A 235,613-nucleotide genomic window follows, 5' to 3' on the forward strand; every position below is an offset into this window, starting at 1 on the left:
AAAAAACATCCAAGTTAGAATAAGCACATACAAAGTCTTATTTTAATTATATTAAAGAGACTTGTTTTATTCATTTTCTATTTGAATTGGAATTTATTATTTGACGAAATATATTTTAATTTTACAAAGAAATCAGCAGCATTTGAGTAATAATAAAAGGGCACTTGTTCATTTCTTATTCATCTCAATTTATCTCATTGTGAGATCAGTATAGTGAATCGTATCGCATCGTGAGCTGTGTGAATAATCACTTATAATTATAAATTATATAATCATTTTAAAATAATAATTTCCTTTATGTTTTCAAACAAACTACATGAGCAGGGTTGCTGATAATTATTTAAAGCATTAAAGCATTGTCTGTTATTCAAAATTTCAAAAATTTTCTATATTTTAAATTTACACTTAAAAGGAAAATTGCCAATATCTGGCACTGTGAAGCAGACCAAGAGCGTGTTGAAGTTATGCCTCCTGTTGAACAGCCTCTTTGGAAAAGAGAAGTTGTATTTTTAGAGCGTGAGCCATTTGCACAATGATGAGTGTCTTCAAGTGTGAGACAGCACAGAAAATGGTTGTTTTTCTATTCCTTATCACATCAAGTGTTCTTGTATCTGGTGAGTAAAAATAATGCTTATTTCAGCAGTGCAGTACTATTTATATTTCATATCTGTGATCCTTGTGTTCTTTTTCTTGTTGTCTGCATGTCTTGTGCTGTATTTCTGCACCAAGACCACTGAAGAAACAATGATTCCATACACAATGATTTCTTACATGACTTAGTTTTATATGTAGCCTCTTATGTATCATGAAGCGTTTTTTTTCTGGAAGTCAGGACATATTGTGTAAAAAGTTTTTGCAAAATGAGGGTGAAACAATTTTGAACTATGCTGAAACCTCTCTTTACTTGTGATGTAGACTGCGTTATATCTTCAATGGTGTTCGGACAGGTTGGGGAAACCATTACCCTACCATGTAAATATGATATTGACAGACACGGTATATTAAACATTTGTTGGGGGAGAGATCAGTCATGGTTCACCTGTGAGAATACACTCATCTCCACTGACGGTTTGCAAGTTGACTACAGAGAGACGCCTAGGTTTAGCCTGGCTGGTAGGCTTGAACGAGGGGATGTTTCGCTCACTATCAAGGGCGCTAAGGAGAAGGATGCTGGGCTGTATGTGTGCCGAATCGAGGTCCCTGGACTTTTCAATGATGCTAGTAACACTGTTTATCTCTTCATCAGCAATAGTGAGTAAACAACTAATTTAATCTTTTTGTGAATTTTCTTGTGCTCAGATGTGGTGATGTATTTTTGTTGTGCTTGCATATAAGGACCGGATCCGAAAAGATTCACACAATCGGCCCTTACAACAGCGAAGCAGGAAAAGCAAGGTTTGCAAATCTGTCCTACGTGTAAATCAGATTTAAATACACTATGTTAAAAAACAGAACTGAACGTATGTACAAAACTTTTTGTGTTACTTTGAACTCAACCTAGTGTTGTCCCTTTTATATATTTAACACAAAATCAACACAATATCACTCATCATAAAAAAACAATACTTCCATAATACAAAAATGTGTTATCATTTACCGCATCCATAAGGACAGGATAGCAAAGAGCATCCAAACAAACTAAACTAAATGCATCAGGTTAGTACAATGTTGTATGAAACCCCAATTTTTTTTAAAACAAATATCATATTTGTTTATTATAATAAACACTTTTATGTTGGGTAACCACTTTATCAAAATGTCAAATCCGGGTCCTCAGGCATAACCAGTTGAGAACCACAGCCCTACAACACACTAATGAAATCTTCCTTTCTTGACATTCATTAATTTAAATTATTTATTAAATAAATAATCAATTAGTGAACAATGGGAGACACTTAATTTATTCATCATTAATAAATTATTCACTTAACAATTTCAATGTAGTGCAACTGCACTACAAGTATAGGTCACGAATCATTGAAGACATTTAACAGTCACTTCTATGGCTAGTGTTAACTTTTAAAGTAGGAACATAAAGCGCATTGATGATAAAACAGGGTCACATGAATTATAATAACTTCAGCTTTACTGTTTTGTTTACTATTATGTTTTACACAGTCTACTCTGTATTCGACCCAATCAGACTTACTACTGAAGAATATATTAGATCAGAAACAAGAAATGCAGCAGGTAAAAATATAACCATGACAACACCCTTATTACATGGAAAGCACTGCTGAAATATCATCCAGTAGTTTTAAATATACTAAATGCAAATGTATTGATTTATTTCAGATGTTACTGACATCCACGTAGGAAAATCCATTGCCGGGGTCCAAACCGAGGTAGTGCACTGATACATTGTATTAGCAAAAGCAGCAGTTGTGCATTTGCTTGGATTATGTATATGTAGGGTATCTCAAAGAAGTGAGTACACCCCTCACATTTATTTAAATATTTTATTATATCTTTTCACAACACTGAAGAAATGATACTTTTCTACAATGTAAAGTAGTGAGTGTACACTGTAAATGTAGATAACAGTGTAAATTTGACTCAACACACAGCCATTAATGTCTAAACCACTGGCAACAAAAGTGAGAAAGTGAAAATGTCCAAATTGGGCCTAAAGTGTCAATATTTTCCAGCACTGCCTTAACCCTCTTGGGCATTGAGTTCACCAGATGTTTACAGGTTTCCAATGGAGTACTCTTCCACTCCTCCATGTCGACATCACAGAGCTGGTGGATGTTAGAGACCTTGTGCTCCTCCACCTTCCGCTTAAGGATGCCCCATGGATGCTCAATAGGGTTTAGGTCTGGAGACATACTTGGCCAGTCCATAACCTTTACCATCAGCTTCTTTTTGGGTAGTTATAATGTTGGAATACTGCCCTGCGTCCCAGACTCCAAAAGGAGGGGATTGTGCTCTGCATAAGTATGTCACAGTACATGTTGGCATTCATGGTTCCCTCAATGAACTGTAGCTCCTGAGTGCGGGCAGCACTCATGCAGACCCAGACCATGACAATCCCACCACCCTGCTTGACTGTTAGCAAGTCACACTTGTCTGTGTACTCCTCACCTGGTTGCCGCCACACACGCCACACACACTTGACACCCTCTGAACCAAATACGTTTATCTTGGTCTCATCAGACCACAGGACATGGTTCCAGTAATCCATGTCATTAGTCTGCTTGTCTTCAGCAAACTGTTTGCGGGCTTTCTTCTGCATCTTCTTTAGAAGAGGCTTCCTTCCTTCCTTCCTTCTTATTTTTTTCAGATCCTCAGAGAGTTCACTTACACCTTTTCTCCGATGACTAAAGCTTTTAATAACGCAGTGAATAGTACATGGCCATTGGTTTGTACAAAGTAAAACTTTGAACCAATGGCAGCGAATCTGCACGGACCTATGGCTATGGAGCCCGCCAAACTGGGCGAGGCTTATGGCTATAAAAGCAGACACATCGCAGCAGTGTCCTCAGATGTCTTCTCCTTCAGCGACTCTATCTTCGCTACTTCAGACTGATTTCTCCGTCGAAAAGCCTCTGCAGGGGATTGGACCCCTGCTCAGCTGCCTCGCTGTCTCTCAAGCACTGGTAAGCAGCTCCGGTCTTTTCCCCTTCCGCCATCCATTGAGTCCTAAAAGAGCTAATTTTCGAGCAAGTTGTTGCAAATGCCGCGTCGTCCCTGTCACTCTTGTGGGTCTTCCTACATGCCACTGATGGTCACGGCGAGTGCGTCTCATGCTTGGGGTTATCCCACGCTGAAGAGGCACACAAAGATATGAAATGCTCTCATTGTGAGAGCATGAGTATCTCCTCTCTGCGCTCACGGATAGCTTTCTTCTTAGAGAGCGTATCTTCCCCATGTGCCCTCCCATTTTCTTCCTCCCAAGATGTCAGGAAAGAGCAGCAGGGTAGAGGATCTAAGTGCTTGGGGAAGAGCGGGCTCACACCACACGAGGGAATGGAATGGGAGAGGTTTAAAAATCCACTCCTGTGTCACCGTCTAGTCTAGGCTAAACTCATCCCGGGAATGGATGAGTCTGGAACCGACCCTGCATCTTTCAGAGAGCTGCGGTGCGCAACCGATCTCGCACTACGCTTCACCAAAGCCAAGGCCCATGAGAAAGGCTGATCCATGGCCAGTCTCATCGTGCTCGAGGTGGTCATTCTGTACTTTTTCCCAGTGGTGTGTAATAGCGCTACCTGCTGTACAACAGTACTAACACTGATTGCCCTAAAAACTCGTCTTTGGCAGGGAAGCATTTTTTTTAAATGACGAGATAACTCGTCAATGGAGGTGAAAGAGTTAGCGGGCTCACACTAGGTCGCCGGACTGACAGTTCCTTCCAACCGCACTGGCACCAAACACACTGTCTTTGGGAAGAATAACTGTCTGGGCCTCTTCTTAGATTAGCCCCATACGCGCCCACAGGGTTCCCCTGCTCCATACTTTACCCCCGAGCCTTGGCTCCATGGTAAACTGGTGTTTATCATTCCTCTTGTAGCACGGCAGGATTATATTGGTTGCCCATAGCATCCTACTACACAGTACGAGTGAAGTATCTATAGGGAACTGTAATACAGTTCAAAGTAGGAAAGAAGGAGGGAGGATCCGGTTGAACGTTAATCAGCTTTTTAATCAAAATAAACAAACAGCCACAGCCGGCAGCCACCTCACGCAGTACATCCGAAACCCAGAGGGCACCCTCACGCAGAAACTCTGAATATGGGATACAGAAGAAGAAAGATTAGTTCTAGGAAATGCCAATGGACATATTCTTTCGCTGTTTTTCAATCCTTTTCAGGTATTTTCATGATAATAAAGTAAATTTATAGTGATGATGTTTGACGAGTGTTGCTTTTTCAAATGCACGTTATAAATGACTCGACCTCGTAGTAATTTTAGATCGAGCAGTACTTTCTACTGCTTACGAAAGAGCTGTTTATAAGAATCGATTTCAGAATCGATTTTAGACATGTATAATTAGCATTAATCGCGATATACATCGCCCACCTAGTTCAAAGGTTTAGACATTAATGGCTGTGTGTTGAGTTATTTTGAGGGGACAGCAAATTCACACTGCTATACAAGCGGTTCACTCACTACTTTACATTGTAGCAAAGTTTAATTTCTTCAGTGTTGTAATAATCAGATATTTAAAAAATGTGAGGGGTGTACTCACTTCTGTAAGATACTGTATACATTGTATACATGTTTGTGAAATGTGTGTGTTTATGTACATGTATGTGTTTTTATATTGGCTTTATCTATTTTGTGCATGATTAAAATTTAGATAATACACACAGACATTCTCTGTGCTTTTTGTTTTTCTAGGAAACAATAGAAACATTTGTCATAAATGCAGTGAGAGTGGGAGCAATTGTCTTCATCCCTGGTTTAATCATCATATTTCTGTTTAGTAAGTATATTAGCAATGCTTTCATGCTCAAGCTCTAAACAAAATGCTTATAAAGAAGCACAATAAGTAGTTCTGGTGAAATTCACTAGGAACCTCTCCAAGTTACATTTAACATATCACAGGTTCTTTAATCATACTTAAAAATTATATATTTTGAAAAAATTAAGCCTATTTTGGTGTGACAATTTGATGCTCTTTCTCTCTAATGCACATTTTGGTTTTTATACACTGCGGGGACTTTCCATAAACGTTCTGGCTTTTACACATGCATTTTTACATTATCAAGTAAGCATAATTTAGTATGTTTTGTAATCTATTTGAATCCACAATGAAGGTGGACTTCTAAAATCATTTTGGTCCCCACATTGTATAGAAACCTGTACACACACTTGGAATATCTTAATTTAAATAAAAAGAAAGATAGTAGTGCAAGAATATGCATAAAAAATAGAAATATCTAGCTACATAACTATAATTAATATTGTTTTTTAATTGTTTTTCACATTAAGGCAATAATAATGACAAATATCATACCATATACTGTATCATAAATCATATCGATCACCGATCCTCGATCACTGAAAGCTGTATCGGCCGATACCGATCATCGATAACAGGAGCTATTTGAAAATTTCTCAGAACCATTTTTTATTAAACTATATTTAACAACAATTTACATCAAGTATTCAAATTAAGAGAAGAGAAAGTCTAATGAATTAACAAATTACTATTAGAAAGCAAAATATTTACATAAAACATAGCAGCCTGTTACAAGAGTCTTTGTCTTGCACAATATATTGGCCGTGATCAAAGCAAATTTATTTCATTATTTTATCTGATAATCTGATATTTCTTTATGCTTCTTACTGTCCTTGCAGTAGGGCTGACGCTTTTAAAAATGTCTCTGTTAGACAACTGAGTAGAGGTTGCGCTTGACTTTTATTTTAGAGTTTTCATTTATGCATTCAATGTTTCTGTTGTCGGACATAAAAATTACAATTACAATCTAATTATAAGCAAATGTTTATGCTCATATATCCAATCAGTAACAATAACAGGTGCCTGTAAAAGGTGTTTTTTACTCACAAGAAAGCTATTCATATACTGCATGTGCTGCTTCTGCCACTCACTGAACAGAGAAAACACAGAGACATTTTTCCACTTACTGAAAGCTACTATTTATCCAAAAAGAGGCTATTTTATGAGGTAAAAACTCTGTAAACACGGCACCACATGTGCGTTTAGAAAAACTGAGCAGGCATTTGAGAGTAAGCTAATGAAAGGAAACACACATCCCTTCGCGATAGTCTACATCCTTCCTTCACGTTCAGTCCATTCACGATCACGTTCTGTTGACACGAAATGATAAATAGGCTAATTACAAATCGCCTTTAATGTAGTCCATCAAAATGACGGATTGCCTTCAGGTTTGTCCATCACTGGTTAAGAAAATGACAGAGAAGTTTCGTTGATGCGATCTCTGCCGCTGAGTGGTGCTCGAGCTGCTAAACTATACCGCTCTCTCAAAGCACTAGCTAACTTTGAAAACTACTCACACACCTTTCCCAGATAACACAATCCATCTGGCTTACCTTTATTTGACGTCTGCATTTACATCTACAATACATAGTTTGCTAATCTGCAATACGTCTCGGAGACGTCTGAACCTGTGTTATACGTCTGTTAAAGATCTGTTGCGTAAAAGCATCTGCTAAACATCTTAGAAAGAGCAGATTTACATCCATTCTAAATCATGAACATCTTACAGACGTCGTCTAGATGTCTAATTAACATCTGACAGCAGACATCTCCGAGACGTATTGCAGATGAGCAAACTATGTATTGTAGATGTCTGTAAGATGTAAAAGCATATAATATATCATACATCAAATCATATCGTATCCTATATAATATCACACCATATACAGAATCATACTATATCATGTACTGTACCGTACAGTATCATATCATTATATATTTTTCTTTAGACTTTGAAGTGAATTGTGACCTGGACATATTCCTGGTTTTGGATTAATTCAAATTCTTTCTCAGCATCAGTATGTTTAGTACCCTTCAAGGAAAAAAAAGAGCATCAAATTGTTCCATATGGTTTGATGGAAAGTTCTGCAGATCCACAGGCTGCAGGCAATGTTAAATTTGGCTCTTAGATTTTGTCTTTGTGGCTAAGTGGAAGTGAAAGAGATGACTCATGGACCGTTCTGCTTACGGTGCATTAACACATTCATCTAACGCTCTGCCCTTAGGACTGCGGCTCTCTATACAACAAAGCAGAAGCAGGGGAATAAACCCCTAAAACCAGCAGTTACAAAGCATGAATGTGGAGTGATGTAGTCAGTGATGACACATTGTGGCTGTGTGAAGCACTTGTATGATGTATGAAAATTGTATGGCTTGTTTTCAAACTGACTGTTATATTTTTAATAGTAACTGATCCGCATATTACAACATAATCAGACTTTTTAGATGAATCTGAGATTACTTATTTACAGCGACATTATTGTAAAATGTAGATAGTGGAACACAATGCTTGTAAGTGTTCCAGGGTGAGGTCATTTTAGTGGAAATGTTTTTTAAATACAGACCTCTTAACCCTGTCACGCAACCGTTTCTCAGAAATCAATTACTGTATGTTTCTTTGTCCAAACTCCACATGGCCTTAATAAAGTTTTGAATGTTTTAAGAACATGATTGGCTGGTTTAATCACAAAGCAACATGGTACAATAGTGGCCTCTAGAGTCTGATGCAGCTGTTTTTAAAAAGTTTAATAAAAACGAGAACACCAATGATTTAGGCCTACGATTAAATAACAACATGAAATAGTTGGCTTATAGTTTTAATAATACGGCTATTAACAGTAAAGCGTCTCTCAGTTTGAACAAATCTGTTTAGGTTACTCGAAGTTGACCATGTACCAAGTAGAAGTGAAACTTAAAAAAAAAAGAAGCCAGAGAGCAGATGGTAAAAAAGTGTGGTGGTCATGTGCATGTCAACTTCCTTGAAATGTGAGAGAAACACGGTCGTCTTCACCATTGCTTGCAGAGAGACTGAAAGCATTTCATCATGACTGATCTTCACAGATGGATCTTTGCATCCTGGTTAATATTTTACTTGTCAAGTAAGTCTCAAATCATCATATTGTAGTTACAGAGCTTTTGTACCAAACAGGAAAAAACTGAATGACATATATAATGTCAAATTCATTTTTAAATGTTTTTGTTTGTTTGTCTGTATTATATTTTTCATAATATTTTGTTTTTTTATTGTTTTGTGAAATACAACAACCTGTCATCTCATTTGAAGTGAACAAGTATATACATTTAAACTACAATATTATGAATATTTACTTTCTCTACCGGTTTCTCTCTTTTTCAGTGTGTAAATGTGACGTCCTAGTACAGTATTTTGAAGGTGAAAGGGCAACTTTGCCATGCAAGTATGACAGTCGATATCATGGAAAATGTCACATATGCTGGATGAAAGGAGATATTCCCAAAATGGGATGTGGTGATGAAATTATAGCAAGTGATGGTTATAAAGTAGTAAGGAGAACGTCACACAGATACCAGCTGACAGGAGACATCCCGCATGGAGATGTTTCTCTGACGATCAGTAACATCCAGAAAAAAGACTCTGGCAAATATGGATGTCGCATACATGTTCCTGGATGGTTTAATGATGAGACGTATAACGTCAACTTGATTGTTAAAGACGGTAAGTATCTACAGCAAAAAACTGTCAATTTTCTTGAGATATTTGTCTGAATTGTATGCGTTTTTCATCATTCATTCATCACAGATGACCTTACGTGTCATACTTATATTTTAGCAATATCAATAAATGTTTTAATTAATATATAAGTATTATTTAATTACAATTAGAAATACTGATAATAATACTTTTAATATTAATAGTTCTTTACATTCATACAATTGATTTTTCATTATTATATCACTCTTAGTAATAGTTATTTTTAATTAACATTACAATAATATATCTGTTATTTTTAATATAATTCTTATACATTTTACAGTGAAACAATAACACATTTTAAATTTAAATACACTTTCTTCCAAGCACCTACTCCAACAACACAGGAAACAGTGTCCGTGCCCAGCATCACCTCTGAGCGTCAAACAACAGTATTCACCTCAGACATGACAGAGGGTATTATAAGTATAGATATGTATAAATTGTAATGTTTTCACATTGTCTTCGTGGATCTGTTATGGCTGAATGATGAAATTCACATAAATTTCCATTGATCATCCTACAGGCTACCTTTTTAAGGTGAAAAGTATTGAAAAGTCATTACCTAACATCATTCAGTCATTACAGATAAGATCAGTACTATCTACAGATCGGAAATTTTCTGATACAGCCATTGCTCCTTTAAATCTGTTAACTTAAAAAGCAACATTTTATATCCTGTTTCAAAGCAACTGTTTCGACCACACCAGAACCTGTGGCTGTAACCACTATACCAGGCTCTGTAACCACTTTCCCAGGCGCTATAACCACTATACCAGGCGCTATAACCACTATCCCAGGCGCTATAACCACTATCCCAGGCTCTATAACCACTATCCCAGGCTCTATAACCACTGAATCAAAGAGCACTCACACAGCGACAGGTATCATCATTTTAATCCGGCAGTGAATCTATAATGACTGAAGAACAACACTTACTCATTTTCTAAATTTTTCATAATAGACAACTACATTTCAGAGACCCATTTGACATCTAGTCATTAAAGATCTCTGCTTTTATAGACACTTTTATTGGTAGCCAGTCAATGTACAACATTGTGATTTTTTATTTTTTTTTCGATTAGACATTCACACAACAAAAGAGAGTTCTACAATCTTTGGTTCTTCAGAAAGCAGCACTACTGCGCTGTGGCCCTCTAATACAACACACGGTACAATAAAGCATATTTCATTTTTAGCAGTTTTTTTAATATAGCTTAAATCATTTTTTATTTAGTTTGATTGAAATGTACATATGGGAATACATACATGTTGATTGATCACCATGTTTGTGTTTTGGTTATAAAATAGACAACGTTGTTGACTATCATGAACAATCCTTGGTGGTAAACAAAAAGAGCGTGAGTATTTTATCAATACAGAAATCTGATAAGTTATGATGCATTGGAATTTTTCATATGCTGATACTGATTTGTTTTTAAAGGTGAACACATCTGCGATTATTGTGCCTGTTCTACTGTTATTGTTGGGTGTAATAGTAATTGCTGTCATTCTGACATGTAAGTGCAGTTTATTTTGTAAATTTAAATTATTGTCTTGTCATTTTGAAAAAAAAATGTTTTACCATCTACGTTCACTTTTCAGGGAAGCAAAAGAGGAAGAGCAGAGCAGTGGCAGAAATGTAAGTGAATCTTGAGTCATTTGGTTAATTTCGATTTCAGGATCAAAAACATCATGCTTAAATCAACTGTATTTTGACTTAATGTTTTGGGGCATTGTGGGACATTAAGAGATGACTCTCATGATTTGGTGTTATGTTTATCCCTCAGTGCTCAGAACTCAGAGAACGCTGTCATCTACAATAACTCGGGCAGCACTGTTGGCCTGTACAGCAGAGAGATGGCCGTGAACAATATCTATCAGATAGAGCCTGAAACTGAATATGAACAGTGGCATTAATATCTTACATTGACTTCTGATGGTTTTATATTGGTCGGTGGACTGGACACCTAATTTTATTGTTTTTCAGTTTGTGACCGATGTATTGTGAAATCACAGACTAAACTAGACTAACCTTTAGTCTCCTGAAAAATAAATATTGTATGCCAACCCCTCTTTCGTAGAGTGCCTAACATATTGTAACGCTATTTTTTTATTGAAATGTATCTTTATTTTTGTTCACTTAAATTTTTTGAATAATTTACTGAACTTGAGTTTGTAGAATAAAACCTTAGTCATAGCACATTTTACATAAACAGCTTATAAGAGTTTATGTTAAACTAGATCAACGAAGGTCATTGTTAAAACTTAGTGTAAGTTTATAAAAATGTGTAAGTCAATAAAAAAATGAAATCACGAAGCTTCTTCTGTTTTCCTGATACCTCTGTGCTATCTTCCAGTTATAAGGATCTGTTATGTATTTCCTATGCATCACTGCTTCTGGTTCAATGCTCGCAAAAGACCTCTCACCACAAAAAAACAAAATGATACTCATTGAAATTGATACAGCTTAAGGATGAATGAATATTGCATTCTCAGAATGTAAAAACGATACCAGAGTACATCACTCGTGTTCCGCATTTACTTGACTAACCCCTGATAGACTGAGAAACTACATATTTCCGTCACTTAAATTACTTTCCTATATGTAAACAGTTGAAATGTACATGTAAACATGAAAATGATATTTAAATTAAAGTTAGAAAGTTTAAATTGAATCGACTTGATGAATAAACCGGTTGAAGACATTTTCAATACTTATTTAAAGGGATAATTTGAACAACAAAAAATTCTGTCATCATTTACTCATCCTAATGTAATTCAAAACTGATTGACTTTCTTCTGCAGAACACTAATTATGCTTTCACACCGCAAGCGACAAAGCGAGGCGATGTCATTTATTTCAATGGAGAGCCTGCGACTGGAGTGACAGTAACCGTTGGCAACAGGAAGTGGGGATGTCTAGCGACGTGGCAAAGTTGAGATTTGATGAGCGACCTTCGGGATGACTACCAGTGGGGGTAATGCAACGAAGGTGACGCATCCGTCTCTCATCAGTTACTGCAGGGATTGTTTATAAATGTTACTAGAGCAACCAAAACTAGGAATGCCTTCTATCGATCTCGTAGCAAGAGACTAGCGACACACGGTGACACAGTCGCTGGCGTTCTGAACGCACTGAAGAATGTTAGCAACCAGAGGTGGGTTGAGTAGCCAAATATTTTGCTCAAGTAAAAGTCCAAGTACAAAAATAATTACTCAAGTACAAGTAAAAGTCATAGCACAGCTGACCCACTATAAAGAAAAGAGAGGATCCTTGCAAAATGGAATTCAGATAACTCAATCATCTACAATAACTCTGGCAGCAGTGTTGGCCTTCACAGCAGAGAGATGGACGTGAACAATATCTATCAGATAGAGCCTGAAACTGAATATGAACAGTGGCATTAATATCTTACATTGACTTCTGATGGTTTTATGTTGATCAGTGGGAACTTTATTGTTTTTCAGTTTGTAACAGTTATAGTGAGATATCACGGACTAAACTAGACTAACCTAGAGTCTTTAAACAGATTAATTTGTATGCCATATGCTCCAGAGTAGAGTGGCTGACATATTGCAACACTTTTTCATTATTAAAAAGTATCTGCATGTTTGTTCACTTGAAATGGTTTTGAATGGTTTAGTGTACTTGGGTTTGTAGTACTAAAGCTTTAGTCATCAAATAACCAGGTTATAAAAGTTTGTTAAACCAAGCAATGCTGATTCTAGTGAATTTTAAAATCAAAGAGGTCATGCAACATAGAAGGGACATCAAAATGAATCAATGTTGAAACATAAGTTTAGAGGTCTGATGGAATGTGCTTGTTTATTGTTTTATACTGTTATACTATTGTGTCTACTTATGACATTTGCGTGTTTTTTACATCCATAAACATCAAAATCAATAAGTAATAGGCTATTTTCTACACTGGTTTTGAGGCCAGCTCTGCAAACGTTTGGTTTTAATGGGAGTGTCGCATTGAAGACACTTTGAAGTAAACCCCCACTGCTTTGATTGGATAGAAGTTTGCGTAGTTGGAGCCTTCTGTGAATTTGGTCCCCAGGTAATACTCATCTTGTGCAAATAGTGCTCAGGGCACATCAAGAGATCTCTAACAAAGCATAGTGACGCATAGTACAAAAATGTTTTACCCACATTCCATTCCATTCCATTTTCTACAGCTTATCCGAACTACCTCGGGTCACGGGGAGCCTGCGCATATCTCAGGAGTCATTGGGCATCAAGGCAGGATACACCCTGGATGGAGTGCCAACCCATCGCAGGGCAGTTTTACCCACATAAGATTGATAATTTTAAACTCTCCACAAATCCAGTGTCAATCTCTACCTTGTTCACGAAGGAATCTTTGGAGAAATGAAACGAACAAACACTTCATGTTTTTCCCACATGAGCTGGAACGTCTTTAAAAATAAACTTTAACCCTCATTCCTAATATCGGAATCTGAAGGAAGGTTATGCAGCGACTGTATTCTTCCACAACCGGGGATGCCACAATATTTAGCAAACTTTTACGGCATTAAAGGATTCATAATACAAGTGTAGCTTAAATGTTATGTTTATATTCCATATGAAGGAGTGGAAAACGATCGCATTACGCTGTCAGTGTACTATCTGCAACCCACTGTCATCATAACCTTCTGAAAAAAAAAAAAAACTACATAGACATCATGTTTTATGCGTATGTTAGAGACAGAGTATGTGAGCGGAGCAGGAGGGAATAAGAGAGTGGAGCGATTCATGTTTTACTCCAACCACTGTGTATTTTTTAAGCCGGCGTTAGAAAAAGCATCACTGGTAAAAATCTTTTAGACAAAAAAATTGGCACTGACATTTTTTAAGAAATGTCAGGGCAAGTTATTTTTAGTTAAAGCGGCCCTGCAACGATGTGTCATGCATTCTGAGTTCTTTACATTCTTAACCATGCTCTCTTCTCATGCTTAACATGGTCTGCTTGCTAAAAATGAGTCGGGCGTATTACATAGTATTTCAGTGCTGGACACACTCCACCGGTGATCGTAGAGGTTTTGGAAAGTTTTTTTTCAAACATATAAAACTGTTTCGTAACAACTTTTCTTAGAACCTTATTGGACAAATCTCCCGGAAAAGCACACGACAGCAAGGAGAGGAGGAGAAGGAGCATGTGCAGATGTTACTTTCACTTATAAGGTGGAGAGAAAGAGCGCATACGTTCGTGAAGTTCAGGTGTTTGTTTGTTCACTGTATTTGGATGATTAATGTTATATAATCGGTGGATATAACGCTGGATTTGGAGATCGTTTGAAACTGATACATGGAGCCGTCACAGCGCTAAAAGATGCCTGACATGAACGGCATGCGGTGACTGAAACTGATGTCTGTGTTTTGTTGGCAATTGGTGAGCACGTGCTTTGGTTCAGCCTACCCCTCCCCCCCCCCCCCCGCATGCGCCGTATGTTTTCGGAAACAATCGTAAAGCTGTATCTATCTTTTTATTAATGTGATCAAACTAAATAGATACGAAGTATTCAATACTACTCTATAGGTACTCAAGATTAATATGAGATTGACAGAAACCTGTGTGTTAAGGCTGCTTTAAAACAGCTTGAACATTCATTTTAGTCTAGGTCTAGCATTAAGCCTCGTCTATGAAACCAGTCATAAGTATACAGTGAGATAATACTGCAATCAGCCAGCTGTGACTGCATGTACACTTTGTTTACCAACAATAGCAAACAAACGTGCCACCCCAAACTTTCGTGTGTGCTGTGATTGTGCCCACGGAGTCATTCATGCAGACTGTTGACAAGGACATGGATAAAATATCCAGAAAAAACACAAAGGCCCTATTCTTTACCACATGGCTCCACCTACAGACAAAGGCTGACAGAGGGGTCGCTGGCCCTGTCCTTCTTGGTGATGTCACAGGCGTAGAGCTAGAGAACACAGTAACTCATTCACATGGCCTTCTCTGCATGCCCCTGGTGCTGCCCAGCACAGGCCAGTGTTGCCGAAACACAACACCGGCTGGTTGGAATGGCTAGTCCTCCAAGGTTGTCCTTACTGCACTGGATACTCCTCCTCACAGTCTCAGGCAAGAAACTTATTACAACAATATTAAATATTACTATTCCATAAGATATTAAACCAACCAAAGCATCTTTGCAATGTCAATTTTGTCACACAGTTGATAGCTCCACCGTGACGGCATTCCAAGTTACGGAGGGGAGCACTGTTCTTTTATCCTGTCATTACTCAGTGAAGCATCACGGTTTGAGCCACGTATGCTGGGGACGAGACTGTGGAACCTTCTGGTGCAACAACATCATTGTACAAACAGATGAGAACGGAGTTATTTCTAAGGTCTCAGACAGGTACCGGCTTATTGGAGATGTCCTGTCTGGACAAATGGACCTGGGCATCCAAAAGATACAGACGACAGACAGCGGACCGTACTGCTGCAGAGTGGACATAGAAGGTTATTTCAATGACAAGAAGGTCTCCTACACTTTGACGGTCATGAAAGGCAAGTGGGTTTGGGTTTACCTTTGATCAATACATGTTGATGGAGTTCTTTGTTGATAGTAGATCTGAGCTTTTAAAAGTAATTTTTATCCAACAAAGATCTATATCTGACCATCTAAAATGTAAGACCTAATTTTAAATCTTGTATTTTTATTCTTAAGCCACCACAACTGTTCCTCCAACAACTACAACAGAACCAAAGGGGACACAGACGTGTGAGTAACTTCTGAGACTTCGGAGTCGGTTTTAACACCTAATGCCTTCCACTTGATTTTTCCAAATTGCATAGCAGATGTCTAGCGTGTGTTTTTTCCAGAAACCATTGTTATTTACAAGTCAGTTAAACCACGTGTGCTGTATCACCAGTGAGCACCAGATTATTGCAGTTTCTTTTAAAGACTATAGAGACCGCACAGCATTACATTTCAAATGTCACAGACCCTTGAGGTTGAGTTATTGTCTCTCTCTCGTGCAATAACAATCATGAGCAACAAGTTATTTCCTGTTTCATTCTGAATTTCACAGTGTCACCACTGTCAGATCACACTATAGCAGCAGACTCATCGCTTTCTGAAATTTCCTTGCAGAATGTCACCCATGTGCATTCTGGGGTAATGGTGAGTTACTCTCGTTCAAATATAATTTATATGTCATACTGTAAAAGAAAATCAAAAGTGATATTGCTAGTTTGTGTTGATTAGCTTTCCTTGAGTGTAATCCCTTGCACCTGTTCCCTCTTGTCTTCTCTCCTATAAAACATCCTCATGTTTCATTGTCCTGTGCGCGTTCAATGTTTGATGTAAGACTTACCTCGTCTGTAAGCTGTGGTAAATTGTACCTGTAGTTTGTACCTTACCTTGTTGGTGTTGGAGAAACTGTCTTTGTATCCTGTGGAATTACTTGTTACCTCATTCCTGTCCTGTTCTCCCCTGTCTAGTAAGTGTAAGTTTAGTGTTCATATTCAGTGTTTGTTTTGTTAGTTTAGTCAGTCTGTGTCCTAGTTTACATTATTATTTATCCTGTATTGTTTTCCCCATCGTGGGTTTTGTTTTGCCTTTTTGTTCTGTCTTGTTATCTATATATTAAATCTGTTAACCCCGTTCCATCTCGTCCTGCCTGCAATTGGGTTCATCCTTGACATTCATAACAGAATGAACGCGCCAAAGAGAACCCAGCAGTCAGCAACGACCGAGTCGAGCGTGGCGTTCCGAAGCCATCATGCCCACGTTTTGCTTTGTCTTAAACAGGAGGGGACGCCCCTTAAAGAGTTCGCCATGGACTTCCTGGCGACAGCCCGCTCCTCGGGGTTCAATCAGACCAAGCTCAAGGTTATTTTTAACAGCTGCCTTGACGAACCCTTAGGACTCGCTGAGATGCGGCGGTTGAAACCGCTGGGATTCATGGACCAGCTCAAACTTTTATTGGATTGTGAGTGGTCCAAGTTATCCTCCCCAGCGGATGTCTCCACGGGCCTGGCCTCTATCCCAGAGGATGGGCTTCACAGCTCGGGATTCTGGGCCTCTCCACACGCTCCGTTCCGTCTCCTACAGCGAACCTGCTCGGCAGACGAGGAAGGAGGGAGTCGTGGGACTCTCCGTCCGATTCCTCCGGGTCAGAACTGGGCAGTCTTCCCATTTCTTCTCCGCAGCCGACCCCACGTTCGGTGGGTCAGTCAAAGAAGAAGAAGCCGAAGAGGGGGCTGGTCCTGTGGTCCCGAGTCCTGTGGTCCCAATGTCGAAGCCCGGTCCAGCAACCGGCACCAAGCCCGGTCCAGCAACCGGCACCAAGCCCGGTCCAGCAACCGGCACCAAGCCCGGTCCAGCAACCGGCACCAAGCCCGGTCCAGCAACCGGCACCAAGCCCGGTCCAGCAACCGGCACCAAGCCCGGTCCAGCAACCGGCACCAAGCCCGGTCCAGCAACCGGCACCAAGCCCGGTCCAGCAACCGGCACCAAGCCCGGTCCACCAACCGGCACCAAGCCCGGTCCAGCAGAGCGCTGCCCACCCGCTGTTCCAGCCGGAATCCAGTCCGGCGCCAAGCCCTGTCCAGCCGGCCTTCCGACCGGCGCCAAGCCCTGTCCAGCCGGCCTTCCGACCGGCGCCAAGCCCTGTCCAGCCGGCCTTCCGACCGGCGCCAAGCCCTGTCCAGCCGGCCTTCCGACCGGCGCCAAGCCCTGTCCAGCCGGCCTTCCGACCGGCGCCAAGCCCTGTCCAGCCGGCCTTCCGACCGGCGCCAAGCCCTGTCCAGCTAGCCTCTCCAGCCGGGGTCCAGACCTACAGTCCTGCAGGGGACTAAGACAGCTCTGGCGCGTCCCCAAGGGCTGGACCATCCCCACCCAGCCCTTCCCCTTCTGGACTTCCCCTTTTTGTTCTGTCTTGTTATCTATATATTAAATCTGTTAACCCCGTACCATCTCGTCCTGCCTGTCTCTGCCTGCAATTGGGTTCATCCTTGAGATTCATAACATTCCATTCCATTTTCTACCGCTTATCCAAACTACCTCGGGTCACGGGGAGCCTGTGCCTATCTCAGGAATCATCGGGCATCAAGGCATGATACACCCTGGATGGAGTGGATTCATAACATCTTGTACTTATTGTTTTCATTCAGCGGATAAGCATTTCGTTTTTGAGTTATTGTATCTTTGAGACATTGTCAGCATGTTTTTTCTATTGTTTTTCCTCTTACCACATTTCGAAACTTTAAAGCATAAAGAGCAAAGTGGAAGTTGATATATTTAAACCTATGACCAAAATGTCAGTCTTTTATATTGAATGAGGAACCAAGACTTACCCAACCATTGTTTACAAGTTTACTAATGACAGATTAACATTGTTGTGGCCGTTTTCTTCAAAGTATGTCTAAAAAAAGAAAATCTTTCTAACTTTGTGGTTTAAAGATGGAGGAGCCTGTCTCCAGGATTACACTCCAGATCAACATTCCTGTGCTGTCTCTGTCCCTCAGTCTGCTGCTTCTCCTTATAGTGGCACTGGCGTTTTTGACATTCAAACGTAGGCCCAGCACTCCGCTCAGTTTAATATTATTTTGAGATGAAAGTTTGCTTCTGTTGGTGGGAAATTATTAGTCATATTTCATATTAAAGAAATAGCATTCCTATTCTGTCTTAGGTGGATTTTATGGGAAAGCATTAGACAGTATGGATGGATGGTGTGTATAATTAAAATTGTTATATTGAAAATACATTATACTGTACAGCTTTTGTGACCCCATGTAATCATAATGATTTCTTTTTAAACCTCAGCTTTTCAAAGGAGCCTCGACACATTATTTATGAAATAAGGACAAGGCGACCTGTGGAGGAGAACATCTACACTCTGGAATAGAAGCTAAAACCGGCTTCTTCCGTTTACCGTAAACATTTATTGAGGCCGACATTCGTGAGGCTGACAGTTTTGCTCTGATTCAAAGACAGATAAAACTCATCTTTTCAACATTATTTACACACCTTCATTGTCACTCCGAATGTGATTAGGCCTATCAAGTTCTAATGGAAAAAGTAATCTATAGACCATGTCGGAAGACGTAAACAACACTGGTCCAACGCTGGTCCAGAGGAACTTACCCGTTTCAGTCTTCAGCACCACACAGATTTTTGAACCAAACACAACCAACAGAACATTAAGAACCAAATCAAAATGTTAAACAAATATCTTTCAGATGTGTACATTACATCATATTAAATAAAAATCAAACTGAGAGAGGAAGTGCTTCTGACCAGTGTTTACATCTTGTGACCTCCTTTTTGGTTTTTGTAAGGAGGAACTTAAATTTGAATTATTACTTAACATCAGTTTTAAGTTTTAAGAGGCATGATGGTGGGTAGGTTATGACAGACAATAATTTCTGGACATTACTGTTTTATTTATTTGATGTCTTTGACGATTATTTTTCTTGCATAACAAAATTTAATACACAAAAATTATGTTTACTATCGATTAAGTGTATTTATCTGTTTGTGTGTATGTACAGTAGAGAGCAATATTCTGTCAAAATAATAAATATTTATTGCTCTTTCAGCCTCAAACATCTGGACTTATATCTATGCAACACACAGATACAGTGTAATGTGTTATATAACCAATATTTTCTTGAAAACCTCACAAGTGAGTAATTAGTAATTATTAACCATTTGATTTCTACATTTTTGCTGTCACACCATAGGACACATTAATGGCTTATTTATCAACTATCCAACCCAAATATCAGTAAAGCATGCAGCTCTAAACACGAAATTTAGGCAGGCCCAACGCTACCCACTACATAAAAACAATGGCTTGTGTAGGAGTGAACGCCTAAATCCGTTTAGGAAAAGCGAATTATGTGCAAGCTTTTTGATGCAGTTTTTATTTAGTGAAATATATACTCATAAGTGTATATAGTTTAGACTACTCGTGTATGTGTGCATTGCTTGAGGCGTCAACTTCGTCATCAACAGACTGCGCGAGCACGAGATTTGTCTTACCTGCTTTTACTTTGACTGTCGATATCCTATAGATTATATAATGCAGTGTTTGAAGGGTAGTGGTAACCAAAATGAACTTTATTGAGTGCAATCTTTCAATCCCCGGCCTAGAGAACACAGAAGATGGCGCCAGCAGCCACTTACTTTATACGTTATACCACTTAAACTTTAGGCGAAGTATAATGATGATGGGAAACCATTATGATGAAGACTTTTGTTGTTAAACGGGCTGGGTGTGCCAATGTGATGCATTGCTGCCTCCTGCTGGAGATTAAACAATTTAATAATCACCCAGGAATGACGAGAATACAAAGCTAACGCACTAACATGTATGCATTCCTTCCGAAGAACACTTGCAAGGTTGTGGGTTCGATACCAGTGTTATTGCAGATACCTAAGAATAAATGTATAGGATAAAGCAATGTAAGTCACTTTGGATAAAAGCATCTGCCAAATGCATAAATGTAAATGTTTAAATACAAATTTTTGGAGAATGTTTTTAACTGGCCCCCATTCACTTGCATTGGTTTTGTGTCCACTCTCCATACAATAGAAGTGAGTGGGGGATAGTGCTGTTCTACTAACGACATTCTTCAATACTTTCTTTTGTGTTCTGCGGAAAAAGACACATAGGTTTGAAATGACGAGTGGGTGAGTAACTGATGATTCATTTTTGGATGAACTATCACAGATGGAAAGAAACATTATGAACAAGGCATTTCAAAAAATTCAATTATACTAATATTAAATATATACCAATCTAGAACCAAACTACAATACTTTTCAAAAGTTTCATTACTGTTATCTAAAACAATTTAATACAGCTTGACTGTACTTCTTCACATCATACCAATGATGTTGTTGTTTTTCAGCCTTTTTTACAAGGAATATAAGCTTCAGGGTATTGGTGTAGCATAAACAGAAGTTGTTTTAACTCTTTGCCATCCTATAAACCAAACTACATTTACATTTATGCATTTTGCAGACACTTTTATCCAAAGCGACTTATAAACAAATGTATTGGATAAAATAATATAAGTATGTGCAATGCCCTGGGATCGCATCCACGACCTTAACTTTGTAAACACCATGCTCTTACCACTGAGCTACAGGAAGGCTATAGTAAATGAAAGCAAGAATCTTTGAGAAACGAAATATCCACAAAACCTTGTTTTTAAATGAAAATATTAAAGGAACAGGACAACAAAATGGAAGTGGTCGGATTTTGTTTCATCACACTAGGATTTCTTGTAAACTTTCCTCTCTGTCTTTCTATCATTTTGGCGCCATACTGCCAATCCAGTTTGTTCGGGTTCGCATTTCCACTGCCTGAAAAATAATTTCAAATAAACTTTATTTTTACATAAACTGAGTCTGAATTGTTTATCACACATACAATAAAAAAAATCTCTAAATGACAGAAATAGCCTGTCTCCAACCTTCAAGCTACCATCTTTACACAACTTATTTGAACAAATACTCGCTGTACAATACAGTATAACAATGTGCCTTCAGAATACAGTGGTTGCGTTCATTTTGTTTCGGTCTAAATGTCCCAAATACAGTGCATTGATAAATGTTTACACATTTAAATTTTAGAGGAATGCATTGTACAGATTAAAAAATAAAGAGACTGCAGAGAGAGAGAGAGAGAAAAAAAAACAGAACAACAGCTACAGTACACAATTCATTTCCTTGAGGAATCTTTTGATTAAGAGGAAGAAAAAAAACAGGCATCTTAAGGCTTATGTTTGAATCAGATGGACCTTCGTCAGGAAGTATAAAGGTCTGCAGAGTAAAATACTGCTATGTCATACTGCCCTTTTTATATTTTGACTGAACAAAACACTGATATTTATAACCATCATCCGCAACAGTCTATTCTTACTATCAAAACGATTCGAGAGGAAAGACGCAGAAAGAAAGAAGCAGGAACGTGGAGACCCGTTCGCCTCCTGCTCCAGTGTGTCAGTTTGAGGATGAGTTTAAGAGTTTGTCCGATACACATAAAACTCCATGCTGGTTTCTGCAGTATATTTGCATCCTTCAGAATGTCTCAGCAACTGATTCTGGAATGTACAATGTTGATGGGTCAGCGTCCATGACTGCCTGCATATGATAGTAGTCGGCATTTAATGGGCTCCTACGCCTGCGGGCCCCGCGAAGGGTCGGCTGGGTTCCTGAGAGGCCTGCCAGTATAAAGTAGCAGGTGGTGCGGAGAGGACTGAATGCTGGCGGTGGAGGTGAGGGGGAAATCAAATCTTTAGTTCTCCTCAATGAGGGTGATATCCAGTTCAGTACAATCCCTTTCAAAGACGCTTGTTTGTCCCCCGTCACGTTCCTCAGGATCCTCCTCCTCTCTCTCCTCCTCCTCCTCATCGCTTTCGCTCAACGGCCCGATACTTGTCCTTCCCCGACCTTCAGCTGGTGAACACGAGCCTCTGAAATCTCCAAAGAAAGGCTCAAGTCCCATACAGACATCTCCCCCGCAGGCCAGTCTGCCACGCTCCATGTAACTGAGGGGGTCTGTGCTTCGAGTCTGAAAAGAAAGTGAGTGACAGTGTTTTCATGATGTGATAAAAACGAATTATTTTGGGAGTAAACAAAAAAGATGTTTTACCTGTGTCATTTTGGCAAAGTCAAGCACAGGCCGCGCGCATGGTCTGTCCGGGTCCCTGCGCCGCTTCAGGCCAGGTTTGAGCAAGAGCAGGTCGCAGGGCTGAGAATGACACCGTGGAAGTTGAGGAGGAAGAGCGCGGCGCACCGAAGATGGAGTACTGCAGGCAGATGAAGGCGAGGCGGGCACCGCCAGAGGGCGGGATGAGATTTGCGGCGGCACCGGAGGTGGCGGCAGGAACTGCGAGGCGGCCTCACGGATGAGCACTGGAGAGAGGGAGAAGCGCCGCTGCGGGGGCGGTGGCGGATGGAGTGGCGAAGGAGAGGAGGAGCATGAGGATGGGGAAGGGAAGAAGCAGCAACAGGCTCCGCCTCCGGCGCTGTCACTCGGGTCCCAAGGGAAATTCCACGGCAATGGAGAATCTGGGGAGAGGGCCAGGCTGAAAAAGGTGGGACTGGAAGAAGAGTGCAGCGAGGAATTGAGAGAGGAGCTGGGGGCACGTAACGGACATGGCCCCCCCGCGCCCCCTCCACTGTGACATCGGCGATTCACTGGTGTCCAGACCTTGGAGGCGCTCGGCCGCCAGGTGTACCGGCAGCGTGAAAGGTCCTCTGGTACCGACAGCGAACGACAGTGCCGTTTGGGGGGTGGCGGGGGGGGAGGGGGTGGCCCGGGAAAAGACAGGTCCGTTACAGAAGTGCTAGGGGCGAGCGGACGGTTCAAGGCATCCCCCTCCGGCAGGTGGCTTTCTGGAGGTCCCAGGGGCACGGGGCCGGGGGGGAAGCTGGAGCTGAGCACCCCCTGCAGGCTGGGCTTCGAAGGAGGGCAGAGCTGCCAGTAACTGCTTTCTGAAAGAACACAAACATTAACAGACAGGTTACACAAGACATATGCAAGAATGGGGAAAAACAGGGAAATAAGAGGTTTGGAATGGTCTAGCTAGAGTCCACACTTACTGCAATCTAATGTAAACTGCGATGGCGTGGTCTGAAATGCACAGTTAATTCTTAAAGTGTTACAAAATCTAAATAGTTCACCAATGGGGAGTGGCCAAAAATTCTCCACAGTGTGTGAAACACACACAAAATAACTACAGGAAGCGTATGGTTGCAACTTCCACAATATAGAGACAAATTCAGTTGAACATTAAACAGAAGAAAAAGTTAAATATGAGTTGTGGCAACAAGGGTGAATAAATAATGACAGAATTTTCCCTCTAAGTTTACCTACAATCAAAGTAAACCTAGCATCAAAAGGGTCAAAGAAGACAATTTACACATTTGGCAGACGCTTTTATCCAAAACGACTTACATTGCATTATCCTATACATTTGTTCTGTAGGGATGCACCGAAAGAAAAATTCGTGGCCGAAACCGAAAACCGAAAAAGAGGAAACCAAAGCCGAAAACCGAAACACCGAAAGAAATTTGGCCAATTATTAGTACTAGGGATGCACTGAATATTCGGCCACCGAAAATTTTCAGCCGAAATTGGCCCAAAAGTGCATTTTCGGTGAAAGACTTTTATCACCGAAACAATACGGCCGAAATGTTGTGATGACACAAACAGATACCGCTCCTTTGATGCATCTGTAGCGGACGTTATTCCTTTAATCGCAGCACTAAAGCGTCTCCTAAACTGCATGCACCCTCAGGGCTCTAGAGTGCGACCAATATTCCTTTACGTGTGTGAACCAGAGGTCGCGTAATTCCAAAAATTCTTTGTCATTGACAGATTTTTTTTTACCAGTGACGCCGTAATTCTGGCAGATTACAATGAGGGCAATTTGCAAACACCCGTTTCCCTTCAGCGTGATATGCTCGCGAAGCGATCTGCGTGTCGTTGTCATTTGTACTGACTAGACATGTGATGCGATTTGGGAAAACTGGTCGGGTGTCGCGCTGGGACGCGGGAAAGACAGTTCACCTATCAAAGTAAACCACATAACATGAAGAATGAAGAAGTATTAATGCACATTTCCTGCCAGTCCTGTGTAAACTATGGCATGCAAAGTTTTTTATACAATGTTTTCGTGAGATGACAGAGCTCCTCGTCTACAGCACCAGGAGTTATGCCCGCTCTACTGCTCACGCGAGCCGGACCGCGATCGCAAAATATTCAAGAGATGATCAAAAGTCCAGACACTATGCGCATGATAAACAACGTAAAACTTGCTTCACTATTTATTAGTTGTTGTCTGTAATGTTTCCTCGTGTTGTGATAATGGCAAAGAGCTCTCGTTCTTTAAATGTGCGCTGCACCATTTTCCTTACTTTCGTTTTATTCCAACGGTTTTGTACAGTATTTTTATAGACTTCAACACTAGGAAATGTTTTTTTTACAAAAAATTTATTACAGTAAGTCTCTTACCACTGTAAAGTGTTTTTTACTTGTGATACTGGACTGTTGGGCTTTTATTTTCATAACTTCACTTTAAACACGTTTTTCTCCAAATTCCGTTCCTGAACATCATAGCGCTTCAGGCGACAGAATAAGTTGGTAATTCTATTCTTACGCTACTTATTATCAACTTTAGACATCTGCAATTCTTGGTGCATTTGTTGTTGTTAAAGTTCTACAGTTAACATATGGGCTATGGGAGTCTTTGTTTTGATACACTGTTGAAGGCCTACAGAGAAAATATTGTTGTATCTTTAAGCAGTTGCACTTGTTCTGAATGCACTTTCTTGTAGTAGTCCTAAAGAGAAAAATGTAAAATGCACTTGACCTAAATGCACTTTGTTTTCATGAGAGAACATTTAATTGTACAACTTTTCAGCAGGCCAGTACCCTGTACATTATTATTTAATATACACATGAGTGGGGTCAAGTTAAACATCTTAGTTGAATTTTATTTTATACTGTGCATTGTTGCAATGTGCTAAATAAATATTTGCTAAATTTGTAATTGATTTATTTTTTGAAACTTTAATATTTATGCAATTGCAATGCCTTGATTTTAGTAAAGTTAGTACACAGTAATAGCCATAAATGCAAGGGTACTAATAATTGGCCAAATTTCTTTCGATGTTTCGGTTTTCGGCTTTCGGCCTTGGTTTCCTCGTTTTCGGTTTTCGGTTTCAGCCAAGAATTTTCCTTTCGGTGCAGCCCTAATTAGTACCCTTGCATTTATGGCTATGACTGTCTACTAACTTTACTAAAATCAAGGCATTGCAACAAATGCATCAAGAATTGCAGATGTGCAAAGTTGATAATAAGTAGCGTAAGAATAGAATAACCAACTTATTCTGTCGTCTGAAGCGCTATGATGTTCATGAACGGAATTTGGAGAAAAACGCGTTTAAAGTGAAGTTATGAAAATAAAAGCCCAACAGTCCAGTATCACAAGTAAAAAACACTTTACAGTGGTAAGAGACTTAATCTAATAAAAAATTTGTAAAAAAAAACATTTCCTAGTGTTGAAGTCTATAAAAATACTGTACAAAACCGTTGGAATAAAACGAAAGTAAGGAAAATGGCGACATCCGACGGGATTTCCCAAATCGCATCACATGTCTAGTCAGTACGAATGACAACGACATGTAGGTAGCTTCACGAGCATATCCCGCTCAAGGGAAACGGGTGTTTACAAATTGCCCTCATGGTAATCTGCCAGAATGACGGGCGGCCATCAGATTTTTCAGTCACTGGTAAAAAAAAATCTGTCAATGACAAATAATTTTTGGGATTACGCGACCTCTGGTTCACACACGTAAAGGAATATTGGTCGCACTCTAGAGCCCTGAGGGTGCATGCAATTTAGGAGACGCTTTAGTGCTGCGATTAAAGGAATAACGTCCGCTACAGATGCATCAAAGGAGCGGTATCTGTTTGTGTCATCACAACATTTCGGCCATATTGTTTCGGTGATAAAAGTATTTCGGCCGAAAACCGAAAATGCACTTTTGGGCCATTTTCGGCCGAAAATTTTCGGTGGCTGAATATTCGGTGCATCCCTAGTTCTAAGTATGTGCAATCCCCTGGGATCAAACCCACAACCATGCGTTGTTAACTCAATGCTCTTACCACTGAGCTACAGGAAAGCTAGAAAGACCGAAGTGTTAAAGCTCATTATTTGGAAAAGCATATTATTCAAGGTGTCTAAATTGTCATATTTGCTAACTATGCATTCTAGCTACTCTTCACCAACATAATTCATACGGGTGTTGTCAGAACATCAACAAAGTGTCGTTGTATACAGTACATGTCATGTGTTGTTTAAATGCTCACCAGGCATCAATCCATCTGTGTGCCGGTTGGTTTCTGGGCTCTGATGCTGAAGTAGAGACTACAAAACAAAATCAGTCAGATTCATCAAGAAAATCGTCAATTGAATCCAATCAAACTGTGCTGAGACAAAACTCCAAAAAAGCTTTACCAGTTTGTTGTCCAGTGGTTGTTGATGTTGGGACAACGTTGTTGTTTAACATTTAACGAAACCATGGCATGGCAAATTGTAGGAGGAAGGAAAGATGGGGAAAGTGGCTGATGTGCACTAGATAAAAATGAAGCACTGTCGTGTCCACAAAGCATCCAGCGCACGCTGACAATGTCTCACTCCGGAACCATGATGAAGTCCTCACCTGGGGGCACATCCCAAATTAAACATGATGAAAATAATATTAGCAAAATAACATTTCTAAGATATTATTTTTTATATTTGTTTACTTCTTTACAAGTTTTTTCTTTAGTTGGTGTTCTTTGGTTTTCCATTTCTCCTACATTCTGAAAATTTATTTTGGGTGTGCCTATACTAAATGGTCACACAACGTATGTGATATGAGCAAGAGCGGTTTGACGTTTTTGATTCTGACAATTACAGTATGTTTTCATAGTAAATCTTTTCATCTCAAACTATAAAGAAAATTTTCATTAATCATGGTATTTCCTACACTCCAACACTGGTAGCGAAAATAAAGACATAATAAACAAATGATTGTTTTTAATAATAGGAGGGTCTCCAGTAAATCCATCTGTCAAGACCTAATTGATTACAGACAGAAATATAAAGAATCTTATATTAAGCAGGTCAACTGAATTCAAGTACGTCTGATATGCTTTGTGAAGGAATAAAGAAAACATAAAAGCATTTACATCCAACAGTTATATGTGGTCATAGGCACTCTCACTGTTCTGTATGTTAAAGTCCCCGTGAACCGGAAGTTGCGATTGCTTTTACCTCCATTAAAAAAGAACGACCCACATTGATAAACAATTTACATTAAAGCAATATTTCTTGAAAAAGTAGGCATCATAATTTTCAATTTCACTGGGATTTGAAGTGTAGAAATTCTGATTATTACAAAAGAAATATGTGACATTTTCAGTCAAAACTTATTGAACCGTTTATATTTTCCTAAAGCATTGTTGATAGTCCAGGGAAATAAAAATAAAACAAAAAAAACATGATTTTGAGAGAAAACACTAGTTTTCTGTTAAATAAACCACCAAATATTAATATGAGCTATCAGTGTGGTGAACACTTTGTTAAAATCTTTATTTTTTTCATGGTATGGTTGTCATACTACCAACTATACACCTTTTGCAGCACTTTTATTTATAATTTTGCTAGGATTAATAAAGTCGTTATGGGTCCTTCCTTCCTTAAAATAAATAACTATAATTTCATTTTAGCATTTAAAACTATAAGGCATCTATATGAACAGGGATGTACAGTGCAACATATAAATCGCACGTACAACAAAAAATCTTTGCCCAGAATGAATTTCACAGTAATATTGGCAGTGGCGTAGCAGACGGGTCAATAAATATTATTTATTATTTTAAGCAATGGTACATTTTAAGGGTTGGGTAGCGAGACCTTTCCTTGCTCTCCGCATCTTCTGTGCTGTGAGACCGGTCTAGAGAAGCAGCGCATTCCCAAACGCACCTGCAGATGACTTGCAAATTAATGTGTGAACACAGTTTCCAAACATTTTAACTGAATGTTTGGGCATATAAATATGAATTAACACTTTGTCTGTAAATGCACATAGTTCATACTAAGACTGAACTTTGCGCTGCATGATACAAAATAATTATAAAGTTATAAAACCAAAATCACTGTATATAGCAACCATGGATGAATGAATTTCATCTATGGTTGACTTTCGGAACTGGCATTATCTGCACTGGAAGCAAGTGTCAGGAGGACAGAGAAAGAGTGTGCAGGAAAAAAGTTGCAAGGGACTTTTTGACTGTTTAAAATGGTAAGATCTTTCATTGCATTCCTCATTTACATGTGGTAAATAAAGCAGCTATAATGGTAGTTCATTGGTAATGAACGTGCTTGTCTTCCCGTTTGTGATTATTGAACAGCATGAAAAAATAATATTTTGAACAAATTGAATTGCCAGCAAAGTTTTATTGGTTGGAATGGCCCCACCTTTTAACCAAAGCTTTCGCGCATAGCCGTCTTAATCTCTCTTCCACGTTGATAAAGCAATCGTAGGTGAAATGCGCTGCACAAACTTGAACATTCGGATTGCACTTTTCTGGAACAGTGTTGTAAATAAATTGTAACCATTCGTTTTTAGTTGTCTTATCTTTTGTCAGGGCAAACAAAGAGGCTGTCTTTTCGCAACGAAACAAACAGCGTCTCTGCGACATAGCTGCGGCAGTGACGATACAAAGAGATTTAGAAGTACGCCCACCTCACTTGCGTTTAGATTTGGGCGGTCTTAAGTCAAATCTTGTTACATAAATTCGTCATATGACCCCTTTAATACAAATTGCTGACATCAGGCTTTGACAATTTAAAGTGACTTAATCACATGTTTTTAAAGTACCACCAAAACAACACTGAAAACATTAAACCACAATATATAATAGGGCTGAAAAGATTCCTCGAGTAACACAAATGCAAAAAAATAACAGGGCAATTTTTTTGCCCTAAAGATTCGTTTAATCCATTTGACTACAGTACACACGGAGCACTGCGTTTCCCCACGGACCATCATTACTGGAACACGATCCGATAAGCTCTGGACATGTTATGTAAACACAGAAGACGCTGCAGAATAAATTACAGAAAAAATAAACAGAGGGCAGAGGTTTTCATTTCTGCTCTGACAACCGCAAGACTGCAACAAAAACTGGGTTTCATTCACTAAACATGCCTACGCACAAATTTGTATGTGAAACCTGCGTACGAACGTTTACAAGATCAAATCAGGATTCACAAAACTTTCACACTAAAATGTGTGCTAAATATAAGACAGGAAAAGTTGAAAGCACACGTACAAAAAATCACCAGTTTCTCTTTCGCTTTCTTGGACAAAATATATGTTTCACCTTAGGATAATAGTTATATACTTTAAATAATAAATAAATAAATAAATACATATGTATTTAATAACGCATAGTATATATTTAATTTTATAATGATCTCATCATATCCAGTGAAGTAGTAAAGTAAAGAGTAAAGCGTAAGTTATAGTTGTGTAACCTACGGGTTAGCTAACGCAGATCCGCGTACCCTATGCCGTAGCCTGACGCACACCTCTCCAAAAATGTAACAACGCGTCAACTCAACGCGGACCGCAAGCGCTGGGATTCGTCTGTTTGAACCCCTCCCTCAGGTCAAAAAAAATTATGCATTTGTCAATGTGCTTGTTTCTGTATGACGTTAATCAATGGCGCACCGCTATTTTACTTAGTTTCAGTTAATTCTGGTCCATCCGTCGGTGTTCGCGCGCCATCCGCTTGACACTATTTTCGTCATCAGAAGGGCCCGCGGTCATCCGCACACCCCGTCCACATGCAGACCATTTTTTGAGACTGTGCAGACGTGATGCGTACTAAAGCGCATGGGCGAAAAACTGCACTAGTCCACTAGGGGTCAATACACACAAAGAAAATTTGCAGTGTGCCACTCAATTATGCTCAAACCAAGAGCAGTAAGCTAAGAAGAATTTCCTTCTCCATACTGTTTGGTAGTTGTTCTTTGTTGTCTTGCTGTTTGCTCGAATTGTTTGCAATGGCGAATGACTTCCTCTATCATTTATGTGCAGTGGGTCTGTGACTGACGCGACTCAGCGCCGTCCTCTGATCTTCTGCTAGAGCACACATACTTATTTGTACTGAGCATGTGTCGAACTCAGACGTTCGCGCTTAATCCAAGAAGAGTATGCTCAAGAAACTGTGCGGATGCATTTGTGCTCGAGACGGACACGGAAACTATACCCGCTCCTTAAGCATCTGCCAAAATAAAAGTCTGGTTAGCTACAGTATATTTTTGTGGACAAGTATATGGCTATTTAATAGTAAAAAATAAAAACAGAAATCCAACTAATTTAGGTAAACTAAATGCATCATACATAAACTGAGGTTAGTTGTTTACCTTAAAAATATTATTTTTATTTATGTTTCTTCGTTATATATTTGTATAACAAATACATTGCATTTTAAGTGTAATGGAATGTACTAAATGGGTTTAGTTTTCACAGATATTAATGTTTGCAATTTCAGCAATAAAAAGTGTATTTTTTCTAAAAAGTAAACAAATAAGTTGTTCATTTTAAGAGTCTTATTTTCTCTTGTATATTTAGTATTGCTCTTTAATAAAGAAAAAGTGGTTATTATCCGAATAGTTGATCAATCAGTGGAATACTCGATCACTAAAATAATCGATAGCTACAGCCCTAATATACATATTTTTTCTGATGTCTGGACTCTATCCTCAGAGGTTTAGTAAAATATAATTAAATATACTGCTAGTAAATACATTCTCTGAGAATTTCTATTTCGAATTTTGACTGGAAATGTCACATATATAACGCTGGAATTGCCCATCTTTCTCTTTTTAAGAAATTACATTGCGCATTTGCCGTGCTTTCTACCTAAAAACCTTCTTTTACCGGAACCCATAAAAATGACTTCGTATTTTGGGTTGCTGTTGTCACAGTTAAACTGTTTATTTTTGCCATTCAACTTATTTTCAACGCAGATTGTGTATTTATTCCTGTAAATGAGGTTTGGGAGGACTTTTCAATCCCCACTGAAGAACTGTAACCCCACAGGGCACAGGTCCAGTATGTTCATGCTCTCCCATTACCGCACGCATGAATAGGGACTGCACAGTGACAGGTGTCTGTGAAAGCTGCACAGTCAAGAAACCGGCTGTTCCGCGCGCCCTGACTGTGGGAACTCCTACAAACACACTTACAAACACATTCTGGCCAGCCTGTGTTCGTCTACACACTACACATCACAAACACATTCTCCTCAGCCTGTGTTTACAGTCATATTTTCACTGGAGTGAAGAAACGTCGCTAGTAATGACGTATCGCGGATGGTCACGGGTAAAATTCGGGTTCGGTTCCGCCGTTGCCTTGGTAACGCGCTGAGCGGTAGAGGCTGATGGAGACGACGGAGGGGGAGGGGTCTTATAAGCCTGCCTGTCATCTCCATTATAAGCACATTAAGCGTGACATGTAGCACAACACATCCCTCATCTTTAATTCAGATTGTTTGCAGGGAAGGTAATAATACATTTCGCCATCGCATCGACGCAAAAATAAAATAAAAAGCGTATCGCCTTGAAGGTCGGTGTAGGCCACCGGGTTACATTAGCGAAGCGTGTGTACGGTTTACATGGGACATTAGCCAAGTTCAGCCATTCAGAGTATGCACGCACGCACACACACATTAAGCGTATATTGATTTTTCTGTACGCCGAAGGCAAGCAAATGAAATGAGACTATAAATAAGTATTGGTCAACGGTGGCGAGCGAAAAGCTGTTTGATATCTTTCCCATTTACAGCTCATTCTGCGTACCGGTTGTATGCTATTCCTGTTTTTACACAGCCTAAATTAAGAAATGGCTCGCCAAAACACATTCCTCTTAATATCTTCAATTTCATAAAACGAGAATCATTTTCCACGATGATTGTAAATAACAGGCTGCGTGACAAGCCGATCGGGAACAGAACAGCCGACCGGGGCTAACGTTACAGCTAACGTTAACGCTGAGCAGTAAACAGGCCCTTTAAAGAAATAAGGTTTATAATGGCCGTTCATTCATTACATCCAAAATATTACATTCGCCCGTGTGAAAAAACAAATGACCACATATATGCCATGTGCTGCTGATGTTTACACGCGTTTAGGAAATGCATATTCTACCATGAACGGATTTCTATACAAGATGTTAAGCCACGCACAATGATACGGACCGCTACGAAATTGTAGATTAAATGACGAATACCACATTTAAACGAAGATGTGAAGATGATTTTCGACGATATTTGCTTACCTTTACTCAAATGAGAGCAGCCGACGAAACCCCAGGCCTGAATGTTGCTCGAAACCGAGAGATTCGGTACAACAAGCTAAAGCAGGTCGGCTTGCTGTCTAATAAACGGCAGTCGCTTTGGCCTCGCGATATATATGAATTCAATGCCGGACAGTTCTGCTTAACAAAAACATCACGTTAAAATAACATGTCGGCTTATAAGCGAACGATTTAAAGGATCGTGTAAAAATTGAGGATCGGTCTGCAACTGCACGCTTGGTCGATACAGACTGTCTTCTCAACGTCGCCCACTAGGGAAAATAAGTGCGCCCCTTCTATGGAGGAAATTGTAAATAACATTTAAGGCGTAAGCGGGCTGTGTCGGGTTTATTTTAATGGTTATTTTAAAGCAAATGTGTAAAGACTGAGATTTATTGGACGGGAGCCATTATTTTTTATGATAATATTCATGTCTCCTGGAGGTGTCAAACAAGAGCCTCTCTGTAGACTGAGCCGATCCTGAGATAGTATCACACTTGGAATCATGGGAATTGTAGTGCACCCTAAAAAGTGACTTCGAGGGTTTTGTAAGATTCTTTTTCGTTATCGCTTGCAGTTCTTTACGTTTTATTCTACCAAGGATAGATAGAATGGCAACTTTTAGTTAACCAAATAAAGTATAACGCGTTAAACCCATGGCCTTTAAGTGAGCGACATGGACTTGCAATTTAGAATATCACAATGCAGATTCACATAAGCCAGTCCACATCTTTATTAACTTTGCTTTCAATTCACATTAGAGGTCAACACACACACACAAATAAAAAAAGTCTAAACTTTGTCTGTTTTTAGAAAAACAGTGATGTGAAGAAAACAGGAGAAAGAAAAGTGTCGAGAACCTGCAACAAGTCATGACGAGAACATGTGTTTTTAAAAAAAGAGAAAAGGGAGTGAAGAAATAGCTAGAAACTAAGGTGCAAACAAAGTGATAACTAGCACGTGAAAGTGCACAATAATAACATTTATATGGAGAGGAAACATTGATGGCACGCTATATAATTCAACAACATACTAAACTGACGCTAGTGATCCAAGTGTAGAACATACAACACTGCTGAAAAAAGTTGCACATGATTTGTGGAGACCAAACGCTTAATTTGACAAGTAACTATGTACATCTCCAGAAAGGCTCTTCATGCAGCAAAGGTGCCTGGTTCCAGTTGTTGTCGGTCTCGAGGAGGAATCGCAACCATCCTAGAACGTTCTCCTGCGCCGATAGGTGACTACTAAAGGTATAGCCCAAACCAAGCTGAGAGGTCTGGCTCTGATGACATGGGACATCAAGCTTGAGAGAAAAAAAAATTAACATTTAATTAGCGCCAAAACCATTTTTCCTGAAATTAGATTTGAGTTTACGGACTTGAGACGCATTGGATGATAGCCAAAGACCATCGGTCGATAACTCCATAGGTTGAGAGATTAGGGACGTGCTTGAATCTTGTGCAATTTCCCACCGCGTTTCCTCATTTTCTCCACCTTCGCTCAACTCCGTATTCATCTTCTCAAGCAAGCTCTGCCTAAAACAGGTATTAATACCATCATGAAGCTAAACCGTCTTTACCAAATCTACCTTTGACTACTTACAATTGATCAACAGGGTCTTGGCCCTCCGTGTCTTTTTGGGAGGCAGATGGTGGGTCCCATGCATGAAGTGCTCTACGCCAGAGCCGGACTTGCATATCCCAAGATCTACGGCTATATTTGCGGTATTTGTTGGGAGTGGAAGGGTGAATCCCAGGGACCCGTAGACGCCTGAAGAGTGAGGCAGGAAATTTTACAAAGCCACACAATTTTTTTGCATTGCAATTCAATACAAGAAAAACATTAACGGTCTAACACCGTAATAAAAGATTAAATGGCTTGAAACAATTCTCACTTTGGAACCTGCTGCTCATAGTTCTGGTAGCCACAGGTGTTCTTTCCATACTGAATCTGTTTTTGTCTGCGTTTCAAAACAGCCTCATTAGTCTCAAATTGTGACAGGTCAGCATTTTGAGGGCACCACTGCAGCCCTGGTGACCTACAAAAGAAGTTTATTGGATTACTTATTCAGCTGAGACAAGATCAATGAATAAATACAAAGAAACAATGTAAAGCCCTCATCATGGACCAAATGTTAGGGTTCTTGGGTCTTTATTTACCTGGAATTTTTTTATGCTACATTTTTGCATGCAAGTATCCCGTTTTACGTACTTTAGCTTACTGTAACAGATCTCGGCAATAACACTTAAAAATAATAATTCAAGACCTCTTAATCCCATCAAGGTCCTCTGTTCCAACAGCAACACTAGCTGTAGATATCTTCAAGATACACCTTTCAAGGATTGAGGACCTGAATAGACAAAACACCAGTCACATTGAACTCACGAGTTACATTGCTTTTGAATACAGGGTTGTGATGTGAATATAATAAGACCTGCGAGGCTTCAGAACAGAAGTCTTTTCTTCATTAGGCCTATGTGAAGTTGACTGTGGCGTTTTAGAGAAACTTGAAGAGGGTATCCTGCAGTCCACACAAATAAATCAACAACAATTATTACTCTCTTACAAAGTGTTTTGTGATCCAAATGGCCAAAATGATGACTTTACCTTACGAGACTATCATACACTGAACTGCAGCCTGGCAGAAGCCACGGTTCTGGGCTACATGCATTCGAATGTGTTCTAGTCTTTAAGTCTCGGGGTATGTCTGTTGACCACAGGTGAAGAGGCAAACCTCTACAACAACAATAACAAAACAGGTTACATATAAAACATAACTTAAAACTAAAGCAACTAGAAATATTCAATACAATAATCTTCCAGTATGACATACAGACCGAGACTCTAAGGGGCTTTGAAGTAGGCTTTCGATCCGTGTTGTCATGCTGATTTTGGCTACTGCCACACGACGTTCTATGATGGACAAATCTTTTATCAGCGTCAGGTGTAAGGGGGCGGGACTATCCAATTGAGACAGGTAAGGCGACCAATCATCAAAAACTAATTTATTTTTATTGCACGTGGTATTATTGTTATTTTGTTGTTTTTATTAAGTCAAATAAATCCTATATTGCACAACAGCTCAATAGGTGGCAGCATACACATCATATTTGCAAACCTCATTGAAACCGTAGATAGAAACTAGGCATTTTTAAACTATAAATAATATTCTAAGTTTTATTTAGACTATATGAACTGAGCTGATATATTTTACTTGCTAGCAAAAACGTTTCAATTAAAAAGTTTTCAAATCAGCGACAGCATTTTAAAAATATTATCCACGACACTTTTTTACGACAGTCGGAAACACGTTACGGCATCACGGTAGCAAAATGGCGTCGGGCAGTGGGGTAAGTTATTTGCCAACAAGGTTTGTTTTTTGTTTATAACAGGGATTTGAACTACTTCGGTTACCTTAAACAACATTTAATAATAAGATATATACTTAATTCAATATTTTAATACCTTGTGATCATTTTGTAGTAGATGAATTAGAACAGCTAGTTTAGCTCCTGAAGATATCTTGTCTTAATCGTTTCCGATGACAAAAGCACCGGTATTTTAAAATAAAAAAACTGTAATTTAGTATCGTTTTCAGACGGGTCTGCTTAACTATAGACATGATTGTATTTGTTTTATTTATGTTCGGTCCTGTGCATGTTATGTTGTTTCTGCAGCTTTAATTATTGGTGTCTCGTTGTGTTATACTTACATCAATGTTAATGATCATGTGAATCCTGTATATGGTTTTTATATTATGTTTTTTTTTATAGTCTAAGAATGATTTTCGACGCAAATGGAATAAAGATGAATTTGAACAGCTGGCTCAGAAACGCCTCACGGAAGAGAGGGATAAGAAAGATGGTAAGCAAATGCAATGTTGGGACCCTTTTGTCACTTGTATTTGTGAATTGCTTCAAGAGTGTATAGAAAATATCACAGAACCTCAGCGACTGATACATTGAAACACTTGAATTGCTAAAAATTAAATCAAAATATTTTTTTACAGGGACCATGTTATGTATGTCTTTCATTTATTTCTCTGTTCTTTTCTCCAGGCAAGCCAGCTCCCCCTGTCAAACGGGAGCTTCTCCGCCACAGAGATTACAAAGTGGATCTGGAGTCAAAACTGGGAAAAACAATTGTTATCACAAAGACCACGCCACAGGCGGAGATGGGAGGGTGGGTATCATTCTTCAATTAACTGAACTATAAATGCAAGTTTTTATTAATAATGCATCACTGCTGTGTTGTTATGTATGTGGATATTATCTAGAATGTTGCATTTCTGCATTAGTATTTTTCAGCATATTCTGCCATTGTGTTGTTTATATATTGTCAGAATTACTCATTTGGCTTTTATTTATATTTTAGGTATTACTGCAATGTCTGTGATTGTGTAGTAAAAGATTCCATAAACTTCTTGGATCATATCAATGGCAAAAAGCGTAAGTATTGAAGTACATTTTGGAAGTCTCTACTTTACCCAAACACTATTGTTTAACATAACATCACATCTATTTTATACATTTGAGACATTTTCTGACTTGTGACCGCACAAGTACACAAAGCTTATGGAAAAATGAAAGACTTGTCTTTCTGAAATGTGTGATTTAAAAGCGAATTGTTCTTTTAAATCAGTGTACAGCTTCTTATTGTTACAACAGCCCCTGCACCTTCAAATATTTTAGCCATGGTGTTAGTTATGCTATTACTGTTGGTGCATGTGTTATAAACGCTTGACACATTTAATGTCTTGAGTATGGTTTTACTGCAGGGGTGCTGGAGTGACTTTCAGTAAAAATATTTTGCCGCAAGTCTGATTATTGGGTATTTCTAAAAATACTGGAGGGTTAGGTATTTAGAGTATAGAGTATTTATATTTTTCTTTAACGTGGTTTAGAGCTATTATAAATAATTTCCCCTTATTCCTATTTTTCAGATCAGAGAAACTTGGGAATGTCCATGCGTGTAGAGCGCTCCTCATTAGACCAAGTTAAAAAACGTTTTGAAGTGAACAAGAAGAAGATGGAGGAGAAGCAGAAGGAGTATGATTTCGAAGAACGAATGAAGGAGTTGAGAGAGGAGGTCAGTTTTAGTTTGCAATGATAGACACCTGTGTCTTGAAATGAAATCTATTTAATTCTACTTTATAATTATAAACTATTTTGTGTGCGATGTCCTTCTAGTTTAGAATGGTATCTTGTCTAAACAAAACTAAAATCCAAATTGATATGAAAAAGCCTGTCCCTCTGATGGTTTTCATTTTGTTGTTAAGGAGGAGAAAGCAAAAGCCTACAGAAAAGAGAAGCAAAAGGAAAAGAAAAGGAAGGCAGAAGAAGAGCTGGGCTTTGAAGATGATGATGAAATGGCTGCCGTGATGGGTTTCTCTGGGTTTGGTGCCTCCAAGAAAGGCCATTGATTTCTTTCTTTTGTAGCTGTTTGCTCACTAAGGCCTTCATAATTCAACATCCTTGACACTGACTCCATGTCAGAGAACTTTCATTATTCCATTACCGGACCACACAGTGTCTGATTCAGCACATGGTGAAGCCTCCGGGTTAACTCTCTTATGGCAGTTGATCTTGAAATTTCAGCTCAGTAGCAGCACTCAGTCAGTCCAAATTCACCTCTTTGACAAGATTGTTGTTGTTGTAAATAAGGTTGCGTTATTTATGCTTTTCAGAGTTCCATGTGAAGTAGTAACCCTCCATTAGCAGAATAATGCAAGAGGAAAGGTTAAAGCAAAATGAGCTTTTTGGAAGACAAGACCTCATACCTCTATTTCCCAATGTCTTTTATTATCTGGAGGAGGCTGTAGAATGGAGGGGCATAACTGTTTTTGTATCTTGATTTGTTTCTTTTAATAATGGGACTGATACATTTTGGGGTTATTTTACATTAAAACATTCTGTAACAACTTTAAAAAATCTTTCTCATTGTATTATTCTCAATACAACACAGACAGTGGGGTTGAAAATACTAAGATTACAACAAATAAACATTCAGTGTACAGTTTTATCCTTGAATTGTCTACAATGCTTGGGGAGTATTAGAATATTCAGCTAAATTCATTTTAATTTATTATAAGGTCACAACAAGCTGACACAAAACATGTTAAAGTGGAATCCATTTTTTTTAATATAATATTCGTAGAATGAACATTTCAACAAAAATCGAAATTCAATGCAATAGGACAAAAAAATCATTTATTTACCTGCAATAAATCTTTGCAGGTAAAGCTGTAAGAAAGGTTTAACCTAAAGCTAGGAAATCAATGAAGTCAAAATTAGGAAATTAGCAATATACTATACACCAAATCTTGTTAAGTTAATTTTGTAAATATAATGTCATTAAAAATCAAACATTTGTATTGGTTGAAAATGTATCACTATTTAAAATCTTGAATCATGAATAACCGTTGCTGGTATTTATTTTGTTCCTTAGATCACCACGTGATGGTGCTATTAAGTCTCAAAGTTAAGACAGCTGTTTACAAATTCAAGTAGATGTGTTTAAAGAGCCATCACAGAAATACATAACTAGTTTACAGATGTTTAAACTTCTTTTTCAAAGTATTAAATTGAATCTTTCAGTGCTGGCTATTGACTGCTTACCAACGTAAGCTTTATTATAAAAACATCTTTACCTGCCAGTGCCAAACAAAATGGAACAAGGTAATAGTAGTTTTAACTACTGGGAAGGCGCAAAACGTTTACCCCATCCATCAAATCTACGAAACAAACAGTCGTGATGTTGAGGTTTGATCTGTTAACACTTATGGAATGACATTCATTTGAATCAAGGTAGCTGATTTTGCCTCGATACATATTTTAATACACCCACTCCACCACCTTTCGCTTCGTAAGCAGCCAGGAAATGGAAATAAATACGTGATGGCCCACACAAAGAACCACAAGACCCTTCTGCAGCGATGCAGGGGTACAGTGTGTGTCTTTATGACAGCAACTATGCAATATGATAAGAACTTCAGATATGTGAATCAATGACACTTTACAGCAAAATCAAAGTGGATTTTCAGTGATAGTGGCAGATATTTCCACGAGTTTAGCCCCACACCCAAGAAAAAGAGCCATTTGAATGCCTAAAAGGCAAAGTTTCCAGATGTGGGTGTTAAATGTCAGAGAATGAGACTATTGGGTCACACAAACTGACTTTTTGATTGAGTTTTGATGTGAAAATGGAATAAAGATAACCCTTGGATTTTTAGTAAACGTGTGGTGCATGCAGATAAACATAGGCCTCTGTGCTATAAAACGTTACTTTTCCAAAAGCTTTTTTTTATTAGTGAACAGGTACATTTGAATGATTTTACCTTATTCTTATAATATTATATATTCTCTCAAATAATTTTATAATATGTAAAGTCGCAAATTATTATTCTGTCCTGTTCTACATGTGAAGAGTTCATTAGCAAAAAACGGTTTATTTTTGTTCAAAGTTAATTTATTAAAAATTTTTTGTTTATTCCAAGTAACATCAATCAAACTGCAGTTTAGTAATGAATAAATACAGCTAACAAATAAATAATAAAAAATAAAAACATGATTTCTAAAAGTTTTTTGAAAATGAAGTTTAAGAAGTGCCACCATTACAGCTAGGCAGATAACATCTCATGGCTGTGATATTTAGGACTGTATATTCATATTAAACGTATTTTTAGATGCATGGCCATCATCAACCTACAGGGAGTGTGGATGAGTTATCAAATAAAAACTTTTTTTTCATACAGGGGCTGTACTTCCCCTGTTTGTCACCCTAAACATTAACAGGAAGTCTATAGAGAAGTAGATGTCATTCTATCTTTTCATACTGAATGCAAATCGGGGGTGTTGGTTTCTTATATGAAAAACGTTTTGAGACATTTCGAGTAACTAATTTTCCTTTTTTAAATTTGAAACTGTGTTAAAGTGCTTTCGAATAATCTATTTCTGTTAACTTCTCTTTTTGATTCATTTTCAATTTGTTTGTCTCTGTAGCTTGATTTTTATTCATCACGAATACACTAACTAGTTTATTTTAAGTGCGTTTCTTATTTGCAACATTTTAAACGCAACATCAGATTTTGAAAACAGGACGAGATTTCTCAGGGGACCCGATGTCTAGCACAGCGTGACCTTGTTGTGAGAGGCGACAGTTCTTTTAATGCTTAACGATAGCCTATCTGGAACTTTATACTCGTCCTTAAAACAAGTCCATTTGGAAACATGAGTTGTGACAGTATTCCATCCAAATCAGAAGTCATGGGCTGGGATTCTCATCGACTAGCAGACTTTCTGAAAAAAGTAAGTTGTTTTCACTGTGCATCAGATTGTTTATGATTTATTGAAAATGTTCTGTTGCTTTTTAGTCTCATGTAAAACAATTTTCAGTAAATAACAGCGTTTAATGACAGGCCTTTATATAAGCCGCCCTTCATGGACAAAAACAAAACTGAAAGATCTTGTTATTATACCTACTTGAATGTCATGACTAACGAACATTATTTCTTATGTTACTTAATTATGTGTATGTTTTGTCTTCATTAATTTCATCAGAGAAATTTAACTGGATGTGATAAGGTCATAACACAATATAACATAAATGGACAGAGATTTCTGGTATGTATCCATACACAATACTTGTCAATAAAACTTCACAGTTCAAAATCTGAGATTTATCACAAAACCGTAATTTGTTTAACGAGTTTATCAACACATTTCTTGGAAGTATGTTTCTTAGCCCCATCAGTTATGTCATGGGTTGAGGGACAAAATCTCCCTCTAGCAAAACAAGTCTGATTCATTGTGGCATTGATGTTTCCCATTATTAAAGAATTTAGGAAGTGCTGTTATTAGAAACTAAAACTACCAAGAAATGTTTGGTCTTCTTTTAACTTTAATAAAGCAAACAAAGAATACAAATTAAACTCTCTCTCTCACACACACACACATTTATTTAGATTAAATGATCACTTATTTATTGTCTGGGTTAATTTTACTTAGTTTAAATGAAAGATTTCCTCTCATTTATATCTAGACTATGTCCGAAAATGACCTTCAAAGGTTTCCTAAGCTTCATGCACCGTAAGTACTACTTGGTTTGTTTTGTGTATTTGCGTCCTGATCGGTAGAGTTATATTAAATATACTTTGAAAACATGGACAAAAGTAAACAGTGTTAAATTCATATTCTGCTTAAAATGTAGAATAATTCATTATATGCACAGTATTTAAATATAAACATTTGCTGCCTTTTTTAAACAATTTTTCTACTATTTTAAAGTGTAGAGGGCAGGTTGAAATGTGTAGAAACACCACAGATGACACAGTAACATTAGGAGGAAATACTGCACAGGAAAGATAAACCCAGAGAAGCAGATGTGACAGGAACCATTGCCTTGATAATGCATATGCTGTTTTGTAGGGCATGTAGGGTGTGAAATGGCTGAAAGTCCCACACACCTAAATGATTACTGAAAATTGCATTGGTCTACCCCCTTTAAAATATTTGGGATCGTAGGAGTTTATTGTAAATTAAGTCAGTGTTGCTAGTTTATTTTAGTAATGTTAGACACAAAGGAAAGGGACATGAAATGATGGTTGGGTTACCACATCCTGCCTCAGCTGAACTCTCAGGTCTTTCATAAAGCATCAATTACAAACTGCTGCAAAAGTGTTCATGTAAATCAACATAATTGTGTTTTCTCTTATAACACCTACACCAATTAATAACATGCTGCATTTTAAATAAGTGTTCAATAATACTTACAGGATAATCACCAAGATTTGTCAAGAAATCAACAAAGAGAAGAAGAGATTCTTTTCACCAATTTCAACAATAAAGTAAGTACACATATTGAATATTACAGAGTTGGCCAAAGGTAGTTCGCAACTTTAACTGCTTCTTATCTTGACAAACATGAGTGCAGTTATAGGCAAAACACTAAGGTCACAGTCTGTGTTCCAATTTACTCCAAAAGTGTTTGAAAGGGTTCAGATCCTTGATTACCTTTATGGCCTCAATTTGTTCAAAACGGAACTGAAAAAGGGCCTTCCCCAAATGTTGCAAGAAAAGTTGCAGCCACACATTTCTATTGCGTGTTTATATAACTTGAATCAATGCAGTAAAAAAAAGACAAAGCCATTAAAAAGGGCGGTTCGTATACTTTGGGCCATATTTACCTTCAATGCATAACTAATTATACACCAGTTCTCTCTGGTCCTCGAATCTGATTGGCTGATAGCCGTGAGCTATTTCCCCCAAGGATTATCACGGGAACGGACCGTTGAACCGCTTCACTGACTGTTTGTATCACTCCGCCACTATAATAACGCGTATACTGTCCTCGGAACTGCGCTACTCTAAGCTAGATTGCTAGCATACAAACACACGAAGCAGTTTATCCTTTACAGAATATTTATTTCTGTAAAGCTTTCTCTTTTTTTTGTAAAACTGGCATACAATAAACAAGATATGAAATGACTAAGAGCACATTAATACGATACGACTTTCTTTCAATATCAGTATATAGATCACAGTTTAACTTCCAAGAATCAATATAATGTTAACACATAATATGAACGCTTACAGATAGTAAATAAATTTACGTGCATATCTTTCAGCAAGCAAAGATTTTTCGCGTAGGCTAGGCTAACCGAAACTAGGCTACTGCCGTACGATTAAGATCTAAATCTCAACACTGCGCAAACTTCAATACTGGAAAATGGCCACTAGGTGGAGCACATACACCTTGATCGTAGAAAGTAGTTCCCCATTTCCTTTAAAACCTGAGGGGGTTAAAGACACTCCGACGTTGTTTCTGGTTTATCTACACACTTGTGCAGTCGAATTGATTTACAAATGCAATATCGCTCATGTAGTCTTGTATGCAGTGTTCTTAAATCTGCATGGCGTTGATTGTCTCTGGCACTCGGTCGCCTCTGGCCAAACCACAGCCATGAAGATATAGAACACTACGTACACTCCTACTCGAGCGATATTGCATTATTATTAAAGTGCATTTTATCTTGATTTTGAAGTAGGCAACAACCAGTTCTCAGCTACCCACAACAACCAGGTACAGATTATTTGAAGTATTTAAATTATCTAATATTCGAGTTTATCAAGTAATTGATAATGTTGTATTTTTTCCCCCTTTAGTTGGCAATCCAAACCACGAGAATCCAGCATGGGATTCTGAAGAGTTTGTAAGTCATCTCTAATATCAGTTTTATATTATTACACGGTGCTCTGTAATGCATGATTCTGATTGGCTAGTTGCGAAATTCCACGTTTAATTATGCTGCGTTTGCGTGCTCTCGGAAATTCGATAATTCCCACTTCAACCCGGAAATAACGGAAGGAACGGTGATGTTTTTATATAAGCAGATACGTCTAGTTTTTTAATGCTACTAAATAAGATGTAACAGGAATGTTTTAATGTAACTAAATACAGACGTTACGTCTGGGTTGAATTGGAATTTATCGAATTTCCAAGAGGAAGTGAGGTCAGAATTATTTCCCGCCTCTCAAAACTAATAACATCAACCACTACGAATCAAATTTTGTTTCGTTTGGACTATCTTTCCTTAAAACCCCCAAAACGTTTTTCCTCGTGGAAGCTCACAAATAATACAATATTTTAAATCAAAATGATCTTAAATTGTAATAAGCATGATAATGCACACCCAGCTGGTTGTTATTGCAAAATATACCTATTTAGTGTGAGACAAGTCCCTCCGCTTCACATCTGGCTTTATTCTGCTATAACAACATTATCCATTACGTAATTATTAACTGTTTTCAAGTGTTCAATGTCAAATCTGATTGGCTGTGTTGTCTGTTGTGAAGGAGAGTGAGGACGATTACGAGGATCCCAATTCAAATAGTGATGGTGAAGCCAGTGGCGGAGATTATGAGGCGCCTGAAGAGGCATCAGACGGTGAATATGAGCCCCCACCGAGTGAACCCCTGGAAAACAGCCCCCATATTCTTCCTGCTAAACCCATAGGAAACAGTGATTATATTGGTAAGAAGATCAATTTGGTATTCTATCCTTTACTGTGCTGCCATAACAAAATACAGTCCAGGTTTTATGATATTTCTTGACCTAATTTTAATACTCGTTCTAAAGTAGATGTGATGTATTGCGTTCTTGTTTTACCAGATAACAATCGTAATCGTGGGGCTGGCAGGACGCATCCACCTGTGCCTCCAGAGCGCCCTGGACCTGGCCCCTCTCATCCTCTTGTGGATCGGCCAATTGCAAGTTCTCTATATTTTCCAACAATATGTGTCGCTCTTTATCATTAATTGTAATTTTTTGAGTTTCCTATTACATCAGCTGCAATTATGTATTTGGTAGGTCAGACTACCTGCAAAAGAAGAACGGCCACTAAAAAGGCCCCCTGGTACGTTAGTGTTTGTGTTGACAGTGAAAGACAAACGGTGTGTTTGTGTTGTGTTGTTCACTTCATTTTTATTTTTTGCTTTATTTAATCTTCTCTTTTGTGTCTTGCTCTTTTAGCACCCACAGTGGACCGCAGTACTAAACCAGGAGCTAAGGAAAGAGCTCACCCTCCTCCTGTTGTAGGTGGGTTTTTCCGTTTCGTCGTTTATGTCCTAATCATGTTTTATTTTGATCTATTTGTTGTACCATTTCAAGTTCATGATTCATTTAATACTCAACTTCTGTTTTAAAACGGTTTATGTATTTATAGGTGGCAGTAGTTCTCTGGACAGGGTAAGGTTATTTTCTCCTACCTCAATAAAGTGTTGCTGCAATGTGATCAAATTTATTGCTACTATTTGTTTTTCTAAAAGCACAACATATTTAAAAAAAGCACTTTGGTTGGTTATTTTTGTTAACGTCTGTGCCAAAAGTCCTTCAAGGCACCTGTATGATTGACACACAATTTTCTAAAACAGAGTCTTTTCATGGTAGGGTTGCGTTGTGTTTAATAATACAATGTAATGTCGGTTTTTATTGAACTGTAGAAAATGTCATAAGTTGATTTTGTTTTTTTAATATTTTTTTCGTACAGGCAGCCCAACCAATAAGAAGGTAAGAATAATTAAGGATAAGTATCTCTTCGTGGCCCTTTTTATTCACAAATCAAATATTCTTTATTAAAGATATATCTGTAAATCAGAAAAATCAGAAATATGTTCTATAGACTGATTTAAGACAAACACCTGAGAATGTTCTAATTCTGTTTTAGCGTCGCTGTTCCTCACAGACCTGCAATGGAGATGCCAGGAGACCAGATGAGAATTCCCAAACCTTCACTCCCTGCATCCGGAGTGCGAAGGAGTGCTTCATCCGTCACACCGGGATACTCTCAAGACAGGTCTGAGTCGTTTGAATTTGAATAATCTGACAAATGCCACAGCGCATTGATTGAGCATGCAGTAATGCAGAATTATATATTGTTTTTTTCCTGACAGACAACTTGACTACAGAACTGAGGTAATCACACTAAGTTAATGGAAATGTATATCATTATGTAGCCAAATTATTTAACATTATTCAGTGGTTGAAAATATTGACAATGACATGAGTTTATTTACATTTTTTCTCTCTTCAACAGTTTCATGATGACAGTAAGTATTTTTTAAACATATTTTGTTGATAAAATTATCTAACATATATATCCACAAAAATATCATGTTTTTATACCCTGTGATTTATTTATACAGCTGCCAGGCAGACCTCCAATACATTTCCAATGCACTCCAGGAATCCATCACCAAGGCCGCCAGGAACACAAAGACAGTCTTTTCAAATAGACGGGTATGTATTTAGATATCATATAAAACTGTCTGTTAGATTCTTAGCTAAACATAAATTAGGTGAAGTTACACTGTTCAAATATTCACATTTCACCTTTCTATCGCTTCAAATATTTTATTTCAAATAGGTATTTATTTATATATATGTATATGTGGTCACACTTTATTTTAAGGTCCAATTCGCGGTATTAATAAACCATAACTATGACTTTTGCCTCAGTTAACTACTTATTTGTTGCTTTTTAATAGTTAGTAAGGTAGTTGTTAGGTTTAGGTATTAGGTAGGATTAGGGAAGTAGAATATGGTCATGTTGAATATGTGCTTTAGAAGTACTAATGAAGAGCCAATATGCTAAAAATAGACATCTAAAATGCAACTAGTTAATAGTGAGAATTGGTCCCTTTACTAAAGTGTTACCATATATATATATATATATATATGTATATATATATATATATATGTATATATGTGAACGATTTTAGTTAATGTGCAACTAGTTTTATGTTTATATATTGCTCTGATTTTTAAACAGTGTAAGTCCCAACCGATCGCTACCAGCAAAACTACAAGAGGGTGAGAATCAATTGCCTGTGCTACATGTACAAGTTTGAACATTTTCCTGCATATATTTATCAAAAAATAATTAAACAAATTTCGTTTTGTTGAATGAAAGCAATGAGCGCTCACCGGAACAGTGCAAGAGTAGCAGAACCACCGCCACAGCCTGACAAGGGGGTCAAACAGGTGTGTAAAAATACTTGCACTGAATTTAAATGCACCAACACACGTCAACCTGCAGATGACGCCGTTGTATCGAATTTCCTTTAAGATGCTACTAAAAATTGCCCTAAGCTAGTGACTTGTGTTAAAGAGCTTTGTGAGTTCTTTATTAGGTCTCATATTTAGACAAATGAAACAAAAAATAATAATTGTCAAGCTTAATGTGATTTTTTTCCGACACATTTAAATTAAAACACAAATTGCATTTCACATTGTAAATTTCTCTATGTAGGATATGGATCCGTCTTGGTATGTGGGACAGATCACTCGCGTTGATGCAGAAAGATGTCTGAGAAGAGTGAACACGGTGAGATTATTGTGACATCAAATAAACCACATCCGCTCTGCGTATGGCAAATAAAGTCTGCATTCATAATTTAAAATGCACATTTGAAACAAACAATAATTTTTTTCATTATAATGTTGTTTTGTTGTCTATCATCAAATACATAGCAAATTTCCGATATCCTATTGATATTTGCCTTCTGTTAGGATGGGACGTTCCTGGTGCGAGACAGCTCGAATCGTTCCCCTAACCAGCCCTACACGCTCGTGGTACTTTACCAGGATAAAGTTTACAACATTCAGATCCGCAGAAAGCCGGAAGGCTTTATACTTGGCACTGGTCTAAAATCCACAGAGGTACACACGCACCTGTGTTTTTATATTGGATCAAAAATAATTTGATATATTGATACAGTCAGTGTTGGGTAAGTTACTCTCAAAAAGTAATTAATTACTAGTTACTCATTACATATTCAATAGTGTAATTAGATTACTGTCCAAATTACTCTGTCCAAAAAGTATTTAGTTACTCATTACTAGTTACTTTCTATATCCTACATCAACCTTAGTTCAGTGATTCAAGGATAGACATGAAACGGCTTATTTAATTAATTCAAATAAATAATATTATTAACTGACCAAAGTATTACAAATGTGAGAATTATACATTAAAGCACAGATTTTAAAGTAAGACTTTGAATTTTGAAGTCAATTACGCTATTGCACACGCATATATTTCACAAAGTATTTAATTTAATTACATCAAAAGTAACTGTAATTAAATTACAGAAAAAATTTGAGTAATCCCTTACTTTACTTTTCAAGGGAAATGTAATTAAATTACAGTAACTTATTACTTAGTAACTAGTTACCCCCAACACTGGATACAATATACATTATTATTTTAACGTGTCTACACAAAAAGTCGAAATTTTTTCATTCTTTTCATTTGCAGGTTTTTGAGAGGGTCAGCGACATTATCAATCAACATAGACAGATGCCACTCCTTCTTATTGATGCTAAAAACAGAGAATCAGCTCAACAGAAGCAATGTGCTCTGATGTATCCAGCTGGACGTTAAATATTTACCCAGGGATAAGTTTCTCATCCCAAAACAGGACTGCAGAAATTATATCTACGTAAATAGCCCTAGATCTTTTTATGGATCTTTTTTCAATGGATGAAAATGATGGGTATATTAGTAACTACTTTTGTTCGTGTTCCTTCAATGTTAATATTATAAACAAACGTAAGTAAATCGAGCTCTGGTCTGATTTAGGTTTTATTTTATTTTTGGTAAGCTTTTCTATTAAAAGTTGTTTTGCGATAATATCATGAATGTGCACTGCAAATCTTCCATGTATTTACAAGCCAATAAAGAATGGATATTGTGTTTATAATTCACGAACAAGCTAGCCCACTATTTAGTATTCCTGTGTCTGTTTGATTAATATTAATCTTTAAATAAATATGAGGATTACATGTTATTGCACAACTGTCAGCACTGGCAACCTGTGTTTTCTCGTTCTGTTCAGACTTCTCACTCTCTCAAGGGAAAACGCAGGTCAAAGTTTCCCCTTGATGCATTCACGACAATCAAACTGTCATCGTCCATGCTTACAACATAATGGTGTACAAAGGAGATTCAGTTACATGACTGGAATGATTTGGCACAGGACGTCAAAGCTATAATCATAATCCCGATTACATGATGGCCTGTTCTTGGAAAACGTAACATAAAACATAACAAAACACACAAAAAACATTAAAAGCACGTTTGCAGATTGCACAGATACCCTGAGGACATCAGATTCGGTTATGATCGATACTGCAAGTGCTCGCACACAGTTTTCTTCTCGGCAGTTTCCAATCTCTATTTTCTCAGGTGACATGTATTTTTAAGGACATTTTATACAATTCTGTGTTTTTATTTTTTTACTTTTTATTTTAACTTTCTCTCTTTTATGTTAATGTACCAATTATAAGTCAATGGTAAATAATAAAAATAACATTGATGTAGGCACCACTTTCAAACATTACACGCCATACTTTAGAAACAATGAACCCAAATTGCAAAGTTATATCGTCTATGGTCTAATGGGGCTTAAACAGCCCACGGCCTCGAGACAGCAGGTGAGTCTCTGGCGCGTGTTGAGATGGGTGGTGCTCGCGCGCGCTGTATAATGCAAATTGCGATTCAGACACGAACGGCTCGAAATTAATTCATATTAATCATATGTATACTGTATCACAGGGGTGCGTGAGACACGTTTTCAGTGATTTTAAAATGCGCAAATTATGAAAACGTACAACAAATGAATTAAAAGTGTCTTTCATATTACGCACATGCAATAGGTTACGTGTTTTCTAATACCACATCAACCACGTTGATAACACTTGTTGGCTTTCCTGCCTTTTCATTAAAGAACATGAAAATTAATGACTTTACTACTAGTAAACATAGTTTTTTTTTTCGCACAGTAAACACAAATTTACATGGACCATATCGTAACGATGATGTGGTAAAACATAGTAAAACTAAAAAAAACTAAAAATTGATTTATAGCATTCACTTTTACAAATACAACTATGATGTATTTCTTAAGGGGAGTGTGCTTTTGAAATGCTTAAGTTAAAAAAATGCTCAAGCTAAAACTTTTAGGTGCAAAGTAGGATATTGTGGTTTGGGGTAAATTAGGTAAAAGCATGACCAATCGTTTCAAATTGATTATATTTATAATGTAAATACATTAAGCGGTTATGGTTTTTATTTCAGGTTAAATGGAATATAATATGTACATTCTTCTTAGGAATTTATTCAAATTAATCCATCTTCACTCATGAAACTTAACCTATCCCACTGATATTTTTATCCCCACCCCCCCTCCCCCAGAGGGGCCATTCTACCCCCACACAAATGAGGGCTAAGGTGTGACTGTAGCAGCCAATCAGGGCAGAGAGGATGTTCCAAAACTTGTATAAATTCTTCAGGTGAAACAGGTGTCAGGTTGTGATGCACCTGACCCATCTACCTGTGTCAGACATAGACACAGAACGACACAAGGTGTTTTCTCCATCCTGCTGAGAGAAGAAAAACGGACAACATGACGTCATTTGTACCCCAAGCCCTTTCCCCCCAGTTCCACAACATGGGGCAGGAATCTCTGGACTACAGCCTGTACAGCGACAGCTTCTACAGTGCTCAACCGTTGCCGAGTCCACAGCAAACCCTGCCGTCGGCTCATGACTTTGGAGACTATGTCAGCCCGGCCTCGAACCCTTACCTGTGGTTCAATGCACCTGGGCTCAGTTCAGCTCCCGGTCTTAGCGGAGGGCCTCAACATTACAATATGACAAAGCCTTATTTACCCACAGGAAAACTTGGAGGGACTGAAAGCAGCTTTGGATGGTTTTCAATGCCTTCCCAAGAAGATCTGATGAAACTGGTCAGGCCTCCCTATTCGTATTCAGCACTTATTGCGATGGCAATACACGGAGCCCCCAACCGTCGTCTCACTCTCAGTCAGATCTACCAATACGTGGCCGAAAACTTTCCCTTTTACAACAAGAGCAAAGCCAGCTGGCAGAACTCAATCCGACATAACCTATCGCTCAACGACTGCTTCATGAAAGTGCCCAGAGATGACAGCGATCCAGGTAAGAACACATTTAAAGTTCTTTTTGTGGGGTTTAAGATCATATTGACCCATACTTTCTCATTTCTAAATTAAAATGCTAATTCAAAAAAAAAATTGAACTTTAGATTTAGCAGAAATAACAAACGACTTAAAAAATGGCTTTTGCTTTATTTCTGCAGGCAAAGGTAACTATTGGACCCTCGACCCAAACTGCGAAAAAATGTTTGATAATGGCAACTTCCGTCGCAAGAGGAAGAGAAAGTCTGACCCTCTGGCCGAAGACGAAGGAAAGAGTTATTCCGGAACAGACTCTGATCTCAACAGTCCCAAAGATGACACATCAGAAAGAGGAAACTCTCCCGTCACCACAAGCTCAACTCCCTGTCTCAATGGCTTCATAACTCAGATGGGGGATGTGGTTTCAGGCTCCGGTAGAGACACTCTCCTCCCGCTTTTGGATGGAAGCCACAGAGCTTCTCCAACCGGGGTCCACGGGTCATACTCTCCAAACGCTACCGTGCCACAATGGGACACCCACATCCCTCCCCCTCTTCAATCCAACATATCCTCCTCACCCAATCAGTACTCAAATAGCTATAGTGACTCCATTCTCAACCAGTTCACCAGTCAGGCCTATCCCATGATGGGCTCGTCTGACTTGCTGTATGCGAGAGAGGGAACAGAGGTGTAGTGCCTAAATGCTCTGGTGGACAAAATGCTGTCGGGCATCAACTGTTGGTGCAGTCACTTGGGAGAGCAGCTGGCCTACATTGTGAGTCAAATTCCCGCAGAAGTGTGGTGCAGATCTGAGTGGATGTGGAGGTGGTTATCCTCTCTGTTGTGGCTCTTAGGCTCACTTGTTGACTCTTGGCTTTCTCTGTGCAGCTGAAAAACAATGATCCCAGAAAATCTCCCAATCTCATTTGTTGTGTATTTTTTGGAAAACATTTCCAAACTGAAAGTTAAATGAATCTGAACGTTAAAAGAAATGCACTGACTTTTGTCATAAGTATGAATTTGTATTCATTTTGTCCGTTGTTTAATATTTTGTATTTGTATATATTTTGTGACTTAAATTTATAATGTATTTGCGAAAATAAAACTGCATCTTTAAAAAATGTCGTCTCTTTATTGCGTTTATCATATTAAATTTAGTAAATTCTGTATATGTGACCCTGGATCAAGAAAACAGTCTTAAGTAGCACTGGAACATTTTTAGAAAAAGACAAAAATACATCGTATGGGTCAAAATTATCAATTTTTCTTTTATGCTAAAAATCAGTAGTATATGAAGTAAATATCATGTTCCATGAAGATATTTTGTATATTTCCTACCTCAAATATACGAAAACTTTATTTTTGTGAGTGGATGGCCTGCTACAGTGCCCCTGATTAAAAAACTTCAAAGGCAATGTTCTCAATATTTTGCTTTTTTGCACTCTCAGATTCCTGAGTTTTAAACGGTTGTATTTCGGCCAAATATTGTCTTATTCTAACAACTCATACATCAATATAAATCTTATTCATTCATCTACCAGATTATGTAAAAATCTCAATTTCGAAAAATTCACCCATAAAACTGGTTTTGTTGTCCAGGGTCACATATTGGGAAATGAATTTGACCGTAATTTACCAATAAAAAATAATCCAGGGTTATTTTTAACCAATGGTAAAGCCAGTACACTGTAAACCAAACTTTTAGAATTAAAATTAACCCATGCTGGCTTGCATAAACCCATTGTTGGGTCAAATATTAACATTTTCTGGATTGATTTAAAAGGACGGTTCACCAAAAAATGAAAATTCTGTTATTGTTTACTCACCATTGAGTTGTTCCAAATCTATACAATTTTTCCTACTATTGAAGCCAGGGTTCAAAGATCTGTTTGGTTATAAGCATTCTTCTAAATATATTTTCTGTCTTCATCGGAATACATTAATGCATTTATTCTGTCATCTCTCACATTTTAAGGGATAACAGAATTTTTCTTTTAGGGTGAACTGTTCCTTTAACCCGCTGGTTGGGTTTGTCTCAAGCATTTACAGTGTAGAGTTCAAAATCAAATTATAACCCACATTTGAAACATAGATGTTGACTCTAAGGTAAATCAAAACCATCAAACGGTGAAAATAAACACAAGTTTTAAAGTTCTGGTTTTTACGATGACAACAGAGATGCAAATGTAGCACAACACTTTCACCCATATCTCAGCCCGGTTTATCATTTAGTGGTTATCAAGATGTGAATGTCAACGTGTGCAGCTCCGTTAAGTCGAAACTGCCTGCTATCTGTCAAAACAGTCAGTGATCCATCCCACACAAGAAGTGAGGTGGGGAGGGAGAACTCCAAGAGGAACCGTTAAACAACACACCTTAAACCTAGCAGAGACTAAGCTGGGAAAGAACAAGATGTAATTGTCAAAGTTAAGACTGATCCTCAGAAAAGGGGAGAAAGGGGAGCAAAGGGAACAACAAACACAATCAGCTCATGCGTGAAATGACAAGAATTCTTATAAACTAAGAGAGAGCGTGAAATGACTGTCACCTGAGTTGTCAAAATTACCTGCTGTGTTTTTATAGCCACTGACCCACAGTAAAGGAAATGTGATGCAGGAATACAGCCAAAGAAACCGTTAAACAACAAACACTGTTTTGACAGCACAAGGTGCAAAAAAAAACAAGACGATATATGAAACAAAACTTGTTCCTCAGGGTGTCAAAGTCGTTCTCTTTGGATGCAAACAGCTCATCAGACGAAAGAAAATATTCCATGTAAGATTACGAAGGATCTGAACCAGAGGTAGCGATCTACAATCCAGAGCATGAATTTATTTAAAAGCTTCTTTTGCAGGGGTTCTCAACCTTTTTGACTCCAAGGCCCCTGATAGTATTCAACAATATTCAAAGGCCCCCTCCCACTCACAAAACCTCAAAATTTCTACCCAATAAAATATTTTAGAGCTTAATATTAACTAAAAACAATATTGTTTTCTTTGTTTTGTTTTCTAAATAATTGAAAAATTGGTCATCTCGAGGCCCCCTTGGAAGTCAGCTGGGGCCCCGCCCCCCTGTTGAGAACAACTACTTTAAAGTGACCCAAAAATGGAAATGTTTTTATTATTTAATCACCTGCCTGTCGTTTTAAATCTGTACGACTTTCTTTCTTCTGCAGAACACAAAAAATATATTTGGAAGAATTTTGGTAACTGCACAATGGCGGTACCCATTCACTTCTATTGAATGGATACAAAACCAATGTCAATATCAAGTCAATGGGTACCGCCATGGTTTGGCTACCAACATTCTTTAAAACATCATCTGTTGTGCTCTGCTCAAGAAAGGAAGTTATACGGGTTTAAAATGATGAGAGAACAAGTAAATGATGACCGATTTTTTTTTGAATTATCCCTTTAATTCATGAGGATTCATAGGATGGGGAATTGTGGCTAGTTCTATTTTATTAATTGTGCAATCTAACTCCTTTACTCCCTGAGGCAGTGAATCTACTGACTGACATTCACATGAACATCTACTAAACACAAGTAAAGGTGATATGGAGAACGTACTGCTAAGTACTTTCGAAAGTGCATGTCGAGACTTGGGATAAAAGATGCAAATTTTAATAGCAAATTAGCATAAGAGGCAAATCCCATATTTTTTATATTCCATATTTTAATGTTAAATATAACTATAAATATGTAAAATTATGATTTAACATTATATCTACCTAGCCTGATAATATAGTTTCATACACATTTAGTGTGCATGTACTTTTGGACGTTAACATTTTCTAAAAATGAAATTGATGAAGATAATTACTTAATGGTTATTGTAACCGTTTAATCACAATATATAAAAAAAAAATTATCAAATAATGCTATCAGTCAAATTCACTTGTAAGTGTTTATTTTATGTTTTCCCCTTTTGTGGCCAACAAACTACACTTTTTTCTTTTGATGAACACAACGAAAGACATTTGGAAGAATGCTTGTAACCAAACAGTTCTTGGCCACCATACCATAGTAGGAAAAATGACAATGGTAATCAAAGGTGCTCCAGAACTATATGCTTCCCTTCATTCTTTAAAATATGTGTCCCTGGACGACAAAACTATCTTGAGGGTACATTTTTCGAAATTTAGATATTTCATCTGAAAGCTGAAGAAATAAGCTTTTTATTGATATACTGTATGGTTTGTAAGGAAAGGACACTATTTGGCGGAACAACAACTGTATACAAAGCTTGAATCTGAGGGTGCAGAATAAAATTAATATTGAGAAAATCGACTTTGAAGATGTTTATTTACATTTACATTTATGCATTTGGCAGACACTTTTATCCAAAGTGACTTACATTTCATTATCCTATACATTTTTACATAGGTATATGAAATCCCCTGGAATCGAACCCACAACCTTGCTTTGTTAACCCAGTTCTCTTACCACGGAGCTACAGGAAAGCTGTATCTGAGACACTGTAGCAGGCCACTCATTCACAAAAAGAAAGTTGTTATACTGTACATTTACGGTAGGAAATTTATAAAATATCTTCATGGAACACGATCTCTACTGAATACCCTAATAATTTTTGGCAAAAAGAAAAATCTGTCATTTTTACCCCTACAATGTATTTTTGGCGATTACTAAAAATGTTCCTGTGCTACTTAAGACCACGGTCACATATGTTCTTTTGTTTTCAACAGATAGGACATTTGTAAAGCAATATAACCAAATATTGTGGTCAATGGTGGTCAAGAATTGTTTGGTTTCAAGATTTCTTCCAAATATCTTAGGCACAACATGTTAAACAATTAAAGTGTTTCTTCTACCTACCTACTATTCTATACATCAAATTCTACTCTATACATACAATTCTATAATTTTCTTTTCTAAATATGAAAATATTCCTGATTTGATTTTAAATGATATATACATTTGTATGTGCTGTAACCCTATAATGAACTCTAATAACGCCGCCTATTTGTGTGTACTTGCATGAATGACCTTTTTTACAACGATGTTAAAGTCTAAATGGTCAAGATTTATGGCCGCTTAGCAGCAAGAGTACAACAGAAGGACACAGTCAGCCCAGTCAGTGCTGATATGTAGAGATGCAACATCCCTCTGTCTGTAACAGAGGCCCCTCCCTCCAGCGTTCTGTCCCTGCTTCAGGTGTTTGTGGTCAAAACACACAATTCAGGGTCTCCGCACAACAAATTGGCACTACATTTAGATGTGTCACTTTAATCTAATCGATAGAATCTAACAACACAGAGAGTGTGCCGTGTGTTTATAGCCAGGTGCCTGCTCAGCTGCTGCTGTCTTCTACTGCTCTGATCTAGATCAGATATGCCTGTGGTTTGTTGATACTGTAAGAATGCTCGAGTCTTTTTACAGTAGGCCATACAGTGAACCACTGAATGTAGAATTCTCACATCATTTTTCTCACTCTCATAATGTGATGTCATATTCAGACTTCTAAATGGTTGCAATTAACATGCATCATACCTCCGTGTTGGTGAAATTGTGGTAATAATGAAAGGTGTGCTATCAAGAGGTCCTTCTCATTCAAATCAATTTAATGTAACAAAGATCTCGGTCTTGGCGTCTGTGCATGACAACAGAGGCCCCATGATCACCAGGTCATCACAGATTCTCTGATAAACCTGGCATGTGCCACATATACACACAAACACAGGTCTGCACCTTCAAAACGTCGCCCCACCTTCATACACAAGTTCCTTCATCTCCATTCACACACACAATAGCTTCAATGCTGTCTGGCCTCGTCGAGCTGGCTGCTCCATTGAGATGTGCGAATTCCAATGAGCTGTCTCTTGTCCAACGACAGTGTAAGTGTGCCTGCTGTTTACCGACACATGCCACATCAATAGGCCAGTGTTGTTTGTAAATAAAAGGCCTGATGGGGAGATAGATCGAGCCAACCTGATTAAAGATGCCCCATGGCCCCGTCAAATACAGGTGTATTCCATTTGAACAGATGTTAATGAGAAGATGATGTTCATGGTCAGGTTTAAAACATAAGGAACATACCAATAGATTAAAATTATGGGACAAACTGAGAAAGAAGGTGAGTAGCTAGTATAGTTTTTAATCTGATTAGGCAACACACTTTTAGTCAGTTTTTCTATACAAAATCTGAAAATCATTTTACAACAGTGGTTGTATTAACGGCTAGCTAAGTATTATCCCTTACATGTACACGTTTTGCTTTTAGCAGGTACTCAAAGGCAAACAGACAGCAGCGGAGGTGAGACATATATCACACAGAGAGCCGCTGGGACACACCACAACGGTGCTTTCAAACTGTACATATTCTGAGAACTTAATTTGAAGTGTGTAAATATGGATTTCTTTTACATGCTTTCCCAACTGATATTTTTTGGCTGTTGGTCATTCCCTATTTTGAGCACATTGGTTTGAAGAAAAACCCCAACAATTCTGGGTAAATGTCATGTTTATTGATGAACAGATTTCAAGGTTCAGTTATAACTCGTGTCTGCACAAAACTGGTACATTGTTTTCAAGTGACACAGCAATCCGATGCATGCATCGCCTTAGGACACAGTGTGTGTTTTTCATTCATCACAGCCCTACAGTGCTCGCAGACATAAAGCTTGTCTAACTTGGGTTGTATTCAGTATTTTTATTTTAAGTAAATGCAGTGACAGACTTTTGAAGGGAAAATGTTGCAATAAAATTCCATTTGCTTTTACTGCCTGTCTGGCTTTAATACCAAAAATACATAACATGGGGATTGAGACATTCTTCAAAAGGGCATTAAAAGTGTAAAACTTCTAGGCTATTTAGCACAGCTGTCCTGATGAAATAAAACAAATGGCTGTTTTTATAATTTATTCATTATATAAATATATATTTAAAACAGATTTAATCTGTATACATAATTTTTGCCTGAATAAATAATCACAATATAAACTAAATAATTATCAAATCATTCAATCATGCAGATTTTGATTTGAGCATGAACAAATATCCCTTTCCCTACACCAAATTAATAACATTTTATTTTATGATTATAATTCAATCTCAATAGATCACAAAATAACTGTGAGTCCTTTAACTTAAACAATGTTATTTGATCACAATAAATGCAGCCTTGATTGTATATTAAGACTACCAAAGCAATACAATCTGACAAAAAGATTTCCTGGCATAGTACATTTCTAATTACGGCACACAATCCATCCATAAATCTGACATATACAGGATAAAACCACATACTCGTTCAGAAAACACATTACTGTGTAAGGCATTGAACTAAACATTAGTCCTCAATGAACAGGCTTCTGCCCCAGCATGCCTCATTTTCGTTGGCTGCTTGTTGGACCCCTATGTCCCAGTTCTCTACCCCTATTGAGCTGCACCAGTCCCACGGGTTTTCCCAAGGACGCTTGTAAAAAAAACAAAAAAAACTCTCACACCTTCAGACCCATTTTGTGACAGTCGGCGTGAGTCTCAGTCTGCCGTGGATTTCACCGTCTGGCCAAAGGATTACATTTACTTTGTGTCAACAGAATTTGTTCAGTGCCAATAAATGATAACACCATTCTCGAAAACACCTTCATCTAAATAAACAGCAAATAGAGATTTCATGCAAACTAACATGGTGGGTCATAAGGTCATAAGGTATCACACCATCAAATCCTTTTGTTTTCCTTCAGGGTTATAATCCAGATAAACTAACTGTATGAAATGTGACTGTGAAGTTGAATTTGATTTTATTATACAACGCAGCCATTGCATTTAACATATGTTCGTATATGTTTTAAAATCTCTTTCCATTCTTAAGAAACACAAATGAGACACTAAACAATCTGAATGCTCAGAAAGATTTCTTACTGGGGTCTTTGCAAGTCTGTGCAAGCGTGTATGCGAACGTTGGTCTCTGTTTGACCCTGAAATGCAGCGTCTCATTTCCATATTTTATATCATGTTGAAAAGGGTTTTGTTTGAAAGTCATAAAATCCACAGAAGAAGAGCATTTGGATTTACAACAAATCATTTGAACAGGATCCCAGACGGATATTTGTGTTCGTTTTTCCCAATAATGAACGGTGGTCTTCTGTTGCAGCCTGTGGCGTATACGGTGTGTGATAAATCAGAGAAGTACAAGAGTCACAAGCATCACTTTCTCCAAACGTCTAGTTCACATGCACCACCAACAACATGGCTGCGAGCCATTTATTTAACATCCAAAACCATAAAACTATTTATGGTTTTCATGCAGTTTTCAAACAACTTTCAAGCTCTTTTAACATTTTATGCAAGGGACTTTGCATGTCTGCTAGGAACATTTCCATAAATTCCTCTTAGGCTACTAACAAGAAGGATTGACTTCATTCTTCAGTGTTTGCGTCTGTAATTTACATTTAAATCTTATGTAAAACTTTTAATGTCATTTTTTACTTTTTGGAGAACATCTTTTGGTTGCTCAACGGGATGAGCTTCGATCCAAATGCTTGTCAAAGAGTTTATCAGTTCAATAGATGCTTATCACCAGCAGTTTATCGTTTATTATTGGAGGGTTTTTTCATGTTAGACCCGTTAGATTTCTGCACCGATCTTCCAGTGGGCGTGGCCAATGCACTCAAGTGTAAACTAGATGACAAAGCTGACAGGAGTTTATGAACTGCAAAGCTGTCAAAGGTGGAGAACATGCCCCCACAAGCCCCCAGTGAAAGGAGAAGGGATCGCCCCAAGGCCGACCCGACACCCCAATAACCTGATACATGCACATATTAATTAAAGGCTTTAGAACACAAGCAAAAATATCACTGTTATCCAAACAGAGTTTAGGCAGCAGCTTTTTATAGATCCTAAAAATAAATTGTGATCTAGAGAAATTTTGTCCTTTAAACAATGAGCTCAAAGCCATTCATACATTATTCACTGCCCTATAATCTTTCAATTACATGTCCATGCCTCTTTTCCTTTTATTTAAATATATGGCCTACCTCTACTATGAGCAGTTCAGCTCGACAGACGAGCCTTTAACAGTTTTATACTCAAATAATGTTGATAATATTATTTTACAGTATTAATGTTTATTTATAATATTAAAATAGCACAAAAGAGATTTATTGTTATTTTTAACAACATTTTTGCCCACACACACCAAAGAACACATGCCCACGTTTGTTTGTCAACTATCCAAGTGCGTTAACATGTGAATTTTAAGAGAATACATTAAAGAAAATAATAAACGAAATTAAGAAGTAATTTATATATTTTTGTAAATATGTATTACAACATTTAATAATAAACATCGTAATACAGTTATTTTTTACATAAAAAAATTAAAATGTGCCATTTACCAATAAAAAATAAAAATATTTTCATCATTCATTTACCCTCCTCTTGTTCAAATTTTTTTTATGTCAAACACAAACAAACATATTTTGAGAAATGTCTCTGTGGTTTTTTGTCAATAGGAATGGAAGTCAGGGGGTCCAATATTGTTTGGTTACCAACACTCTGCAAAATATATTTTTTTGTGTCTGCATGAGAAAGAAAGTCATAAAGGTTTGAAAAGAGATGAAGGTGAATAATTGATTAAATAATTTTCATTTTTGGCTGAACTATCCCTTGAGGTTTTATGTAAATGTTAAATTCTGTCTTCACCTTACATTCGGTTTTTCTTTCTTTGAGGTGCTAACAGGGGAGATAACTCCAGCATGTCACTCCACAGAGTCAGTGGGTAGAGGCAGTCTGATGGTTTGCCTGCCTCACGCCCCAGGCTCAGAATTATTGCTCAACAGAATACTATGAAATCAGTAGATCTCCAGCTACACCTGCTTTATCACCAGCACCTGTCTGAAATAGAAACTATCCCAAACATTTGAAAGAAAAGGATGGGCCACACGAGAACGAGAGCGTGCGTAGCCCTGGCATATGGTAGCAGCAAATGCTACAGTTATATAGCCGGCGGTGAGGTCCAAAGCATGGTGCTGATTTAGACATGAACCGGTTGTAGCTGGCAGGGTGGATCAGGTGAAGTGGGTTAGAGGTGAGCAGAGCCCAGAAGGTGTTGAGGTGGCGCGTGCTTATGTTACAGAGGGTAAGTCAGGCAGCAGGTGATTTGTTGACACCCTAAACATGGGCAAGGTTAGTGCCAAGCCAAAAAAAGACATTTCAAGTTAGGATACTGAGAAAAGTAGATGAGCCAAGACCTGAATCCATCAAAGGATCGGCATATCCAACTCTAACAGCCAACTTGGTACGTTAAACATGTCAACAGAGAAATAATAGAACGGAAAAAAGACAATGTGTGAAGATATAGGGGCAGACAGAGGTGAATATAAAATGATGGAAAAAGTGCGGAAGAAAATCAACACAGTGCTTTCCTTTAACAAGCCAAACTTTTCTTTGGTTCTGTGCAATGTATTAGATGCGATGCCTAAACAATTTGTATATTATTATTATTATGTAAAATAAGAATATCATAGAGCCTTAATTGAAGACTTGGGCCTGTAAGACTTAAAAGTGGTAGAAATAGAAATATATTTTTGTTATTAATAATAATGATAATAACAACGACAACAATAATACAATATTATTGTCACGGAATGATGCCACAGACTGATTTTAAATTCCCAAAAGACACCTTTAAGAGATATTAGGAAGTCCCACAGGTAACAAGAACACATATCACTTTCATTAACGGACAAAGAACAAAAAACCACTGAGTGTATATGTAGTCCTTGTGATGAGCATGATTGATGGCAGGTGTAGTGATTACAAAGGAGGGACTGGTGAGGGAGCATGTATTATTTTTTTCAGTCTGACAGGCCCAAGTCTTCCATCAAGGCTCTATATGATACTGTTAATATATTCTGATTCATGCATATTAACTCTTTCATGCCTAAAAGTCACTACAGTTTAAACAAAACAAAAAAGAATACTGTCTACTCAAGTGCACATTTGAAAATCAAAAAACTGATGTATAAATGTATGCATAAAATACCTTTTTAACAAACCACACAAACTGAGGCATCATTCGTGGGTGTAGCACAAAAAGTTCAGCTCCATACCCATGCTTACTAAATAAGATTAGACATTTGTGCAGAGCAATAACAACAGCGATGCTAACTTTACCAAGCACCTCTAACTGGTACAATGCAGGCAAAATAATATCACACCTCTAAAATAAACCCGTTTTTCTCTGTCCTTTCCTTGTGGTTTATTTATATAGTGCCTGCATTAAACACTGGCCACACATTTGAAGTGTGTACACTTAAACATGGCTGAACTCTAAAGCTTGTTTGGTGTCACCAACCCCCTGGACACAAGTGACTCATGCCAGATCCTTGATGGATACCTGCTGTTGGGAGTAAACAGGTGAGCACATAGTTAGGAATGTGGCCCATAGGAAGGACGTCTATATGTCCCTGTTATTAACCTTCTTTACGCCCCACGAGTATATACTGTTTCTGTGCCGTTTAGCTATTCATTCGAACGAATATACAGTTCCATTAGCTAATGTCTGAATTTTGTTTTATGATAAAGTGCTCATTATTAATAAAAATTTGTTGAAAAAAAAAAACTGACAATTTAGTTAAATTTCTGTATTGCTGAGCATTGTTGTCTGTTTCCCAGTGCTTTGGTTCCATTAATTCCTCCAATCTCAAGTCCTGGTCAAATAATAGATTTATGTTCCAGTCCTTAAGAACAAGCAAGACAATGTAATCCAGTTTAATGATAGAGTGTAAACCTAAATAGGCTATTGTCCATTCGCGCTGTAGCCACCTTCACGGAGACAGCGGCTGTAGTCCAGGTACACTCTTCTGTGAGGCTCAGACACACTGAACTAAAAAAACTCTCTCCTGTGCTTTTATACATGATTTGTGAGTAATATGTGCCAAAATACAACAAACATCATCAGAGTATGATCATTTCACCATTAAATATTTAAGATGTCAACACAGACAAGCAAGCACCAGAAATCTGGGCCCGGTGAAAGGAAAGACACTTACTGTGGGGTCTGTTTCAACACCTAACATACACTGTGTTGCTTCACTAAACAAGACGCTCAATGTCACTATGGTCTTATTCTGTAACAGGTATGTTTGAAGTAATTGTAAATGTTAAAAGATTAAAAGATTAAACAGAATTGTTAATGTATTATATCTTTATTAAATATTCACTGTTTGGCAGGCACTTACAAGTTGGAAGAATATTGGCCTTTGTGTTACATGAAAAGCAGAACTGCTGATGTAATGGATACTAAAAAATGGTTCATAGAGTAAAGCAACGTTGAATGGCCCAGCATATAGAAAGATAATATCGCCACCTTGTGGACATTGGTGGTTAAGACAAAATCTAATTTTCAGTTTACTGCAGATAAGATTGAATGCGAAAGAGCACGTACGTCTTATTTATATTCTTCTTAACAAATAACTGGTACTTAATTATGAGATATCTGTCAGTTAATTATTCGAAACAGTTCCTATTTTAATATTTTTAACAGTATTTGAAAATTGCATTATAATTACGACCGGTTAAATGACACTTCATAATATTTATCATATTTAACTTAGTTGTCAGATTGCAGTAAAGTGTAAACTTGTATGACTTTCTATGTAACATACAAGACATTTTGAGAATAGTCCCAGTAATTTTGTGTCCATACAATGGAAAATAATGGGGGCGAGTGTTTTGTTGGGATTTACAGAAGAAGAGTCAAACAGGTTTGTAATGACATGATGGAAATGTTTTATTTTGTATTAAAACAATAACAAAAGAACTGTGACAGTCATCTCATCATCATTTGGAAAGGAATAAACCACAAACAATGAAGCGTATTCAAAAAAGAAAATATTTTCACATCCCTTAGAGCCTTCTGTTAGGTCAATTCCATCAAAACTCTGTCATTCAAACAAGCACTTTTAAAAAAAAAAAACAGATGGACTGTTGATCCAGATGAAACGGAGATCTAGAATGCCACATATTGAAAAATACAATAGACTGAACAATGGTTACATCTACTGTCCTCCATTTATTGAACATTACAGACCATAAACCATATCTGTGCATTTGTTCAGTTTCCTTAAATTGAAAACATCTTAAAGGAGAACAATCCAGAGTTTAAATCACTGATATGATTTACATAAACATGATGCACCCACACTGATGCGATCCATTCAATCATTCTTTTAATACTCAAAATAAAAAAGCTTTTTAAGAGTCCTTAAATCGGTTTGGGTAGAGATGAGACATCTTCCACACATTCATCATAAGCTTGTTTATAATCATCATGGGGTTTGATCATGATGACACATGTGGGTCGCTTGGAGCCAGCAGAGGAACCCAAATCCTATACAAAGATTAGAAAACACACAAACAATTAAGCATAAATAAAACATTATTTAAGATCTCAAACCGTATAAATAAACAAATTAAGCGAACTTACAACTTTAGATGGAACATAAGCATAGGGCAGATTTTTGTCTTCACACAAGATTGGTAAATGGCAATATACATCAATGGGGAGTGTGTCTCCAGCAAACACCACAATCCTACACAATGACAAAAAAACAATGTTAAACTTTATTAATGAGAGATTCAATTGAGTCTGGACTGATGACGTAGTGACCACTAGAACACATGAAGATTAAACCCGTCTCACCCCGTCTCTCCTTTGTTGATAAACTTCTGCACCTCTTTCACTCCTCTTCGGATATTTTTGACTTTGGAAGCTGTGGGAGGGTTGAGAAAAATATTAAAAACACCTGAGCTACATGTAATGTAAATGCACAATGTAAAGACATGATCGCCACCACGTGCAAGACTATTGAAACAAAAATGCTTACAACCATTTGTAATAGGTTAACGTTAAATATCCAGATCAAACCTGATGCTTCACGGTAAATTATGTTTAAAACAGATGTTTACCTTTCTTGACGCATTTGTAGAGCTTCTTGCTCAGTTTTCGGGACGCAAGAGGGGTTGCGATAGGGTTTATATTTGCTATTAATTCTTCATATGATTTCTCTGTTCCTGCGGTTTCCTCTTCAACGCAGTTTTTCTCTTTCTTTACCTTGGTCATATTTAAAACTTGAATTATACAAACGTGGTAAAATACCTACAAGATTTTTTTGCGTAGCTCCACAATACGCACGTGTGGCGATCCTCAACACACTTCCGCCCTTTTTTTACGCACTTCCGTATTTTGGTAGCACATGGCGCGTTACTTTAGGAAACACTGACCCCTATTGCACAGATTGAGTAAATATTAAAATTTTATTCAGTCCTCACATGCAAAACTTTTCGTTTACAACATTCACAAGCACACATTTGTAAAAAAGTTAGTTTTAGACGACTCACGTGTTCTCATTTCAAATACAAAAATAATACAATACAACAATAATCTATCAGGGCAACCTATTTCAAACTAAATAAATATATATAAATATTTGTGATGTTCATTTTTCTCTACCGAAAATTGCGTTTTCAACTTTTGATACATATATATCATATGTGCATCTCTTCGTTTATTTTTGGGGTAATGCTAAGACATTTACTTGACACATAGTAGACCAGCCAATATTATCTTTCCATTGCTTTTTTCCTTAAACAACAAATTTGCTCATCACTTACAGAAGCCACCATGACAAGGGTGTAAAGTGCATTTTCACGTCCTTTCAACATTCAAATTTGTGTTAAACAACACAACACTGATGTCTTTTTACATCTTTTTACACATTTATGAATCCCTCCAAACACTAAATGCACATTGTAGACATCTGTAAATAGGGATTTTACAAAATAAAAAAAATGGCCTAATCTATTGGAGCGGAATTAGAAAAGAAAAAACAAACAAAGTTCATAAATACACATAAATAACCATTAAATCAGAACGTAAATCAAATGTGTAGTTGTCTAGAGATGTTGGAACACTGAAAAACATACATACTAACACTATAAAAGAGTTGTTAAACATGAGACGACTAAACCAAGGCCCTGTCACTGCTCTTGCGTCTTTACAGCAATACCCACAAGGGCATGGCGAATGGTACGTCCATGCAGAATGTAGCCGTCTTGTTTAACCAAGGCTACAGTGCCTGGCTCCGCACCTTCGGCAGGACTGTGACAGACTATCTCATGCTGATACGGGTCGTACTGGCCTCCAATGGGGCTCATCTTCTCCAGTCCATGCTTGGTGAACACTTCCTGCAGCCGTCCCTGTATGTGTGCCAGATATTGTGACAGCTGCTGAGCTCCATCCCTCTCTTCTACTACTGAAGACTTCTCCAACAAGTCTGCCACCTCCACAATGTCACGACAGAAACTCTGAATCCCTGCAGGAGAAAAACAGCATATTTGGGTTATACCTAATAAAAATAAATAAAAGACAAGTTAATTTGAAGCCACAAATGGTAAGAAATCGAAATAAGTTACCAAATAATTTAGCGTCCTCAACAAATTTCTGTGTTCTTCTTCTAACGTTGTCCGAGTCCGCAATGGCTCGTTTGTATCTCTCCTGTAAAAAGCAAGAGATTTGATTAACAATCACCAAAAGCACAATAGTTCAAGTTACGTTTTAAATAAACATAATACATGTATTTTATTATTATCCCTACTCTTACTAGTGATGTTTGTACAAAAATGCACTATAATATATAATTTCAGATAAATAAATAAATATTTTTGTGGTAACAAACAGAACTTGCAGAATTTCTGAATTCAGAAAGACCGTATATATTTGGGCTATAAAGAAACTTACAGTGAGGTCATCAACCTGCTGCTCCAGTTTTCTAGCTCTCGTCTCCAACGTCCTAGAATGTGTCACAAGATGACTGTGATCATCATCGCCATCGTGCCCATGACAATCATCTCCAGCACTACGCTGCTCCGCTGCAGTGCTGAAGAAGCCTAGGAAAGACCTGTATCAAAAACAAGAGGGAAGTAGTAAGGTAATAGTTCACCCCATACAAAAATTCTCACATCATTAACTAACCCTCTTCTCATTTCAAACCTGTATGGCTTTCTTTCTACCGCAGAATACAAAAGAAGATATTCAGAAGAAAGTTGTGTACTGGAACCCATTCAATAGAAGTGAATGGGTGCCGACGCTGTTTGATCTTTTGTGTCCTGTAGAATAAAGTAAGTCGTACAGGTTTGAAATGACAAAAAGGCTGAGTAAATGATTAGAGTTTTCATTAACCTATAACGCGAGTTTTCAAATGCAGTTGAGAAATAAATTGTACAGCGTGTCCTATTATGTGAAAGCAAAATTGTAGAAAACAAACTGTTAATAATATTTTATGTTATTTTTTTATATTTATAATATAAAATACCATCAAAGAGATTTATCTTCATTGTTAGTTTTTTTTTGCTAGGTCACACCACAGGACACAAGCGGTTTATTTGTCAACTAACCATATTATAAGGACTGTATACACAACCCCTTCCCACCATGACAAGATTTTGTCATTCAGATCTGTTCTGAACGTAAAATTGTGATGAACTGTAATCTATTTATTCGTGTTCATCAACACGCTTTTCCTCTTTTTGTCGTGTCACTCAGCACAACTTTTTCACAAATTCCCATGAGACTGTGTTGCAACACAACCTGAAACTGCCTGGCGGAGCTAGTGAAAGTACACATCTGAGACGGCTCACACATTTCTTAAAGGGATAGTTCAACAAAAATATTTAATTCTGTCATCATTTACTCACCTTCGAGTTGCTCCAAATCTGCATAAATGTCTTTGTTCTGATGAACACTGAGAACGATATTTGGAAGAATGGTTTATGTGGTTCTCAACTCCAGTCCTCAGGCCCCCCTGACAGAATATTTTAGATGTCTCCCTATTGAACACCTGAACAAGTTAATGAGATAATGAAGTGATGATTGATCAATAATGATGAACAGGTGATGTTAACAAACACAATCACTAGAATAAAAACCATAATAGTGTTGAGCTTTCATTAAGTGTGGCTCTTACCCTTGATTTATTATGTTACATTTTTTGCTAGCTGAAATAGTTTGTTTCTGAAGCATATTTATAAGAGCCTGACAAAGGACAAAATTATTTCGTCCTGGTGTTGATAATAGCTGTGCAAATGTTGAGCTTTTTGATGTTGAAATGTTGATTTTTGGTGTGTCACAATATTTGTCAGACTTAAATCCCCCTCATTTGTATCTGTCTTATAACAATTTAAGAAGGTTTCATTCCAACAAATTTGTCTTTTGTATGGCTGTTCAGAAACACACTATAACATCTGATATAAAAAATAAATCAAGGGTAAGAGCCCCACTAAAGGAAACATTATGGTTTTTGAACTTATGATGTTTTCTTCAGCGATTAACATCACCTGTTCATCATTATTGATCAATCATCACTTCATTATCTCATTAACTTGTTCATGCGTTCAATAGGGAGACATCTAAAATATTCTGTCAGGTGGGGCCTGAGGACTGGATTTGAGAACCACACCAAAGAGAGCTTGACTACTACTCTGTTGAACATAAAAAACATTTGTAAGTAGGACAGCAAACTGTTCAGGGTCACATTTAACTACCATTGAATATTTTTTTTCTTATACGTGGCAATGATCTTTCTGGTTACAAGCATTCTTCCAAATATCTTCCTCCGTGTTCATCAGAATGAAGAAATGTATACAGATTTGGAACAACTCAAAGTTGATTACAATATGACAGATTTTTTATTTTTGGGTGAACTATCCCTTTCTACATATTTTGTACTTTCTACAAAATATCTGAAAGTCAACTGGTTAGCTAAAACGAAGCAACAATTTTTCCGGCCATTTAACTTCGGCATGTGGCAGAAATAAAGGAGTCTTCTCCATAGGAATGCCATAAAAAGCCCTTCATCAGGCTAAATGTTAACATTTGACCTTACCCTCAGTTTAACGTAAACAGTTGTAAAAGTAAATCACCTGGAGGACCGACGATAACACAACCTTAAGTTATGTAAACATCAACAATCGATAAAATAAAACAAGCACACGAAGAGACTGTGATATTTGTCCCACTTTCCACAATACATTACATTTCTATATACACACATAACCTTTTAAAATCGCGTTTCACACTGGTATAATAATAAAACCTTATTTAAAGAAGAAACAGATAAGTTAGTGATATTAAACGCGCCAGATGTTTTGTGATGAAGTTGTTTAGCTGAACTCCTTCAAAAGTATATTTCACACTTTTAAGATAAACACACATATAATGCGACTTATTCGACGTTTCTTACCAAATATAAAATATTTTGGTTTGTATATATCGTCGTCACACCGAGGTTTGTGTATTGACTATACCGTTAACTCGTTAGCCAGTTAGCACTTCGAAACCTCCGCACAAACACTTCTTACGATAAACTGGACTATTTCTGAGCAAAAGTCACATTTTGTAGTGTTGTTTACTAGTTTACCGAGTGATACGTCATAACGTGTTTTCACCTGGTTGCGGCACTAGATGACAACCTGCAGAAATCGTTGGTATATCTTCTCGAGACGGACAGATAGCGCACGGCCATTTCCTCAAAACTCTGTGTGTGTGTGTGTGTGCGTGTGCGTGTACGTGTGTGTTTGACTGTGTGTGGGTGGTCGAGAGCGCGTGACTAGCTGAACGCGTCACTTGGCTGTGTCTTATTTCGATAGGCTGCGTCCTCCAGAGGTCTCATTCGAAGGCTGCTACGTCATCGAGGAGTTAGCCTTCAAATGCGACCTTCTTTGAAACGAATTCGGAGGACACATGAGCTGTAATCTTAGTTGCTGGAGATTGATAACCCACAATTCTTTGCGTCGGCCTACGTCTGTTATTTGAATGAACGGCAACAGCTGCACATTCAATCTTATACGTGGTGTTTAAATGTGAACGGTTTACGATTTGTGTCACGTTCTTTAATGTGAACAGGCATGTGCAGTAAATAGGTTTAGAAGTGTTAAGTGATTTTTTAACTTTAACATTTTTAAGTAAGGCAAAACTGTATCTTTTGCTATTGTTTGCAGTAGAAAGTAACCAACTTTTAAACTCTTAAATCATGTAGAAATCATTTAAATTAATTTGACAGGTGTGCAGTGCAACGTGTTGTCATAGCAACGTGGTACTTCCTGTTTCCTTTTCTGTATATCCTTCGAAGGACTTCTTGTTTAATTCTAAGTTGAGAATCCTGCATATACCGCATCCTATAGAGTGTTCCTCAAATGGGGGTACGCGTACCCCCAGGGGTACTGCAGGGGGTACATGAGAGAAACTGACATTTGGGAATAAATAAGGAAAATCAATAAATTATGATGATAGTTTTTTATATGAAATTACGACTACACAAAGATGGGCAAAAATGAATTAATAGATTTAGATATAATAACGCTTTGACTCTTATTTCACTGTATGTTAAAGTAAAATGTTGTTGTCTGGTCAAGGGGTACTTGGCTTGAAAAATCATAAAAAGGGTGCTTAAGCCAAAAAAGTTTGAGAACCACTGCTTTAGAGGATGGTACCTCCGGAGGACACAAGGACGCAGCCTTGTGAAACGAGACACAGTTTACAGGCTGAATACGAAATATCATTCTGCCATACTATATAGTAGGCGAAAAGGAGTAGGCAAACGAATAGCATGTCCGATACCTCGGTCTTCATAAACAGCAAACGAGAATTTCCCGGCTGATGCACTATTTCTCGCGAGATTTGGACGTGCGTATACTGCTGTTGCGTCCGAATCGTCTTAATACGCCTACTTACCTACTATACAGTATGAGAAAACACAGTATGTCCTAATCCTCAGTATTCATAAAAAAGTAGGTGAGAAATTCCCGTATGTCTTACCTGTTACACTCACATTCTGAAGCTCCCAGCGACAGATACGTTAGACACTTATATATCCCATGAGCCCACGGGACAGGATAAGTTCACAAGAGCAAAGCGAAGAACTGCGAGGCAGGTGTTTTCCAAAGTGTGTATAACTAGCCAACAACGCGTTTCTTTGAGTGGCAGTCGCATTTGTTGTAGTGCTGTAGCGTAAAGTTAACCTGTGAGATGCTACATAGTAAAGTATATTTGTGATTTTGCTGCGAAAATGCAGTGTTCTAATATGTCTAAGGGGCGTTCCACGCACACACGTCTTCGAAGTAGACTTAAAGGGATAGATCAGCCAAAAACTCAAATTGGCCGTTTATTTACTCACCCTCAGGCCATCCGAGATGTAGGTGACATTTTTTCTTGAGTAGAACCATAAAGAAGATTGTTTTGTAAATCCGCAGCCCTCTCTACTTCATATAATGGGAGTATATGGGGTCCGCCGATACAAGAGTTCCTAAAGAACAAAATTCCAAAAAGCGGCTCCTAGTGTTTTTCGTAAAGTGACTCACTCGATATTTTCATAAATTTGAACGTAATTTTTTCATATTATTAGTCTTCTGTAAATCTTTAAGGTTTCATGGCTGTTTCTCAGCAAATTTGAGGTTTAGCCTCCTTCACAGATGTTCTATAGGACTAGGGTCTAGAGACTATAGGACATTTAATGTGCTTCTCCTTAAGCCACTCTTTGGTTGTCTTGGCAATATGTTTTGGGTTTTTGTCATGTCAAAGGAACATCCAGAAACCATCTTCAGTGATCTAATTAAGGGGAGGGTTCTCGTCCAAGATTTTACGGTAAACTGCCCTGTCCCTCAGCCCCTCAATGGGGTGAAGTCTTCCTGTATCCGTAGCAGAGAAAAGCTCAAAGCATAATGTTTCCAACACTGTGCTTCTCTGTAGGGATGGCGTTCTTGGGCTCATTGTCAACATTTCTCTCAGTTTTGGTCTCACAGCAGTGCCAGCACTTTCGCCAAAGCCTTTTCTGAATCATGTTGATGTTCAAAACATCAGGCGGGCCTTCTTGGGCAGGAGGACCTTGCGGGTGTTTCAGGATTTCAATCTATTGTGGCATAGCGTGCTACCAATGGTTTGCTTGCTAACTGTGGTCCCAACTGTCTTGAAATCATTAACATGCTTCTTCTGTGTATAGTTCTGGGCTGATCTTTAACCTTTCTCATGATCATCAACTCCATTGGGGAAATCTTGCAGGTAGCTCCAGAACAAGGGCATTTGATAGTTACTTTGTATTCCACATAATCGCACCAACAGTTGTCTTCTCACCAAGCTTCTGTCTGTAGCCTAGTCAAGGTTTGTGCAGGTCCACAATCTTGTCCCTGACATCATTTAAACCTAATTGGTCTGGACCATGGTGGTGAAGAGATTGAAACGGAAGATACAGATTCTGTTGGGAGGTATTTTTTATATACATAACAACCGGACTTAGGAGTAGTGACAGGACTATCTGTGGTCCATTTCATTCACTGAAATGCAAATAAATGTATAACCTTTATATAAAAAAATTCCCCCTGATTTTTTATATATTCTGTCTCTATCAGTTAAAATAAACCTACCATAAAAATTATAGACCCTTCATTTCTTTGTAAGCAGGCAAACTTACAAAATCAGCAGGAGATCAAAAAATTATTTTTCTCACTGTATCTGTTTCTAGTCTTACTAACGCATCCAGTGACCAGGACGAAATCCATGTTGGTATGATGATATTAGTCTTTGCTCTCCAATACATAGTATAACCGATTTGCAATCATTCTTTCCATTAATTTACAGAGATTTGATGTAAGAGCAATCCTGTAGTTCCCTACTATTGAAGGATCTTTCCCAGGTTTAGCTATAGGAATTATTACAGCCTGTTTCCACTCACTAGGCAGTTTGCCTTCCACCCACAATTTGTTGAACAATTCCAGTATATGCCTGTAAAAGTCATATTCGTCTTCGTTTTCTGCAGTACCAAAATGACGGTATCTTTTATTGAACTCAATAATTAGTTTAACCAAATATGAGATTACCTTTTATCCAAACACTGTACTATCAAATTCTTTAGAAAACATATTTTTTTAGCATTTTATATATAGCATTTTAATATAAATAATATAAACAAATCCGAGAATCTTCTAAATTTTGTAATCTCTAATCTCACTTTTTAGTTGCTTTTGGCTTTCCATACAGTTCACGAATTTAAATAGTCTGATAGCGGGGCTGGAAATGGGAGTTGTAGGGGGCGGGGTCTATGTAAAGGGAGGGTGGAGTTCCACCTCAAAATGTGGAGGATTTTTCTATTTTATCCATAAAATAGCCTCCAAATGCTATGTACATTTCATGCATAAATATAGAGGCATTTTCATTATCTATGGTTTAAAGGTATAAAAATGTCCCAGTAGACATAATTCAAACAAACCCATTTATTATGAACAGTTACAGTGACATTACAAAGACGAGAAGAAAAACAATTTTTCCATTTAACTGGAATTATATACAAAGTATAAATAAATACATTTGGTAAATGAAGTGCCCTAGTGTAAAAATTCTTCAGATCAGTTTCACGTGTAACACAAAGGGGACATTACCACTTTATCTCAGTACTGCAGTACGAAATCAGCAGGAGCGCTTGTGTGACATTATATATTTGGAAATAAAAAGATTTAGTGTAGTTCACAGAATATTTAAAGACAGACATGCATTGTAGTTCGATACTGATCTTTACAAAACACTTCCCTTATCCTTATTACCCACACGATATAAACATTCATCATATGACTTTAACAAACTTTTTAAATCAAGTCTGTTCTCTGCAAATGCAAATGTGTCTGAAAAGTTGTGTGCCGAATCACAGTCTTTCCTTTGACTTGCTCTTTGTTTTTGCTTTAAGCCTTTGGATGCCATGCAATATATTCTCACACTCTCCTGATGGCTGTGCTGTGCTTAAATCCCCTTTTTTGACTCCCATTCCTAAATAAGTAGAGAAAAATAACATGGATGTTATTATTTACATTTATACATGTCAGGCCTCCCCATGTGTTGACAATTTTTCATTATATAGTTTATTATAAACTCTCAGTCATATACCTTGGCTTTCTGCATGACATTTCCTTTAGTGGATGCATAGATGGACAGGGGACGTTTCTTCATTTCAGATGCACAGTTGACAGGTCCAGGACCATCGTTGTGAATAGGTTCCTTCTTTTTAACCTAAAAGTATAAAGATATTCAAACATATCCACTGAAAAATCTGAATGTGCATGAATAAAGTAAAGCATGAAGTACTGTATATGAGTGCCCTCGTACCTTAATGGGTGGTTTGCTGTCCACAGGTGCCCCCAGCATCCCTCCAGTCAGAGACTTCTTTAATTTTTCCTTAACCTCTGTCAGTCGTAACTCAAGGTCCACACGCTCAGCTTCCTTCTCACGACAATTTGCTTCCAGTTCGGCCAGGCGCTGCTCCATAGCCTTTTGCTGTTTTTCTGTCACAATAACAAAGAGGGTGGAGTTTACGTTTGGGATCACCATTAAACCCCAAAACCAGCTCCGGCTTGAACATTTTGAAAGGTTGCCAGGTTTTTTAGCTTTATGGCTATATGGTTGCTGGAGTGTTATATAGTCCACTTAAAGTCCACCTGTAATATTTTGCTTCCTACATAAACCCAATGTAAGTGTATGGTCTCTTCATAAGTCTGATTAAGAAGGGATGAATCAAGGTACCATTTAAGTGCACAAACAATGATACAAAAGTAACATTCCAGAGATTAAAATTAAGGGGATATGAATGAGCACTGTAACATGACAAAGAATTAATTAATAATATTGCCAGCAGATGGCGCCAACCACTGCAAGACTTGAAGCGAGTAAAAATATTAGCCTTCAAAACTAAAGTGACCCAAAAATGAAATTCTGTCACCATTTACTCACCCTTTTGTCATTTCAAACCTGTACGACTTTCTTTCTTGCACAGATCAAAAAAGAAGATATTTTTTGTCAACTGGACCCCTTTCACTTGCATTGGTTTTGTTCCTACACAATAGAAGTGAATGGGGTCCAGTGCTGTTCGGTTACCAACTTTCTTCAAAATATCTTCTTTTGTGTTCTGCGGAAGAAAGAAACTAATTTCTGTATCACTTTAAACAAATGTAAAATTTGCATCATTTAAATTCAGTGTAACTTAGAAATCACCTGTTGCATTTTTTATCTTTTCTTTTAGCTGCCTCTTCTCTGTACGGAGCGACAGTAGGTTTTTCCTGATCGCTTCTTTTTCTTTCTCCAGGTGCTCCTTCTCGCTGACATATCGCCGAGCATCTTCTTCTGCCCTTGTCTTTCCATATTTACCGTAATGATTCACAGCTACAACACAAAAAAACAAAAACTGCTAATTTTTATGAATAAGAATTAAGGTAATTATCACATTATTACAGCTTTTACCAAATTATTTTGATGATGTAAAGAAAACGGTTAACAGTTACATTCCAGTGAGAACATACAGGAACCGTGTCGCTTCACTGTGATCTGCGTCTCAGCCTTTGCTGTATCCACACTGGACATAGAGGAATATCGCTTCAGTTTAGACTGCGTCTCATCCATCTGTTTTGAAAAGGTGAGAAATTATGTTCTGTGAAGACAGCAAATAAACTTGAAACACTTGTAAACATTATGGTTTCCAGTTCGGGGATATTTACTCCTTCACAGAACATCAATTTCACAATGCACTTTAGGATTTACAGAAAGGTTCCCGTTTCTGGAAACAAGAAAATGCTTGCAAAGGCGAAAGTTTTGTAGCTGACTAGACATAACAAAGACTTTTACCACACATTTGCTGAGGATTAACTAATGGTCAACAAGCACAGAAATGCTACTATACAAATATTTCAAAAACAGCAATGACATAGTTGTAATAAAGTTCAATTCTGTCATCATTTACAAGCTCTCTTGTCATTTCAAACCTGTGTGACTTTCTTCTGAAGAACACAAAAGAATATATTTTGAAAAATGTTGGTCTTCATGGACTTGCATTGGTTTTGTGTCCTTGCAATAGAAGTCAATGGGGACCTACGGTTTTTAGTTACTAACATATTTCAAAACATCAGGTTGAGCAAATGATGACAGAATTTTCATTTGGAAGGTTAACTACCCGTTTAATGCTTCGTTTTAAGCAAATTAAAATAATTAGCAAAAAAATGAAAAAATAAAAACGAACAAAATATTTTCAAATTATAAAACATAATTTTAGTTTAATTTTTTTAATTAACCTTACCATCACACTTTCGTATGGCACTTCATCATAAGTCCGTGGGTCTGTGGATGTGCCGCTGGAGGAGGTCGCCCAGCTATGACAACAATTACACAGAATCAAAATAAAAAACACATGTGAGTCTGTGAATCTGTATACGCACAATACATACAAGTCAACTCGGTTGTACTCACAGAAAAGAGTGGCGTGCTGCATTCTGGATACTACTGATAGTGTCCACATCTACGTAGTCATAATGCAGCGCCTCTGGAGTGATCGTGCTCCCTGCTTCAGCCAACAGAACTCCCAGCCAGCGGCCCATCTCTACAGAACAGCTCGCCTGAACATAAATGAACAATATTTGAAAAAAAACAATTTGAATGTCATTTTATAAAAATCTCAAAGGTGAAAGGAAATCTGACCTCCAAAGCTGCTACTTCAGTGCTCCCCCGCATGATGCGGAAGGCAAAAGGGTGTTTAGGTCCAAGACCGGGTAAGACCTCCACACCCTGAAGGGCTACAGAGTTAACATGGCTGTGAATGTCCCCTCTGTCTTTATGGAGATAAAGGGTTCCATTCCTTACACAACACCACCTTTCTTTCCAACACTGGTTCACCAGAACATTCAAGTAACCTAGCAAGAGTAAATTGCAGGAAACTCATCAGAGGAAACATTTATTAAACTATAGTCGGCAAAGCAAGTGCTAGCCGTTTATGAGGCCTCACCACAACGGGGATTGTCATCTAAATGGGACAGCGTATTTGATTCTCCTGGTTGAGGAGGCTTTTTCTTGGAGAAACTGATGATTCGGTTGATTTTCCTGCCGGCAGCTCGACTCATAGATCCGGTCAGTTCAGAGAACGTCCCTTTTTTGCCTTTTCCTAGAAGATTCAGCACATGAAGCAACATAAGAGGATGCACACAGCACAGGAAGACATGAAACACATGTTTGGATTCAATTACGAAGATGTGTTTAACTTCCCTTGTTAGGAATGCTGAGTTCAATTTTTTTATAAATCTCTCTTAAGTTTACAGTCGTATCTGGCAGGACCGCACTTTGGATTTTTTTTCATATCTGTCGGGATCTAAACATTTGGTGTAGAAATTTCTTTAAACAATTCTTAAAAATACACTGTAAAAAGTGTTAACTTGCAATTTACCATAAACACTGGAGGGATGTTCATGTTTTTTAACTAAGCCAATGTTTACAGGCCTAGTCTCGTGGAATCACATCTTAATATTTTTTATCAATAGAGCCAAAAAAATCTATGTAAAAATACCTTATGGATATTTACTTTATTCCAATTCCAAGCAACATTGACAACAATTATAAGTTAATTTGTCATTTCCCCTGTTTTTGTAAATAAAAATATTGGTGCTGTCAAATCGATAAGTGTTTATTTGATATACAGTATGCGGGTGTGACGTGTACATTTTTTAATGCAGGCACATACATGTGTGTTTATTACAAATATTCACGCAAACGCACGCGCCTGGCCCGAAGTTAGCTTGAGATTCAAAAAATCGAACATTTAAATAATCTAAAAAATCTAAAAATTGAAAACCGGTTCCACAGACAACATCACATAAGAGTTAAAGAACTATTTCTAACTGAACTGACTTCAAAAGTTTGTTGGTGTATCCTAATAACCTCGAAGTAATAAAGTGATATTAAATAATAGTTTGACTTTTTGAGTGTTACCACCCTGTTGAAAAAAACAGCAAATGCTGGTTAAGTAGGTTTTGAAGCATGGTAGCTGGTTTCTGCCTTTTCAAGCTTGTCATATGCTGGTTAAAGATGGTCATGTGCTCATCCTCAGCTGGTCATGTGCTGGTTTAAGCTGGTCCTTTGCTGTTTGGAACAGCTCATGACCAGCTTAAACCAGCACATGACCATCTTAAACCAGCACGAACCAGCTATCCTGCTTCAAAACCTACCTAACCAGCATGTGCTGTTTGTTTTCAACAGGGTATTTCAGTATATAGAACATGAAAAAATAGGAGGGAAAGGTGGTAACGGTAGAGGGAACAAAGTTTAACCTCAGGGCACATCAAAGACTGAGGAAGTACTGCATAGAACAGCAACATCCTTCCTGAATTCCTACTTCCATTGTTTGAGAGTGACATCACACGACTGACACGAGGAAATGTGCTACACCTGGAAAACCGACACTGACCCTCAGAGCATTGGACAAAAAACCCACTATCCAAAGTCCTCATTTGTGTCCATACCATTCTCACAGCTCTCTCGGGTACTGTCTCCATTAGCCACGCTGTCAGAATCAGAAGTGTGTTTATCTGGTGACATCATCTGCAGTAAACAGGAATTAAATTGATAACGTGTTGAAAATGGAAATCAATACGTTACAGTCATACAGTGATACAGGCCATTTCATGCTACGTACCTTGTCCAGCTCTAGTTTTCGTAGAATCATAGGAGAGGATGAACTCTCTTTTGCATTAATGTTATTTGCCAGATTACCAACTTCCCGAATGACCTGATGATTTAAAAGATAAGAAAAAATTCAACCAAAACAGAAAAATCTAACCATTTGCTTTAATCCTATGATCTGATCTTTATAAAGTCTTAAAAAGCAAGATTATTGAAGCAAATTGGGTTAGCACCTTAAGCCAGTTCTCGGCCTGTTCTTTGCTGTGTACAGCCAACACCACAGCCTCTCCTCCTGGCATGGAGAAACGGAGCTCGTGCTTTTTGCGGCGTCCATCTTTGGGCACATAAATGACATTGCAGAGATTCAAGGGTAGGTCAACATATGGAGTACGATCTTTGGGATTCTTGAAACACTGTGGAAAATATATGTTTAGGTGAAAATACATTTATTTTCATTATTTTCTTCTATAATTTATTATTTGTCACATAATTTGTCTGAAATGCAATTTAAAATGATTTCTTCTTGGATTATTGTCACAGTGACGTACCTGAAGTCTATTCTCCCGGATGATTGTTAGCTTCTTTGCCCACTGACCAAAGCGCTTTTTGCGCAGGAGAAAAGCACATTTGCGGTAGTCTTTCATTTGGCCTGGTGAAGTTTCCTCTGAGGGCCACTGGTGTGTCCGCTCTCTGCTTTTGGCTTCCTCATCCTCTTCATCATATGACTCATATGAACTACTTAGTGCATCTGAATCATTATCTGTGAAAGTGAACTACTATTAAAATATTGTAAATTTTGAGCTTCAACAAATAAGTGAGACTTCAAGGGTAGCTTACAGGAGTTTTTGATTGCCCCATTCATGCGTGTTGTTGGGTAATTGTTGTCGGCGTCTTCGTAGTAAGCATCATCAATTGAGTTTGGAGGGCTGGGGTTGCCTGGTGAACAGGTTTATTATGTCAGGATTTATAATGGGACATTGTTGAGATATATCCGGCCTTTATGTGTGTGTACTCACTGCGTGTGGTTATGTACTGAGGTGCTGTGCCAGGTCCTAGTGGCACGGCCTCCTCGTAGTAATCATCAGGTGGAGGTGTGGTGGGGAGGGGAGGAGGCGTGTCTGTCGGGCTCTGAAAAAATAAAAAAAAGTTTCAGTTTGAAATTCTCTATCTTTATCTCTATCTTTATCAAATCCATGAGCATAGACTGCATAAAGTCATATAAAATGTCAATTTAAAGAGGTTGACATGTTCATTTTGAAGGTCCAGTGTGTAATGCTTTGGAGGATCTTTTGAGGGAAATGCAATGTGATATACATAACTCTGTCTTCAGAGGTGTATAAAGACCTTACATAATGAAGCGTTATGTTTTCATTACTTTGAATGAGCTATTTCTATCTACATACACAGCGGGTCCCGTTACATGGAATTCGTCAGAATAGTATGAGCGGACTGTACGCACACCGCCGGAATTTTGTTACCCCGCGTACAAAGTACGCGCAGGCCGTACATGTGCATTCAATTTCTTGCAGTAAGTAGTTTAACAACCAGGTGGCAACAGTGTCCTAGGAGCATTGATTCAAGGTAGTAGAAGAAAACCTGACACCTGTAGGCCCGGAGTGGTACTGCAATATGTCACAACGCACATGCGTAAATACTAGGCAGTATAGTTTCTAAAGCTGTACATTCGGCTCTACGAGTCCGCTCGCATGAACGTAAAAAAAGAAGCATGTCACAGGCTTTAGTTCTGTGGCAGCCACCGTAGTGCTTCGAAAAGGTAGGGGTGGAAGGGAGTGAGCAGTTGGTTGCAATTCACAACCTCGCCACTAGATCCCACTAAATTTAATACACTGGGCCTTAAAGTTTTCTTTTGCAAATTTAGGTTGTTACCGATTTTATAGGCAGGTGTTTGGATGCCTCCTCCTGTTCCAACCCTTTGATCTCCTCAGAAGAGTCCCTGAGATCCTGCAGGTCACAATCTGAGAACAGACATCAAAACCACACTCTTATACTGTACATGCATAAAATCCTGGGGATTATGATCATGTTGACCATAATAATTGTTTATGTCTTTCCTGTAGCTCAGTGGTTAGAGCATGTGATTAGCAACACAACGGTAATGGGTTTGATCCCAGGAATTGCATATATTCAAATACAAAATGTATAGTATCATGCAATGTATGTCGCTTTGGATAGAAGCATCTGCCAAATGCATAAACGCATGACTTTAGTATTGATTATGATCATGTTGATATTCTGTCACTATATGCTTTTATTTTAGCACGGACAGTATTTTAAAAATATTTAGTAGTTATTTTCAAGTAACAACAGTGATGGTCTTCAATAACCTCCCTAAATAATCTTTAAATGATTCTTTATCTTCTCTAAAATCTAAATGTTTTTAATAATCATATGTAGTACAGACACAGACTCACCAAATTCCTCAAACAACGACTCTACAAAGCTGGTACCATTTCCATAGAGAGATGTGTTCATGTATATAAAGTCAGATCCATTCACTGCAAATCAAACGAAATCAATAAATGCATACCTAAAAATAGGCTTATGAATTTTGTAAACACTTATCATTTTGCTTCCTGACAAGCGGTCAAAAAAGATCTCCTTATTAAGAAAATTATTTACTCTATTTTAATTTAATATACATCTGTTGTGTTGGATATGGTTCTCTCATCCACAGTGTTATATTTATTCATGTCTGAATTGTTTCAGCAAGGCTGTAGACAAGAAGTTTCTCCGGCTGTTATAAATCTGGAGGTCACACTTACCAGACGGCTGCAGCTGTTTGACCAGGTTCCTGACCACGCTCATCTTCTCCGCCGTGGATGAACTCACGCTCTCATTCTCCAGCAGTTTCAGCAGCAGGCTCAACTCCTTCACCAGATGCTCCATACCTGCAGGGACTCAAGGGAAGGGCGGGTTCAATGGCCAGAAAGGGTGAGCCATTACACAAGAAAAGCACAAGAAAAAGTCTGATGAAACGCTTCTTGATTTGTATAATCACAGTCTATATACAGTAGGTTTGTAAAGTCAGAGACCAGTTTGAAAATAAATGATGAACACATTTAATCCTGAACGTATAGTGGTGCACCCCACTGTATGTATACATCACATGATATCAATATGAAGCAATTTTTATTGTTTTGTTTTTTATCTTGTTACTAGGAGTGATTATGCGTTTGCATTCTGTCCTTCTGGCTTTTATAATCTGTGAAGAGACTTCAGCTGTTGAAGTTGGTCATCTCAAATTTTTGGCTGTTTGTTGGGGAATCCTGACCAAAATGCCAAACATGAGATCCTGAAAGTTTAACGCAATAAACAGGCAATGATATGGGTATGACCTAAATAGATTTCTTATGGAAGTCTACTGAACAATAGCCGCACTGTTATGTATGGCTTAACAAACACAGGAAACTAGAAACCCCCGAAGAGAAAAGGATTTTTTTAGAAAGTCCTGGAATAAGAACTCACTTCTTATAGAACAAACTAGTCAACAATACTCAACATTTGTAACAGCCATCTGAAGGTTGACACTTGTGTTGTGATATACACATTCCTTTAAGGTCTATTCGCATGACTCATTTTGGGAATCCATTTCTAATTTTGACAATGCACTATTTAATGTGTAGCAAAGTGTGGTTAAAGTGATACTTCACCCAAAAATTCTGTCATCATTTACTCACCTTAGAGTTTTTTTTCCCAAATTTGAATAAACACAGAGGAAGATATTTGGAAGAATGCTTATAACCAGACATATTTTGCCCCCCATTGTCTTCCATAGCAGGAGAAAATTATTTTATAATTTTTTGTTCTGTTGAAAACAAAAGAAGACATTTAGAAGAATATACAGTAGGGCAGCAAACAGTTCTGGGGCACTTTTGACTACCGATATATTTTTCATAATATGGTAGTCAATGGGGGGCAAAATCTGTCTGGTTATAAGCATTCTTCCAAATATCTTTCTAGATCTAATTTATACAGATTTGGAACAACTCAACGGTGAGTAAATGATGACAGATTTTTTTCAATTTTGGGTGAAGTATCACTTTTATATAAAACTAATTTACATTTACTAATGATTCAAACAGGCCCTGTGCTCATATAAAAAATCACTCTTTATTTCCAACACACCTCTTTTTTTGATTTTTAATTGAAGAATAATAATCCACTGCTGGATGAAAGATTTTTTTATGAGCAGAACCACTCAAACAAGTTGGATCTGTGTGGTCGTTTTCAAAACCCCCTTGTTATTTCACATAGGAGCACATGTAAGCACTCTTCACCGACACCATCAAAGAAAGAAATCTCAAGGCTACCTGACACTCATTTAGCTTTGCTGATCTAAGAATTATTATTCTTGGCCTAAAGTAATTACTACAATATGTGACCTTTCTTTTGCTCTTGCCCTGACTGTGTTTTTTCTATATCTCCCGGCCAGATCAAAAAACCTGTTGCTTAGCTCATGATGTTTCGGTCCTAGACCCTCACCGCTCCCAAAACAAACACACATTTTAAAACATGTATTGCGGAACGCTACACAAACAAGGAAGTCCTTATTAAAGGATCAGTTTCAAGCATGTCTATTTTAGGGATGATCCTGTTTAATATTTTTATTGAAATTCAAAAGTGTGACCTTACAAATACTGTATACAAAAATGTGAAATAATAATGTGAATACATTTTGTTCATGTTAAGCATAACTCCGACTTAAAAAATAAACCATAGGAATTTAATCGTGGTTTAAAGTAATAACAGTGAGGGATGCAGCCAAAAAAGACTGAAAGTACCGGAATTCATGTCAGCATTTTTTCTTAGAGGGCTGTAAATATGCACCTTTCACTTAGTGATTTGAATGTAAGCGAAATAATGTAATGAAGCACAAATGTTAAAATTACAATAAACATTTAAACAGTGGTGGAAATGGCTGAGGTACACTGGGGAGACTCTAGGGATATATTTAATATTTTTGTTAAAAAATAGCCCTTTATATAGCTGAAATAAAACCCAATATGAGTCCTTTGGGCAGTTCTATGCAAATGTCAACCTTAAGATAATAAAAATCTAGTATTTAATAAAAGTTTTGTGCATACCGATAGGTCAGATGTCAATATTTGGTGGTTTAAATATGCATGTGAAGACTCTTTTTAAAGGAGTAATGTGGAGATTTCCGCAGCACGTGGTAAAATAGAAAACTGTTGCTTGAGACTGATATTTTTTGGATGTCTGGACTCTTTCTTAAGCGGTTTAGTAAAATAAAACAGATGGTTCAATATACTAGTAATAAAAACATTTTCTGAGAACTTCAAATTTTGATAGAAAATGTCACATCCGTAATGTTGGAATTGCCAATTATCCTTTTAACAAGAAATGAATGGGGGCTTTTGGCACAAACACATGTTTTTCTGTGTCTTTGGTGTGTTATAAGTTGCCCATGCATGTATTAGACACATAAAATGCAAAAATTCAAGTGTCGGAACAAAAAATGCATTCTATCTAAAACCACATGCTCATCCAGACCTGCCTGAAACCACACCCAAATCTACGTCAGATCGTGATATGAGTTGACTAAGGCCACCCAAATGTATAAGCAAGTAAGATTGTATCTGTCAGTTGTACCTGTCAAAACAACTGCTTTGGAACCTGATGTTCCAAATATGGTAAGAGGTGTTACATTTCCATCACACTCTTGCAGTATTCGACCAATCACTATGCACTGGTTAACTGGCCAATCATAGCACACCTCACTTTTCAGAGCGATGAGATTTGTTAAAAATCCACACGTTTCAGAGAGGCGGGGCAAAGATGGGATACAAACATGCATGGTATGTGGAAAATACAGCAATTTTTAACCTTGCATTAAATCTAAAACACACGATAATATTCATTTTAGCCGTGTCATGTGACTCCTTTAATCATTCAATCAAATTTGCATTCTGCTGTGACATTTATCAGAAAGGACAGGTCAGATGATATCTCACTCAACGCAAAATATAAGGACACAACCCTTTCTGGCTTTATGTCAACAGATGATAAACCATAACATTCACAAGAAGCCACATAAATTTCATTAGTGTGCAGATGTCAAAATGCCTGTCCAGCTCTGTCAGCACAGTGAGAACTCAACGTTTCCAAAGACAAATATTAAAAAGATATTAAATATATCTATATAATATTCATGCATTCGGCTTGGAGTGCATCCATGCTAGATATTAGAAACCTTACGACAATTATACCTAGAGATAAATTACTCATCAATACAATTTAAAAGAGCATCACATATACACACAGTTATTGATAAAAAATGATAACTCCTCCCAAGTGTTTTACTCTCACCCTCAGAGCAGGAAATATAAATGTGTATGTGTATGTAAGAGGAAACAAGAGAAATAGACGGGCGGAAGAAGAGCAGAAGCCGGAAAGTAGGATGACTGTTATTGTATCGAGAGCGGTGCAATCTCAACTCCAGACCCGCAGCTCTCCAGAGGGTCATTGTCTGTGTGTGCACTCACTGACACAGCCGAGGGAGTGACCCGCCCTGTTTCTGAGCAACTCAAGTTCCCATACAACACCCTAAATTCACCGTCTTCAGTCCCTTCTTTGAAATCTGAGTCATGTTGTGGAACTACTGTAAGTAGAGCTAAGTTACAAGGATTTTAAAGGCTGTCCTGTTTTTGCCTTGTAAAATAAGTGGAAATGTGAAGTCATTGAAGTTAAAGCTCTCATCAACACTTCTATTAGAAGTAAATGGATTATATGCATGGAAAATACCTTGAATAGTAAAACATTTTCAGGTCGATGCGTCGCCGGCGCGGATATAAAAATGGGAGCATCGCACCACATGAGCATTGAGACCACTTTGCTTCCTATTTGAGAGTGCTTGTCGTGCGTCTACATTTAAAATAATGAATATCGGAGTACAAAACACTCGAAATGTGAATGCAGCTATAAGGATATTGAAAAAGAGAGTTATTACAATGTTAAAAAAATATCTGGCAACTGGAGCGGCAAAGATATTCTGTAAAATAATAGTTTTTCCTATAAAATGACATGATTTTCTATGTTTTATTGTGCATTTGCAGTCCTTTTCTGTTATTTTTGACCGTGTTTCAAACATATGTGAAAAATCTGTTAACAAAACTGTAAAATTGTGTCAATTACAGTTTTTGGACATTATACGATAAAAATCTGTGAAAAAACTGTTCTATTCATTTATTCTTTTTTACATTGATAGTTTAGATTAGGACAGAGCCATTTGAAATACAGGGTTAAGCAAAAATAAAGTTTTTCTTTGTATTGCTTGGACCAAGTTGAAAGAAACGACTTTCCAGTTGAACTTTCACGAAGTGGCTCGCATTTTTCCTAGACAATATGCCATTGTGAGGTCCAAAATTACACAGTGACTTCACCTTTGAGGAAAAGAGGACAATGCAGCTCGTAGCATTCAGAATTGCAGTGCAAACATTCATTCACCTCAACACAATCACATATACACTGGCAAAACAAATTCTAGGAAAAGCAGCTGTGCTGTTCCGAGGCAAGGGCATTGTGGGTAAGGGGATATGTCCTGCAGCTGTAGTTTCCTGTCTGGGCTGACGACACCAGTTTCTATCATCCCTAACCTTCTGCTTCCTATTCCTCTACTCCACCCCCCCCCCAAAATGACATGCCATCAGTTCTTTACTAACTAGCATGATCTCTTTCAGCCCTGATCCCTCCTTTTTGGACCATGTCCACCTGAACACTGTAATAAATCATAGCACACTACATATCTACAACATGCTCCATCTGTGTCTGTTTAGTGGTTTCACCCACGAACCACGTTGGGGTTTTTCCTAAAAGCTGAATGCTTGCCGTACGAATGTTGAGGTATGAGGGTTCGGATCTCGCCCATCCTACATGCATCATTTCCAGAATACCATACAGTCCCTAAAAAAAGCTTATCAGCTGTCTGATTCAGGGTGGGTGGAGGTCATAACCATATCGGGGACACACTGATATAGGGGAGATATGAATATATTTTATGCTGAATACTTAAGTGGTTGACAGCTTTCTGGGTGGTGTCAATTAAACAGGCTACATATATGAAAGGGAAGGGCTGAAGGCTTTGAGGATGACAACATGAGTATTGATGGTTCAGTGAGCATGGGAAAATCCTCCTGCAATGGAAGAAACAAGCTGCATTACATTGTGGATGACTAATTGATTCTTTTATGGACTGCAAGTCAACACTTACTGATAATGCTTTCCATAAACAAGTTCATATTCAGTTTTATGCAATGAAACCGGATTATATGTGCATTTATTTATGAAAAGTAAAAGTAGGAAATGTGATAACCTTGATTTTATCAGAGTTTTCATGTGTCTTGCCATGCTGATAGTCTTTCACATTGCTGTTGGTTGACTTTATGCCACTCTTGAGGTTTGTTGAAATTAATAAGACACTGTTCATCAGTTTCATCAGGCAGTTTCATCATACACACACACCTGGCCTGAAATTAACTTTCCGTCTGGGGTTGGTGATCACCCTGGCTGTATAACAACTTATTGTATGTTTAATTTATATTAATATTTTATTGTATATTAGTTGTATTCAGATTAAAACTCCTCAACTTTTATTAATTCTATGGGGAGGTCTATCAGCAGTAATGTTTGGGCCACATAACGTCTGTTTATGTTGTTGCCGCTGAAACCATTGTATGTTTGTTCTCAGCACATTAGAAATACATTGTGAAACACATGGTCATATATGTTATTGTCACGATCATCTGTTCACCCGTCATCACTGGAGCACTTAATTTCCCAAGATCGTCACCTGGACCATATCTGTCATCAGCACACCTGACTGTCATCCCCTCATCTTCACATGTGTATATAGTCTGCCTTTTCTGTCATTGTCGGTTATTTTCTATTTGGACGAATGTTGCCGTGTTCCGGTCTTCTTCCGGTGTGTTTATTTATTCCTGACTCCTCATTTGGTTTAAAGTGCATGTTCTGTTACAGTTACGCAGCCAGCTAATGCAATTTTCAAATTTCGACCATTTAAGATTTAATCGCGCTTTCCACATTAAAACACCAAATGTTTTGCAGGTTCTGCAAGCAGCTTGTAAACTTATGAGAAGCGAAACTTTCCACAACTGCAATCTTTAGACTAGACATGCAGTCATGAGAGCTCCATTTATTATACCAACAAGAACCCTGACTGAAAAACCGGAACCAGTCACCCGCTTCGACTGTAATCTAGATTTTACATTAGTAAACTTTAGTGAATGGCTGTACAGTAGCTTACCAAATAAAAAAACATCTTGGTCTGGATTTTCATTTCTGATTAAAGAACTACACGGTCATTATTTGTCACACTTGTTTTCAAATTACACTCAATTGCTACAAGATAAAAAACTAAATTTAGAGTAAAGTAGCTGATTTGAAAAGAAAAGAAAGCATCTTTTACATGTCAAGCAATTACAAAGTGTGAATAGTCCAAGTAATTGTACTAAATAAGCCAATTCAGGCATGTAACATCTAAAAACATCATAAATATCACCAGCCATCAATTTTACATCAGAGGCTCAATTTTCAGTTTAAATACGAGTATGCTGCATTAGATTCGATTAGATTAGATTCAACTTTATTGTCATTACACATATATAAGTACAGTGTAACGAAATGTAGTAAAAGTACTCTCCCCGTCGGGGATTTGAACCCCGGTCTCCGCGTGACAGCCGGGGATACTGACCACTATACTAACGAGGACTGGTTCACATGCAGAAGAGTCACATGAAATGCAACAACTATAAATCCATCCAAACTCTAATAAATCCAGATTTCTTTAAAGTATCTCACCTTCATCACACTTTACAGACTCGGAATAGTTAAAATTGTGATTCTTTAAATATATACACCGGTTTTACTCATATTTTCATGACAAATGGGATCTGAGAAGATTTATTAAAAAAAGATTTTCCAGCCTTGCACCAGACAAGCCTTTCAGCATCTGACCTCTTTTTATTTGGGGTTTAATACACTACTCATACTCATCAGCCTCTTTGCCTTTGATTTGAAACTCTATGAGGACATGCAAGTGGACGAGTCTACAGGGTCACACACAAAGACTTTCCCGGCCACTCTGTATCGTGATAACCCTGTGTGATTTCTCTACCGACAAGAGGACGGCTGCTGTTCTCTTATGGAATGCTGGAGTGAGAGACAGTGTTAGGCCTGTGTGCACCCATCAAGCTCACAAACTGCAGAAGAGAGAAGCCTTTGTCCGTTTGGCCATAGGTATTTATAGATGGAAGCCATGTGCAGAAGGAACTAGAGGATAGAGAAATCACCGCGATTCTCTTAGCAGACACCCACACTCACATACACACCCTTCAAAGTGGAGGGGTGTGATTACATCCTTGAAATTTTGCCATAACAACAGTATGATGTGGTTGAAAAGTGTTATATATAATCAGGATGCATTTGTATTTCACATGCCTTTGTTGAATGAAGACACATCAAAGCTGCACATTTAAACATTATCGCAACTGTTACTAACTCTGACAGTAACTATAAATCATTTAAGGTTTTAAACAATTACAAGTAAAATGGGATTGAATGAGAATGGTTTTAACTATCTTCAGAACAGTAAAATGTTCATTGTTAGTAACTGATATTCCTTATGACAGCGCATAGTGGTAAACTGTTTACGTGCAATCTGGCTTAGAAAGGTACTACATGCTTGACCAGTTTTCCTTACAAGAAAACACACACACACATTTATTGGCATTTCAAATCAGCCCAGGACTAAAAACAGCACCAAGATGGGCTGTTTTTTCCTGGCATCCATGCAAACAAACTCAGAATTGAACACATTCTCAAGCGGATTTCCTGCATTAGAGGCGAGGAAGCCTTCTTTCAAATCATGAATGGCCATCATGCTGAACTGGCCTTCAACCAGATCGGAACCACAGGATGAAGGAACTGATAGTTGGCTCAATGGAAAGTTAGGGACATTAGAAGACAGGATGAGGGATATTTTTACATGTAGAGTGCAGCGTGGAAAAGTGTAACAGTTACACACAAATTTGTCAAAATGTCTTCTAGACAAATGGTTTAAAAAGCATGTTTTTCCCACTGACTGATCATAATAAGGTAATGTCGATAGTGATGTTAGATGAGCAGGTGAGGCATACAATAGCAGTGGAAGGTAATTTCTTGGAGGATTTGTGATTTGTTTGTTTCTACAGCACAACTCTATTTAGATCTTTAACAAACTGTTATTTGGAGATGTTTTTAATATATTTTATATTTGGGGAACACATTGACAAATAATGACGTGTTCTTTTTCATACATTGAGTTCATGCATAACTAGCGGTATTATAACTGATGTCATCTTGATAATAATAAAATACAATACATTTTCATTTCATCAGGTACATTAAAAAGTACGATAGACTTACCTTTGTAAACGTATTGCTGTTACAATAACTGTAATGCTATTTTTGTATGAATAAAATGTCAAACTTACAAGTCGAATCTGTGATCTCCATTATGAAAAGAGTATTTGTCTTGTTTACTCCGCAACAGTTGAGTAGAATGACAATGTAATGCACACCAGCAGCATCCTGAGCAGCGCGCGTGTGGCCAACACTACACTTTTGACAGGGGCGCGTGCAGACCACTCGAATCACGAAACAGCGGGGTCCTAGTGCTCGTCAGGTAACAACTACATCGCGAGATGTCAATCTATTTACCAGCAAATTTTAAGCAACTACCATTTAAAACTAACCTTTTAACTTATTAAATGCATGTTTATTATCTTGCATGTGTACAATCTCCACTGAAGTAGAGAACACTATTAGAAGATGCTATTGAAAAGTTACAAACAACATATCTACATTTATGATTAATACTGTTTTGTAAAAAATTACAATTCACCACATATACATATAAATTATAATTATGTAGAATCGATTTATTAAAAAATATTTAAAGATACATATATAGACACAGCTATAAAATAAGTTGCGAGACTTTTGCTCGTTTCCGATTAGTCGAGGCATATGCCTACACGTTAAACTAGTAATATAAAATGCAAATAACGCAATTAAATAAATCTATGTTAACGCATATTAATGAACAAAATTTTAATTAATTTAAACTAGATTTAATGTCAAAACAAAGGATACAAACCAAGGAGAAAAACAAGAAAACATTTAAATTCCAGACATTTCAGATTTTTCTGCATTATTCTTTACGCAGTTCTTAAAATGTATAGGTGCTTTGCCTTGTCACTCAATGTCAAACAAAGCTTCTATTGGCTAGATGGGCTAAATAGGCGGGTCAAATGAACTACGTCTCCCAAACTGCTCAACATTTCATTGCATAGGGCTTTCTAAGAAACGTATGGTTTCCTGTGGCATTGCTGATCTTGAACATCTAAGTTTTACATTCCCAGAAGTGCTAACCCCATTTTAATCTCCATCGATTTCATGTCTTAACAAAAAACATCTTATTCGTACGCGTCCTAGACTACACATCAAGGTAGTTAGTCTGAAAGAAGTCGTCAAAAATGTCCGAACCCACTGTCGCCGACACTCGCCGGTTAAACTCCAAACCGCAGGACCTTACGGACGCTTACGGGCCTCCTAGCAACTTTCTGGAAATCGACGTGTACGACCCGCAGACTATAGGAGTTGGACGCAATCGGTTCACCACTTACGAAGTTCGGATGAGGGTAGGCGGATGAATGGGTGTATCTGTGCGGGTGGTGAGACGCTGCGGCTCGGTTCGGCCTAGTTAGCTTGCGCGCTAACATGCTAATTATTGCTTCAGTCAACGTAAGAGTCCGGGAAAATCGACACTCCCAACTCCCAAATAAATGTGGATTAATTTGATACTTTTTCCCGATTTAATTGGTTTTCAGTTTCATCAAACTGTTGATTTAAACCGCATGTAACGTTAGACTAACGCAGACTGAGCTAACGTAATGTGTTGCTGTTTTTCTGTCAACCATCAACAACAGCCGCCGAAATGCAGCAAAGTAATTATTATTGACTGGCATTGTACAGTCGTTTTGTGCAGAGCTTCACTGTTGCAAATGCATCATTGCGAAATTGTGCTTAGAGAAATGCATGCTGGCATCTGCAATCGTATGTTTCATATAATGAATATTACTTACTCTGCTTTCCTTGTTGAATTGTAGACGAATCTTCCCATTTTCAAGCTGAAGGATTCATGTGTACGGCGAAGATACAGCGATTTCGAATGGCTGAAAAATGAGCTGGAAAGGGACAGCAAGGTATGACATCTTAAAAACATTGCACACTTAACATTTGTGCAAAACTGTTATATTTAAATAGATTCAATTATTTGGATTATGCAAGTTTTGTCCCATTCATTTCCCCTCTCCTTATTTATATTGTAGATTGTTGTGCCTCCATTGCCTGGAAAGGCTTTAAAGAGACAGCTCCCCTTTCGTGGTGATGAAGGCATTTTTGAAGATTCCTTCATAGAGGAGAGACGATCTGGACTTGAACAGTTTATCAACAGGTTAGTTATTGAAATGCCAAAGGCTCTCCTCTGCTAAATGATTGATTAAACCTCAAGACGAACATTAACACGCACAACCACGTTGCAATACAAACCAAAACTCAGTAGGTATCTGTGCACTGATGCAAGTTAATCAATTGGCCTGAAATATTCAAATTGGAACATACAGGTACATTTTGTATACATTGTTGTTTGTTGTACAACTTAGTGTTATTTAATTTTTCCTGTTCAGAATTGCAGGCCATCCTTTGGCCCAGAACGAACGCTGTCTTCACATGTTCCTGCAGGATGAAAGTATTGACCGGAACTACATTCCTGGAAAAGTACGGCAGTAGGGTTTACCAAACTGGGACAAGGGAGGGTCTTCTTTCTCCAGTTTTGAGCTTTTATTCATCTGCAAAACGTTTATTTTTACACCAAGCAGATCTAGCTATATGATGATCCATGCAGGGCTTAATTTCTTTTGACAGGTCATGTTTAGTACATGTCTGATCGTTTCTCTTTACACACGCATTGTATTTATTTTACATCAAGCAATGTACTTGATGGTGTGTATGTACATAAAAAAATTATACGTTAAGCTGTAGCACTGAAAAAGCGAACAAGGTTGGCTCATATATTTGTCCTCTGTGTCAACTGTTAGGGAATAAGTGCTTCTTTTGAATCCAAGAGCGAAGGTGCATTGTTTTATATCAAACTTTGCTTACAGAGAAAACACTAAGGGGCCTGAAATCTGAAGAAAAAAAATTAAGATATAAATCTGTATTTGAAAGATATATTTTATTTGTAGTCATGTGACCATTAGCAGAATTGTAATGTGCTAGAAAGTATTCAAATTGACCAATGAAACTTAGTGATAGTTCACCAATAAATAATCACTTCGTCATCATTTACTCACCCTCTTGACCTGTATGACTTTATTTCTACCGCATAGAAGATATATTGAAGAATGTTGTTAACTGGCCTTCATTCACTTGCATTGGTTTTGTGTCCTTACAATAGAAGTGAATGGGAGCCAGTGCTGTTCGGTTAACAACATTTTTTTAAATATCTTATTTTGTGTTCTGTTGAAGAAAGAAAGTCAAACAGGTTTGAAATGACAAGAGGGTGAGTAAATAATGACAGAATTTTCATTTTTGGGTGAACTATCACTTTAAGTATGTTGCTTGTTACTCCCTTAACCAACCAATGCATAATCTAAACATGATATGAAAAGCACCATCCCATAAAATGTGAATGTTGACAACATTTCTGTCTGATAAATCTAATGTTCTGAAGGATTGGATTATTAAGAGTTTAGAGCCTTTAAATTCCAATTTTAGAAGATTTGGTTCTGAGAATCTCTAGTGCTATTGTTCAAGAAAGTATTGTTATTAGAGGACACAATTGATCAAACAATGATTCACTAAAAATAGACTATAGCAGGCCTGTTTGATGTATGGAACAGCCCAACAATAGCTGTAGTAGCTACCGTTGTTGCATTAATTTATGTTGCAACAAATATTCCAAGTATTATGATATGTCCTTTTGTCAGTTAAAATAGTTTCTCAAGTCTTTTATAAAATCTACCTATTTTGGTATGAAGTGCTTAAGACTTGATTTTATTTGACGTTTTGTAGAGGTCAAACTCCAGGATGTGTTCTGAACAGGAGTTTATCATGTTCAAAAAATCAACCAAAAGCCCCCTAAGAGGACAAAATATGTGCCAACTGTGTAAAAGTTGTCCTGCCAAAGTTCCGTCAATTATTTCTCAGAATGACTGTATATTTATGTTATCTCCTAGGTTCATCAATTTAGTGCCTGTGACGTTTGTCTGTAAATGTAGAAAACAAAATGTTAAGAGCGCTGGCTGGAGATTTTATATCAGGAAAATGTCCCTTATATTGTTTATTCTCTCTTCCATTTTAGGTGTGAATGAAGTAAGTTTAGTTTTTTACTCTCAGTATCATGATGTTGTAAACCGACGTGGCGAAAACCATGTTTGCATGATTGCTCATCACTCCAATCAAATTGTACTGTGGGCAGTCACAAGGTCATACTTACAAAATCCATTTTAACATCGTCTTTCATTCTATTTCTTTGCTAATATTCTTTTGCATTTGCTTGTTACTTCCTTACCAGTCAAAATCTACTTATATTTTGTCTGCATGTCTTGATTGCATGATTTGTGTTGTAAAGTCTGGTTTAACAAGTCAGTGGGTTTCATAAAAATTGTATCACATTTTGACGTTTTTTTGTGTAAATCAAGTTATTCCTTGTTATCTATTGTGGGGGTCAAAAATAAAAGAGACTACATAACCGATCAACCAAATCAACACTGTTCAAATTATGGCATTAATAATTGAAACATTCCTGAGTGTATTTGTAATGTTCTGTCAAGATCTCTTGACAGTTTTGTTTAATGTCTCTTGGTTTGTTATCCAAAGGTTTCGTAAAGGTTCCCTGTCCTGGATCCATCAGCTCTACCAGCTTTTTTCCTGCACATCAATCAGAGCCTTTACAGCTGCTGTCTATATTATCTGTATATATATATATTTCTAATCTCAGACATAGCTTGACTATAACACCTATTTACCCAGAAGACATCTGTATGCTGTATTTATACCTCACAGCCTCCGTTTTTGTGACAAACATGCTTTATTGGTTGACCAAAGCAAATCTAAAACATTCCTTTTAGTTATTTCGCTGCTTTCAACAATGAACCACACTTTTTATGTAACTATTAGACAGCTGGTAAGGTTTTCCACAACTTATTCTTTTTTTCACGATACGAAAAAGCCTGATACTAAAAACATTGAAAGCATTTTATGAATTAAAACTGAACCCCATTTGACCAACCCCATCTTATTGATCATTCTAACTCTTAAAATGTAGCGCTTCAGAGTGAGCTGAAACTGGGAACCTCTGCAATGTCTTCCTTTTTCACATTCCATGTCTCATATTTATTCTAAATGACTAAATATGTGTTAGAAGAACACTTTTGAATCACTGTATTTCTTTTTGCATAGTGTCTGTGTAATGAGAATGTACATATTCAATCACTGTGAAAAAGATTTTTGTTAGGTCAAACTACTGTTGTCATACAAGTCATCTCCCTTCAAATTTGTTCATGTTCTTTTCTTTCTTTTTATCAGTTATTTTCAGGACCTTGAAAAAGATAATGGCACTCGTTGATTTTTAAATGGCTAGCCATCCTTTCTAACCATTAATAAACCATCTCTCTCTCCTTTACAGTGTACTCTTGTTTCAATACTATAAACTAGGCCAGGGGTTTTCAAACTGGTGTCTGAGGGAGCCTCCAGAGGTTCTAAGGGGACCACAGAAAATTTCTTTAAAAAAATAAATAAACTGACACTATTGAACATTATTCCTGATTAATTTTTAAACCTTCATATTTATTTGTGTTTTTCTCCTTTCTTGCTACATGCATATTTGCTGAATTGTTGATATTGGTTTTTCATCTCTCTAGTATTCCCTATATACCCTTTATGTCCCTTTATGTTTCATGTCAGTATACTGTCTTGAAACAATAATTATTTTGAAAGTTTGTATTAAAAATATTTCTCTTCAGGTTTATAACACTATCCCACCCATCTAACATTACTTTAAGTGTAGATAGTAAAAACAATCCGCCAAATAAAAACGAAAATTTTCTGTAAACTGGAAAAACAATTTACCCTAAAATATATATAGTTTTTATTATAGGATACTTATAAGTTTTCCCCATTTTTCTTGCAAATGTGTTGTCTTGTTCCGTAATTTTATAGTTTTTGACCGTATTTAAAAAATTAACTGTAAAAAATAGAAATGTAGTTAAATTAAACAGACATTTTCTGGCAGATGGGGGCGCCCGGAATAAACTGTAAAATAACGTTTTACATTCAACAAAATTACATTTTCTCTTCTTTTTCTTCTAAATTTGTTGTCTTTTTCTATAATTTTACAGTTTTGACTGTATTTAAATAAAAACATTAAAAAAATCGTTTTTACTTGTTGCGTGGAAATCTGTAAAGAAAAATGACAAAAAAACGAATTAAACCTCAAATTGGCTTACATTAGACAATAATTTGAGTCTCTTTATAACACCACACATTTTAACAAGTTTTTTATTCATAAATATACAGCAGTGGGTAAAAGTAAGAGACCGCTTTAAAAGCCATTTTCATTTTTTTCTGAATTTACTATTTTTGTTTCATTCTGTGAACTACTGGTTTCTCCCAAATTTCAAATAAAAATATAGTTTTTTTTTTGCATTTATTTGCAGAAAACAAAAACTGAAGATACAGGTGAAAATCAGAAAAGATACTCTATGTTTTTCAATTACCCCAATTACATAGAAAACAAGGTCAATTTAACTTTAAAGCGAAGCAACAGCAACATGAGTACATGTATTTTGGAAAAGTTAAAAAATGATATTGTTTATGTGATAACGTGCATTTCATTTATCTCTTGTCATGCTATCAGGACTTCACATTCCCATTGGATGAAATTGTCACTCCTAAAAAACTTATTTACCCAATATACAGTTTTTCAAAAAGAAAGGTAGCTTGCCATATTCCTGTATTCCAAAACTTATTTTTGTTGCTACATGACCTGCTTTTATCTAGCGAGCTTAGTAAAATAATTACTGAATTATGATTTACATCCAACAATAATAACATCTCTGCTGTCTCCGGGACGGGTTATCATGTCTCGTAGACACAGATTCAGCGGCTGCTGCACACCCACGTCCCCCACCCCCCGTCCCCGTCTCAGCCGAACAAGGTGAGCCTGAGCGCGAAACTTCGCGAAGATTGAAGCCTCTAAACACGTCTTATCTACTGTGTTCGCCACATGATGATAACTTCGCAAAACAAAAAGTAATCTACACGCTTCAAAAATTACAAAATTAGTTTGCCGTGTCGTGTGTTCTGTGAAGTGACAGTGCGGCTGCTAAGATCGATACTGTCAAACTTGACGTTCTTAATATGAATAAAATGCCCCAGAAAAATATAATATAAAATTGAATAAAACGTGTCTCTAATTACGTTGTGTTTGCCTAATTCATTATATCTTGTGAACGCAGTCCAAATCACACTGAGATTCTTTTAACCTATATAAAAAGATGTTCTTCATTTTTACCACGAGATGGCAGCGCTGAGTAATTCACAGTTCAGTGCCCACAAAGATGTTAAAACTTGAAGTCAATTGCACATAGTCCCCAAAAGACATCCTGTCATACAATATAAACTATTGACTTTGCGATCGCTCCGTCGCTTTTGTACTTGTGTAAATCAACATGGATTAACAGTGGGGTATTGAAAAGGTTGTCAAACAGGTCGTTTAAACACTACCTGGATTTAGCCTGTCATGTAACCTAGCTGGTTGAATGTGGATAACCGTACACCTTTAGGTCTTACAACTGCACGAAGAGGCGTGTAAAGAGGATTAGTATGTTCTTAATTTAGATCCTGGATACTCTTGGATATTGTAATTGCTCAGAGGAGTCAACTAGACAAATGAGCACACAGATTGTTGTAAATAACTGCCAATAAATTTCAATAAATATATTTTTGCTTCTGTTTTTAAATAATTTCACAAACCCCATATTGAATCAGATGTTGTAAGAACAGGGCTTTTCTTCTCCCCTTCTCGTCAACATTGCAGAGAAGCATAGTGGGTAAATATTCATTAAGTTCATTAACACTTTTCATTTTAATAGATTCCCCATATGACAATGTAAAGAATGAAGAGAGTTTGTGCATAACGCATGATTGGGACATCAGTCCATGAAGATGAACCTCAATAGGATATTTTGATGTCTACACAAACTGACACAACATGCACCAATGTCACAGACTACAAGGCTTTCTTTGATGCACAAGACTTTACCCATCGCTATAAAAACATGCTTACAGGATCAGTCATATGGACAGAATGGAGATTACAAATGTTTTGTTATATATGGAACTGCAGTGGAGGAGATCACAGAATTCAGGACAGACCTGGTTTGTGACCTGATTTTCACCCTTAACTATTGTTTTATGATGAGAGACATGATGTTTAGTCAGCTTGATGGAATGGAAAAACATTAAACAAGAACTGAGGATGTACACCAGACTTTGTGTCTGGACGAGAACCAACAAAGCTAAGTCGGTTTAGACATTTAAACCTCACAACTTTTCAGAAATTATTTTCTATTACATGAAAGATTCCTAAATCTTTACTCTTTTGAATGATCACATTCTATTACTATTTCTTTTTTCCCTCTCTTAAAAATTGAAAAATGTCGAATTCCTATAGGTATTAATTTCTTGGAAGAATATCAGATTTTTCCCATGGAATAAAATAAGACCGAACTTTATCAAGGTCATTGGAAGTATATTTATTGTTTTGAACACTTTAGGTGCACCTCACATCAGAATGGGCAATTTGATACAACATACCACAGTAAAATGAATTTATTTAACAGCAAAATTGAATGCAGATACATACAAAACCTGCTGAACAAGCAAACTTAAACGTCTGTTAAATGCATGTTCTGTTTGTCCAACAGTTATTAGGTTCAATGTTCTAGATATCCGTAAAAAGTCGTGGTTGATATCTTCCTCGTTTGGTTTTTATTCATTCAAGCTGACGCTCACTCCTTACATTTTGAATGAACATCGCCGCTCAGGTACATCTGTAAGATGTCTGCTTAAGATCTGGAAAACATCGGCTGTGTTAAAACATCTGCTAAACATCTGAGAAAGAGCTATTGTACATCCATTCTAAATCATACATCTCTTACAGACATTTTCTAGAGGTCTATATGACATCTGACAGCATACGTCTCAGAGATGTAGGGCAGATGAGCAAACAGCATCTGCCAGATGATTTGCAGATGAAAATGCATAGAATCACATAGATGTTTGCCAGAAGTACGTGTGCTATCAGGGGCTGGATGTTGTCACTGTTGCAACCATTACGTCAGCCCAGAGATCTCACTGATGCCTGTTCAGACTGGCCAAATATTACACACTAGCCGAAAACGTCACATTTGTACCCGACTGCATCCATTATTGCTTAACCCTAAGATAAATGTACTAAATATTTTAGGTCCCTGAAAAAAACACACAGACTACGGAAAGGAATTGTGTAATGGTTTTAATAGTAAATGGTATCTGTAATGGAAACCTTTCTCTGCCTCATTCATTATAGTTGTCTGGCTCAGTTTGCAGCATCTCTGGTGATTTACAGACACATACAAAACCTGCGGAGCCCAGTGTGTTCCAACAGTGCAAAAATGTTGAAACCCATCCCTAAGCCCCTTTTCTTTTCGTATGGATTGCTGCCCAAAACTAATTTACCCACATTAATACAAGACAGAGTGCCCTCTGTTTCTCTCAGAAAGATTATGTAAGAAAGCAAATTGAATATTTAATGGGTCTCTCTTTCCCTGAACAAATGTACCAGAGAGATCTGATGAAGTTTATTATATTAGAGTTATATTATTATATTAAAATTATTATTAATTATATTGAGAATATTCATGGTCTTTTCTCATACATCTTTGCTTAATTTGGTAAAACCAACTTTTTTATTTCTTGCAATTTCATTTAAACTTCATGACTTAAAGAGACAGTTCACCCAAAAGTAAAAAAATCTGTCATTATTTACTCATCCCATGTCATTACAACCCTTTATGAATTTCTTTCTCCTGCAGAAAACAAAAGAAGATATTTTGAAGAATGTTGGTAACCAAACAACATTGGACCAGATTGACTGCGATAGTATTAAGACAAAACCACTGAAAAAAATTCTCAGAATCTTTTGTGTTAAAAAGAGTCATATCTAATTTTTCAATTGCATGAGGGTGAATAAATGATGATTTCATTTCCTTTGTTCATTATATTTTTACGGTTTTTTTAATCGTTTTATAAAAATATAATGATTTTTATCTCTGTGAGCTACCTGGCACAAAAATATCACTGTGAATTATACATTGCCATTGTAAGGATAAATTGTAAACACCGCATCACTTTCATTGAACACACGGGTGAATTAGATTATTCACTTTCTAACCAATATTGATATAGTCAAATTTGGACCCAGACATCTCTCAAATGTTATGCTCTTGATTTGTTTAGCTTTAATGTTTCTAATAGTCTCCATCCATGTGTAGATTAATCATCTATACTATTGAAAATCTATGACCGTTAATCATTCACCAAAGAATAAACACGAGGAGCCCCTAGATGACTGGTGACACCTCCAACTACGTCACTAGCTACTCTCAAAGCGTACCAAGCAAAAGCGTTGCCCACATTCGGCGGCAGACCACGTTAATACAACACTTTGAGGTTATCGACGCCTCCCCGGTAACACACCAGCAACACATCTTCAACCAAAAAGGTAACTTTTCATCGTTTTTAGTCAAACACAGACTGTAATTTTGATTATAACGGGTTTACTCATTGTTTCTCCGAGACGTGGGTTTCTTGTTGTAGAATACGGTAAAATATCTGATGCAATCGAACTCGTGCATGTACTCATCCATCGCCTCAAATGTACTCACGGTCCTGAAATGCACGTCATGTAACGTGGTATTACAATGCTGGCATGCATCTCATAGACTTAATTGACAAAACAGCAATTAATACAAATGTAAGTTAGTTAAATTACTCCGGTTAAGTGCACGGATGTTCTCCACAGAAAAACTAACCATACGTGCAACGTTATCAATACAAGCTATGTTATGAACGTGCACACATCTAATCTGGGTCAATGAATTGTTTTCGTAAATAAATAAATTGTACACGCCAATAATTAATAGAACCACTATTGTGAATATTCCTATGTAACGTTAACGTTGTTTACTAACCAACATTAAAATATTGTAGTTTGTAAACGACATTTAATTGCATAACGTTACTCTGTCCTCATATGTTGTCGTTGATAAACCAGATCATGTGCATTCGTACTCTTTGTTGTTATTCTTTACTATTCTAGTAAAGCCAACCTTGTGTGTGCCATAGCAGGCTTAAGAGAGTGATCGGAAGTTACACTAAACCAAGAAAACCTAAACGTCTGTTAAATGCATGTTCTGTCTGTCCAACAGTTATTGTGTCGTATGTTCTAGATATCCCCAAAAAGTCGCGTTTGATTTCTTCGTCGTTATGTTTTCATTCATTCTTTCACGATGAATTCCCGCTCACGTTGGGTACCACCGCTCGCTCCGGAAGTTGATGATCATTGCGTCAGCCCAGAGTTCTCGCTGATGTCAGTTCTGACTGGCCAAATATTACACACACTGGCAGAAAACGTCACATTTGTACCCGAGTGCATCCTTTAATGCTTAACCCTTCAACATGTGAACTAAATATTTGTGTTCCCTGAAAAATAAACGCAGACTATGTGAAGGAATTGTGTAATGGTTTTAATAGTAAATGGTATCTGTAATGGAAACCCCTTTGCTTCATTCATTACAGTTGTCGGGTTCAGTTTGCGGCATCTTTGGTGGTTAACATGGGTTTTGGAGCCCTGTTCCTGGAGCCAGTGTAATGGCCTCATGCCAGCTAGTTGAGAGGTTGCCCGGATCATTCACAGCAGTATGTGCCGCCCTGATGTCGGGCTGAATAAACAGTTGAATGAACAGTCGAGTTCTCATGAAGCTCGCATGCTGGCTTGGGCTGTAATGTAGTACTGGTTGAGAATGTCACCTGTGGATACCTAAACAATTTCATGAAGTCTTTTTCTCAACAGTAGGTCTGATCTTCAGTATTGGAAGATATGCATGGGATTTTATGTTTATACAAACTGCATGTAGACTATTAAATGTCCATGTACACACAGATATCATGTCATACTTTTGTTTTCATACTTTTGATAGGTTCCCTTGAGCTAATTCAATTACAGGGTTTATTAAATATAAAAAGAATGATACAGGGGGAATACTGACCCTAATTTACTAACTGTGCCTACACACCACCACCGACTCGTTCGCTGGGTGTCGCAAGTCTCTTGCTAAGAGGTCGTTGGAAAGCGTTCCTACATTTGGCTGCTCTAGTAACAGTTTTGAACTAAACATGCTGTAACTGACGTGAGACGGATGACGTGCGCTCTGCTGCTTTATTCCTATTGTTACTCGCTCCCGAAAGTCGCTCATCGTTTTCATAAAGTTGAACAACTCTCAACTTGGTGGCGTCGCTAGACATCCCCCTTCCTGTCGCCAAGAGTCACTTTGTCGCTAGGTGTCGCTGGCGGTGTGAACACACAGTAACTGTGCGTACACATCACCACCGACTCGTTCGCTGGGTGTCGCTAGTCTCTTGCTATGAGGTCGTTAGAAGGTGTTCCTACATTTGGTTGCTCTTGTAACAGTTATAAACAAACCATGCTGTAACTGACGGGAGATGGATAACGTGTGCTCCGCTGCTTTATTCCTATTGGTACTCGTTCCCGAAAGTCGCTCATCATTTGTTGAACAACTATCAACTTAGTGGTGTCACTAGACACGCCCACTAACCGTCGCCAATGGTCACTGTCACACGTTTGCCGGAAGTCGCCAGCTCTCCATTGAACTGAATGACATCAAGTCACTTTGTCGCTAGGTGTCGCTGGTGGTGTGAACACTAGGGATGAAACGATTCATTGTGAGCAGGTTGAAAATCGATTGTAATGTGTTTTATTATACAAAGAAACGTGAAACATTTAAGAAATAACGCAAGGGAAGTTGTTCATTTCTAATTTTTGTTACAACTCATTTTGTAAAAATAAATTGTGAGTAAATCGTGAATAAATCGCATCATGAGATCAGAATCATGCATCGCATCGTAAACTGAGTGAATCGTTACATCCCTAGTAAAACACAGTTACTGTGCGTACACACCACCACCAACTCTGTTGCTATTCTTTTGCTACGAGGTCGTAACAAGGCGTTCCTACCAGAGGTTGTAAACAACTTTTTCATCTTGACGGATTGGCTCGTAAAAAATCTGTCATAATCTTTTTTTTCCGTCACTATGGAGCAAGGTATCATTGACAATATGTGCTAATTAGCATGTTTGTGACGTCATCGGGACGTACGTGTTTTGCGTACGTTTGCCAGCTCTCCACATTGAAATTAATGACATCAGGTTGCTTTGTTGCTAGGTGTCACTGGCGGTGTGAACGCACAGTAACTGCGTACACACTGCCAGCGACTCTGTTAGTGGCGGTGTGAATGCACAGTAAGAAGTAGAGCCTGGGAATAATTTGATAGTTTTGTGTCAGGGGTTTCTTTTATAAGGAGTAATCGTAATGTGACTGAATAAGCCTTTGTTTCTCCACAGCTTCAGGAATGAAGTGTTTTATGTGTTTTTTATGGGGGTATTTTCACGTTGGCATTTTGCTTTTCCTTATAAAAAGCACAGCATGACGTTCATTCCTGTCAAATACTTTAATCAATCTGTGGTTATAAATTCTCCGCCTGAGTCAAGCCTGATGCTTTGGTTTTTGTGGAGTCTTTGTGGGTTTTATAAATGTTTGGTGTCTTTCCTACATATTCACCAAATTCAGAGGTTATTTTTGCATTATAAATAAACCAATTGGAATTGGAATAAAAACGGGTTCATTTATAATCCTGAACTAGAAACTCTTTGTACTGTTATACAGTTTATAACTGTTTGTTTATAAAAAAGTAATGTGGTGTTTGTTGTGAAAGTGATATACCGATTGCATTGCAATAGTACAATGAGCTGTTGTGAGGAAACGGGAATGAAAACAAAACAAGACCTAATGTAAACCGTTAGTAGTCCTCTCTTTCTCCTGTTAAGAAGGTTAACCGGCTGGTGAGTCTTTATGTAATCCTCTTGAAATCCATCAAGGTATTTATTTTGAGAAAAGCACAGTGAGTCACTTTTCAACGCTACCGTCTCATACACGAGTTACTTGAATCCTTGATAGATTCGATGAGCACTGTCTCACCTTTACTCTCTCTCACTCCTGACTTCATCGTAAATGTTCATTTCTGTGTAAGCCTTATGATCTTGTCTCTTAAATCTCATATTTCTACTTCAAACTCAAGAAGTTAGCAAGGCGTTACCAAGTTGAAATCTGTGTTCCGACGTGACCGTGCATTAAACCCAACCCTGTTCTTGTATGAACACCACACATTTCTTATCTAACACACCCATTTTCTATGTTAATATATCATCGGTAAGTACTTCTCAGTTAAATGATCATGTCTGTATGTTCTGTTTTACATAGCCATGTGGAACCACACCTGAAAGGTTACCGGGCAAATTCTGCAAGTCTCAGTTTGTATTTACTCGCCGTTGCCCTACTTTTGCATTTTACAGAGTAGCTAGATTTTGTGCACTTTTACCATCAATACTATTTGATAGAAAAGAACAGATCATGGTGTGAAACGCAGCTTGCGTGTAAGGTTACACTCCAGGCTACACTGAAAGTCAACAACGTAAAGCTACATCACTCCCACTGTGATAAGGTTTGTGATCGTATTTGTTAGCTTTTTGAGTTTCATGTCACTTAAGCACATAATAATTTTTCTGGTAAATTCAAGTGAAATGCATGTACTCTCCGTCTAGCTGGTGTTCTCAGGATAAGGTATAACAGACGTCACGACATTCATGAATTTCTCATGGCCAGATCAAAACCCTTTTAGATCTACAGATTTAATTTCGCCTACGTGTTTCCCAGGCATACTCGTGGAGACCACAAGAAAGAGATTAGTCCAGCTGACCTCACTTCGGCCTATCATAGATGTATATACTGTAAAATTAAAACTTAAACTCCTTAGACAAGAGGCATGCTGGGCGAGGAGGGTCGGGAGGGAACATTCTCATACACGTGCACTGTATAACATTTAACCACCACAATTACTCAGATTCCAATTTAGTACAAAGAGAGACATACTGTAATACCTCCTTTGTCAACAGCTGGGTTGTGCTTTCTTGACAATGCTGTTTATATTGCATTCACAATGTATATGTGTTTTCAATAGAATAGACAGAGTTATAAAAGAAAGGATCCTTTGTATGTGTTGTGTAAGGCCACGACTGTGACTAAAAGTTTTGAGGTCCTGCCCGGACTAAACCCGATATAAGAATCTCACCAGTCGCCGTGCCAAGTGAAATAAACCACCTTACAGATAAAAAGAGTCTATTTCAGCCCCTCTATTGTACAGTGAATTGCAGGGATGTTTGTGTTTCACCCCCTCCTCTGTCCTCTTTGTCAAGCCTTGCTTTGATCCGTGAACATGGTACTTCCACAACTTTTATGAAGCCATTTTGAGCAGATGACAGCGATTTGAATTGGTCTCGGATTTATTTTTGAGTAAATCGGGTTTTTTGTTTTCCGTATGTGTTGCGACAGAGGAAAAGCATGAAAATTCACTCAAATCATTTTATTGAATCAATTGTTCCGGCTTGTGTGTTTCATGGAATGAGAGATGACTCGTTTTGAAGAATGCTGTTTTGTATGCAGTGAAGGTGAACATTTCGTTTTGTGTTTCATTGTCATGCACGTTCAGAACATTACAATCTGATCAACTAATCAAATTTATTTTTGTAAACTTGCACGTAATTAATCCCATCGACAATATTTTGTTTATCCATTTGTGTGTAACATGAATATAATTTGTCAGTTACCTGCCTATTCATGTGATGAACTGCATCTGCATATTTGAAGAGTTTGGTTACAAAATGAGAATTGTTTTTAAAACAAAAGTCATGTTTTTTTTGTGCATTCCAATTAATATCAATCAAAATGCAGTTGTTTTGATTTAAGCCATAATAACTTTTTTTTTAATAATGGTAAAAACAGAGTTATCTTATTGTGGAACCAAACTCGCCATTTTTTTAATGATATGTGTTTTATACTTGTGCTAAAAGTGTTTGGCCTCTGTAGAACAAGTTCTATGTGCAAACAAATTAACATTCAACCCTGACACTAATAATAATTACGGCTTGCCTTTGTTCTATAGCAATCATTGAGAGTATTAACAAATTTAGGTGGCTAAAGCAGACACTAGATCAAACGCTTATAAGCGAACTTGACCAATAGGGAACTGAAACGATTATGTGGACACTTCAAATAAAATTAAAAATTTTTTTTATCTTCGGACAAGTCATGTTTGTTCTCGGACAAGTGAATGAAAAATTAACTTGTCCAAAGGACAACCACATAACAATGCTTAATGTCAAACCCTGTCAACTTATTTGAAAAAATATACCGTGAATGAATCGTATTGTGAAATCAGAATCGTGCATCATTTCATGAGCTGAGAGAATCATTACATCTCTAGTGCTCCGTAGAGCAGCTGTAGATTGTCATATTGTTTTTAAACTCTTTCTAACTGTTTGAACTGCCTTTGCGTCAGAGTTTGTTTGGTTCTGATAGCTAGAGGTTCAGTTGTGTCGCTATTCATGTCTAAACAGACATTATTTGGGAACACGCATCACATGAAGGTCACCAATAAGAACGATGACCTAGTTCAAGAACTACATACCCACCTCTGAATGTCAACATCAGCATATTCATGTTTACTACTCCGTTGTATTATGACATAACCTGTATGTTATCTTTTATGTTAAGCATTTAACTAGTGGTGTCTTCAAGAAATCAATGAAATCTGTCTATGAAAATGAAAAAGTAGAACCCTTGTTTTCATACTGTGGGAATGTTTTTGAAGTTGAGAAGACGAAGTAGAACAGATACTTGATGTTTTGGTTATATTTATCAGTCAGCGCTTGTGAAATGCTGCAATGTTGAAACCGTCTCCGTTAATGCAGCATCTAGTCATAGTAGACTGGACGCTTCACAGACATTGGACTCAGAATCGCCTACTTGTGTCTTTATGCTGCCTGTAAAGGCATGTTTGTTGCCTGACTTTGCTGGATCAGTGTGTAACCACTTATGAACAGTTTATTCCATCTATGAACCCCATCATAACTGTTTAATAGGAGGGAAGGAACCCAGCGATTTGGGACATAATGCTCTAGGTACCATTTCAATTTTCTCTGAGGTTGGAATTAGAGAATCAATCACGAAATTAAATTTTGCTGAAGTTGGGAATAAGGTGGTATTTAAAAAAATGGGTGACTCCATGTCCTGACTTAACCAGTTAGAGCAAACCTAGCTCTGTGTTCTTTCTTGTGCAACTGACACACACCCAAATTAGACTAATTCTTCCTTCCTTCTCTGTGGTTTAGGTATTTAAGCAACCGAGCACTCCTAAGAACTAACCTCAACCAAGAACATCAGAACTTTTGTGACATTCTACGTCTGACCATGGTGGACAAATTGGCCTCATTTGGACACGCTCTGCTGCGCCGTCGTGTGCTGGATTGCTCTGGGGAAGAAACGCGCTTTGCTCGCTGTCTGTCCACTCTTGATCTCGTGGCATTGGGTGTTGGATCCACGCTGGGAGCTGGAGTCTATGTGCTGGCTGGGGAAGTTGCAAGAGAGAAGGCAGGTCCCGCCATCGTCTTGTGCTTCCTTGTGGCTGCGCTGTCTTCAATGCTGGCTGGACTGTGTTATGCAGAGTTCGGGGCACGAGTACCTAAGACGGGGTCGGCGTACATGTACAGTTACGTAACGGTGGGAGAAATCTGGGCTTTCATCACTGGTTGGAACCTTATTTTGTCTTATGTAATAGGTAAGTGTTTAGTACTATTACTAAGAAGTAAAATGATGCGTTTAATGAGATTAATAGAAATAGTTGTTAAATGAAATCATCTTGTTTTCAGGTACAGCTAGCGTGGCACGAGCCTGGAGCTCCACGTTTGATAATTTGGTTGAGCAGAAAATCTCCAGCTTTTTCAAGGCATCCATGGCCATGAAGGTTCCTGGGAATGTTCTTGCAGAATATCCAGACCTGTTTGCTCTCGTCCTCATTCTGTTACTAACTGGTAAGTCATTAGTAATGGAAACAGTCAAATTAAAACTGCAATTTGTAACTTTTTAATCTCTGTTTGGAATTTACAGTTCTAAATATGTTCCCAAAAGAACAAGTTATGATTTCTTTTAAAATTATTTTTAACCAAAAAAATTTACAGATTGACACTGTAAACAAATGAATGTAAATAAATGTACACTTACAAATTTTGTCTTGCTATACTGGATTCCGGCCCTAAATAAATAGTTTAATGTGTGCAGTTATTCTCTAGTCATTTGAGAAATGAAATGCAAATTGTCAAAGTGTAAATAATGGGGATGCCCTATAAATTATTGGCTATATCGGTATAGAGTATCCAATAAATCGTCATTTTTATGTTATCGGCAGATAACAAAAGCAGGCCAATATATTAAAAGAAAACATTTCTGGGTTGCTCTGGAAAATTTGTTAAATTGTTTATTAAATTAAAATGATACCAGAATAGTTTAAAAGTTAAAGAATGTTTAACTATAGTGTAAAGTGGGCTTGGTACATGATTTTCAGTAAAAAAAGAGAACAAATAGTTACCTTGTTTTCTGCAGTGAATGTTTTCAAATAAAAGCAGTTGTCTTAGAAAATTTTATGTTAATATTTCTGTTTTCTGCCAATATGTAGGTTATATCAGCTCACAGTGTTAAATAATTATTGGTTATTGTTATCGGCCAAAATTTTCATAGAGGCGCATCCCTAGTAAACAAAAAACTAGACTTTACAGATTTTTTTAATGTGTAATTCGCTTGTCAGGTCTGCTTGCTTTTGGTGTGAGTGAGTCGGCTCTGGTGAACAAGATCTTCACCGGGATCAACCTGGTCGTTCTGGGTTTTGTCATTATCGCTGGCTTTGTCAAGGGAAACACAGCAAACTGGAACCTCACATATCAGGACTTCATTAATGATACTAACATCACAGAACCACAGTAAGTTTTCATGTCATAAAAACATGTTTCAGCCCCAAGATGATCTTTTAGACATAACTTAATTTATGTGAATTGCACACAAGGTATCCCTCAATGGTCCTTTAGGTATAGTTCACCCAAAAACTAATATTCTATCATCATTTACTCACCCTATTACAATCATGACCTGTATGACTTTCTTCTTCAGAACATAAAAGCTGATATTTTAAAGTTACCAACTTTTTTCAAAATACCTTCTTTTGTGTTTTGCAGAAGAAAGTCATACAGGTTTGAAATGACAAAAGGGGGATGACAGAATTTTCACTTTGATAACAGAGTCATAACAAAAAGGGAACATACATGGTCTCTCATACTGTTTCTTTACTGTGTTCTCACAGAAGGGTGGAAAACATGTTTGGAAGTGGAGGTTTCGCTCCATTTGGCTTCAGGGGCGTCCTGTCTGGTGCTGCCACCTGTTTCTACGCCTTCGTGGGCTTCGATTGCATTGCTACAACGAGTATGTCTCCTAAATGAGACACTTTAAGAGCATTTTCACTGTTAGATGATCATCAGAGTAAATATACGCTGCTTATTTTCATCTTATTTGTTCTTATAGGTGAGGAAGCCAAAAACCCAATGCGGTCCATCCCAGTGGGCATTGTGGCCTCTCTGCTCATTTGCTTTTTTGCTTATTTTGGAGTATCAGCCGCTCTTACATTAATGATGCCCTACTACAAGCTCAACACCCAGAGTCCCCTGCCAGAGGCGTTCAGTTACGTGGGCTGGGCGCCGGCACGATATATTGTTGCTGTTGGTTCACTCTGTGCGCTTTCAACAAGGTAGAGATTTTAGAATACTTGCAAGAAATTCTGGTTTCCCTTCATGTTTCCTTACATCATTTATCTCATTTATCTCCATCTTCCTTGTTGTTTAGTTTGTTGGGCTCAATGTTCCCCATGCCTCGTGTGATCTACGCTATGGCAGAGGATGGGCTGCTCTTCCGTTCCCTCTCCAGGATGAACAAGAAGACCAAAACTCCATTGATGGCGACTGTTGTGTCTGGAATAGTAGCAGGTGAGAGATTTTCAACTGTTGAGTTTACTTGAAAGCTTCAAAGTTGATTATGTTATGACTGACCAAGGTTATTTTGTTGTTCTTTAGCTATTATGGCCTTTCTCTTTGATTTGGCTGCTTTGGTTGACCTCATGTCCATCGGGACATTGCTGGCATATTCTCTGGTGGCTGTGTGTGTTCTCATCCTCAGGTAGGATGATTCTACTCTTTGGTAGGATTGATTCACTTGAGACGTCCGATTAGACCTTTCACTTCCATGTTGGTCTATTGTAGTTTGCATTGCATTGGTTTGACTCGACCAATTTTATTTTTAGATATCAGCCGGGCATTTTGAACTCTTCCAGTCAGACTGAGAAACTGGTAGAACTGGTTGGTGGGGAGAGGGTGGCTGTTTGTGGAGACAGCGGGGATGAATATGGCATTGAGCTGGATGACAATCCCCACAAAGAGAAGTTCTACCTGAAACTCCTGCTGGTTCCATCCCAGGACTCACCGACCGAAATCTCTGGGTCGATTGTCTATGCCACAACTGCAGTTATATGTAAGCTTTTTGAACTTTTTTTGTAAAAGTAGTAGCCTTTGAGCCTACAACTTGTGTTTTGAGCTCTTACTAAATTCAATTTGTATAAAAATATTATGTCCTTTAATGTCTGTTTTATTGTTGTTTATCCTTATGGTGAGTCATACAGTGACGCACTGTAGTTGGCAATACATGTCATCAACCAAATACGTGAAATGTGATTGCATCGGGAGCCGATCCCGGTTCACTTAAAACTAATTCAATTTTCTTCTTTCCTCCATAGCCCTGCTGATCACACTGTTGTGCGTGGTGTTGGCTGTGCAACTGGAGGCCATCATGAGCGGCGAGATCGTGTGGGTGATGGTGTGTGTCATTCTGGCTGTACTGTGCTTCCCGTGCGTCATCGTGATCTGGAGACAGCCCGAGAGCAAAGAAGCTCTCACCTTCAAGGTACCAGATGTTCAGATTATTATTGATTCTGGCTTTATATTATGTTGTAAATCTTTGGGCTCTGCTGCGGGCTGATAAGCACTAAAGTGATATAAGAATAAATGTGCTCAGAACCATCAGGTAGCGTTAGTCAGTTTTCTCCAAAACATCAGGAAACTTGTATATGCACAAATAATTTTAAGTTATTTTACTGTCTGTTTTTTCTTTTTACATAACTAACTTCTCATTACATAATGATTCATTATTTTTAAACAATTTATGTGAATTTGCTTATCTTAATTGAGATTTTTGCAGCCCATTGTATAAATGCATGGATCAGGTTTAATCCGCTTGAATTCAATTTAAAGGTCCAGTTTATGAATTTTAGCAGCATCTAGCGGTGAGGTCGCAAATTGCAACCAACGGCTCACTTCACCCCTCCCTTTAGAAGCACACTTTGGCAGCCGACACAGGACTAAGATTTTGTCGCGTTTTCACTTCTTTGCTGGAGGAGATAATGTATTTACAAAACGCACTCTTTAGAGCAGTTTGTCCGTTTAGGGCTACCGTAGAAACATGGCGAATTCCATGTAAGGGGACCTGCGGTGTATGTATATAGAAATAGCTCATTCTAAGGTAACAAAAACATAACGCTTCATTATGTAAGGTCTTTATTCACCTCTGAAGACACAGTTATGTGTATTATATTGCATTTCAGTCAATAGATCCTCCAAAAATAACACACTGGACCTTTAACAAAATGAAAAATCCCTGCTCAAAAGTTGATAAATGATTCAGTTACATAAACATCTCCTCTGTAAATAACACTTGATGATTCTCACTAACACGTACTTGTCAGAAGTTGGCACGCTGTGGGGCACAAATGCTTTCACAGACTTTGAAAGTAAAACAAAAAAGAAAAATACTGACTCGTCTGCCATTAACTGAATCCTTCTGTGTGCAGGTGCCACTGTTGCCTTGGCTCCCTCTCTTCAGTATCTTTGTCAACATCTATCTGATGATGCAGCTGGACTTGGCCACCTGGTGCCGGTTCGCCGTGTGGATGGGCGTCGGTGAGTTCATCTGTTCCATTCGCTTCTCTCTGAGATAGCATCCTGTTTGTTTCCTACATTCCAAGGCTCTTTTCTTGTGTCCTTTCCCAGGTTTCGCCATCTACTTCGGCTATGGCATCCGGAACAGCATAGAGGCCGTGAACAGCCACTCACGAAAATACGAGCCGGCCCTTAAGAACAAGAGCCCTATTTATTTAGGTGGAGACAAGAGCGAGGTGGAAGGGATTTCTCCCTGATAGCCGCAGATGGAGGTTTTCCACTCAACGTGTTTCATATGAAAAGTCCTTATTTATTAATGTAGAGACTTCCCCAAACATTTTAATTCCAAATGGAATTTTTATTCTCTCAAACGTCAACCCTCAGAAAGTGTTGCAGAGTGTTCTGTAGCTTCCGTTACGAGGTCGGTGCGTGTTTTCGTGGCTGCTGCTGTAATCTTTAGTACTGTAATGGCCATTTTTATCTTATTGACAATGAGCTGACTGTATACAGGGTATTTGCAGGCCTGCGAAAATGTGATTTTTTTTTTGGGTTTTCATGATCCAGTTTGTGTGCTAAGGCCTTTCTAGGCTGCTGCAGTCCAAAATGGTTCCTGTCGATCACGTGGTCTCCCATTATGGGACTACAGCGACCCCTAGTGTTCGGTTTGCAGAATGCAAAGGCTCAATCACACCACCATAAGACAGTATTTGTTTAATGGTTACTGTCAGACAAAGGAATTACAGACTAACTGACAATGTTCTGAAGAGGGTTTTTTTAATCTATTATGGCTTAGAGCAAAAACTAAAGAATCCAAAAATGCTGGTTTTATCCCATATGTGAGTCCTTGAAACTACATGGATAGTATAACTTTCCGTTTTTATCCAGTCTATTATTGACACACTGCTGTCTGCTGTATATGGAGATTCTGGTATTGGGCATTTTGGTTAAATTTTTTTATAATATTTAAAGTGTGTTTGTGAGGTTTGAATGACAATGTGCCAGAGAATGTGTCGTTTTGCAAAATACTAAATTATTTTTTTGGGAAAATCCGCATTGAGTTTTTATATGGACATGTATAGTTTACTTATTCATACAGCCTCCTTAAACATGGTGGAAAAGCTTTGGGGTATCCTGCTATTAAAATAGCAGATTTATAGGTCAAACCTAAATCTTCCCGAAGACTGAATATCTAAAGAAACTGGCTTGAATGGCCTTTCTTTCATACCTGAAGGTGTAGATACTTGTTTCATAGATTATTATTTTTCCATTTAAACTTTTTCTTGGCTGTAGAGCTCATGTTACTTCTATCTATTTGTTCTTTATTGTATAGTCATTTTATATTATAGTGGACTACTGGTTTACTGTAGCTCTGTTGAAGTTTTGAGTATCTCGTCTTGTGATCCCGTCATAATGGTTTCTATGCTTTGTGTTAACTCGTCTGGATGCTGTTATTCAGCTCCTTATCAACCGTTGTGACCGTGCAAATGACAATTTTGATTATTGTAACATATCTGTGTTGAGAGAACCGGAGAGCAGTAGAGCCTGTTTGCAGATTTGTTTTCAGATGCAAACTAAATTGCTATGTAATAGATTGCAAAGTTGTTAAAAACCACTTTTGTTTTTAATATGTTAACATATTGTTTAATAAGAAGCATGTTTTGGTATAGCTTTAATATTTTGTTTTAACAATCAAATGAAATGGTTTTGTTTACATGTACCAGACATGTCTGATTTAGCATAAAGTGTTTAAAGACATTGAATTCGACAAGGTTATGATTGGTTTTTAAGTTTTATATCTTCTGTAGAACAGTGCCTGTAGATTAAAATGTGCCTCAAAGATGGATGGTAGATATCAACACATACCAAACCACATGCCTTTGAGATACACGTTGTAGTGTTGCATATTTGGTTGTTTTTCAGTGTATAAAAACCTATTTTGTCTTTTGTAAACTGTAAATATTCATGCCATGTACAAAGAAAATAAGCTGTATTATAAAAATTCTGTTGTTCGTTTGTTTTGTAAAGTGATTCTCAAAATAATTGAAAAAGAAATCGTAATTAGACAAAATCTTTTGTCTCACACCTTTTATTGATAGTTTATCTCATCCCATTCACAAGATTAATAAATATACACAGTTAATAGTCATTTCAGTCATCTAAATGACATTAGTCTGTAAATCAAACAAAGTACATTTCAGCAGCTACTAACCTCAATGACAGGCAACAGTTATTAAAGAGTGCACCAATCAAAAAGGAAAAGATCTATCAGTGCTTTCAAAATAACGTGTGTTGAGTAAGTTCCTGGATGTTGTCAATCTGTTCAAAGAAAAAAATGTAATATACACATGAGGGAAAACATGATCAAATGTCTTGGAGCTGAGAGCATTACACTTTTATTAGCTGAATGTGTAGTCAAAATTAATTTATAAACATGTATGTGAAGAATGTGTAGACCTTGTGCGTGCATTTGAAAAACATAATTTGATGTGAGAATCATTTTCATTTGATTTGATCTTGAACTTTATTTAGTGAATAATTTGAAACTCCAAAAGGGGAAACAAAAAGTTGTCGTCCATCAGATCTGCTAAAATTGGTACAACCTCTACATTCATCTACACGCATAATTTGTGTTCATGTCTCTTTGTCACGCAACGATGCTTCTTCATAAGGACAATAATTTATCTTCCCATTGTTTTCAAATCCAAGATCCCACCAAATAAATAATCAATATATGCCAGTATGTAGTGGTCAAACGATTATGGACCATTGAGAAAAGGAATGACTTTCGATTGGGCATGCTCTTAAATCATCCGTCATTAATGGCTGAACTTTTGGTGTAAACTTTGGGTCTGTCTTTGCTGCTGTCTGTGTGTTGGAGAGTTTGGAAGGTTTGAGACCTCGAGTTTGGGAGATGCATTTTTCTCACAAGTCAGTTCTCTAGATTCCACCTTACCAAAGCAATCAATGATTTCTTGTTTGTCGCTTATCCTTAGGTCTTCACTTGAACTTGACGTTTAGAGAATAGGAACTTTATTCGAAGTAACTATGAGAGCAGGAAACGTTGATACGAGAGAGTATTTGTAGAGTTGCGGTAGTGGGAAATGTCAAGCTAAGGGAAAACAACGGCACTGGTTTCGCGGTGAAGGGGCTTGATAGGCCGGCAAGAGTCACTTCGGATCAACAGAGGCAGCGGCGGTCGCTCTTGGTCACTTCTTCGGACGAATGCACCACATTGGGCACGAAACCGCTCTTGACACCCTCCCATCCCTCCTGGATGGTGATGTCACCAGATTTGACCAGCTCAAAGATGTCGCACGTCAGCTCAGTGAAGGCCCTCTCTACGTTGATGGCGTCACGGGCCGAGGTCTCCACGTAGCGCATGCCGTAAGCACCTGCCAATTTTTCAGCCTCCTGCTGGCTCACCTGCCGCTGCTGTTCCAGGTCGCACTTGTGGCCGACCAATATGAAGACGATGCTGTGCGGCTGCACGTGACTGCGCGCCTCCTCCAGCCACTCATGCACATTTTGGAAAGAGCGCCGGTTGGTGATGTCAAAAAGCAAAAGACCACCCACTGAATTACGATAGTAAGCCCTTGTGATAGATCTGGATCACAGTCAGAAGAGAAGATGAGACCATGTTAGACATGTTTCACAATAGAAATTCAGAGAATAAAGATATAAATATTACATCAAAATGGCTGAGTTTTACACTGAAATGTGCTTTTAATCTATGTACGGTTTTGGGTTTTCATAAGGACAACATTAACTTTTGTCCAAACCTTAAATGATAAAACCATTACAGCTACAACTAAAATGTGATGAAATATCACCAGCTGTACCTAAATCTCTCCTGGCCCGCTGTGTCCCAGATCTGAAGCTTGATGCGTTTGCCTGGTTCGATCTCTACCAGGCGAGAGAAGAAGTCTACTCCAACAGTAGGATCAGACACCTGTGCAAAACGTCCTTCTGTGAAACGTCTGATCAGACACGATTTCCCCACCGTCGAATCACCAATGACAATCAGCCGAAACTGATACAGCCATATAGCTTCCATATCTTATTTAATCTATAAAGAAATAACAATAAAGATGGTTTGAGAATCAAATTTTTGTAAATTCCAATTGAACAATAACTGGTAAAGGATGTTTTGCAAGCTTGAGAACACACTTCCTATGGTGGTGTGGTACAGTGGTAGTACATTAAGGAAACTGTATTTAGCCTAATGATACATATTATTAATTATAACTAAATAAACCTGAATAGACGTGGTTACATCGATAAAAGGTATGTTAAGGATTAGACCAGGGTGGTTCTTTAAATGCATGACAATAAGTCAAATAGGTGTTAGTATATCAAATACAATACTAGGAATTTAATTCTTGACTATTCATTTGCACCGTAATAGTAGGCTACTGTAAAGCATCAAGTATATTTCTGCACCGGAATGATACTCAATTTTTTGTATTTTTGGCATTTCTAAATTTCAAAATGACCAAAACGTTACAACATATAGGCCTATATGAATTCAGTGGTTGGATCAGACCCGAATCCCACATCAAAAACAAGTATCTATTTAAATAGCCATATTATCTGATCAATAATTCACTAGGAGTGCTCAACACAGCCTAATCGAAGGTCAAGTTAAAATAATTGAATGAGAAACATCGCGTATATTGTTGAATAAGTCTATCAAGCAAAAGCATTTTGCATCTTGAAGAAACGACTTGCAGGCCTAGCAATCGCGAAATCGCTCTATGAATATACTGTATTATATTATTGTATTCATATTACCTCGGTAATGCTTCTCAGTGCCTCAGAATGGCAAACCCCATATTCTTCGCTGTTTTTCAGTCCGAAAATATGCAATACAGGGACGTTCCCACGCAATGCATCCAAGCACACCCGAAGGTTTAAAGGATAAATGTGCAACTAGTCCCCGCTTCGAACGTGCACTAAACGACCAAACGAATAAGCATAATCGTCTGCGCTCTTTACCTTAATGTATTGCTTTGAGAAATTGTTTGTAAATTCATGTCGTCAATCTCATGATTAGGGATGAGGAGATGTTTGTGAAAATGTGCTGATGAAATGGCAGTATCATCAGCATCATATAGCCTGACTCATCCCTCATCAGTACCATTACCGTAATGACGGCAGGGGCCGCGCACGCGGCACTTCATTCTATAACGCTTTGCGTCGCACATTTCTGATCTCTCACTCGCCGTATTTCAGACTTCCGGGAGGCGTTACACTGGCACTTTCACAGCCTGGCCATGCCATTGATGCTTGTTAGAGGTGGTTCTCATATAACGTGAAACCAGAAGTTTAAGGTACTGTCCAGTCAGCTAATTCAAGTAAAAGTTTGCTTCTTTTCAGTATAGAGGCTTGGATTTAAATATGTACAAAATACAAGCGTGTGGTAGTAGGCTAACACTTTCGTGGTATTATAACTCAGTCTGCATTATTTTTCAAGAAAATGAGGGCGAGTAAAACATGTGGAAATTTAGTTTTGGCTCTTAAATATCCCTTTGAGTGAGCTGTTATTGTCCACCAAATATGGAAACATCCATGAGGTCAGAGGCCTATTAAAGTGGCGTAAATGCAGTTTCTGCATATCTCCTGTTTATCTTGAGTATTTACAGAAAACTACAAGTCTTTAGTTTGATCACATTTATAAAAGACAGATACAGCTGTGCGATTATTTCCGCAAACATACGACAAGTGCAGGGGGGAGGGTGAAACTAAAGCACTTGCGTACCCATTGCCAACAAAACACATAGACGACTAAGTTTCACCCTGTGCTGTTCATGTCCTGCATCTTTTAGCGCTGCATGGGACCGGCCCATCTATTAGTTTCAAACGATCTCCAAATCCAGAGTTATATCCACCGTTTATATAACATCCATCACTGAATTGCTAACAAACACACTTCAACTTGTCTCACTTTCGCAAGAGTAACCAGCAGCAGGCCCACAGCGCAGCCAATTTTGATGCAGCGCAGCCAATTTTGATGGTAAGCGGGTCTTCCTATCGCTCGTCCATTGACTCGTGAATGGGCTATTTCTTTTACCTTGCTGTGGGAGTGCTTGAGAATTGCCCAGTAAGGGACTAAGAAAAGTTGTTATGTAACTTTCCGAAAGCAATACGAACACTGGTGTAGTGTCTCGAGCACAGAAACACTATGTTATACGTCCAACTAGTTTTTTGACAAGTTGACCATGTCAAGCATGAGAAGACAGCACGTTTAACATAGTCAAGAAATCAGAATGCATGAAACACCTTCGCACATCCACTTTAATGACTTTTGTTTGTGTTTATTAAAGTAGTAGACGTTTATAGCTTTTGAGCTGGACTTGTTTTCCTATTAAATGACTTAAAACTTAAACAACACTTTAACAAATATGCACCATTATATTATATTTGAATGATTTTAAGCACACCTCAATAATTGGTAATAACGGCTTTATTATATTAATCTGTTTTCTGCCTATTATTTTCCCAATAGACTGGATATATAACCATATCTTAAATAATCCTGTTTTTTCCACACACCACGAACTTTCACACGGGTCTTCATACAGTGTGTACCGTGAGTAAATGGGTGTGGCGTTAAGTACCCATCATCTAAGTGCTCAGCGTCTGGGAAGCCCAATCCATCCGTGGCTTTTACTAGATCGGTTTCTTTGCGAGAAAACCATAAACTCAAACAAGCTTTTCTTACGATATTCATTTTTCGTTTGTGTGTTTGATTTGCATCCTTTCTATATTATTTTTGGAATTGAATGGGAAGATAAAGCGCAAACATCACTTGTTTTGACGAAATCCTCCCGTATACAAACTTTTATGAGAGTCTGCGTGCGTCTCATAAACTATATTCATAAAACAAAAAAAAATATGTGTGATGGAAACTAAGATCTGCTGCAAACTGTTTAAAAACTAGGTCACTTCGTTTACGGTCCGTGTGATCATTTATTTTGTCATGGAGAAAGAACATTTGTTCAAAGTCCTCGTGATCGGAGACCTCGGAGTGGGTAAAACGTCAATAATCAAACGGTACGTTCATCAGATATTTTCGCAACATTATCGCGCAACTATTGGGGTGGATTTTGCTCTTAAAGTCCTACACTGGGATAACCAGACTGTCGTCCGGCTACAGTTATGGGACATAGCAGGTAAGTTCTCTATTTACGTCAAATTGTCTGTTTTAAATTGCATTTCTTTTCCTATATAATGTTATTTTATTAGCCTTTTAAAACGCTGAATTACCATTTAAAAGTTTTTTGAACTTCCGAGAATGTGAAGGAATGTGTGTCTATTAATCTCAACAGTTCACATACTCGTGTTAAAGTCACATGATAGTTCGAGGTAGGACCAAAGATCCAAATATACCCCCACCCCTTCTCCCTGGAGTACACACTACAGAAAACTAAAATCTACTTAACTGTCACTGCACTTTTATTGAATGCAATATACTCAAAAAAGATGATGTTTTATATGTCTGCGTTTTGTTTATGATGTCATTTTACATTCCACATGTAATAGGACAGGAGCGCTATGGGAACATGACACGAGTTTACTATCGGGAGGCCGTGGGAGCGCTCATAGTATTTGATGTGACCAGAGCCTCCACGTTTGAAGCGGTGATGAAATGGAAAGAGGACCTCGATGTGAAGGTCACTCTCAGCAATGGCAAGCCCGTCCCAGCTGTTCTTTTAGCCAACAAGTCTGATCAATCTTCCGAGGGTCTGCGGACCCAGATTCCCAAACTTGATAATTTCTGCAAAGAGAATGGATTCGTGGGCTGGTTTGAGACCTCTGCTAAGGTATGAACCTGTGAGTGCTAGGGAACGCGCCGTCTCATGCAAGCCACATACCCCCAAAAGTTGTTTAATGCTTGAACCGTATAAGAGATTATGTTTTGTACTGGAAAGCTCCATGAGAAATACTTTAAAAGTATGATAAAAGAATGCATAGTTTGTTTGTAACATCCCAAGTCTTCTCAAATGATGCATGACTTTGTGCTTATGGTTACTTTAACACTTAGCATTTATTTAACACGAGGTTAGACTATTTTACATCAACAAATACAGCAAGAATGCGTTGTGATCATTAGATAGATGGCCTATGTTTACCATCTAACCCTGATTTAATGAGTTACACAGTGGTCTGTGAAAAGGGAATAGTGTACATAAGGCAGATGGTGCTGTAAAGTGATTCCTGGAAATAATGGCATAACACCCTCCTGTCTGAGACGCTTAACTTTGGATTGCCTTTAATCACTTTATGGCTGTTTTCTTTTCAACATCACCGAGACATTTAGCAAAAGCTAACGCACACATTACATTTCAGCACACCACTAGAGAATTTACCTCTTATATAGATATTTTATGCTTTTTTTAATTGTATTTAACATTGTTGACTTGGATGGATTAACAGTTAAATAAAAAGTCTTTGGGTAGTTATCCTATGGTGTCACATAAAATATTTGGAAAAAAATTGCAAAATAAATAAAGCGAAATCTCTCTCGTGCTATTTTATATTATAAATACGAATACTTAGGGCTGTCGCGATAAATCACATCCAGAGTAAAGTTAATATATGTCTCTGTACTGTGCATATAACATTTATAGTAAATATATATATATATTTATATAAATATATAATATTTAGATGTGTTTATTTATATTTCCAAAATAATTGAATTTATATATAAACATATTAATGTTTCTTAAATATATGCTTGTGTTTATAAATGCAAAATTAAAACGCGCAGTATTCAGACATATATTATATAACACATTTTTATTCTGGATGCTATTAATTGAGATTAATTGTTTGACTGGCCTATTAATATTTTTTTCTACATTTTTTCTGCCACACCGTAGTACACATTTATGGTTTATTCGTCAACTACCCATATACAACTCAAAAAAAGTATGTACTGTTTATTTGCCTATATACACAGTATAGCACTTCAACTATACTGTATGTGAACAGAACAACATATGTATATTTTTACAGTAATAATGCATGCTTAGTGGGAATAGAATAGACATCATATTCTGTATATAAGTGCAAGACTATTTCACATGATTGTATGTGTAATTACCATATTCTGTTTGTTTTTTGTTTCATGCCCACTGAAGGAGAACACAAACATCGATGCAGCAGCTAAATGTCTGGTGGGGCAAATTTTAGCCCATGATGAGAACATCACCAGTGACACAGACTCAGATGTGGTGGCCCTCCCTGGGTACAACAACAACACTAAAGAACGGATCCAAGCTGGGTGTGCGATGTGTTCTAAATGTTAAATACATGGAGCATATGAACGACGTGGAGAAAGAAATGTGTAGCAGATGGTTATGTATTCAAAGACTCAAAAATAGTACAGTACGATTTGTCTCTGAGGGAGACAACATTTTTAATTCATGACGCACAGTGATAGATTGTGCAGCATAAATTCTCTTTATTTGATTGTTGCACTTTCACGCATCAGTGTGTGTTTACAGATGTACACATTCAATATATAAGCCAACTGACAAAGATGTGAGGTGCATTTCTTACTGTGTTGTGTAAACAGACGGAAAGCAGATGGTTGGTACAGTTTTGCTGCTTTTTTATTAAAACTAGCCTACGATTCAGTTACATAAGCTTCAAAATGTGTCATCTAAATACACTAAATCCTTTTAGTGTGATTCACAATTTAAGCAATGCCACCCTACAACCTCTTGCGTTCAAAATAAATGCAATCCCCCATTTTTTTCTCCCCTCAAGCTCTTTAATGTGTTTTTGTGTGTCTGCGCAATATCTGGGTTGTGCATTAAATACAAGCAAGATACACCATTAAAGGCTACGAAATGGCCGTCTGATGCATTCTTGTATATGTACAGAGGGATTTAAAGCAGTGCGGAAATTCCACCTTAAGTTGCCCACCCCAGCTATTCAGACATAGGCCAATCGCCCCCCTCTCCAGTCACCTGATTCTGATACTGCCATTTTGCGCGGAGCGTCCGACTGTTAACTATAGAAAATTGGAATTGTTGCTTCATCAAAGATGTCAACGACGAGATGCTGAATTTTCACATCTAGGACCGACGCCGCGACCACGATAATCGCACGACATCGATTGCTCTCTGTAGCTTATGCAGTTATATTTCGCGAAAGGAGGCTGAAGGAATTTGACAATGATGCTTGCTATCAAATTCCGTTATGCGCCGTCTACACGCATTCAATGAACCCGGGCGATATTTTCCGCTGCTAGACCGACAATTTACCATCGACGACACTTCGTTTTAAAGAGAAAATCGACCGGTTCTGTTCCTTTTTCGTTCATAGTGATCATAGTTAGCTTCATTCTTGCAGCAATTACATGGTTAACCGGCAACACCGGAGGGTAGCGAGTAACACAGTGTCCTTTTTGCGCGTATTAAAAGGGGCAGGCCGTTTAAACACAACGCTTATCCGGACGATAAATAGCTTTTTGTAATTGTCATCATCCTATCAGTGCGCACTTATCCGCGAGCGATCGCTGTTATCTGAATGTCAGAGCATCCTCGCCCGTGTCCGGATCGCATCAGGGTAGCGCTCTCTGCAAGACCGACGAATCCCACGGAGCGGGCACCCCCACACCCCTGCAGTGAATAGATCGCTTTGAAAGAGGATTTATTGAAAATCGTAATATGTCGGGACAGTCCATCACGGACCGGATCGCCGCAGCTCAGCACAGCATGACCGGATCTGCCATCAGCAAAGCCGTGTGCAAGGCCACGACGCACGAAGTCAGCGCGCCCAAGAAGAAGCACCTTGATTGTAGGTTAAAGCTCTAACGCGCCGCGAAATGTCACCCGTTTCATTGCATCATGCTTTGAGAACGGTTGTTTCTTGGTATTCCTGTGGTGTTTTATGCGTTGGTATTTACAACCGCATTCGGGGCCATTTAATGATTATGGCAGATGATTTCTGAACAGCCGTTATAGAGTTCATTTCATCAATTAACTGAAGGTCACCGTAGTCCGTTTACGGTCCCGCACGGACGTTAATGACGCGCGCGTGAATGCAAATTACAATGCGTGATTGACACGCCGAACAATTTGCATATTTACATACGGCAGCGACCTCCGTCTTCATCGTTACACTTGACCGCTGTGTTTTCACCGCATGCGCACGACAACAGAGATGAAACGCCAAGTGGTTTGTTTAAAATAATTGGGCACAATTCTCTATTTTGACATGATGGGAACAGCGTTGATGTGAATCCTCTGCTGGGGTATAAACATTGTATTGCTGATTTTTTTAAACGAAACATACAATGTCAAGGGCATAGCGTGATGAACGTTACCTTGTATTATATCAAAGGCAAGTACAATACTGCCGATTCAATCCTTTATACAATCTTTTTCATCGTTCTCTGAGTCATTGAAGGGGACAACAGCATCAATGCAGTGGAGATGTTTGTATCTGAGGTGTTTTACATCGCACCCCCTTAACCTGCTTTTCAGTCCTATCAGTCATTTATTTGTCAAACGTAGCTGAAGGCAAGCATCATGTTGTAGCTATGATTTTATATAATCTGTTGCATACAGATGACTCTTCACATATGAGTCACGGACGAAAGATGCGTTTTATTAGTAGTCATTCAGTTGTGATGTCTTTCTACTTCCATCACCATCTTGGCAAGGAGATCGGTCCACATTTCTATTGTTTTGAGGTTTGGATGTGAGTTTGATGTGAAGGGCGTCCCTACAGCCAATGTCTAAATACATTGTGTTTTTTAAAACGCAAGAGAGGGTGATGCTTCAGTTGCATCCCAAAATTGGTTATTCTTTAATTCACGAATAATAACCGAGCACAGTTGATTAATTGAATCGGTTATCAATTAATCCGTCTGTTAATGAGTCCAGAGCAGATGTACTGTGGAGGACAGAAAGAAAGCAGCCTGCAGATCTAATAAACCGCCTGTCTCATTCAAAGTAATAAAAGGTAGCAGGTGTTCTGTCAATATGTGTGATAGAATTCAATGATACACTTTCTATTATATGTTAATTAGAGATAGATCAAGTGGAACTTTTGAGTTACCGCTATTCAAGCGATGTCATGTAGGATGGCAGACCATCCTCGCCATATAAAATATGGAAAATTATCATTTTTTAATAATACAAAGGAGCGTTATCATTGGAACACACCTTATAGTTTGATTGAATACCATTATGCAATATTTGCAATTGTATAAAGTAGCTGTAATTTTGGCCATTCAGTGTATATATTTGTTTAGATCCTATTTAGGTTTTTTCTGTCACACAATATAATCACCTTGAATCATGCAAGTTGTTTGTTTCTGCTCTGTTTCCCACCATTTCCAGATTTAATGCACTGCACCAATGAGCTGAACGTGAATATACCTCACTTGGCCGATACGTTGTTTGAGAGAACAGCAAATCAGAGCTGGGTGGTGGTCTTTAAGGCTCTCGTTACTACACACCACCTTATGATGTACGGCAATGAGGTACGGTCTGTTGCCCGACATCACAGTTTGCCTTGTTGTTGTTGGTGTTTCTCGGTGGGATGTAGCGTGTCACAAAATCAATATAAAAGTACTTGCTAGAGCCATTCTGTGAGATGTCTGACACGTACGATCATAATCACGTTTTTTGGGTAGTCGTGAACCATAGTATTGCATGTTTGGAAAAATACGTTTCACTCGATATACATTCCACAAGCCTGCATCAATATCTGTCCTTTACGTTTCCTATCAAACAGAGGTTCATCCAGTACCTTGCATCAAGAAGCACACTCTTTAACTTGAATAATTTCGTAGATAAAGGAGCGTTACAAGGTAAGTAAACCTTCAATGTTATGTTTATTAATAGATCAATTCTAACCACGGCAGATTTATGTGTTGTGGGTGTGTCTGATGGTAATCCTAATACAGTAGTAGGAGGGTACAGGCTTCTGTGACTCTTATTCTTACTGACCGTCTGTTCCAGGTTACGACATGTCCATCTACATTAGACGTTACAGCAGGTATCTGAACGAGAGGGCTCTGTCCTACAGACTCGTCGCGCTTGATTTCACCAAGATGAAGAGAGGGTGAGGCATCCGCTCTGGGGAAATATTCCACAATGACTCAAACAAGACAAATAGCTCTTACTGCTGACAGACAGCAGTGCTTAAAAGCAGATTCTGAAAGCGCAAAGCCGTGATCACACCTTTCTGTCTCAGCTAACCTCTTGCCATCCATATGTTCTGTTTAGGAGCGATGGAGTGATGCGAACTATGAGTATAGACAAGCTGATGAAGACTCTCCCTATCATTCAGAATCAGCTTGACGCCCTTTTGGACTTTGAGGTACCTAAGAGCTTAAAAATAAATGGTTGACACTAAATTGTATACTTAGCTGGAGATTAGCGTACAGGCATTTTTAAAGGTTGACCTAGTAGGTTCATGTTTTAAATACATGTGTTGCTCTGTGTGTTTTGTAGGCCAGTTCTAATGAACTGACCAATGGGGTGATCAATTGTGCCTTCACGCTGCTCTTCAAAGACTCCATCCGCATCTTTGCTGCTTACAATGAAGGTGTCATTAATCTGCTAGGTAATACATATATTTCATAGCAAAATTGCCTGTTTTTTCTAATCTTGTAATTTGCTATAAAGGGTTGCATACAGTATGTTATATAAAAAAAATTACTTGAATGCTTGGTTTGTGTGAACGTTGTGTAAATACAGCCGTGGAAATAATGAAGAGACCATTCCGAATGTTCATTTCATCAGCATTACTAGATGTATTCCAGTCTAGCGTCTGTTTGAATTTAAACAAAACAAAACCAAACCTCGGGAGTGACATAAGGTCATCCAACAGCAACATGTGAAGGACTGATAGCATGACAAGACACATGAAAACTGTGGGTTATCACATAAAAAAATATTTTTGTACTTTTTCTAAATACATTCACAAATATTATTGTTGTAGTGCTTCAACGTGAATATAAACTTGTTTTCTTTGCAGTATTTGAGGTCTGAAAAAATGCAGAGCATCTTTTCTGTTATTTTGAACTGTTTCTTCAGATTTCATTTCCTGCATTAAAGGCAAAAAGAAACAATATTTTTGTTTGAAATTAGGAGAAATATTGTTAGCAATGCATGACATGAAACAAAATCATAATGTTACCTAAACGCACACCTAAAAAAAGGAATATTCTGAAAAACGGAAAATAATTTCGAAATGGTCTCTTAATTTTGTCTGCGGCTGTTTACAGTAAGGTCAAAAGTGCCTTTTTTATCTTTAACAAATTTTGAATTATATAACAATTGTATTATCAGAAAGCAACTTAAGTGAAAGTTAACACAAGTTACTTAGTATTGGATAGGCATCCATCTGAGTTATCATAGAATTTGTGTAAAACCCGATTTTTTTACGAACATGATGCAAAAAATCTTAAACATTATTTGAACATCAACTAAAATAAGAGCAGAATCTTAAACATTTCTAATTCTATTTGCTATTATTGTAAGTTTTTTTCCTTCTAAATTGATCAAAATCCTGAAACATCTATCCATTACCAAATTTGATTTTCAATCTCAGATTTTCAATCTGTGGACCCCACTGCGTGTTTGTACTGTACTGTATGTGCAAGTGTCTGGATTACAAATGTTGTTTGCTGGAAATGAATTAAAATGATATTTGTTTGCTTCAAAGAAAAACTTAAATTGCATTTGCTACATTGACCTTTTTCTTCACTTCAAAGAGAAATATTTTAATATGAAGAAGAATCAATGCAAAGAGGCGCTGGAAATATACAAGAGGTTTCTTATCAGGATGACCAAGCTCTCTGAGTTTCTCAAGGTGGCGGAGGTAAAGCGTCTCTAGATCTAATCTATGCATGGGATGGTTGGGTTCATCTTATTCAGGTCCTTTCTGCTGAGTGTCCCTTTTTGCCTTCCGGTCCAAAAACATGTATCAAAGGTCTCCCCCTCATGCTGCCTGTTCTGGTGCCTGCACTGCATGCCTTAGCAGAAAGTCTTTCTATCTATCTGTCCCTCTCAACAACAACAACAGGAACAGAGCTGTGATACTCACATATAAAATCTGTTTGTCTTTTGACGTTAATGTGCAAACGAGTTGAATCTTTGTTTTGCAGTTTGGATACAGGGCACAGTTGTCAATTTGGCCCCCTCTGAAGGCCCCCAGAAGCTATTAGAGGAAAAATCGTTCAAAGACTCTTGTTGATTCCTTTTCACTTTCTCGATTTAATAAGATATTGGTGAATAATTAACAGGCATTTCCATGTAAAGGTACAATATATTTGACAACTGTGCCGGTGTGATGGTTGGAATTTAGCTGTTTACTTTTGTCTGTCAAGCACATTATTTTGATGTGTATGGAGGCATATGTTGGGGAAAAATGCTAAGCACATCCTTCTTGAGTTTCTCTTTCTTTTCTCTTTCGTTTATTCGCTTTTTTGGCTGAATAATATGACTCTTCTGGAAACGGGTGAAGTGCTATCCAAAAACTGACTAAAGTTGACTTTAAGAGCACATTTCTTTATTTGTATAACAATGTTTGTATGCCATTTGTTTTTCTTGTCTTTTTTTCCAAAGTCAACATTAGTTGTGTGTTTCTTTTGGATGTTTCTCACCTAGTCATGTAAATATTTCCATCACTGTCCTCATGACCTTCAAGTGACATTTCAATGTCTCACCGCTCACCACGCCACCTACATAATGTTACTGTCTGTCTGTGAACATCCATATTTTCCTATGGGTTATCTCATACACTGCATGGAGTAATTGCTCTTTTTCTTAATTCTTCTTTCTCCCTTCTCCACGTACCTTGGTTCTCTTTTTGCCGTTTGGTTTCACATTTTGTTTTCCGTTCTCCCTTCCCTTCCTTTTCTTTTGTGTCACAGCAAGTTGGAATTGATCAGGTTGACATCCCAGATCTTTCACAGGTTAGTGGTGCATTTCATCTCAGTTACTCACTTGTGGCTTCATCCTGATCTCTCATTCACGCCTCACCCCATTAGACCATCATCCCCCGCCCTTATTCTTTTGACCCCCCCTTCCTCCCCCCCATCTATCCGACTTTTAGGATAGGGGCCTCAAGAAACTTACTCCATACCCGCGCACTCCCACGGAATCAGATGTGCTGTTTTGCATTTTCTGTTGTCATCAGAGGTAAATGGGTACCAAAGCTAGTCTATGTGACTTTTTAGAGACGCTATCTCTGATGTGTTAGTTTAGCATTTGATGAGTTACCAAAAGTCAATTACGGCTATTGCAGTACTGCTTAGTGCTTGCCCCTCAAGCCACTATTTCTTACTGGCATACCCATGAGAAATTCGATTGCTTGTAATTCTTATACTGATTGATATATGGCTAAGTGGTGCTCGTGCCAATGAACCTTGGCCAAACCGACCGGTCGTGATGCTGTGGGCGTGGCCTCACTAAACAAAGTCATCTCTTAACCTGTAAGCAGCACTCATCTTTGCCATATATCTCTGTATTGGTAGGGTATTCTGCTTGGATAGCTTCTTGGGAAGAACAGTGAATGTGCACAACTCAAAGAATGCCTCAAAACTGGAGTAGGGGACTGAATTCTGCCTGGCACCTCCTGAAGTTTTCCTGTCAGTGTTAAAGACAAATATAGGTCTCCAGCTTTTGCTGGTTATGCATGTCTTGGCAATTGGGTGCTGGGCATTAATGTCCCCCTTCAGTTTGCCACCATTTGGCATATTTGACATTTTCATTTACATCGGACAGGGACTCCTGAAGGTGTTGGGCTGGCACACTACCGAGTGGTACTTCAACCATGTCAACAATACATTTTATTGGAAGGAGTGCCTTGTTTTCTAAAGCTGCAGCAGTATTCAGAAGGCCTGCATTATATTCTAGTACTATATCATTAGCAATGACATCGATTAGATTTATTATAAGTCGCCTTCGGCTATTCAAGTTGCCTTTCTTCATCATGGCCTTTTGTATACTTCTACTCCTGTAGTACCCTTGTCTAAACTTCTCTTCCTTGTTTATCTCTCCTTTTAATAGTGTGTTGTTTCGTTGCATATGTTTCAGATTTCTCAGTAAAAAATCTCCCTGTATTGCGTCTGTAGCTGAGAAATCTGTACTTTTGTTATTCATGAAATTTTCTCTTTTAAATTGGCATGCACACCAGGCACAGCTAGTGGCTGAAAGGCAAATATTGTATAGGAACAGACATTTGCATTCCCAACTCATCATTTTGATTCGCTTGACGTTGCTGTTTTTAGACAAAATGCAATACAGGCATATAATACCAGAAACGTGGTCTCATTCAATGTTTGCCTTTCTTTAGTTAACCTGCTTTGGCTTCCAAATGTTTCAAATTCTATCGAAATGTTGATGCAGACATTCTCATAGACGCTCACCGAGTCTGCTCGAAAACAATTTAATTTCAAGAAATCCACGTGGAATCCAAAGATTAGCAGGTTCTGCTGTGGCATTTGATATCTTTAACAGTATGTGCATTTATATTCTGTGCATGAATAGAAAAGTCTGCTTTCTGTTTTCCATGGTTTTAATCCTTTAGTGACCCCACAGGCCTCCAAACGGTCTGTTTGAAAACATGCATGGGACACAGAAATTTTCTGCATGTGTAGCTTTAAACTCAAATCCTCTCCACTTGAATTATTTCTGTTGTGTTTCCCCCTTGTTTTCAGAGACTCATAACCACTAATAGGTTCCTAGTTACGCAGACTTTGTGTGTGTGAAGTTATGAGTGTGTGAGTGAAAGATTATAAGACAGATATAGTTTGTATACAGTTGGAAATCCTGTTGCATGGTAAAATACACAGTTTATGCATCTATTGCTAACTGTCCAGGTTAGAAGTACTGTATGTTCATATGTATGAGTGTGTGCGATTCTTTTGATTATTTTTTGCTGCTACTGCTACCATTTTGTTACCTAAAATGTGTGTTTCATCCCATCTTGACCTCACACCACCAGGCTCCCAGCAGTCTTTTAGAAGCTCTGGAGCAACATTTGTCCTCTTTGGATGGCAAGAAAATGAAAGAGGCCTCAACCATCAGCAGGTACTTATCAATAAAACAGTCTTTTTTAGAGAAACACTTCTAGGGTTCTTTAGGAATACTTCGTTTTATTGAAATTGATAGACAAGGCTTGCTGTTTAATGTGCATTTATAATCACGGATGTCATAGTGATTCTGTTCTTGCTATAAAAAGATCCTTATAGAAGCATACTGAGACAATTCCTCACCATGTACATGCGGAAACTTGCTTACAAATTGATTTATTAGTCGGTTTTGTGTCTATTTGAACTGATATTGCATTAAATAATTCTATTTACATTTATAGGGAGGGTGAGGGTGACAGACTACAGCCGGCAAAGGTAACAAATCTAATTGATTTGCAAGTGTCAGTGTAAACCTTAGAACGGCATGAAACATCTTTTCACCATCCTGCCCTCACAAACAGTTCGTTTTTCTGAACAGTTACACATTCTGTTAGACGTTCAATGTCAAGTTAATGAGGTTAATTCTTTTCCGCAGGCTGTTCAGCTCAAAGACATTGGCATGCAGACCCCAACAGTGTCCCCCAGTGGGCAGTCTGTGGGCAGTGCCAACAGTAGCTGCACCAGCAGTGGTGCCACCGAGCTCCTCTCCAGTCCACCTAATCAACACATCACAAACGGGTACATGTCCTGTTTTTCTGCAGTGTTGCTTGTGTAGAAAATAAATATCAACTCAAAATCTGAGTTTAAATGGGGACAGATAATGTGTTTGTCTCCTACATTTGCCTTTCATTTAGATTTGTTTTGCATGCACCTTTATACGAAGCCACGTTCAAATAAAAAACAAGCAATTTATCAATAAGGAGTTGACATTAGCTCATATTAACCCCAAAAAGCAGAAAAAACATCTGTAAGGTTAAACTTAATTCTTGCTTACCATCCCTGACAGTGTGCACAACTTCACCAATGATCATTTTGATGTCCAACACAATTCCAGCGCCCCCGTTCAGACAACCACCCTGCCGGCCAGTAACAACAGCTGGGGAGGTAATAAAACCAAATGCCACTGACATCAGCACATCGGTGTCTCCATTGAGTGTCTATTCCTGTATTATATTGCTTGTAATTTGCTGTGTACAGATGTGTTTGAATGTTTATAATGCTCTTTCTTCATTTCTTCTTCATTTTATGGCTATCACTTGGGACTCATCCGGGTGAGTCTTTTATAAGCTTTTATGATGAGTATAATGGCTTTTAAAGGTGAAGTGTGTCATTTCCGGGCTTTTACCGTCACCAAATGGAATTGCAAAAATAGATTTGAAGAGGTTTACTCAACACTGCCTGCATCTGCTGTTGCCCCAATCTGACCCCATTGGTTGAGAAAAAGTGTTGCTAATGAGCTAATGATTTTTGATAAACCACTAAGTCACGTTTTGCGTAAATTCACATACAAACGACATACTTGTATGTAGTATTCTGAAATTAAGACTGGGATAGGACAATCTATTTTGAAAATTAACCTCTATATGAGAATATAAGAATATCTACTTTTAAAAATAAGAAAATATCATTAACATGTTACTTCTGTTTGATCTACCAGGTTGGTTCTCTCGTAGGAGCACTTTTGAAGCCCACGCTCTCCTCACAGGTCCAGAGTCACGGCACACAGCTCTACAATGGAGGGAAATTACTTACTAATGACCTGGACTCATCCTTGGCCAATCTAGTTGGCAGTGAGTTTTTATTTTGTTTATTTTCTTTCTATGGCATTAAAACTAATTTGATTCAATCCATGTGCTACCTTGTTAGATAATGCATATGTTTGTTTGCTTTAGATTTACATTTTGGAGGGCCCCCAGCAAAAAAGTAAGTATTCTGAAAGAGGTTCTCTGGCAGTGTTTAAAAAACGTTTGTTTGTTGTAGCTATAAATTGAATGTTATAGGGATTCACCCAAAAATGAAAATTATGTCATAATTTACGCTTGTCGTTTCAAAGCTGTATGACTTTCTTCTGCAGAACAGAAAATAAGATATTTTCAAGAATGAATGTTATTGAAATATTGAAATTATAGTGAAATTAAAATCAGTTCATAGACTAGGTAACAAATTCATAATAATTTATAAGAACTCTGAACCATATCATGCATATTATGCATTCTATTCTATTTATTACTATCCTTTTTATTTCCCTATTTTAAATATTTTTACTATGTGGTTATTTGTTGTCTGTTTATTTCACAATGTCTTTTTTGTACAAATTGTTGTTAACAATGCACTATAGAGATAAATGTGTTACAGAGAGCACATTTCTAACAGTTTGACTTAAAAAAAAGTATTGTTTCCAGGCCAGAAGTGCAGTGGACTCATTTGGAGAAGAAGTCATCTGGAGGTTCTCACTGGCAGTCCAAAGCTGTGAATGGCACAGGACATTGGAGCCACACACACCTGGCTCCTGCACCCATACCGATGCAACAGATGGTATGTGAACCGGACCCATTGTGCTCCTCAGTCTGATTCAATATGTTTGCATACGATACAAATGGATTCAAAACCCCAAAACCTGTTGGATTTGTACCGCTGTCAGTAATGTCTGTTTTTCTCTCCTCAGAATGGAATGATTTATACTGGCTATGTAAGTTCTGCTTGTACATAAACACGGTCGAATCATGTAATTTAAAAAGAAAATATTGCTGCTATTTGCATTCATTCATGTCAATGTCTCTCAGGCACCAGCTCCAGTTGCATTTCCGATGACAACCCCTCAAGTGCCTATGTATGGGATGGTAGGTGTCATGTCAATATTTCTGCATTAAAGCCATATTAAAATATGCCAGGTGTGATCCACCTTAACCCTCTAGTGTCAGAGATTGAATTTTGATTTAGGTCTGTGTAAATGAAATGCGACATCGGTGCAGTGCCTTCATCTTTCTTATCAAGAATGTGTATTTCATATTCATAACTTCATATTTTTCATTCAACATTGATGATTCTACATGGATAATTTCATATTTTAAATATACATTTTATAGGTTCACTTCATAATTTTGGTTTACATGTGTTTATGCCAACAATAAATGTATATTATACTGTATATATGGTGTGTTTCAATGCCACCTTTGCAGTATAAATGATCAATTAATGTCATTTAAAAATGACTCCAGTTGATACCAGAATCCTAAGGAAATGCATATGGTGCTCATTCTGTGCTTTCTGAATCTGTAGATTCCTCCTCAAATGGGCCAGATGGGGTCAGTACCCTTGATGGGTCCTCAGCCTGTGATATATAACCAGCCCATCCTCCGCGCCACCAACCCTTTCACCCCCATCCCTGGAGCTCAGGTACTCCAAACACTTCTTCCTGTCCTTAACTTATCACAAGATTTATGGCTGTCCTTCCACACGTAACTCTTCCCATGTGTTAACATTAAAAATTACGGCATGTCACTTTAAGCTATCTTCTTTCTTTCCAGATGCACTTCATGTAGCGCTGAGGAGCATGAGAAACTGACGCATACGCCCAAGGAAAAACATCAACCAATCCGAAACCAAAAAACGGCAAGGCAGACGAGGAATGGTTTTAATGCTTCAAAGAGACTGAAGATTTGTTCATGTGGCATTTCCCCCCTACCCCCGCGTGTTTGTAACATACCCCTCCGTCCAGAATTACACGTCCTATGTCATTTTACATATTCCCTTTCATTTTTAAGTGTCAAATTGTAGTGTTTTTAGGCAGCCCTCTTTGATGATGTCACTGGCTGATGCAAACGGAATGATAGTGTACAGTGAATTGCAGTGGAATGAAACGTTGTCATGATGTCAAGCCCCTCCCCTCCCTACCCGTTTGGAAAAGTGATTGTTGTAATTGTGCACACTTGAATCAATGTTTATAATGTCTGAACCAAGCCACGGTTTTGTATGCACATTGCCTGAATAGTGTTTCGAATCGACCACTGTCAATGTTGACTGTGCCCCAGCGGCCGACGTCCCGAAATCTTGAGTTTTGGAGAAATGTGTATAGGTTACTTTTCGTACATGTGTCTCGTCCCCCAACATTTTGGATTTCACCTTAAAAGTTAAATTTGTTTCTACATGACTTGTAATGCCTCATTCAGGTATGGTAAGGTATAGCTGTTTGGATTAAAGTAAAATACAGCAGTATGGTTCTGTATGGAAATTATCTTTATTTGTGTTCATTTTTAACACAATTTTTATGAATTATTAAATGATAGTAATTGCCAGAAATAAAAAGTTAACATTAGGCTATAAATGAACTCGACATGGCATGTAAGTCGCCATGTTGTGGAAGGGGTAAGTGAGCCGTTGGTTGCAATTCGCAGAGTCTCCACTAGATTTTACAGACTGGTCCTTTAAGAAATTACACCTTCGCATATAAAAAGTGTATATTAGTACATCAGAGGTACATGTTGGTACTTAATATATACATATCTTTACCTAAAAAGACATATACATATAAGAAACGTTGGTTCTTTTAAAGGGTAACATCCCAGTGATACCTTTGGTACATTTTCTTACATTGAATGCATGATAACATTTAATATCTCAAGCATGGTATGTAGTCCCATGTAGCAACCGCCTTTAAGTTGTGTGAGGTACCACTGAGTTTTATGGCCTACAACGATTTTTTTTATTTTAGGCAGTTAAACCAAAAACCTATGAAAACCAGAAGTGCAAAAGAAAGTTCTGTGTTTTATCCTACAAAACAACATCATAACTGCTACACTCTATGGTAAATATATGCGCTGTCAAAGTGTGTCTACGTCGGACGCGACGCGGCGCCATACGACAAGTGCCTTGTTCTTTACACATTTGTCGTGGCATCCTGTGTGGACAAAATGTCAAATTATAATGGGTTCCCTTCCAATGGGTTCTTTTGTCAAGTCGCGTCACGTGTAGACTGGGTGTTAAAGGGCACTGTACAAACCTGTTTGTAAATTATTTTTGCAGTTTGGTTTAATAATGCTTGTGGAACAAAAAAGGACAAACTTGACCTTTAACTAAGCTTTTTCAAAACCTTAACACTTCTAAAACAATGTTTAAAAACAATAATTACCTTCTCTCACTATCTAGAAGATTAAAGTCTTCTAATTCGTTTTAAACTCGGAGCTTCACTGAAGAGCACAAGCTCCACTAGGAAGAAAGTCCTCAACATATGTAGCCACTGCTTTAGAAAGATAGGTCATGCTTCCAAAACGACCACTAGGGGCGCTGTCATAGAGTAACCTGCAGATACCAGTGGAATGATCTCTCTCCAGCAGAACCTCTTCAGCTCCTGCTGCTTTCTGAAGAAAGAGAGAAAACAGTTGTTTAAGGAATATTTATCCAGCACGCTAAATCTAAATGATGTCAGCGCCTAAAAAAGCACTAAAGTAAAACCCTATACTGTCATGTAATACATACAGTATCTCACAGAAGTGAGTACACCACTCACATATTTGTAAACATTTTATTATATCTTTTCATGCAACAACAAGCATTTAAACATCTGCAACATGACAGGAAAAATATCTTATTCTGAAAAGATTAAAATTTCCCCAGAAATTATAATCAAATTTTGTTTTAAAATCAACTGCTCGCAAATATCTTAGATCTTCATATTCCTAAAATATGCTTCATACGTGGAATATTGGCAAACAGAAAAGACACACAAGCATTGAATGTGAAGCTGACCTGATCAATGTAGAACATGTCACTGGCCATTTGTACAATCCTCTCCACCTGAATGACACCACCCACACTTTGAATGTCCATCTCAGCCAGCATGGTCAGTACAAGTATGGCCTCCACCAACAACTGGCGGTATTCCGGCTGGGGAACGCGGTTCAGCACCGTTTCCACATGCACGGCAAACTTTATTTCACCTGGAGTCATCTGCCATTGGTGAGATACGTTAATTCTACTGAAAAAACACTCAATCCATTAACAGGGGTTTACCTCTCTTGTGGTTGAGGAGGGAAGTACACAGCCTTCAATAGACAGCCCATGACACTGATGATGAAAAGAAACACATCATATTAGAAGTGACTATCTGTGACATCCAGTTTTGGAATTCTTTATAATAAGTCCTACCCACCTTCTGCAGAACCTTCCAGACATTCTGATAAAATCCGACAGGGACTTTGTTGAGAGCTCCATCTAGACGTCTGCGACGAAGCCACTGCCCGTGTCTGCTGTCACGCACTACAGTAGCTCCTAATGAGCCCTGAAATGACTCAATGCAGGGAAGTCTGTACCTCTGGAATACAACCAGATGAGTATGAACCCCCAAATGACTTTCAACCACTCATATTAATAAACTTACTAAAAAAGGATAAAGCCTGCTTCTGGTCCACTTACCCCTGATTCAATATTTTCAATATCCAAGGAATGGACTGATACAGGCTAAAGCACATAGGAAAGCGTTATTGCACTTTAAGCAGAAACATAACAATTTTAAACTGAAGAAAGATTTCTCACCAGTGTGATATCACCCCCCTGTTTACTCGTGACTCTCTGTTCAGCTTTGGTGGAGAAAGATTTGCTCTTGTCATAGACGCTGATAGCAGAGCTGATCACATTGCCTGTTGAGCGCACTGAGACAGAAACACAATTCGTGATCACAAAAAAACAAGAAAACATTGAAAAGTCTGTTATGAGTTATGAGTCTGCGGTTAAATTTTACCACTTTTTTGAACGCCAAACTCTTTGCCACTCAGAATGTGAAGTAGAAAGTTCTTCAGCTCAGATGGGCTCATGTTTATCAAACTCTCTGTAGCCTCCTCGCCTACATAAAAAAATGATATGATCCTGAATTGCTTGTAATCGCATCCAAAATGAAAGTTTGAGTTTACTTAATATATGTCTGTGTAGTGTGCATATCATTTTTTTTAAATAAAAACATACACATTCATGCACTTATTTAAGAACAATATAAAACTTAATAAACGTTTTAATTCAAGTTGTATTATTGGTTAATATGAATTAACACTTCAAAATATTGTGTATGTGTATTATGCATTTTGGATGCAATAAATGGTTTGATTAAAGTATAGTCATTATATGTAAAACAGATCAATTCATCTTTAAAAGATCTTATTTTACACATTTGGTACACAAAAAAGTGATGATGAAATATAATTTTGGGTTAACTGTTCTTTTAAATGGATAGAAATTCTTTCATCATTTACTCACCCTATGACATTGCAAACCTGTATGACTTTTTTTCTTCTGCTGAACACAAAAGAATATATTTTGAAGAATGGACCCCGTTGACTATCATTGTATGGACACAAGACATTTCTCAAAATATCTTTTGTGTTACACAGAAGAGTCACCTACAAGTTTGGAATGACTTGAGGGTGAATAAATAATGACAGAATTTGTATTATTGGTTGAACTATCCCTTTAAGGAGTTCAGTGGAACCGAGGAACGAAGATACCTGTGCAGTTAAGGGACTGGGCGAGCTCTGTGACCATGACCTGAAGAATGAGGCCAATCCTGAGGCGGAACATCTCGCTGAAGAGTTTGGGCTGGGTACGAATGCTCATGGCTAGAAACACCATTATCTCCTGTCGAGCACAAGCGTTAATGGAAACTGCAGAAGTAACATTTACTGGATTGAGACGTGTTCAAAAAAAGAAAGCTGTCAGTGCATCTCTAACCTGAGTGAGAATAGCAATGGTGAGGTTGTTCTCACTGGCTTCATCGATAAGCCATGCCAGTTTATCTGGAGGCATGGGGCTGTATGGAGACAGGGACTGTAGCATGAACAGGTGAACATGAGCACATGTGTGTGTATGTAAACTTACGCTGATATAGTTTTCTCTCTTGGCTCAGGAGGAAGTCCAACTGTTAGATGTTTCTGATGAATGAGCAAATCTGAACAAGCCTGTTAAGATAAAAACACTGCCTGCTTTATATATTCACATATAAAAAGAAGGTATATTTTCGGTGTACGTGATGTCCCTTAATAGAAAAAGTGTAAAAAACCTGTTTGACTTTCTTTCTTTTGCAGAACACAAAAGAAGATATTTTGATATAACGTTATATATACTGATATAACAACATTCGCCCCCGTTGACTTGCATCATATGCACAAAAAACCTCTGAGACATTTCTCCAAATATCTTCATTTGTGTTCCAAAGTCATATACAGATGTAAAATAACAGGAATATTTACTTTTGGGTGAACAGTCTGTTTGAAATCATTTTCTATCAAAACTTCATTTCATGCTTTAAAAATGCATAGACACTGAATTCCTCTTGTGTTCCCTTTTACAACAGAATGGATTTGGGTGAATTTCCACACTCTCTGAGGTACACCTTTGACCGAAATTTTGTTTCATAAATATATGACGTAACTCACAGCATCCAACTCTTCTACTTTCTTGCGTAGCATCCCGCAGATCATTCGTATAAGACCCCAGTGTTTCAGGGTTCCTGCCTTTTCATACACTTCGCTCAGGAGGCATCGTACAGTCGAACCTTTACCATGTAGCTTGGTGTCCCAGTCCATTCCCCTTATAATTAATAAAAATATATTTAAAGATGTCACCTCCTAAATTTGGAGTGTTGGCCATTCCACACACACAGTACATTAAATTGAATAAAATGTGGGTCTCACTTGTCTTTAAACAATATATAAAGAATGTCAGCTTGATCCTGCAAATTTTGGCTTTGTTTCAGCATTTGCACAAGGGCTGGATAGTCAATCCCTCCATTCATGTCTCTGGGCAGATTTGTAGGATGAGTGACCTGTGTCTCAGGAACCTTATCAGTGAAAACATCAGTCATTACTGTTCATTGTGAAAGGCAGCTTCTTGTTATCAAACACTATAAGCACAGTTACCTGGCCTTTGTTTTCCAGTAAGTAAAGGTTTGGCGATGGAGACCTGAAGAGTTTTGTAGGAAGATACATGTGCACATCTGTGGAGACATCAAAACCAAATCATGAAGCATTTGTAAGCGCTTACAAAACAATACTAGGCTCAGAATTTGGCTACATTTTAAACTCACTGTGTATGTTGAGATCTCTGGCTTTGTGGACCAGTGACACCATCTCACAAGTCTTTCTGGCTGCGGTCCTGAAGCGGTTCAGACCTCCTTTAGTGTCACTAATGGAGCTGTGCTGAGGAACAGCTAGAAGCTGGTCCAGATACACAGCCAGATCATCCACCTCTGCACAGACACACACAGACACTTGAGTCAAATAAAAGCCCGGAAGGGTTGAGCACGTCTTATGTCACTCTCAAAAAGTAATTAAGTGTTTCACCACTAGCTTGCGGCACACGTGTTAATACAAAGTGTCAGAGCTGCTCTGTCACAAAATTACTCTCAAGCCTCTATACACGCATGCAGGGAGATATAGTGCCTGACAACCACATGAACCACATTTGTATTTAAATGTTATGCAAAAACAGGAATAATGAAACCACAAGCCCTTTAAGATGCTCGGACAACTCACTTGGACATTCAAACAAAAACGTTTGTCAGTAATTCCCAATTTAAAATGAAAAAATTAAATTACAGTTTTGTTGTCAGTGTTCGTTGTAAAAACATCTACATTTTGTAGTGACTGGTTGGTTCAAAATTTTCCATCAGTTTGGTTAGTTTTGTAAATTTAAGGAACAATCTGTTGCCATAAGTGATAATTTAAAAATGTTGAGTTTTGGGCGTAAATAGTTTTATAGTGTTTCAAGTATATTTGTTCAGACAATGTGAAGTATGGGACACAACAACACAACAAAATGTAAGCAAATACAAACTTCTATTGATAACTGCAGAGATGACGTTTGTGTCCAAAACCCTGAAGCCAGTTTTCACTTTAGGACTTCCGGTTCCATCGCTCCAAAATGTATGGGTTTTTTTATGGGTTTTTGGGTAAATGATTTAAAAAAACTCTTAATATCTTCACGTTTCATTCTATGACATAGAACACGCCAGTAATAACCCATTTGTGATTTTTAAAGCCTTATCATGTTTAAAAAACGGCGGTTGCTAACAAGTTAGTAAAATCGACAACATCCTTTGGCGGGGACATCAAACATCATCACAAATAAAAATTCTCTAAACACGTAGATGGAGATTCATTCATGGAGCAATTGCTTGTAAGGGAACATGTTTTGATAAAGTTTGAAAATGTTGTCGAACTCTTGGTGGTGGTGACGTTGCTATCGACTTGGCGTATTAACTTTAGTCTATTATATGTTAGCTTTTTACTTCTGGGGATTGTATTTAAGCTTCAAAAATAGCAAATATTATTGGTATAAGGATTATCTTGATAGACAAAACGTGTAGGTATCATAAACCATCGTTATTTACAGATGTTCTTTTAAGTCTATGGGAAAAGTTCAAACCAGTTTGCTGCTAAATTCCGGCCGGGTTGACCTACAAATGAAATATGTCATCTCTGCGGTACTCTATTGATTACTCTAGATTAATGACTTAAAGGGACAGTACACCCAAAAATGAAAATGATGTCATCATTTTGTGAAGTCTTACCGAAAAGGGAAATCAAATCTTGTCTTTCTTTAATTCTATATGCATTAGTAATGCATTTCACAAAACATGCTGGTTGCTTCTGGGTGGCATATTTTACTCACCACAGTCCATAAAAGTAAGATGTGCACAACAGGAGGTGTCAAGAAAAGCAGACAGTTTCCCCGTCTTAACCCTTTAAATATAAAACTCATTTATTTTGGGTGCGTTCAGGTATGGGACACATACAGAACCTGTAAATCACTAATATGTTACCTGGCTCCAGCAAAGTAACCCTCCTTGAGTTTTTTTAGGGTGGCCAGAACAGCAGGCTCGATATCTTTGTGATCATTGGCTGCAAAACAACAAATGTAAATTAATCTCCAAGTCGGGAGAAAATCTTCTGTCTGCAAATCTACATCGTGTTGCCTCACTTAGCATGTCGTGTGAAATGGGAAAGGTCACCGTGGGTTGGCCTGTCATCCTCCAGCGTGAACAGAGGTAGGAGAAGTCGATACGGAGCATCTCCACAATCATGTGATTGTCCAGAGCCAGATAAAATTCATGATGATCTACAAACTGAATGTTCAAGTGTATAATACATATTCAAACTCCTGCCGATTCAATTAACACGTTTTTACTGACAAACCTGAGGTGTGAAGGTGAAGATGGTGTTGCGAATAATATAGAATTTGGATGTTCCCAGCACCCCTATCCGGCGGTAGGGCCTCCCCGTCAGACCCAGTCTTTGGTTACGCCCTGAAAAGAGACTACAGAGTAAAACCTCTCAGCCTCTGTCTGGCACATTTTGTGCCAGTTTTGTCACTGTGAACGTTGAACTCACCCAGTCTGGCATAGATGTGACTGAGAACTCTAGAGGGCTGAACTCTGATTGGATGAACGTCTTCCAGGGTTTCTGAATCAATGTCATGGCTCTGCAAAAGCTGTTTAATCTCCTCATTTTCTGCCAGAATAGACACTGAAAACAGCAAGAATGACCATCGTGAATGTAATGACATAAAACCGAATGTAAAGTAATGAATTATGTGATATGCTGATTAATCAAATGAATTGGAATTGATCACATGTTTTAACAATTACTGGGAACAAATATGGAAATTGTCACACAAAGTCAATATATTACATGCTGTATTTAAATTTTACTTGACATGGGTCTACCAAGTAATGGCTAACAGCCAACAAATACAATTTGCAACGTAGTTGTTAATCTGCTTTAAGGCATTTTTAATATTGTTTTATTGAAATAATATGTGCAGATTCAACACATTAAACTGACAGCCCTCGACGTATTTCTTTTGTAATATTGTATGACACGCATCTAACTTGTTCGACTGTCAAACAGTGAGGACTTTGACACACTTTGAACGACAACATCAGGCTTGGGAACAGTAGAGAGGCGCCTGTTGAGAGGATCAACTTCTCCAGGTGCTAGAAGACCCTATAAAACCAAGAACCATCAACATCTACATACAGGATGCCGAGTAAATTACCCTTTCAGCATAGAGTAATAATTGTTTTAAATAAAGTTAGACAAAATTGATCTTTAAAATGTTCCTGGGGGTCCCCAAATAGCTAAGCAGTTATTTAGCACTTGTTACAGAGGTTCTGAGTATGACATATTTTTTTATTTATAATAATGACATTTAAAGTCACCATGAAACGAAAACTATCTTAATTTTATTTTGTATGGAATAAACAATATATAAAGATTTATCCAGGTCATACTTTTTAATTCATGTGCCCTCATAATCTTTAATACAAATCAAAAACATTCCCCTAACAACATCTTCTCTGTATGACATATGTCTCAGTGCGAGTATATTGGATTGGATTGACAGCATTGACAACAAATCAGGCCCGTCCTACTTTTTCACATTCCAGAAGCTGTTCAACTCAGATATACTGTCACAATTTGGGAGAAAACACCATTGAAATTTCACTGTCATGCTGACTTTAAGTACATATTATATATATTTAAGTAAATACATTTAATACTGTATACAAATTCATATCTATATGTGCAGTATGGGGGCCTCCAGGATCAGGTTGAGAAATACAGGATTACCACAGAGCAGAAAAAGGAATTTATTGTACCTCTGCCAGCAGGTTGCCCAATATGTACAGAGACTGGCCCCATTTAAGAGGACACTTGCCTATTGCCACTCTCTCAACCGTGTGTGGGTTAACATACTCTTCATCAACCTAGGGCAAAAGTCCATTTTTCAATTGGAAAACCAAACTCACTGACCCACGACTTTTAAGTTATTTTTAAGTTATAGAACAAAATCCAGTGCTTTAAATAGTTAAATAGGCATACGGTACCTTATCTGGAGGAACGCTATAAAGCTCAGGGACCAGACGTACTCCATTCTTCCCTTCGATGAGAATGCCATCTAAAGCATTCCTGTATTCTTCAACCTAAATGAGAAAGCACAACTTTTTACTTTCTTTTCTGAAATGTGCTCTGTAGTTGGATATTATAATAGTGTATTATAGTGATTTTTCTGTACCTGTTCAGGGCTGTTGATAAAGATGCCATCAAGTATGAGGTACGTCCAGAATAGTGGCCATTCACACTCTATGTTCTCAAAGAGCTTTAGCTCGGATGATTCGTAGTGTAATCGATTGGGGTCCTTGGAAAATAATAATTGTGACTCCACACACAGAAACCTTTTGATATTTTGTCACAAAATTCTTTGTCGGTTTTTTACCTCTCGAGGAGTTTTGTGTCCATCCCTAAGGAAGCGACAGCATCCATATCTGCCCTATGAGACAGTAAATGGGTAATGTGTGTCAAATAACAAATGTTTTATATTAATAATGTATTTTAACTGACATGCTTCTTTAACCTATCTTTAATTCATATTAAACCTTTACATAAAAGATGTATTAGTTTTTTCTTACTTCATACAATTGGAAAACTCTAGTATTAACCTGAAGTTTTGAAATGATATCCTCCTTGCTGATATTAACAATGTCAATGTCCTCAACGGCAAAAGCCGGGTAAGAAATGATGGACAGGACCCCAGCGTCCACCTCTTTAGACGTGGATGCCCTTGGAAGCATAGAGCTCAGAATAGACTGTTGCAAATGACCCAAAAAGAGAAAAACACGTACAATTTTGGAGCCATGAAAAACTCATAACACGATCTATGGACGCTCTCTTCCCATCTGTGACATTATAAAAGAGGATATTACTTGGCAATGCTGAATGTCATCGGCTAAAGCGTGCACAACAGACTCTGGTCCCCCTTTGCTACCGAACAGATTCAGTCCATCCAAAGCTTCCAAAGCTGCCTGAATAGATTTACTAGGAGTCAAGGCATCATAATTTGACACCTTGGGACATTTAACACAAATTTCACAGATATTTTGAATATTTCACTAAATGCCTGAATATTTTACCTTTGCCATGCCGATTGAGCTGATGTTGATCTCAGGGATGCCCTGATTCGTTTTATCCCCTCGTTCCCACATTCCAAAATCCTGTGAATCATCACCAGAAAAAAACATGGGAAATTGTGACCCTGTCCACAGCCTAAAGTCTCACGAACTAATTCTGAGATAACAAGCATTAAAGTTTGATCACAACCAATAATGTCATTATGATAATTTTATTGACATGGTTTTACTCAGTCAATCTTAAAGATATCAAGATTATATTTCCACAGAATGTTCTTAACATTAGAAAGTAAAAATATTTTTTTTCATGTTTTCAAATTCAGTCACAATTCCTACTGTGACAGAACAATAATAAACGGAGCTTACCGCCACTTTGTAGGCAGATTCGATATAAAAAATCAGATTCTGAACAATGTCAACCTCATCACGCGTATATACAATGTGAAGACCTGAAAAAACAAAAACTTGAAAATCAATCCAGCCGTTCCACAAAAGACATGGTTCACCGTAATGTATATTATGAATAACGAAAAAAAAAACATAAAAAATTACACTACATTTACTACAGTGAAATATGAAATGAATTGTGAGGCTTTGTGATACTTGGCATGAAGGCAGTCTGAAGCACTTTTGCTGTACTTGAATTTTTCCACCTTGTCAAGCTAAGATGTAAGATTTAAACAATTGTGTTTTTATGTGAATAAATGAGGTTTTAATGTATTACAAATATTTCACAATAAAAATGTATGGTTTGTGCATGTTTATGTACAAACCTGTCTCGTCATACATTGCAGTAAACCTCGCATGAGTTTCACCACACTCTAAGAGGAGAAGTGAAAAAACAGAGAGAATGCAGAGAGAGAGCAGTCGGTCTGGACTGTGACCTTCTCCTCCCCATCTGCTATTGAAAGAAACCATGAAAGAAACATGAGCCAAATGATTTGCCCTCTGGCATTTTACATGGTGTCGGAAACACAAAAACTAATGAGCAGAAAAAAATAGATGTCTGGAACACGCTCAGGCCTGAAAAAATGCCTGAAAAGTACGTCTATATAACCAAACCAAAGCCCTTTGCAAGTAACAGAAGTGTACATTTTTCCCAAAATTTGATTTTGAGGAACAATTTCCACACACTCTCTGACTGTTGGAAATAAACAGCACATCTATCTTCTGTAAACTGTGTGCCATGAATTTTATTTCAATTGCCCAAGATAAATAAGGCAGAATAACACAAGCACTGTTTTTTTAACGCTACACAGACATAAGAACAACACATTTAAAATACAATTTAAATGAATATCTTTGAGACTAAATAAAAGTGAAACTATAAATAAAGTGAAACAGGAAGTGATTCAGGACCAGTGTTGTTTACATCTATACAATATTCATCCTTCAATTACAGTCAGCATCACAGATTCATTAAATAACCAATGCTTAAATGTTCTAGACAACCTGTTAAACTCAGACTAAAATGATTTAGGACTCTTCAGAAAGAGATATGCAGAACAGCATGTTCCTCACACAGCCAAGAATAGATTTAGTGACATTTAATGAACTTTCCTCACATTAAAACCTTATCATTATAGTTCCTCTAGTGTTTAGCATCTTCTCATTACTTCACTGTGACTGGAGGGCCAAATGTATACATATACTCATTTATTATGAACCTGGAAACTAGTCTGTATCACAAGGTACTCGAAGGTACTTGTTTCTCAAATCCCTGATTATACCAACCTGCTCCAGTTCATAAGCTTTGGCTTTATCTTCATCTCTGTCCGCGTTCTTCCTATAGGCCAGACTTAAAGCCCACACAGACAGGATGCAGTACACATTGTCTCTGACCCAGCCATGAGGTAACTTCTCATCACCTGGAAGTAACCCTGTCACCGGATCCTGCAAATGTTATATTAGAAACCATATGTCATCTTTTTAAAGGTACAGTAGGCTACTTATATAAACTATATTTATATAAACGCTAAAGGAATATTACAGTATATGACATTGTATGGTTTCACATCAGCATAATCTGCTTTAAACATGCATGAACATTTGATTATATAAAATATTTAAAATATACAGAAAATATTTATGTACAACTGCACGATAAACCAAAGAAATCCCTTTAAAAGCTCATATCCTGAAACCACAGCCCAGCTTGTGTAAGCACAGCCAACACTGAGCGTGTTTGTAAACAAAGACTTAAACACATCTCGTGCTGCATTCTTATCAGGGATTGTGAGAGATCTTTCCTTACCTGATGGCAGAGGATTGTCTGTTGTAACATTCTGTCATAGTTATCAAGCTTTACTCCGGAATTGCTGCGACTTCGCATTATGATTGTGCTCTGACTGCAGTTCAGTCTCACAGTCTTACCAACAGTCTTCTTGTCTTAGGTGCTAGTGGGCAAATATCATTTACTGCAAATGTCAAACTCTTAGGGACAGATCGTTCAGTGGTGTCTGTTACATATCAAATGGTCATTCTAGATGTAAGGTGCACCCTAGCTTAGACAAGAGCTATATCTTTCTGAATCTCAACATGGAGATGCTTGAATTTTGATCAGTTGAATAGAAAAGAGCCAACACAATTGCAGGTGCAATGTTTATCCATATTATAATTAAAAAGAATCCAAATTGTAATATGTTATTTTATAATTAATTACAAATCTTTACACCAAATCTTTTGATAAAGAACATGTTTAATGATTCTGTTTGCTCTACCTTTTTTGAAAAAAGGGAATTTTGCTACTTGTCCAAACAAGTGAAGTCAACACAGTTTTGTCACCACATGTTTTTTTCATATTAAGTTATCTAACTTTAACCATTCAAGTTGGGACGACATAAGTGATTTGTGTTGGAGAAGATAAATGAAGATTTTATGATGCAATAACTAAAAATATTTGAGTTGAGAACTTTAAATCAAAATATGAAACTGTAACATATGAAAATATGTTTATATGTTTATATGGTGTTTTATGCTTATTTAAGCATAAATCGGGCAACTTGAACATATAGATCATGCTGATTAAACAAAAATGTAATATGTTTAACGATTTTTTATGTTAATCCAAAAATGTTTCAGTGCTGCTAACAAGAAAAAAGCTAATATTATTTATGGAATTATTCAAAATATAAATAATTAAAGTTTTGTATTGTCTTTGTAGATTTTAAGGATGTTTTTGTCAATAATAAAAACAACAATGTCTAATAAAATCTGTTCTAAAATATCTCTTATATACCTTTTCTGCCACTGAATATGAAAACGTTTAAAGAATAATAATGTTAAATATCAAAATGTGTTGATATCAATACTTCGAAATTGTTAACACGTCAAAATTATTTTACAAGTACAAAATTATTTTCAAGGAAATGAATATGTGCTCAGTCAACATACATTGACAGAATGGTAAAGAGACCTTAAAAAGATCAATAAAGCATTTTTAGTGTTTTATTTGACAAATTTAAACTTTGCTCTCCTTTGTCACACAGGACCCATGTAATCTGGCTACATGTGGAGGTCATTGACAGTACAATGAGATCATTCTGTTACAGTACATTCTTGTGCAAATAACCCCTCTCAACATTTAGATACCAAGGGACTCCAGTGGCCTTTGTCATTAGTTTCTGAGAAGAACACACTGTGTGCAACTCTGCATGATTACAACTGGCTCAATGCAGATTTAATAATGACATCTCTGAGGCCTTCTGTACAGCCTCATAGCCTAACAAATACAGTACTTTATATCAAATATCAAATATATTATTTAAAGCATATTGCTGGTGTCCTTCTGCAACCTTGAATCATATTTTGCGATTTCTGTCTTTAAAATCACTATTATTAGTCACCCTTTAAGTTTGTCACTGGGTTTTGCAATTATCTAATCAGTAAAAAGTATTTAAAAGTGATTGTCGACTTTGACAACACAGTATTCAATCATTAAAAAAACACACTGTTTTATCCCTTTCCAGAAAACAGTGAATTTCGAACTCCGAAGTTTCAGAAGGACAGCGACGATATGTGAGTGACACACAAATAAGAAATGCTTTTTTAAGGAGACATCATACTAAATAATCATTTCGACAGTTTAGACAGATTAAAAAACACTTATTGTTCACGACCACAGATGATCTTATTTTATATGTTGAAAATAAACATATCCAGTGTAACAGATGTACCTTTTCAAGTCAGACACCACAACATCTTCCATACATTGTGTATGGGCCTACACACAGTTTCAAAGTTAAAGTGCTTAAAGCATGCACGCACATATTAACACACAAATTACTAATATCATATAATGGCTCAAATACTTTTTTTTCTGTGCATAATGCCAGGCTTCGTTTCACTAAGAATATACAGGCCCATTGCCATTGAAACAGCAATGACCATTCCTGTGGATAGAAAACAATTAAGTTTCAATTATCTATTATGATTTCAATAAATAGATGGCAATAAATAGATTGTGATTAACATACCTGCAGAATCCTGTGGAACACTCTATATTGTCCTGACAATAAGCTCCGTATGGTTTGAATCCCATTATTCGCCACAGAGGGGACATTCGTGCAATGCGATGCAGTATACGAGATTTTGGAAGATCGGTTTGTATCTCACTGGTCACCACCGGGACACTAGATACCTATACACAGTTTCAGTTAATATTTACATCTAACATGCTGGTTAATAATACGTTATATATTCTATACTTTAATACACAATTCCAGATTTTCATTAAAAGACATTACACTTCTTGATGTGAAAAAATATGTTGTCAAATAAGTTTTAAACCTACCTTAAATATCACCACGAACAAAAGCAACATGCAAAATCCAAATTTTGCCATATCACAGCAATGCAGATGCATTATGGTAGTTTTTTTCCTAAAAGGAAGGTTTGCCTGTGTGTCCGCAGAAATTGCACTTTCCACTGTATTTATAACCCTTCAACAGTGATTTTACCTCCCGCCCTCCCTCTCACTTTCATTTACTGTCTCTCCTGCTCTGCATAGGACACATGGCCTGATACAATCACATGTTTAGTAAATGTTTACATAAGCTTACACAGGCATTAACGTTCAGTCATCTTCTGGACTAGGTCAATGGCAGTTAAACATTAGTCTCTCAGAAGTCCAATCCTACATGCTCTATTTAAAGACCAATCTACCATGTTACCAAGTATAACAGATATATTTAGCCATGTATATGAAGTATGTAATTCATCAAAACTGCATAAACTTTGTACTACATCAAAACTATGATATTTCACAATAAAACATGAACAACTATTTATATATATTTTTAATGTCATTAATATGCACATGTTATCTCACAATACACAGAACAAATACTGAATAACAAATAATTCAGTATGCAACGTTTAGTGTTCTCAAGAAAAAATCATCAAATTATTTATGTAAGGAGTTGGGTTTAAGTTTTAAAAAAAAACACATGATACACAGAAATGTCTTTGAATGAACAGGTCATTAAGTTAATTTTGATACTGTTCTACAGTATATGCATCCTCTTTCCCAGGCCCATAAAAAATCTGAAGCTATGGGCAGGACAAACATTAGTGGTTTGAAACAAAACTGAGCAGGCTCTAAAAAAGGCAAATGTACAACAAAATGTACACTTTTTACATTGCGCAGAAGAATATGCTTTACTTAATCGATTTGTGTATGCAAAAATGTAAAAAGATTTTTTTTGGTGAAAGACTTTAATGTGGCTTTTATGTCTTCGCATAGTTAACCATGCAAGTTTGTGACAATGTATATTTTCTACTATTTTGTTTTAGACAATTACTTTATAAAGTTATGCCTGTAGTTTTGGTTATCTCAAAATTTGTGCCATTACTTTTTTTGCCATAATGTAACTTCTGTTCTTTTTGTGTCTCATTGTATATTCATATAATGTATATTTAGAATCTAGACAAAACTAAATATAAATCTAGATAGCCTACGCAAACATTCATATTATAAAGTTTATGGACACGACCACCGATTCAGACGATGAAAGTTCAGGAGGGTGATCAAAGCAGTTGAACAGAATGATCATGTCCTTACGATTTATGTACTTAAACGGTACAAAATGAAAATCCATGTACGTTTTTTTTTCTAAATTGGGAACAATTTTGATCTTTGAAGACAACACAAAGTCCATAGCACGTTTTGATAGCTTATCTCCTCGCTTGTCCGATGTGTTTAATTTCAATATGACGAAAGTGTACTACTACACAGTCACCAATAGATGGCAATATTACGCTGGTTAACGTGCCTATTTATTTATAGTGTTTATCAAGCTTTGCTATTATAATTATTTTTCTAGAATTTGTCAACAGCCTTAATGTTAATAACATTTCTTTATATTGTCTCTTGTGTCCACTTTCTTTTTTAAATCAATAAAATCAGCATTTGCACGTTATTTCCAGTTAGACGGTGTTAATCGAGAGCTAGCGCATCATCTATCTTATCGTCCCTCGGTTACACATGTCTGTCGGGGATTGTACGTCATACGCATCTCAGTGACATACGATAGCAAACAAGGTAAATATTCAACTAGTTACTCTTCGCATTTACACTTAACTTGTGTTTTGTTGACTTTATGAAAACATACTTTAGCAATCTAGCTTGACGCCACGAAATATGAAGAATATAAAGAATATGACCGTTAGTTAGCAAGACGCCTTCCTTAGCAATCCTGCTAGTTTGCCTATTGGTGTGTTTTTTCCAAAGTAATCTTCGCAGTTTTCCTCTGTTGACAGCTTTAATCGGGTTTGCGTACATGTTGTTTGAAAAATTGTAAAAAGACTTCGTGCTTGTTTTACATTTTATTTGGGCTCCCATTTGGCTAAGCTAAAATGACCTATATCTGAAGTTTGCTGATGTCATTTGCTATGGTTTAGTAACAGGAGGTAAACCCATGATAATATCCTGGACACACAGATAACACCCAATAATTATATAACGTGACAGTGCATTACAATGTAATATACACAATATATTTGTTTTGTTAATAATACTTTATAATTATCCTTTTCCAGTATTCACATTTCTTATATTCATATTCTCACTGCTTACCATTCAGAGTTATGAAATGTATATAAATAAATGGTGACGATGTGAGTCATAGCTTGCAGCCATGCAAGTTACTGTTCAATCTAGATTGAATGGTAAACATTAATAGTAGGTTGGGTCCTGTCAAGCTTGAGCTTTAATGGTGTTTCTTACGCTCAGGTCAAAGGACATTTCTATGTCTGGGACAGTGTGGAGGAAAGATGGAAAACACAGGCTATTGTGGCGAGAGCTTCAACAGCCTGCAGAGTGGGACCAGCGATGAGGATATGGTGGAGATCGCAGGAGCAACTCTGGACTTCTCCAGCACAGATGACGTGCCACCTCTGGACCGGGACTGTTCCTCGGGTAAGTCTCGCATTTCTCCACGTGATGAGCGACACCAGCTGTGTGTATTTCCGTGGCATTAGAGCAAGAGGGCTGAAAGTGGCTCCGATGTGAACAAAGAAGAAAAAAAGAACATGTGCAGTGTGAATACAAGTCATATTATTTCTCTAATGTTATTATCCTCATTAATTTTTTGTTCTTTTCTTCATTTCTATTGTCATCCGCAAGATTCCCAGGGTTTTTTCTCTTGCTCTCATCACTTGATATCGGTTTAGGGGCAAATGCGTAATGTATAGGTCTCCACCGTTTGTGCGTGTGTGAGAAAATAGTGGTGAGAAAACGCTGAGGTCACCACTTTGGTATTTTCCGCCCCCTCCACACAGAAAAGCCTGACAAATCCTTTTATCAGTCGGATCAAAGTCTCCCCTCGAGTTATTTCTGCTGTATGTAGTTTCATATGGTGTCAGAATTACATCGGTTTCCCTTGAACTTCCTCCGTGTTTGATATCAGTTGCTTTCTAGGGTGCTTTTGTTTAGTCTGCTTCTTAGACCACTGTGGTATGTGGTTAGGGAGGTTCATAATACTAATATAGTTTCTGTGCACCATTGATATTTTAAGTCATTCCGAGCTTAAGCTTAAGTTCTTGAAATTGGACAATTATTAACTGTTATTGCTGTGCTTTTCTGTCATGTAGGTAAATTTCCTGGTACTGCTAAAATCATTCTGATAAAAGTCATGCGAAGGGCTGTAAGCAACCGGATTGTTCACAACCATAAACGTAAACTAACAATGTGATAAATAACGCATTCCTCCTGAGGCATATAGCCATCGCATTTGGTTATAGCTTTCCTGTAGCTCAGTAGTAAGAGCGTTGCGTTAACACAAAAAGGTTGTGGGTTCGATCCCGATATACCTAAGTATATATGTATAGGATAATGCAATGTAAAATGCCAAATGCATAAATGTAATGTAATGGTTATATGTTTCACCTGCATGTGTCTATTATCGGTGCAGGTGCTTCATATGGAGGTTTAGATGGACCTAATGGGGTTCCTAAACTGATGGATTTGCTAGATGAGCCGGTGCCTGGGGTGGGCACATACGAAGACTTCAACACCATTGATTGGGTCCGGGAGAAATCCAAAGACAGGGATCGCCATCGAGAGGTTACTGTGCTCAGTATTCTGACAGTTTGACCAAAAATCAATTACTTACCCACACGTGTTATACTCAACTTTTTACTCATTTGTGGTCGATTGCTTTGCATGTTAGATTGCCACCAAGAGTAAAGAGTCTACCTGGGCCCTGGTGAAAAGTATTAGCGATGCATTCTCTGGCTGGCTTCTCATGCTGCTCGTGGGACTGATGTCAGGTTTGTTCTTCAACTTAATAAAACATCACTTAAGATGTTTCAGAATGTGTTTTTAGTCTGCATTCTCTTTTATATTAGGTGCCCTGGCTGGCGGCATTGACATCTCTGCCCATTGGATGACGGATCTAAAGGAGGGCGTGTGTCTGAACGGCTTCTGGTTCAACCATGAGCACTGCTGCTGGACTTCTAATGAGACCACTTTCCAGGAGAGGGACAAGTGTCCTAATTGGAAGAGCTGGGCTGAGCTCATTGTGGGAACCAATGACGGGCCTTTCGCCTACATCATGAATTATGTGATGTACGTCTCCTGGGCTCTGCTTTTCTCTTTCCTGGCGGTGTCTTTGGTTAGGGCCTTTGCCCCCTATGCATGTGGCTCTGGGATACCTGAGGTAAGCAAAAGAGTTCAGTGCTGGTTTAATATATAATCTGGGTTTTTACCTTGTGGAAAGGGTGATTGTGAAATTTGGTTTGACAACGTTAATGAAACGGTACACTTTTCTTGTTCCTGTTTTGATCTGTTAGATCAAGACCATACTGAGTGGGTTTATCATCAGGGGTTATCTGGGTAAATGGACTCTTATGATCAAGACCATCACCCTGGTGCTGGCTGTGTCATCTGGTCTCAGTCTGGGAAAAGAAGGACCTCTGGTCCACGTAGCCTGTTGTTGTGGCAACATTCTGTGTCACCTGTTCACCAAGTACCGCAAGAATGAGGCAAAGAGACGAGAGGTACGATGAATTGAAGAAAATTTTCAGAGGAAGGCTCGTGCAATAATCATCAATATTTTTTTTTAATGACTTTTCTATCTGAAAAATGTTCTATTCTTTTCTATTTTGAACGACTTTTTGTACACTTTGGGTTTTCTGTTACTTTAAGAAACTGAGCAAATGAGCATCAGCATGTGTTCCTGATTAATTATGGATGATATGACCATTTTAAAGCATAAACAGATACTAAAAAGCTTATTTTTTGTCTTATGGACTATGATCACTGTTAGGTTTTGAGAAAGAATGCAGTAACTTGAAAATGGTCTTCTGTGTGTCTTGGTCTAAAAATACATTTGTTGTTACATTTTTGCGGTTTCATACGGAGGACGTTCTGGTCGCCTGTTTTTGTGGTTTCATGTTGCAAACTCATTCTGAGAATGTTGACATCAAGAAGCCGAGACCAAACATAAGATCCCGTTGCTTCAATCCTTTTCTGTGATAAGCCTGGTGTATTGTTGAGCTTTCTTTTGTTTTTGTCTCCATTAGGTATTGTCTGCTGCTGCGGCTGTTGGTGTGTCCGTAGCCTTTGGTGCCCCTATCGGAGGTGTTCTCTTCAGTCTGGAAGAGGCAAGCATACTTGTGGTCCATCTAGTGTCATGACCGTGATTGGACCAATACTTAATCTCAATCATATTTCTCATGTAGGTGAGTTATTATTTCCCACTGAAGACACTGTGGCGGTCTTTCTTTGCTGCGTTGGTGGCTGCATTCACCCTTCGCTCCATCAATCCGTTCGGTAACAGCAGGCTGGTGCTGTTCTATGTGGAATTCCACTCCCCGTGGCACTTGCTGGAGCTGATACCCTTCATTCTCCTGGGTATTTTTGGAGGAATCTGGGGCGCCTTTTTCATCCGAGCAAACATCGCTTGGTGCCGTCGGCGTAAGACGACGAGGCTGGGTCACTACCCTGTCCTGGAAGTTCTGGTTGTTACAGCGATCACAGCTTTGCTGGCGTTTCCCAACAGCTACACTCGCATGAGCACCAGCGAGCTGATCTCGGAGTTGTTTAATGATTGCGGCCTGTTGGATTCTTCGCAGCTCTGTAACTACGCCAACGTGAGCGTTACCAAGAGCAACAGCAATGCTCTGCCCGACAGGCCAGCGGGACATGACGTCTACACGGCCATGTGGCAGCTGTCGCTGGCTCTGGTCTTTAAGTTGCTGATCACTGTGGTGACCTTTGGCATGAAGGTACGTCACGTTAACACCTCAAAGGCTTGATCATTCAGGACCAGTTTAACGCCAAATTGTGATAAACATGATTTTGTTGACCTTTCCTCTATGTGCCCCAACAGGTGCCCTCTGGACTCTTCATTCCTAGTATGGCTGTAGGTGCGATTGCAGGTAGGCTGCTTGGTGTGGGCATGGAGCAGTTGGCATATTACCACCATGATTGGATCATCTTTAGAGGCTGGTGCTCACCTGGAGCTGACTGCATCACCCCAGGCCTCTACGCTATGGTGGGCGCTGCTGCCTGCTTGGGTAAGTACACTAAAGGGAGTTCAACCAGAGAATACAAATTCTGTCACTTTTCAAAAACTCTGTGTAACACAGAAGAAGTTTTATATTTTGAAAAACGCCTTAGTGGTTTTGTGTCTATATAATGTGTGAGTAAACATGGGTGAGTAAATAAATTTTAATTGAACGATGAGACATTAAAAATGGTTTGTTCTTTTTGTCCACCGACACTGATCCGTCTTTCCTACGCAGGTGGTGTGACTCGTATGACCGTCTCTTTGGTGGTCATCATGTTTGAGCTCACGGGTGGTCTGGAATACATTGTGCCTCTAATGGCCGCCACCATGACTAGTAAATGGGTGGCAGATGCTTTAGGTCGAGAGGGTATCTACGAGGCCCACATCCGTCTCAACGGCTACCCCTTCCTGGAGTCCAAGGAGGAGTTCAGCCACAAGACTCTGGCCATGGACGTGATGCGTCCTCGACGTTCCGACCCACCGCTCTCAGTAATAGTGCAGGACGGGATGAGCGTGGAGGAAGTCGAGACACTCATTGCTGAAACATCGTACAGTGGTTTTCCAGTTGTGGTCTCGCATGAGTCACAGAGGCTTGTGGGCTTTGTGTTGCGCAGGGATCTTATTATCTCCATTGGTAAGAGTATACCACACTGTGGCTTTTATAACTATATAGTAGGGCTGGGTGGTATGACCAAAAATGTACATTATGGTGTTTTCCAGATCTATACCGGTTTCCCGGTACATGGCGGTATTTTTTTACCACATTTTATACTGATTGAGAGAAAAAATTGTGCTGTTGATTGACTTAAAATGATGCCCTTTTACACTGTCATGGTAACAGTATCCCCTATCATTACTGCAAAGTTGAGAATTCTTTAACAAGTGAATAGCAGGCAAAGGTAACTTGTATATATAATATTTAAGCAAATAAATAGAGACCAAGGCTCAAAATTAACTTTTTTCCTTTGAAGCACTGGTGCCCCCAACTTAAAGAGTTAGTAGCATCCACACAGAAATTAAGTTTAAAACAAGACTGAACAATTGCACCATTATAAAATGCATGTGATGTCTGTTGTGTTTTACATAGTCACAGATTCATGATTTCTTGAAATCATATTTTTTAATCATAAACCAAAGGCTTAAATTAGATATGTAAGAGGAAAGTGATCGGATCATGTTGTCAATCCTCCTAACTGACCCTTATTTCTCATCATAGCATATAGAGAAACAGTTCAAACTAAAAACACATCATATTATATGCTTATTTTGAGCAGATATGAAGGAAACACAATCGTTTTTTAAAAATGTTTATTTGTGAGTTTATTTAATATAACGTAACTTGCAATTGCTATACGTGTTCAGCCGCGAGGTGTGCGCTTTCATTGCGACGGGAAAGAAGTATGTACGTTACCGCTCATGCGCGAGACGCACGCAAACATCCAAACGCCTCAGTTTAGCGCATGTTTATATAGAAAAATTATGATTATGTAGTGCTGCGACATAGAATGACGCATTCTGTGTGAGTGGCCGGTCACAGTGCAACAGTGTCGCGCTGACCATGTTCCGCACATTGTTTAAGTGACCCGTAAAGCGGTGTATTAAAAATGAATATCATATCAAACATACACACCGATATTCGGTATGAACCGGTACACTGCTCAGCCCTACAAAAGGGCAATTTCATGAAACCAGAAACTGATGTTTTTTTGTCTTATTTGTTAAAGTGCTTGTTATTGTTTTTGTCACAAGAACAAGAATTGGTGTAAAAGGACTTTGTATATAAATAGATTGATATGATATGATACTTCATTGTCAGACTAGTCTGAAATTTGTCTTGTATGACAATACCATATTTGCACAAAAATCTACATCTACAAAACATCTGACACACACAAAACAAGCTCATACAACCTTACAACAAAATAACATCATGTAACAATAGCTTCACACAAATACCAATATTTCTATCTTATATCTTGATGGAATGAAGTATAATAACTTCCATGAAACTTCTAAAGACCAGACAGTCTAAAGGTTAGCTAATAAATGACAAGGTTTTCATTGTTGGTTTGGTGATCTGTTCCATCTAAACCCTACCCTACAATTATAATCTCTTATTGTAATTGTGATGTCAGTGGATTGTGTTTTACAAAGGGTTTATTATTCTCTATTTCCCTCTGGCAGACAATGCTCGCCAGCGACAGGAGGGTGTGGTTAGCCCTTCCAGAATCTTCTTCACCGAATACACACCTCCACAGCCACCCAACAGCCCTCCCCCACTGAAGCTTCGTGGCATCATGGATCTGAGCCCTTTTACCGTTACCGATCACACTGCCATGGACATCGTGGTGGACATCTTTCGGAAATTGGGACTACGCCAGTGTCTGGTCACTCACAACGGGTAAACGCTTATTAGAAATGGAGAGATTTTCATTTAATCATAATTTCTACATGTATTGTGGCCGGTCCAGTCCAGTGTCTGTTGAATTTCGAACCTCAGGAGTGACATAAAGTCATCCAACAGCAATGTGAAAAACTGAGATAAAAATACAGGTTATCACATACAAAAAATTCACCTTACATATAAAAAATATATATTTTACCTAAATCCATGTACAAATATTACTGTTTTATTGCCTTAAAGTGAATATGAACTTGTTTTCTTTGCAGTATTTGAAGTGTGAAAAAATACAGAGCATCTTTTCTTTTCTTTTGACCTTTTTCTCCAGTTTTCACTTTCTGCAAATAAATGCAAATAGAAATAATATTTTAATTTCAAATATATTTTATATAAAAATGTAAAATATTGTTAGTATGAATGAATCGAAACGTATACTTATAAATAGTAAATTCAGAAAAATGTGAAAAATATGTTTTTTTTCTTCCCTGCAGACGTTTGCTGGGCATCATCACCAAAAAGGACATTCTGAAACATATGGCCCAGATGGCCAACCGAGATCCTGACTCTATTCTCTTCAACTGATGCGCCAAACTGGCCGCTATGAATCAGCAGCTAGTTTGAAACCACCCGTTGGGCAGAAAACACCAGTCTGGCCAAATGATTTGCACTACAGAACTGTCAGTACTGGATTAGAGTCCATTCACACTGTGAAAACCATTTTGTTGAGCCTCCCTGGTGCAAGCGCTACAGCTACAGAATGGAGAACTTACAGAAGCAACACATTTCTATGCACTCCAGCATATTGCTTAAGAGGTGGGACTGAGTCTGCGCAAGTAGCCAACCTATCATAACATATCAGGACTTACAATTGTACCACACAGTCAAAGGAGAACAAAATGCTAAGATTAAATCAGTCCTAACACTTGTAGCGCTGATCACCTCTGTAGCACAAGTAAATATTCCTGCAAAATATGAACATTCACCTACATGGCCTCTGTTAGATCATATATACTGAAGCCCAAAAGACATCTACACCAATCCTCTTTCATGACTATGATTAAGGGATGTTTTAAGGTTCATCAAAAGGAATCTCAGTGATATGTACATCCTCTAAAAGTTCACTTGGCTTACATCTTGCCATGGGTGTTGAAGTTTTATTATTTGTTGTTTACATGTTAATTTTCCTTTTTTTTTGCACGAGCACTTGCAAGTATTCCAGCCTCTGAAAGCTCTTAGGCAGAATGTTATTTCGTTTTTATTTCTAAGGCAGGAGTGTACGTTTTTCAAGCATGATGATTTACATTTTCCCACAATTTTTCCAAAATTGGCTGTTTTTCGGTGAGCAAGTATTGTGTGACTAGCAACACTGTTCTGCCAAGTAATGAGTTGCATTTAGGATGCTTTTATCTTCATGTGCTACTTTTCAAATCAAAACTTTATTTTGACGTGGTTTTAAAACCTGTTCATGACACCACTGTTAAAAAATCCGGAAGTATGAGGCATTTCCCTATGCAATGCTTTTGGAACATGGGATAATTGCAATATTCCATTACATTACGCCTTTTTTACTCAACTGTCAGAGCATTGATCGGCCATTGTATTATGAATTGCTTCTATGATCACAAAAGCACCCTGCAGGTGTCCATTGCTGAAATTACTCTAAGGCCCTCAGGTTTCATCAATTACCAAATGCTGCCTGCACAAAACTCAGCCTACCATTTTATTCCATTGACATGCATGTTGATATTTAATCTGAGCATGCAAAATATAGTCATCTGAGTTGTGTAATTTCCTCATATTCATAACCAACCCAGATTGTTTCATTGTTTACATCCTGCAGCGTCTTTGAATAATTCCCCTGAGTACCACACCACTATATGTTACTAAAATCATTGACAGTCGGACACAGAATGAAGGCGTTATAGATTGTGATTGTTATTTTAAACAATTCTGGAACGTTCACTTTTTTTGTAGATACTGTTCGGATTAACAGTGGCTATCATATATAGTTTATACAGTGTATTGTGAAGACTCATTAGCTGCATTTCACAGTATTTTCATTTATTTCTGTCTATTATTTTTAATTAAGGGCCACTTTGTAACAAAAGAGCAATGTGTACTGATCGGTGTTTGAAATTTGTAATGTTTCACTGCAATCATTTGTTGGGTTATTTGTAATCATTGTTTAAATTGTGTATACTGCTTGTTTTTTAACATTGTCATTTATGCATTAGTGTTAAATATGAACGTCACATTATCCATGTAATTTATTCATAAGCACAACATGAAATACAGTAACATGTAACTTGCTCCAGTGTTTCTATTTGATTTGGTTGTGCGCACATTACAGTTCTCTGTGTGATCTCAAATGACTCATCTGAGAATGGAGACGACTACATTAGCAGGATATGCCCTTGGCAATAATTAGAGTTGAGTCAGCAACAGATTCTTTTAAATGGGTTTGCTTACTGATGGTAAGTATAGTAGATAAGAATAACTTTTGTTTTGAAATCATTTATGCATCATATTTCCTTATCGTACTTATTCACAATACTTCTTGTTACTGCATACGCTATTGTTTGAAAGAATGTTTGAGAATTTTACTTCAGACATCATGTCGGAATGACACATAGGTTTGACTCATAATGGCTTAGTGCTTCCTGACAAACTTGAGGCTGGTTCGTGATCGTCACATTGACCCAGATCATTTATTTCCAACCGTATGAACAATAAAAGCAGTTCAACATGAAAAAGAAATATGAAAAAGTGGCAGACGATTGTTCTTGTATGGTCTGAATGGCGTGAACAAACACCTGTTAGTGCATTTGTTTAATTTTGCTTAGAATTGAATGTTTATTTTACCACTTCATATAAAAAGAATAGTTGTGTTGAATAAGTCCTTTTTCTTTCTTTTAAAAGAAAATGTAGCGGCATCTAGTGGCGAGGTCGGGAATTGCAACCATCGGATCACTCCACACCTCCTCCTCTCCCTTTCGAAGCACTATGGAGGCTGACACAGAACTAAGATCTCGTCACGTTTTCGCAACTTTGCAGGGCAATATAATGTATTTTTGAATCACCCTCTGTAGAGCAGTTTGTCCGTTTAGGGCTTCTGAAAAAAACAACACGGCGAATTCCATGTAAGGGGACCTGCGGGGTTTGTAGATAGAAATAGTTCATTCTAAGGAAATAAAAACATAACTCTTCATTATGTAAGGTCTTTATACACCTCTGGAGACATAGTTATGTGTATTATATTGCATTTCTGTCAATCTTCCAAAAAATTACACACAGCGCCTTTAAAGAAAGTACAGACTGTTAGAATTGTTAAGTCCATCACAAAGCTGTCGTAAATATGCTTGCAATATGTCCGTCCAGAAGAAAGTTCAGATGTTTTATCACTCCACAAAATAAGAAACGTCAATCCTATCCTGATGCGCAAGTCCTTTTTGAAGTCTTAAGTAACTTGATTTTTAGTAAAGAATCTGTTTTAAGACTTAAGTCGCATATTTGTTGTTCATTACAGAACCCTTTGTTAATCCCAGAGGACAGAACGAAGGCCAAAGTTTTTCCCTTTTTTTTAATTGTTCCCATGCGAGGCCTCCAGCTAAAACCATTTCCTTTCCCTTGAAATGAGACCACAAGCCACGACCGATTCCTTCAGAGGTCATAGAGGAAGGCCCCAAAGTAGCTGGAGGAGTCTTCTGCGTACACCGCTGTGGGAGAAGACACAGAGATGAAGATCTCATCGCCCGCGCGAAGTTCGAACAGGCCACCCTGGTAGATGGAGTGAAGGGCGTTCTCGCTGTCTGGAGACCAACATTTGGTGCCCACACCCTTCAGGAGCTGAATGGGTCGGGCATAGGCGGTCTTCTTGTAGACACACTGCACCACCTGGTGGCTGACGGAGCCCGAGTGGAAATCGTCACTGGAGAGCGTGAGATATCGGAAGTAGACCTGGGCGTACAGGTAGTAGCGGCCCGCACGAGGAATGCGCATACGGCCGTTGGATATGGTCATGTTGTGCAGGTGGGAGCCGAAGCTCTGGTTTCCCCAGGATCGAACTGGATGCCGACAGGACTGGTGAAGGTCCATCTGAGGGATTAAGGATGCGGGACCTGGAACATTGAGGAACGGGGTTAAAGATCGAGTAGATATAGTGCTAAATTTTAGGCACAGCAGAACTCAATATCTCTAGGGAATATTATACTTCTGCATAATATAAAAAAACTGCTTTCAACTATAGATTTCCTATACAAATTCAACAAGCATTAAACTGTTTTTAGCAAGCATCACAATCATGATCATGTCGACAAAAACACAGTCCATTAAATCTTTTGCTCTTCAGGAATGCTGGGAACTCTGCTGAGATTTGTTTGTGACCGCAAAGCATTTGTTTTTCTAGTGTTTTCACTAGTGTTTATCAGTTCATAAACAATCTAAAACATTTGGTTATAAAAAATTTAAACAAGTTGTTTTCATAGACAATTTTTCCAATTATATGGAAACCGAAGACGCATGTGCTTATAAAAAAGTAAAAGATGTGTGTTATATACACATATGACTCACCCTGAAGTCCACTGTCTCTCAGCATGAGATGAGCGGATGGCCGTGGGCTCCCTATGGTGAGTAATTTTGTACGTGGAGGGATTGCTACTCTCTCTGTGAAACGAAGTAAACACATTGAGATACAAAGTATATAATGAACGAACAAACGGACATAACATTTGAAGTCATTTTAATAAAGCAGATGTGCTAAATTTTAAAAGAAGCAGAACGAGGGGTGTTTCTTTTAAATTCATGAGGAAACAAATGGATTCGTGTGGTGTTGTGTTACCTTGAAAGGTGTGTTTTGAGATGATGTTTTCTGTGACCTAAATGACAGAAATTCTTTATTTAGATCAATTAAGACAAAAAGTGAACAGATCAAGAAAATGATTCTCAGTTTTGGTATTGAATGAACGGCCCTGAGATCAGCAGTACACATATTTTTACAGCTTTCCTCAATTTTTTTGCCATTCTAAAGAGAAATCGATCATTTTCTAGATGGTTTCAAAGCAACGACATAAACGTTACAGCGCATGCACGCTTTTGTGGCCCGAACTTAACTTTCGGTAAACATCCGCAAAGAATAGAGTACCTGCAGATTATGTCTGATAACAAGCAAAAGAAATAACAAGTAAATTACATTAACTAGCAAGTTAAAAGTATAATTTTGTGTTACCAGTAGAAGAACTGTAACTTGGCTAAACTTAAATGCTTACACGATCCGTTCAACAATTTTTTTTTATAGAACAGAATTCTACAAATTGTTTATTTAATACAATTATTATACAATAAAATATTAATATTAATTAAATATAAATAGTTATATAATTAGCCACTATCCAGACCGATTAACAAACACAGACCGTTAATGACCCAGCTTGTCAGACTGTATTCCAAAGTAAAACGAAAAAATACAAAATGAGAAACTGTGTGAACTATTCCAAGTTATTTTCCTCCATGTCATCATTGAGGGCTGGTCTCTCCTCACAGGAACTTCTGATAATAACAGACATCGTGTTTTCTAAAATTCCTGCCAAATATTCTGCGCTTCTGAAGTAAAGAGCCCCGATCTGGTAGAAACAATACTGGATAATAGAAGTCTGAAGTAGGACGAATTTATCAAAACAAGCCCATGTCAGAGAGCCAATCTAAGCTCTTTTTGAGAAGCCCTGAGTAGAAACAAAAATATCCAAACCACAGCTGAGAGGTTTCAAATTTTTTTATTTATTCATACCTCAGTAAAACCGACACAGCGTTTTTTAAGTTAAATGGGCCGATATATTTATCAATCACAAAAACCCAGTAATTTCCATACTGAGAAGAAATTCAAGAGAAAGGATTACCTTGTGCTGTCCTCACACGCTCTCTTTAATATTAAAGACCTTCATCAATATTAATTAAAAGATTTTTAATCAACATCGCTTTAAGAAACAGAGTCGAACGTTGCTTGTTTGTTAAATGTTCCCAATTGTTTTGTCTCCATTACAACAGCAGGGCTTTGTGTGTTTTTTAGATAGTTTCCCACTGCTCTAACCGGTCATGTGCTTATGTTTTAAGGGCTTTAGCTCCACATGCCATAAGAAATGGAATAAACAGACTAATTCCCAATGCTCCAACATCAGCAAAGCACATGTGATAAGATGCTTGTGCGCATGTGTCTGCAAAAACATCTTTACAGGAATGTCATATACGTGGCTCTACAGCCGATAAAGTCAATCTGATGCTAAAGATTTACTTTTCTAATCTCTAAATAACAATTTTAAAATCTGTAATATTGGAAAAATACATCAAATAAATATTGGTCTCATGTGGTTTCACATTGTAACTGGTTACAATATCCTGCATTTCATTTGTTGTTATTGTATTTCTTTTGCAGAAATGCTGAATCTCACTACCTTAGAGATGTAGGATTTGAGTCCTTCAGCTAGTTTAATGCAAGGCTCCCCAAAGAGCTGAACCAGGTCATCAGGTACCTCCTGCTCCTTCTCCAAAGCGTTTAGAAGACCGAGACACCTCAGCTCCTCCACAACGCCCTGAGTTTGAGCCTGTCCATGGGAGATAAAGGTTTTTAGGTCAGTAATCTAACAATAAAAAAATCCACAACCAAGTCATGTGGCTCAATAACAAATAAATCTGCTGGTGCATCAAAATTAAATTAAGAATTGATAACATTTTAGACAATGAAGTCTTTAGTGTGACTTCATAAACAGAGGCAACAATATTCACATAACTGAGAGCAATTTAGACTAAAATCACAAGGTTATATACAACGTCAAAAATATGACACAATTTTAAACATTTTTGTTTCGAATGTCTGTAAATCTCTCAATCAAATCCCTGTGGATGACTAGACTGTGGGTACAGTTATATCTGACCTCTCCCTAAATACCGTGGTCAACATTTTGGCAGAGCATTACTGTTTTCAGGCTCCCTTCTGTATTGTGTCTAACTCATCACGTGCAGTCGAAACGGCCAAAACCCTCCTCACTTCAAAACCACTGACCTTCAGCTATGTTAAAGCAGAGGATAAGAACGTAATTAATATACTAATTGAATCTGGCAGCATTATTATCATTTGATTTTGTTTAAGTTTATACCTCAATGAGCCCAAACAAAGGAACGTGTTATCCTCAAAGGAAGCTTTGCATACCATCATCCAATTTATACTTGTGATGAACTCTGTTTTGAACCTTGACAAAATTTTTACTGTAACCAAATGTTTGGTGCCGGTACTACAGAGCTGATGGTGTGATTATATCTTTTTTATAAAAAAATCTGAGAGCGTGGTATTTGAGAGAAAAACACACAAGTTAGAGACTAGCGTAACGTGCCTCACAGAACGTGTCAGAGTTTTCAAAGACAAGAATTTAGCAGCAAAAAACTTTGCACCAGCTCCATAGAAGAACCATTTTGAGACTGTGGTTTTTATAATAACCGTGTGTTTATACTGCAAATAAGCTTTGTGCAACAGAAAAGTGCTGTAAATTAAAGATTCTTTAAGGAAGCTTTATCTCGATCGACACAAATCTTTGCATCAGAACCGAACATAACAAACTCATGACCTAATTCTCATGGCAACAAATTTCATGCAGTAATCTCCGGCTAAAGAAATATAATGACACCATGTAAACCTGACACCGAAATGACAGCATGTCAGGCTGCAGGGCAGGAAAAAGCTGTAAAGGGATTTTCGTATGATCTTCATTGTTTAATAAGTAAAACTATTACATACATTTCCTGCAAAACAAAAGAACCCATCACAGAAATGATTGTGGATTTTATTGTCATAATAGAAATTGTATTTATTTTAATGGAGGTCTCTGTGCATCTGTCTGTGTTGGGATGTTGCAGATGGGAACCAATAGAACATCTTCAGGTCTTATTTGGATAAGACTCATTTACTCTACATAGGGACTTTGTTTTAATGGTAAACAGCGTGGCAATTTTTTGTTATGCAAACAGGGTTCCAAAAAAAAAATGCAGGTTTAAAGAGAAAATACAAGTTTAAAGCCACATTAAATTACAATTCTACTATGCATATCCCACATATTTCTTATTCAAATTCAATAACATTTGCATATCGTTTCGTACCTGTGCTATTGAAAGATTTAAGAATATGAAGAGTCCCGTGGTCGAGGCAACTTGAAGAACGATCACGATGACCACAACCGTCGTTACCCACAGCCTTGCCGGGACTTCCAGACGAGTTTTGGGCTGAACCATGATGAATGAGCTCGACTCGCTACCTAGAGATTGTAAATATTCCGAGTTGCGCTCGGATGCCGCTGCATTCCGATCCAGTGACTGCAGCACTCGCTGAGGAGGGGCTGAAGGCTCCGTGTCCATCACTCTTTAATCAGTCTAATTAAAGAAGTCTGATTTCACCAACACCCAGAATAACCTCGAGGTGATATTCCGGTTAAGGATAAGATTGTCATCTTTGTGAGAAAGAAAGTGATTCCGGTCAATCCTTCATGTTTCAGCGCCCATGAGCCTCAGTTAATAACACGCTGCTCCGCTGAGCTGAAAAACAACTGAATGAGTTTGACAATAGACTGACCGATCTGACTTCATCCTGTTTCAATTACCCGACCTGCCCTGCTCTCGTTTCTCATTTTACACGACACAGTGCCACCCACCTTACTTGATTAAAATAAACATCAACCAAAATCTATGTTTCAAAGACAAAGCAATAAAAAACAAGTCTGTTACAATGAATCAAATATGGCAACAACTTAACTTTCAGCGTCTATATGTTACACTGTAATAGGTGGTATTATTTATATTTATGTTGTTTTTATGATGAAAGGGATAGTTCACCTCACAACAAAAAATGATGTCATTATTTTCTCTCTTTTTTTCAAATCTCGTATTTTGTGTCCATACAATGCGAGTCAGGATTACCAACATTCTTCAAAATATCTCTCTTTGTGTTCAGCCAAAGAAAGAAAGGCATGTGGGGTTGGAATGAGGTGAATATATGTTGAAATGTTTTTATTTTTATTTATTTTGGGGTAATAATCCCTTTAATGTGACTCCTGTTGCAAAGAAATGGTCACACTAGCTATCTCACACCAAAACTCAAATGTGGTTAACCTGACGATTCTATCATTTCTGGCTAATCTTTCTCTTCAGATTGTTTTTACAAGCACATTTTGTTTGCTTAAAAAAATGTAAACAAAGCAATGAGCAATTGTTAAGAAGACAGAAAATGGATCTACGTTTTAAGTCGTTTTACAGATCCATTCACTTATGCATAGCCATTTTTCTACTAAATAAAGAGCCATGATCGTAGATCTTATATCTAGATCACACAGTCCTTCATCTCTAAACAGCATGGCAATATTTAAAGTTTAGCCATAGTCATACTGCAGTGTTTATATTACTGTTCATGTAGGATGATGGTACAGGATGGGAGACAGATGTGGTGCTGGAGTCCAGCTGGGTTATAACAGCCCACTGATTCCCCACACCCACACATTACAGCTTTACAATACAGGGGCCAAGAACATCTGGAGAAGCAGAAAAAATAGGATTATTACATGTCACGGTTATCTAACCAAAGCAAAATATTCTCATGCTATTAATGTATTACAAAGGCTACAAAGTATCTCATAGGTCGGCCATATACAAAAAATTGTCACATAATGTCATAGTTTCTGTTGTTTAGGGTCTGTGCTTCTACAAAACCTTTATTTTTCTGCAGCTGTGTGCAATAGGAAGCAGAGATCCCTGCATTAGCTCACAGGACATCTAAGCCAGAATGAGTTTACATATAATTCAATTAAACTGTAAATAAAACACACTTCAGTGTTTTAATGTTATCATTTTTACGCCTTCAATTAATTCAGTTCTTAAGATCGAAGAGTATTAAACAGTATCTTTGCTAAATGTTTAAGCGGATATGAGCCACGAGAGGGCATCGTTTCTTTCTTTAGGTTTGTTCGTCCAAACAGGAAGTACCGAACGTGTGTGCGAAGTTAAGAAGCGCAATCGCGCAATGAGCTGGCGGGAAAAACAAATACGACAACATCAACATATCATATCATACCATAAGCGATGTGTTATGTCGTTTCATAGCTGTTATTTTGCATGAAAAGCTTTCACGATGGCTCCGATCAGGATAAAACATGTGGTCTCGTTTACATCACAGGTACAAAGATATATTTAACACGTTTGTGAATTATGCTAAATACTACTCAGATATTTGTCTATTAAGCACGATGTAATACAGTGTGAAAATATTGAACAAAACGTTATTCTTCTTATATAACGAATACAGTAAAAGTGGATTAAAGTGGACGCCTAACATGTTATATATAAATATAGTTGCTGTTAAATAAGAGATTATTCTTATATAATATAACAGGACAGCAAGAATCAAGTGGATAATCTGTGTGACATCAATGGCAACAGCAGGCCATGGTTATGTAGTATGCAGGACCGCAGTGGAGTACTGAGGGTGGACTTACAGATGGAGCGTGCAGCTCCTATAGGCTTTATTGATGTTGGTGGGTTTGTTCACATGGTGTTTTTACTCACCTCTTTTCTCTCATACTTGTATTTTAGTTAATGTATTTGACATTGAAGCCTGTCTTTGTATTTTTGTTTCTGAAGGCAACTTCGGCTCTGCCTTTATTCAGATTGATGTTGGCCGTTCCTCTTGGTCTTTGGATCATCCCTATGTCACGCTGCTGCCCACCGCCACACTCATGACTCCGGCCGAATCAAGGCAGGGCACTGGCCGCCAAAGTGTGCGCATGTTTAAAAAAGGTGTTTAAAAAATGTTCATCTGCCGCCAACTGCTGGACTGTACAGAGATACACAAGACTAGTTAGTTAAAGGGATAGTTCAGCCAAAAACTCAAATTTGCGGTTTATTTACTCGTCCTCAGGCCATCCGAGATGTAGGCGACATTTATTTCTTGAGTAGAACCATAAAGAAGATTGTTTGGTTAATCTGCACCCCTCTCTTCTTCATATAATGTGTGTATATGGGGTCCACCTGTCTAAGAGTTCCTAAAGCACATAATTCGAAAAAGCGGCTCCTGCCGATATGTTGACTTTTCGTGAAGCCAATCGTTTGATATTTTCATAAAACTGAACGTAATTTTTGGTTAAAGTTTTCGTGTAGCAGAGAGGGCTTTAGCAAACAATCTTCTTTATGGTTCTACTCAAGAAAAAATGTCACCTACATCTCGGATGGCCTGAGGGTGAGTACATAAACGGCCAATTGGAGTTTTTGGCTGAACTATCCCTTTAATGTTTTAAACTTCTCTCTCTGTCCAGCTGATTTTCTCTCTCCGGCTGCTGAGGAGAGCTGGGACAGACTTAGAGTGACCTGCACACAGCCTTTTAACAAACAGTTACAGTTTGGTCTATCGTTTTTGCGCGTGCGCTCCACAGAAAACCAGACGGAAGACACTTCATGCCAAGCACCTGCTCCTCAAAACCTGGTAAGCATACATTTAAAGATTTAGATTATGGATGGTTGTTTTAAACAAGCTGTCAAGTTTACAGTTCACTGGTATGAATTAACTGAAACCTTTATGAACTGTTTAACAGCGCACACCAGACAAGATGACATCAGTGAAACAGTGGCTCTCCAGCCCGGCTGTCCAAAACAAATTTTTTGGAAGAATCGCAGGGTGTGTAGACGGTTGAATCTTATTCAATGCTTTTTCTTTATTTTATTATGTTTCTAATCCTTGTCTCTCTGACAGTGATGCCTCTCCAGATTATGCCAAAAGGAGCCCTGAGAGTTTGAGTTGGGCAGGACGCATGGTCATAGCTGCCCGGTCTAATAGACAGTCTGTTTCAACATCCCCTTCGAGCTCTACATCAAGTACAACATCTCAGAAAAACAACAGTATGAATTCCTCACCAGGCAAGTTATTTAATCGACAAATAGATCAGAAGAAAGTATTTTTGGAGACAATACAGTACAAATATTGAGTGTGTCTCTGTATTCATGTAGATTCTAGTGGCCTTGGTACTTCCAGTGTAAAATCGAGGACCCCTGAGGAACACAAGAGGAAAGCACAAGCAAGGTATGAAAGTAGAAAATAAGGGTCTGCATTGTTTTGTTTAAATAAAAATAAAATAACCTATTTCCTGTTTTTAGGAATTTTAAGAATTTCACTAGTTGTTGTATTGATAATATAACTTAATCGATTTTAAACATTTTGTGGTCAGACACCATTATATATGTGTAGTATATGTATAGACCCATATACAGTGTTTTATGATGTCACTCAGACAATGCCTTGTAAACCGTGGCACTGCATTGAAGAGGACCAGACCTGCAGCCTCTCCTACACTTAAAACCATCTCAACATGCTCAACCAAAGGTTTGAGAACAGAGAAACCCAGTAGCCCTTGCAGTCAGAGCCCAGCGGACATGTGGGCACGTACATCCTCTTCTCCGCAGACCTCTACTGACCTCATATCTCCTGAGACCATGTGTCCTCTTTGTGGAGGTATGTACATTTAGAAACATACAAAATTTGTTTTGTTTTGCTCAACCACATGGCTTAGGTACTTGATGGCACTTGATGAACATTTAACATTGTTTCTCCTTGTTGTCCCATTTTCTGCAAACACCATTAATCTTCTCTGTATGTCCATGAAGTGTCTTTCAGTCTGGCATACCTGCCTCTCCATGCTTCCACCTGCATGGATTCTGATCCAACAGAGTTTTCAGGAGTCTTGGAAACAGCGGTTGTGACCTCACAGAGCTCTTCTCCTGTTTTTGGCGCGGGCACAGATGAGTCAATGGTTCCGTGTCCTCTCTGCTCCGTCAGATTCCCCCCAGACCGCATCCAGCAGCACGCCAGCACCTGTGGCGACACAGCTGAGTCAAGTGTTGTATGGCTGGACTGAATAGAAAGAACAGTGGTTCTGATCTTAGAAGACCTTTAGAAATAGCAAATTGTTAACAGAAATCGTGTTTCTATTGGACTGTTTACTGACTGACTAAACTTACATTTTTGTGTAAATGTAAATAACTGAAGTGTAAAAAATCCTGTAAATGTTTTTTGTTTTATAGATTTGTTTAATTTTTTAAGGAGACCCTCATGTTTGTTTAAAACTTGAATGTGACGGATGTTTACAGTAATAAACGTGTTGTCACATCATTCACACTCTTTTTGCTGTTGAAAGTAACCACTGCTTGAAGCGAACATGTTTTCATAACTGTGAAATATATGAATGTTTAAAAAACTCATTTTCCTTGGTTCCAAAATAGAAGGTGAGTTTATGCAAAACAATGAGTGTGTTTACAGAGGTGTTGAACAGAGGAAGTCTGCTGATGGGGGGAGTGGAAAATGTGTCCTTAGTGAGCTCATGGGAAGCAACATAGTGTCACTGTTGCATTTTTAATTGGCCGGTCGTTTGGGGATCAGCAACTGTTATTTGGTTTGTTCAGAATGAAATCGTTCAGGCGTGTTCAGGCAGCTTAGCTGTGGTGAACTAGTTTACTCATTCCGCTCATTATATTGACTCTTCAGATCAGCATAAGAGGGAAGGTCTGAAGCTGCTTGATATGCATTGGACATGTCAGAGACAATCAATCATAGATAGAGACCTTCTGTAATAATATTGTCATCATATATATATATATATATATATATATATATATGAGGATGGAAAACCTCACGGTAAGAAATATGATTATTTTATTCAACGTGAATAGTTGTGGGAGCAAAGTAAATATTTTACTGTTATGTACACTATTGGTGTTAACTCAATTATTTCATTGGTTATTTTGACTGCTTTTCAATTGCATGAATTTGATGGGAGCAACTGAAAATTCTTCAAATGTTTGTTTAATACGTGTAATATTATTCCAGTACAATTGTTTATTTACGTAAGTATATTATTTGTATAACAATTTCAAATGTGGAATCGAAATTTGGCATTTATTGTAAATGTTCTGCATCAATGAGAATATGCATTAGAGTTGATATAGACTCCACAAGTTTAAGCAAAACTTTTTGTTCGAGGAAAACTTGAGAATGTTATATTTTTATAATGGAATTTCAGTGTAAGCAAGAAAATGTGTCTTTTTGCAAAAATGACAATATACCTATTTGCAAATTTGGTTAGTGACCTATAAATAATCTGAAATCATTCATACCTCCTATTTATGGGTTTCAAACCTTGGTGTATTGATATATACTGTATTGATTTTTTTTTAATATTTGTCTAATTGTAATGTTTTCACAGAACACTACTGCTCAAAAGTTTTCAAAAGTGAAATCTTGCGTTTGATTAAAAAAATTGGTTGGACCTAATAATGAAGGAAAACCAGCAAATAAGACCCCATGATGGAAAATTCTGTTGTACTTATAGTCACAATAGTTCATAGAGTTACAATGTTTTTGTTGAATTTACAACTATTAGGAATATGGGGATATACAGTATAAATATAGAAATGTTTCGAAATGTTTAAAGTTTGGTCATTATATAATTCTAGATAATATATTAATTAATAAAAAATATTGTATACTGTTTTATATAAATGTACTAAAAAAATAATATAATATACAGCCACGAAAAATTAAATGCCATAAAAAATTATCATTTTTGCTTCATACTGTACTTAGTTACACATTCTCTCAAATTTAAAATAAAAAGATGAAAATGATAACTGGAGATATGGTAAAAATAACAGAAAAGTTCTGTATTTTTTCAGACGTCAAATACTGCAAAGAAAACAAACTCATATTCACTTTTAAGCAATATAGCAGTTATATTTGTACACGTATTTAGGAAAAGTTAAAAATATTTACTTCCACAATAATCTAATTTAAATCTGTCTTGTCATCTTATCAGTCTTTCAAATTGCTATTGGATGACTTTCTGTCAGACTCTGGACTGGAATGGCCACAATACATCTAGAAAGACTGATTAAATGAAATTTGGAATGTTTTCTTAATGTTTTTAGAGTCTGTAGAAGTCTATATCAATACATAAAATAAAAAATGAAAACAAAAATAATTGAATGTTATTTTTCATTTTTAAATAGCAAGAGCAATGGCGAGAGATCGTGAACAAAAAGTTCTGCTTTCCGCCGGAGCTCATTGGCGCCATCCACGAGAGGAACATTCAAATGGTGTCATCTCTGCTGAAGACGGGTGACGGCATCATCCGTCAGCTTGATGACTCTGAAGACAGACTATGGAGAGAAGCATTGAACCTCTCCATCAGACTGGGCAATGAGGACACCATGGACAGCCTCCTCCAAGGCATCAAGTTTGACTTCCGGCAGATCCACGAAGCTCTTTTGGTGGCCGTGGATACCAACCAGCCTCGTGTGGTCAAGCGTCTTCTCGACCGTCTGGATCTAGAAAAAGGAAATAAGATGGACGTCCGCTCCTTCTCTATGGCTATTTTTGACCAATCCATTGATGATTCTCAGTTTGCCCCTGGAGTCACACCGCTGACGTTGGCCTGTCAGAAGGATCTGTATGAAATTGTGACGATGCTCAAACAGAAAGGACACGAAATCCCATGGCCCCATAAAATCTCCTGCTCTTGTCTGGAGTGCACGAACGGCCGGCAGTATGACTTGCTTAAGTTCTCACTGTCTCGCATCAATACCTACCGAGGCATTGCCAGCCGTGCTTACCTGTCCATCACCTCAGAAGATGCGATGCTTAGTGCCTTTCGACTCAGCCGGGATCTACGCAAGTTGTCTAAGAAGGAACCTGAATTTAAGGTTAAGTAAAGCAGGAGGCTTCAAAAACATCATGATTGTGTGATCTCTGGTATGAAAACAACAATTATTGTTTTCTTTACCTCATACAGCCTCAGTACCTCAGCCTTGAGGAGATATGTCAGGAGTTTGCTGTGGAGCTGCTGGGAATGTGCAGGAATCAAAGTGAGGTCACCACCATCCTGAACAGCTGCAGCCATTTAGACGAGGACAGTGAGGATGAGTTGGACCAGCAGGCCTTTGAGGAGGGCATCCCAAACCTGGCTCGCTTAAGACTTGCTGTCAATCACAATCAAAAACAGGTCTGTAGGATCTCAAGTTTCAACCTGAGTTTGTTCATTTCTTTTTTGGAAACCATCCATCTATTCTCCAATCCTGCTTGTCTTGCAACACTTTGTTCATCACTTATATGTGAATGTGGCTAATTAAATTGTATTTGTTTTGCAGTTTGTAGCTCATCCGATCTGTCAGCAGGTGCTCTCCTCCATCTGGTGCGGGAGTCTTTCAGGCTGGAAGGGCAGCAGAACAACCTGGAAGCTCCTTGTCTCCTTCATCATCTTCTTGACCATGCCACTTCTTTGCCTCATCTACTGGATCGCACCAAAGTCAAAGGTTGCTTATTCAAATTGACATAAATGCACTGACGTCTTTAGTATTTCAAACTAACTGGCATTTGTGACCATGTTTTCTTGTCAGTTGGGGAAGATTTTGAAGATTCCAGTGATTAAATTCCTCCTTCATTCTGCCTCCTATATGTGGTTTCTGATCACGCTTTTGGGGGAATCCATTGCCATGGAGATTTATCGGGAAAGCTTCGCCTCTCGGCATCAGAACATCCTGCACAACTCCTTCCACATGGTCTGGGTGGTTGGTAGGTCCCATAACCTCAATACACCTCAAATAATAATAAGAGAGCATGAGTAATATATCATGAAATGTCTGCAGGTTTCTTCTGGTTCGAGTGTAAGGAGGTCTGGATCGAGGGCTTGAGGTGTTATTTCCTGGACTGGTGGAACTGTCTGGACATGATGGTTCTTAGCATGTATCTGGCTTCATTCGCATTGAGAATGGTTATCCTGCTGAAGGGCATCTTCCTGTGCGAGTCACCAGAGAGCCAAGATGAATGCATCTACTTCACAGACACCTGTGAGAGATAACACACTCAGACACACATACAGTCCACATTTCTAAAAATCATTTGGTCATCCATGTATCCCCTTACAAATGTAAGTTTATTCAAGTGTACTATTAGTATACTTCTTTTATACTAAAATATGGGATGCATTCAGGACACATATGTACTTTCAGTATATCTTTTTTATGCAGTTCTCAGAAATATAATTTTTAGTATACCTTGGTCAAAGATTAAGAATTATAAGTACGCTTGGCTTGTAGTTATATATTCTCTTTTGATTAAGTAGCCTATTAGATGTTTTTTCTCATTTTTCTCCTATTTTCTTGAAGTTCACTGGTAACTTACAGAGAGTATAAAGTAACGTGTACTTTTGTAGCACCCCCTCTGGTATCAGGTGTGTGTAACCTGTTAGAATTACGGCACCAAAACACGGATTCGTTAAATGGTCTCCCTTCTTTATTTTGTGTAATGATGACCCTGAACTGTTAAAACAGTGAACAAAAATCAATGAACATAAATATTTAAATAAATAATAACTAGAAAGAAATTTAAACCTGGGTTACACCTTCATAAACAAAAAAATGTGCTACAGGTTTTGCAGAAAACATTATATGTTAACTTAGTATAGTTGCACTTCAAATGGAAAACAGTTCTATCTAATGTGCCAAAACTTCACTAATGTTATGTACTTAAAGTGAACTTAAAAATGTACTTTAAAAAACTTAAAGTGCGCAGGTTTAGTTCATTTAAATAATAAGTAGCATTTAAATAATAAATGTATAAGTGTGCTACTAGTTCATTGATATTAAAGAATATTATATATATTTATATTTATTAAAATATATTAAAATATATATTCATATACAATTAAATATTATTAATAGGAATATTCAAATATATACTTGAACTCTACTTAAGTATTAAAATTCACTTAAAGTATGCTTACGAAACGTTTGAGGTAAAATCCCGACCCTATCCCAATTTAGTATGCAAGTCATCTATGAAAGCATGCGGGAACAAATAATCGATTGTTTCTTGCTGTACAGCACGTGACAGATGGCATCAGGAGGATCCGCAGTTCATCTCTGAGGTGCTGTTTGCAGTGACCAGCATGCTAAGCTTCACCCGTTTGGCCTACATTTTGCCAGCACAAGAGTCTCTTGGTACCCTGCAGATCTCCATTGGAAAGATGATTGATGACATGATGAGGTATTTAGCATGAAGTCCTGAGCTTTTTAGAGAAGAAAGTAGGACCCCAAGGACCTGGTTTCATGCTTATTCTTTCCCTTCCACTCATTAGCATGTTGGTCCTTTCTTTCCAGATTTATGTTTATTTTGGTGATCATTGGAACCGCTTTCCTGTGTGGCATCAACAACACCTATGTGCCATATGTGATCTCTCCTAATCTTGGAAGGTATTTTGGATTCTTTGCTCCAAGTTAATGAACTGAACATTGACCACACAAGAACATTTCAAATTATCTTCTTTCCTTGTTTATAGATTGAACGAAACCTTTCGTTTCCTCTTCTGGACCATGTTTGGTGTAGCTGAACAGACTTATGTGGATATGCCGGAGTTTGCTTTGGCTGAGTTTGTTGGCAGGGTCCTCTATGGCATCTACACTTTGATTATTGTCATTGTACTTCTCAACATGCTCATTGCCATGATCACCAACTCTTTTCAGAAAATTGAGGTCGGTGGCAAACCTTAATACGATCCTGAAAGAGGATGCAAGTGTTTGGTGTTTAATTTACAATGTCCGTCCCTTCAGGATGACGCTGATGTGGAGTGGAAATTTGCCCGTTCAAAGCTCTATCTGAGCTACTTTAGAGAAGGACTGACTATGCCTGTTCCCTTCAACATCATCCCCTCTCCTAAGGCCCTTTTCTACCTCTTACGGTCAGTTTTGAAAATCTGTCTTCGACTTACTTTGATCATTTAAATGAGAAACAAATGAGTTCTTAACATATTGTTTGTCATATTTAGAGGAACTTTCAGAAAGATCTGCTGCTGTTGTCTCAACTGTAACTCACCTCCGGATTATCCTCCCATCTCATCTTTGGTACACGTCACAAACCTGCATGGTCACGATTTTATCCATTACAAAACTAAAGCTCAGTCTTAACTACATTTCGAGAGTCTTCTTATTCTTCTTTGCTAAATGTTCTATAGAAGTGCATCATTTTAGACAAAACTCTTCTTGTTGAAATGTAACAATGCAGGATGACAAGGGCACAGGCGAGGGACGAATTTCATACAGGCATCAGGTGATACGTGCTCTGGTACAACGATACATTGAATCTGCCAGGAGAGAGTTTGAGGAGACAAAACGCAAAGGTAAGGCAGAAAAAGCCTTCATGCTATCAGTGAGCTATATTCAAAATATAAAAGAACGTATTGACATTAATTTCCCTTACAAATATAAATACATTTCAAGGTCAATAACTTAAGTATTTTAAATGTATTTTACTTATACTTAAGTGTACTTATGGGTACTAGTATTAATAAAATAGGCTATTAGTAGTATACTTGTAAGGGTAATATGTCAATATAATTTGGGACTTAATTGGTCAACTTTTGAGTTTATAAAAGTATACTTTTAGAGATGCTTTAAGTGTAAAATGTGTGTACTTAGAGTACACAACTAGTTTACAAGTTCAGAAGTTCAATAAATAGTTTACTAGTTCAATACTTATACAACAGCTACAGGCAAAGTATACTTAATTATACCAAATATACTTTATACCTTTTTATCAGTAACCTATTGTCAAGCATGCATATGTGTAAATTTGTACAGTATATAAGCATATATCATTTTTCATTTGATTTTATAAAACTATACTTATGTTCAAACGTATTTTAAGTTTACTTTGTATAAGAACTATACTATTTTCAGTGTACTAGTAGTATACTTTTAGGTGTACTATTTCAATACTACTTCCATGGGACTAAATTGTCCCACTTTTTAGTTTATAAAAGTATACTTAAACAGTAGTAGTAAACCTTGAAAACACAACTAGTTTACAAGTTCAATAGTTCGGTAGATATTTTACTAATTCAATACTTGTTGCACAACTAAGCCAACAAGCAAAGAATGCATAATTATTTATTAATACTTAATTATTCCTTAAAGTATAAGACTGTATGCCAAATAAACTTTATATTTTCTGTCAGTATAGTCAAGTTTGTAGATAAATTTGTAAATGTAAGTATATTTTGTAAAAGTAAGAAAAACATAATTTGGTCAATTTAGTTATTCATTTTTTGTTTAAAATAAATATATGAATAAATGCACACTGGAAAACAACTTTTTTGTAAGGAAAGCAAACACGATACACTTAAGACATGATACATGTATCCCTGTCTATCTTATAGATGTTGGAAACAGAATCACAGAGCTGAGCAAAGTGGTTGTCCGACTCCACACGGAAATGAAGCAGATCAACTCCGGCGCGCTGGATTACTCCAGCAACATCTCAGAAGGTTCATCAGAGGGCTCTTCTTTCCTGGGGAAGTACATTGTTGGAGCCAAAAACAACTTCAAGGACTTCAGCACAGAGAGAAAGCCTGCTCCTCTGACTCCTGTTCACCAAGAAGAGCCAGAAGATGAACCAGAGGAAACCGGTAGAGATGGAGAAACCACAGACACGCAGGAGTCTCCAGCCTGTGACACAGAGGCAGATAAAGAGTCAACTGGAGAGCCGACCATTGAGGGAGGAATAGATAATGTTATAGAGGAACACACAGTAGACATTGATGAGACAGATGGAAATGATGAAGACGTTCAGATTATTGTTGAAAACAATACAGACGGTGAGCAAACAGAGGATAAAAATGAGACAGTCATAGAAATCGAGACCAATACAGACACTGAGAGCGAGAGCGAGAGAGACAGCGGAGGAGCAGATGAGACACTGATGAGGGACGAAGCCGCAGATAACACAGAAGGATTAGAAACAGATGAAGGCTTAGAAACAACAGATGTAAATCAATCGGAGGAAAGTGAAGCAAGGACAGAGATGCAGGAGAACGAAGACGGTGAGGGAAATGATGGAGGGTTGGAGGACTCAAATGACGGATCTCAGTGTGAGGGCAGTGAGGAAAGTGAGGAGATGAGCATTGATCTGAACAAGGGAAGCTTAGTGACTTTTTTGGCAAAGAGAATAGAGGAAAAATTGGAGATGAAAGACATGAAGTTAATTTTTAGTGGAAAACAAGCATCGTCGTCGCCAACCGGCAGTGATGTTTCCCACGACACTGGCTTTGGATCTCAATTTGACCTCTCGGCAAACAGCCCCGAATGACTGGGATTAGTTTTTACCAGTTAGGATTAGCCCAAAACTAGTTTACACAAATCAATCAAATGGCTGACTTGTTTAGTGTTTTAAGGCATTAAAATGCTTTAATATATTTGGGAGTCACTATCTATACATACAGTACAGTCTGCTTTGAGAGCGACATTATGGTCCGGTACGTTTCTCAACATCATAATATTTTGTCACCCCATAATCATCATGAAATATTATTAAAGCACTTACAAATCATACATTCTGTGTATGTGCCAATCATTTTGTGCAATAGGAACCGTGATCGATTTGTTCTATAACTCAGAAAGCAATTATCAAAACTACATAAGACGTAAATGCTGATATGGCTACAGAAGCCATGTGACAAGAATAATAGACCCCAGAGAGCATGTGTGCAGGTTACAGCTTGTTCAACACCTGCTGTTTGTCACAGCGGCTGCTCCCTGAGGCCTCCATGACAATTAATAAACCTGTCTTGTGTAGTTTCCAAAATTAAAAAATACAATATGTGCTAATATAAAAAGAGCTTTCATTGTACACAGGTTTAAAGAAGTTTAAGCAAAAATAACCTTTAAATATATAATTTAAATAATATTTAAAATTGTAAAACATTTAAATTATATAAACAGGTAACTATTACTATGTATTTACCAATCCTGGAAAAAAAAAATGAAAATACACATGAAATACAGGATTTTTAAGGAAGTAATATAGAATACATGTCAAAAGTTTAGAATCACTTGACAATGATTCACATTCGCATTTTATTCTGAATGTGCATTTCAATGTTTGAAATTACTTTTGTAGACAATAATATAATTGAGGCAACATATTAATTTCTTTCATTAGAAAAATACATATGTTTTTTCAATGAATTACTTGGACCAAATGATGAATAAAAAGCAGCCAATACGAGTCCAGCATCGATAGAAATGACATAAATACTGTTAACAAAGGTTTCCAGGGTGAGACTTCACGAAGTTAGATGATAAAATGCCACATGTACAATTTTGCAAATTCCTAGTTACAGTTGTTATTTCATGGTTTTGATGGGTTTACTATTTTTCAAAAATGATGAGGAAAAAATACGTAATTGATACTAAACTTTTGACCCATAGTAACATTATTTGTTTACCTGAAAACACAAACTATGAAAATATTAATAACACTGATAACAATAGAATGAAAGAACTCAAAGATGACTTTTCAGTACTTTATTTATGTTTACAAAGTCTCCTGTAACCTTCCATAACGCATTTGCCTCGATGCCATTTGTTTACAGCACTATAAATTACTATTGTATAACCATGAGTGGTGAGGATTTCCTCAATACAAATAGAATTCAGTCTTCAAACCTCTTTCCATTTTTCTCGACAAAGGTGTTTTCGAAGATCAAGCAGAATTGTCATGTTATACCGACGAGGAAACTACATTCATATCATTAATGAATATTACTATAATTCTATCCATGTCAGGTGGAAAAACACAAAATACTGTACAATACACATATAATAATCCTCCTAATAACCTCACTGACAAATCAGTTTGGTTTAGGAGCCGCACATCAGGCAATCATCGCGGTTCTCCAGTGAGCACACCATAGCAGCTATGTTGCGTTCTTTTGTTTCCTCCTCCTCGTTTGTGTCTTTAGGCGTCTCCTTTAATTTCTCTTTATTCAGAGTGAACTGGATGGGGTTAGCGGCTGGCTTAGTCCTCAGGTAATACATTCCTGTTTTAAGACCCTACAGAGACATGCACATTAGTCACAACAGCAAACATACTATTGAGCTCTATTAATTCCAACCTTGTTTATTAAATGTATAGCTTACCTGTTTCCAGCCATAGAAGTGCATACTGGTCAGCTTGCCATAGTTGGGTTCAGCAATGTGAATATTGAGAGACTGGCTTTGGTCAATAAAGGCACCTCGGTCTGCAGCCATCTTTAAGATGACCTTTTGTGAGATCTCCCACACTGTCTTGTAAAGCTCCTTAAGATCATCGGGTATCGTAGGAATAGACTTCAAAACAGGAAACAAAATGATCACAAAATGCAAGGAAAGACCAATAGATAATAGAATAGTTCACCTTCAAATGAAACTTCTGTCATCATTTACATGCCCTCTTGTCATCTCAAACCTGTATGACTTTTTTGCAGAACACAGATATTTTGAAGATGTTGGTAACAAAACAGCACAGCCTCCCATTCACTTCTATTGTAACCAATGGAAGTGAAAGGGGGGCTGTTAATGACATTCTTCAAAATATCTTCTTTTGTGTTCTGCAGAAAAAAAGGAAGTCATACAGATTTAAAATGACATTATGACAGAATTTTCATTTTAAAGGTAAACTATTCCTTTAAACATTGCGTGTATAGTAACTTTTGTCTGTACTTTTATTGAAACAATGCTCAATAAGCCTAAATAAACCAGTCACTGACACCGGCCAAGAGCCAAACAAAAAAGGTTTTTGAGGTGGCCGATAAATAAATATAGGGTAGAAGGCAACACATCTATGAAAGCAGTTGTAAAAATACATATATAAAAAAAATGCCCCTCCAAATCAACATGAAAATGTTTATAACAAGATGTCACAGTAAGAAACTATTACCCCTGAACAAGATTTTTGTTTCAATTTACTGGAAACTAACCTGGATGGATCCGTTCTGAGAGATAAGCTGGTTTTTCATATCTTCGTTCCAAAGCCCTCGCTCTGTGAGATCTTTGAGAAGATGTGGGTTTACAATCTAAAAGGCAAACAAAACCTGTTGGTTAGCTATGAACACATATGTGAACATAAAAAAATGATTCTACTCGAAAGCCCACCTGAAACTCTCCAGACAGAACTCTGCGTGTGTAGATGTTGCTAGTGTAGGGCTCGATTGACTCATTGTTGCCCAGGATCTGAGCTGTGGAGGCAGTGGGCATGGGAGCAAGAAGCAGGCTGTTGCGAACTCCGTGTCTAATGGGAAGGTAAAGGTGATTAAAATAAAATCACAGCTCCAGTCCTTCACAAATTGAAATGGTTAGTAATGTAGAAACATTTGATAAATATTCCAAAAATTTAATGACCTTTAGTCATTTACATCTTTTCCAAAGCTTACAATTTTTATGCCGTTACTCACTTGGCGATTTTCTCTTTGAGTGCCTTCCAGTCCAAAAGATCTGTTGGTGTCACATCCCACATATCATGCTGAAGAATCTACAAGATCACAGCAGAAACAATTAGAGCTGCATATTCTAAACCAACATCCAATTTCCTCACGCAAAACTTAATTACACTTACGCCCTTGCTAACTGGAGACCCAGGGTACGTCTCATACGTTCCAAATTCTGCAGCCAGCTCACAGCTGGACTCCAGAGCAGCATAATAGATGGTCTCAAAGATTTGTTTGTTTAGTAGCTGAGCCTCTGCACTCTCAAAGGGGAAACGCATAAGGATGAAAGCATCAGCCAGACCCTGTACGCCAATACCAATGGGCCTGTGACGCTTGTTGGAGTTCTCAGCCTGTTATGTAAGAAAGATCATTAGCCTACGGAGGAATTACAACAATGCGGGATGGTTTAAACAGCATAAACAAACAAATCACCTCTTTCACTGGGTAGAAGTTGATTTCAATGATTTTGTTAAGGTTCTTCACGATGACTTTCGTAACTGAGGCCAACTTCTTGAAGTCAAATGTTCGCTCAGAGGTGACGTACATATTAAGAGCAATGGATGCCAGGTTACAAACAGCCACCTACAACAAGAGTGTATGGTCATTCCTGAATGCTACACTAATACAATATCTGGAAACAGCACTACCCATAATACTCTCTTACCTCATCGTGACTGGTGTACTCTACAATCTCTGTGCATAGATTACTGCATTTGATGGTGCCCAGATTCTGCTGGTTGCTCTTACGGTTGCAGGCATCCTTGTAAAGCATATAAGGCGTACCAGTCTCAGTCTGAGACTCAATGATAGCATGCCACAGCTGCTGGGCTTTTATCACACGTTTTGCTCTGCCCTCCTGTTCGTACCTGTAACCCATCGTTGTACAAATGTATTTATTTCATGAGAAATTAAATTCTGTTTTACAATGACATCACATTACTTTCATACCTTGTGTACAGTTTTTCAAACTCCTCGCCCCAGCACTCATCCAGCCCAGGAGAGTTACTTGGGCACATCAGAGACCAGTCCTACATCGGATGTGATTCACATATGAGTTTTTGGGCCTAATCTGAAGATGCAGAGCTATAGAACATGTGTACTGGATTCACAGTATACTCACTCCATTGCTTTCCACTCGCTTCATGAAGAGATCAGGAATCCACAGGCCGTAAAACAGGTCTCTAGCTCTCTGCTCCTCTTTCCCGGTGTTCTTCTTGAGCTCCAGGAAGTCAAAGATATCGAAGTGCCAGGGCTCCAGATACATGGCAAAAGCTCCTGGTCTCTGAATGAAGAAGAAATGTGTGTACATTTCAAAGCCATTCTGTTATAAATCATCAGATTACAATTATTTTACATAATCAGATATATTTACAAATACCGTACCTTATTTCCTCCTTGGTCAACATAACGAGCTGTATTGTTGTAGACACGAAGCATAGGAACCAGGCCATTTGAGTTGCCATTAGTCTAATAACAAAAATCAAACATATTGTAAATACAATTAATATTCCTTATTTTACAAGTAATAATTCACTTCGTTCATCTGAGATTGTTGGAGAAAACTCACCCCTGCAATGTAGCTGCCTGTGGCTCTTATGCAGCTTACTGCCACCCCAATACCTCCAGCAGACTTTGAGATGAGGGCACACTGCTTTAAAGTGTCATAGATCCCCTCAATACTGTCATCTTTCATAGCCAGCAGGAAGCAACTAGACAGACAAGAAGACCACATGTATCATTCACCATTACCTGAAGTCTGTTTAATTTTCTAATCTGTTTTGAAATACTGCCCCCTTGTGTCTGTTCACCTTGAGAGCTGTGGTCGGTTGGTGCCCGCATTGAAGAGTGTAGGAGAGGCATGAGTGAACCACTTTTCAGACAGCAGATTGTAGGTTTCGATGGCTGCTGTGATGTCCTCCTTATGGATTCCCACAGAAACTCTCATCAGCATGTGCTGAGGGCGTTCGGCAACTGAGAAATGATAAGATCCAGATGTCAAAGAACCATTTCTACTTGACGCACGATTTACAGTTCTTTCATCATTATTTGGTCTGGTTTTCTCCTCTCTATTTTTAATTAATTTATGCAGAAAATTGTAACTGTTTTCCATAGCTGGATTTACATACACATATTACACAAGTGCAGTTGCATCCAACGTTTGAGAGAAATTGTCTTACCCTTTCCATTGATCTTCAGCAGATACGAGCGCTCCAATGTCTTAAGGGGAAAAACAACAAAAAAACACCACAAAATCAACACCACAAAATACATGCTAGAGACGGAGACTTTTTTTTAGGATAAAATAACATTTTATATAAAAACATTATATTGCAAAATAGCAGCATTTTGACAAGTAGTCTCAAACAATTATATTCACGTGTATTTCACATATCGGATTTCATAACTACCTTGAAGCCAAAGAAGTTGTAGGAGAAATCTCGGTCAAAAATGATAGCCGAGTTGAGGCGCTACAAAAAAGCAGGAATTAACATGAACAAAAGAAATACTGACAACAAACCTTAACTTAAACTAGTGAAAAATAAACGCATGTTCTTATCATATACTTACATCCTTGTTGGCCAAGACAATGTCAAGGGTTTCTTTGGAAACCATAGGCGAGTGGAGGTTGTTCAAGGGATTCACATAGTGATACAGATCCTCCATAACCTCTGCAATTAGAATGATAAAAAATGCTCATAAATCTATTCTAAATGTTTTCCACCTTAAACTTGAACTCTAGACCACAAACAAGTGTGGCATTACAACTCACCACTGAAGACTTTCTTAGTTTCCTTGTGCAGGTTGGATACAGCAATGCGCGCAGCCAGGATGGCATAGTCTGGGTGTTTAGTGGTCAGAGTAGCAGTGATCTCAGCAGCCAGGGTGTCCAGCTCTACTGTGGTGACGCCGCTGTAAAGGCCCTGAATGACCTTCATGGTGATCTGAGTCTGCAAAAAACATTAAGACTAGGGTCAGGTCTTTACATTTCAGTTCTTCATAAATGCTTTCTTAGACTGACAAGACGTTATTCAGTGTAAAAGCTGCTAATAATTGTAATAACCATAATGGTACATTCTGCTACGTAATACTCAGTCCGTAAGTAAGTTGAGCAGCAGTAATGGAGGTTTATAAGCATTATTGTGTTGTGTATAGACATAAAGTGTATGAGACAAAGTGTACAAAATAAATGGGGTGTTGGGATTTGGATCCACCACCAGGAAGAACTCGCAAGCATTGAAGTTGCAATGATCCGGCAGGGATGTCAAGAAATACCTAAGCAACTGTTATGTTACAAAGCATCACAAATAAAAGTTCTTATTTTTCTATGGTTCATTTTCTAATTTCACAACTTACAGGATCAACAAAGTCAGAGTTGAGCCCATAGCAGAGCTTCTGAATGCGTGATGTGATTTTGTCAAACATGACACGTTCCTGGCGTCCATCTGAAAAGATTTAAGAGCATCAAACAACAATTATCATCATGAAAATGAGTCACCAACAGTAATAAATGAATTACAATGAGACAAGAAAGCAATTGTTTATTAAAGTTTGAAATGTGAATAAAAATGCTCCAAATAAGCACTGTATAAAATACTGGATCCTATTTAATCGTTTACATGTAACCATATAAAGATTTACGATAAATAATTATATTTAACCGGATATGACCTAGTTAAGGAGTGCTTGGCGCCAACCATGTTAACAAAGACAACAGCTAACTTAGTCAAAACAAGTAAATGCTTTTGGGTTACCTTCTTTAATAAATGAGAAAAAACCATATACAGTCAAAAAGTCTGCTACACTTATCAACATTTGAAATTATATATGCACATATTTACTGAACTCCTTCACCTGAGATTATATAAAGACGAATAAATGTTACTAGCAATATTGCGCACTAGCCTGCATTTATAGTAATGATGAGACAGATTTGTTAAACAGCTATTACTTTTATTTACATCTCAACATTTCAGCTAAAACATTATTTCTGACAAGTTTCCTAATACACAAGAAACAGTTGAAAAATGAGCAGCACATTACCTCGTTTGATTACATGCATGGTTGAAGTCTTCTGCTGGACAGTATAGCACAAATGTACACTATTATTTATAAAACTGTGTTGTTTTTTCGGATAAAGTGCTGCTCTATTACATCAGCTGCTACCGCCGAAGACTGTTGTTGTGAATGTGAAAGAGTGAACAAATGTAGAGCGCGCGACTCGAACCCGCCATAAAAAGTACCGGAAGAAAAAAACCTCAACCAATGGGCTCGCGCTCCTTCTTCTTCGTCGGTGCTGCAGAGCGGAAAGGAACAGGTTCAATCTAACTTTTGCTGTTTGTAAAGTAACCCATAAAACAACAAATTATTATCCAGGAGTAGTTTACTTAGAAATGTTTTACTTATTTTTCATTTTAATAATGTTATATAACTAACGAGCTACGGGAACTACGGTAATTTTCAGGGTTTCTTTCATCTAAAATAGACATTTATAACTTTTGATGTATGTGTATATATATATATATATATATATATATATATATATATATATTATACAAATTACCACAAGCTATTTCTTTTATTACATGAGCTGTTTTTAAACCTTTTTTGTTTTTTGTGGCAACTAGGAAGTGACTTGTGTAGGTGAAATTTCATAGGATTATCTCATCAACTCAACATGATTTATATAGCACTTTTTAAAAATGTCATTGTTACAAAGCAGCTGTATATGAGACATATTGACTATAAGCAATACAATTAAAGTTATAGGCCTACCCTTAAAAACAAGAAAAAGGTGAAAACACAGAAGACAGACATATACCCCCCATACAAACGCTCCACCCATACAATATGCAGATGTACTAACACACATAGACACGGACGCGCATACACACGCACACACAGACAAGCACTTACACACAGACACACACACAGACAAGCACGTGCGCACACACACACACACACACACACACACACATACAGTCAAGCACAGTGAATGCACCTATTTAAGATAAAGGAGAGAGAAACACAGGTCAAATATTAAACAGACTATAAATTCCTATATGCAATATTAATTATGTAATTCTTAAAATTCTAATTCTAAAGCAGCCCCCCCGGCCAGCCAAATAGTCCAAAACAGTATGCATACAGTGGCGAGGAACCCAAAACTCCTATCGAGAAAATAAACCTCAGGAGAACCCAGGCCCAGCCAGGGGATTCCAGTTTCCCTTTTGCATAAGCTGGTGCCTCTGCACAAGCTCGACAGTGGTTGCACATCAAGCCTAAATTAAAATACATAAACTTAATAATAAGGTAAATTATAGATTTAAGGTTATCATTAATAATCTAATAGGATTTAAAATTTGTAGTGATGACGTGTCAAGTCGCTGCGTCCTTCTTTATCCAGCTCTATTATCTATTGCAATTAACTTATGGAATGTATCAAAAATCAGTATAGAAACCTGCTTCCAAAAGTCTCACAAAAAACTACAACTGCAGAAAAAGTGTTTCAGGTTCAAGTTTACAAAATGAAAATGATGGTGAGATGTCCTTATTAAACTTATTAATGAAAGCAGTAAATGGATAATAGGAATTTCCTTTACCTTTAGGCAAAATCGGAAAACACGTTATGGCTACTTTCTAGAAGGTAAGAAAGAAGTACTGAGTAGTTTTGATAATAAATGTTCGGTTTGAAGTATAAAATATATATTCCATTCCATTTCATTTTCTACCGTTTATCCGAACTACCTCGGGTCACGGGGAGCCTGCGCCTATCTCAGGAGTCATCGGGCATCAAGGCAGGATACACCCTGGATGGAGTGCCAACCCATCGCAATGCACACACACTCACTCATTCATTCACTCACGCACTCACACCCTACGGACAATTTTTCCAGAGATGCCAATCAACCTACCATGCACATCTTTGGACCAGGGGAGGAAACCGGAGTACCCGGAGGAAACCCCCAAGGCACGGGGAGAACATGCAAACTCCACACACACAAGTCGGAAGCGGGAATCGAACCCCCAACCCTGGAGGTGTGAGGCGAACGTGCCAACCACTAAGCCACCGTGCCCCCTAAAATATATATATATTACATGAAAATATTATGGAAGCAGTGGAAGGCTTTTATATTAAATTTTTGTAGTAATGACAAAACCAACCTTGTCATTAGTGCTCATACTAAAATGTGTTGGCTGATATTTATATCGGTAATTTAATAATTGAATAACCATATTTCAGTGTCCAGTGTTTTTATTTATATTTAACACAGACAAACAAGTACATAGCAGCCTACAATAACTCTGTAACTGCCTAAGTGTGTATGACGATAAACAGAAGCATTCCAAGGTCAGAAGCATCCTCACAAGAATTATTGTTGGCTATACATTATTATTTACAGGATTTTAATAAATAGAATTTTTAGATGTCTACTGAGAAATTTCATTGCATTCAGGCTTAAATCCATCTCCAGCCACAGGAACATAAAATAACAAGATTAAGGTGTAAATTATCATTAAAAACCGGAATTATAAGTCTATACTGTTGTATTTTATATTTGTCATTTTATGTTGTCACAGGAATACGCCAGATGAAGATAATTTGGAAATTGCGTAACTCCCTTTGCCAAATGCATTCCAAACGTCCACATAATGACATGGACATGCCCTGCTCTCTCCAAAGTCTAAACTTCAAGGGGCCTGCACTTCGAATGGAGTAGGTCATAGCAGTGGCGCCTGCAACCATAAGAGGGCGCTATTTACAATTTTATTTATGTTTAAATATTAAAATAGTATTTAAAATTGATTATTAATCTGTGTACACTAATGACATATTGAGAAAGCAAGAGAGAATGAAAGTAAATACATAAAATAAACAGTGTATGTTGTAAAATCAAAAGTGTGTATGGTTAGCCGTTCTCGCGGTCTGTTGAAGTAACATGTTGCCAGATCTTCTTAGATAAAAAACACAAACAAAGATTAACCCAAAATAAAACTAAAAAATCCAAATAGGTTATATTTTATAAGATAACAAAAACTCAAATATCCGTAACAGAGCATTTTTTTTACAGATAAAGTGCCGAGCTTTATGAGCTAAAGACCAAAAATCAAGCATAAAAGGCGCTTCAAAATAAAATACATGGCGGGCCTAGGGTGACTATACCTGTTCCATACACAGATGATAATTTAGGGAATTCCTTCCCGTGCATGAGGCAACAGGATGAAAGACTCCAGACTTACTGGACTTGTGTTACGGGTCCCGTCTATAGAACTCGTAGGCAGATCAAAAACCTGAAATGTCAGGAGAAATATACACAAGAAACGGTTTGGCTTTCCTCAGATGCAACTTCTGTTTATTAACATATTTAAAAAGTTCAGTCATATAATCAGTTCTCTTCAAGTTCATCTGTTTCAAAATATTCTTAAAATAACAAGAATAGTGAATCTTAGTAGGCAACATGCATATGCTTGTATTTAATACCGTCTCTTCTTCAACAAAGCACATTAGATTGTCCATGAATCTCTTCCTTGTGCAGCAACACATTACAAAGATTCTTTAGTCAGCCAATCAGTTTTCTGTATGAGCATAAATGTAAAAAATAAACTATTAACCTATTCATCAGAAATTTCTACATCAATATGACCTGAAATACAACCCCAACTCAAGTGACAAAAATAACCATTGTATCAAATAAACATTTTCCTTATTATCATTAATACAGTATATACAGTTTGAGCACTTTTATCTGAAACGATTATACTGAAATACATATTAAGTTAACTTACAGATGTGCCTGTCACTATTTAAGATTTACAATCAACACTTTGCAAATTTCAATATTTCTCAACAGTAAGTTAAGTTATTTGAAACCAAATACATAAAAAATCAACTTACTCGGTTTGTATCAATGTTTGCAAAAATATTTACTATTGTAATGCCATACCTGAAATTTCAGGAGAACATACACAAGAAACAGTTTGTGGCTTTCCTCAGATGCGGCTGCCAGCCGTCACCATGACAACCCTTGGGCGCCCCCTTTTGGCAGAGGCCGGCATTGCGCTATTTTAAAACTCAGTGTATTGCCGTAATAATTTAAACAGGCTCAGAACACACATTAACAAAACATGAATATTCTTATATATGAATAAATTTTGCGGCATTTCTTGATATTTGCGTGTGTGAGAGCTTTATATTTGGTGGGGGATTCTGTGCGTACCCTGCAGCGCCCCTGTGTCATAGGAATAATCACTTTCATGTGGAATTTGACCCGTGACGGTTCGGTACGAATACACGTACCGTTAAGCCTCGTTTTTACTCGCGCGTGGGCCCTACTAAACGATGAAAAAATGTGAGTGAACTATACCTTTAACTCAGTTGATCTCCACAAGGGGGCCCTAATTAATTGTCTTCGAAGGGGGCCTCGGGAAGACTAATAATTTATGTAACAAAATGAGAATTAAAATACATTATAAAACAGGTAAAAACCAAGGTATTTCTTGTTATTTGTCCATTTTTATATTGAATAAACACTTTCCATATCAAGCTCTAAAATAATTCATGGTTAGAAATGTTGAGTTTTTGTGAGTATTTGAATATTGTTGAATACAGTGGGGGCACTGGAGTCAAAATGGTGGACAACACCTGCTTTATACAAATATACTGAATTGCTGTTGTGCCAAAGACACTGCGCCTCTCATCGGCTTTCTGCACCTAAAGTCGTTTCCTGTTACGATGAGCAATGAGTTTTTGTCAACATGATGGTTGGACGTCTAATACTGAACTATATTTTATATATGCATTTCTTATTTGTCATTTTACAGATGTTTTATCGACAAAGTAATGTTAGCCTGAAGGCTAATACAGACAAATATACAACTTTTACATTAATTTAGCATACGAAGGTGCAATAAAGATACCCAGAACTAAACTGATTCTAAAATAAACCCGGATGGATAAAACTTGCGATCAACAATTCGCCGAGAGGGGCGTTATTAGCTATTTACAGGTACCTGCAAGAAGGTGAGACCGCCCGCTACAGTAGCGTCTGCGGAACAGACACCAGCGCCTTCCTTCATCTGTTGACTTCCCTCCCCCACCCAAAACATGGACCATCGGAGGTCACCTGCGCTCTTTATTCAAGTTCACTTCACTTCATACTAGCATCATTTAAGACCGGTTTTCAGGAGATTGGATATTAAAACATTGTAGGAGTTACTCGGAGGTTTTGATGAAACCAGCGGACAATGTAACAAGCATCAGAGAGAAAGCGCCGTTGTGTCCGCTGGAGAGATGCAGCGCGAGGAAGCGAAAGCACCTGGAAACGGTGTTAGTGTGAATATAGCACCTACCTCAGAGGTACAAATACTTACAAATAATACGATATGTGTCTTTAATGTGAGATTGAACCTGATTCTATTTTACGGGACATTTAAATCTTGTTAAACTTACAACTTTTTAAGGACTGTCGTTTGAATGCTATTTGCTGTTTGTCGTGGGCTGCTGCAGTGTAACACAACCCGTATGTCCTCATTCCGGTCCAGCTACTGCTCCGTTTCAGAAGCGTTAACGCTTGTTTTTTTATCCCAATGGTTGTGTTGTAGATCAAATATGTAGAAGAGGAAGTCATTTAAACTATAGAAATAAGTATTTCTGCAGAACCCTGCTGAATAAAAAACAACAATAGTACCATTACAGAAACTCTTAAACTCATTTATTAGTTATAATGGGAATTGTGTTAGTTTTAATGGAAATTGTAATGGTTTTGTATGGGTCTTTACCAGCAAGTAGATCACTTGTTCAAAGCATTAAATGCTATTGGAATAAGGCCTATAAATAAAGAATCGATATAGTTTTTTTGCATGGCAGTAATACACTGCTTAAGGAGTAAATAAATAAAGCAAGGGCCGTTTTAATGGCATGTCATTGTTAGTTAACATCCTTGTTTTTTTTCTCAATCAAGTTACTTCCTTTTATCACGATGTTATACACATACTACACAAACCAACTAACCATTAATTCCCTTTTTCTATCCATAAACTGCTATTTAGAATACATTTGAGAGAAGTACTCTTACTAGGCTTAAAATACTGCTTTAATACACAGTTCAGACTTAATTTTTGGATCATTTGTACAGTATGATCAGTTATATAAAGTCAATATGTGATCATATGCTTTAAATGACATCATCAGAGTCCAGCACATCAGAACGGGACCGAGTCCCAGTCACAAGCTGAGCATCAACCTTCATCTTCTACCCCAGCTCCAGCTGCTCACCCCCCCAGAGAACAGTGGGGTGGTAAATATGAGTTTCTGCTCTCCTGCATAGGCTACTGTGTTGGCCTGGGAAATGTGTGGAGGTTCCCTTATCTCTGCTACAGAAATGGAGGAGGTGAGTGACAATACAAACAAAAATAAATCATTTTGGATGTACAGTTCAGGTGGAACTCGAAAGAGGCTTGGCTTTTGGCTGGTTACTTGTCAGACAGCAAGCAAGTGTGATAAAAAATGCAATTTTCTGTTATTAAACAGATTTGCCCATCAACTCTTGTCTGAAAAAAATGATGAGAATAACAAAACTTATAAATATGTTTCTTTTTTCAAATAAGAAAAGTGCCTTCAAGTGTCACTGATATATATTTTGTGTTGGAGTATGTTTGGTTCAAAAACAAATGCAAAACAGAAATAGGATTTATATGTTAAACAATATGTTAAAATATAAACGTGAAGTTCATTTTTTCTTCTTGGATATCAACTTAAAATTGCAAAGAAGCAGTTCTCCTTCTCTGCATTGTCATCCTGCATCCACAAACAGTACTGTTTGACACGTATAAACTAATGTTGTTTCAATAACCTTTATAGCTAAAACTAGGACATATTGACATTATTTTAGTTAACTGCAGTGACACTGGGACAATTCTCACTGAAACCGTGGTATCCTGGTGAACCGAGACATTTGAAAAAATAAATATTCCACCCATCAAGCTCTTTATGTATTAGGAATGTCTTTTTATCTTTAAAACCTCTAAAACAGCCACTTTGCCTAAAGCCCGAACACCTCAAGGCAAAGCAAGAAATTTGCAATGTAAAGATGGCTGGTAACCCAAATAAAAGCACCTGTACAGGATTGTTGGAGGGTGATGTTATAATGTACTGGGATTTCCCCCCAGCTGAGATTACAGGTACATTTTATTCTAACTGTTACAGTAGTTTGTTTGTAAATGATAGTTATGAGGAAGAAACAGAGTAAATCATGACAAGCCGACATGTCTCATTTAACTCTGACAGTGTTATGTGTTTATCAAATTGTATTTTTACCGCACAGCTCTAAACTCTGTCTAAACTATGTGAAAGTTCATGTAGCTAAAAAACTGACTTGAAACCAAAGAAACACAATGAGAGGCATTGGCATCTGAAAGCGGACACCGAAATTGCTCCTTTCTGCCACATACACAGCGGTCTTGCATGTATGCACACCTTGGCTTAGTGTTGTGCTGCTCTTATAAACCTATAAAATGTCTAGAATTAATAGCCTTAAGGTTTAAAGATAGAATATGTAAATTGTTTTAAATGGTTTATAGAATTGAATTTAATGAGAAATCTATAAAAAGATTAGAAACAAAGTTTTTGCATTTCCTTTGGTTTTGGTAAGTAGTCAGCTCAGTGTCCTGAAGTGTCCTGTGTATGTCACCCTTAACAGAATAAGACACCTCCTTTACCTATGTAATGCACATGTATCTACAGAAAAATTAGACGAGTATACATTGCAAGTGTGTACTGAACATAAAATCCTTGGACCATGGCATATTTTTTAAAGCCCTGGCCTAGCGGTTAGCGCACATGCCTTGACATGTTCAGCTGTGGTGCTTGTTTGAATCTAGCACTCATCATTCATGTCAGTGCTGTTCTTGTAAATAGGTGAAAAACCTAAATATATGAAAAAAACAAAAGGTTTGTTTCCTGATGTTCTGTGTTTGGCTCCAGGTGTGTTCCTCATTCCTTACTTCATCATGTTGTTCTTCACGGGAATGCCGCTCTTCCTCATGGAGCTCAGTCTGGGCCAGTATGGAGCTGCAGGTCCTATCATGGTCTGGAAGTGCTGTCCTCTCCTCAAAGGTACCACTGCACACACAAATCATCAATTTAGTGCCTTTATATAATCATGAATCATATAATATAACCATAAACAAATGATTGCTTGAGAGATAGAAGTGATGATTTGTTTTCCGTTTCTCATTGCAGGGATTGGCATAGGGATGTTGTGTGTGTCCACTCTTGTGTGTCTGTATTATAACGTCATTATTGCTTGGACGTTCTATTACCTGGGCAGTTCTTTCCAGAGTCCTTTACCCTGGTCATGTGACGCTCTTCATAATGTCGCTCTTTGCGGAGTGAGTATTATCTGTCTGTCTGACTGTCTCTCTTTCTGTTTTGCTGTCTGCATGACATTCTTCTTTTCTGTTACAGAATAACACAAATTCCACTCAAAGTGCAAGCGAGGTCTTCTGGAAGTAAGACATCTCAGATATAATATGGGATGTTATAAATATTTGACGATGTTATATTATGTTAGCTTTCATCCTTGAATCTAATATCAGAGAAAGAGATTAGATGACGTATGTCAAACATGCATCTGTCAGAGACAAGCATACACAGCTGTAGTATGTGATGTCCTGTGGCTAGATCTGTCCGAATTTTAAAACGTTAAACCACTTGACGCTTTCTATATCTGTTAATGGAAACCCTCTGTATGTTTCAGCGTGAAGGTCCTGGGTGTGGTGAACAGTAAGGGTCTGCATGACCCCGGTCCCGTGCGTTGGCCTCTGGCTCTCTGCTTGCTGGCTGCCTGGGTTGTTATTTTTCTCTGCATGTTGAAGGGCATTCGCAGCTCAGGGAAGGTGAGACATCACCTAACTACACCTAAAAAGTCATAAAGTGAAGTGAGCTTCATTCAGAGTGTAGCTCTGGCTTCATTCCCGACACGAATGTGGGTGTGGATATTAATATCCAGTATAAGAGAGTGCTGATTTACAAGGTCGTCTCAGAGAACAAGTTGAGTCCTCTTCTTAAATAGTAGCATTCATTATACCATAAGGTTTGTGGCATGTAAGTATATTGTGTGATTAAGCATTAAGTATAAAAGTCTTGTGGTATGTATGTTCATGAAGCAACAATCCAATAATCAAAAAAACTGATAACAAACTTTGCATAGCATGACTTAATACTACAACTATGCCAGACTCACCCGCTCTCTCTCTCTCCTATGATGTCAGGTGGTGTATGTAACGGCCACGTTCCCATATTTTGTGCTTGTGGTCCTCATCATCAGAGGTGCCACACTGGAGGGCTCTTTAAATGGCGTGGCATTCTACCTCACTCCAAACTGGGTCCATTTGGCAAACGCACAGGTGCGTTTACCTGAGCAATACTATCATATATACAGCCACGGAAAAGATTAAGAGACCATTTCAAAATGATTTTCAGTTTTTCTGAATTTACTATTTTTAGGTGTGTGTTTAGGTAAAATTATCATTTTCGTTTCATTCTGTGAACTAATAACAATGCTTCTCCTAAATCTCAAGTAGAAATATTGTTTCTTTTTGTATTTATCTGCAGAAAATTAAAACTGAAGTTTTTGAGGTCTGAAATAAATACAATGTAAATTTTCTGTCATTTTCTCCAAAGAAATTAAGTTCATATTCATTGTTAAGCAATACAACAGTCATTTTGTACATGTATTTAGGAAAAGTAAAAAAAAGTGATAACATTTTTATCACAGTTTTTATGTGTCATTCTGTCAGTCTATTACATTGCTGTTGGATGACTTTGTGTCACTCCTGAGGTTTGATTTTCTTGAAATTTAACAGACTGGAATGACCACAATGCATCTAGAAGTGCTGATTCAATGAAATTTTTGAATGGTCCCTTCATTTTTTTCTGCGGCTGTATAAACAATGCTCTTTGTATTAAAAACAAGTTCCTTTCTTTTTCATTTTCTGTCATTGTAGGTCTGGAACGATGCTGCATCACAGATATTTTATTCCCTGGGTATCGGGGTTGGTGGGCTCCTCTCAATGGCGTCTTACAATAAATTTGACAACAACGTCATTAGGTTAGACTTTTGGATTATATTTGATTATGTTTACAAGTGCATTTACAGAAAACCAAGTCTTGTGTGAAAACTGTCTTTTTTAGGGACACGTTGATCATTACTGTAGGGAACTGTGCCACTAGCTTTTTCGCTGGGTTCGCCATCTTCTCTATTCTGGGTCACATGGCTTGGAGGAAAGGTGTGCCTGTTGGTGAGGTAGCAGATACAGGTATGTCCTGTTTAACTTGTAATAGTGTTTCTATCCTGTGAAATCACATCAACCTCAATATATATCAGCCTGATGAAATGATAAACTATCTGTTCTAATAACGATGATCATTTTAAAACCCAGTAACTCTTTATTATTTGTGACATTCCAGGTCCTGGGCTGGCATTTGTTGCTTACCCAGAAGCCCTTGCGCTTCTGCCTGGATCAGTGTTTTGGTCCATTCTGTTTTTTCTCATGCTCTTTATGATGGGAGTGGACACACTGGTAAGAGTCTAGTGCTTTATATGTTTATATATCTCAAATCTATTTTTTTATGTATATGAAATCCAGTGGATCAACCAGTTGTATTTTTCATACTTGGCATACAGACAGAATAGAAGTGTGGTTGTATGGAACATATGTGGTCATTAGGAATTGCATGCTACACTCTTTCCCCACAACTCTTATTTCGGTAAATGTGCATGAACACATCGCAGGTTTCCTTCCTCTGTCCTCACTGCATGTCCAATCTGTCTTAATCGGTGGTTCAGTTTCACAAACAGTATTGGTATGACTAATAATGTGCCTATATCTACATGCAAAAACATTGCATGTTATTTAATACTAACGCTGAATTATCTTGTGTTTCAAAGAATATATTATATATGTACAGAAAAGTGTATACATTAAGTACATATTAAGTCAATTTAGTCTAGTATGTTCCTGTTGCACGTCTGGTAGAGAACTGGTGCTAGTTACACCATGGCCCAGGGATCGTTTCTCTGAATTTATTTGTATAGAAATGTCTGCCATATGTACAGTAAATATAAAAGTATATAAAGTCATATAAATATCTTTGTGTTGTAAATGTTGTAAATGATTTGTGTGAGATAGATGTTAGGGACACTTCGATTTGCCTTAATAGAGAAGATTTAATTTATATTATCTCTCATTTTCTAGTTTGGTAACATGGAGGGCATCTGTACAGCAGTGCTGGATGAGTTTCCTCAGCTCAGATCCAATCTCAAACACAAGACCTTGTTCCTGGCACTGCTTTGCTTCGCCTTCTATCTGATGGGTTTGCTTCTGATCACTGATGTGAGAACAAACAGATGATTCTTTACATAAGAATCACAGTGTCTGTTAAAACAAATGCCTTAATAAATAAATGTGTATTCCAATGTGTATAAATATATTTCACAATTTTTCATCATTACTTATTGCTGTTTTATATGTTTGCTATCGTGCCGTATGCTTTTTTTAAACTTTGTGTTTGGATTTGTGTTTTTCCATCACAGGGAGGGATATACTGGTTCACACTCATTGACTCCTTCAGTACCAGCTTTGGTCTCATCATTATAACTCTCTTCATGTGCATTGGCATCTCATTCTTTTACGGTACATTTTCTTGTAGTTTCTTATGACGTTTGTAGTGTCGTAGTTTTTCATAGTGTAGATTTGTGCTGGTAAACAAAAAGGTTTACAACATTTAAGGGAAATCCATGAACCACGGTCAAAACAGCTTCGATGTAAAACTTTGACTATACATACAGTTTTGAGGTATTAAAATCTTTTAGGTATTGCAAACCATTACGTTATGCATGTTTGCGTTATTTCGATAATTGTATGTCTTACAGCCCTACTCCAAGGATACAGTGTGTAGTTATGTTGTCCAGGCTACTTTACTCACAATCTTCCTCGCATTACCTCACACCTGTTTGATCGATTATCTAGGACTTTATGTTCGATACACATAGTCACGGAACGTCTGTGATTTGCATGTAATTGTTTGATTGCAGGCGTGAACCAGTTCTGTCAGGACATTGTGGACATGATCTGTCAATGTCCACCCTGGTGCACAAAACTACTGGTGTACTTCAAAGCCTGCTGGGTGGTATTTACTCCTTTCCTGTTAACGGTGGGTGTCCTGGTATTGGTTTGTATGTTTACCGTAACAATTGAATGTATATAATCAGATTTCTGTCAAAAAACCTAGTTAAAAATGTTTAGCGGATTGAGACTTCTTTTGTTGATGCCATGTGCTTTATATATATGACCGATGCTTTTATATTTAAAATAATATTCTCTGTGCAGTTCATCTTGACTTACATCTTTATTGAGATGTACCGCACTTCTCTACGCTACGGGTCCTATGTGTTTCCAACCTGGGGAAAAGCTCTGGGCGTGTGTATGGGTGCCTTCTGTTGTCTACAGATTCTTATCTGGGCTATAGTTGCGGTCAGTAAGGAGTCTGGCAGTCTGAAAGATGTAAGTCACTTTAAACAGGCTATTCATAAACAAAGTACGCCCGAGTCTTTATGATTGACATGGTCTTTTTCTTATATTTGCACACACAGCGCTTCAAAAAATCCATCCGTCCGCTCAACTCTTGGCGTGTAAACAACTTAAACGCGGCCGCTCAGGATCAGCACATGGAACCTGAGAGTGTAGAAGGGCGCCACACGATTAACCTGGCTGAAGCAGACTTCACCGCAATGAACTGGGAGGCCATGAGTGAGGCGTAACACCGCCCCTAGTGTCGGAAAGCTGAACTGCACTCTCTCAAAAGCATAAAGGCTGCTGAGCTAAGGACTTCCTGTGGGGAAAACTGTTTTTTTCACCACTGCAGAGTTTCAGAAGACAATCGTAGTGTCCTGTAGGACACATTACAATGACATTTATTTATACTGATGTGATCTCATTGTATTCTGGTCCTGAGGCCAAAGACTAAAATGCAAAAGACGGCAGATATTTGGATTCTTTAAATCCAATCTATCCATTTTCTTACCGTTATCTAATATTTTAATGGATTTTCATATTTTAATGGATTTAATGGATTGGCTTATTTTAAACTTCATAACATTGTGAACAAGGGCCATATAAGGTCAAGCAGAGTTGACTATATAGTAAGACTGCCTTTTTGTTAGTAAGAGCTATTTTACTTAAAAATGTATTAGAGTCATTGAAACCCCTTTTAAATCATTTAAAATGTTATATACCTGAATATATAAATGATAACACAAAGGCCACCCATTAAGCAAATAAAACACAGTGTCTTTGAGGCACAATTTATAATTTGTTCTTTTCAGTTGTTTGATGGTAATCTGCTGTGTTTACCAAGGGCACGGTGCATACAGCGTCTACATATTTTGAGGTTCTTCCAAGGCAATTTACAGCATGAATGAAGCATACTTGAAAAGGAGATGTTTGTTCTGAGCACCATGGTGACAGTGGTAAACCTCCCCTTGTTGAGGCTTTGTTGTTGACACAAGTTGATCTTTATTTCAGACTCATTTCTCTCAACCTGGTGGGTTGACTTTCAGTGTTTCACTGCAAACCTTCAGGATCTATAAAGTTGGCTAGAAACGAAGAAAAAAATCGAGCATTTATGGTGTTAGGATTCTTCTGGATAAACAATTGAAGATATGTCGGCGATATATACGATGTTATTTTTTAATATGTGTGCTGTGGAGAGTTTGTTATCCACGATGGCTCAGCTACTTCCTGTGAAGGATGTAAAAATGACACATTTATCATTGCTGCCTTGACATAAACAAAAATCATGTTACCATAGAAACGAGTCTTAAAATGCTGAGAGCCAGACGCTTTTTTCAGTCATTTTTATTGTCATCCCTTATATCCTTAAATAATTAATTTTAAGTGTTTCATGAAAGGCAAATGCCTAGAATTTTTTGGTCGAGATATTAATTTAAAAGCTTACTTTGAGTTTTTAATCGTAGTCTTCAAAACTTTCTGAAAAAGTACACAAAACTTGGTGTATGTGAGTATTCAATGTTTTATATTGTAAAACACCCCCCCCACCCCTGCCATTTGTGAAAACGCATGTAGTTACATGCTGACCATTAAAAGACACATGGGTTATTTATGTGAACACATACACAGAGAACATTGGAAATCATTTCAAAGTAAAAGACACCCGCTAATGACTTCAAACATTTTATAACCTAAAAATTATTGTAATTATGTCACAATGTAAAAAGATATATTCATCCCCCACAACTGCCAGGCAATACATGTACAATACACAGATACTGTGTACTCCTGGTCCATTGATGTCACACTCAAATCAGTTTTTTTTTTTCAGGCGATGTGGCATATTTATGAAGATGAGTGATGTTTACAAAGGCACTTAAAAAGTACAAATTGTAATAATTGAAGCCAAACGTCTCCCCTGGAAGTGCAATACTAAGTTGCATCACAACAGCAGCAGCAAGTCGATAAAGTCCAGGCAAATCCTATGTAAAACAACAGCACATGATATTTGAATGTGCCGAAAGCCTTTGCATGTGCTTGTAAATCAGATGTTTGAGGGTCAAACAATTCATAGTAAAAATATTAGAAACACGCAAACCAAAAACGCACAAACCATCTCGTGCCATTGAAGTATCTAAATAAATACATTTACAGTGATATCATACCTGTCCCCAACAAATGAAAATGAATCTGTTCCCGCAGGTCGACACAAACTTAAGTACCAATGTGCTACACTCAGTCCTGTAAATCTTAATTTTTTCATGGTTGAATGAAAGAAGTCTTGCATGAATTTTAAACTGTTGTTATTTCTTTTGTCTCTTAAAGATCCTGGGAAAGTTGCGCTTCTTGTTGCCAGAGATAGAACCTTCCGTGTCTTCTCCCGTGGAGCCGCTGTCCTCGTCTACCAAGTTCTTTCTGTCGGTGATCTGAGAAATACGACCGCCTGGCCTTATTAAAGTTGGTGAAGAACCGACCTGCTCAGAGGTGCAGATGAGAGAACGTGTGGAGTCGACTGAGTTAAGGCTAGAGTGGATCTCTCCGAGACTGACACACTTCTCCATCCCAAAGGTCTTTTTCTGCAGTAGCGGGCTGTCTGTGGACGAACCCCCATTGGATCTGGAAAGCTTGTGTTGTAAAGCTGAGGAGGTGTACTGGGTGTCCCCATACTGAGACGTAGAGAGAGAGGAATCTGATTCGGACCGGTTCAGATCCCTGGATGGGGCAGAGGGAAGAAGAGTACTTTAGGTTCTTGAAATCATGACTTTGTTTTATCAATCCATACCTGCATTCTTCCTTTAGATTGTGTGTACAACGATGAAGTTTAATAAAGGGTCACTATTCATGAAAAGGAAATTTGGGAGATACCAAATATATTATGTTAAGTAAAAAAAAACTATTATCATTAATCATTAGATCACAACAGGCAAGTTTTCACACTTAACACACACACGTGCCCTGTGAGATACCCTATGCTTCCGGAACCCTGTAAAGGGTGTGATGCACTGAACCCTGTTGGTGGCAGACAAGACACCACCTCCATATACTTGAAGTAGGAGGACCGATACTGAAGTGCATTGAAACGAGAGCCAGAGGAGGAACAGCTGGAGGAGGAAGAGAAGGACTGAAGAGCGGAGACAGGGGATGACATGATGGAGGGATGAGACAGAGAGGAAGAGAGCGAAGACACAGGGAGAAACTCCAGCTGGCCGATAGAGTGGCTGCGAGCTTGACGTGCGTAATGGCGGCCGGGGGCCCGCGGGGACCAGACATCAGTATCGCTTTCCTCTACCAACCTCTGCGAGCTCAGGTTCAGCATGGGGTCTCCATGTCGAGGCCGCAGGGACAACAGGCTCGGAGCTGAGGAAAAACAACACATGTTTTGTGGAGGTGGTTATTTAAAACATGCAGACTGGGAAATATTGTAGTACACATTCTTTTTTTTGCTCAACAATAAGCATCGCTCTACGGCCCAGGGCCAGACAGAGAGAGATCTCGGGCCTGTTGACCAAACTGCTGCTTTTACATACCAATCATTGAATATTAGTTGATCATAAACTTGTTTTTTGCGCCTTGCAAGTTAAATTCGAGCTTTTTAAAGAGTTACTTGAAATAATTTTTCTAGGGGCCAGAGACAAATAGTTTTAAAGTCTGGACCAGCAGAAGATATCCTTATGGTTGAGCCCAGTAAACATCACTTAAAGGAACAGTTCACCCAAAAATTTTAATTCTGTCGTCATTTACTCATCATCAAGTTGCTCCAAATCTGTATATATTTATTTTTACTGATGAACACAGTGAAAGATATTTGGAAGAATGCTTGTAACCAAACAGTTCTTGGCAAGTTCTGGTGTCCAGGAACTGTTTGGTCTCAAGCATTCTTCCAAATATCTTTCTTTGTGTTCATCAGAACAAAAAAATGAATACAGATTTGGAACAACTCGAGGTTGATTAAATGATGACAGAATAGACATTTTTGTGAACTGTTCCTTTAAGCATTAATAAAGGTCCTTCTGAGAGAGTAATGTAAAACAATTCGGGTTAGTGAAGGAAACAAGAATGCAAGACACAATGCAGGCTGCTGAAAAACGAGAAGAGGAAACAAAGCAGAGATGTGATACAGGAAGTGAACATCAACGTGTGAAAGCATCTATATAAGACTGCACAGTAAAGACGATGTCCACAGTGGCTATGAAAAAATATGCAAACAGACATGCGATTTACAGCCTACAGAACAAGTCTCCATTTATGTAGTTTACATTTACGTAAGGGATAATATGTTGGGTCAACCTTAAAGGTTTAATAAACTGTGCATCACATCATCCTTATTGTTTACTGTGAAATTAGACAATAATCTTTTTTTTTTTTACCAACTGTATGTGAGAAAAAACTCATTACACAAATATATTTGTCTTTCAAATCCAATAAGAATCCACAGAGACAAAAGTATATAAAAATGTTAAAGTGTAGTTAAAATATCACTCTAAAATATAACAATATAGTATGCACAAACTATGACCAACAAACACTTTGGTGTCTGCCAAATGCATAAATATAACTGTAAGCCCATGTAAAGCCCACCTTCGACCTCTTTATATGCAACAGCTCAGCTGTTATTTTAAATTGGGGTCAGCCCTAGCATCTTACAGCATTAACCTTGAATTTCATCGTAAAAAATACAGCGTGAAAATAACCCAGAGTGAGGTATAAACACTCTCAGTTATTACAGATTTTAGTTATCAATGCAGATATGGAATCACATACTTATTATTTATGATAACAATATTGATTACAGAACCGATCTGGTGCCAATCCATATCTTTAAATTTGATAACCTTGTCTACAGCATTCCACATCTGCACTTTAAAATGACAGCAGAACATCTAGAAAAACATAAATGGCCGGTAAGAGTGACGCGGAAAGTTTTTTTTGTGTTAGCATTGGGTTAGCATTGGCATTGGGTGATTGGGTGGTGCCGACCAGAATGTTTCCACAGGGATTGGTTCTCGGAGGCCACAGGCCAAAGGTCAGTCACTCGCCGGTCCATCTGCCAGGCGGCATCTGTGGACATTAGCCAATGATATCACAGAATAAAGAAGGAAGGCTTAATTCCCATGTGTCAGGGTTAGAAAAGTGGCCACATCTACTAATTCTAATCCAATAAGAAGACTCAAAAGACACGACTGTTAAACATGAGGTACAACAAGCGAGTGCTAAATAAACTCACATTCCAGGGTTCCCGGGGAAAGCATGTCTTCATCCATATCATCCAGGTCATCTGAGAACAGTATGTTTTGTGGTGTAGCAGGGCGGATGCCCATAAACGTCGGGTCCAGGTTAAGAGCAGAAGCGAGAGAGGACATTCCAGGATTGTTCACGATAACAAAACCCGTCAGCTGCTCAATTTGTTGCCAGCGATAGAGTTTTTCCCTGAGGGCAGCGGTCACCTCACCCAGAGCTTGTCTGTGACAGATAAACAGATTTACTGTCAAATTGGGCGTTTAAGGCCAGAATAAGTTAACTAGAATAAACATAAATGTGTGGAAGAAGCGTAGATGATAAAAATGTGGTAAATTAATGAAGGACTCACTTAGCTGTCAGGATTTTGTGATCGACATCGTCCAGCGATGAGCTGTGAGCCACGTGAAACGTTCCAAAAAGAGTTCCTCTCTTCTTCTTGATCTTTTCAGCCTGTTCCACGCGAAACCATGCATAGTTAACACAGACCCTTTGAGAACTTATTGGAGTTCAAGCTAAGATTAGGCAACATTCAGTGGATGCTATGAATATGTGCACATCTTACTCCTTCTTTAGCCACGATGAGCTGTCTTTCAGCACTCTGCTTCTTGATGTTGTAGTAATCAATCTCCACTTCATGAGTGAGCTGCAGCCACTTCTGAAGATCTTCAGGTGGACTCCAGCTCCTCCTGGACTCCAGCTCCTTCTCGGCCTTCTTCAGAGCCATGCGCACCTAAAACACATACACATTCATTGGTTTTGGGAGCTAATTGTGTTAAAGGCTTTTCCATGGTGATGGGACACCTGTAACGTGTATCTATTGGAGACAGTGAGGATTTTGAATATGTGCTTCAGAAGAAGTGTGCTGTTCATTTTACAACTGGTCATAAAATAGGTGATTTACACAACACAATCATTATAAGGTAAGATTTAAAGTCATACGTGAATTAATTTGGAGAATCTATTGACAGAAATGCAATATAATATAAGTATGTCTTCAGATGTGTATATTAAAGACCTTACAAAAAGAAGAGATATGTTTTTATTACTTTAGAAGGAGATATCTCTGTCTACACACCGTGCGTCCCGTAACATGGAATTCACAATGTTGTTTCTACGGTAGCCCTAAACTGACAAACTGATTTAGAGAGCGTGTTGCGTAAATATGTTATTTCCTTTGACATAGAAGTCAAAACATGCCAACATCGTCGTCCTATGAGAGCCACCGTAGTGCATCGAAAGGGACAGGGAGCGATGGAGTGATCCGTTGGTTGCAATTCGCAACCTCACCACTAGATGCCACAAAAATGTTTTGACACAATTTATTTTACGATTTACTGAAATCAAACTATTTAATTTTTTGTGCATTAATATCCTCCATTTAAATTCAAACACTGCAAAATGATTTCTAACTTAGTATTTTGTCTTGTTTACATATATATATTCGCTGTCCTTCAGAAACCTTGGATGTCTGAATTCGCTGTTTTTCAGGAAACAGGAAAAAACATTGTTCTTTTTAAATGGTTCAATACTGTGTTGTCAATGTTGACAAGCACTTTTTAATCATTTTTGATAGTTTGATATTTGCAAAACCCTGTGACATATAAAGGGTGACTTAAAATTTTAGGCAAAAAAAGACAGCAGCGATATACTTTCACATCGTCATATATGTTCTTAAACAGTGACATAATCTTTCTTGTACAAATAAAAACTCTTGAATCTTGCAAGATACATTCAAATTTGTAAAAAAAGATCTTCCAATGTGCTTAGAAAATAAAGGTTAAACCTTTTTACTAAGATTTTAATTCGAGTTTATTTTTGTTGTAAAAATAGCAATGTATTAAATGATTAAAATGATTAATTTTGATAAATTTATGATTAATCATTATTAATGATTAATTTTGATCAAAAGAACAAAACATGTGTCTCTTTAACCTAGAGTACCTCAGTTGTTACTGTACCTGGTCCAGCTCTTCCTCTGCATATTTCTGTCTGCTCAGTTCGTTCACGGTGCCCTCGCGTAGTTCATGCAGTCTCTGTGCTTCTTGTTTAGCCGTGTCTATCTCGTCTCTTAGCTTCTGCTCCAGCCGGACCTTCTCCACCTCCACCGTTTGGTGGTTCTCCTGAGCGATCTGCAGCCTGAACGCAAAGACACCTTCAATGATCAATCAGATCTTATACTGACTACACAATAAGGTTTGTTAGTAGCACTCAAACACTTCATGTGATTCCTTTAGTCACCACCAGGAGGCCCAATAGAGAATGTTTAGTAACATTAGGGGAACTGGATCTGCAATCGTCCACCACACCTCTTCCTCCTCTTGAAAAGACAGCTCAACAAGATGTGGCCTGTTCGATGTGGCAATTCTGTGGTACAGTTTTGAAAAAGCCCTACGGGAAATTCATCCCAACGGCTTTATATAGGAATATAAAAGACTCAACATAGCCGTGTCTGTGTTCATTGTGAGCTATGCATGTGTTGACAAGAGCTTATACGTTTTTCTTTTGAATTCAAACGTGATCTTTTATCTTATCAGAATCTTCCTTTGTCAGGCAGTTCATGCCTTTTTCTTCTTTATAAGTCAAAGAAAAGTAACGATGGAGAACCCAAAAAGAAAGCACAAGATAGTGCAGAGCAGCCTACTAGCATGCTGACGTCGTTGCAGCTGAAACAGGAAGTTACACTCTCATGACAGGGAGGGGGAGCAGAAGAGAAATAAAAATACAAGAGAAACAGCAGAGAGTTACAGATTCGATGATTGCATCACGCAGGAAGGCCAGACAGGGATCAAAGTGGAAACGAGCTGTCCAGATCTCCGTTCCAAATGGGATTTAGTGTGAAGGACAGACAGACAGACATCCAGATCAAAGTGCCGCTCTCAACACCGGCCATTCTTACACAGTGACATAATCACATTACAATCAATAAACATTCCTCCGCTACAGCTCTTCCCTGAACACACTAATATAGATTCAGCATCTTTGTCCATATACGGTCATTGCTTTAAATTAATGCCCCGTACAGAGCCTTGTGAATCACGTGATTCTCTAAAGCCTCTCTGTTCTCCTTTACTGGTTAAGACGGCAGCTGAAGGAAGCGTGCAGTATGATAGCGCGGTTGTCTGAAACACACAGCACTGCACGTCCTTTTGCCATTTAAGGAGTTTTGAGGGATGCTTGCATCACCCTGCCTGTGATTCTTTGGACCTGAACGGACAAAGATAGCATGAAATTAAAACTTAAAATTTCAGTTTTTATATGAGAAATTAAGGCAATACATTTGACATTGTTGCAATTCACGCTATTTAAATTGAATCTGGATTTAGTGAGCTGTTACTTCTTACCAGTAAAGTACATTTAAAGATACTCAAATAATATAAAGATGTAATAAAGCTTTGTGGAGTCACCGAGTTCTTTTCAAATTGACGTCTATGTTCTGCATGTGTGGCACAGTGTGGATTAGCGGGAAGCATCCTTCATATTCATGCCTCAGTGTGTATACACGAATGGGTAAAGTGTTTACAATAAGCACACTTATTATGAAAGATTAGTAGGCAAGTGGTCTGCAGAACATGCAACTTGTCGCACTGTTGCAAAAGTATATCCATAACTCCTAAACATTACAGGTTACTATGACACCGAGGCAGAATCATTTACAAGCTTGGCCTATTACTCACTATTTACAATGGAGTTCTCCACCATCTCCACCAACAGGAACTCATCACTTGAAGTTATGTTTACTTTAAATAATACTTTGAATAATTTTATAGTTAGCATTTTATTCAAGAACTGATTTGAGGACCTGACGTTTCGTGAGAAATTTGCCTTCCAACCAGTTTGCCCTCTAAATGCTCTTCACTATAATTGCATTTAGGGTTTAAATTAACCTATTTAACCGGAGAGATTTATGCCAAAACAACTAGTGAGTGTGTAAATTTAGACTTTACTTCTGCTGGAGGTCTAGGAGACTCTGTTCAGCCCTCTGCAGTCCATCCAGGTCCTTCATCATCTTGCTCACGTGGTCTCTAGAGTTTCTGCTCTGGATGTAAGCAAACCAGCAGCCCCCAACTCCAATCACGATGGACACCACCACCATCAAGTCCTTTAAATGACTGTGTCTCTTCACTGGTGAAAAGAGGAAAAGAGTAAGACACAGGTGTCCTTACGCAAAAAAAATATATTTTCTGATATACTATATCAGATGTGTGAAATTGTATATAAAAATATATAGAATAACACATTGCTAATACACTACAATATTAGACGACATTGAATAATACATGCTTTATTTAACTGCATTTTATTTTTCAGTACTTTCCTGGTTTCGAAAGGGAAACACAGGGCTTTAAATGACACATTACTTAATATAACATTTATTTCTGGTCGCAGATTAATGTGCCCTGACATGAATTTATCACTTGTGAATTTCACCTAGATTCCCATGCAAAGATCTATTGGAATTGATGTGGAACATGTGACATTGGAATGACATTCGAATTATGTAATCCACTTTTTAATCCATGAGTTTACATGTGATCACATAGGCCTTCTGACTTCTTTATTTAACAAGAAAAAGTTGACAACGATGCTTTTTTAGTACAAAAAAAATGCTCTTAGCATTGTGGTTACAGATAGCAGCCGGCAATGTTCAAATATAGCATTTGTGCACGAAGGCAGTTTAGAGAGACATCCTTAATGGAAGTCTATTATAAACAGAGAGCTTCCTTGCAATAACCAATCACATTTTTAAAAACTATAAAATTATAATATTAATTTAATTCAAAGTTACTGACTTCTAAACTTACATTTATACAAAACCATTTATTATTTTCGAGCTTGAGCCTTCCTGACCAATCATGTTCCTCGCATGTTGTTATGGAAACGACAAGTCTCTGTCATTGGTTAGCTGTGAGGTGCTTGACGTAGGGCGTTTTTTCTTCAGAAAAGTTTAACCTTTTTCAACCACAAAAGACGCTCTGAGCTGCAGAATTAGACGATGGCGTTTAAAAAAAGCGCTCAAGACCTTTTTTAAAACACCATTTACTCCATAGGATTATAATGTTAAACAGACACTTGCAGCTTCAAAAAAGAAGTCAAGTGTGAACACGGCCATAGGGTGTAAGTTATATGAAAGCTGAGACCTTGTACTAGTCTTATATTCACACTAGGGTGACCACCTGCTAATAAGCCCAAGGGGGGACAAGGGGTATGTTTCTGTGGGACAATGTAGGACACTGCCTGGCGCAGCGGTGCCCCCAACCCCCGGACAGACTCACTGATAGTGGTTTACCCATTTCTAGCACATACCACCTTACATGGTATATTAATAATGCCCTATTCCCCTAAACATGTGTTATTGCTGATGCATGCTCATGAATAGACCAGCCAATGTATATTTTTTTTAAATAAAGATTCACAATATTTTGAACATTCAATGAATTGACAAATGCACTTCCACTTACGAGTTACTTTAGCTATTTAATTTTCTCAGTCTTTCTTGTACCCACACCTTCTCTTTTTAATTAATGGCTCAGACCAGTGGGGTTGCTAGGCCCTTTTTAGGGGAGCTAAAGCCCCCCTAAAGTTCTAGCTCAGCCCCCATAAAATATTGTGTGTAATGTAATCTGTACAAGAATTCGAGATCGCTTTATTGCCCCCTTTAAAGCTCTTATTAGGAAAACGGCTTTAGGCTGCGTTATTTAGCGCATTCTTCAGTTCACACAGTAGCACATTGGAGTTAACGTCATTAGCAGAGTAACTTTACAAGGTGTGTTCATTAACATGACATCTGCATTTTTGCCATTCTTTGTTATAAATGCATCTTAATATGATGTGGAAGCGATACAAGACTCTTTCCCATTCACTGTTTAAAAGTTTTATGTGCGTTCACCCCTCGTTAACTATTTGTTAACCTTACCTCGAGAAAAATGAAATCACTAAACACAAATGACGGCATACTTCGACGATCAAGATGATATTGTATCGCACAGAAAGTGTCATTAATGATGATGTGCTATAGTTATAGAAAGGTGACGTTAGTTTTGACATCTCCGGAAAGAGGACGGGCAGATAAGAGTTACTGTAGATCAGCCCAGTGCGGCAGTGTTATTCATTGTTCTGAGTTCTGAGGAAATAAAAGTGTATAGAAGCTCTATGTCGTTTTTCAGACGCTTCAGTATTTTTATCATTAATTGAAAACATACTGTGGAGGTAATAGATGAACATGCAGTCATGCAGAGAGTGACAGCGCTAGTGCTAAACAGAATGAATGGCAGAGAAACATATTAAGTTATTCTCACTTAATAATGATTCAGCAGTTGATTGTGACATTTATATCATGGACTGTGGCTGTTGTTGTCACTTTGAAATATAAATGTTGCAGATTGACCGATTAATGTGATATTCATTTGAATAACAATAACTTGTATTTATGCTTTTCTGCATATTCTTTATTTATTTTAGTAATGTATACAATATGTGGTGATTAGAGTGTGGCTCTCTCTATATATATCCTCATTGGAGGCTGAGCCCCCCTTATATTGAAAACCTTGAATCGCCCCTGGCTCAGTGCGCGCGCTGTCATGACAACAACGGAACAACCTAGTCAGCAGTTCAACTGATGGGTGGGTGTGGCAACAGTAGCGTGCTGAACTGTCAAGTAATGTTCGTTTGGCTGCCTGGGGCTCTAGGATATAGAGCGACCAACTTTTTTTCGAGCAAGCTTTGATTATGCGTGACACTCTCTCAATTTGCCGGACGCATGAATTGGGCTTCAAACGCTGTGCGCGCACGCGCTACGCGGGGCGGGTGTTCACCCTAATTCACACTGCTGGCTTGCAAGACAACAAGAAGTGGTTCTCAGAGTTTCAGTCTTACATAACAAAATGTTTCAATCAAAGCAGGAGAACGTATTCTGACAACTAAGAATATTTCAAAATTACGACCATTCCTCTAAAGACACATTCCATTGCCGAACCCATCTGACTCAAAGCAAGAGCAAACCAATGTTTTCTTCCCACTGCTTTTCTCTGTGATCTCTTAATTTTCAATTCCCTTGTCGTTTCTCAGATAAATAAAACAGTAAAAAAATTTGACTGACAGATTGAGAAATGCGAGCAATAAATTGACATGCATGAAGACATTTGGTTTGAACTCAGCTCTCTGTAGAATAACAAAATAACACGATTAAGAGTTGAGAGGGAACAAGCCATTTGAAGGTAAATGGACAAGAGCCAAGGATTTTTGGCAGGAGTAATGCATCACATGTCTGCTTATGCTGATAGTCTTCCTGTCTCTATGATGGCAAATTAATATATGTGGGCAGCACTACACTGAGATATAACACACACACACACACACACACATACACACAGACACGGACACACACACACACACACACACACACAAACACACAGATGGACTAATTTTAGAAGGCAGTATGTAGTAGAGTAGGCGGGGCGAGACCGTGGTTCGAGTCCGGTGAGTAATTGTGAATTAGCGCCAGCTGTGCGCACACCGGCCTCGAATCACGTAGGAGATGGGAGCATAAAAGGAACGAGCGACCGGGCCGTCGAAGAGAGAGGAACGGGCCCGAACTTGTGTTATGTTTGTATTTGTATTTATATTATGTTTTGTTCGCCGGCGGTCGTCCGTGAGGGGCCGCCGGCTGTTATATTAATTTATTAAATGTTTAAATGTTTGCCGGTTCCCGCCTCCTTCCTTCCATTTTATTGAGATGTGTTACAGTGGTGCCGAAACCCGGGAGGAAGGAGAGACATGCTGTCGGAGAGTCCTCGCCGCCGAGTGGCCTCGCGGTGCCGGAGAGTTCGGTCAGCGCGGACGAAGGGCGTCCGCCAGTGGCTGCCCGAAGCGGTGGCTCTGGGGAAACGGAAGTGCACAGTGCGGCCACCGTCAAAACTTCGGTGGAACGGCGACCTTTGCTGCCGCGCCCCTGGGTCGAGGTGGGGTGGCTTTCGTCCAAGTGGGAGCGGGGGGGTTGCCGCCGTCCGCCAGAGGCCGGAGCCTGTGTCCGTCCCCCGAGGGGGAGGAGCAGGGGGCGGAAGTGCCGGGTGAGCCACCGCCTGCCAGAGGCCGGAGCCTGCGTCCGTCCGCCCAAGGGGGAGGAACAGGGGACGGGGAACCCGCCCCGACTCCCGGATAAAGGAGGAGCCACCGCCGGCCGTCAGGGGGCGGACGGTCGAGCCGTCCACCGAAGCCCCAGGGCCACCGCAAGGCACCGCGAAGGAGAGTACTCCGGCTGGTTGAGGAACGAGCGGCAGCATGTCGGGGAACCGGATTTTTTTTTCTTCCTCTCTCCCCTCTCTTTCCGGTCGCTCCGAGGGCTCCCGTCTCCGTTGTCTCGTCTCGTCGCTGCATACCCCCCACCCCACCCCCCCCCCGAGGGAGGGGGAGGGAGCTTGCACAGTCGCGGGGGTACCCCCCGGCCTGTGAGGGGTGATGGGGGTATGTAGTAGAGTAGGCGGGGCGAGACCGTGGTTCGAGTCCGGTGAGTAATTGTGAATTAGCGCCAGCTGTGCGCACACCGGCCTCGAATCACGTAGGAGATGGGAGCATAAAAGGAACGAGCGACCGGGCCGTCGAAGAGAGAGGAACGGGCCCGAACTTGTGTTATGTTTGTATTTGTATTTATATTATGTTTTGTTCGCCGGCGGTCGTCCGTGAGGGGCCGCCGGCTGTTATATTAATTTATTAAATGTTTAAATGTTTGCCGGTTCCCGCCTCCTTCCTTCCATTTTATTGAGATGTGTTACACAGTAATACAAACAAGCAGTAAACCGCAGAGAAACATTGAAAAGACAAGATGAAAACCTATAACTTAAAACAGCAAACTTGAAAAATGCATTTGTGATATTGTTGTGCAGTCGAAGGGTTTGGCTCTCCGCTTGATTCACTTTAATACATTGGCCGTCCCAACACAATAGCAAATTCAAAACTGTTTATCTGAAAAAATAAACAAATATGTTCTTAATAAACAAATGCAAATTTATTTAATACTGTTATATTAGAAGATGTCACGCAAACTGCCCATGTTGGCGTCTGTCGAATTTAAGAACTAGACAGCTAGTGACAGAAAAATAAATAATTGTTCATCGTTTATTTTCTGTGCCCTCTGTAACCCTCTCGATAATAATTTGAGAAGCACCGTTCCATCACACATCTGCCTGAATTTCTTTCGAATTTCAACGCAGCGATGAGACTGAAACGCCCGGCAAGGTGTTCCTTGCAACATTGGTGGCACCGGTTGAGTAACTGCAGGATTTAGATGAATGGATTAGCGAGAGCTATTTCCATCTGCGACTGCACCGCTCACATCCCGCGCAGGAAAACGGAAGGTGACAGCATGTGAAGTAGTGCCAAAATATCTGCGAGCGGATGGTGTCGAGTCCCTCAACCTTGACGCTCACCCAACTGAACCAGACACTGCTGTGAGGTCATATAAACCATATACTTGGATGTTGTATGGAACGATTAGCAGCATTCAACTGCATACAATAATATAATAAACAGAGACAGGAAAGATGAGGAAATAGCTGTCATAGATGAGATTATTAAGAGGCTTCAGCTTGTAAATGTCTGGAGCGGTGACGGCTCAACCAATCAGAAGCTGGAACTGAAGTATTAACTGGACAATTGACAGATGTTTCTTTAAGCAAAGAGACGATGAAGGAAAGCTCAGATCGTGTAAGAAAATCCAATCAGGAAACTCACATAAATGTATTAAGACCAGTATCAACCACTTAACACCCTAGCAACTACCCAGAAACACCCTACTAACTGCAAACCAAAACGCTACACAACATCCAGTCTCCTATAGAAACTGCACTGAGTTCTCTGGCATTGTGCAAGTCACATTTTATTACAAAAAGCTCAAAATCTTTTATAAGGTTTTTTCACACGTGAAAGTGTCACCATGATGAGCCGTGTGTCAACAGTTTGCTTGATTTTCAGACATTATATGTGCCAAAATTCTTTTAAATGTCATGCAGTCTTTGGGATTAAGACTTTTTTCTCCCATCATGCCTCTCTTCTCTGTTTGAAAAACTACTGACATTAATGGCTCTCGTATTTCAATAAGTTTGACTACATGTATGTATAAATATATAAAAAAAATAATCAACCATCAATCTAGACAAAACATTACGTTTCGGGACTTGCTGATTGGTCACTATTAGTAATGTGCAGGAAGCAAGGAATGGCAGAAGGTGTCTGGGCACTCACCTGGTGGCCCAAACAGGACCGTGTCCAGAGCTTTCAGCTGCAGCTTCTGTGCATGAGTGCGATCTGGTATCTTCAGCACGGCGAGAAGCAGGGTGGCATTTTTTACTGCCAGTCTATGAATGGAGATGAACAATTAGACTTTTGGGTGTTTAAAACAAATGAAAGCATTACAGCAGGGGTGCTCAATCCTGCTGCTTAATAGACACTACTGCAAATAAGACACTACAGTATTTGTAAACATGAATACCTGGGCAGAGCTCTGCCACTCATGACGTTTTTCTTGAAGGACTCAGCATATTGTGGCAACTCTACACATCTGATGAGCCACTCCTCTGCTTCCTCTACTGTCCAGTTATACACTACAAACACAACATAACATAACACACATTTTGTACAAACAAAACATAATATAACACACACTTTGTACAAACACAACATAATATAACGCACATTTTGTACAAACACTTTTATGCCATACGCTTTTAACCTGAGACGACAATACTGTGTTAATGTGTTAATCCAAAACTGTCCGTTTAAATGTACGCTTTTTTTGGTAATTAGACACAAAAAAAATGACACTTAATTTAACAGCCTGGATGAGAAACATCACAGGCAGCACATTCTTGCTTAGGGTGCCAGAGGACACCGAGCACATTTTGCATTGACAGTTCCACACGATGACGCTTTCAGTTCCACAAACATTCTACCAAGTGTGTATATGGTGGAACAAACTGATTTCTCTCTACTGCTCATGATGCTAACTTGCAAACTTTAAAACTATTCACTAGTCTTAAAGGCCGACTGAATGACTATCTTAGTCTTTCTGGAAAGACTCTGCGATCATGAAAACATGTATTTTTTGGGCTTCTAAAATAAATTGTGTTGTTGAGTTTATATACAGTTGTGTTCAAAATTATTCAACCCCCACTGAAATTGATTGTTTTGGTCGGTTTGACATTGATTATGATCATTCAGTCATCCTGCTTACAATTAAATCAAAGAGGAACGTGTAGGTCAGACAAATATAACATAACTTTTATAATGAAATAACCACAAATGTCTTTTCTGAGCTCACATCATTATCAGTTTTATTCAACCCCCAAGTGACATTCAATCTTAGTACTTAGTACAACATCCTTTTACAGTTATAACAGCTTTTAATTGTGAAGCATAGCTTGACACAAGTGTCTTGCAGCGATCTACGGGTATCTTCGCCCATTCATCATGGGCAAAAGCCTCCAGTTCAGTCACATTCTTAGGCTTGCGCACTGCAACTGCTTTCTTTAAGTCCCACCAGAGGTTCTCAATCGGATTTAAGTCTGGTGACTGCGATGGCCACTTCAAAATGTTCCAGCCTTTAATCTGCAACCATGCTCTAGTGGACTTGGAGGTATGCTTGGGATCATTGTCCTGTTGAAAGGTCCAACGTCTTCCAAGCCTCAGGTTTGTGACGGACTGCATCACATTGTCATCCAATATCTCCTGGTACTGAAGAGAATTCATGGCACCTTGCACACGCTGAAACTTCCCAGTACCTGCAGAAGCAAAACAGCCCCAAAGCATGATTGACCCCCCGCCATGCTTCACAGTAGGCAAGGTGTTCTTTTCTTCATAGGCCTTGTTCTTCCTCCTCCAAACATAGCGTGGCCCAAACAGTTCTAATTTTGTTTCAGTCCACAGAACACTATCCCAAAACTTCTGTGGTTTGTCCACATGACTTTTGGCATACTGCAGTCGACTCTTCTTATTCTTTGGGGACAGCAAGGGGGTGCGCCTGGGAGTTCTGGCATGGAGGCCTTCATTACGCAGGGTGCGCCGTATTGTCTGAGCAGAAACTTCAGTACCCACATCTGACAAATCTTTTCTCAGTTCCTCAGCAGTCACACGGGGACTTTTCTCCACTCTACACTTCAGGTAGCGCACAGCAGTCGAAGTCAGCATCCTCTTTCTGCCACGACCAGGTAGCGTTTCAACAGTGCCCTTTGCCTTGAATTTGCGAATGATGCTTCCTATGGTGTCTCTTGGTATGTCTAACATCTTTGCAATCTTCTTATAGCCATTGCCCTTCCTGTGAAGAGTAATCACCTGTTCTCTTGTCTTCCTGGACCATTCTCTTGACCTCACCATGTTTGTAACCACACCAGTAAATGTCTAGAAGGAGCTGAGTATCACAGTCATTTTAAAGCTGCCTAATTGGTGCTTATTAGGCTTTATTGCTGCTCCCTGATATCCACAGGTGTTTTCAATACCTGATTGAAAACACTTCATTGAACCTCTGTTCTTCAGAGTGGTAGTCTTTAAGGGGTTGAATAATTATGTCAATGAAGAATTCACAAAAGAAACATTTACTACTGTATTACAAAACTAATTGATGTCATTTTAGTTGCATATGGTTCTTTAAGAAGTCCTTGTAGGATTTCATTCTGAATACAATTACAAATAAAAACACTAAATTCCCTAAAACCATTTACAGCATTGGGGGTTGAATAATTTTGAACACAACTGTACATTATAAGGATCCTTCCAAACCTTCAGAGGCCTTCCAGGAGTTCCACATGTCCTCCACCGTGATCATCATATCTGCTCTATGAAAGCTCTTGTGTTTTCCTTTGGTGTCATGGTACTTCAGGTCCTCCCTTAGAAACTGTTTGAGGAAACAAAGGCCTGAATAAATCTCAACATGGTGCAGTGGTTTCTAACCCCAAAATGGGTTGCATATCAATTCTAATTGGGTCATAGACATGCTATGCAAAATAATAGCCTACAATGCAACCTTGGGCATGCATAGAATACCAAAAATAAACAGTCTTATCAACTTTAATAAATGATGACAAAGGCTTCTCATATCCTTTATAGGCATCCAAACAAACGTTTTTTGCCGCATGGAAGTGAACCAAATGATATGACCTAATTCTCCAAAACCATGACCAAAACCATACAAGGTACAAGAAATTCTGGTATTGTGGTACATTGATACTTGACCTGGAATGTAAAATCTGGAACCTGACAAACAAACTAGTTAAAAATACTGGTCGTGTCTCAGTTTAGTGGCTCTTTTAGAGGTTCTCAAACCAGTGCATATTGGCTCACTTATATGTGTCATTAACATGTGATCTCAGTGATCCGAACAAGCAGATCGGATCTCAAGACAATCGGGACACAGCACGTTTATGCTTGTCAACATCAAGTGGCTTTCACATCTGGATATCCCACTCTTTTTAAAATCCTGCCGTTTTAAAATAGCCCGTTCCAGGGAAAGATTTCACAGAACACGTATAACGGGGAGGATGAGCATGTTACAGATGATACACTGGAACGTGTCTGCCACAGTCATCAGCTCCGCAGTCTGACAGGCTTCAGACAGTCGAGTGAGAGTAATGATAGCGGGCGGGGTTTTCTGTGAAGTTGTACTGGTAAATGTAGATAAACTGGCTGGATTGCGTTTAAATTACACTGAGATCCAGTCACAATGCGTCCTCGATGACCACTGGATCAGGACACCCTGATTGGATAACATTCTGCGTTTACAACTGTCTGTTCAATATGTATGTGGACACATTCCAGATACTCCAGATCGCATGTTAATGACAAATGTAAACGCAGCCTTAGACTCGTCTAGAAATGTTGTTTCATGCAAGCGTATCATGAAAATCTTCCACCGTGAAAACCAAGGCCACACTTTAGATTAAGAATCTGTATTTTGTGTAGGCGTCACATACTGGTCTAGACTTGATCATTTGTGATTCTGGGATGAAATTCTGTGTTTGTAAAGCATAGTTGCATAATCTAACATTTGGCAGAAGAACAAACTTTCATGCAAAAGCCAAAGTGAACAGAAACAAAGAACAACACTAATAAAGAACTAGAATATCCATCTTTAGATATCCCTATTGATCTATTTATCATAATTGTGAACAAGTTTATCTCTCTGTTTTCATTCAATTGCAGTTTATGAGATCTCTAAAGTAAAACTAAGTTAAGATAGCAACACCCACACTTTGGTTTAGGAGACACATAACAGCAGAGTTAAAAACACAAATGGGTTGGATAAAATACCTGAATGCATGAATAGCAGTATTTTGTGACCAAACTCTGTGTTGATACGAGACATACAATTTATAATAATTGTCTAAGGTTGTTGAGACTCAAAAGTCCAACTGTGGGTTTATCATTTCAAATCCATTAAGGAATATTGAGCCTGGTTACATTTACAGGACTGTCTATGGCTTTGGTCAGGCAGTGTTCAGTCAGCATTAATGTTATTTACTCAGAGCGCTCAGCTTTGGGATTCTCATGTCAAGGACAAATCCAGTCTACTTCTGAAAGCAAAACTTTTAGAGCGCTTAACAACAATATCTTGCAAACCAGAAAAGTATCAAAATTAAAGGTGTAGTTCACCCCAAAATGAAAATTCTCTCATAATATTCATCAGTATAAATGGACAGTTCAGCCAAGTCTTCATTTACTAACCTTCGAGTCTGTATAATGAACACGGAGAAAGATATTTGCAAGAATGCTTACAACCAAACAGTTCTTGGACCCCGTTGATTCACATAGTAGGACACATTTTACTTTTTTTAGTTCTGGTGAACACAAAATGTGATATTTTTAAGAATGTAGGAAAGCAAACAGTTCAGGGGCACTTTTGACTACCATTATAATTTTTCCTACTAGGGTAGTCAATGGGGTCCAAGAACTGTTTGGTTACAAGCATTCTTCCAAATATCTTTATCTCTGTTCAACCAAACAAATACATTTATACAGGTTTGGAACAACTAGAGAGTGTGCATTTCATGACAGAATTTACAGTTTTGGGTGAACTGTCCCTTTAAGCGACTCCAGTGGGTTAGTGTCTTCTGAAGAGAAATGATGGGGTTTTGTAGAAAAGAAATGCGTGTATCAAACTAGTAAAAACATTGAATTTTTGTGATGTTTTTTCTTGCATTTACAAGAGAGTTGAGTTCTTACAAAAGCATGATTCTCCAATATTAAATACTCATTTATACTGTCTTCCTTTTAAAACCGTTTGGCCTTATTTGCAAGTTTCCTTAGAAGGAAGATTAAATAGTGCACAAGGCACTCTGCTCCACTGTCAGCCTTTTAACATCACAGACCACAAAACCACTCATGTCATGACTGCAGGTCTCACCCCATCTGTTTCAGTCACATCCACGCTACCGTCTGCATCGTCGTCCATGTCTTTGTGAATGCTGCGGATGGCCTCGAAACTCAGCAGGGCGTTTTCATCCTGACAAAGCAGCTCATCAATAACACACAGTTCTGAGGAGAGAAAACATAATGAGAAACAAGACACTTAAACAAGACACCACAAAAGTCAAACCTAATCTTCCTGAACCCATCTGTATTAGGATTACAAATATACTTATGCCGTGACAGAACAGCAACTATGGCATTGTGATTTTACAGCAAAAACATTGACCATTTTTTGATCATGAGGTTCAGAAATCTGAATTGGGTGAGATGCATTAGCATTACCCATGTTGCAAAGCCCAGGTGACTCAGTGTTCAGCACTTCCTGTACTACACACAGTGTCTTTGTAGAGCAAAATCATATAGAGTTTAATGTAAGGATGGAAAGCTTGTACAGTCTGTAACATAGTACATTAGAGCCATAGAGTGACTATTTACAGATGGAGACACAGCACAGCTGCTGAGGTTCTGTGGATATTGTTGTTATAAGGCAGCAGGTGGAGGGGATGGATGTCCTGGATGTAACCTTTGTCTCACAGAGGTAAAAACGTGATTACTGGGCAGACAGTTTAAGGCTGGATTACACTACAAAACTTAAGACCTGAACAGCCCTCAGACTATGTACAGTACAGTGGCGGCTGCTGATCTTTTAAAGAGGGGAAGCTCATTTTCGGCCTAAATCATAAAAATTGTCAATTTATTTATATGTAAATTCTGCCCTACGTTCCTTTTCAAGAAAATGCTCTGTAACCCTGTCGTACCAACTAGGCGTCTTTTCCAGTGACTTGACCAGTGTCCTCTCAACGGCCAGCAGAGCTAGGCTGCTTAAACGGCCTTGGCCCATTGTGTTACTGGTGTAGGACTTGAGCCGCTTTAAACAGGAGAAGCTCCTTTCTACACCTGCAGATGTAGCTCCAATTGTTGCCACTAATGAGAACAGTTTGTAAAGTTGAGGCAGTCCTGATCTGAATACAGGACTTGAAGTTCAGACCTCAGTCTCCCTGAATCAAAGTGATGGCCATAACTTTTCAGGACACTTTGGAAGGCCTCCTCTGGAAATGCTTGTCTCATGTCATCAAATTTCCCTGGATTGACTAATTCTAAGAAAAGCATACTTTCCAAATTTGAAAAACGTCGAGGAATCTGCTCCAAGATGTTATCAAGGATGGCCATGTACAGATTTCTGTAGCGCTCTTGGGGATCCCGCAATTGGGTCAGACGGCGCTTTCTCATGGGCTCATCTCTTGGGTCTGATGTGAGATCTGCTGCTTTGGCATAAACAGCTTGGAAAGCCCCCTCTGACCTCTTCTCTTTGACAAATGCAAGAAGAGACTCAATTCTTTTCTTGCAGTAAAGAACATCCATCGCTCTCTGCTGGACAATATCAAAGACCACATCAGTCTCAGAGAAGATTTGTTCATATGTGTACAACATGAACACAAACTCAAAATCCTCCAGTTTCCTCACGAAGCCTTTGGCACAATCAAGTGTATCATCATCCATTGTCGTATCTGTAATGATGTTATCAAATGTCGGCAGGAGGCCATCATAATTGTTTGCCACAGTGCTCACTATCCGTGATGTGAAATTCCATCGAGTAGGAGCGTTTCTGGGCAACCTTGAGCAGCCTGCAGACTCCAGAAAAGACGTCCTCTTTGTGGATTTTGAGAAAAATGTGGCAAACCCAGAGAGTGATGCAAAAACAATTCATCACTCAGGCAAGGATTTGGCCCCCTGTGACAGCACCAGATTCAGTCTGTGTGTATAGCAATGCACAAACATTGCACTGGGGGCTATTGCTTTCACTTTGGCCCCATCATAGGTCTGTGCCACAAGCTTATCCTTAAAATTGTCGCCCTGCATGTTCTCATTTAAAACATCAAAAACAGACTGAGCATCTCGCCCCCCAGAAACATCAAAAAATCCAATGAAGCGCTCCTGAATTTTACCTGCACTATCCACATAGCGAACAATGTGGATTTCATCAAGTGGTTTCATCCACCTGCCATCCAAAAAAGGGAGCATCCTGAATTTCATCTCTGATCTGATCAGAAATGGTGGCTGCAGAGATCATGTCATTTTGAATAGTGTGTGACATACCAGAAAACACAGTTGAGGACTCGAATTGTGTGGACAGGACAGAGTCATATTTAGCTAATGTTTCTGTGAACTCTCTGTAATTCCCCTTGTTGGATGATTCACTACTCTCATCATGTCTCCTAAATGACAGCTCCTGCCGGCCAAGCAAGGATGTCACATCAATAAGGCTGTTTAGGAAGGCCCTGTTTTGTTTAACAGTTTTATTATGTTTAGCCACTTGAATGCGAGCACCTTCATTGATTGCATGCTCAACCCTGATCCTGCCCATGCAACTTAATCTTGCACATGCACTCACATGTTCATTGCTATTTTCATGCCTTTAATATGCCCTGTCAAAGTTTGACAAATCTCCAAACCCCAATTTTGACCAAACAACACATCCATGAGATGGTTTCATCAAGAGACATGGCCAGCAGTACATTTTCTTTTTCACAGCACTTTCAGTCAGCCAGCTAACTTTGTCATACCAGGAGAGCTGAAAAGACCTGTTACTTTTCCCTATCTTTTGCACTAAATCAATCTTAGGTGTTGATCTGCCCTGCTGTTTAATTCTAAGTTTCTCCTCGTAAGGAAGACTTTCTAATGGCTTTGCCAAAATCAGGTCGACAATATTAGCACTGTCTGCCATCATGTGCAGTTTGCTAGCTGGCTAGTTCAGACTATATGAATTAATGAACAAACGATCTAATATATATATTTAACTCAACGGGAGGAAATGTGGGAATTATGTTAAACTGAAACTATGAATGTGGTGTGAAATTGTCTGAAATATACGATGAAGGTCGCAGCAGTTTGTCTTTTGACTACACATGCAAAATCCGCGATGGGACTGAGTTGGAAATGGAGACACAGAGTGATACGCGTCATAATCTGAAGACCACGCCCACGCCCACACCAACCGTTTCTTTGCATTGCGAGAAGCTGCAGCCTCCTTGTCATTTATGATTTATAAAAAAAAAAAAAATGTCTAAGAGCTGATATGTGACAATGTGTATAGCAAACAAGCTAAAAAAAAACAAGAAATACGTTTCTATAAGCTGTCGAGCGTTTTAGGACATAAAAGTGGATTAAAAAGAGATGACAGACCCTCCAATCATCACGCAGACGCTCGGAGTCCCGGCCAGCCCACTCCTCCATTCATCCCAGAGACGCTGAGCGTCCGTGGGCGGGACATAATCGCAGGATTATCCAATGACCGTCTTGTTTCTGAGCACTGAAAAAAACTGTTTAAAGCAGCCCCATTGAAGTCAATGGACGCTGGGCTTCAACAGACTAATGAACTGTACGCTACGGGAATGAATGAGAAGGAAATCGAGTCAGCCGACCTAAGTAGCTGATTCTGAACTAAATTGTTTTCGTTCGAGATGAACGTGTTTAACGCATTTTTAGTCAATAAAATGTTAACATAATAGTACATATATCTGACCATTAATTTTTTGACAATTATAGGGGAAGCTGAGCTTCCCTTGCAGTCTTAAAGAAATCGCGTCTGGTACAGTAGTACGCTTGATATTTTAGCCGACATAAAGGGATACTCCTCCCAAAAATTCTGTCATGAATTATTCCCCCCAGGTTCCAAACCTGTATAACCTTTATGGTGATAAACACAAAGAAAGATATTAGGAAGAATGTTATCAACTGACAGTACTGGGAAGGACTGTACAGTGCGACTTATATGTCGCACATGCTACGAAAAATCGGTCTGTGCTAATAATACCTTTAATAGTAGAACGCGTGTGACACATGTTGGCAGGTGCAACAGGCAGAGCTGCGTGTTTGTGTGAAGTGCATTTGTCATTGTTCTTGTTCATGTGTGAGGTTAACAAATTTCACACCACTATTTATTTTAGTTTTTTTAATTTAATGTAATTCATGGTCCATCTGAATGATGTAACACTGAGGTCAAAATTAGGCCCCTCTTATTTTCAACCTGACCAACAATGAGGAGTTTAGAGATCATAAGTATCACTGTATTCAGAGTATATTTACTTTAGAAAAGACAATACTGCTACATAAATATTTGTCACAAATATTATTCTAACCAAACAGAGTGGCTATATAATTACTTAAAGGTATACCTTATATGAAAGTACTATATTAATACAAAGAATCATTAGATGGGTAAAAGTTTGAGAAAGCTCTGCTGAGGCAGTGTGTTAAATTCTTAAAAACCTATGACGAACAAATGAATGAAATTTCTCATGAACTAAGGTTGGGCAAACGGCTAAAACAATGAGATCCAATACAAACAGTTTCAAAGAAAGTGATACTTAGTCATAGGGCTGAACGATTTTAGAAAAATTATCGAATTGCAAATTATCGAATTGCAAATTACCAATATTGCGATTTAATATGCAATTATTTTTAAGCACCTTATCTTCTGTATTTTTAAATAAAGAAAATCAATAAATCATGGTAACCAACGCAACCTAAGACAGCTTTACCATAAACTATATGCCATGCTTTAAATGATATTAGCTGATGCCTGAATTGATTGACATATTGTTATAGAATTACCTCAATCATACTACTCTATTGAATGATTTGGTACATTTCTAGCCTTTAAACATGTAATAATTATCATGACATAAAGCACTGACAAATAAACTTGGTGTAACATGAAAGTCATTAATCTCAGAAACTAAAGTGCAGATTAGAGAAATATAAAACTAGATTGGCTTTACCACACTCAGTAATTTGATAATGCATATTCACTGTAATAAACACATGATAAACATGTTGATTAAACTTAAACAAAGTGAGAATCTTTAAATAAATAAATAAAATTATAAACGATTAATATATGTATGTTATATATTGTCTTTTATTATTGTGTAAGTGCTGCATGACGTTAGTAGTCTTGCCCCTTGAGGCAGCATTAATGTTAGAACATATAATACCTGACACTGTGCAGCATCATCGACACAAAACAGCCAAAATAGTCCCACACAGACTTGCTGTTGTTCTTTTACACTAAAGTTTCCTTTCTTGAGGCCATTACACAACAGGTCAATGTACAAATGCATTATTTTAAATACAGATGCACGGGCAGTCGCGGCACGATGTGGTGCAATGCGCCTTTCAACAACGGCTATATGGCAAGCCGTTGATGTTACAACTACGGTTTTTGCGTGCTTTTTACGCCATTTGGAACTGCGATGCCGTATTTTGCGGCACAAATACTGCCATTCAGATACAAACGCGTTATGGTTCATATACAGAAGTGCGCCAAGCAAGTTGAAATAGAGAGCGACACAGTCGCGAATGAGGTGCAACACACTCTCTTCACTCGCAGGCAGTCACTACGAGAAAGCAATCTTCCGTCCCGAGCACTTTTGGATAAAGCCACGTGGCGCGCATTTGTAATGCTTTTGAGATGGTACTAGTCAGTGTTGGGGTAACGCGTTACAAGTAACATGCGTTACGTAATCAGATTACTTTTTTAAGTAACAAGTAATATAACGCAGTTACTTTATAAATTTACATATCAAAACTCGAGTTTCTGTGTTTTTCAAGTGACTCCAGTTACTTTTCAGTCTAATCATTGATTTATAGGATTTTTTTTAAGTGAAATTCTGAATTAAAAGTAGTGTAGACGTGATCGCTCATGCTTGTGCAGAAACAGTGTCTAGTCAGACATAGGCAGTGTTGCCATGTCTGCAGTGCTGCAGTGTTCCGGCTTCGTTTTTGTTAAATCTGGCAACCCTTGACAAAGCGATGGGAGGCTGGAGCTCAGATGCGGAGCTAGAGTGTGGCCGCACTCGCCAGCATGGACAAAATGCCTGCAAATGCCGGTCATGCTCAATAGATAACTTTCAGATCGTGAAACTATCGAGTTGTTTTGGCTCAACAAAGTACTCAACAATGCAATGAGTATTTGTCATATCGCTGGCATATTTGCCGGCCTAAAATCCTCCTTTTCCCACACAGTGTTATATGACCGGAAACTACTCTTCCGACTCACCGGCGCCATCTTGTGCTGGCCAGGAAATATTTGAAATGTGCTTTTTAAAGAAAAAAAGGTGTGTTATTGGCTATATAGGATTGTTAAATGCATTTCAGTGTTAAACACAAAAGAACAGCAAAGTCTGGAAAAGCATGAGCATCAGTTAGGTGAGAAAAAGTAATGCACAAGTAACGCAAAAGTACTTTCAGTTACTTTCCAAAAAAAGTATCCATGTAACGTTTAGTTACTTTTTATAGAGTAACTCAATATTATAACTTGTTACTTTTAAAAGTAACTTTTCCCAACACTAGTACAGTTAAGCTTCGAGCAGGGTCACATAAAACTGTACATGCCCATAATTGATCGCATTCTTTGCGGTTAGAGAATCGCGTTTCATCACACCGTCATTTAATCGCAAACGCAATTAATCGTTTAGCCCTACTAAGTCAGCATTTCTGATTATATCAATTGCAATTCATACAAAATAATATATATACAAAATATACTAGCAATAACAAAGTTAGCTCAACCGATAAGCATGACTAATGGCTAACAATGTGCTTAAAACTCGAACAATCATCTTTTTTTTCAATTCTGCTTCCATATTACACTTATTTTGTGTGTTATTTCATATTCATATTTTCATATATTGAAATGAGACACTTCACTGTGAGTGAGAGAGTAAAGAGTACACTATGAACTTGTTTAATTATGTGCATAGGCATGTGAGTTCCTTAGTCAATATTAGCACAGGTCTTTTATCAGCTACAACAACAGCACTGCTGGCTTCTGAGGAATCTATACTTGCATGTCTTAATGGTGAAGAAATCATATTTTCACATCACAATAAGAAGTCACACAGGACAGCTGGCACGATCAATGACACTGCATGCACAAGACTTATAAAAGCTTCATCGCTGTGCACAAAAACCCTGATCTCTGCTTATTGTGTGCCTCGGGCAATGCTGAAAATAAGAACATATTCATTTTGTTTATTCAAATGGAAAATTTCCTTGTGCGTTCTGTTAAAAAAAATGCCATAATGAACCGACTGTGTGTTAGTGTTATCGAGATTGCATTACACTAAACACTGAGATAATATGTCCTAAGACAGTAACACAGCGCTGGATCAGAGCTTTCTCTAAATGCACACAAAAAGAATCCCCATGAAAATATGAAGAGAAAGCCGTTTCAGATAAACCCCATATGAAGGCACTGGGAAAACGGATGAAGGACATTTGAAACCTTTGAACTTAACTACTCGATAAGATCAAATATGTATCCAAATTATTTACTAGATGTTTACTTATAACCAGAACAACTTAAGAAGTAATGGAAAAACTCCAGTTTGTGTCATCTCATGTGAACCCTCAACAAGTAGTTAAAATGATTTCAGTTTGCATGAAGCAAAAGGATGTTCTGGGTTTCTTCATCCATTCCTGCTTGGGTCGGCAAATGAGGTTCGGTGTGTATTAAACGCCCACTTTCCTGCTCAAGTGAGATGTTTAACAGAGATTTTTGAGGCAAACTGCCACCAAAGAGCATCACTCCATACACTTATAGTGTCTTACTTTTTTAATCCAATAAAGAGACCTAAACTATACTGCTATGGAGTTTGAAGAGGATTTTAACTTCGCTGCATGACAGGTCAAAGAAAAGCCTCTTAAGTGGAAACATTAACGGCAAATACGAACAGAGATGTGATTTACACAGACCCAAAAACTGTCAGTCTTGCAAGGCTGACACAGTCCAGAAGCCTTGACTCATGACCTCGGAGGAGCATTTTTATCTGACATATTTTTCACGCATATTGACTACACAGGAACAGTGCCGGTGTACTTCGTTCTCTTCCTTTTGTCAGTTTTTACATAAAATCACCTCTACGACAAACACCGTCTCATATGGAGACATACAATACACAGACACAAAATATGCACACTGAGTGATTTCTCACCAGATAATCCGTCTGCCGTCTGTAGGTGGTCCGTCAGGCTGTGATCTGCTGCTGAACTCCTCCATATACAGCAAAAGCATGCGATGAGCATGCATAGTCTAGCAATTCTCAATGTATCCATGCTGAACTGAAAACAGAGAGAAAGAGTATAAAACAAAAGCAAATGATAAACTGACAGCGTTGATAAACAACGATCCTGTCAACACATGAATTTTGGGTACATAGTTCTATGCAAATGTGAAAGCTTTCAGGGAAACGTCAGTGACAAGCGCGCATGTGACGTTAGTTAAACATATGAGCAATTTTAACGATATCTGGACATTTTAATAGCCAGACGGTATCTCTTATGTCGTAATATATAACAACAGGGACAAACGCGGCTTGTGGTACAGCCGAGTTCCGCATTTAAAAATGTTGCCGCTTCATGTCAGTCTGTGAAATTACTGACAGAAAAACACAACTATTTTACAGTCTCCGCAATGACGCAAATGTTGCGCATTTCACTGTCGTAATTTATTTAATGAACGACATTTGTTAAGATCTCAAATACCTGTCAAACTCTGAAGGCTGAAATTTGTTGTAAACTCAGTCAGATACAAAACCGACTCTGAAGGCGATCCATTTGGAAACTAAACTTTGCAGGATGCCATTCGTCGTGGTGGATGCTGTTTAAACCCAGGTGCGAAAAAGTTTGCGACACTTCAGAGATGATTTTTCATTTCCCGCACCTCCTTTGCGCGTTAGCTGCAACAACAAGAAAACACCCACCGGCGTCAACGTGCAATGTGTCCATCAGGGCTTAAACGCACTTCGAAAACTTATCCAGAATGAGAAAACGCGTTTTCCAGATGTCCGGCACGAAAATATCAAAACAGTATGTCGTAATGAATGAAGTACACGATGAGGTCCCTTGCGTGGTTTTAAAGTTCCCTTTTCATGTATTATCCAACCTTCGCGCGTAAAGAACCCGCTTGGTGTTGGTTTTGGAGGTTGACGAATGATAATGCAATCGTTTTCGAGCTATAAATCGCCTTTGTTTAAGGTTTGCTCTCCAAATGCAATAAGACACAGCCATCTGCTGGCGAGTCCACCATGCACAGCTGGAAAGGAATGAAACCCTCCAAGTAGTTTTCTTACACGTTGATTTACTTATATTATAAAACAACGCCAACATAGACTTGACATTTAAAATGCTATGCATAATATCCAAAATCAAAGTTTAGAAAAATCACGCCAAAAATATGTGGATTTATGTTGGTTCAAGTTTTTAAAAATTGCAATTTTGAGTAAATTCAAATTAAAAAAGCTAATTCAATGAATTTGATGCAAACTATTTGTGTTGACTTATGTTTTTTAAGTTGAATTAACTCAAAATGTTAAGGCAATCAGGTAACCTGCTTTTTTGAAGTCAAAACAAATGAAGTACATTTAATATATGCTTTAGACACTGAATTCGCATTTGATGGACATTTAGCCATATTGATTTGTGAATGGTTTACGAAAACACCCATTTTAGTGGAAACTATGATTACTATGGTATTTCCTAGGGGTGTGCAAACAACGCCCACGGCTTCAATACGGGAAGAGATGCGCGTTCACGAGTTGGTGTTTCCACGACTCCTCCTCGACCTCGAGTCAGGTAGTTTCAACGTTTTTTGAACATGAGTTGTGATGTTTCAGGATTTCCCAGTGATGCGTGTGATGCGCACCCATCTATACTGCGCGCGAGCCAATGCGTTCACTAAAGTTTAGTATAGTAACGCCCTCTTATACATAGCCAAGTTATTTACTTCGGTAAACTTCCTCTAAAGATGCCGTTAAGCCATTAACTTCCTCTCTCAAGGGTGAACGCTGTTACAGGGTCTGCACTTCCTACAAGACTTCAAGAACATCCACAGCAGCGGGATTACGCGCTATAGGAGCATCTGCTATGTTTGGTAAGACTCGTATTGATCTGCACATTATGTTGTTTATGAGCCCTGTTAATGATATCTTTTGCATTTAAAGTAAAGAGAAAGACACTTGTTTTAATTAAAAACAAAAATGCACTTACAGAAAAGGAACTGCGCATTGACATGTTTGTATCGAATGTGGTTGCATTCACGTAATGTTCTCGCTTTCGACCATAGCTCGAAATTTAATGATGAGAAAAGTACAATCTGTTTGAGAGCCACTCCCATACAATAACGCAGGAGATAATAATGTACTGTGAACAGACTGACAATATTTTGCATTAATATATATCTAATAACCCAGTTACTATTGTTATTAAATCATTACATATACATATTTTTCGTGTTCTGTGAAATATGTTTTTCTGAAACTGTGGTTGTACAGATATAGAAACCTATGATATGCAATAAAGCCCCTTAATCAAATGATTGGGAAATTATGCAAATGCTGAGAAAAAAAGAAGACTGGGGTTTCCACAGGGAATGAGGAACTGAAAGACATCCTCATTTTAAGAAATCCAAGAGGGGGAAACGTCTGCATTTTTAGAACCGTAGAACCTTTATTGCATGTCAGAAACCACATCTGCTTTAGCTTTTGATCAAGCTGGCAAGGGTTATCATGTTTTAAGCCTTTTAACCACCTCTGGCTATTGACGATAGTGTGGATAAAGGCCCATATGTGAGAGATTCTTCCACCCTGATCCATGATAGTGGATGGCAGGGCAATTCAGCTAAAACCCTGAGGACATATTTTGTGTATTTCCTAATGTGCAGATACCGTTACAAACAGCTACATGTTCTGAATGAAAGGTTCATAGTAAGGCATCTTCCATTGGTTGAGTGAGTCATTGGAAAGATCCGACTTGCTGTTTCATAGATTTTGGTGACAGTTCCCGTGATCATCTTTTTCTCATTTCTACATGCACAGGTGTGCAAATGCAGACGGATAGAAATGTAATTAGGGTCCATGAGTAGTCTAGATCAGACTGTAAATCAGACCGTAGTGTCAGCTTTGACTTGTGTGATTCAGGGATCTAGTGCACATAGCAAAAATGTGTAAAAGGAGAAAACCACTTCTAGTTTTGTTTTCTATCTGCAAGCTTTGCAGTCTTGTATAGGTTCTGCTTTTGCTACTAAACCTCAGGCGTCTAGAATTGTCATTACTCTGATTGCTTATATCAATAATTGTTATCTTATGAATTTACTATACTGCTCCACCGGTCTTTTTTTATTGTTTCACGTTACTAAATAATAGTATTGTGATGGTGTTAAAAAATAATAATGACAGGAATGCAGACTCCACCCAGCCTAGGCTGTCAGTGTTGTTTCTCAAAGCTCTTCGTTGAATGACCACATTGGCTAGTAACGCCTTGTAGAAGAGGGCTGTGCTTTGAGGATTTCTCTCTGTGAGCATCTCTGGAGATTGGGCCGAGTCTGTCTTACTCCTTTCTCCTGGGGTCAAACATCTGCCAGAGCTTTGGAATAAGTGAGAAAGAAAGAGAGAACTTTGCTTTCAGCTCCTCAGCTCTGTTTCTTATTGATGTGCAAGATTCCATTTTGCTCTCACATTTGCTACAGAGATGTTGGCCTGGATGACATGGTCACTATCGAGGGAATAGTTGTAATGTGCCAAATATGGAATGTATCACACAACAAGATAAAATCGAAACAGCACATGTACAGTAAAAGTGAAAATGAAAATTCTGTCATAACTTATACACACTCTTGTAATTTTAAATCTGTATGAGATTCTTTCGTCTTTAGAACATAAAAGAAGATATTTTGAAGAATGCAAACATAATTTAAATAGAATGATTTGTGCCAAAACTACCTTTTTAAAGTGCAGATAAATAAGCAGATAGGGAAAATGCATTTTGTTTTTATTTATTGTATCCAATTTGAGGAAATAAACTGTGTGACATTTGGAACATGTGAAATGTATAATTGTTATAATACTACAGCAAAATATAAGGAACTGTCGGATACTGTTTATTCAAAACATTGTTTCACGAAGGCCCAAATGACGTCAACACGCTACATATTTGCATGAATATTAACACTTAGGTTTTCTCTTTGGTATCATTCCTTTGTAAATCTTTTTCCATGTGTAAATCTCTCTTTCCACTTATCCATTCCCACACACAACCTAACAAAGCATCATCCACTTTTTTTGCATTGATATGTTCGTCCATGAAAAAAATCATGCCGTAATTGACCAAGTCCCATCTATTAAGTGTTAGCATCCTTTTCTAATAAACACTGATGTGTGTCTTTCTCCACAGACTGCTAAAGTTAAGTGTTCATCCTTTGGGTCAGGTTGTGTAGTTTCTATCATGCAAAGCATCAAGTGTGTGGTGGTGGGCGACGGAGCAGTCGGAAAAACCTGCCTGCTCATCTCTTACACCACCGGAGCGTTTCCCAAAGAATACATCCCCACCGTGTTCGACAACTACAGCTCCCAAGTCACCGTGGATGGGCGCAACATCAGCCTCAATCTGTGGGACACGGCGGGTCAGGAGGAGTACGACCGCCTCCGTACACTCTCCTACCCGCAGACCAATGTCTTCATCATCTGCTTCTCCATCTCCAGCCCCCCGTCCTACGAGAACATCAAGCACAAATGGCACCCAGAGGTGACGCACCACTGTCCCAATGTGCCTATCCTGCTGGTGGGGACCAAAAGCGACCTGCGCAATGATGCGGATATACTGAAGAAGCTGAAGGAGCAGAACCAGACGCCCATTTCATCACAGCAGGGCCAGGCGCTCGCTCGCCAAATCCATGCCATCAAATACATGGAGTGCTCAGCACTCAACCAGGACGGCATCAAGGACGTGTTTGCGGAGGGAGTGCGAGCTTTTCTCAGTCCTCAGCCTGTGGTTAACAAGAGGCCGTGTGTACTCCTATGAGAACACATATAGTGGTATTTTAATTCAATTACAAAGTGGAATGTTATGGAATATTGGGAATTCTGTGAATGATGAACAAGAAACACAGCCTTAACCTGTGAAATTAGAAATACGCATAATGAAGTTATGAAACTAAAAATATTTTTGTTTTGTTATTTTTGTGTTAAGGTCCCCACCAAAGTTAGAGAAACCGAAAAGAGTGTTTTTTCTATACTTCGGCAAATAATTTGGTTATAGGGAGAGAACAAATCTAGATCCTCTTTGGGGATTTTACTAGAGATGCACCGATACTAAATTCCTCCGCCGATACCGATAGTGGATAATTAAATATAATATCTGCCAATACCGATTTTTCTAAACTTTCTGAATGATATTAATTTATATTGACTAGTAATATTGAACTTCAACCTGGTGATGTTTCTTAACATTTTCTATACACAGAGCACAAATTCATTGCATTTCCCTCCCTCCCGATATATGATTGACATGATATATCGGCCCTGATTATCGGCTGTTTTGAAAAATTTGTTTCATCAACCGATACCGGTTATTGGCTGATATGTCGGTGCAATTCTAGATTTTTCTAAACTAACAGTTTGATAGCATCTTTGAGTATCAGAATATATCCATAAGAATAAATATATAGTTCCTTTTTAGTGTTTGTAGCTTAGTAATATATCATTTTAGTTCTATTTTTTTCACAAGAACGGAATCTGAGAATATATATAAATAAGTACTAATATAATAAAACGTGTTATACCCACAGTGCTTGTTCTGTGAATGGGTAACATGTCCCTGAGAACAGGCCAACAAGTCGTGACCTTATAAATGTAACGTGGATATTTCATGCTGGATTCTCAGCTTTACTTCCATTCTGTGTGGATCTGGCAGTTCATTCAGGAAACAAAGGTCTCCGCATCTATTGTTCATTCTTTTCATCTTTACCACAACAGGGTGGGGCTTTGAAATCTTATAAGCAAACTTTCATCATGACGGATTCAGGAACAACTCATGATGTTGACTTTTGTCATCATTTATTCATCCTCGTGTGGTTCAAAACCTGTATATGATTTTTTAATCTCTAAAACACAAAAGAAGAAGTTTTGAGAAATATTTCTCAGTGGGCAATGGAAGTCAATGGGGTTCAATGTTGTTTGGTTACCAATTATCATATTTTGTGTTCTGCTCAAGAATGTCATACAGGTTTGGAAGGACATGACGGTGAAAAAATGACGAAAGAATTTCCATTTTTAGGTGAACTATCCCTTTAAGTAGCACTCAACAGAAACATAAATGAGCTTTAAGAAGCTTTAAGTGAATGTATATTTTTACATTGTCTTCAGCGTTGCTGTGTATGTCAGATTTTTAAGCATTGTGCTTGCGTGTTCTTAAATGATGTTGCCTTTTATGCTTTGTCCATTAGCAAAGGCGTGTTCCTTGCTAATGGTAATAAAACACCTTTGATCTCTGTTCTCTTTGATGCTCTAATGTACATTGTGGCTTATGTAACTGCATTAACCACACTGCATTAATGACTCTGTGAACATATGCTTTATTCTCCATAGTAAAAAAACATAAACAAAAAAAACACTTGAATGAGTTGTGAATTGTGATCAAACCAAAACATGTGTTGCACAATCTCTAGGTATGCTCTTGGCCAGGATAGCCAAGCATTAATGTCTCATCATCACGTGAAAGCAATAATTTCCAAGAATTGAATTTCTGGTCAGTGAGTTAAACATTTAGAAGTGAAGACAGGACTTGGACAGGCTGATGTATGTCGTGATATTTCTCATGAGAACAGAGCAGTGCAAGGAATAACTGTTTTAGTGACTCCATGTTTCATTAAATGACAAACATTTTGTGCATTTTTTGTTTGTCTTAATAAAACCTTTGGCTTCTTTGAAACCTTCGACTGTCTATTATTTCAACTTCCTCCACATTTAACATGCTTTTGAAATGAAGTTCTATCAGCTTATGAAATTCACACAGGAACTTTCACGTCTGAGTACTCTCTTTTAGAAATTGCTATGACAGAAATGTATCATTTTACTTGTTAGCAAGGTTCCTTTAGTTAATTATAACTTTAATATTCCTGTTCATTGAATAAAATATTTACGTAAATATAATTGGAAAAACTTAACTCAAAGAAAAATTGAAATAGCTAAAAACAAACTGAAGTAAGTTTAAAGCAGTAAAAGTATTAACAAAAACTTAATTAATCTTATGTAGCAACTTTAAAAATAAACCAATAATAAAATAATAAAAACATATACCAACATTGCTAAAACTATAAAAACTCTTCTTGTTGGTAAGTCACATAGAAATAAAAGGTAGCCTAAATGAACTTTCCAAAATGTTTTCCTCCATATTATTTTATACAGTCTGAAAGAGGAAGTGAGTATATTATATTTAAATACATTAGTCAGCTATATCATTTCCTTATCTCACTTTGATAGCAGCACATGAGGGAGATGGGAAAGAAAAACAGAACTTGATATCTGTTTTCCTCTGTTGACTGGTCTCTTTCTTTCTCTCTCTCACACAAATGCCTGAAATTTTACAAATACTTAGTATACTTAGAGTCTATGCATGTAACCAAGACAGAATTTGAGTGTCTTTATTGCTAGTAAATTTGGGAATCCTCACGCTCTTCAGCATGCAAGCTTCCTTAAGCTGTGTTTATTTCTGAATAAATAGCGCACTCCCAATTTAACATCAGTTTGAACTCATGTCTTCCTGGTTATCTCCACCCTCTCACTTTCCATATCAGATTTTTTTTCTCGGAACAGAGCATTTCAATCTAGCTGTAATGTTTACCAGTAGCACGCTCGCTCTCATTTGACAGGGAAATGAGCTCCTTACCCCTGTTTGTTTTCTGAATGCTTACAGTGACTCTTTTGTCTTTGTAGCTCGATTCATTTGTTTACCTGTGGTCACAGTTTCACCTCGTGCCAAGTCGTGATGACAGTTAGCTGCAATATTACTCAGATTTTTAAACTCAAGATACTCTTTGAAATGGGCAATTCCACGTAAATGTCTTTTACTTAATGTATAGGTCATTAGTCAATGTTTGGTGGTATAAATGCTCATGTGAAGCTTTCAAATAGAAATAGAAAGCATTTTTTGATTTTAAAGAATAGTTTTCTATAGTCAGGTATATGTGAAATGTCACATCCATAACGGTCCATATCGAGCACATGAAAATTCCGTGGTCCAAGAAAAGTCATCCCATCCCAATTGTTGGGTATTAATGCTTCAGGATTGTATGTTAATTTTAATTCACAGAAATCCCAAATATGTTGTCTT

The 235,613-nt window shown here is 38.0% G+C and overlaps 25 protein-coding genes and 1 long non-coding RNA gene across 46 annotated transcripts; 14 read left to right on the forward strand and 12 right to left on the reverse strand.

The window, feature by feature from the left end:
- Nucleotides 1-530: 530 nt before the first annotated feature.
- havcr2 (hepatitis A virus cellular receptor 2) lies at nt 531-8,350 on the forward strand. 2 transcript variants are annotated; one of them, XM_056732134.1, is made up of 7 exons: nt 531-614; nt 916-1,251; nt 1,336-1,395; nt 2,119-2,190; nt 2,296-2,345; nt 5,344-5,428; nt 7,693-8,350. In XM_056732134.1, the coding sequence occupies exons 1-7, from the start codon at nt 533-535 to the stop codon at nt 7,740-7,742; spliced, it is 735 nt and encodes a 244-aa protein (XP_056588112.1). In that variant the 5' UTR covers nt 531-532; the 3' UTR covers nt 7,743-8,350. The 2 variants fall into 2 exon arrangements, with proteins under 2 accessions (XP_056588112.1, XP_056588113.1); XM_056732135.1 differs by lacking the exon at nt 2,119-2,190.
- Nucleotides 8,351-8,429: 79 nt separating this feature from the next.
- Nucleotides 8,430-11,517, forward strand: havcr1 (hepatitis A virus cellular receptor 1). 3 transcript variants are annotated; one of them, XM_056732131.1, is made up of 9 exons: nt 8,433-8,565; nt 8,823-9,161; nt 9,525-9,614; nt 9,887-10,081; nt 10,283-10,369; nt 10,509-10,558; nt 10,642-10,717; nt 10,803-10,839; nt 10,988-11,517. In XM_056732131.1, exons 1-9 carry the CDS (start codon nt 8,511-8,513, stop codon nt 11,115-11,117), a joined length of 1,059 nt encoding a protein of 352 aa, XP_056588109.1. In that variant the 5' UTR covers nt 8,433-8,510; the 3' UTR covers nt 11,118-11,517. The 3 variants fall into 3 exon arrangements, with proteins under 3 accessions (XP_056588110.1, XP_056588111.1, XP_056588109.1); XM_056732132.1 differs by lacking the exon at nt 9,887-10,081 and having other exon boundaries at nt 8,430-8,565; XM_056732133.1 differs by lacking the exons at nt 9,525-9,614; nt 9,887-10,081 and having other exon boundaries at nt 8,430-8,565.
- Nucleotides 11,518-15,172: 3,655 nt separating this feature from the next.
- Nucleotides 15,173-19,756, forward strand: timd4 (T cell immunoglobulin and mucin domain containing 4). Of its 2 annotated transcripts, XM_056730308.1 has the most exons (7): nt 15,173-15,292; nt 15,386-15,724; nt 15,885-15,938; nt 16,249-16,340; nt 18,624-18,735; nt 18,853-18,892; nt 18,987-19,756. In XM_056730308.1, exons 1-7 carry the CDS (start codon nt 15,235-15,237, stop codon nt 19,066-19,068), a joined length of 777 nt encoding a protein of 258 aa, XP_056586286.1. In that variant the 5' UTR covers nt 15,173-15,234; the 3' UTR covers nt 19,069-19,756. The 2 variants fall into 2 exon arrangements, with proteins under 2 accessions (XP_056586286.1, XP_056586285.1); XM_056730307.1 differs by lacking the exons at nt 18,624-18,735; nt 18,853-18,892; nt 18,987-19,756 and adding an exon at nt 16,971-18,618.
- A 1,788-nt stretch (nt 19,757-21,544) lies between these two features.
- On the reverse strand, nt 21,545-33,497 carry fam53c (family with sequence similarity 53 member C). Its single transcript, XM_056731964.1, has 5 exons — nt 33,081-33,497; nt 27,203-27,407; nt 27,055-27,112; nt 22,828-23,672; nt 21,545-22,746 (listed from the first exon to the last, which is right to left on the reverse strand). The coding sequence occupies exons 3-5, from the start codon at nt 27,059-27,061 to the stop codon at nt 22,471-22,473; spliced, it is 1,128 nt and encodes a 375-aa protein (XP_056587942.1). The 5' UTR covers nt 27,062-27,112; nt 27,203-27,407; nt 33,081-33,497; the 3' UTR covers nt 21,545-22,470.
- A 344-nt stretch (nt 33,498-33,841) lies between these two features.
- Nucleotides 33,842-36,124, reverse strand: slbp2 (stem-loop binding protein 2). The gene is made up of 8 exons (XM_056731206.1): nt 35,939-36,124; nt 35,709-35,837; nt 35,536-35,622; nt 35,368-35,451; nt 34,996-35,139; nt 34,704-34,871; nt 34,480-34,636; nt 33,842-34,404 (listed from the first exon to the last, which is right to left on the reverse strand). The coding sequence occupies exons 1-8, from the start codon at nt 35,983-35,985 to the stop codon at nt 34,228-34,230; spliced, it is 993 nt and encodes a 330-aa protein (XP_056587184.1). The 5' UTR covers nt 35,986-36,124; the 3' UTR covers nt 33,842-34,227.
- Nucleotides 36,125-36,384: 260 nt separating this feature from the next.
- On the forward strand, nt 36,385-39,122 carry zmat2 (zinc finger, matrin-type 2). The gene is made up of 6 exons (XM_056731207.1): nt 36,385-36,451; nt 36,875-36,965; nt 37,160-37,283; nt 37,476-37,549; nt 38,044-38,189; nt 38,380-39,122. The coding sequence occupies exons 1-6, from the start codon at nt 36,434-36,436 to the stop codon at nt 38,521-38,523; spliced, it is 597 nt and encodes a 198-aa protein (XP_056587185.1). The 5' UTR covers nt 36,385-36,433; the 3' UTR covers nt 38,524-39,122.
- Nucleotides 39,123-40,916: 1,794 nt separating this feature from the next.
- On the forward strand, nt 40,917-49,461 carry lcp2a (lymphocyte cytosolic protein 2a). Its single transcript, XM_056731841.1, has 21 exons — nt 40,917-41,407; nt 41,660-41,722; nt 42,141-42,187; nt 42,874-42,945; nt 44,143-44,180; nt 44,264-44,310; nt 44,954-45,131; nt 45,270-45,367; nt 45,468-45,513; nt 45,630-45,695; nt 45,823-45,845; nt 46,147-46,166; nt 46,324-46,452; nt 46,550-46,571; nt 46,693-46,705; nt 46,802-46,895; nt 47,428-47,468; nt 47,569-47,639; nt 47,908-47,982; nt 48,168-48,317; nt 48,916-49,461. Exons 1-21 carry the CDS (start codon nt 41,330-41,332, stop codon nt 49,039-49,041), a joined length of 1,497 nt encoding a protein of 498 aa, XP_056587819.1. The 5' UTR covers nt 40,917-41,329; the 3' UTR covers nt 49,042-49,461.
- Nucleotides 49,462-50,959: 1,498 nt separating this feature from the next.
- On the forward strand, nt 50,960-52,708 carry foxi3a (forkhead box I3a). The gene is made up of 2 exons (XM_056731842.1): nt 50,960-51,617; nt 51,778-52,708. The coding sequence occupies exons 1-2, from the start codon at nt 51,065-51,067 to the stop codon at nt 52,287-52,289; spliced, it is 1,065 nt and encodes a 354-aa protein (XP_056587820.1). The 5' UTR covers nt 50,960-51,064; the 3' UTR covers nt 52,290-52,708.
- An 11,729-nt stretch (nt 52,709-64,437) lies between these two features.
- On the reverse strand, nt 64,438-65,796 carry nhp2 (NHP2 ribonucleoprotein homolog (yeast)). The gene is made up of 4 exons (XM_056731885.1): nt 65,530-65,796; nt 65,264-65,333; nt 65,048-65,153; nt 64,438-64,951 (listed from the first exon to the last, which is right to left on the reverse strand). Exons 1-4 carry the CDS (start codon nt 65,681-65,683, stop codon nt 64,826-64,828), a joined length of 456 nt encoding a protein of 151 aa, XP_056587863.1. The 5' UTR covers nt 65,684-65,796; the 3' UTR covers nt 64,438-64,825.
- A 62-nt stretch (nt 65,797-65,858) lies between these two features.
- On the reverse strand, nt 65,859-70,236 carry grpel2 (GrpE-like 2, mitochondrial). Its single transcript, XM_056731884.1, has 4 exons — nt 70,066-70,236; nt 67,361-67,520; nt 67,036-67,117; nt 65,859-66,935 (listed from the first exon to the last, which is right to left on the reverse strand). The coding sequence occupies exons 1-4, from the start codon at nt 70,140-70,142 to the stop codon at nt 66,601-66,603; spliced, it is 654 nt and encodes a 217-aa protein (XP_056587862.1). The 5' UTR covers nt 70,143-70,236; the 3' UTR covers nt 65,859-66,600.
- A 3,630-nt stretch (nt 70,237-73,866) lies between these two features.
- afap1l1b (actin filament associated protein 1-like 1b) lies at nt 73,867-92,401 on the reverse strand. 6 transcript variants are annotated; one of them, XM_056730468.1, is made up of 19 exons: nt 92,272-92,401; nt 81,874-81,999; nt 81,523-81,606; nt 80,978-81,066; nt 80,107-80,218; nt 79,928-80,026; nt 79,639-79,850; nt 79,324-79,503; nt 79,104-79,196; nt 78,931-79,009; nt 77,424-77,579; nt 77,120-77,331; nt 76,892-77,037; nt 76,722-76,794; nt 75,934-76,051; nt 75,647-75,814; nt 74,765-74,940; nt 74,546-74,668; nt 73,867-74,428 (listed from the first exon to the last, which is right to left on the reverse strand). In XM_056730468.1, exons 2-19 carry the CDS (start codon nt 81,995-81,997, stop codon nt 74,402-74,404), a joined length of 2,271 nt encoding a protein of 756 aa, XP_056586446.1. In that variant the 5' UTR covers nt 81,998-81,999; nt 92,272-92,401; the 3' UTR covers nt 73,867-74,401. The 6 variants fall into 6 exon arrangements, with proteins under 6 accessions (XP_056586446.1, XP_056586443.1, XP_056586444.1 ...); XM_056730465.1 differs by lacking the exon at nt 92,272-92,401 and adding an exon at nt 90,619-91,317; XM_056730466.1 differs by lacking the exon at nt 92,272-92,401 and adding an exon at nt 90,619-91,317 and having other exon boundaries at nt 75,952-76,051; nt 81,874-82,008.
- On the forward strand, nt 91,482-95,873 carry snx12 (sorting nexin 12). Of its 3 annotated transcripts, none has more exons than XM_056730472.1 (5): nt 91,482-91,827; nt 92,296-92,391; nt 92,518-92,642; nt 92,875-92,965; nt 94,551-95,873. In XM_056730472.1, the coding sequence occupies exons 1-5, from the start codon at nt 91,663-91,665 to the stop codon at nt 94,554-94,556; spliced, it is 483 nt and encodes a 160-aa protein (XP_056586450.1). In that variant the 5' UTR covers nt 91,482-91,662; the 3' UTR covers nt 94,557-95,873. The 3 variants fall into 3 exon arrangements, with proteins under 3 accessions (XP_056586450.1, XP_056586449.1, XP_056586448.1); XM_056730471.1 differs by having other exon boundaries at nt 95,069-95,873; XM_056730470.1 differs by lacking the exon at nt 94,551-95,873 and having other exon boundaries at nt 92,875-92,977.
- A 5,027-nt stretch (nt 95,874-100,900) lies between these two features.
- On the forward strand, nt 100,901-114,523 carry slc7a3a (solute carrier family 7 member 3a). Of its 2 annotated transcripts, none has more exons than XM_056730457.1 (12): nt 100,901-101,015; nt 107,816-108,261; nt 108,353-108,514; nt 109,285-109,456; nt 109,834-109,952; nt 110,052-110,274; nt 110,370-110,509; nt 110,597-110,699; nt 110,824-111,050; nt 111,313-111,479; nt 112,423-112,531; nt 112,622-114,523. In XM_056730457.1, the coding sequence occupies exons 2-12, from the start codon at nt 107,895-107,897 to the stop codon at nt 112,765-112,767; spliced, it is 1,935 nt and encodes a 644-aa protein (XP_056586435.1). In that variant the 5' UTR covers nt 100,901-101,015; nt 107,816-107,894; the 3' UTR covers nt 112,768-114,523. The 2 variants fall into 2 exon arrangements, with proteins under 2 accessions (XP_056586435.1, XP_056586434.1); XM_056730456.1 differs by lacking the exon at nt 100,901-101,015 and adding an exon at nt 105,075-106,093.
- Nucleotides 114,524-114,590: 67 nt separating this feature from the next.
- On the reverse strand, nt 114,591-117,631 carry rab39ba (RAB39B, member RAS oncogene family a). 2 transcript variants are annotated; one of them, XM_056730459.1, is made up of 3 exons: nt 117,506-117,631; nt 116,350-116,576; nt 114,591-116,114 (listed from the first exon to the last, which is right to left on the reverse strand). In XM_056730459.1, the coding sequence occupies exons 2-3, from the start codon at nt 116,562-116,564 to the stop codon at nt 115,688-115,690; spliced, it is 642 nt and encodes a 213-aa protein (XP_056586437.1). In that variant the 5' UTR covers nt 116,565-116,576; nt 117,506-117,631; the 3' UTR covers nt 114,591-115,687. The 2 variants fall into 2 exon arrangements, with proteins under 2 accessions (XP_056586437.1, XP_056586436.1); XM_056730458.1 differs by having other exon boundaries at nt 114,594-116,114; nt 117,302-117,631.
- Nucleotides 117,632-117,793: 162 nt separating this feature from the next.
- rab38c (RAB38c, member of RAS oncogene family) lies at nt 117,794-122,269 on the forward strand. Its single transcript, XM_056730460.1, has 3 exons — nt 117,794-119,682; nt 120,053-120,333; nt 121,657-122,269. Exons 1-3 carry the CDS (start codon nt 119,490-119,492, stop codon nt 121,822-121,824), a joined length of 642 nt encoding a protein of 213 aa, XP_056586438.1. The 5' UTR covers nt 117,794-119,489; the 3' UTR covers nt 121,825-122,269.
- Nucleotides 122,270-122,508: 239 nt separating this feature from the next.
- Nucleotides 122,509-134,675, forward strand: LOC130407628 (phosphatidylinositol-binding clathrin assembly protein-like). 3 transcript variants are annotated; one of them, XM_056730711.1, is made up of 19 exons: nt 122,509-123,322; nt 124,873-125,015; nt 125,270-125,345; nt 125,497-125,599; nt 125,764-125,857; nt 125,992-126,103; nt 127,257-127,363; nt 128,418-128,459; nt 130,493-130,578; nt 130,862-130,895; nt 131,056-131,198; nt 131,467-131,564; nt 132,134-132,250; nt 132,353-132,383; nt 132,851-132,995; nt 133,126-133,149; nt 133,244-133,300; nt 133,740-133,856; nt 133,988-134,675. In XM_056730711.1, exons 1-19 carry the CDS (start codon nt 123,193-123,195, stop codon nt 134,000-134,002), a joined length of 1,674 nt encoding a protein of 557 aa, XP_056586689.1. In that variant the 5' UTR covers nt 122,509-123,192; the 3' UTR covers nt 134,003-134,675. The 3 variants fall into 3 exon arrangements, with proteins under 3 accessions (XP_056586689.1, XP_056586690.1, XP_056586691.1); XM_056730712.1 differs by having other exon boundaries at nt 132,863-132,995; XM_056730713.1 differs by lacking the exon at nt 128,418-128,459.
- A 795-nt stretch (nt 134,676-135,470) lies between these two features.
- Nucleotides 135,471-146,799, reverse strand: phka1b (phosphorylase kinase, alpha 1b (muscle)). 4 transcript variants are annotated; one of them, XM_056730710.1, is made up of 32 exons: nt 146,669-146,793; nt 146,149-146,307; nt 145,188-145,235; nt 145,016-145,076; nt 144,781-144,926; nt 144,418-144,498; nt 144,211-144,309; nt 143,947-144,093; nt 143,724-143,777; nt 143,523-143,645; nt 143,335-143,430; nt 143,107-143,214; nt 142,372-142,450; nt 141,836-141,970; nt 141,641-141,750; nt 141,426-141,570; nt 141,268-141,346; nt 141,117-141,187; nt 139,531-139,692; nt 139,364-139,440; nt 139,139-139,284; nt 138,881-139,034; nt 138,324-138,403; nt 138,177-138,255; nt 137,954-138,083; nt 137,197-137,298; nt 136,992-137,107; nt 136,872-136,916; nt 136,609-136,770; nt 136,470-136,523; nt 136,206-136,406; nt 135,471-135,817 (listed from the first exon to the last, which is right to left on the reverse strand). In XM_056730710.1, the coding sequence occupies exons 1-32, from the start codon at nt 146,744-146,746 to the stop codon at nt 135,644-135,646; spliced, it is 3,501 nt and encodes a 1,166-aa protein (XP_056586688.1). In that variant the 5' UTR covers nt 146,747-146,793; the 3' UTR covers nt 135,471-135,643. The 4 variants fall into 4 exon arrangements, with proteins under 4 accessions (XP_056586688.1, XP_056586685.1, XP_056586684.1 ...); XM_056730707.1 differs by lacking the exon at nt 145,016-145,076 and having other exon boundaries at nt 144,781-144,863; nt 146,669-146,799; XM_056730706.1 differs by lacking the exon at nt 145,016-145,076 and having other exon boundaries at nt 144,781-144,863; nt 145,188-145,315; nt 146,669-146,799.
- A 1,050-nt stretch (nt 146,800-147,849) lies between these two features.
- On the reverse strand, nt 147,850-149,348 carry si:dkey-22f5.9 (liver-expressed antimicrobial peptide 2-like). The gene is made up of 3 exons (XM_056731576.1): nt 149,207-149,348; nt 148,890-149,053; nt 147,850-148,805 (listed from the first exon to the last, which is right to left on the reverse strand). Exons 1-3 carry the CDS (start codon nt 149,276-149,278, stop codon nt 148,760-148,762), a joined length of 282 nt encoding a protein of 93 aa, XP_056587554.1. The 5' UTR covers nt 149,279-149,348; the 3' UTR covers nt 147,850-148,759.
- Nucleotides 149,349-150,835: 1,487 nt separating this feature from the next.
- clcn5a (chloride channel, voltage-sensitive 5a) lies at nt 150,836-160,137 on the forward strand. 2 transcript variants are annotated; one of them, XM_056730982.1, is made up of 12 exons: nt 150,836-150,955; nt 151,646-151,831; nt 152,826-152,977; nt 153,084-153,183; nt 153,262-153,572; nt 153,706-153,912; nt 154,438-154,518; nt 154,597-155,142; nt 155,247-155,433; nt 155,662-156,060; nt 157,611-157,827; nt 158,319-160,137. In XM_056730982.1, exons 2-12 carry the CDS (start codon nt 151,687-151,689, stop codon nt 158,407-158,409), a joined length of 2,436 nt encoding a protein of 811 aa, XP_056586960.1. In that variant the 5' UTR covers nt 150,836-150,955; nt 151,646-151,686; the 3' UTR covers nt 158,410-160,137. The 2 variants fall into 2 exon arrangements, with proteins under 2 accessions (XP_056586960.1, XP_056586959.1); XM_056730981.1 differs by lacking the exon at nt 150,836-150,955 and adding an exon at nt 150,993-151,323.
- Nucleotides 160,138-160,516: 379 nt separating this feature from the next.
- Nucleotides 160,517-166,389, reverse strand: tnfsf10l3 (tumor necrosis factor (ligand) superfamily, member 10 like 3). The gene is made up of 5 exons (XM_056730983.1): nt 165,967-166,389; nt 164,271-164,420; nt 162,665-162,701; nt 162,397-162,489; nt 160,517-161,945 (listed from the first exon to the last, which is right to left on the reverse strand). The coding sequence occupies exons 1-5, from the start codon at nt 166,219-166,221 to the stop codon at nt 161,488-161,490; spliced, it is 993 nt and encodes a 330-aa protein (XP_056586961.1). The 5' UTR covers nt 166,222-166,389; the 3' UTR covers nt 160,517-161,487.
- Nucleotides 166,390-167,854: 1,465 nt separating this feature from the next.
- Nucleotides 167,855-179,032, forward strand: LOC130408273 (short transient receptor potential channel 2-like). The gene is made up of 22 exons (XM_056731762.1): nt 167,855-168,028; nt 168,245-168,386; nt 168,493-168,648; nt 169,164-169,330; nt 169,440-169,522; nt 169,598-169,761; nt 169,852-169,924; nt 170,133-170,353; nt 170,506-170,755; nt 171,517-171,532; nt 172,903-173,595; nt 173,685-173,894; nt 174,040-174,204; nt 174,289-174,463; nt 174,538-174,738; nt 175,774-175,936; nt 176,050-176,142; nt 176,229-176,421; nt 176,500-176,627; nt 176,715-176,790; nt 176,951-177,065; nt 178,104-179,032. Exons 1-22 carry the CDS (start codon nt 167,984-167,986, stop codon nt 179,030-179,032), a joined length of 4,458 nt encoding a protein of 1,485 aa, XP_056587740.1. The 5' UTR covers nt 167,855-167,983.
- Nucleotides 179,033-180,234: 1,202 nt separating this feature from the next.
- On the reverse strand, nt 180,235-186,412 carry rrm1 (ribonucleotide reductase M1 polypeptide). Its single transcript, XM_056731818.1, has 19 exons — nt 186,231-186,412; nt 185,544-185,632; nt 184,960-185,137; nt 184,758-184,858; nt 184,598-184,657; nt 184,367-184,406; nt 183,998-184,160; nt 183,757-183,898; nt 183,573-183,656; nt 183,310-183,471; nt 183,138-183,217; nt 182,854-183,055; nt 182,622-182,771; nt 182,318-182,539; nt 182,157-182,233; nt 181,858-181,993; nt 181,683-181,778; nt 180,865-181,053; nt 180,235-180,777 (listed from the first exon to the last, which is right to left on the reverse strand). Exons 1-19 carry the CDS (start codon nt 186,247-186,249, stop codon nt 180,586-180,588), a joined length of 2,382 nt encoding a protein of 793 aa, XP_056587796.1. The 5' UTR covers nt 186,250-186,412; the 3' UTR covers nt 180,235-180,585.
- A 2,012-nt stretch (nt 186,413-188,424) lies between these two features.
- On the reverse strand, nt 188,425-190,999 carry LOC130408460 (uncharacterized). The gene is made up of 4 exons (XR_008904753.1): nt 190,133-190,999; nt 189,670-189,764; nt 189,352-189,479; nt 188,425-188,924 (listed from the first exon to the last, which is right to left on the reverse strand). It is a non-coding gene; the product is annotated as an uncharacterized LOC130408460 (long non-coding RNA).
- Nucleotides 191,000-191,260: 261 nt separating this feature from the next.
- slc6a7 (solute carrier family 6 member 7) lies at nt 191,261-199,900 on the forward strand. Its single transcript, XM_056732001.1, has 15 exons — nt 191,261-191,544; nt 192,379-192,577; nt 194,170-194,301; nt 194,428-194,576; nt 194,653-194,696; nt 194,945-195,083; nt 195,459-195,593; nt 196,194-196,297; nt 196,381-196,505; nt 196,657-196,769; nt 197,445-197,582; nt 197,783-197,882; nt 198,284-198,402; nt 198,579-198,752; nt 198,842-199,900. Exons 1-15 carry the CDS (start codon nt 191,479-191,481, stop codon nt 199,007-199,009), a joined length of 1,905 nt encoding a protein of 634 aa, XP_056587979.1. The 5' UTR covers nt 191,261-191,478; the 3' UTR covers nt 199,010-199,900.
- Nucleotides 199,901-200,262: 362 nt separating this feature from the next.
- Nucleotides 200,263-228,448, reverse strand: stim1b (stromal interaction molecule 1b). 2 transcript variants are annotated; one of them, XM_056731071.1, is made up of 14 exons: nt 227,994-228,448; nt 227,444-227,570; nt 219,382-219,512; nt 216,762-216,876; nt 214,480-214,591; nt 214,233-214,345; nt 207,941-208,118; nt 205,955-206,132; nt 204,559-204,726; nt 204,346-204,446; nt 203,983-204,218; nt 203,736-203,816; nt 202,052-202,115; nt 200,263-201,470 (listed from the first exon to the last, which is right to left on the reverse strand). In XM_056731071.1, exons 2-14 carry the CDS (start codon nt 227,562-227,564, stop codon nt 201,062-201,064), a joined length of 2,007 nt encoding a protein of 668 aa, XP_056587049.1. In that variant the 5' UTR covers nt 227,565-227,570; nt 227,994-228,448; the 3' UTR covers nt 200,263-201,061. The 2 variants fall into 2 exon arrangements, with proteins under 2 accessions (XP_056587049.1, XP_056587050.1); XM_056731072.1 differs by lacking the exon at nt 203,736-203,816.
- Nucleotides 228,449-229,038: 590 nt separating this feature from the next.
- On the forward strand, nt 229,039-234,212 carry rhogb (ras homolog family member Gb). Its single transcript, XM_056731118.1, has 2 exons — nt 229,039-229,380; nt 231,678-234,212. Exon 2 carries the CDS (start codon nt 231,729-231,731, stop codon nt 232,302-232,304), a length of 576 nt encoding a protein of 191 aa, XP_056587096.1. The 5' UTR covers nt 229,039-229,380; nt 231,678-231,728; the 3' UTR covers nt 232,305-234,212.
- Nucleotides 234,213-235,613: the final 1,401 nt, after the last annotated feature.

Source organism: Triplophysa dalaica, chromosome 19 (genome assembly GCF_015846415.1).
Source record: "Triplophysa dalaica isolate WHDGS20190420 chromosome 19, ASM1584641v1, whole genome shotgun sequence".
Classification (NCBI taxonomy): Eukaryota; Metazoa; Chordata; class Actinopteri; order Cypriniformes; family Nemacheilidae; genus Triplophysa; species Triplophysa dalaica.

Excerpts from the sequence above, each read along its gene's own strand:
- havcr2 (XM_056732134.1), top strand. The coding sequence starts at position 533 with ATGATGAGTGTCTTCAAGTGTGAGACAGCACAGAAAATGGTTGTTTTT. Across the intron at positions 1,396-2,118 it reads AGCGAAGCAGGAAAAGCAAG|TCTACTCTGTATTCGACCCA; the intron begins GTTTGCAAATCT and ends TGTTTTACACAG. Across the intron at positions 2,346-5,343 it reads TTGCCGGGGTCCAAACCGAG|GAAACAATAGAAACATTTGT; the intron begins GTAGTGCACTGA and ends TTGTTTTTCTAG.
- havcr1 (XM_056732131.1), top strand. The coding sequence starts at position 8,511 with ATGACTGATCTTCACAGATGGATCTTTGCATCCTGGTTAATATTTTAC. Across the intron at positions 9,162-9,524 it reads CAACTTGATTGTTAAAGACG|CACCTACTCCAACAACACAG; the intron begins GTAAGTATCTAC and ends CTTTCTTCCAAG. Across the intron at positions 10,840-10,987 it reads AGCAGAGCAGTGGCAGAAAT|TGCTCAGAACTCAGAGAACG; the intron begins GTAAGTGAATCT and ends TTTATCCCTCAG.
- timd4 (XM_056730307.1), top strand. The coding sequence starts at position 15,235 with ATGGCTAGTCCTCCAAGGTTGTCCTTACTGCACTGGATACTCCTCCTC. Across the intron at positions 15,293-15,385 it reads ACTCCTCCTCACAGTCTCAG|TTGATAGCTCCACCGTGACG; the intron begins GCAAGAAACTTA and ends TTTGTCACACAG. Across the intron at positions 15,939-16,248 it reads ACCAAAGGGGACACAGACGT|TGTCACCACTGTCAGATCAC; the intron begins GTGAGTAACTTC and ends TGAATTTCACAG.
- fam53c (XM_056731964.1), bottom strand. Across the intron at positions 22,747-22,827 it reads ACTTTGCCAAAATGACACAG|ACTCGAAGCACAGACCCCCT; the intron begins GTAAAACATCTT and ends CTTTCTTTTCAG.
- slbp2 (XM_056731206.1), bottom strand. The coding sequence starts at position 35,985 with ATGACAACACGGATCGAAAGCCTACTTCAAAGCCCCTTAGAGTCTCG. Across the intron at positions 35,838-35,938 it reads CAAAGCCCCTTAGAGTCTCG|AGGTTTGCCTCTTCACCTGT; the intron begins GTCTGTATGTCA and ends TTGTTGTTGTAG. Across the intron at positions 34,637-34,703 it reads CAAGACCCTGTTGATCAATT|GCAGAGCTTGCTTGAGAAGA; the intron begins GTAAGTAGTCAA and ends TACCTGTTTTAG.
- zmat2 (XM_056731207.1), top strand. Across the intron at positions 36,966-37,159 it reads AGAGAGGGATAAGAAAGATG|GCAAGCCAGCTCCCCCTGTC; the intron begins GTAAGCAAATGC and ends TCTTTTCTCCAG. Across the intron at positions 37,550-38,043 it reads TCATATCAATGGCAAAAAGC|ATCAGAGAAACTTGGGAATG; the intron begins GTAAGTATTGAA and ends CCTATTTTTCAG.
- lcp2a (XM_056731841.1), top strand. The coding sequence starts at position 41,330 with ATGAGTTGTGACAGTATTCCATCCAAATCAGAAGTCATGGGCTGGGAT. Across the intron at positions 44,181-44,263 it reads CAGCTACCCACAACAACCAG|TTGGCAATCCAAACCACGAG; the intron begins GTACAGATTATT and ends TTCCCCCTTTAG. Across the intron at positions 45,514-45,629 it reads GCCACTAAAAAGGCCCCCTG|CACCCACAGTGGACCGCAGT; the intron begins GTACGTTAGTGT and ends TTGCTCTTTTAG.
- foxi3a (XM_056731842.1), top strand. The coding sequence starts at position 51,065 with ATGACGTCATTTGTACCCCAAGCCCTTTCCCCCCAGTTCCACAACATG. Across the intron at positions 51,618-51,777 it reads CAGAGATGACAGCGATCCAG|GCAAAGGTAACTATTGGACC; the intron begins GTAAGAACACAT and ends TTATTTCTGCAG.
- nhp2 (XM_056731885.1), bottom strand. The coding sequence starts at position 65,683 with ATGACCAAGGTAAAGAAAGAGAAAAACTGCGTTGAAGAGGAAACCGCA. Across the intron at positions 65,154-65,263 it reads ATCAACAAAGGAGAGACGGG|GATTGTGGTGTTTGCTGGAG; the intron begins GTGAGACGGGTT and ends GTCATTGTGTAG. Across the intron at positions 64,952-65,047 it reads CTTATGTTCCATCTAAAGTT|GATTTGGGTTCCTCTGCTGG; the intron begins GTAAGTTCGCTT and ends ATCTTTGTATAG.
- grpel2 (XM_056731884.1), bottom strand. The coding sequence starts at position 70,142 with ATGGCCGTGCGCTATCTGTCCGTCTCGAGAAGATATACCAACGATTTC. Across the intron at positions 67,118-67,360 it reads AGCAGGTTGATGACCTCACT|GAGAGATACAAACGAGCCAT; the intron begins GTAAGTTTCTTT and ends TGCTTTTTACAG. Across the intron at positions 66,936-67,035 it reads TGAGGACGCTAAATTATTTG|GGATTCAGAGTTTCTGTCGT; the intron begins GTAACTTATTTC and ends TTTCTCCTGCAG.
- afap1l1b (XM_056730464.1), bottom strand. The coding sequence starts at position 90,640 with ATGGAGATCACAGATTCGACTT. Across the intron at positions 79,197-79,323 it reads AGGCCGAGAACTGGCTTAAG|GTCATTCGGGAAGTTGGTAA; the intron begins GTGCTAACCCAA and ends TTAAATCATCAG. Across the intron at positions 76,795-76,891 it reads GCAGCACGCCACTCTTTTCT|CTGGGCGACCTCCTCCAGCG; the intron begins GTGAGTACAACC and ends TTGTTGTCATAG.
- snx12 (XM_056730470.1), top strand. The coding sequence starts at position 91,663 with ATGTCCGAACCCACTGTCGCCGACACTCGCCGGTTAAACTCCAAACCG. Across the intron at positions 91,828-92,295 it reads CTTACGAAGTTCGGATGAGG|ACGAATCTTCCCATTTTCAA; the intron begins GTAGGCGGATGA and ends GTTGAATTGTAG. Across the intron at positions 92,643-92,874 it reads CTTGAACAGTTTATCAACAG|AATTGCAGGCCATCCTTTGG; the intron begins GTTAGTTATTGA and ends TTTCCTGTTCAG.
- slc7a3a (XM_056730457.1), top strand. The coding sequence starts at position 107,895 with ATGGTGGACAAATTGGCCTCATTTGGACACGCTCTGCTGCGCCGTCGT. Across the intron at positions 108,262-108,352 it reads TATTTTGTCTTATGTAATAG|GTACAGCTAGCGTGGCACGA; the intron begins GTAAGTGTTTAG and ends TCTTGTTTTCAG. Across the intron at positions 108,515-109,284 it reads CCTCATTCTGTTACTAACTG|GTCTGCTTGCTTTTGGTGTG; the intron begins GTAAGTCATTAG and ends TTCGCTTGTCAG.
- rab39ba (XM_056730459.1), bottom strand. The coding sequence starts at position 116,564 with ATGGAAGCTATATGGCTGTATCAGTTTCGGCTGATTGTCATTGGTGAT. Across the intron at positions 116,115-116,349 it reads GCGGGCCAGGAGAGATTTAG|ATCTATCACAAGGGCTTACT; the intron begins GTACAGCTGGTG and ends ACTGTGATCCAG.
- rab38c (XM_056730460.1), top strand. The coding sequence starts at position 119,490 with ATGGAGAAAGAACATTTGTTCAAAGTCCTCGTGATCGGAGACCTCGGA. Across the intron at positions 119,683-120,052 it reads ACAGTTATGGGACATAGCAG|GACAGGAGCGCTATGGGAAC; the intron begins GTAAGTTCTCTA and ends CACATGTAATAG. Across the intron at positions 120,334-121,656 it reads GGTTTGAGACCTCTGCTAAG|GAGAACACAAACATCGATGC; the intron begins GTATGAACCTGT and ends TGCCCACTGAAG.
- LOC130407628 (XM_056730711.1), top strand. The coding sequence starts at position 123,193 with ATGTCGGGACAGTCCATCACGGACCGGATCGCCGCAGCTCAGCACAGC. Across the intron at positions 130,579-130,861 it reads GAGGCCTCAACCATCAGCAG|GGAGGGTGAGGGTGACAGAC; the intron begins GTACTTATCAAT and ends TTACATTTATAG. Across the intron at positions 131,565-132,133 it reads CAGTAACAACAGCTGGGGAG|GAGCACTTTTGAAGCCCACG; the intron begins GTAATAAAACCA and ends GTTCTCTCGTAG.
- phka1b (XM_056730710.1), bottom strand. The coding sequence starts at position 146,746 with ATGCGAAGTCGCAGCAATTCCGGAGTAAAGCTTGATAACTATGACAGA. Across the intron at positions 144,927-145,015 it reads AGACTGCCTTCATGCCAAGT|ATTACGGTGAACCATGTCTT; the intron begins ATCACAAAGCCT and ends TTCATAATATAC. Across the intron at positions 138,084-138,176 it reads CCATTGCTATTCTCACTCAG|GAGATAATGGTGTTTCTAGC; the intron begins GTTAGAGATGCA and ends TGTGCTCGACAG.
- si:dkey-22f5.9 (XM_056731576.1), bottom strand. The coding sequence starts at position 149,278 with ATGCATCTGCATTGCTGTGATATGGCAAAATTTGGATTTTGCATGTTG. Across the intron at positions 149,054-149,206 it reads TGTTCGTGGTGATATTTAAG|GTATCTAGTGTCCCGGTGGT; the intron begins GTAGGTTTAAAA and ends AACTGTGTATAG. Across the intron at positions 148,806-148,889 it reads TGTTCCACAGGATTCTGCAG|GAATGGTCATTGCTGTTTCA; the intron begins GTATGTTAATCA and ends TTCTATCCACAG.
- clcn5a (XM_056730982.1), top strand. The coding sequence starts at position 151,687 with ATGGAAAACACAGGCTATTGTGGCGAGAGCTTCAACAGCCTGCAGAGT. Across the intron at positions 153,573-153,705 it reads GTGGCTCTGGGATACCTGAG|ATCAAGACCATACTGAGTGG; the intron begins GTAAGCAAAAGA and ends TTGATCTGTTAG. Across the intron at positions 157,828-158,318 it reads TGTCTGGTCACTCACAACGG|ACGTTTGCTGGGCATCATCA; the intron begins GTAAACGCTTAT and ends TCTTCCCTGCAG.
- tnfsf10l3 (XM_056730983.1), bottom strand. The coding sequence starts at position 166,221 with ATGGACACGGAGCCTTCAGCCCCTCCTCAGCGAGTGCTGCAGTCACTG. Across the intron at positions 164,421-165,966 it reads TAAATCTTTCAATAGCACAG|GCTCAAACTCAGGGCGTTGT; the intron begins GTACGAAACGAT and ends TCCCATGGACAG. Across the intron at positions 161,946-162,396 it reads GAGAGACAGTGGACTTCAGG|GTCCCGCATCCTTAATCCCT; the intron begins GTGAGTCATATG and ends TCAATGTTCCAG.
- LOC130408273 (XM_056731762.1), top strand. The coding sequence starts at position 167,984 with ATGGCTCCGATCAGGATAAAACATGTGGTCTCGTTTACATCACAG. Across the intron at positions 176,143-176,228 it reads ATCTCTCCTAATCTTGGAAG|ATTGAACGAAACCTTTCGTT; the intron begins GTATTTTGGATT and ends CCTTGTTTATAG. Across the intron at positions 176,791-176,950 it reads ATCCTCCCATCTCATCTTTG|GATGACAAGGGCACAGGCGA; the intron begins GTACACGTCACA and ends GTAACAATGCAG.
- rrm1 (XM_056731818.1), bottom strand. Across the intron at positions 182,772-182,853 it reads AGTACACCAGTCACGATGAG|GTGGCTGTTTGTAACCTGGC; the intron begins GTAAGAGAGTAT and ends CTCTTGTTGTAG. Across the intron at positions 182,540-182,621 it reads ACTTCTACCCAGTGAAAGAG|GCTGAGAACTCCAACAAGCG; the intron begins GTGATTTGTTTG and ends CTTACATAACAG.
- slc6a7 (XM_056732001.1), top strand. The coding sequence starts at position 191,479 with ATGCAGCGCGAGGAAGCGAAAGCACCTGGAAACGGTGTTAGTGTGAAT. Across the intron at positions 195,084-195,458 it reads GCATTCGCAGCTCAGGGAAG|GTGGTGTATGTAACGGCCAC; the intron begins GTGAGACATCAC and ends CTATGATGTCAG. Across the intron at positions 197,883-198,283 it reads TGGCATCTCATTCTTTTACG|GCGTGAACCAGTTCTGTCAG; the intron begins GTACATTTTCTT and ends GTTTGATTGCAG.
- stim1b (XM_056731071.1), bottom strand. The coding sequence starts at position 227,564 with ATGGATACATTGAGAATTGCTAGACTATGCATGCTCATCGCATGCTTT. Across the intron at positions 214,346-214,479 it reads AGTGGCAGAGCTCTGCCCAG|ACTGGCAGTAAAAAATGCCA; the intron begins GTATTCATGTTT and ends CTCCATTCATAG. Across the intron at positions 203,817-203,982 it reads TTCCCCGGGAACCCTGGAAT|ATGCCGCCTGGCAGATGGAC; the intron begins GTGAGTTTATTT and ends TAATGTCCACAG.
- rhogb (XM_056731118.1), top strand. The coding sequence starts at position 231,729 with ATGCAAAGCATCAAGTGTGTGGTGGTGGGCGACGGAGCAGTCGGAAAA.